The sequence below is a fragment of the Cervus canadensis genome, chromosome 13 (assembly GCF_019320065.1).
Source record: "Cervus canadensis isolate Bull #8, Minnesota chromosome 13, ASM1932006v1, whole genome shotgun sequence".
Lineage (NCBI taxonomy): Eukaryota > Metazoa > Chordata > Mammalia > Artiodactyla > Cervidae > Cervus > Cervus canadensis.
Window position 1 is genome coordinate 17828305 of NC_057398.1, and position 243793 is coordinate 18072097.

At 47.5% G+C, this 243793-nt stretch overlaps 4 protein-coding genes and 1 long non-coding RNA gene across 7 annotated transcripts; 1 reads left to right on the plus strand and 4 right to left on the minus strand.

Moving 5' to 3' along the window:
• Positions 1-89261: 89261 nt before the first annotated feature.
• IER5 (immediate early response 5) lies at positions 89262-91420 on the minus strand. Its single transcript, XM_043485842.1, has one exon. The coding sequence runs from the start codon at positions 91205-91207 to the stop codon at positions 90233-90235; it is 975 nt and encodes a 324-aa protein (XP_043341777.1). The 5' UTR covers positions 91208-91420; the 3' UTR covers positions 89262-90232.
• Positions 91421-117404: 25984 nt separating this feature from the next.
• Positions 117405-144609, minus strand: LOC122452288 (major histocompatibility complex class I-related gene protein). 3 transcript variants are annotated; one of them, XM_043485793.1, is made up of 6 exons: positions 144506-144609; positions 125373-125633; positions 124434-124709; positions 123127-123402; positions 122426-122527; positions 117405-119608 (listed from the first exon to the last, which is right to left on the minus strand). In XM_043485793.1, the coding sequence occupies exons 2-6, from the start codon at positions 125530-125532 to the stop codon at positions 119568-119570; spliced, it is 855 nt and encodes a 284-aa protein (XP_043341728.1). In that variant the 5' UTR covers positions 125533-125633; positions 144506-144609; the 3' UTR covers positions 117405-119567. The 3 variants fall into 3 exon arrangements, with proteins under 3 accessions (XP_043341728.1, XP_043341727.1, XP_043341729.1); XM_043485792.1 differs by lacking the exon at positions 144506-144609 and adding an exon at positions 136954-137114; XM_043485794.1 differs by lacking the exons at positions 124434-124709; positions 144506-144609 and adding an exon at positions 136954-137114.
• A 175-nt stretch (positions 144610-144784) lies between these two features.
• On the plus strand, positions 144785-191814 carry STX6 (syntaxin 6). The gene is made up of 8 exons (XM_043485055.1): positions 144785-145054; positions 161750-161919; positions 163745-163839; positions 173288-173350; positions 176382-176507; positions 177735-177841; positions 182004-182098; positions 186109-191814. The coding sequence occupies exons 1-8, from the start codon at positions 145020-145022 to the stop codon at positions 186183-186185; spliced, it is 768 nt and encodes a 255-aa protein (XP_043340990.1). The 5' UTR covers positions 144785-145019; the 3' UTR covers positions 186186-191814.
• LOC122451920 lies at positions 183799-184573 on the minus strand. The gene is made up of 3 exons (XR_006272539.1): positions 184432-184573; positions 184054-184095; positions 183799-183902 (listed from the first exon to the last, which is right to left on the minus strand). It is a non-coding gene; the product is annotated as an uncharacterized LOC122451920 (long non-coding RNA).
• An 8706-nt stretch (positions 191815-200520) lies between the features above and the next one.
• On the minus strand, positions 200521-243501 carry KIAA1614 (KIAA1614 ortholog). The gene is given in 11 exon segments (XM_043485671.1): positions 200521-201689; positions 207212-207396; positions 208067-208194; positions 211498-211560; positions 211563-211755; positions 213369-213525; positions 216106-217592; positions 228180-228323; positions 239318-239381; positions 240227-241173; positions 242836-243501. Coding segments are annotated over 11 exon segments (3609 nt in total). The 5' UTR covers positions 242883-243501; the 3' UTR covers positions 200521-201495.
• Between the last annotated feature and the right edge of the window lie 292 nt (positions 243502-243793).

Genomic DNA, 243793 nt, shown 5'->3' on the forward strand with positions numbered 1-243793 from the left:
AATAATACATAAAAAAACAAAAACAAAAATAAAGAAAACATTTTTAATCTCACAGTATAATATCTTGAAAAGTACAGTAGTACATTACAACAACTGGCATGCAGGGTCTGGCATCGAGTGAACAGGCGTTACTGATTGGAAGGGGGAGAAGATGGTAGAGCGGAAGGATTGTCAGCAACAGGAGACAGAGGACAAGCTATCTTTTCACCTCACTCTGCTCTCTCAATTATTTTCACTTGTTTCCATTGTTATCGCTTGGCACCTCTTAGCAGTGCCAGCTACATCACTGCTGCTTTTACACTTGCTTCAGGACATCCTGGGCTTGAAATAAAGATACTGTACTACTGTACTCTACAAAATATGATATAGTAAAGAACACAAAAGCACAACTTCTTGTGGAAGATACATGCCCGTGACAACGTTCGCCAGATATGTGAACTATCTTATGTGATTAGACGTGTGAATGTGTGTTCGCATCTTTGAAATTTCACAACGTGAAGGTTCTTATGTAGAGGACTTACTGTGCAAATCAAACCACAATGAGATATCACCTCCCATCTGTCAGAATGGCTGTTACCAGGGAGACGTGTAACAAGTGTTGGTCAGGATGTGGAGGAAAGGGAATCCTGGAGCACTGCTGAGTGGAATGTGAACTGGTGTAGCCGGGGTGGAAAACATTATGGAAATTCTTCCCAAAAAACTAGAAATAGAACTACTGTATGATCCAGCAATTCCACTTCTGTGTATTTCCCAAGAAAATGAAAAAACTATCTTTTTTTAAATAAAAAAGATATATGAACTCCAATGTTCACTGCAGCATTATTTATAATAACCAAGATATAGAAGCAAACTGAGTGTTCATCTGTAGGCGAAAGGATAAAGAAAATGTAGTGTATACACACACACACACACACACACATATATATACACAGTAGACTATTAATCAGCCATAAAAAAGAAGAAAAATTGCCACTTGCAATAACATAAATGAACCTAGAAGGAATTATGCTAAGTGAAATAAGTCAGACATAAAAGACAAATACCACATGATTTCAGTTATATGAGGAATCCAAACAATGAAATAAATGAATAAACATAAGTGAACAAACAGACTCATGGATACAGAGAACAAACTGGTGGTTGCCAGAGCAGAGGGATTAGGAGGTTGACAAAATACATGAAGGGGATTAAGCATGAACTTCCAGTTATAAGATAAAGGATATAGAGTATAGGAAATAGAGTCAATAATATTGTGGTAACTTTGTATGATAGCAGATGGTAACTAGACTTATCACGGTGATTATTTTTGTACTGTATAAAAACATTGAATCACTGTTATACACATGAAATTAATATAATAAGTCTATTATACTCTGATCTTTTTAAAAAGACAAAAAAAGGACAAAACAACAACAAAACTATAATAACAACAAAAAGATGTGTGACATGGTCCCTACTTTTTATTAAAGAGTTCATAGTTTATTGGAGAAATAAACATGAAACTAAGTAAACAGTATGAGTAAGTGTATCATAAGGATTCAATAAGACAGGTAAAAACCACAGTAAGTCACTTCACCTACATACCAACACTTTGAGAGAGGTATTGTTAGCCCATTTTACAGATGAGGAAACTGAAGCTATAAGGGTTAAATCCCTTGCCTCAGTTCACACAACGAGAGAGAGACACTGCCCATGCTCACACAGGCTGTCAAAGTCAGATTTGTGCATCTCTTTCCAGCTCCTTACTTAGTGATATCACATCGGTAACTTGAAATCCACCAACAGATGGACCACAGAAATTGGCAAACACTACAAATCAGGTGACAGACTGGATTCAAACCCAAGTCTGAAAGACTTTTCCTCAGTCTTGCCCAGAATTTTTTCTGGATTGAAGCATCCTCTTCTAAAAGGCCTGCCTCCCTAGGAGAACCACGCCAGCCCATTCTGGATAAGGCCAAACAAAATAACGCATGTGATCTCCCTTCTAAGTCATCAAGGGCTGTGCAACTAAGTCAAGTCACCATCTATCCTCTCAGCTCTGAGCTAGAGTCTTAGTAGACACATAGGGACTCAGACATGCCCAGTGAGTCAGGGGTTGGGAGGGTATGGAGTGGGGCCAGGAAGAAAAGGGCGCTTTCTCTGGAACAGTGATCTCTGTAAGTGTCACTGATGTGATGAATTAATCTCTGTCCCCTTAACTAGCTCCTGGGCTTCCCCGGAGCACTAGTGGTAAAGAGCACACCTGCCAATGCAGGAGATGCAAGAGAAATGGGTTCAAGTCCCTGGGTCCCCTGGAGAAGGGAACGGCAACCCACTCCAGGACTCCTGTGCCTGGGAAATCCCATGGACAGAGAAGCCTGGCAGGCTACAGTCCACGGAGTCACAAAGTTGGACATGGCTGAGCACTACTCCTAATACAACTAGCTCCACAAGCATAAAGTCTCCACAAGGACAAGGATTGTGGCTGGTTTTGCTGACCACTGTAGTCCAAGTGCCAAGAAGCCCCACATCAACAGTGGCTCTAAGAATGAATTAAAGAAGCAGGAGAGCATCAGAGCTAAACTGTACACAGAAGCCCAGGCACACCTCCCTCCCAGCACCTTCTATGAGGAAGGAGGTGGTCTGAAGTCCATCCCAGCCCTGAGAGCGGGCTGCAGGAGAGTCAGTCTGTCTGGGCGGGACCCCAGTTATGCCACTTACCGACCGGGGAAGCTGTTCCTCAGTGTCCTGACTAAAATAAGGTTGTGGAGTTGTTCTGAGAAGTAAAGGCGCTAACATTTGTAAAGCGCCTGGCATGTACAAGCGCTGTGTGTTTGCTAAATAGGTAAGGAAACCCTCCTCCCCAAATCATGTGCATTGATATTTTCTCCTCTGCTCTTGGAATGCAATTTTCTGGCGCATTCTCAGCATAAGAGGGCTTCCCTGGGGGAAAAGAGGCTCCAGCAACCCCTGCTCTCTCTACATTTTCCTGCCCTGTCCTGCCCATGGGAGGCAGGAACACATCCACTTCTCTTTAAAGGTCCCTGAAATTTGTTCAGCCCCACCTGGCCCCACAGCCGGGAAGCCGCCCCCCAGGCTCCCGGAAGACAGCCCCCTTCCGTTCCCCTCCTCTTTCTAGCATCCCTAGGAGCCCGGTTCTCCCCTGGGGCTGGTGGAGATGGCAGGCAGGATGCGCCTCCTGCACCCAGAGCCGCGCGACCCGAGCCCGCACACCGTGGGCGGCTGCGCCACCCAGTGGCGACCTGCAGAATCGGCGGCGGGGCACCCGGCGAGTTGAAGGTCTCGAGACGGGCTCTCGCTGCAGCGGGCCTCTGCAGGGAGCAAAGGAGAGAAAAGGCAAAAGAAACAGTAGGTTGGCAGGTAGAGAGAATACCTCCAAAGCGGCTGGTAGACTCTAGGCCACATGAAGTTAATTCAGTTAGGAGAGCAAGGCTGTCGGCAGGGTCCCTTTCCTCCCTTGTCTGTTACATCCCTGGATCCCCGGGCTTCTTCGACCATAAGAGAATATTTGACTGGGGGCTGAGGCTCCTGTCTCCTGAAATCCTGACTTCTTGGCATTGCTCTGGGCTGATGAGGAGGCAAAGATAGAGGGCATGTGCAGCTCTGAGGCAGGAGCAGCCTCCTTGCCCTGTGGGTGGCCCCTAAGGAACAGGATGCAGGGAGGGTCCAGATTGGACCCCCAGCTTTGTCCTGGCTCCTTGCTCCCATACTAGTGGGTGCTTGGATTTCCCCACCCAGAAAAGACCGTGATAAAAATCAACACCAACCCAGCTTCCCTCCCAGAGGGGTTGTGAGACCCAAGTTAAGGCTGGGGAAGGCATTTGGAAGAACAAAAGCCTTCACTATTCTCTGATCCTTAATGACTTTTGCAGCCAGGTGACACGAGGCAAATACAAATACACTTGCTTGAAGGTAAGACCCTTGAGTCCTGACTATCAAAAGCTCCTCAAAAGAGATTTTTTTTTTTTAATTTGGCAGTGCAGGAAAGGAACATGTAGTTGAAATCCAAAAATCATGAGGTGCCACATGGGAAATGTAAATGATCAAGTATGTCTCGGAGATTTTTCAGTATTGAATTTAGAAGCCAGCTTACTCTTTAGGAAACCTGTGGAATAGACAGTATGATTTTCCCCCTCCTCAAACCATTTGGAGGATGAAGAAATAGCCCCAAAAGTTATCTATTCAGAACCACTGCAAAGGCAGAATCCTAGAACCCCAGGCATTCATCTTGGCCTGGGACATCCCTGGCAGTCGCAGACGTCTGGTCAGGACTTGTGTGAACACCTCCACTGGATGATGCAGAGACATTGTCCTTGTATGAGAACAAATCCACCTGCTGGTCCCATTCTGATCTCCTTGGACATGGAGTCCAGGCCCCATGTCCATTGGCCCAGTATCATGAGAACAAAGCTGCCCCCACCTCAGCATCCAGGACTGGGAGGAAACCCTCGAGAGGATGGAAGTTGACATCAGAGTAAAGGAGAGACATAAGAGGCAGCCCTGGCCCCAAATCCCACCCCAAAACAAAGCAGAGAGCCAACCAGCATCCTTCACTGCCTCTACATGGGAAGCAGAGCCAAAAGACCCACTTTATGTGAGAGGGTTGGGGCAAACTGTCCAAAGCCCCAGCACCTGGCGGGGCAGACACGAGTTTGGGGTTTCAGTTCCCTGGTTGACGCAGCTCTTAACAGTTATATTGTATATTAACGCACATATATGTAATCTAGAAAAATGGACTGATGAACCTATTTGCAGAGCAGGAATAGAGATGCAGACATAGAGAATGGACTTGTGGACCTAGCAGGGGAAGAAGAGGGTGGGACAGGTTGAGAGAGCTGCACTGACACATATATCCTACCGTGGGTAAAAAGGACAGATCATAGGTGGCTGCCTTTCAGCCCAGGAGCTCAGCTCAGTGCTCTGTGATGATCTAGAAGGGTGGGGTGGGGGGGTGGAGTGGGAGGGAGGCTCAAGAGGGAGGGGCCATATATGTACATATGGCTGGTTCAGGTTGTACCGCAGAAACTATTACATTGTAAAGCGATGCTGCTGCTGCTGCTAAGTCGCTTCTGTCATGACCGACTCTGCGCGACCCCATGGACAGCAGCCCACCAGGCTCCTCTGCCCATGGGATTCTCCAGGCAAGAATCCTGGAGTGGGTTGCCATTTCCTTCTCTGAAAGCAATGATTCTCCAATTAAAAAAAAAATAAAATGAAATATGAAGCTCAAAAAACAAGCTCCCTCTGATACAAGGTCCCTAAGCAGGTCCCCATGGCCCCTTCCTCCCCTGCATCCCCTCCCCCTAACCAGAGGGGGTCTCACAGCCCATGTATTTCCACTGCCCAGTGGTTTTGTCCTGATATGTTCTGCTTCTCAGGCTTTCCTTCCTCTTGGCTCCTGTGTTGTCATGCAATATCTATTTCCCTTGTGATGGCCTCTCAAAGAGAGCCAGGATCTTTGGGTGAAAACCTTCTTATACATCTCTTCCTACCCCTCTTAGCTCAGCAGGCTGTTGACATTTACTGAGCACCAGTGAGTGTGTACTCAGTGGGAGGCCGGGAGAGGGTTCACCCTGACGTCAGTACATCCTGTCTAGAGATTGCTGGTCTGGACCTTGACAAGAGGACCAACCCAGACCACTACTCATGCTGGAAGCACTGGTTTCAAATTCATCCAACCAGTCCCTGTTCCCACTGTCTCCATTGCTGTGCTGGGTGTTGGAGGGACTCTGGAAGTAAGAAGAGACATCTCAGGGCTCCATCTCTGCCTACCTCCCCTGTTATTCTATCCCAAGGAGGGAGAAAGTTCATCCGATTGGTCAGACTGCAGGTCGCTGATTGGCCCGTATTTGCAGGTAGGTGTGGTTACTGTTCCTAAAACACAGGCTTGGGTAAGGGTGGAGTGGAGAGGATGGCCCATCCTTCTCGTCTGTTCTTGCAGCCGATCCGTTCGGTGGCCCAGGCTGATGCCCTCTCCCTTGTCCTTCCATGTGGCTGCCCAGAGCAGAGAGAGAGCAGAGATTCAAGGAGAACTCGGCCCCCCAAGCTCAGCCTGGTTGACTCCAGTTTGGTGGCCAAGTCCAGCTGCCATCAAATGTGACTCCTCTTTCTTCTCTGCTCTGCCTCTGACTCTCCTTCTGGGACTTTGTGGATAGTGGCTGCTAGGGTTTGGGTCCTCTGGCCATAAGGCATATATTAGCTCCTCACTGCTGCCAACCTTGGTGACAATCCCTCATGCCCAGGGAAGATTAGAACTGTGCTGTGACATGAGGTAAGAGTTATGAAATAAAGTTTATCAGGGAGTGGGGAAAGGCTCCACGGAGAGAGCAGAGCTGGAGATTGGCCTTGAAAGACGTATAGGACCCCATAGACATTTGGGGACGTGGGAACCGATAGTCCAGAGAGCATGAACTCAAGTAGAGTCCAGTTTGGTGCTGGCTACATGAATGTGGACAGCGGAAGATTCTAGAAAGTTAGGTAGACCTTCAGGTTGGAGTCCCAGCATGCTGAGTTTCAAGAATCTCTCACCTAATTTTGTAGACACCTGGGAGCCATTGAAAGCTACTAAGCAGGGAGGGCTGTAGTCAGGACTGAGCCCTAGAAAGAAGAATCTGCCAGAAGTGTATGGTGGTGGATTGGAGCCCAACAAAACAAGGGTGGGAGGGCCAGTTCGGTGGCCTGCACAGTGACCAGGCCAGCAGAACGTCAGGGCAGGGCGGTGGGACCAGGATGGAGGCCCCAGGGCGGGGAAGGGTGAGCACAAAACCCAGAGAACAGGTCCTGAGGAAGAGAGAAGATGGGATGTGTAGGAAAGTCTCCCGGATAACTGAGGCGGCGCTACAGACACTGGGAGGTCAGGGAAGGCAGAGAAGATGAGCTTGTCCACCTGCCTGGGCCTCCTACCCTCGCCTCCTTCTACTGCCCAGAATACACTGTCGCTCCATCAGTTGGTGCCCTGGGCTGCTTTGCTGGCATCTGGAATGGCCTTCTCCCCTATGCCCTGTCCTTTCTCCCACTTATTCTTAGTTCTCAGTTGCCTCCACCTGCAAGCCGTCCCTGAGCCCCACCCTGGGGACATGGTTAAATGCCCTCCTCCTGCTACCCTCTACCCCAACACGTGTGCGGGGTGAACTCCATCTGTTGGTTCCCTTCTCTGCTTCCCCCAACACCCCCAACACCTTTGGAAGACAGGTTTTGCGTTCATTTGACATGTTGGCAACCATGTTTTCTTGAGCACCTAATATGTGCTAACTCGCGGGTGCTGAGAACACACCCAGGAGCAAAAGCAGCCCTTGCCTGCAAGGAATGACAGGGCAAGTGTATGGGGCTCCCACTCAGAACACATCCATTTAAGGAAGTGGTCCAGAGGAGGAAGGAGGAGACGAGTTCAACAGAGACCCGCCATGTGCTCAGAGCAACTAAGCCCGAGTGCCACAACCACTGAACCAGCTCTCTAGGGCCCAGACCGCTGCTACTCAGCCCACGTGCCTAGAAGCCCATGCTCCGCAACAAGAGAAGCCCACGCACCGCAACTAGAGAGTAGCCCTTGCTCATCAAAGCTAGAGAAAGCCTGCTGCAGCAATGAAGACCCTCCACAGACAAAAAATAAAATAAATAAATTTTTAAAAAGAGAGAGAGAGACCATGGTGAGGTCACATGACCAAGAGGTCATGTGAAAGGGGGCCATCTTTTCTTTGACTCCCACCCCTAGCAGGCCTGGCATGGAGAAGACTTTAGAAATGATGGTTGAGGGAAGGGAGACACAGTGACTTTAAAATGTGGCAAGATATCCAGAAAGCAGCTGGGAACAGAGGCCTAAGTCTCAGGAGAGATGAGTGGAAGAGGGCTATTTTTGGAATCCTGCCCACTCACCTGTAAGTTACCTGAGTTTCACTAACCCTGACAGAGCAAGTGTATGGGGGTCCCAGAGCTTATCTGGATTGTGAAGAAAGGAAGTATCTGCACTCCCAACACAGCTTAGATTAACAAGGGACCTCTCCTTGAGCCCAGGGATATCCTTGAGCCCAGGGATGTATCCCTGCTCCCACTCAGAACACCTCCCATTTAAGGAAGTGGGGCACCCGAGGGTCAGACATTCATCAGCGAGAAGACTTACACTATGGGATGTCCCAGCTCCGGGCAGCACTAGTGTCAGTGGGGGAGGAAAACAGGCTGCCTCTGTGCAGTGCCCCGGACAGCAAGTCACATCTCCAGACTCCAGACCAGCCGGTGAATAGGTTTTTCCTCATTTAACACAAGACTTCAGCTCCACCTGAATGCCCGTGGAACTGAGCAAACCAAATGTTGATCCCAGAGTAACATCAAAAATGGAAAGGGTCTGTATTTAAAATGGATAACCAACAAAGACCTACTGCATAGCACATGGATCTCCGCTCAATGTTATGTGTCAGCCTGGATGGGAGAGGGGTTTGGGGGAGAACGGGTACCTGTATATGTATGGCTGAGTCCCTTCGTTGCTCACCTGAAACTACCACAAAATTGGTCATTGGGGAAACCCCCACACAAAATGCTTTTGGTGTTACAAAAGAAATAAATAAATAAAATGCTTTTTAAAAAAAATTAATGGAAAGAGCCTGTTCTGGGCATGGTCTTTGCTGGTCCCCAAAAGAATTGTGCACATTTCCACTCAGGAGCTCCCCTTCTGGCTGCCTGAGGGCAGCCAGTCTCCTGAGGGCTCATTCACTCTCCCTCCCTCATCTCTGAAATGCGCTGTGACTGCTGTGAGTGGGACACAACTTAGCGACTCAGAAACACCAACTGCTTCTCTTCTGAAAACACTAGCAGGTAAACAAGCCCATCCCAGTCATGCTATATGGCTAGACTTGGGAGGCTGCTGGGCTCCCCATTCTGAATTTTTCCCCACCCCACTCCCACACCTGCGGTGCCTGTGACCTCCGGCTGGCCCTCCAATGAAACACCCATCATCTAGAATCCGGCCATGTCTTTCTACTCACGAGTGCATTCCCAGCGTTCCTTGCCTGGCACACAGTAGGCCCTCTGTAAGTATTTGGCATATGGATTCAATAAACTTTGACCAAGTATGTCTCCTGTATTAAATACCTTCAGACCTTTCCTTTTTCTCGAGACGCAGAGCAAAAAGGGCAGTCAGTGCTCTTCCCACCCAAAGCCCCCTCTGCAGATGAGCCAACGTGCTCCAGGGAGGTTCAGAGTGAAACAGAGCAGGACCCTGAGGTCCTTGCCCCTCATGTCCTCTGCCTGCCTTTTGTCTGTGGAAAAACTTTAACCAAAGAAGAAGTTTAATCAGAAAAGTGAGAAAATGCAGAAACAAAGGCAAACAGTCCAGCGAGACTAAACAATAACTGTTGAGTCATTAAGCAAAGTCAAGGATCTTTAGTTCCTCCTCAAGGGCTGTAAATAATATTCTGAGCCATATCCTGTGAGCTGTCTTACAGATACTGAAACCCTCACCAGGTGGGAAAAGTTAGCTACGTGATGACCAGACTGTAGCCATGACATAAGATACCACAATTCCAAGAATTGGCCTCAGGGGAATGGGAACAAATAGACCCTGGAACTGAAGATTAACTGTACCTGAAACAATCAAGATGACGCTAGTCGGAGCACTGCATGCCCAATCGCAAGATGACTGTCAGAGCTGACTGTGATGTTTTCCACATGCAGCCCCCTCCGTCAGCCTATAAAAGCCCTTGCCCCCTGATTGTTGGAAGTGAGGGCAGCAAGTCAGCCTTTGAACAGGAGTCCACTCTCCTTCCCACCCCCGCGCTCTGCCCAGGTTGCCGGCATCCAAAATAAAGCAAACTCCTTTCCACCAACCTGGCCCCTTTATTGGCTTTTGAGCTGCAAGCAGCTGGACCCCACTTTCAGTTAGGAGAAGAACACAAGTCCAGCCCCTGTGGCTCTCTCTGCCTGAGTACAGGTCTACATGGGACCTTCTCTTTAAACCTACGATGACCACAGACTAGACTCTCCATTCCCGCTGTCTTCCTCCTCATCACCCCAGCATTCCTGTTCCCTCCAGATGTTTCCAGGAACATTTGGTGCCATTTCAGAGAATTCGAACAGCAACCTGAGACATTTAAGCCACCCAAATTACTTCTCCCTTTCTTTCAGACAACTACGTAAGAGAGCTGAATCCTGTTCTCATGAAAAAGGGCTGCCGCACACTCCAGAGAGACAGGCTTCACAGCCAGCGTGCCTGCACTCCCATCCCGGCTCGGCCATTAACTTTCTGGTGACAGGGAAATGTCCTCACCTACCAAGTGGGGATGACACTAATAGCTCCTACCTCACTGGGATATTATGAAGGTTAAATGAGATAATCCATGTAAAGTATTTAGAAAAGTGAATCTGCAATAAAATTAACTTTTATGATTATTATCTTTAACTATAATTCAGAAAGGGTCTCCCTAGAAGGTGTTTACTGCTATTTTTACACACACACTGGTTCCCTCTTCTCCTAGTTTTGAGTGGCTAATTAAATCTTACCCCTCGGACACCATGAGGTTCCTTCCCACCTCCCCATGGAAACGCCCCTGCCAAATATCACTCTCTTGGCACGCCCCCAAAAGTGATCTTATCACATACCCTCACGTATGCTCTGTATCAATCAGCATAGCCTAACGGCTCTAACAAACACCCCCAAATTGACACAACAAAGGCTTTTTTCACTCACAACCCAGTATCACCAAGGGTAGAAAGGTATTCCACTCTGCAAAGTCATTGGGGTGCCCAGGCTTCTTCCCAGGAGCTCCACTATCTTGCATGGCTACGGAGTCCCACCCTGGGTCCTCTGCATCCAACCAGCAGGTGGGAAGAAAGCACATGGCCATAGCATGCAAGGTTTTAGGACCAAGCTGGGCCGTGACACCACCCTACTGCAGTCGGAGCTCTGAAACAGCCTTTCTCTGTGTTCAGGAGGAAGGTAAAAGCAGTTCAATGATCACACAGTTGTTTTTCCTGCTACCTACTCCCGAGACTTCTCTAAGAGAGGACTTGGGAAATTTAATTCCTCTTAGAAAAGAGGCCCAAGGTATGCTCCACCTGTTTCTACTTAAATCCCATAGCATCTCACTTGGGCAACAGATACAGGAGAAAGAATTTGATCTTCGGAATGGGACAGAGCTGGGCTGAATTCACAGCTTTGTCACTGCCTGGGACAGCTCAGCCCTCCAAGTCGGCTTCCTCTCTTACAAAGTAGAAATGGTAACACAGGGTGGTTACCGATTGCAAACAGCACTTTATAAGGGCGGCCATGAGTGGAATTTTCTTTAGCCCTCTTCCTCTTGTTCTCTCATTCCGCAGCCAACACCACACCATGCTCTCCAGGCTAATCAATGTTTCTGAAGTCAACAAAGTGAGAGGCAGGGCCACCACCTGGGGGTGTCCTGGTTTGTTTTTCAGCCGGTCAACCTGGCTGACTTGGCCCTGGATAGAAGATGGAGGTCAGGATGGTCTGTGAATGTAATTATGTGTGTGTGCTAAGGTGCTTCAGTCATATCCGGCTCTTTGTGACCCCATGGACTGTAGTCTGCAAAGTGAATGCAAAATCTAGAAACCCAAACCCCTCTCGGCCCCAACCAATGCCAGTTTGATCCTTTTGTGTTTAGACCCCACCCCCAATCCACCCTCACACTTTATGCTGTGATCCAGATGGCCCATGGATGCTAAAAGCCAGACAGCACATGGAATTTTTGTTCCATAAGCTCCAACAGGCTCTGTCCCTAACTGCAAACCCATTTGGGACATTTTCTGAAGCAAGAGGCTTTGTACTAACCACTAGCTCCTAAACAAACAAACATTAGGGCTTCTGCTTTGCCCCTCTTTCTCCCACTCACTGAGCTCCTCTGCACACCTTGCCGTAAAACAGTTACTGGGGACACAACGGCACTGCCCACCCTGTGGCCCTCTTAATACCACAGCACTCAGGAGTCCCTGTTCTCCTAGCAACGCGAACTGCCCCAGCTGCACGTACTTGGGGCTTGAATTACACCAGCCAGCAGCTGTGGGTGGGCATGTTGCTAGGAGAACCCGAACTTGAGTTTAAATCTGCAACCTCCCTTAACCATCACAGTTTTTTCTCAGCTACAAATAGACACACACACTCAAGAGCAGGATCTCTAGCCCTGGGCCCTCCCCGGGAAATCCCAGCTCAGATAAGATTGTCATGGCTCTTCCCCGCTCCCCCCCCCCACCTTTTTTTATCTCCTGATTTTCAAGCTAAGCCAACAACCAATAAAACCAACAACAAATAAGCAAGAACTATCCACTGGACTATACAGATTGGGCCCCTCCGACTGCCAGGCACAGTTCTAGGCTCTGGGACAGAGCTGTGAAGGAAACAGGCAAGACCCTGCCTCTGGGGGACGAGATGGTATCTGTCTCTAGACAAACAGAACTCGTAGGAAATATATGAGTGAGTCTGTGTCTATGTATGTGTATGCATAGATGTAAATATGAAAGATTTATTTCAAGGATTTGGTTCATTTGATTGTGGAGGCTGGCACATCTCAAGTCTGCAAGGCAGGCCAGCAGGCTAGAAACGCAGTCAGGAGTCAAGGTTGCTGTCTGGAGGCAGAATATCTTCTCCCACAGGGAGACGTCAGTTTTGCAGAAAAGGCTTTTCCACTGATGAGGTGCTATAGAGGGTAAGCTCCTTTTCTAAAAGTCAACTAATTGTAGATGTTTACCACATCCTCAGAACACCTTCACAGCAGCACGAGGCTGGTGGTAATTGAATAACTGGGTACTGTAGCCTAGACCAGAGGACACAGAAATTAACCATGCAGCCGTATATACCCTTATGGGTCGTGAGAAACAAGCGCAGCGGGAAAGAAAAAAGCCGAGGGAGGGAATCAGGGAGCCCCAGGTGGGGGACAACAGGAGACCTACCTGTGTGAAATACAACGTGTCATTCAATACAGCCTGAATGAAAAATAAATAAATAAACTACCTAGGCAGTGCGCTCAAAAAGCACAACAAAAACCCTCACCTAGTTACAAATCTGTTTAATCGTGACCGTGTTGCATGGTAACCGAGACCACAGCGACGCCGTTTGTCTAACTCTCATTAGTATTGCTTGACGCAGCCAGAGCCAGCCTGGCCAGTCTCTCCACTTGCTCATTCTGCAGCCGCAAATCCCGGTGGCCACAGCCGCCTTCCCCTTCCGGCCCTCTTGGCTCAGCTCCATCCCGCTGGCCTCCTGTGGGTTTCCCCACCCTCCAGCCCACTCCTGCCTCAGGGTTTTGGTCCTTTCTGCTCCCTCTTCCTGAAAGGGTCCCCTCCCAGCCATCCTGCTCAAACAGGCCAACAGTGACCCCCCTGGACGATAGCACCTCCCTGTCAGTCTCTGTCCCCTGTCTTGTCTTCACAGCTCTTATGTTAAATACGTGTTTCTCTGTTAATTGTCTGTCTCCTCTCACTTGAATGCAGAAAGGTAAGGACTCTGGGTTTTGTGTGTCTGTGTGGTACGATAACATAAAATTTACCATTTTAAAATGCACAAATTAGTGTCATTTAGTCCATTCACACTGGTGTGCACCCATCACCACGACCTAGCTCCAGAACATTTTCATCACCCCAAAAGGAAACCCCCATACCCATCACGCAGTTCTTTCCTTTCCTCCCTCCTCCTTCCCCCGGCAGTCACTAAGGTGCTTCAGTCTGCACAGATCTGCCTAATTCCAGACATTGCATGTAAGTACAGTCATACACTATGTGGCCTTTCGTCTGACTTCCTTCACTTGGCGTGATGTCTGTGCAGTTCATCCTGTCACAACAGGATTTCTTTTCTTTTCTGGCTGAACAACATGCCATTGTGTGGATATACCAGGTTTTGTCTGTCTCTTGGTCAGTCAGTGGCAGTTTGGATTCTTTGTATTGCTACCTTTTGTTGTCATGAATAAAGCTGCAGTGAACATGTTCGTACCAATGATTGTTTGAGGAGGACTCCATTTTGATCATCCTGTCTCTGTGGCCCATGAACAGACCAGGAAAGGCGCAGCAATTCACAGCTATGGATAGTTTAATCCATATTTCAAGATGGCAGAGTAGAAGGACATACACTCCTCCTCTCCTGTGAGAACTCCAAAATTACAACTCGCTGCTGAACAAACATTGACAGGAAAATGTTGGATCCCACCAAAAAAAGACACCCCGTGTCCAAGGGCAGAGGAAAAGGGGCAAAATCACAGTTAGAATCAAACCCCACATCTGCCAGAGACGCTCAGAGGGCTCAAACAAACCTTGTGTGCACCACGACCCAGAGACCCCATAGAGACTGAGGCAGAACAGTGTTTGGGTGTTTCCTGAGGAGGTACAGGCCAGCAGTGGACTGCTGTGGGGGCAGGGGCGCTGGGCACAGTAGACCTGGGTATGGCATAGTCCCTCTTGGAGGAAGTCGCCACTAACCCCACCATCGAGCTGCCAGAACTTACACAGGACTCTTGGAGGTCACAAACCAAACCTTGTGTGCACCAGAACCCAGGAGAAAGGAGCAGTGACCTCACAAGAGACTGACCGAGACGTGCTTGTGAGTGTCCAGGAGTCTCCAGCAGAGGCGTGGGTCAGTGGTGGCCTGCTGCAGGGTTGGGGGTGCTGAGTGCCGCAGTGCCTGTGTGGGACTTTTGAAGCAACACAGCCCCGCCCATCAACAGAAAATTGGATTAAAGATTTACTGATGGGCCCCACCCATCAGAACAAGACTCAGTTTCCTCCTCAGTCAGTCTCTCCCATCAGGAAACGTCCATAAACCTCTTATCCTTCTCCATCAGAGGGCAGACAGAATGAAAACCGCAATCACAGAGAACTGACCAATCAGATCACATGGACAACAGCCTTGTCTAACTCAATGAAAATATGACCCATGCCGTGTAGGGCCACCCAAGACAGGTGGGTAATGGTGGAGAGTTCTGAGAAAACATGGTCCACTGGAGAAGGGAATGGCAAACCACTTCAGTATTCTTGCCTCGAGAACCCCATGAACAGTATGAAAAGGCAAAAAGATAGGACACTGAAAGATGAACTCGCCAGGTCAGTAGGTGCCCAATATGCTACTGGAGATCAGTGGAGAAATAACTACAGAAAGAATGAAGAAATAGAATCAAAGCAAAAAGCAATACCCAACTGTGGATGTGACTGGTGATAAAAGTAAAGTCCGATGCTGTAAAAAGCAATATTGCATAGGAAATTGGAATGTTAGGTCCATGAATCAAGGCAAATTGAAAGTGGTCAAATGAGATGGCAAGAGTGAACATCAAGGTTTTAGGAATCAGCAAACTAAAATGGGTTGGAATGGGTGAATTTAACTCAGATGACCATTATATCTACTACTATAGGCAAGAATCCCTTAGAATAAATGGAGTAGCCATCATAGTCAACAAAAGAGTTTGAAATGAAGTACTTGGATCCAATCTCAAAAACAACAGAATGATCTTTGTTTGTTTCCAAGGCAAACCATTCAATATCATGGTAATCCAAGTCTATGCCCCGACCAGTAATGCTGAAGAAGCTGAAGTGGAATGGTTCTATGAAGACCTACAAGACCTTAGGAACTATCACCCAAAAAAGATGTCCTTTTCATTATAGGGAACTGGAATGCAAAAGTAGGAAGTCAAGAAATACCTGGAGTAACAGGCAAATTTGGCCTTGGAGTACAGAATGAAGCAGGGCAAAGGGTAACAGAGTTTTGCCAAGAGAATGCACTGGTCATAGCAAACACCCTCTTCCAACAACACAAGAGAAGACTCTATACATGGACATCACCAGATGGTCAATACCGAAATCTATGCAGTCAAATATGGAGAATCTCTAAACAGTCAGCAAAAACAAGACTGGGAGTTGACTGTGGCTCAAATCATGAACTCCTTAATGCCAAATTCAGACTTAAATTGAAGAAAGTAGGAAAAACCACTAGACCATTCAGGTATGACCTAAATCAAATATATTATGATTATACAGTAGAAGTGAGAAATAGATTCAAGGGATTAGATCTGATAGACACAGTGCCTGAAGAATATGGACAGAAGTTCATGACATTGTACAGGAGGCAGTGATCAAGACCATTCCCAAGAAAAAGAAATACAAAAAGGCAAAATTTGTCCAAGGAGGCCTTATAAATAGCTGAGAAAAGAAGAGAAGCAAAAGGCAAAGGAGAAAAGTAAAGATACATTCATTTGAGTGCAGAGTTCCAAAGAATAGCAAGGAGAGATAAGAAAGTCTTCCTCCGTGATCAATGCAAAGAAATAGAGGAAAACAGTAGAATGGGAAAGACTAGAGATCTCTTCAAGAAAATTAGAGATACCAAGGGAATATTTCATGCAAAGATGGGCACAAAAAAGGGCAGAAGTGGTATGGACCTAACAGAAACAGAAGATATTAAGAAAAGGTGGCAAGAATACACAGAAGAACTATACAAAAAAGATCTTCATGACCCAGATAACCACAATGGTATGATCACTCACCTAGAGCCAGACATCCTGGAATGTGAAGTCAAGTGGGCCTTAGGAAGTAGCACTACAAACAAAGCTGGTGGAGGTGATGGAATTCCAGTTGACCTATTTCAAATCCTAAAAGATGATGCTGTGAAAGTGCTGCACTCAATATGCCAGCAAATTTGGAAAACTTAGCAGTGACCACAGGACTGGAAAAGGTCAGTTTTCATTCCAATCCCAAAGAAAGGCAATGCCAAAGAATGTTCAAACTACCGCACAATTGCACTCATCTCACACGCTAGCAAAGTAATGCTCAAAATTCTCCAAGCCAGGCTTCAGCAGTATGTGAACCATGAACTTCCAGAGGTTCAAACTGGATTTAGAAAAGGCAGAGGAACCTGAGATCAAATTGCCAAAATCCGTTGGATCATCAAAAAAGCAAGAGAGTTCCAGAAAAACATCTATTTCTGCTTTATTGACTATGCTAAAGCCTTTGACTGTGTGGATCACAACAAACTGTGGAAAATTCTTCAAGAGATGGGAATACCAGACAACTTAACCTGCTTCCTGAGGAATCTGTATGCAGGTCAAGAAGAAAGTTAAAACTGGACATGGAACAACAGACTGGTTCCAAGTCGGGAAAGGAATACATCAAGGCTGTATATTGTCACCCTGCTTATTTAAATTATATGCAGAGTACATCATGAGAAACGCTGGGCTGGATGAAGCACAAGTTGGAATCAAGATGGCCAGGAGAAATATCAATAACCTCAGATATGCAGGTACCACCCTTATGGCAAAAAGTGAAGAAGAACTAAAGAGCCTCTTGATGAAAGTGAAAGAGGAGAGTGAAAAAGCTGGCTTAAAATTCAACATGTAAAAACGAAAATCAAGACATCAACTCCCATCACTTCATGGCAATTAAATGGGGAAACAATGGAAACTGACAGACTTTATTTTCTTGGGTTCCAAAACCACTGCAGATGGTGACTACAACCATGAAATTCAAAGACGTTTGCTCCTTGGAAGAAAAGCTATGACCATCCTAGATGGCATATTAAAAAGCAGAGACATAACTTAGCCAATAAAGGTCCATCTAGTCAAAGCTATGGTTTTTCCAGTAGTCATGTATGGATGTGATAGTTGGACCTGTAAAGAAAGCTGAACACTGAATAATTGGTGTTTTTGAACTGTGGTGTTGGAGAAGACTCTTGAGAGTCCCTTGGACTGCAAGGAGATCAAGCCAGTCAATCCTAAAGGAAATCAGTCCTGAATATTCATTGGAAGGACTGGTGCTGAAGCTGAAGCCCCAATAGTTTGGCCACCTGATGGGAAGAACTGACTCATTGGAAAAGACCCTGATGCTGGGAAAGATTGAAGGTGGAAGGAGAAGGGGTTGACAGAGAATGAGATGGCTGGATGGCATCACTCACTCAATGCACAGGAATTTGAGTAAGCTCCAGGAGTTGGTGATGGACAGAGAACCCTGGCGTGCTGCAGTTCATGAGGTCGCAAAGAGTTGGACACAACTGAGCGACTGAACTGATAAGTTTAATCCTCAGACAAATAAACAGTAGCCAAGGTTTGAGCACCTAATGTCCTTGGGGTCCAGGCCCCCTTCATCTAGCCTCTGCCACAACCCACACCTGAGCCCCCCTTCATCTTCCTCTTCCCATCCCACACTGTCAGTTTCCAGGAGATACTCAGGTTCCACCCAGTTGGACCCCTGCCCTACTCCCCAATGATAAGGTGAAAAGAAATGGGCCCTTGTGCATTCTCATGCCACTCCAGGATCCCTCCCCCAAAACAAAGCATTATAGTCTTCAGGGAACATCAGATTACTAGGCTAATAGAATGTGGAAAATTTCTTTGGCTAGGATAAAATCTTAAATTCACAATTAGGAATAAGATCCTGAAAAAGATAACATCCCTGTATCAGTTTCCTAGGGCTGCCTCAACAAAGTACAATACCTGGGTGGCTTAAAGCAAAGGAAACTTATTCTCTTACAATTCTTGAGTCTCGAAGGCTGAAACCAAAGTGTTGGGGAGGTCACTCGCCCTCTGAAGATCCCAGGGGAGGATAATTCCTTGCCTCTTCCTGGCTTTGGGTGCTTTCCAGCAATCTTCAGCATTCCTCAACCCACAGCTGCATCCCTCCAGTCTCCACCTCTGTCTTCACCTGGCGTTCTTTCCTTGTAGTTTCACATCAATTTCTTAGCACACCAGTCATATTGGACTAAGGGGCCCTCCCTGCTTCAGGATAACCACATCTTCAGTAACCACACTTCTGTGTGTGTGTGTATGAGTCGCTCAGTCATGTCCGACTCTTTGTGACTGCTACAATCACATCTACAATGACCTTATTTCCAAATAAGGCCACATGCTGAGACACTGAAGATTAGAACTTGAGCATATCTTTCGGTGGGGACAGGAGGGGTACAATTCCATGGCTGGACGGCATCACTGATACAATGGATGTGAATTTGGGCAAAAACTTCGAAAGATGGTGAGGGACAGAGAGGCCTGGCATGCTGCAGTCCATGGGGTCGCAGAGTCAGACACGACTGGGCGACTGAACAACAATAAAACATACAATTCAATCCATGGACACTCAATGTCCTCATCTATAAAATGGGGATAGGGACATCTCTGGTGGTCCCTATCCACCAGATTGGGAGCAGCTAAGACTCCACGCTCCCAATGCAGGGGACCTAAGTTCCATCCCTGGTCAGGGAACTAGAGTCCATATGCCTCAACTAAGACCGAGTGCAGCCAAAGTAATAAATAAAATGAGGATCATAGTTCTTTTGAGATGACCCGTCCATTCACAGTCCCCCCAAATCCTGACATAAATTTACAAAATATCCCTGATGTGGAAGAAATGTTGTAACTATTGAAATGGACATTACATCTGCAAGAACCTCAGGAGATTCACTGGGTGCCTGGTGTCTGAGGCTGGGGGGATCCATGACATCCAGATGGAGCCTGGACCAGAACCAGCTCCGACCATCGTGATAGCACCTGGCCTAGGCCCAGGTTCCTCCCCATCCTCCCCTCCTTGGACCCCCACCACAGCCCAGAGTGGCAACTGAAGGGGTCTCTAGAGCAATCCTGTCTCGTTTCAACACACACTGGTAAATTCGTCATCCTTCAAGGAAATAGCTTCCCCAGACACTGTGGTCAGTACCAGCTGGTTCTAATCAGGGCTGGGAAAAGTGGTAGGTATCTGACCACCTCCAGGTGGTTCTATCTTGAGAAGCCAAGTAGAGAGACTGGGGAAATGAGGTGAGAAGAGAACACCCTTTCTATATTCAAAGCTATCTTAGTATAATGGTTCAGCAACTAATCCTCAGGTTGGTTCTGGGTTGGAGGATCTTGAGATAATGTTAGCACAGCACACATAAGGAACCCTTGTTAATACTAGTTCACTCCCCACTCACTGCCTTTTGGGGGTGGGACCTTGTGTATGTCCCCCTGAGGTCTCTGAACCTCAGTCTGGGGTTGAATGAGCTGCCTGCTGGCTTAACTACTTCAGGAGACCCAAACGCAACACTCTGTGTGAGGGTCACCTTGAAATGACTGTTTTGTTGTGCTCAGTCATATCCCACTCTCTGCAACCCCATGGGCTACAGCCCAGTTTACCACACATACAAATATGTTACTCAAAAGAACAATGAGGAATAAAGGAAACAAAACAATTGGTTAGGGCATGTATTCCTTTCCTAGGCTGCCATAACCCAGTCCCAAACTGAGGGACTTAAAACAACAGAAGCAGACGGTGGCCATGGAAGTCAGAATCGCAAAGGAGTAGGTAACAACTCACCTGCTGAATCAATCAGCCCTGAAAATGGATGGCGCAGGAGTGCTGAGCCCATACCCTGCCTGCGTGGTGGTCAGAGAGGTGTGAGAGGGCTGGGATCAGGCTTGGGGCGCGTGGTGCTCCCCCGCTTACCAGGGTGGTGACGCCAACTGAACCCCCCCTCCACCACGCTTTCCCACGAGGATGGGAGGGCCATCCAGGTGTGAACTTGAAGCCTAGGGCGTGGAGCAACCACAGGTGCAGATCTTTGTGTTAGCAGCTAGTACTCAAAGAAGAACTCTGGAGGCTAAAGTTGCATGTGAATAGCCACTGAATGTGGGTCAGTCCATCCTGAGAGATGGACAAAGGATGGTGATAGTTCTGAAGGATGCGGAATCTAGAATAATGATACAGGTGAACTTATTTGTAAAGCAGAGATAGAGACACAGACATAGAGAACAAACATATGGATACAGAAGGGGGAATGGGGAGGTGGGATGGATTGGGAGATTGGGATCGACATATGTACCCTACTGTGTATAAAATAAATAACTAATGAGAACCAACTGCATAGGGAACTCAATACTCTGTAATGACCTATATGGGAAAAGAATCTAAAAAAGAGGGGGTGTATGTGTACCATACAGCTGATGAACTTAACTATACAGCAGATACTAACACGACATTGTGAAGCAACTAGATTACAATAAAAGTAAAAAAATAAATCCAGGCAGAATTGGTCAAATATTGTTCTCAAGGCCTCAAGATTTGTCCAATTCATCTTATCCAAATCAAAATGGTCCAAATCATTTGTATTTGTACCAATACAAATCAAGAGCTTGACGTCATCATCATGATTCTTTTGCTGTTTTAAATAACTACCACCACCTCTTGCGTAATCCTCTTTGCGCTCACACGCAGGACCACCACTAACCCACACCGCATGATGTACAAATTTAGAAGGTGTCACTTTTTTTCATGCTTATATCAATAAACTTTCATTTATACTGAAAAAACCCAGAAATTTACTGTCTCGCCTTCTGAAAGCCAGAAGTCCAAAATCGAGGTGTCAGCAGGGCCCCGTTCCCCTGAAGGTGCTCCGGAGGGAACTGTTCTGGCCCTTCTACCTTCTGTAGCTTCAGGTGTCCTGTGGCTTGTAAGTACATCACTCCCGTCTCCCATCGTCACATGATGCTCCCTCTTCATCTTCACACTATTTTCCCTCTCTGTCTGTCCCTGTGTTCTAAAATGCACCTGAGATTTCAGTTTTCTTCAGGTCTGAGAGACCAACAGCTCAGAAGACAATTGCCATTGAAAAGAGAGTTCGTTACTTGTAGTTCTCCAGAGGAGGGTGGACAGGGAACCCTGTCACACACGGAAGCCCCAGGATTGGTCAGGAGGCAGAAGGAGAGGGTAAAGTGTCTTGTCAGGTAATCAAGTCGTTAAAATGAGCCTAGTAGGGTGAGTTCTAATCCAAGATAATTGTTGTCCTTATAGACCCTATTTCCAAATAAGGCCGCATTCTGAGGTACCGTGGGACAGGACTTTAACATATCTTTTTCACAAGACATAATTCGATCCACACAGACAAAAAACAGTAAATGTTTTCCATTAAAGGCCAGACAGTGAATGTTTTAGACTGTGATTGTCACAGGAGAGCAGCCACAGATGATATGTAAATAAATGAACATGGCTATATTCCAATAAAACTTTATTTATGGGCCAGACATAGCTCACAGGCCATAGTCTGCCAACCTGTCAGTTAGGAGACAGATTTAAAAAAAAAAAAAAAAAAGGGTTCATGCTGCCTTTCAGAAATGGGGAATTCAGCCAGAGAAATAAAGTGAAAGTCGCTCAGTGGTGTCTGACTTTGTGACCCCATGAACTGTATGGTCCATGAAATTCTCCAGGCCAGAATACCGGAGTGGGTAGTCTTTCCCTTCTCCAGGGAATCTTCCCAACCCAAGGACTGAACCCAGGTCTCCGTCATTGTAGGCGGATTCTTTACCAGCTGAGCCACAAGGGAAGCCTCTAGGAGAATAAAAGCCATGATCAAATTTTGAGTCCCCAGAAGTGCTAGGGGTGGACTCAAGGCAGATCTAGCCCAGAATCTGAGCTCAGGGACTTGGATTCAAAATGAGGCAAGACAAGGGGCCCTGGAGGATCCCTCATAGGCCCTAGAGGCATCGATCTTACACAAAAACCCAGTGATTTGCCAAAGGACTCGGAGCTACTAGAGGCAGGAGACAAACCCAGGCGAGGCTGAGTTTATAACCACTAACTCCACGCCTCCCAGACTTCCCAGGTGGTGCAGTGGTAAAGAATCACCAGCCAGAGCAGGAGACTAAGGCACTCAGTGCTCGACCCCTGGGTCAGAAAGATCCCCTCGTGCAGGAAATGACAACGCTCTCCAGTATTCTTGCCTGGAAAATTCACGGATGGAGGAGCCTGACGGGATAGAGTCCACGGGGACACAGAGTGGGACACCGCTGAGCAGGCAGGCACACGCCTCCCAGGGTGGGGGCTCTAGCTCCTCCGATGACAAGGCTGTGGAGGCCGGGTATCTAAAGGGCCAGAGAGCCTGGAAGGAGCCAGGGCGGGTGGAGAGCAAAAATGGGTGGGTCATCAGAGTCCATGGTCGTCAGGTTTCACCCTTGAAATGTCTTTTGGAAGGGGCCTTAGTAATGCCCCTCCAACAAAAGCATCTGAGATGGGACACTTGTACTCAGAATTAACAAAGGCTCTGTGAATTTTATTAAACATAAGTTAATAACTAAACATCCAGGGAATCAGTTCACTAGGGTTGTAAGGAAATAAAAGCAGAAACAAGGTCAGAATACTAACGTCAAGACACTAATTGTGCTTGTTTAGCTGCACCATAAAATTTCACCCTTATTGGCCTGTCATCTTCACACCTCATTGAAAATCCATTAAAACAATGGCTGGGCCATTAACCCTGACTTTCAGGCAGAAGCTTCCCTTGGGCACAGTTTTTGATTAGGGTCCCTTCATTAATACTAGCGTAATTACTTGGAGCTGGATAATTGTGATTACATACCACTATTTAAATATGGAGGAGGAGCACTGAAGCCTCAGTCTTTTCTTTGCATCTTTTAAATTTCTTAATTCGAGTGGACGTATCTCCCTCAGGCATGATATATTGAAACTTGAATTTTTAAAACAAGTAGAGGGCTGACGACTCAATTTACAGAAGAATTCACTCTAGGATTTCTCAAATAGTGAGCTCCCAGAGCAATCAAAATTACTGGATTTACAAATTTTCAATTTGCTAGCATCTTTCCCATATTTTAAGTCGAGGGTAGAGGCTGTATTTGAAAGAGAAATACAAGTGCTAATGAGTACCCTAGTGGCAGCTGAACAAAGAAGACACTTGCATTTGTAACCGGGTGGCCGGAAAGCATATTTTAAGGACACCTTGAAGATGTCTCAAAGGCTGGGGTAAGGCTGTGACCTGCTAGGACAGCAGGGCAGAGAGATGAACCAAAGGAGGCACATCAGTCAGAAAAGAGGGGACCCAGAGACCAGGCTGCAGTTTGGAGCTACTGCAATTAAACACTCTTTATGTGTGCACAGAGGGTCAAGCCCCTGGTTCCCAGGAAAGGAGTTCTTAGGCCTCCCCTCAGCCACACGAAGTGAGATAAATTTACCCAGCACCACTTCAGATACTGTCTGTTATAAAGCCCAGGAGAATATTAAAGTCCTTTCCCATAAAACAGTGGTTTCTCTTCTAGTATTTCATCACTTTCCACCACTCCGCATTTAAAACCAGCCATGTGAAATTGCTTCCCTGGTAGCTCAGTCGGTAAAGAATCTGCTAGCAGTGCAGGAGACCCAGGTTCAATCCCCAGGTTGGGAAGATCCCCTGGAGAAGGAAATGGCAACCCACCCCAGTTTTCTTGCCTGGAAACTCCTATGGACAGAGGAGCCTGGTGGGCTACAGTCCATGGGGTCGCAAGAGTCAGACATGACTTAGCAACTAAACCAACCAATGTGAAATTGCAGTGCCATATGCCAGGTATGTGGCATCCAAGTCTGTAGACTCTGTTGAGTAGTAATGATTACTAATTATTGCTAAGAACTGAATTTTGCTAACTATTTACTCTCTAAGTTGTGGTTCTTAGAGTATATTCAAGGCCACCCCTCTATTCGCATCATGCTCACTTGCTTGCATGTCTTTATGTTTTTGTGAGGCAGAGAAAAAGGTGTAAAGTTGACATACTGAGATTGGCCAGTAGCCTTGCCACACGGACACGTGCCCCATTTGTGACCATCAATAGTCCAAGCTTGGTTGTAGGGTAGGGGGAGATGCTTAGCATGTGGCTCCCAGAATTTAATACGCCACACACCAGTAACACGTGCACACGAAGTCTGGGCCCCTGGAGAGTATGGAGAATGTTTTATTTACAAAATAGGGACACTTGGTCAATCATCTGCCATCTGCTATGACCAACATTCCATAAAAGAATGATTACATTAACACCAACAGTCAGAAAGACATCCTCCAGGCATTCCCTCAAGCAAGATAGGTGATAATCTGACACTGACTTTATCTATTTAAAAGCACGATTCTTATTTTTCTCATTCTGCTACTCACTGGTGAAAACATTCCTCATGGACATATAAACATCAGTACAATAACAAGGACAGAGTTTGGAAATCACTGCCCCAGACCTTTGCCATCCAACTCAATGGCCACTAGTAACACATGGCTCATGAGGACTTAGTGTGGCTGGTCTGAACTGAGATGTGCTGTCATTGTAAAATTCACACCAAATTTCAGAAACTTAGTACAAGGAAAAAAAGGATATCTCATGGTAATTTTTATACTGGATATGTGTTAAAATTATAATATCCTGGCTATGTTAATATATCATTAAAATGAATTTAACAAATTTTTTACTTTAAAAAATGGTGCTACTAGGAAATTTTTAATTACTTTGTGGTTCATGTTATGTTTCTACTGGACAGTACTGCCTAGATGAGCATCATCAACTGGAAAATGTTAGATGCCATCAAGGTAGTTATTATAGCTTCTGATTATATTCATACATATCTTACATACTTGACATCAATTCAGTCACTCAGTCGTGTCCGACTCTTTGCGACCCCATCGACTGCAGCACACCAGGCTTCCTGTCCATCACCATCTCCCAGAGTCCACCCAAACTCATGTCCATCAAGTTGGTGATGCCCTTTAACCATCTCATCCTCTGTCATCCTCTTCTCCTCTTGCCTTCAATCTTTCCCAGCATCAGGGTCTTTTCCAGTGAGTCAGTTCTTCACAACAGGTGGCCAAAGTTTCAGCTTCAGCATCAGTCCTTCCAATAATATTCAGAACTAATTTCCTTTAGGATGGACTGGTTTGCTCTCCTTGCAGTCCAAGGGACTCTCAAGAGTCTTCTCCAACACCACAATTCAAAAGCATCAATTCTTCAGTGCTTAGCTTTCTTTATAGTCCAACTCTCACATCCATACATGACTACTGGAAAAACCATAGCTTTGACATTGGAATACCAAATAAATAGGACTTGAATTTATGTTTCGATTCAGGGGAAGGAAAGTTATGACTATAAGAACCTTAATGATTTCAAGACGAACTGAGTAGTTTTGAACCATTCAGCAAGTTAAACTCGCTGTTCCAGACTATACGGTTGATGCATATTGTGACCACTAGAGGGCAGTAGCGTATATGAAAATATGTGCTCCCACACAAAACCATTACAAGGGAGGCATTCAGTAATTATTAGAGCTGATCCTCTTTCCCTTGCTTTTAAGTGCCAGAGGCCTCAAGATGAGGGAGAGACCACAGGAGGACTGGGTAGATCCTGAGTTGGCCCTTAAACTGGGAATGAGGTTCAGATTAGGCTGCAAAGCCAAAAAACCACTCGGTATGGGAGAAATCTTGTTCAAGGGCGGGTATTCCAAACCCAGGCTGTAGAGTCAGGTTTACCTTCCTGGATGTGCTGTTAACAACACGCAGAGTCCAAAGTAAGGCACTGGGGCTCGATCTCCTCCTCTGTGAAATGAGAAGGCGGAGTGAGGTGATTTCAAGGCATCTTCCAACCTCGATGTTCATTCCACACTTTCAAGTGTAAATAAACCCTGTGAGCCTGGTGTTGTCATAGGCCTGCTGGAGAGCCAAAACAGAGTAGTAGTTATAAGACTTACAGGCACAGCCGTGCTGTAAATTCATGCTTGAAAGTCCCCTCTGCTCCAAATGCTTAGCGATAACAGATAAAATACAAAAAAATTAAAAGTTGAAGCCTTGCTCAAAAGATCAGCATCTCCGAGGATTACAGCAGAGACACAGTGCTGTAAGCTGGGGTGACGCTTGGTGGTGTGAGGTTCCAGGGTGAGGCGCAGCCTGAGGTGGTGAGATTTCTCCTGTGATAAGATAGGGAATACGCTATGGAAAACAGTGTGGAGATTTCTTAAAAAACTGGAAATAGAACTGCCATATGACCCAGCAATCCCACTTCTGGGCATACACACTGAGGAAACCAGATCTGAAAGAGACACGTGCACCCCAATTTTCATCGCAGCACTGTTTATAATAGCCAGGACATGGAAGCAACCTAGATGCCCATCAGCAGATGAATGGATAAGGAAGCTGTGGTACATATACACCATGGAATATTACTCAGCCATTAAAAAGAATTCATTTGAACCAGTCCTAATGAGATGGATGAAGCTGGAGCCCATTATACAGAGTGAAGTAAGCCAGAAAGATAAAGAACATTACAGCATACTAACACATATATATGGAATTTAGAAAGGTGATAACGATAACCCTATATGCAAAACAGAAAAAGAGACACAGAAATACAGAACAGACTTTTGAACTCTGTGGGAGAATGTGAGGGTGGGATATTTCAAAAGAACAGCATGTATACTATCTATGGTGAAACAGATCACCAGCCCAGGTGGGATGCATGAGACAAGTGCTCCGGCCTGGTGCACTGGGAAGACCCAGAGGAATCGGGGGGAGAGGGAGGTGGGAGGGGGGATCGGGATTGGGAATACATGTAAATCCATGGCTGATTCATATCAATGTATGACAAAACCCACTGGAAAAAAAAATAATAATAATAATAAAAAAAAAAGAAACAAGGCAATTGGCAGACTAGGTATTTAAAGAGAATGCTAACAGTCTTTTGGAATATGAAAAAAAGAAAAAAAAGACAGGGAATACCACATGGGGGGTTGTTTTTCAGTCACCCAGGTGTGTCCGACTCTGCAACCCAGCTGACTGCAGCATGCCAGGCCTCCCTGTCCCTCACCATCTCCCAGAGTTTGCCCAAGTTCATGTTCATTGCATCAGTGATGCCATCCAGCCATCTCATCCTCTGACACCCTCTTCTTCTGCCCTCAATCTTTCCCAGCATCAGGGGCTTTTCCAATGAGTCATCTGTTGGCATCAGATGACCAAAACACTGGAACTTCAGCTTCAACATCAGTCCTCCCAGTGAGTATTCAGTGTTGACCTCCCTTAAGATTGACTGGTTTGATCTCCTGGCTGTCCAAGGGGCTTTCAGGAGTCTTCTCCAGCACCACAGTTTGAAGGCATCAGTTCTTCGGTGTTTCGCCTTCTTTATGGTACAGCTCTCACAACTGTTCCTGACCACTGAGAAGACCATAGCCTTGACTCTACAGACCTTTGTCGGCAGAGTAATGTCTCTGCTTTTCAACACACTGTCTAGGTTTGTCATCACTTTCCTGCCAAGAAGCAATCATCTTCTGATTTCATGGCTGCAGTCACCGTCCGCCGTGATTTTGGAGCCCAAGAAAAGGAAATCTGTCACTATTTCCACCTTTTCCCCTTCTATTTGCCATGCAGTAATGGGGCTGGATGCCATGATCTTAGTTTTTTTAATATTTAATCTTAAGCCACCTTTTTTGCTCTCCTCCTTCACCCTCATCAAGAGGCTCTTTAGTTCCTCTTAGCTTTCTGCCATTAGAGTGGTATCATCCACATATCTGAGGTTGTTGATGTTTCTCCCCCCATCTTGATTCCAGCTCGTAACTCATCCAGCCAGGCATTTCATGTGTCCCCAAAACAGACTGTGCGGGGCTCCCACACAAACATCGGGGTTGGGGGGGTTATAAAGCCATGACAAAATGTTTCCAGGGCTGAAGTTGATATAAAGCTTCTTACCTCCACATGAGGGGGAAACCTGGTCCCTGGCCCAAGGACAGGATCTGCAATATCCCCAAATCATGACAATAGTAAATCAGGTTCTGAACTGGGGGCTATGGAGGCCAAGAGGAAGCCAAGAAAAGACCCACTGGCTGAGTCTGTACAAGACAGGGAGCCAATGAAGCAAGGAAAGAGGTGCGGGTGGAGTTTTACTGACCCTTGGGAACAAGAATAGGGGCCTATGCCAGGTACAAATAGTTATTGGACAGTGAGGAGGTAGATGACAATCTACTCAGCAGAATTTCATGCTGGTGATCACCCATTGCCCTACTCACCTTTCCCAGAGGCCCACTCTGAATCTGCCTCACTATTGAACACTGTGACATCAGGAACACCTACCCAGCTTTTAGCCAAACGGGGTTACAAGCTGTAAATGAAGAAGCATTTACGGGAACCACATACATGGATGGAGGTTCCCCTTGCACCCAGGAATCTCCCAGGGAGCTTTCAAGCATAGAGACGCCCTTCCCCCAGTCCTATTCAGCTGATCTCAGCTGCTACCTGGGCAACAGAACTTTTCAAAACTCCTAAGGAAATCCTGTTGTTCAATCACAGCTGAGAGTCACTGGTCCAGAACAGCGTAAGAAAAAGAAAAACGTCCTTTCTGCCCCAACAGGATGAATCTGGGGGCAGGGCCTGGGAGCCCCTCTCAACAGCCAGGACCAGCACTTGGGCAGACTTCAGAGGCAGCCCTTCTGACGGCTTTGGGAACTAGTTCCCTTTTCCCTGAAGGAAAAGTGTAACTCTTCTCTGAAATCAGAAAAGAGGAAGCATAGCATACTTGTCAGCAAAAGAGACAATCCTCCCAGAGGGTAGGAGAGAAGATTCCTCTTCCCTTGACGTGGACAAAATCACAGGCCAGCCAAGGATCAAGCCAGGCTGCAAGAACAGAGGCTAATCCTACAGAATGGTGATGACAGGACTTCGGGTTTTCTGTCAAGAAATGGCCTCCCCCACCCTCCTTTAGGAAAGTGGTTTTTAGAAGGTCAGAGCCTCCCTTCCGAGATGTGTTCGAGGAAGTGGGCCACTGGAATGAGAGGAAAGCCTGCCAGCTTGTCCCATCCCCAGAGACGGTCATCTCTGCTCCGAGCTCCACACCGAGCCTCACCGGGCATCCCCGGGAAGGGAAGCAAGAAAGATGCCCCCTCCTCTTAGAGCCAAAGTCCCCTGGAAGTCCTCAACAACCACGCCTTCCCCCAGAGAGGGCGGAGGCCATGTCCCAAGCCTAGCCCACCTGATCTGAATGTCTGCCCCCCCACCTCAGGGCCCAGGAAGTTACCCAGCCTCCTGGACCTTCGCGATCTGTGGTGGGAGCCTTTGGAGGTCTCCGGTTCAGGAGGTCAAAACATAGCAAGTATCTAATGCGCAGCAGCTGACGCTGTGGCTGCCGCAGCTCTGGCGTCTGTGCCTGTGTGTGGTGGTTGCTATCGTGTGGTTGCTGCGGTCACCCAGTCATGGCGGTTGTATGGTCATCTGGCTGTTGCAGTGCTGGCTGTCGTGGAGTTTGTGGTCATCATGGTTCATGGCTGTTATGCATCTGAGGTCACTGCCCTTGGGGTCATTGTGGTCATGTGGTTGTTGCAGGTATTCTGGCTCCTCCGGCCCTACAGTCTGAGGAGGGGGCCGGCCCCTGGGGAGAGGTGCCCTCCTGACCCATCTCATCACAGACAGTGCTGAGAGCCTGGGGATGGTGGGGCCGCCATGAGGAGACCCACAGACCATAGCAGAGCCCCAAGCAGAGGGCCCGGCCTCACACCCACTTCCTTGATCCTGGACCCAGAGTGGCCAGGAGGCCCGGCGGGTAGGGTCAGGCCACCAGTGGGCAAGACCTGGACGTCTCCCACCTCACCTCCACCCACCACTTACATGGACCCCCTGAGTGGATCAGAGCCAGGAGGAGGCCCTGGTTTCCCTGGCATGGTAGGCAGAGACTCTGGGTTCCTGGTATCCAGGATAGAATTTTATACCTGCCTCAGGGGACCTGAGTCCTGTGTCATTTATCTGCTTCCAATTAGAGATATATGTTTAAATATATTGGCTTAAATATATTAATTGATAATACTTCACATAGTCCAAAGGTACAAAGGGGAATATAGTGAAATACGCTCTCCCACACCTTTCTCTCAGCCTCCCAGACATAGCTCATAAATATGCAAGCAGATATGCACGTGAACCCAAACAGAAGAACACGGCGTGGTGGGAAGAGTACAAACTGAGCCAATCTATCTGAGCTCAAGACCCAGTACTGCTCCTTTCCAGCGGGTGACTTTGGGCACCTCTCTGTGCCCTGGATCCCCCCATCCACAGAACGTGATGTAATCATAGTACCTACCTTATACTAGGGATGAGGTTAGACAACACATATTCAATCTCACTGTAATAGACGTTGTTTTCTTTCCCGTTTTATAGAAATGATATTGCACTGCTTCACATGTACTGTTCTGTACCTAATTTCGTTCTCTTTCAAGTGTCTTTGGGAGCTCATTCAGTCTATTTTAGAGCTGCATGGTTTTCCATTGCCTCAATGCACCATAATTTACTTAAGCCAGTCTTTTTTTAGTGGGCATTGTGGTCATTTGCGGTCTTTTTCGATCAATGCCACAATGCATAACTTTGTACGTACTATTTAATTTTTTATACCTCTATCGTGCCACAGTATTATCTTTCTTTTTTGTGATAAGAATGACTAAGATCTAGTCTCTTAACACCTTGGAAGTTTATAATGCAATATCATTGTCTATAATCACTATGTTTTGTATTAGCTCTCCAGGACTTATTTATCTACTGGTTGTAAGTTTTTACCCTTAAATACCATCTCCCCAAATAGATACACTATATTTTATCCAGAATGATTATGGTAAATCCTTAGAAGTAGAATGCTGGTCAACAGGTAATGTTCATTTGTTATTTTTTGCCATCCAGAGAGGTTGTACAGATATTCAACATTCCTTTGGCAACATAAGACTTTCTGCTCCGCATACCTTTACCAACAGTTTATAAACAAGTTTTTTATCTTTGTCGATTTGGTAAGTGAAAAGTGGTAAATGCTATCTCTCTGTAGTTTTATTTTACAATTTCTCTTATTATGAGTAATACGAAGCATCTTCATGTTTATAAATCATTTGTGCTTCCTATTCTGTGAACTCTCTGTTCATATCTTTTGCCAATTTTCTTATCATATAGTCATTTTTCTTATTGATTCATAAGAGGTCTCTCTGTGTTAGGATTATTACCATACATTCCCTGGTTTGATGATACTTTAGAAATTGTTTTTACTAGTTTTGCCATACATAATTTTAATGCAACAGAAGTTATAATTTTTTCTTGATGTCTTCTGTATTTTGTGTCATTTTTGAAAGTTCTTCCCCTTACAAAATAGTCATTGGATTAGTTTTTAATCTCCCATAGTTTCTTCTAGCATTTTTAAAAATTTAAGTCACTGATTTTTCCTGGTATGTATCTGATATAAAAAATGAGGTATGGATCCAACTTAATTTTTTTCCAGATGGCTACCCAGTTGTCTCAACACCATTTATTGAATAATTCATCTTTTTTCCCCCAATGATTTGAAATGCCATCATTATCATAAGCTAAATTCTCAGTAAGTTTTTCTTTATTTCTGGACTTCCTATTTATTCCAACCACATGATGTCCTACACTATTTTAATTATTCAAGTTTTATAATATGCATTATATCTTACAGGGCTAGTTTACTATTCATTTTTCAGCTTCTTTTTCCATATGAGCTGTTAGTTTTGTTGGGATTTCTTTTAATTTATAGGTTAACTAAGGCAAGCTGACCTTGAATATGCTGTTGAATATGATGTTGGGTCGGTTTTTGGAGAATTACATTTCTCAGGCAAAAATGACAAATGTTTTGTTATTTTAGAGGTAACCATTCCATCTAGAAAGTGACTTGTGGCTTACTGAAGGAATGTTTTGCCACTAAATTTTGACCAGGTGTAAGTACAATGAATTGTCTTTTCAAATAAGGTTGATCTGATTCTTGAGGCTAATACAAAGGTGAACCAAGGCCTCCTCAGGGCCCAAAAGTTGCTTTGAATAGATTCTCTCAAACTTGAAAATTTTATATATCAATGGAACATACATCTCTTGCCTAGATGAATTTCTTAACAACAAACACGGAGAGTTCCTCTGTTAAATCTCAAATCTAAAGGAGAAAGAAAAAAGCTACTATCTCTCTCCCATCTAACTGATCATAAATGTTATTAATAAAAATTATAGTATAGTAACTACCATAACGTATGTTTCCATATATGCCGTCTTTGCTTCCCAGATGGCACAGTGTAAAGAGCCTGTCTGCCAGTGCAGAAGACCAAGGAATGCTGTGTTTGATCCCTGGGTTGGGAAGATCCCCTGGAGGAGGAAATAGCAGTATTCTTGCCTGGGAAATCCCATGGACACAGGAACCTGGTGGGCTACAGTCCAGTGTCACAAAGATTTGGACATGACTGAGTGACTGAGCGCGCACACACACACCGTCATCTTTATATTCACGTATGTCAAACGCCCTCTTCCAAGAACACAAGAGACGACTCTACATATGGACATCACCAGACAGTCAATACCAAAATCAGATTGATTATATTCTTTGCAGCCAAAAATGGAGAAGCTCTGTACAATCAGCAAAAACAAGACTGGGAGCTGACTGTGGCTCAGATCATGATTTCCTTAATGCCAAATTCAGACTTAAATTGAAGAAAGTAGGGAAAACCACTAGGCAATTCAGGTATGACCTAAAGCAAATCCCTTATGATTATACAGAGGAAGTGACAAATAGATTCAAGGGTTTACATCTGATAGAGTACCTGAAGAACTATGGACAGAGGTTCATGACATTGTATAGGAGGCAGTGATCAAGACCATCCTCAAGAAAAAGAAAAGCAAAATGGTTGTCCAAGGAGGCCTTACAAATAGCTGAGAAAAGAAAAGACACGAAAGGCAAAGGAGAAAAGAAAAGATATATATACCCATCTGAATGCAGAGTTCCAAAGAATAGCAGGAAGAGATAAGAAAGCCTTCCTCAGTGATCAGTACAAAGAAAGAGAGGAAAATAATAGAATGGGAAAGACTAGAGATCTCTTCAAGAAAATTAGAGATACCAAGGGAATATTTCATGCAAAGATGGGCACAATAAAAGACAGAAATGGTATGTATGGACCTAACAGAAGCAGAAGATATTAAGAAGAGGTGGCAGGAATACACAGAAGAGCTATACAAAAAAAGATCTTCATGACCCAGATAACCACAATGATCACTCACCTAGAGCCAGACATCCTGGAATGAGAAGTCAAGTGGGCCTTAGGAAGTATCACTACAAACAAAGCTGGTGGAGGTGATGGAATTCCAGTTGACCTATTTCAAATCCTAAAAGACGATGCTGTGAAAGTGCTGCACTCAATATGCCAGCAAATTTGGAAAACTCAGCAGTGGCCACAGGACTGGAAAAGGTCAGTTTTCATTCTAATTCCAAAGAAAGGCAATGCCAAAGAATGTTCAAACTACCGCACAATTGCTCTCATCTCACACGCTAGCAAAGTAATGCTCAAAATTCTCCAAGCCAGGCTTCAACAGTACATGAACTGTGAACTTCCAGATGTTCAAGCTGGATTTAGAAAAGGCAGAAGAATCAGACATCAAATTGCCAACATCAGTTGGATCATAGAAAAAGCAAGAGAGTTCCAGAAAAACATCTACTTCTGCCTTATTGACTGTGCCAAAGCCTTTGATTGTATGGATCACAACAAACTGGGAAACTCCTAAAGAAATGGGAATACCAGACCACCTTACCTGCCTCCTGAGAAATCTGTTTGCAGGTCAAGAAGGAACAGTTAGAACTGGACATGGAACAACAGACTGGTTCCAAATTGGGAAAGGACTATGTCAAGGCTGTATATTGTCACCCTGCATATTTAATTTATATGCAGAGTACATCCTGCAAAATGCCAGGCTAGATGAAACACAAGCTGGAATCAAGATTGCAAGGAGAAATATCAATAACCTCAGATATGCAGATGACACCACCGTTATGGTAGAAAGTGAAAAACTAAAGAGCCTCTTGATGAAAGTGAAAGAGGAGAATTAAAAAGTTGGCTTAAAACTCAACATGCAAAAAACGAAGATCATGGCATCTAGTCCCATCACTTCATGGCAAATAGATGGGGAAACAATGGAAACAGTGACAGACTTTATTTTCTTGGGCTCCAAAATCAAGGCAGATGGTGACTGCAGCCATGAAATTAAAAGACACTTGCTCCTTGGAAGAAAAGCTATGACCATCCTAGACAGCATATTAAAAAGCAGAGACATTACTTTGCCACCAAAGGTCCATCTAGTCAAAGCTATGGTTTTTCCAGTAGTCATGTATGGATGTGAGAGTTGGACTCTAAAGAAAGCTGAGCACTGAAGCATTGATGCTTTTGAACTGTGGTATTGGAGAAGACTCTTGAGAGTCCCTTGGACTGCAAAGAGATCCAACAGTCCATCCTAAAGGAAATCAACCCTGAATATTCATTGGAAGGACTGACGCTGAAGCTGAAACTCCAATACTTTGGCCACCTGATGGGAAGAACTGACTCATTGGAAAAGACTTTGATGCTGGAAAAAGATTGACAGAGGATGAGATGGTTGGATGGCACCACCAGCTCAATGGACATGAGCTTGAGCAAGCTCTGGGAGTTGGTGACAGACAGGGAACCTCCATGAGGTTGCAAAGGGCTGGACACCACTGAGCAACTGAACTGAACTGATGTCAGCTTTATATATGTCATCTTTTGCAATTTTTACATGAGTTCTAAAATAGAGATGGCATTCTGTACATCCTAAAGATGAGAACACTAAGCCTCATAGGGGTTACATAACTTGCTAAAATCACACCTCTTTTTGAGTGGAGGAGCTAGGATCTCACAGTGGCTCTGCCTGATTTAAGCCTTTGCATGTTTTTAGGAAGCCTCTCTTATCTCTCTGCCCCAACTTGCAGCAATAAGGTCAGTCTGCCTCCTTTGGCAAAACTCCTTTTCTAGGCAGAGAGACTACATCTGCTACAGTCCACTGTCAATTAGGGAGGAGTCCAGCCCAGAATTCTGGAACTGAGACACAGCAGGCCACCAGCCATGGAAGGCCTTTGCCTGCCGACGCCATATGGATGGAGACTCTGAGCCAAGCACTAAGGAAGAGAAAGGGGAGGGAAGTCGAGGTGGGGAGGGAATCGAGGTGGGGACTGCGGGAATAGGGGGCAGGCACGGCAGATTCAGGAGGAGGACTTGGATCATGGAGCCTGCACAAGCTAGACACACTCATCGCCTGTGCCAGGCCCATCAGGTTCACCTCAGCTGTCTGACAGCTACCCTCTAACGATGCAAACAAAAGACTTCCCACAGGGAAGGTTTCAGTGTCATTAGCCAAGTCTCAGTGGAAATCAGAGAAGACTACCCCGAGCAGGCTAGAGGCCCTGGTAGCAGCAGCCAGAGCCCACTGGCACATCTCTGAGCTCCTGCCAACTGGGCTCATTGTGAGAACCCTGCTGCCAAGAGATAAGGAATGCCTGATCCAGCCCCTAGAAAGGCAGGGTTTGATATAGCAGCCTGAGTAGGCTGCAAGGGAATGTCCTGGCTGAAGGCCCTTCTCTAGCCCAGAGGAGAGTGGGTGGGTGGAAAGCAGGGAGTTTATAAATAATCCCATGTGTACTGATCTGCTCAGCAGCCTTGTCTTAGCAAGGCCTGGGATCTCAGAAAGAGGGTCATTTATAGGTAATTTTAAGTTTTTTTAATCCTTCTGTTTTCCAAGTTTTCTACAGTGAACTTGAACTCCTTTCATAGTCAGTAAACATGAATACAATTTTAAGAAAGTGAAAAAGAGAGGCGCAAAAGGGGGACTTCCCTGGCAGTTCACTGGTTAAGATTCCATTCTCCCAAGGCAAGGGGCACGGGTTCGATCCTTAATCTGGGAACTAGGTCCCCGATGCCACACGGTGTGGCCAAAAAAGTAAAGTAAAATGAATAAAAAATTTTAAAGTAAAATGTGATCAATTTAAAAAAACAGAGAGGCAGAAAAGGAAACCTTTCAGTTAGGAATCATCCCCCCTGCTCAGGGATGCCCCAGTCGTGGGCCAGTCCCCTCCTCGTTCTCTGTCCCTCTCAGAGGAGCCTTCCTGTGTGCTGGCATTCACCTACATTGTAGAGAAGGACCAGCTTTCTCAGCTCCCATGTTCCTCAAGCTCTCCCTGCCCCCGTTAGTTCCAGTGTCACAGTTCTGAGGTTTGATGTCATCAGATAAGGTATCCGTCCCCTCATCTCTGCTGGGGGAGAAGGAGGGTCACCCCCGTATGTCTGTCCTGAGTGCCTCCAAACACTATCTTGGTAATGGGGAGAAAGCAATGGAGTCCCTTATAGAGAGTGTGTTTGGCACTCTTTGGCCCTCAGGCTCCTTGTCTGTAAGGTGGGGATAATAATAGCACCTGCCTCCTAGAGATGATATTAAGATGAAAATAAAACAGTGAATGTAAAGTGCCTGACACATTGGAAATGCCAAATCAAATATTTACTGATCATCCTGCCTCTTGCTCTATACCCAGCTGCCCCTTGAATGACCACACCTACCAAATTTGGCCAAAATGACTCTCACTGTTTCCAAAAATAACTCCTCCCAGGAGGTGTGAGGATTCACCACCCAAAAACTCAAAGCAGAAATTCCACAAATGCTTTGAGAGGTGACAGGCTCCTTGCGATCCTTCAGAGAGCCTTATGAGGCACTGTTCTCGTTTGGATGTGTTTCAATGAAGGGCAGCTGGATAAACAGATAAATGAATAAACATGTTCCTTTGTAGTAACGACCTTCTGTAGGCTGAGTTCAGCTTATGACTCTGGGGCAAGTTTTAGGAAACGAAAGTAGGTAGAATATCAATTGATTTCTATTTTTTGAGCAAGTGCTAGGTCCAAAAAGGCACTGTGCTAAGATTCCAAAATGGAACATTAAAAAAAGATGAAAGTCTCTGCTCTGTGAGAGATTACGATCTAGTTGAGGAAGTAAACTGCAGATAAAGAAATAGAAAGCTTTATCGGCCAAGTAGGATAGACCGATGAAGGTGATGGGGTAGAGAGTTTAGAAGAGAGTTTCCTCTGGGTTCTGGAGGTCAGAGCAGGCCTTGTGGAGGAAATAAATATCACTGATAAGTGGGCACCAGGCCTGGTACTATCCGATGCAATCAGGATAATCTGAGAAAGAGTCTCAGGTGTTCAGGTCAGCAAGGGAAGGCCTGGTGCTCTTACAGGTGGACGTACACCATCTTCTTTGATCCCGACAAAAGCGTTGTGTGGTGTTGTCATTCCCATTTTACAGATAAGCTCAGAGAGGTTAAGTTATATGCCTAAAGTCACACAGCAGGGGCAGAAGCCAAACCAAGTTCTACCGGCTCCAGAGTCCACGTTATTCTATCACTTGGCACTGAGAGACCGCCCTTAAATCTAGCTCCAAGAACAGCCCTAGGCTGTCTGTGACCAGTAATGGGGCTCTCATTCCATGGCTGTGGCCCTCTGGTAGAGAAGATGCTGCCCCGTGTGGCTGACAAATTCTTTGGGGATACATAGGCCTTATATTGCCTGCGAGTATCCTGGAATAAGATGCAATGATTTCTAAAGCCTAGATTGAAGTAAAAAATTTGACGTCTTATAGTTTTAAATATCTAAGCCCCTCCTTCTACTCTATCATCATATTTTTCCCAGTTCAGCAATATGTGCTATCGGCACGCGGCGGGCCTAAGCCAGCTATCTGTCCAGGCCAGTCGCCTGTCATCATCTTTTACTTCCCTCACCCCTCAACAGGCACGATTGAGGTGATCCAGTCAACCACTAAGTCCTGGCCTCCTATCCTGAATGCATCTGCAGTCCCTCTACTTTTCTTCATTCCCTCTGCTGTCCCTTGGTCTCGGCCACCATGTTCTCGTCTTGAAATTCTGCAGCAATCTCCTAATTGGTTTCCCTGCTTCCAGACTTGCTCTCATTCACTCTCACTGCCATACCACAGTGCATAGTAAGAAATTTGGCCTCAGTGAGAGAGATCTGACCTTTGGCTGGGCTCCTGGAGTAACCTCCAAACTCTTGGAATTTCTGCATTGAGAGGAGTACATTTGTTATTCAAGGTGGGCCCCGCACTTATGCTAATGAGATGATTCAGTGTTGGGGCCGGCCTTGCAGAAAGACCAACATGACAGGAATGATTGTGGCTGGGGCTTTGGGCCACATGGTACCAGCCCCGCCACCAGGCAGGGGAGGGTACCTGGAGATGAGTTTAACCATGTGGGTAATTATTAAATTAATCACGCCTGGGTAATGAAGCCTCGGTAAAACTCTGGACACTGAAGTATAGATGAACCTCCTTAGTTGCAAGACTCATGTTTATTGTCACATAGAGATGCTGGGGAGGAAATGCGTCCTAGGAATACAGACAATTACTGTTTGGAACCTTCTCAGGTTCCACCCTACTGTACTTTGATTTCAGTTTATATATTTTATGTATTTTTATCTGTTTGATTATAATAAAATGCCATTCCTAAGAACAACACTTTCTTAAATTCTATGAGTTGTTCTAGCAAATTATCAAATCTGAGGGTAGTCATGGGCACCCCTGAATTTATAGCTAGCTGCTCTGAAGAGAGGGTGATTCTGGGGACCCCCAAACTTGGGGCTGGTGTCTGAAGTGAGGGCAGGCTTGTGGGAAATGTGCCCTTAACCTTGAGTTGGGCTGACTCCTTGTACACAGCAAGAGGGGTTTTCTAAAATAGGACTGCGATCTTATCACACAACTGCCTAAAACACTCAAGCTATGTCTTACTCTCCCTAGGGTGAAGTCCAAATGCCTAAATTTGGCATCCAAGACCTGTGCTGATCCAGTGTTGCATAGGTCTCCAGTCTCACATCCTCCCAAACCCCTTCAAATTTGCCATTCCAGCCACACTGAGCCACAAGCCACTCCCAGAGTGTTCCAGATTCTCTCAATTCTCCAGGTCTTAGGGCATGTAGCCACTCATCCCACAATATTCTCTCATCTCTATCTTTCTCCCACGCCATTTCTCTTGCCTGATTCCCACTATCCTGAGGTGTTGGCTTAGATGCCACCTCTTCTGGGAATCCTTTCCACGCACACTGCCTCAGGTCAGGACTGAGCCCTCCTCTCAAGGCACTTAGAACGTGTATTGAAACAACCTGTTACGTGGTCTGCACCTCCAACCAGACCATGAACTTTCTGCATATGAGGACATTTTCTCCTCCATTATATCCCTTGAATGCTAACATATAATTTTAAAGAGAGAAGTGATAACTTTGCTTGGAAGAAACCCGGTGGACACCAACACAATTAGTGTTGAATGAATGAATGACAGCCTAGGTAGATTTTGGAAGGCTCACTGGTCTCCTTGCTGGAAATTTGGAAAGCACCCTGGTTGTAGCTGGTAGCCAATTACAAGTCATCTTTCAAGATGGTTCCACCCCACAAGTAGTTGTTCATTCATTTAGGCTGATTTTTATTGGTTTCAACCTCAGAGAATGAATTCTTTGTAACTTTGCAAAATTCTGAGATGTGTCCCTGTTGTGAGGCATGTGCCCAACCGTGAACTGTCACTTAGACATTCTTTTGATCCTATCATTGCTATTTTATATTTTCCACTCTACCCCACCTACAAGGTTCTACAGCATTTGTGAAGAGGACAACAGTGCATTATACTTTAAATATATATAATCAGATAACTTATTAAAACAATATTAATTATCAATTCATACCTGCATGGGCATCTATCTATACTTTCTTATTAATCAATACTTGATAAAGCACTTACTGGGTTAGATAAAATGGCATCTCCTTTTCCATCCTTTTTGCTTTTAATTAAAACAATGTGCACAGCCTTCTTCTCTCTTTCCTCTCCCCTTTCCTTTCCCTTCCCTTCCTGATATGGAAGATCCGGTCCCCACAGGATACTGACAGGAAGAGAGGGCTAACACGTGGAGGTGCTTTGACGGTGTATCTGGTGCCCAGATACACCATGATGTGTACTGGTGTCCAAGTACACGGGGTGCTGGAAGGTGGGGGCAGGGGTGGAAGTAAAAGGCACAGCTGGTGTGATTCGAAGAGTGGTTACATTAAGCAAATAAGAAAATTTATTGAACAATTAGGTACATTTATTGAGAATAATGAGAGCCACGTTGGAGAACAAAGTTGCACATATGGAGAGGGGATGATTTATAAAGAAACTTGAAGGTGGATTGGGATTTGGAGATATAAGTATCAGCTTACGTTGTTTTAAAACATACAAACACAGGTAGATATAGAAATGGCTTCCCAGGCGGCACAGTGGTAAAGAATCTGCCTGCCAAGGCAGGAGACACGGGTTCAATCCCTAGTTTGGGAAGATGCTCTGGAGAAGGAAATGGCAACCCACTCCAGAATTCTTGCCTGGGAAATCCCATGGACAGAGGGGCCTGGCAGTCTACAGTCCATGGGACTGCAAAAGAGTCAGACACAACTTAGCAACTAAACAGCAAAAATGATTTAAGTGTATGTATATGCAGGTGTGTTCAAATGAATATATATATTTCCAAACTCTCTCCACTGAAAGGGCCTAGAAGCAATGACACCCCAGGAACAATAAACACACTAAATGCCCAGATCTTGATTTCTAAAAACCATCCTCCACCAAAAGAAAGCAGGGCTCCTTGAAGAAAGAGCTAATTCCAGCCTGCAGCAGAAAAAGTACAAGATGAACCTGGGACAAATTGTGCCAAAAATTAAGAACCTGATGAGAATGAAGGAGACATGTCAGAAAGGCGCAAGGACCACCCTGAAGGGACCGCTTAAATATACACACAAACAGAGAAAATGGAAAAGCTCTTATTAAAGTAGCCTGCCAACTAATGAAAGTGGAAGAAATGATGAAAATAGAAATTTGGCAACTGTCAGAATGGAGTTTGCTTCCAGCAGGAGACATCAATGGAGCTAAGACTGATAGATGGAAGCTTATTAAAGAACAGGAATATCTCCCCTCAAAATGCCAATCAATATTAAAGGAAATGGTAACTTTACGTGGGAGAAAACTGACAGACACCAACATAACTAGTGATCAAGATAAACATCGCCAAATGGGTAAAAATAGTCAAGGGGCACTTTAAAAAATAAATATATTTCACAAGTTGGGGAATTCTCTGGCAGTCCAGTAGTTAGGACCCAGTGCTTCCACTGTAGGAGGCATGGGTTCAATCCCTGATCAGGGAGCTAAGATCCTGCAAGCAGCAAATAAATAATAAAATAAAAATCACCAGTTGTACGATTGGCTAACATCATGTTTCCCCCAGCCCATGCCTAGATAATTCACTAAGAAAACACATTTCTGTGGTATTCTTTTAAGAAAGCATGACTATGCTTTTCACATCTACTATATCCTTCTACTTTTCTGTATATTCAGTCTATTAATTCTTGAAAGCTTTATATTGAAACTCCAAATAAAGAGGATGAGATGGCTGGATGGCATCACCGACCCAATGGACCTGAGAAGCTCTGGGAGATGGTGAAGGACAGGGAAGCCTGGTGTGCTGCAGTCCATGGGATCGCAAAGAGTCGGACACCACCTAGCAACTGAACAACAACAACAACCGTAATGTAACTTTTTCTGTATCTTTCAAGTCCCCTGTAAATGTGTTGTCATACTATCATAACTTAAAAAATAAAAAAGAAAGAGAAAAAAGAAAGAAAGCATGACCAGCTCTGATCATGAGACTACCCCAGAGAGACCCAGGGACATCCCACAGAATGAAAGGTCTGTACTCATTAATTAAAAAGAATCGGTGACATGAAACACAAAGGAACTCTTCCAGGTTGGAGAAGACTAAAGAGGGGTGAGAACGATGCAACACATCTTCCTGGATATAATCTTGGGCCAGAGAGGAGAAAGAGTCATTGTTGGAACGGCCTGAAAATGTTGAGTGGGGGAAGGGGTCTACAAATTGGGCAGTCATGATGCGTCAGTGTTCATTCTCTGATTTGGAGGGTCGTATGGTGAGTCTGTAAACTCTGTTTGGAGGAAAAACACTGGAATATTTAGAAGTGATGGGACATCCCTTCAACAGCTTGCACTCAAATGGTTCAGACATATACATCCATGTACATATGTCCATGTACACAGAGAAACAGAGAGAGAGAAGGTAATAGGGTAAATTTAGTGAAGTGTTAAGAGTTGGGAAATTTGGGTGTGGGATATGGGAATTCATTATACTGTCCTTGCAACTTTTCTGAAAGCTTGAAATTATTTCAAAATAAATCATTACAAGTTACATGTATATATATATGTAAATTATAAATATAAATATGTATAGTGAACATGCGCAGCTCTCTCTTTCACATCTGGCCAGGGCATCCATTCAGACAGGTGGTTTTCCTCCAGCAGTGAGCCGTTCTGGTTCCTGGAGGTTCTCTTCCTAATATCTCCAACCAAAACCTGAGGCCTCCTCTTCTCACAATCAGCATTTCTATCTACATTTGACAGAATTACTGAGGAAGCATTCTGTATTGGCTTGCCAGGGCCTCCATAGCAAATTGCCACAGGCTGAGAGGCTTAAACAACAGAAATCTATTTTCCCCATAGTCCTGGAGGCTGGAAGCCCAAGATCAAGGTGTCAGCAGGGCTGGCCTCTCCTGAGGCCTCTCTCCTGGGCTGGCAGATGTCACCTTCTCACTGAGTCCTCACAGGATCTTTCCTCTGTACACGCAGATCCTTGATGTCTCTTGTGTGCCCAAATTTCCTCATCTCACAAGGACACCTGTTAGGTGGGGTGGGGGCCTACCCTAATGGCTAATTTTAACCCAAAGTCTTCTTTAAAGTCCTGTCTCTAATACAGTCCCATTCTGAGGTGCTGGAGGTTAGGGTTTTCACATGATTCTGGGAGACACAGCTCAGCTCCTAATATGCTCTGTGCTGGATACCACACTGGTGTCTGGGTGTAGAGATGGCTAGACAAGGGCTCTCTGCTCATGTGGGTCACCAGCTGAGGCTGACCTGAGAACAACCTGGATCCACAAACGATGCACTAAGCAGAAGGCAGAGGAGATTGTGAACCCTGTTTGAAGAGTGGAGAAAGGGTTCATTCACAGGGTGGTGCCATTTGAACTGGCCCTTGAAAGAAGAGGTTTTCACCAGACAGGGAAGGTCATTCTCTACAGATCAGAATTGTAAGATTTTAGTTCTAGTTCTGTATTAAACTATGAACCTGTTTGCCAAGGTTCAAGCGTTCACCAGCCATGAATATTCCCTGTGATATTCCATCACTTCGCACAACAGGATTCTCTCCTTACACTCTTCCATGTAATGATACACAGTATTTAAGATATCTTCATCCTCTGCTTATTTTCTGATAATATCTGGAGCTCCAACATCATGTTAGGGCTCCAGCATCCTCTTTCTCCTTTTGTCTTTCCATCTATCACTAAGAATTTTTCTTCTTCCTGACCTGCTTCTTCCTGTTTTCCTTTCTTCAGGGGCTTTTTGTTCATCACAAGTGTAAGGCTTTAGTCTGCCTTGAAGCACTCTTCCTATTAGCTAGGGGATTTTTTTTTTTGACAAGAAAGGTGTGTCTCAGCCCATTTTCTGTAAAATCTGTCATTGCCTAAGTGGTACCCTGCTGCTTGAGTCCTCATTTGTCTCCATGGCAATGTTCTGAAATGATTCTGCTTGTGTGATTAAGTTCAAGGCCCACAAAATTATTTATCATAACAGAGTCGGCATATCCCACCAAGGTGCACACATACACATTCGGTGTGTAAATGAAGCCACGGTTGGGTTTGCATTCATTAAAAAAAATAACAGCACTTCCTGTGAAATGAATGGATAGCCCACTCATCAGCTGACTTCATTTACTCATCCTTCCGTCATTCATTTATGCATACAGGCTTAGTCAGGGAGACAGAGACTTAAATTTTTACCTCCTCCTTAGGAGATGGAGATGGAAATCAGGAATGGCTTCACTGAGGAGTGGTCAGTTGACCGCCAAAGGGAAGGGCTTTTCTGACAAAACCAACACATGGGCAAAGGCATGGAGATGTGAAGGAACATTCGCGATAACAAAGGAAAACGATCTGTCAGTCAGGTTGGGAAATGGGCTGGAGACCGGTGATGGAGGGAGGTACAGAGAGACACAGAGCTGGGGCTAGAGAGAGGGGTAGCAACAAGGTCCCAAGGGACCTGTAATAAAAGATTAAGGAGTCCGTGCTCCTTGAGCAACGAGGAGGATCTTTTTTTATTTTCCATTTATTTTTATTCGTTGGAGGCTAATTACTTTACAATATTGTAGTGGTTTTTGCCATACATTGACATGAATCAGCCATGGATTTACATGTGTTCCCCACCCCTATCCTCCTTCCCGCCTCCCTCTCCATCCCATCCCTCTGGGTCTTCCCAGTGCACCAGCCCTGAGATCACCAGCCCACGTTGGATGCTTGAGACGAGGAGGATCTTGAGAGGAAACGCAGCATTGCCAGGTTTACATTCTATCAATAGGAAGTTTTCTTCCGCCGCTGCCCTGGGGTCTCATTGAACAGTGAAGGCACAGAGTTAGAAAGAAGTCAGGGACAGGCAGTCCAGTGCTTAAGACTCTGAGTTTCCACTGCAGGGGGTTTGAGCCCTGGTTGGGGAACTAGGATCCCATATACCATGTGGCCAAAAAAAAAAAAAAAAGCCAGGGACAAGTTGATGGGGGCCTGAGAGGACCGAGACTGGAGGTGTGCCTGGGAAAGATTTAAGCACCACTTTAGAGGCAAGCCAGGTGGGACTTCAGGACCAATTAGATGGAGGAGTGAAGGAGAATACGAAGATTGTTTGATGTCCAAGAAAGAATAGGGTCGGGGAGAAGATGAAGAATTTAATTTGGGATATCCTCAGTGTAGGGAATCTCTGGACATCCAGGAATACAATCAGACACCCCAGTCTGCCACTTTCCCCTCATCTTTAATTCTCCATCATGGGGATAAAACAATCTGACAGCTAGTCCCCACAGACGTAGACTTACAATGTAAGGGTTAACATGTGACTTCCCCTTAGGAACCATATTTCCAGTTAGCAAGAGGGTACCACCTAGCCAATGTTAACCAAGCAAATGGCTTTCCTATAGTGAGATTCCCAGCAATGGGAAGGGCAAGTGGGGGACGTATTTCCAGGTAAGAAGATCTTGCTAGCATCCCTAAAATTACATTGTGGAGGCTACAACTAAAGCTCTCTTAGTGAAGAGACTGCTGTGAAAAGTTCACCTTCATTCCACAGAACCCTGTTCATATGGTTCTCTGAGCCATAGAGAAAGGGATCTTCCTCTCGGACAGGATTCTGCTCTCTTGGGCTGGGTTGATGGACAGCCGATGCCACAAAGCTCTGGGGTCACTGAGTTCAGGTCCTGGCTCCAGCATTTACTGGATATATGACCTTGGGGACAGCGTTTTACCTTTCTAGGACTGATTCCGACATTCATTAAATAGGGCCTCAGAACACCTGCTGCTCCTCTGGGGTGGTTGTGAGCTTGGATTTCAAGGAGATGGCTGCAGTAAACACGACTGCATCCGTCATCCTTACCACCGCCACCATTTATCTCAGTATCTTTCAACACCCAATTCACTTGGAGAAGCCTAATTTTCTCCCTGTTCATGGACTATTAGCTGCTCTGACAACTTTAGGTGATGAAAAGCCACCACTCGGTAGAGCTCTGAGCTGAGGCTGAGAGCCTGCGAACCCGGAGGTGAAGGCTGTGCCCCTCAACAGCCTGCAGGGGGCAGCATCGGGCAGCGTAAGATCTCCCCGGCTCGCTCGTAAAACGTCGGAGCAGGTCTGGGAAGGACCACGGAGGTGGCCTTAGAATTCAGACTCCAGCTGACAAAGGACCCGTGTTACTCCACGTGGGTCTGACATGCAGCCTCCTGGGGAATCGGGTCTTCGGTGAACAATGGAGCAGGGAAAGTGTCTTCTGCAAGCATCCCCAGCCCTCACAAATCCAACCGGGTTTTTCCCCCGAGCTCACACCAGGACTGACTACCGTTACCTGTCAATTTAGTGCTGATCTGACCTCGAAGAAGCAAGACTTGGCCTTACCTCCCCACAGGGGCCCTGATGCAGATGTCTCAACCCCCATGAGGCAAAGGGAGGGAGTGCCTGACAAGGCCAAGGTGGGTTGCCTGCCACCCCTACCCCCGCCACCCCCTCCCCAGCCCCAAAGCATTTTTAGTTTCGCACACCCTCAGCCCTGCAGGGGGAGTCCGGAGAAGGCAAAAGAAATAAAGGGACACAGCTCCAACTCTCAGGAGCTAGTAATGTTGTTGAAAAGAGATGTAGACGGAAACGAGGAAGACACAAGGCTACCCAGGATCCCATGCTCGGGTTTTGATCCAGCCTGGTGGTGACTCCGCGTTCCTAAAGCCCAGGAGGCATGCTCAGGCTTAATGATTTCCTGTCATTTGTGAGTATGTTTACGTGGAAAAACAAAGAGGCAGAAGGCTTAGAATCAATCAAGACTGCCCCAAATATGGAGTGACTGTAGGGACGGACGATCCAAGCTGTGGGAATCTGGAGAAGGGAGCCACCAACAGAGGTGGCATGGAGTAGCCAGCCAGGGGCAAGGAACGTGGTCACTCCGAAGAGAGCCCCAGGCCTCGGTGCCAATGGGACACCCTCGTCACTCACTCTCCTACTAACTTTTCTGGGGAGGGGAACTGCTATGTCACTATGACATCACCTCCTTCCAGGAACCACTGAGTCAGCTTGGGGCCTGAGGCTGGACCACTCACTTCCTCCAACCCGGCAGGGGGGAGCACTCCCCCACCCCCGGCACAGCTGGGCCTGTTCCTTCACCACTGTGCTCCGGGACTCAAGAGTGGGTCAGCTTGGCAAAAAGACACACCGGGTGATGCCATCCGTGCCCACCTCCACTGGGATTCTCCTGCCGGGGAATAGGGGCCCCCGGTGCAGAGTCACAGCTGCTTGAGCTGAAGGGCAAGTGTCCCTGGGAGCGGGAGCATGTTTAGCTTTGTCAGTCACTTACAGCTCCTTGTGAGAGGGAAACGCTGTGACAGAGGAATCAGGAGGGATTAAGTAAAAGGGAGTTGAGGGCTGGCTGAAGTGGGATGGTGCAGAGGAACTCTGTGCCCAGTCACAGCTGAAGGCTGCCACAGATGGAGCCACACCAGTCATGGGCATCTTATCCAAGTAACTACTTCCTCAAAAGGCCGGGGCGGGCATGGGGCGCTTACCCACACAGGCAGTCTCATCCTTAGCCAGGAACAGGGCCAGGGGCTGGCTGTCTATAGCCCTGAGAAGATGACTTTCTCTTGCCCCTCCCCCAGCACAGTCACAGGTGCCTCCCCACCTCCCTGTGTCTAACCCTTCCCTTTCCCGTTAAGAGGATTCAAGCCAGAATCTGTCCGCACCACATCAGAGTCAATTTCATCTTGTCATTAAACCTGATGCTCTGTAAGCTGATCTTATGAAAAAGAAAATTAACCACAAGGCAGTAATGCAATTTTATAGCACTGCAAAGGTCCTAGCGTCTCCCTGTTCCCACTAACACACACACACACAATCTACTTTGATCTTTTCTTTTCCCACCTTTTATGATATTGTTTCACTTAATGCCAACAAAATCCTGCCAGGTAAGTATGGCCATCTTACAGACGAGAAAAGGTGAGGGAGATCCTCCAGGGTCACAGAGCTAGTGACTGACACACAGCCAGTCTTGGAAATGAGGTTTGTCTGACACTGAGGAGCTGGGATCTTTCCACTCAGACACTGTGACGCAACGTAAGAGCCTCTTCAGGGTCAGAAATTGTAAAATTAGAATTCTGTTTTGCAACCTGCAAAATCTTAAGGTTGGGAGATATTTTGAAGATTGTCCAGGCCTAAGTGGAAAGGGAAGCCAGGGTAGCCTGGTGTGCTGTAGTCCATGGGATCACAAAGTCAGATACGACTTAGTGACTGAACAACAACCAGGTCTGTGACCCAGACAGATGTCTGAATCTCCTGCATGATGTCCTAGCTACAGCTTAGATACAGCCGCTCCAGGAAAGACATTTTGTCCTGATTCAGACCATGGCAGCTGAAAATCACTAGACAGCTCTTTGGGGTTTCAGGCTGAAATCTCTCTCCCTATAGTGTCCATACATCAAAACTCCCCTTGAGACCATGGAGGAACCAAGCAGTGAGTCACTCCTGATCTCTCTTTGTCCTGACTGCCCATTCTCGATTCCTTTTAACCTATTCTCACCTGGCAGTTTCTCACCACTCTCCTGGTAATGGGATCTGCTTTCTCTGTTCAGTCTCAAGGTGGGACACCAGTGTGACCACAGTGCTCCAGAAGTGAGCCGACCAGCCCAGAGAAGAATGAGACCAGACCATCAGTTCAGTTCAGTTGCTCAGTCATGTCTGACTCTGCAACCCCATGAACCACAGCATGCCAGGCCTCCCTGTCCATCACCAACCCCTGGAGTCCACCCAAACTCATGTCCATTGAGTTGGTGATGCCATCCAACCATCTCATCCTCTGTCGTCCCCTTCTCCTCCTGCCCTTAATCTTTCCCAGCATCAGGGTCTTTGCCAATGAGTCAGCTCTTCGCATCAGGTGGCCAAAGTATTGGAGTTTCAGCTTCAACATCAGTCCTTCCAATGAACACCCAGGACTGATCTCCTTTAGGATGGACTGGTTGGATCTCCTTGCAGTCCAAGGGACTCTCAAGAGTCTTCTCCAGCACCACAGTTTAAAAGCATCAATTCTTCGGCGCTCAGCTTTCTTTATAGTCCAGTTCTCACTTCCATACATGACTGTTGGAAATACTATAGCCTTGACTAGACGGACCTTTGTTGGCAAAGTTATGTCTCTGCTTTTTAATATGCTGTCTAGATTGGTCATAACTTTCCTTCCAAGGAATAAGACCAGACTATATAAACCTTTTATTTTTTTTCATGAGACTTACTATTTCACACTGGGAACTCACTTTGATCTTATCATGAATGAAAACCCTAAGTGCCTTTCTCATGTACTGTCCCAAAGCCACATCCTCTCCTGGCGCTTATCCCACTGGGTTTGGGGGTGTTCATGTCCTGTTTCGTTCTTGTAGGCTAGGCCTAACATCTACCACGGGCAACCTGGCCATCTCCCTGCTTCATGGACCCCCGCTCCATGCTTCCTGGCACCACTGACTCACTTCGGCTCAGCCACGGGCTCCTCCGGTCCCAGCTCTGGCTGTCCACACCGAGAATCTGCCCAGAGGTCCCGCTGACCTAGTCATTGGGGTGTGACTCTTAATTCCCAGCTTCCTGATGCATCCCTGGGGGTCATCTGGGAGGTCCTGGACACACCCTCATGCACGGCTCCTGGAAGCAAGGGCCACTGTCTCAGGCGCTCCCAGTGCTGAAATGCAACAGTATTTCTACTGTGCTGTGACTGCCCTACACATTCTCCTCCCAGCAATCCACATGTGAAGTGGGCATAAGCCCCTCTCCTCCCCAGATTCTACCACCCCGCCCACTCCACCCTGAATCTGTGGGTAGGGGGCAGGTCACACAGCATCTTACCCTACATCCTCATTCCCTGAGTCTCTCTCCGAGCTTCTCCCAGCACCAGATGGGCTGTCTTCTGTCTTGGGAGGCTAGTACTGCCTTTGTGTTGAACCCTCTGTTCTCTGCACCCCAGCTGGACATGTCACCCTATGCTCTAATCTCCATACTGTACTCTAGACACAGAAAAGGGATCTTCATGGAAAGTAGAAAACCTCCCTCTCAGCAACCCGGCTTTTTTTTTTTAATGGCCATGCTCTGTGGTTGCAGGATCTTAGTTCCCCGACCAGAGATTGAACCTGGGCCCTCAGCAGTGAAAATGCAGAGTCCTAACCAGTGGACCTCTAGGGGATTCCCAAGGCTTTCAGAATTATTGATTATTCACTTCCTATGGACTTGGACTTGTAATATTCTAATTAGAAATGCAAAGCTGGGCAAGACTTTTTTGACCTATGATGGATGAGTCTCCCCAGAAGCCACAAGTCCACTAGTTCAGTGTGTAGGAGCGTCTGCATTACTGAGACTGAAAATCCATTATTCTAATATCTCAGAAATAATATCTCACTTTTTCTCATGACTCAAAACAAACATTTAAAAGAACTTACTTCTTTTCGATTCCCCTATGCAGACATTCAGTCTCCTTACCTCCAAATTCTTCACACGTCCCAAATTCTCTTCTCCCAGACCTGTACTTGACCCTTCATAAATACACCCTTAAGTTAGCTGCTTCACTCATCAGCCATCCCACCCAGTGGCATAAAGGTCACACCCCTGAAGGTGTGCTCTCATCGGCTCACATCAATGTATTTTCAACCCAGGTGTTAGCGTATTTAAAACCAATTGAACTGTTATTATTTTCACTCCAGCCTTATTAACACTCAATCCACTTAATGAGGATGGGAGATGGGGCTTGTTGTTTGTGTAACCCACATAGCCCAATTCGTTATAAGAATAGATGCAACAAGTTCCTAAGAAAAGAGAAAGGAGATAAAAGGCAGGGAGGCCACGCAGGCCTGACAGAGTCACGGTAGGAGCTGGGTTTTACCATGTGCTGAGAGGTGACATGAACTGATGACAACTGTCAAACATCGCTCTGGTTGCTGTGTGGAAAAAAGCAGTGGGGATTGGGGCAGGGGAGGCAGTGGGAAGTAAAGTCAGAAGGCAACTACTGGGGAGTTTGGGGTTTTTGAGCATGAGTCACCCATTCCTCTTGCTGCTTGACCCCAGGATAAACCTTTATTTGCTCCAAAAAAAAAAGAAGGCAGACTATCCCACTTGACTCCCTGAGAAGATGGAGGCGACGGAAGAATGGAGATTCAATCTGAAGGGAGCTCTATGTTGGAGGCAGGACTGACCTGCCTCATATGGTTGTCGTCAGACTTTAGGGAAGTGCATGAGGAAGCACCCCACACTGGAAGTCTCGGAGAGACAGACTGTGGTGAGGGGACATGGGGGGGGCACTGACAGGTATCCTACTTCATGTGGGGGGGGAGGGGTGGTGAGCACATGTGCACACATGCAAATAATTTGGGCGCGAGCTGAAAGCCCTCTAGAAAGATCCAGTAGGGATGGGGTAGGAAGAGGTGGAGGTGCACCAAATACTAACAACCTGAAAACTGAAAGAAGCTGTGCTTCTGGCCATGACATCATCGCTTCCCTCGTAAAGTGCTGATGGGGTATTTCCCAGTCATAACAAAGGAATGGTAAAATTAACTACCCATCCCAGCCAAATTCCTTTCTCCTATTGTTTCATCCTAAGTGGGGAGTTTTGAAGTGACAGCACAGTGCACAGCATGGGAAGTTTCAAGCCATAGGTGGGCCTTTCTAGATAGATCTGTGAAAGAAGTGGTTCTGAGTTCCTAAAAGTGACCTATAAATAGAACCGTGGAACACAACTCACTAGGAAGTTACCCCCCAGATAACACACACACACACACACACAGTGCCACAAATCAACTTTTTCTCACCAATCAGTATCTCTGCTACTTACTCATGCTCATGTTTGTGGCCAAGAGTGACACTCCAGGATTTATTTTCTTCTGTAATTTTGCCCAGAAGGGTTTAAGCTGTTAGTTTTTGTGCCAGTTCATAGTAGAATGGGCCAGAGGAATCACGGCAGGAAGCATTTTTAAGAGTCTTTTAAAGATAGCCATTCCTCCTTTATGAGCAAAGTCTAGAGAACGTGTTTTATTTTAGGGTCAAGGGTGAAAACAATTTTGCTTTTAAAGACCTATAAATGTAACTAATGCAAGATTTCCCAGACCCTGCCAGTCTGAGACACGAGAACAAGAGGAATGCATACTGGGCTGGTTCTGAGTCACACCTGTTCTAGTCTCCCTGGTGCCACGCCCCACCCCCAACCCAGGATTTCTGGACATCTTCAGAACTCAGGGTTTCAGAGAGGGCAGTGGTCAAGAGTGCTGACAGATGGCAGTTCCACTGGTAGCTGGACATATTAGCCTTGGTTTCCTCTTCTGAAAACTGGGAAATGTAAAACCAGAAAGTGGGCATCTCACGTCAAGGTACTTTCTGAGGAGAAAATGATCTCACATCTATAAAGGACTGAAGTGCGGTACCCAGCACCTAGGAAGTGCTCAGTAATAATACCCATCTGTATCTACTACTATCATCATCAGTACCCATCCCTCTTCCCCCAGAGTGGACACCCCCGCTTCCCCTGCACCCTGACTAAGACATTTTTTCCAGGCCGGGTTTAACCACGCCTTGAGTCCAGCTGAGGTTCTCAAGAATCTCTGCAGTCTTCACACAGCCATGCCCCAGCAGACATGCCCAGGCATGTCCCCTCCCCCCTCAGGCTCAGGCTGAGCTGTCCCCACATAAACCCAGAGATGGAGGAACGCACCAGCAGAAACACACCACTAGCAACCCTGCCCCTCCCTGTCCCTAGCTGCTCCCTCCTACAAGGAGTGCCACCCCAGGCCCCCAGGACAGGAGACCAAGGCTCTGAAGAAACTGGCTGCTGGCAGGGATGCCAATAAAGAGTGAGCTTTCTCGAAAGTCTCTGAAGTTGTCAGTGGGCCTCCAGAGCCATCGATGGTGAGAGCCAAAGATAAGTCATCTCTGATAAAATCAGGTAAATGGGAGGAAACAGCTGGGGGCACAAGGACATTATGAGTAGCTGAGGAAAGGCCAAGGATGACCCAGCAGCTTCCCCAGTTCCTCCCCCACGAAAGCCCAGCATTGTCAACACAAAGTCAGAAAAACACTGAGGCAGCATTCCCTAAACTGAGTTAAATGCCAGCTCTGTCATTTGTGGAGTGACCTTTGACAAGTTTCACATCTTCTGGGGGAACCACAATTTCCTCATTTAAAACCAGGAGAGCCGCCTGCATTGCATGTCCATCTTCAATGAGGCCATTGCCATTACTTTCACCTGGGCTATGTTCAGTGGGCTCACCCTTTGCCTCCTCTGAGCACCTGCTGTGTGCTTGGGGCTACTGGGCCTGGGGAATAAAGGGCAGCACAAAATACCCCCCAAAACATGCCACTTCAGCATAAGGACTGTGTTGAGCAGAAAGCAACTGAGGGAAAAAACAAGAAAAGCTCTCTGCCTTCTCATTTGCCCCAAGTGTTAGTCGCTCAGTTGTGTCCGACACTTTGCAACCCCATGGACTGCAGCCTGCCAGGCTCCTCTGTCCATGGACTTCCCCAGGCAAGAACACAGAAGGGGGTTGCATTTCCTTCTCCAGGGGATCTTCCCAATCCAGGAATTGAACCCAGGTCTCCTGCATTCCAGGCATATTCTTTAACGTCTGAGCCACGGGGAAGCCCAAAAGCAGAACATAAATTTATAAAGATGTTCCCCACCCACAACCAGGAAGGTCAGGAGTTAATCACCAAAGACAACTCTAGACCCTTATCAGCCCAGAGAAGCCACCAGAGGAATCTCCATCAAAAGCTCCACTAACCAGCTGTTATCTTCCTTTAGTTTCCCCATGTTCCCACAGTTTGCCACATTTGGAAACCTACAACCCTTTCCCTTTGTCTTCTCGTTTTTCTACAAAGGCATTGTTCTTTTGTTAAAATGCTCCGTAAGTCCAGGGTCCACCCACCCTTTGAGTTTCCCTTCCCTGAGTTCTCCCATTACAATGCATGAGGCCTCATAAACTTCCATTTATTTTTGTCTTGTTCATCTGTCTTCGTAGGTCTAAACTGTGGGGCCCCAGTGAACGTAGCTAAGGCAGGTGGAAAAAAAGAAGAGTTTTCCCTCTTCTACAAGAGCAGAGACCTGTGGGCAGGAGGGGTCTCATTCCCACGCCAGTCTGCAAACAAACCAGTTGGTGGGTCAGTGGCCTTCAGCCCTGACTGCCATTTAGAATCACCTGGGGGAGGATTTAAGATGCCAATGCCCAAGCCAATCTCCGGACCCACAAAATTAGAAACTCTGGGGGTGTTCCTGCTCTTCCCATTTCAGAGAAGTTTCCCTTCTCCCTTCACTGGACAGTTTCCTGCTTACCTCCCACCTTAGATGAAATGTGCTTTCTCTGTGAGGACATCCTAATTTCCCTAAATCTGGGTTACGGGCCCCTCCTATGCTGTCCTTGCCCATGTCTGCATCTATACCCCCAACTCTAGCTCCTCAGGGGTGGGGCCTTTCACCTATCCATCCTTTATTTGACACAGAGTAGACACTAGGGCTTCCTGGTGGCTCAGATGGTAAATAATCTGCCTGCAATGCGAGAGACCCAGGTTCAATCCCTGGACCGGCAAGATCCCCTGGAGAAGAAAATGGCAACCCACTCCAGTATCCTTGCCTGGAGAATTCCATGGACAGAAGAGCCTGGTGGACTACAGTTCATGGGATTGCAAAGAGTCAGACATGAGTAACACTTTCACTTTTAGACACTAGATACCTACTTACTGGCTGAAAAGAATGAATGGATCTTATTTCCATTATAATTTGCTTTTCCCAGAGCTCTGCCTTCTCACTAAGAATTGGAATGAACCCAAATCCAAAATTTGATTTCATCTCGCCCGTGCAAGGTGGAGAGTATGAGAGGAGACCAAGAATTGGTGAAATAAGGGAACAGGAGTAGTCAACAGCTAGGGGTCTGCTCCTTTCCCGTTCCTGCAGAGATAAAGCCAGCAGAAGGAAGCCGTGTCTCTTCCCTCCTCACCAACGCAGGGTCACTACCATGGCCCCTGAGCCAAAGTGCCACCCTGCCCCACTGCCAGCCTCTCCACTCCTGCGACAAGGTGGGTGAGGTCTCCCCTGGGAAAAGCAGAGTGACTGGGCCCTGCAGGAACACCCCTCTAGGGAGATTCTTCATCTGTAACTTCCCTGAAGGCTCAAGGGGCCACATCTGGGGCAGGTACTGCGTGGCTTTGACCCTGAGCGCCAGCTGGTGACTGGGCCCCATGGCTCCCAGGGCATCGAGGGTTTGGTGGCACTGGGAGAACACAAAATGTAAAGCCAGTCTGTGAGTGCAGCACCTCCGGGGAGAATTAAGAAGCTGAACGGTCAAGGTGAGGCTCTAGGGTTGATTATCTGGGCGCCCTTGCTGCTCACCATGGCCACCTGGACGTCCAGACAACTGACCTCACCAGGTTCAAAATCAACTCTCCTTTCTGTCCCCTCCCCCATCCCCCAAAGCGCCTTCTCTCTGTGACTTCCCCATTTCTATAAATAACCTCACCATCCTCCCAGCTGACATTTCAGTCATTTTTTTTTATTCCTCCCAGGCCCACAACTCTCTGGCCCACACATCTCCCCTCCGCTCTCCCAGCCTCCCCACCGCTCACACAAAAGTCTCCTACCTCAGCCCCTGCGGCTCTCTCATCGCCCCACTTAGACCACTGCCAGGACAACCCTGACCCTTTGATGCCCCTAATCAAAACTTTCACGGGACCCCCTCCCCCGGACCTTCTCCTGAAGAAAACACAACCTCCACAGTGGCATTCAGACTCCACAATGGCCCCCACATGCGTCCCTGCCCGGATCTGCTTCCACACTGTGCCCACACCCCCAGAAGAAGCATCAGCCTTCCAAACATCTAAGTCCTGCTCATTCTTTGGGGCGATTTCAAAATCGTTTTCCACAGAGCCCCTCCTGCCCCTGGTTAGGGGCTGGGGCTCGGCCTATGCTGGCCCCTGGCTGCAGCTTGCACGGAGGATTTGCCCTGTACCAGCCGAGCGGGTGGGCGGGAGGCCTTGAGCCTCTCGGGGCCAGGCTTCCTCCCGGTCAGAGATGCTATGGGGACAGCACATCATGAGCACTTACTTAATAGCTGTGGACACAAAGCCCCTTCTCTTCTTTCTTCAGGGGGCTCAGCTGTGCCAGCAGGAGCCCACCTGCAGACACACGTGAATGGGCACCTCCCGTGGAGCCCTGCTCATTTCAGCTGTCCGTCAGCCACGTCTGGTGATCTCCTGGATGGGGGCTTCCTCCAGGGGCACCAGCCTCTCTGGCATGAGTGCTCCTACCCTGCTCCTCACAGCCCCTCACTGAGCCTATGAGAGCCCAAGCCAAGGTCAACTCCACAACACCCACCTCCGATTGGGGTACCCCCGCCACCCCCAGAGCTTCAGAGTGCTTCCAGAGCCACCAGTTGGTGATCTTCAAGTGACTTGAATAGAGAGGAAAAAAAAACACTGCATGTTGCTTGATGCTAAATGGACCTCTTTGCACTAAATCAATCACTTAGCTGTGTGCCTTCCCAGCGCTTCAAGCATGCAGTAGCTCAGAGCAGATTTCCCACTTCAAGGAGGTAACGGTGACTGGTCCCACTTTCCAGATGGGACAGGAAGACAGATGCTGGTAAGGCCGTGGGCAGATGACAGGATGGCTTTCTGGTAATGCAAGAGTGGGGATGCACACGCCGGGTCCGGAGAGGGAGGCAGCACGGCCTGGAAGAAGCCCAGGAAGGGGGATGCGAGCTGAATTCTGAGAGGGCTCCAGGAGCAGAGTCTGACAGGAGCAGTGCCAGGGGAGGAAGGCTTCCAACCCAGGGCCGGTTTGTGTTGTCCGCAGGACAGAAAAAAGACCATTTTCTGTGTCCTTCATGACTTCACCGAGGGAAAAATGCGAGTCTATAGGAATACCAGAGAAACACAAATCCGCACACTCATTGGTATTTCTGTCTGCTGCATGTATGCCCTGCTGCCTGGGGGCCTGCATGGAGGAGGAGGGATATTCTGCCACCTGACAGAAGACAGTTCCCTCAAAGCCCACTGTAAATCCCCCAATGTGAGGTTCTTTAAATTCACTTTCCCTGAGGGGCCCAGGAACACATACTTTTACTCTCCAAGTGCACACATCAAAGCACATGTTTGTCAACACTTTTCTCCCCAGCCCTAGAGACCAACCATCACACCCCTTTCCAGAAGTCTGCGGTCAGTGGCGGTTCTGACTGGGACCCCAACTTTCACAGCTGCCGGGCAGGGCGGGGCAGGACCCCAGGCTGCTGTGACCGGAAACCCAGCCTGCTCTCTCAGCCACCCCCCTCCCGTCACCTACAGCCCACAGGCTCTCACTTCCTCTTTCCTAGAACAGAAATATTCTGGCAAAACAGCTCTGCACGTTGCATGTGGAGACACTTGGTATACCTTTGCCTGCTCCTGGCCTCCATTCTTTCCTGCATAGTTACATCCCCACTTCCAGCCCACTCAGGTCTTCCCTGAGTCTGTCTCCCGCTCTCTCTTTCCTTTTTAGCTTTCCTACCAAGACTCTGAGAGCACCCACTCCTTCTGTGTTTTCTTCCCTCTTCCCCTACCCCCTCTCAGGCTTCAGTCCCTCTGTCTTCATCCCCTTCTTCCACCTCCACTCCTTTCCTTTCTCCCTAATTCTGAAGCAAGCGGTCCAGAGAATCTGTCTTTGCCTCTCCTCTCCCCGCTCCTCCCCCAGGCACACAAAAGGGGACAGAGGCACCAGATGGCCCTGGTGCTAGCAGCCGGGCTCAGGGGGCCTGCTGCCCCACAGAGGTCCCCGCTGGGCCTGCAAGCTAGTCCAAGCTGCTGCCCGGCCCAGCCGCCCAGCTGGCAGAGGAGCAGGGCGCGAGGCCAGCCTCCGCCACATGAGGCCAGCTCCCCCTGCCAGCTCCCCCTGCCCAGCCTGCCCCTGGGCCAGCCCTCAAGGCGGGGGAGGGGGAGCGGGCAGACTCACCAGCTGAATAGCAGAAAGTGTCCCCAGGTGTCTGAGCCTCAGTACCAGAGTGCAGGGCCCAGTGGCCTATGGGGACACTGGGATTTCCCAGGAGGGATAGGAGTACCTGGCAATCTGCTCTTTCTATGGAACAGGCTGTGCCAAGGAAGGGCCTCAGCGATAGGTGAGAGGGCCACAGAGGAGTTCACTGTCCACACCCCCCCCCAAAAAAAAACTTAGATGATGCAGCAAATAGTGTTAATAGCTACCATTTATCTAATAGTTAGTTGAGTGAGTGAGTGAGAGCTGCTCAATCATGTCCGACTCTTTGCAACTCCATGGACTGTAGCCCGCCAGGCCCCTCTGCCCATGGGATTCTCCAGGCAAGAGTACTGGAGTGGGTTAAGCTAAGTCATTACTGCAGTATCCCAAGTCCTTCAGTAATCCCGCAGGGTAAGTATTTGGATGTCCACTTTACAAAGAAACTGAAGCTCAGAGAAGTTCAATGACACATCCCAAGCATAGCCAGAAAGCCAGTTAGCATTGTTTAAAGTTTCTTTGCTAAGCTAATGTTCCAAACATGGGTGCCTTCTCTCTCTTTTTGCTCCATTTGCCCCACTAAGGCCTTCGGGAAAGCCACGTGGTGCACAGCAGAAGTTTCCAATCCCAGCCATGATGAATGCCTGAGGGACTTTTTAAAAACCAAGATCCCAAGACCTCTCCTCTGGAGATTCTGATGTGCACCCAGCCTCTCCAGGAGACACTCAGTGCAAGAGCAGCCTGTGAAAGAGGCAGCCTGGGTTTCCTTTGAGAAAAGATGCTTTGATCCCTCCTGGCCTCAGTTTCCTAGTACAAAAACATGAAGATAATGTTTACTTCACCAACACGTCACGAGTATCGTACGGTGCCTGGCCTGGTGCCAGGAGTACTGTCGATGAGCAGTTGATGTCAGCTCTCTTTCACTTCCCTCTAGAAACTTGAGGTTCCAGAGTCCAGACTTTAGAAGTCTCAAGAGAAAAGGGCGAGGTTCACAAATATTGCACATGATACCCTGACCTTTGAATTGTGCCTGAATAAAGGTCTGTGCACCCTGCCCCCCAGGTCACCAGCTCCCCCAGGACTGCAGGCAGTCTTGACAACAAGCCAGCATGGGCTAGGTGATTTCCAGGGGTGGGGCCTCTGCTCTCAGAACTTCCATGGAAAGGGCTCAAAAGTGATCTATTTCATCTACGAAAGGTCAAAGCCCAGCTTTGCTAAGAGTTTCTGTCTGTCTGTGAGTGTTCCCCAGCCTGCCTTCCCTCATCCACCGAAGCACACACATCCAGAGACACCTTATCGGCTGCCCGCTCTGGAGAGCAACAGGCTCAGCCCCAGGTCCAAGCCCTCCTGCCCTGTCCAGCCACCATCAGCCCCTCAGGACACTCTCTCCTGCCAGCCTGGGGCACCTCCTAGCCCCTGACCCGAAAACCACTTGCCCACTTTGAAAGGCAATGATCCCTGAATTTTCTTAAGGTCATGCAAAGGGGGTTCTGCAGTGGCTCAACAGGAGCAAACATGAAAACTTCTAGAAAAGAGAGGAACTGGAAGAATGGGGAGAACTAAGTGCTGTGAACAAAGATGGAAGAGGTTCCCCGAAGCTTGTGCTCACGTGTGGGGGCTCCCTCACGTGACTTTCAGGAAGGCCTCCTCCAGGAGAGAAGACAAAAGAAGAAGAGGAAGGAGCAGGAGGAGGTGAGGGGGAGGGGGAGAAAGAGAGGAGGGGGGAGGGAGGGAGGGGGAGGGAGGGGGAGGAGACAGGAACTGCAGTTGTAAACAAGGTAGCCCAGTGACCACAAAGTGGGAGTAGCCCATTTCCAGATGACCTTGGCAGTGAGGATCACGTGAGGAAGTCTGAGTGCACACCCTGACTTCAGAGAGTCGCCAGCTAGACCATGAGAGGCAGAGGGTGGGCAGCAGCGCAGGGCCGCTCTGAAATGCTCAAGTTCCTCCTCGTCCAGCTCCTCCAACTGGGCCAAGCTCTTCCTGCCCTGAGACTTGAACGGGCTGTACCTCTCCACTACAGACTGTGTCCCTGCCCATGCTCTGTGCCTTGGGATAAATGTGGCACTTCTCTCCGAAGCATGGATTTTACTCAATTATTTGGTGAGAGGCAATGTTTTGATTAAACATTTAGGGGTTTTATTTTGCAATAGGTACAAGATGTATGTGAATTTTCAAGATAAGATAGGAATCTTTCAGAAATGTCCCACCTGTAGCCATCTTTATCAACAGCCCAACGGGTGTCTACTCTCTCCCGATGTTCAGAGGTATCACCAGGAAGAGTAGAAGGGTGAGCAGTTCGATGCACAGGCTTGAGCACCAGACTGCCTGAGTTCACATCCAGGTACTGCCGGCATGACCTTGCACAAGTTGCTCAACCTCTCTGTGCCTCCGTTTCCCCACCTATGGAGTTGGGCTGACAGTAATGGTACCTACTTCCTAGGACATGTGTGTGAAGTGTGCAGGGTATGTCAGCTGTTTCATTCCCCAGGACACTTGATTCCATGCCACCTGGAACGACCTTCTCTTCCCAGCAAGAGCACTGGTAGCACTGGGAGGAAGGACAGGGAAGCCTGGCATGCTGCAGTCCATGGGGTCACAAACTGGGACACAACTGAGCGACTGAACAACGTTGGGAGGGGGACAGTGATCGGTGCTCTTAGGCGTGACCAGTGGGCTCCAGGCACCAGCAATTTCCCTCCCGACACCCAGGCCCCCAGGTGGCTCCGGGGGCTCTCACATCAGGCCGCCGCCCCTGCTGCCCGCTTCCTTTATCTGCAAGGTGCTTTACTCACCGTCACTATCTTCCCTTTCCTACTAACTCTGCCCATCCTCAGGGTCAGGGCTGGGAATGAAATGAGTCAAGGCTTAGAGCATAAAATTTAAGGAGACTTACACTCAGCGTTGTGCGAGTGCTCCTAGCTCAGGTCAGGTGTCACCTCCTCCAAGAAGCCCTCTCTGAACCCCATCCATCCAAGTCTTCTTGGATGTCCCTCACCTCTGATCAAAATCCATGGCAACTGCCCATTGACTAGCTGGCTCCCCCGCCAACCTATGCTCCTGAACGTCGGGCGCATAGTACCTTCCTTTCTCCTCCAGCAGAGCCTCACACTTGCTGAGCCAGGGAAGGAAGGCAATGAATGTCCGGTGGATAAAGATAGAAGGAATCTTTCTAGAGGAGACCCTGAAGCCTGGCAAAAGTAAAGTAATATGCTAATTGCCCAGGTGGGGTAATGAGACTGGAGGGAAGAAAGAAGAAGGGGAGAGTAGAGGAAACGGGGATGGCTTACGGCAGAAATGGCCCCCATCTGAGGGGCAGACACCCAAGAAGGAGGGCGAATACTTCCTCGTTCCTGAAAGATATGGCACTCTGGAACTCACTCTGCTCCTTCATTCACACAACAATCCTTAACCAAGGACCTGCTGGCACGAGAACTAGAGCAAAGAGCCAGAGGGGGGCAGGACCCACCCCCAGGGCTCCCAGGAGCCCCCGCCACCGCCTCCACGGAGCCAGCTCTTTTTCTCCTTCTCTCCACGCTGATACACACCACTCAGGCCTGGGCCCTCTGTGCCTGATGCTGACCTGAGCCACAGGGACCTCAGTCTTCAGAGCCACCAGTGACAATCCTACTGTAGGAAGTGTGCTTCCAGGGAGACACCACGAGGTGTGCTGAACACACACAAGAAAAACCAGGAGGTTGAGTTGTGGGGTCTTGGGCGTCCTCTCATCCCTGGTCCGCTATCCCTTAGCCCCTCCCTTGCCACAGTCCTGGTAAGCTCCTAAATGGCCAAAAGTCAATCCCCACACTGGAAAACTGGCCTCCCAACAGGAGAGGCCCCAGGAGGCAGTGGGAGGAGCAGAGCGTTGCCTGGATTTGAACCCCAGGTTTGGCAGGCAACTGCTAAGTGACTGTGGCTGTACCATTCAGGCTGTCTGTGGCCCAGCCCAGACCTACTGCTTAGATGACATATGTGAAGGCCCATCACTTCCCACTGGAGGCTTCAACAATTGCTAAACCTGTTCCTTTGAACAATGAACTCCATGATTTATCTGGATAGCTTTATAAATTTTCTTTTTGTAATGTTGCAGTGTCCCCACCCCAACTTAAAAGCACTATATTCTTAGGTTGTTCCTCTGTCAGATAACCACTACAGTGGTCAAGCTCCAGATCATTCCACTTCTGGTGAGCAGAGAGCCAAGCTCCACTCTGGGGACAGATAGCACAAAGGCTGGGGCAACCATCTCCACCCCGGGCATCTGGAAACATTAACCAAAAGGGGGGAAGCTCAGGTTAGGTCAGAAGACACATATGGGAGTTGGGGTAGTGAGTGGTCATGACTGAGACAGAGGGCAGCCTGGGGAGAAAAGCCAGCTTGAGAAAACTCACAGGCATGTGTGGCTCACGTGGGAACCGCACACAGGTCCTGGGCCCAGGGCCCTGGAGAGGAGATATGGCATCATGGGTGATCAAGGTCCAGTCCAAAAGAGCCTTTTATTTTAAATAATGGGTTTGTATTTATCCTGAAAGCTACAGAGAGCCACTCTCCAGCAGAAGGTTGGATGAGCAAGGTGGGGGGGTGGGGGATGGCTCCAGGCAGAGGCCACTGTAATGAGCAGCCTCATTAATTGTTAGAGCCTGGATTAGGACAGTGACCCAGGAACGGGAAAGAGGAAGTGGAATCAGGAGATATTCAGACGGTAAGAAAAACAAATACAGAAAGCAGAGATGAGAGAAGGGGTGGTATCTAGGATAACTTCCAGATTTCAGGCAGCTAGACCAATGGCCATTTACTTAGGCCGGGAACCCAGGAGGAGATGGTAATAGTGAACTTGGTTTTGGATAAAAGAAGTTTGAAATATTTGAATGACATCTAAGTGGTGTCCTATAGAACTAGCAAGCGACAATGAGTTCACTGAGTCTGATGAGTACTCTTAGGGCCCCCAGGTTCTGTGTTCTCATCTGTAAAATGGGGGTGATACGTACTTCCTAGAATGATTGAGAGACTGCTGGCTAAATAAGAACCATGGGAAAGCGCGAAGCCCCCCAGCTGGCACATGGTGGGAATTCCATGAATATTTGTTGAAACTGGAGGTGATGGTAACCATGGATGTTTCTTTGTTTGAATACCTTTACAGAACATGTTCATCATGGTCTCCTAGGGGCAGTTCTGGTTATATGGAGAGGATCATAGTCAGGTGGCCAGGAGACCAGCCACTGAGCTGGGAGCTCTTTGCATCCACCTCCTCAGCTCCCACACCAGGGATATACCTCACCTCTTCTCACCTCCCTGCCCTGACAACATTCCAGAGACTAGGAGGTGATCTTCCACCTGACTCAGGCAAACTGACATGCAGAGGCCCCAAGGCACATCTTGCCCTGGGAAGATAAACAGGTTTTTATTACCTCCACCTTAGGACAAAGCCCCAGCCTCTGGCTGCTGTAGGAGGCGCATTCCCAGGAAGAAAAAGTGACCTCCAGTAGAAGTGTGCATGTGACACCTAGACTGTGAGCTCATTAAGGGGAGGGAACCGAGTCCCTCAGGCCCCCTTTCCCCCTGGCACCCAGCACCATTCCCATCTGAGTACACCACGGTCAAGGAAGGTTTATTGAATTTTCATTCCTTTGTGATTTGTTTCTGTTTCTGAGCCAGGGGTTCCGTCCAGGTGAACAAAGTTAGACACACTCCGCAGAATTCAAGAGGAAAATGCCATGCGTACCCGGTCAAGGTTGACAGAGCTGGAAGCTAACAGGCTCCACGGCTGTGCCCTCCTCCTTCCCTGCTCTGCTCCTGCCCCAGCCTGTCATGCTGAGGGTCCTGGGAGTAGACTCCTGAAGCAGGCCAAAGACAATGCTGTAGGTCCTTTAACAGAGAAAATTCAGTTCACTGGCCCCCAGATTATACCACCCGGAAAGCTCCAAGGGCTTTCTCCTTCCCGATGATCTGAAACTCTGGTCTATGGAAGGGCTTCCCCGGTGGTCCAGCGGTTAAGACTCTGAGCTTCCACTGCAGGGACCACAGGTTAGATTCCTGGTTGGCAAACTAAGATCCCACGTGCCTCGAGGCACGGCCAAAACAAGAAAAACCCCTAAAACCTCTCGTCTATGGAGCCCAGAACAGTGCAAAAGGCACTAGGGTCTGCCTAACATACCCAAAGGGACCTGCCACTAAAACAAGCCAACTGACACAAGCCCACCTGCCTCCTCTCTTTATCTTCTCTTCCGCTGGGTCACCTCTTAGACCTCTCTAGCCAGTACCAGGCAGCCACCCAGAGCTGCTTCTCAATTGGCAACAGCAGTAACACACCTGAACTCAGCCCCACGCCCTAAAGAGCAGCTGTGGCATTTCAGCAAGAGGGTGGCTCCCAGACCAGCTTCCCTTCCCCCATGCCCCCCTCCTCCGGGCTGACTGATTCTCTTCTTCAGTGACCAGCCTCTGACACCCCCCTCCTGACTTCCCCCCACCTCCACCAGGTGAGCAGTCAGTCATCCAAGGTCTACACGTGGAGAACAGCTGCTTCAGATTTCAGAGATTCTGGAGGCCTGGGGAGACTTTCCCAAATGAGATCCCCACTTCCTGCGCAGAGTCCCAGTTGCCTAGCAACTGCAGGACGCGCTCTGGGAAATCTGAAGCTTCGCCCCCAGCCCCCTGTGCAGTGATGAGCTGGTGTGGCCCACCTCCGAGGGCGTGCGCTGCAGCTGATAATTATCGGGTGGGGGGTGGGTAACAATCATAATCCCGGACCTGCTATTACTGTGTTTACCGAGGAGCGATTGCCACAGGAGCTCACACCACTGGCCTTTCCCAGGCCCTCACCCTTCCCGCCCAGTGCTGACTAAGGAAGTAGAATTAGCCTCGGGCTGTTCCCAGGAGTAGAAGCCACAGTCTCAGAGAGCCCCGGGGCGCTCCGACACCGGTTCTACCACTTATGCTGCTCCCCGAAGCTGAGAGCGGCCCCCAAAGAAGCAGGAGGAAGGCTGGGAGTGAGGCTCAGGCCACACACCCTTGGCCTGGGTGGGGGCAGGGAGGATCCCAGGCGAAGAGACCCAGAGGTGATGTATGGGGTGGGGGGGAGGGAGGGAGGGAAGGTGGGGGCGCTGGTCTTGCTGGACTCTCAGAGAAGCCAGTGGCCTGCTCTCTGCCCTCTTTTCTGAGTGGCCCACTCAAGACCAGGCTAAGGATGAGGAAGATTTGTGGAGTTGAGGATGTCCAGCATCCCACTCCCATCCCACCCCAGCCCCACCCCCTGCCCCTTGTGGTCATGTCTGGAACTTTGTCATCTGTGTCAGCTCAGTTCAGTCCCTCAGTCATGTCCGACTCTTTGCGATCTCATGGACTGCAGCACGCCAGGCCTCCCTGTCCATCGCCAACTCCCAGAGTTTGCTCAAACTCATGTCCATTGAGTCGGTGATGCCATCCAACCGTCTCATCCTCTGTCGTCCCCTTCTCCTCCTGTGTGTCAGCTGTGTGGGGAAGAGTAAAAGAAAATTCCATGCCTTGTCAGGAAGCCAATGATGAAGGAGGACAGAAGTCTATAAAGCCAGCCCACTGCTTCTCTCCTGGGAACTCCCTTGTTTATGAGATCCCCACGTAGGCTTCGTGGGTGAAAAAAAAAACAGGCTTTCAGAAAACTGTCTGAGAATGACATGGCACTTTCTGGAATGCCTGGAAGAGAGATGTCAGTGACAAGGGCCCTCTCAGGATCCCTGGGTGCCTCTGGGGTTGTCATCAGTGTCATCACAGTGCACCTCTGTGTTCATGAGGAAGCCTGGCCTGTGACAGCAGTTAACTGCTCCTGCCTGGACAAGGGTCGTCCCTCCTTTGGACAAGGCTTTCTCTGTTTAGGCTGTTGCCGACAATGTGATCAGGCAGTGGTTCTCAAACTTCAGAGGACATGAGAATCACTTGGTGAGATCCTGATAAGTTCAGACTCTGGAGCCCCATCCTGAGAGTTCTGTATTCAGTAGGTCTGGGGGGAGCCTGGAAATTTGCATGTTAGGTTCCCACGTGAAGCCAGGGATGTTGGTCCAGAAACTACACGTTGAGAATCCCCATGATGAAGGCCACGACGGATACAATCTGTGGTCAGCTACACGGGTCCGGAGTATGGACAGGATCAGAGAGTACAGAAAGGAGGGTTGGGGCTGGGAAGGAGTTTGACTGCGGACCAGCCACCTGCATTTGGAATCCAGCATGTACAAGTGGTGTACACAGGTATGACGACTTAGATGCTTGTGCCGGGGTTAGGGAAGCAGTTTGGGAATGCGGAGACTAGAGGTTAAAGGCCCTGGCAACTTCGTCGACAATTCTTGTTAGCGTCTCCCTCTCCCCGCTACAATCAGTCGCTTCCCTCCAGAGGAAGTTCCCTGAGCTACGGCTCCCTGGTGACTCAGGTAAGCGGTGGGAAGGGAGGGCAGAGCTAGCTGAGCTGCGGGTCTCCAGGCACACCTGACCAATAGGAGCTCACAGGGCAGGACTCTCTGGCTCGGTGGGAGTGGGGTCCAAACGTCAGGGACAGGGAGGAGGCGGGGACAGCACAGCCTGTCTTCTGCTGGCAACTAGCGCTCTCCCCTCCTGGGCTCTTCCAGAGGGCACCCCAGCCAGATGTGCGCTAGATGTCTGGACCAGTGGGAATCTAGTCCCTTGGGAGGTCGCAGGGGTGGCTCTGGGAGAAGGGGCCACCTCTGGGCGGGAAGGGGGGGTGACATCCAGAGATTCACCCTGGCCCCCAGGTCCTTCAGGGCAGGAAGCCTGGGAGGAGTTAAGACAATCCTTCTGGCCATCAAGCGTGGCTGCCCAGAGAAGACTCCCAGGGAGGATGGGAACCAGAGACCTGGGCCTCCAAGAGGTGATGACTAAAGAGCAAGAAAGCCGACCCAACCCTCCTGAGTCACTTCCCAGAGCTTCCTGGGAGCCGATGGGCTTAATGGGGCTAGCACCTGCCTCACCTGTAGGCTAAGAGGGCATGTAGCATACAGTTTAAGGGGCAGCCAGAGAGATTTCGCGCCCCCCACCAAAACCGTCTCCCATCACCTACGGGAGGGCCAGAAATGAGTTTTCTTTGCTTTGGGACTCAAGCTATTTTGGAGGGAAAACATGGGGTGAGGGGCAGAAACAAAGGAACAGGATCCTTTGGAGCAGAAGGATGCCATCCAGGAAAGGGCACGGGGTTGACAGGAAGGCATGTAGGGGATAGCAAGAGAACTTGCGGAGTCACTGCCCCTCACAGGGGGCCTCCGCTTGTGCCAGAGGAGCATCTCGGACATGCCGGCCACCTCTGGCCCCATGAGCAACAGGCTGGGCCCCTCCCGGCCTCCACACCCTGCTTTTTCCCGCCTCCCACCTGTCAGGCATGTTGCAAGACTCCATTGACCAATGTTGACAGCATGCTCCAGAGAAGAATGATCCTGTTGCCAAATGACTGAGTCATCCAGTCTCGTCACCCTTCGCTCCTGCCGGAGGAGCAGGGATCACGCGCAGTAACATTTCTTCATAAGGCCTCACCCCTTAGGCGGCCAAACAGGCTTCCCAGGCCTGCCTTTTCACAAACACAGGAAAGGAACCTTTAGCGAGTGCCTGATGCATGCAAGGACTGAAGCAGACGCTCTCCCATATATTATATTATCCAGTATGACAAACCTTGGGTGACGTGATGACACCCATTTTTTCAGCTGAGGCAACAGAAGCAGAGCAGTTAAGTGGTTTGACCCAAAGTTAGTAGGTAGCAGAGCAAGGAGTGGACACTGGTTGTCTTCACCCAGGTTCCCCCAAAGCAGAGCCTGATTATATGTGAGCAGTACATTTGAGAATGTGGCTCAAGGAGGCAGCAACAGGGCAGGGGAGAGCACCAATACAGACAGTAGTTCTTCATACAATGAAGCTGTCCATAAGGGTCAACTGGTTGACCAGTCCCATGGGACCACCTGAGGACACTTTGAAACGTATCTCAAAATCATACAAAGTGTAGAGACCAGACTTATGGGGGCCGGGGGGAAGTGAGGAGGGATGAGTTGGGAGATTGGGATTGACATATACACACTGCTATACACAAAATAGATAACTAATAAGGGCCTACTGGATAGCACAGGGAACTCTACTCAATATTCTGTAATGACCTAGGCAGGAAAAGAATCTAACAAAGCCTGGAAATATATATATAAATATATAACTGATTCACTTTGCTATACACCTGAAACTAACACAACACTGTAAATCAACTATACTCTAATAAAAATTATTTTTTAAAAAATCATCCACCAGAAGAAAGGGGGAAAACATTTATCCACTGGCTGTGGTTCCTCATTGGGCAAGAGTTGTCCCACAAGGTATTAACTCCTCTGCATTTCTGAGCTGTGAGTATACAAGTCTGGGAATTCTGCACAGAACTGGCCACAGCAGCAGAGGCTGGAATACGATCCCAGGCACTGAAGGCTTGAAGAGGTGCCTAAGGGCCGTGCTCTGGTCCACCACCTGTCCCACCACACCATCGCAGATACGCTGAGTAACTTGCACATGATCACCAGAGCACTCAGTGAACCAGTGAAGTTGCTCAGTCGTGTCCAACTCCTTGCGATCCCTTGGACTATAGCCTACCAGGCTCCTCCATCCATGGATCTTTCCAGGAAGGGTACTGGAGTAGGTTGCCATTTCCTTCTCCAGAGCACTCAGGGGAAGAGCCAAAATGTGGATCACAAGCCCTGACTCCCGTCCAATCATTCAACAAATATTTACTGCAGGCCTACTATGTGCTAGACCCTGGGGCATAGCAGTGAACCAGGAAAGCAAGATCCTTGCTCTTATGGAGGTTAAATTCTAGTGGGGGGGGGGGGGCATGGGGGACACAGGCATTAGCAACTGAACAAATACACAAGTGCTGATTGTTATCAGGCACTGTGCCAAGCACTGAGAAATCCCAGAAGAAACTGTTTTCTTCTCAGGGAGACCCAGGAGCAAAGCATCACAATCTAATATGGTAACTACTGTAATTCGGGTAATGGTTAGGGTTTGGGTTAGGCACAACATCCCCTGGAGCACTTAGAAGGGGCAGCTTACTCTAGAGTGGGGAGGGGTGGTGGGCATCGAAAAAGATGAGATGCAAGCTCTTTGGAAGGCCAGGCATCTCTGGAGTTGGGAAAGGGGAGGGTGTTCTTAGGGGGAGGGAACAGCATAGGCCAAGTTAGGATTGAGAAGATGCTATGCTCTGGAAAGCTGCAAATAATTCAGTGTGACTATTTGGTGTCTATATGCAGGATAGTATCAAAAGATGAGGCAGAAATGGTAGGCAGGGGATGAACCACAAATATTTGAGTCCCTAATACTGCAGCATTTGGATTTAATTCTGAAAGTGAAGACAAACCTCTTTTAGTCTTCTAAGCCCAATTAGCTCTTGAACATCTCAGCTAAGAAGGGAGATAAAACCAATCAGTCAGCACAGAAATAGACCCCAGTGACCTTGGAGCCCCGGAGGATGACTGACCTGTGTTGCTTAGCTTATAAGTCAACAACTCAGCCCTCGACACTTGAAAAAGAATGAGGGGCAGAGGGCTCTCTCTTGGCCACTCTGTCCAGTGTACCAACCTCAAGGTCAGTTCCTCTGGGGCTAAAGAGTCCACCCTCTGGTCCCCAACCTTTTTGGCACCAGGGGCCAGTTTCATGGAAGACAGTTTTTCCACAGACGGGGCAGTGGGGGTGGTTTCAGGATGATTCAAGGGCATTACATTTATTATGCACTTTATTTCTAATCTAATGTTGCCACTGATCTCACAGGGGATACCAGTCTGTGGTTCAGAGGCTGGGGACCCCTGCTCTACCCCATCTTTCAGCTGCCAACTCAGCCCCTCGCCTTCTCAGCCTTGCCCACTGCAGGCAGAAATCCAAGGGCTGCCACCCACAGGTCTGTGACATTGAGGACTTTGAGCGCAGGTGTGGTGCCTCTGGCCCTCTCTTGGTTTGCATGAAAAACTTTCCAGGGCTTTCCAGCTGAACCCCAGCACTAAAAGCTAAACCCAGAAAAGCAACCAGCATCTGGCTGCCTCCTTCGCAGAGGCCCATCACATCCATCATCTGGGCAGGAGAAGAGCTTCCTGCAGCCCACAACAGCATCCCGCAATTTCCCTGCAGAGTCCTTGTCAAACTGAGCTCCTGGCTTCCGTTCATCCTTCAAAGCAAAGAACATGGCGATGATCTGAATGCAGACAAGAGCAAAACTCCCAGCAGCAGCCTTCCTGTTCTCAGATTTAGAGCAGAATGAAATTCCATGACAGCATCCCCCTACCCCACAGAGATTCTGAGATGACTCAGGCCACAGTTGAGGGTGCACAAGCCCTAGAATTCAGAGATGGTTGAACACCTTGCGCCCACAGCCAGGACCTGGGTCAGTTTCAGAGTCCTTCCGCTCACAGGGATGAAGTGAAGGGAGCAAAAACAATTCCTAACCCTAGCTCTGGTATTTGGGACTTTTTCCTTCCTTGTCTTGTGCCCATCCCCAGCAAAATTCCCTGGTCCTAGACCCCATTCCTTCAGGTTTCTCGTTCATGCTGGGTGGCCTTCCTGTGCTTGCCAGTCTGCTCCTTCCAGCAGATGGTGATCCAGGGCAGCACCGTGCCCACAAAGGCAGCACTGGCATTTCAGTGAGAACTGAATATTGTGCTTCAAAGTAGGCCAATATCCCAAAAGAAGCTGTAGGCTAGTAGGGGTTGTGGTTAGGGACATAAAACTGCTCCCTTCCCCCTAGGAAGGCTCTTAAAATCATACTCCCAGGTCCTCCTGGAGCCACAAGACATGACCCCCTAAAGGACATTCTCGGCAATGGTATTCTGAGAGTGTTCCAGGCAATGGAAAAGGGGCGGTATTTGGGACATACACAAATATACACTGACAAAGCAGAGGTTTCCATCCCCTAGGATGCCAAGGTCTCTAATTAAACTGACTCCTGGTTGTTCCCTTGAATAGAGAAGCAAATCAGAATCTTTGTGAGGGACTCCTCCCTTTCCCCAGCCACTCACCATCCTACAGTGATCCCCTCCACGCCCCCTCCCATTCCACCTTACCCCACCACTCTCCCTGGCCTACAGGTGCCTGGACTCTTCCTGGGGAGGCTGCCAATGGGAAGGGGGGCAGGGTGCTGAGCACCAGCCAGGGAAAGAGTTCTCAGGTCTTAGCAGGACTCCTCTTGCCAAAGATGGGAAAAGAAAAATGGGACCAGAACTGATTCCAGGCTGCCCAAGAGCTGGGATATCATCGTCTTTCTCAGCAACCATAGGAAGCCCCCACCTGCTCACTCCCCAGGCTCCTGGTAGGAGCCAACAAAACAGATCTGTCTTCATAAATCCAGGCCCTCTCACTGACACGTCTCATCTTTTAAAAAGACTGAGAGAGACGAAACTCCCCGGTCTCTTCTTGGATCTCAGTGACAGATTTTTTTGATTCACCTCATTACCTCCTCCTACAGGGGCCCATTCATTTCCACCTCATTTTCCTCCCAGTTCTCATTCCTGTCCCCATCCTAGCATATCCTGATTTGGGAGGGGAGGGGGTGTTGTCTAATTTCACCCAGCTTTCAGCCTTCCAGACATGGCCTCACTCCCTCAGCACTACTCTCTGGATTAATATAGGTTCTTTTTCCTGCCCCTCTCCTCGAGATCAAAAGCCCTGGAAATCTTTCAATCTAGCATCTCAGGAAGAAACAAATCACGAGGCAACGGTGTAAGAGGAGGCTGACCTCTGGGCTTTGATTGAGAAGTAATGGGAGACAAGACTTCTCGCTCTGGCCTGGAACTCTTTCTGCTTCAGTTTGCCTGTGGGTGGCCTTTGCAAAGATCTTGGACCCCACCATTCACATCTCATGAGTCCTCCACAGCATCTAGCAGAGCAGCAGCACAGAACACACACTCAATAAATAATTGATGAATGCAATCCCTATAAAGTTTGAATTGTTCATTGAACACTACCTAGAATCATCAATATATTTCAAAATATCAGACTCTTGGAGTTAGAAAGAACTTATAGGGGTCATCAGGTCATCAAATTCACCTCCCACCCAGCACAGGAATATGTACTGCAGTGTTACTGACAGGTGGCTATCTAGTTTAGACGACCATCTCCATGACCACAAATACCTAAGGCAGCCCAGCCTCTGTCATAGTTGAGATCTCCAGTTATGAGAAAATCCTTTCTACTGTTTACCATGAATCTCCCCTCCCCACTGCTTCATCCCACACCCCTTCACACAGGAACTGTTTGCAGAGTTTGTGTTTTCTGCAAGAGTGTAAATTCCCTGAGGCAGTGCCCAGGGCAGACTGGCTTGCAGATTGGTTTGCTAATTGAAGGTGGTAGAAAATTCTCTCTAGAGCACTGTGTAAGTAAGACAGAAGGAAAGGAAGCCAAATCCCATGGTTCTGCCCGTACTTTTCCCAACTCTACACAGCCAGGCCCCCATCAAGAGACTTAAAACCAAAAGATACACAAAAGGAACTAGGGTTGCTGGGCTCTGTTCCTGACCCTCAGCCCCATCCCAGGCCATGGAAAAATGTTATTGATGACACTTTCCCCTCAGGAGGGTATGCCTACAGAGAAAGTAGGGGTGAGCTTTCCCAGACTGAGAAAAACAAAACCCTACTTCTTCTGCCCACTGCTCAGTGTTCAGGATACTGATAACAAATCAACAAGATGGAAAGACCAACATCAGGATGAGTTTAGATTAGATTTCAGGAAAGCTCTTCCCAAACACAAATCGATTGTTTTCACTCTGAGGCTTTCAAAGAACAAGATGCCGCCAGGCATTTGGATATTAAGTGAACAGAGATGCAAAGATACACTATGCAAATAATAGTCACATGACAAACCTCTTTAAATTTATAACTTAATACCTCTGGTACTGGGCCACAGGCCAAAAATGGACCAAAGCACTTTCTTGTCTGTATTCCTGGGGGCTGCAATTGGGGCCTTGGCCAGAAAAAGAGTGGAGGGAAAAAGAGTAGAGAGCAATATGGATGAATATTCCCTGAAAGGCTGAGTTTTAAAGTTAGTGGGTGAAAGGGACCAGGTAGGGATAATAATAAAGAGTGAGATTAGGTAGAATTAAGTGACAGACCTTTATAAACTATAAACTGCATTAAATGTGAAGTATTACAGACTATAAGAGTAGATTCACTAAGGTCCTCATAAAAATGTTAGATAAATTTTTCTTAAAGGAAGTATAGTTCTATCCTGGGGCTTTTTATAGGGGGGAAAAAAAGGGTTGTTTTTTTTTTTGTTTTTTTTTAAAGCTGACTTTGTTGAACAGAAAAGAAACAAAAGGAAATGGATACACAAAAAATATAAGTTTTTAGAATCTGCAGCACACATTGAACTCTGCCCACCTCCCTTTAATATGTCCCTGAAAGCTTCTGACAATCCCCTTCAGGTTCAGGCAGGCAATCCCCCCTGGGGTTCTGGGATGACCTTGGGCTTGACTCTGGAGAGCTAAAAATGAAAGGATTTAAAACAATGCAAAGCCCTCCCACCGGATTCCACCTTCTGTTGGCCACTTCCTTCCTTCCCTCCTTTTTCCTTCCCTTCCTGCACAAGCTACTCTGCCCCACCTTCCTTCCTGGGGAGGAGGACCTGCCCTTTCCTCTTCTATCCAGGGTGCCAAAGGATGAACAATGTGATGTTGGGGGTGTGGGGGGGGGTGGGCATGGACCTGGGTGAGGGAGTCTAGAGGTAGGAAGAGGCAGATGCTGCATGACCTGAAGCAAAGAGTGAGCAAGCAGAGACAGTTTACTCCTCCAGCTGCATTTCATAGGTCTTTGGCCAGTTCTCAGAAGTTTCCTTTAGCCAAGCTTACAATCAGAGAGACGGGTAATGGTGAAGGCAGCAGAATTCCCAAAAGCCCACAAGAGTGTCACCTACACTACCCAAACAATGAGATTTCAGGGTCAGGGTCACAGAAAAAGGGTGGTGTCAGCAAAAGTTGGACAATAAAAAAGGCTGAGTGCGGAAGAACTGATGCCTTCCAACTGTGGTGCTGAAGAAGACTCTTGAGAGACCCTTGGACAGCAAGGAGATCAAACCAGTCAATCTAAAGGAAATCAATCCTTGAATATTCATTGGAAAGAGTGACGCTGAAGCTCAAGCTCCAATACTTTGGCCACCTGATGCAAAGAGTCGACTCATTGGAAAAGACCCAGATACTGGGAAAGATTGAAGGCAGGAGGAAAAGGGGACCGAGGACAGAGGACGAGAGGGTTGGATGGCATCACCGACTCAATGGACATGAGTTTGAGCAAGCTCTGGGAGATGGTGAAGGACAGGGAAGCCTGGCGTGCTGGTCCATGGGGTCACAAAGAGTCAGACAGGACTGAGCGACTGAACAGCAGCGAGAAACAAAAGGGAGCTCAATCTAGGTAGCCATTTGCAGTCTCCCTTCTGCTGTCCACCGTCCTCTGAGAGAAAAAGGTGGAAAGGAAACTGGGAAAGAGGCAGAGATGTCAAGAGGGTTTCGGGGAGTCTTCAAAAGGCTGAGAACAGAAAATAGCCTGTGTTAGGTAGGGGAGCCAGCGGCTAACAGAAAAGGTAAGACAGAGAGCAGTCGCCCTTGAAACAAAAGCGTTAAACCAGCAAAGGATGACAGCGTGGGGGAGGGGCAAGGTCAAATGGAGTCGTTTTTTAAGGCAAAGCTCTGGGGTGAAGGCCAAACTTGAGCTGGCGAGCACAAAAGAGAAGGCACTCCAGGAGGCGGCTGTGAGAGGTGGAATGAGTCAGAGATGAAGATGAGAGTGGAAAGAAATCAAAGGGTCCGTCGAGTGAAGGGGGACACGAAGGAAACGCGCCCGGGAGGGCCTCGCTTTGTTAGGCGAGGGCGGCGGCGGGGGCTGCACGTGCAGCCGGGAGCGCCCGGGGCCGCGGGGCTCCATGCCGGAGAGCGCCCGGGAGGAGGCGCGACCCGCGGGAGGCGACCCTCCCGTTACACGGGCTTCTAGCCCGCGGGCCCCGCGCTACAAAAGGGGCGCATTGTCAAGTCCCAGGCCGCAGCAGATTGCGGCTGTCCTGCCATACCCTCGCACCCTGGCACCGCGCCACCGGCACCACCCGGGGGTTGGAAATAGCTGCGCCGTTCCCATGGCGACCAGGCAGCGACTCCCGCCCCCACCGCCCGCCCCAGGCCGGTCCCGCCCCGCCCGCTGCGCAGGTCCGCCGGCCCGCGGCACAGCAGCCTCCCGCCCACCTGGGCGCGCCCCGCCCCCGTAACCTTGGCAACTGTGGCCGCGGCCGGCGGTTGCGAAAAGCGGCTCCTCGAACACCGCCCGGCCGGGTCCCGCCCTCCCGCCAGCTGCGCAGCGGGCGAGGGCCAGACCAACTCTCGGGCGGGGCCGCGAAAGGCCCGGCCGCAGGCGCCACGGGAGCCGGCGCAGGAAGCCTTCCCTCCCCGCCGCCGGCCTGCCCGGAAAGGCGGGAGCAGGGGAGGAAGCTCCGCGGCGGCCGAGGCTGCGGGAGCACTACGCGGGCCGCGTTGTCTCCTCGGAGCCTCCCCCGGCCCAGCCTGACCTCCAGCCCCTCGAAGCCTCCCGAACCTCCCCGCCCTTCCTCCGGCGATGGGTGGAGGCTTTGGCCGAGGGTCCCCGGCCTGCGCGGCCAGGTGAAAGGGAGGGCCGGGGAAATAAAGCTCTCTCTCCTGCCCGACCGCCCGGAAAAACGGGGAAGTGTGGGCCGAGGGGTCTGGGCTGGAGCGGGAATCGCCGTCGGGCGCGGGGGTGGTCCGTTCGAGGGAGCCCTCCTCAAGTGCATTGCACCTCGTGAAAAGTCCCTCTAGCTGCTGGATGGGATCGACGCCCCCGCCCCGCCCCTCCCAGAGGAAGATGCGTCACCCTCCAGCTTTTGCTTGTTGATGTGGTGTGCTAAAGTATTGCGGATCCTCAAGTGTCTCAATTTCCAGGTGATTGGCTCAGAATTGAGACTGACCGACCAAACAGGGTAGGGTGAGGGGAGAAAGTGAAAGTCGCTCAGTAGTGTCCGACTCTGCGACCCCATGGACTGTATCCATGTAATTCTCCAGGCCAGAATACTGGAGTGGGTAACCTTTCCCTTCTCCAGGGGATCTTCCCATCCCAGGGGGTTGAAAGGGGCAGACCAAAGAGTGTTCCTTCCGCCATCCCTCTTCAGGGGGCAGCCTACCCCTGACTTCTTGGATGGCGAACTCCTGCAGGATAGAGACCATGGCACGTTAAAGATTCTGAACAAAATGAACGTTTAGTGAAGGGATATGATTAAAACCAGGTAGTGCTTACCTCGTTCAGTTGTCCTGGGTGGGCAGGGCATCCCACGGGCATATACTTAAAGTATTAAAGGTCCCTTGAAATTTGGTCCCATATCAAAGAAACCTAATACAATAATTAATACTCTGCATTTGTAAAGTCCTTTCCTCCTAAGAATGTTACCTCATTCCATATATATTTGCTGCTTCAAATTCCATAAAATTCCAGAGCAGAAGAAAGGATTCATATGGGGCAAATAAGTTTCCAGCTCTCCATGATCAGAGTGGAGGAGAATGTAGAGTTGAATCGACTAGTTCTAAGAGCCCTGTGTTTTCTTTGAAGTGGCCTACTGGGGTTACTTTAGTATGGTGGAAAGAGTTTGGGGATGTAAGTCAAAGGACCTAGGCCTGAGACTTGCTGGGCCATTTAGGTGTAAATTTCCTCATCTGAGAAATGATTGCTGTGAAGATGAGATAATGTATGAAGTATTCTTCATAAGCCATAGGATATGCCACACAAGTGCTTTGGTTACTGGGACACCTATAAACTGATATATAAGTTATAATTCATATACCGTAGCTGCAAAATGCTTTCCCAAGACTTTAATGGTTATTTCCCCAGATATACTAGTAAGACACAGACAACCTCTTTTCCAGGCACCTCTGAATGGGGGAAGAAATTCAGTCATTTTTCCAGGGCCACTCCTCCTGTACCCTTGGCTCAGATTGGCATCAAAACACCAGATGATTTCCTTTTTACTTCTTAGTCTACCAAGATGGCTTCAACTACCACACAACCCCAGTGTAGACACCAAAACCCAAGCCCAGAAGAGCAGCCCCAATAAGAGACGGGAGTTATAAAAAGAATAAATGTTGACACAGGACCAGAAAGACAATCTGTTGTCCAGAGAACAAGACAAAAGGGTCTGTGGACTCAGAGAGATGCCAGATCTGCAAGCTGGGGCACCTAGGGGCAGGACTGAAGGGAGCTCTGTGTGCTCTTGAATCTCTTTTAATATTAACTATGAACTGAATTGTGTTCCCAGCTCTTCCTTGTGTATGTTGACGCCCTAACTCCCATTGTGACTGCATCTGGAGATAGGGTCTTTAGGAGGTAATTAAGTGAGTGCACAAGGATTGTGGCTTTATAAGAAAAGGGAGAAGAGATCAGCCCCATTACTATCACAGGTGTGTATACAATGAGAAGGCAACCATCTGCAAGCCAGGAAGAGAGCCCTCACTAGAACCCAACTATGCTGGCACACTAATTTCAGACTTCCATCCTCCAAAACTATGAGAAAATAAATTTCTGTTGTGTGAGCCACCCAGTCTGCGACATTTTGTTACGGCAGCCTGAGCAGACTAAGACAAATATGTCTTGCTTGGAGCCGAGCACCCTTCCTACCACCTCTACCACCTGGCGTTTTGTTCAGCACTTCCACAGTTGTCTCATTTTTAATTCCTCACTGTGTGAGTTGGAATTGGCAGGATTTATTTTTAAATGAAAGAGCTAAAACTCAGAATGATTAAGTGACTGTGCTGAAAGTCACACAGACTGTGAATGGGCCAAACCAACACTTAAGTCTCCCCAGACGATAGCTAGTCAACTAATGCTAAGTACTTCCCATGTGCTTGATTCTGATTTGGATGTTGGGACTAGAAAGATGACTATGATTTAGAGATGGGAAGGGCACAGTCTGGTCAGAAAGAGAAACACGTGAACAAACCATTACAGCAAGGAGGACTGTCTACAAGAATAATTGGCCCAGCAGGTTTGTGGGGAAAGCATTCCAGGCAGAGGAATCCTGGGAAAACATGGCTTCTCAGGGAGCTACAGTCTGCTGAGAGCTGAGTACAGTGGAGGGAAGAAAGAGGCAGAGATGCTCCACATGCCATTGGAGATACTGTTCCTCTTCCTTCTGCCCAAGGACTCTGATTGCCTCCTCAGAGCCCTTGCCCAAGGGGAGAACCAAACATAACAGAAATCAAGGCAGTCCTTAAGGGACCTATATCCTTAAGGAGATGCAACAGTAAACTCTGCAGTTAGGGTCACATTGACATTCTATAGCAAATTAGGTTTGTTTGATTGTTTGAGCTGGGGGTCTCCTAAGGGTTAGTTTATTACAGCCCTAGCCATTTTGTAAATAATCAAAAATGTGCTTTAATTAGAAGACATGAATTTCATACCTATGACTTTTACCAGCAAGTGTCAGTGTTCACATAGAATGGCTAGCTTCCAGAGGAACAAAGTCTTAAACTAATAGAGGATCATTCCTCACAATAGAAATGCAGAAAAGGCCCTTAGTTAATGAAGGGACTAACATCTATCTGTTCTGTTTTGGGAGCATTAGCCCAAGTTCTTAGCAGTTAGATATGAGGATTCACTTTCTACTGTTTTCTCTATGAATACAAGTTGCATGCTTGTGTTTATCACATCTTGAATCCACTCTGCCTTTCAGTGATTTATTAAATTGCAGCACTCAAATGCCCTCTCTGGGGGGCAAGACTGTAGGTTGGGGAAGAAGTGATCCCAGAAGGGCTACTTGCAGTCTCCCAGAAGTTGAGTACCAGAGGTTTGCCCACCTCCCCAGGGTGCTCAGTCCGCACACAGGCCAACAGCCAATTTAGGGGCTGGTTCTGGGATTTCAACATCTCTCTGCCTGGGACCAAATGAAGACTATCACCTCTGCCTCACTGGAGACCTCATTAGAACTTGAACACTGGTCTTTGTTCTTTCCCAGAAGGTTCAGTATAGTGGAGAAGTTGAGGGTAGAAGGGGGATTGGTAAACCCACAGCTCCCAGAGCAGCAAGCGTCCAACAGCCTCTGCGAACTGGATGGGAGTAAACAAGCAATTACCTATAAGACAGACTGGTAACTGGAAAAGTGGCTGAAAGGGTTTGATTCTGTTCACCCTCTGAAAGGATGACTGCCTTCCCTCCAGCCCCCTCACCTCTTCCTAGCTTCTCAAGGCTAATTTCACCACCTTCTTCCTACTTTCCAAGTGATACTCCATGGCCCCAGGGCTGAGAGGCAGAAGGTTCTATTCTGGCTACTATCTTGGCCTGGCCATTGCCAGCATCACTGCTCTTTGTCTATTGTGGGAAACGGGGAAAGAATCAGAAGGTGCTGCTACCCCCTCCCTACTCCAGTAACCCTACAGCCTTCAGAGCCTTTGGAGGAAGAGAATTTAGCAAGAAAGAGGTGACTCAGAATTTTCTTTGCAGAAACAAGAGTGGGAACCCAGCTGGGCTGCAGAAAGAATGGGGTCTGAGCAAAAGAAACCTCACATTCCTTTTTCTGTTTGGCTGTGAGCTCCCCCACTGACTACTGTTGCTAGGTCTCCATTCTTTTTTTCACTTTTTCTAGTTTGTGTGTGCATGCTCAGTCACTTTGGAGCCTTTGAGACCCCATGGACTGTATCCCATTACGCTCCTCTGTCCATGGGAATCTCAGGCAAGAATACTGGAGTGAGTTGCCATGCCCTCCTTCAGGGGATCTTCCCGACCTAGGGACTGAACCTGTATCTCCTGTGTCTAATGCATTGAAGGCAGATATTTTCCCCCCTGAGCCACTGGGGAAGTCCCCATCGATTCAGATCCTGACACTGAAAGGCCTCTACACAGATAAGATTAAGGGCCCCGCACTTATCTTCAAAGAATTTACAATCTGGTGGGGAAGGGAGGAGGAAAGAATTTCAGGAAATTAAAATACAAAACAAAACATGTACCTAAATAACAATCAAAACAATGTACCATAGGTGTCTAGGAGAAGTGCCGCTGCAGCTACTAGTCCAGTCATTTCTCACCTGAGTTATTGAACCACTCTAACCAGCCCTGCCTCACCCTACCTCTTCTTTCACTCCCAGTCTTTGGGAACTCAGTACAGAAACAACCTCCTCTTCCCAAGAACCCTTCCCTGATGCTCCAGTTAAGTACCCCTCATCAATGTCCCCTTATCACCACAATATGAAGCCTGAATTCTAGGGAGTTTTTCATCCCCCTCCCCGCTAAATATCAAGTTCCTTGTTCATCTTTGTACCTAGAGCCCAGCACAGAGTAGACAATAAACATAAAAGGCTGCATGCCTGCAGAAGAGTTCACAGAGAGTATGGGAGTCATTAAAGGCTTTTGACTCAGAGGCTGATAATATCATGAAAACTCTATGGTAAGCTGAGTAATCCATTAGTTATTCAGTGCTGGGGGGAGGGAGGTTGAGGGAAAGGAGAGAACAGAATGAAGTAGTAAGGGCTGGAAGAATGACGAAGGCAACAGTGGGGACCATAAAGGGGATGGAAAATGAACTTCATGGGGAGGAAGTGCTAGAAGCTTGAGCTAGATGTTTGGATGTGTTGGCAAAAGGGGAAGGTGAGGCAAGGGAAGCCAAGGTTTGCACCCTTGGTGCCGGAGAAGGAACTAAAATAGAGGAAGCAGACTGCAGTCAAGGGAAGGCACTGGAAGTGGCGGGAACCTGTGGGAGGAGGTGCTGCTGTTTAGTCCCTAGGTCGTGTCTGACTCTTTGTGACCCCCACGGACTGTAGCCCGCCAGGCTCCTCTGTCCATGGGATTCTCCAAGCAAGAATACTGGAGTGGGTTGCCATTTCCTTCTCTAGGGGCTCTTCTTGACCCAGGGATGGAACTTGCATCTCCGGCATTACAGATAGATTCTTTACCACTCCGCCACCAGGGCTTCCCTGAGAGGAGATGATCTGTTTGTTTTTAGAAATAGCTTCATCTAATGAGGACAGAAAGCAGACCCACTGGAGGAATTCTGAGCTCTGTGTTGATTTTGTCTCTCAATGATGTGAGGAAAGCCTAGCAAGCTAGGGTCTCACCTTGATTTGTCAAAACTTGTGATGAAGATCCAGGAATAAGGTTGCTCTAGTAAATCTCTCCTCCAGCTTTGGCAGAAAATGCACCGCCCCCGCCCCCAGCCCCCCACAAGTAGAGCTATTCATTCTTTTCCATTTTCCCAGTGTTCCAGAGGACTTTGCAGGGGCATAATGCAGCTCTCCATCTGGACAGGGCTGTGTTTGATCAAATACACTGCAGCTCTCAGTTCATTACCTTTTCCTCCTTCTCACATTTTTCCTGTTTTCTGACTCTTATTTTCGTCTTGGGTCTCTTGAAATCATCACAGACATCTGTCACTCCTGCCTTCAATAGCTGCCCACCCCTCTCGCCTCTCCCATCTCCTTAAACCTCTCATCAGTTGCTTTAAGACACCTAAAACTGCTCAACTTGCCTCCCTCTTCTCAGCACCCGGAACCTCATTGTTGGACATGTCTCAACCTGTTCTTGGTCTCAGACTAATCCTCTATAACAGCAAGAATGACAGATGAGGCCAGACGTTCTTGGGAGGGAAGGAAAAGTAAAGTTCTTACCCAGGAACCCATGCTCATTCATAACTAGCTTTCCAAATGAGGGCAGACTAGTGTGTGTGTTTTCTGCTGACAAAACATCCAGTCCTGCTTTCCTCAGAGCACATGCATGTGTTCTGATGTTTTAAACTCCTCATATATAAAGAGGACAAAACACCAGACATATATATCTTTCGATTAACAGCTGGCAGTGCTAGGGTTTCAGGGAGTGATCCTTTATCCTCCGGGATCCTGTTGCCCTTCGTTGCCTTGCCAACTGGTATGTTGGGGCTAGAGCTGCAAGAGTCTTCATGGGCTGAGAGTGAGGAAGAGAATGCGGTGGCTGATATTAACAGGTCCCTTGAGTGATTTATGAGCTTCTCCAGTCTCCTTTTATTTGACAGGAAAAGGGAAAGAAAGCATTTATTCCTTCTGATAAGAGACCCTTACTTAGTAGCTTACCTATTCAAAACCCATTCACCTCAATATAGCTGTTTCAGTGCCCACTGGCTAAGACACATGCACACCCTTTCAACTGACCCAGCATCCTCTCTAGCAATTATGCTGGTTCTCTTTCGCCTTTTATGTCAAATTTCTTGAGAAGGAAGCAACAGCTGGAGCCTCCACAGCCTCTCCACTCTCTTTATAATCAAGTTTTCCATCCCATCTTCTGCCTGAATCTCTCTCAAAATTCACCAAGGACCATGTTTCGTTCAGTGGTTCCAGTTTCCTTAACTTTTATGTTGCCCATCTCTCTGAACACAAGCCTGACTCCCACCTCTCCACCAACTGTGGTCCTGCCAACAGCACCCTCTTCCTACTCCAGCCCTACCTTCATGCTTCCCCTTCACTAGGTCCTTAGCTTCTGCCCTTCTCTCCTGCCTGCAGTTTCTTCGTGCTCCCAACTTTAAGGACCTTCTCCAAACCTGGCCTTGCTCCCCCTGGGGAGCAGCATATGAAAAGGCCCAGAAGCCTGCAGCTAGTCCCATGTGGAGGAAGGAGTGTGTGAAGGATGGAATGACTAGAGGGAACTAGACTTGAGTGACCTCAAGTTGAGAAATTCACGCTAGACAGCCCCCCCAAGACCCTTCCCTCCAGATCACCGGAAATAACTTTTTTAACTGGAGTAGCGGTGATTAACAATGCTGTGATAGCTTCAGGTGGATTGCAGAGGGACTCAGTTATACATATACACGTATCCATGCTTCTCCAAACTCCCTTCCCACCCAGACTGCTGGAAAGAACTTTGTATTTAATGTGCATGCAGGTCACCGAGGAATCTTGTTAAAAGCAGATGCAGTAGGTCTAGGGTGGGACCTGAGATTCTGCATTTCTGATAGACCCCCAGATGACCCAAGTTGCTGGGTCAAAGACCATACTTTGAGGAGCAAGGGGCTAGATCACACTTATCTATTGTCAGATTTTCTGGGGAGGATAGGGTGGTTTCTGTGTTGTTTTTGCATCTCATCTGGAATGTAACCCACCCTACATGAGGGCCAGGATCCTGCTGTTTGCACTTTTGTATTTCCTATTGATGAGTTTCTCCTGGGTGTTCCCGTAAATACTTAATTGATGGGACCCAGGGCTGAGTTGTTTATATCTTCGGACTTTGCTTTACAAACTAATTTATCTTCAAATCACAGTTGTGAGGCCAGTAGATACTTTTTTTTTAAGCTATAAATAGAAACTGAGAAAGATGAATGACTCTCCAAGTAGTGAGTCACATTTTCATCAGATTCTGACCTACAAGTCCCTGGCTCAGAGGGATCCCAGTCCAGGGGTGAATTCCAGCACGGCCTCTGCCCGGGTTCTCACCTAATCATTCAAGATGCCCTACTCACTCTCTGGACCTTGTTTCCTTTTTCCTGACAAGTAGGAGACCCTTCCTCTCTGCCCTCCCCTCACAGAGGAGCTCAGGAGCTTTAAGGAGCGGCCAACTACATGTTAGGCTGAGGCCAGATGTCTCATGCTGAGGTGACTAAAAGGTTGGGAAGCAGACAGCTGGGCCAGCCCACACGCCGGAATCTCCCACACACCACATCTTTACAGCTGCCTTCCTTAGTGCAGACTAGGAGCGCCTGTTCAGAGACATGTGAAAACAGTGAGTGGAATGCAAGGAGAAAACCACAGAAATCACAGATAACGACCTCAGCATAGCATCCCATGTACCCTAAGTTTAGATTCTAAACAGAATCTTTGCTTTCAGGGATTTCTCCCACAGCCATAAACATAAAAGCAATTCTAGTCTCTAAAGTAGGTCATACACAAAGAGAAGGCTCATGTTGATAAATGCACATGTCAAGGTGCTTCCACCCTTTTCCAAACCAAAAATAAAACTTGGAAATTGTCTGAAGAAAATGGAAGGTTGTGGTATAGTTTGAGAACAGCCAGGGAAGAGAAAGCCAGTGGGGTGCTAAAGTCCCTCGGCCCACAGCAGACCTTGACTGTGGGAGAACTTGACTCAACGGTGATTCCCGCCCACCACCACAACTGTCCTGGGCCACACAGCGTCACCTCACAGTCTCCAGCTCACTTGCTGCCCATCACTTTTGTTGTGTGATCTCAGTGGATTATGACTACTCCCCACCCCAACTTCTAGTAACTCACTGTAAAAAGTTTCTATAATTGATCAAAGTCTAAGGAGAGACAAAGCAAAGAAGCACTTAAGAGATTTCTTGAGACTTCCCTGGCAATCCAGTGGGTAAGACTGTGCTCCCAATGCAAGGGGCACATGTTTGACCCCTGGTGGGGGAGTAAGATTCCCCCACATGCCATGCGATGTGGCTAAAAAATTAAGGGGAAAAAAAAGAGACTTCTCCATTAGAGGGGCCTGTGGATTCATTACCTGTTCAGAAAGTGGCAAAGGAAGAGGGAGCTATGTAGCCCAAGGGCTTCCCAGGATTTGCCTTTCCTTTCCCCCATCTGGTCACAAGCCAAGCTGCTTTTCAGTGACCGTTCCTGTTTCTAGGATAAATACTCCCATACCCAGTCCCTACTACTATGCTGGAATCTGGGACTGGATGACCAGTGATCACAGCTGTGACTTGATCTCTGGTAGGCAGAGTCTCTGGAGACTGCAAGCCTTGAAGTCAAGAAATCCAGCTCTGTTCCTTAGCTGGTGGTAGCATTCCCAATCATAGCTTTTCCCTGCTCCTCAGACCTTTCCGCAGACAAACAATAAATGTGAGCACACTCAGAAAAGGATGGAGGGCAGGAATCTTAGACTCAGCATCGACAGAAAGGCAAAACAGCTACGGCACTGAGGCAAGTATCTATGGCTCAAAGGGCAAGATGATGCTAGAAAAAGTCATACACTTGTGGATCAACTCGGAGAAAAACTCTTAACTGGTGGTGTCCTCGATTCAGGAAGTGCATCAAGTGTGGGGAGTAGCCTAAGGAAATCCTGCCCTCAGAGACAACTTCAGTTCTCTGAGAGGGAATAGAATGGTTTTCTTTGACCTTAAAGAAAGCAAGTTTCCAGCAGCCTCCCTGCCCCGAGACTTGAGAGGTCACGTGAGTTGAAGAACAAGCAGGTGGGAACACATAGCTTTGGCACACCCCTGAGTTCTAGAAAAACTGAAAGGAGTCTTGCCTTGGCATCTCAGGGAATGACTGGGCCGGGGCAGCCTGACAGAAGCCCAGTTCTGAAAGCCCAGGGAGAAAGCAGAGGGCTGGGATTAGGTGCCTAAAAGGGGCAAAAAAGGAAAGCTGTGTCTCACCATCATCTTCTAAGTTAGGAATGTGGTTTATCACACAGAGACTTGTTGTGACCGGGTCCTAGAAAACCCGATTATATAAAATATCAACAGGCCTACTTAATGCCAGTCCCCAGAGAGACCTGCTGGGGAGGCTTGGTAGTGATGACAGGGGCCAGCCCTTCTTCCTGCAGAGACCCAAAGCTGCCAGCCAATACTGTTTCTCACCGACCCAGAAGTAGGCAGCATCCAGAGGTGGAGGCTGCTGCTGGTCAGCACAGCATGCAGGGAGAGGCCCTTTCAGGAATCCAGTCCCAGAAGGCTTCTCCCTCCCTCCTTGTAGGATTCCAAAGGTCTGAGATAAACCCCAGGATACAACCCAGCAATATCCCAGCTGGGCTATATTCTCCCAAGAGAAAGCAACTGCTAGAGAGAGATCTTATTTTTAAAACCCTCTTTCCCACTTGGGGTAGAAGGGCGGTGGCAGGCATTGGGGAAAATTGTGTTTGAATCAGGAAGGGGGAATTCTACTAGATGTATCCTTTTGGACTTTTTGTTCTTATTCTCTTCTCTAGGGCACCCTCCAGAATTGCTACTGAAAAACTCCCAGGTCCACAAGTTAAGATCACAATGATTCCTAACATCAACTCTGCTTCTACTGTCTTTTTCCTCCCAAGGCTTTCCACTGGGTGGAATTTGAAATGCGAACAATGGTTCAAAGGCTAAGAGACAAACTGCTCATTACTGCAAAGAGTGCCAGGAATCCTGGGAAGCAGACCTCACTCCCCACCCGAGTTCTGTACCTAATCGGAATGGCTTCTTTTATAGTCACGGGAGAGTTGGATCAGTGTTTCTTTTCATTCCTGTCTTCTTCAAGGAACTTGCTGGGATAAAAGCAAGCCTAGGAGAATAAAAAAATTCACAAACAGGACAAGAATAAAATATTTAGGGCAAGAGATCAGAAGTTCTTTGGTTATTCAGTGAACTGAACTAACTCTACTTTAAAAAAAAAAAAAGTATAAGGAAATAAACGTCCATCAAACTGCATGTCACAGTGGGTATTACCCTTTTGACCTCATCTCACAGGCTCTAAGCCGAGTAGTTATGCCTAGCAAGTTGAAGGGACTCAGATTAATCCAGTGATAAAAACGGAGTTTTGTCATCATGAATTCTGTTCCTGATATTTTATCTTTATTCTGAGAAGCATTCTACCAAAATTGTTAGATGGGCCATCCACTTCCACTCCTCATCCCCAAATCCAATCAGTGGTAAACAATTGGAATACAAGGGTTATTATTACTACATTAGGTGCCTTAGAGCAAAGGCAGTCACGGTGGAGGGGCAGGTTCAAGTTTTCCAGCATTAGTTCCTTTTCCCAAATATAATCAGTGGTTTCTGAGAGGGAATACAAGTTTAAAGAGTCCCAGTTGAGATGTTACTGAAAATGACCACGTCTATTCACTACTCATGTGATCTTCCTGGAGTCCTTGTCAGAAAGCACTTTAAATATCTGGAAAAAATTTTTTCCAGGCCAGACCTGAGGTTAATTGATCAAAAAATTCCCTGAGTGGTCAAGAAGTGGTTAGGTACTAAAACTATGGTTCATTTCTGGTCACACTGAATCTGATAACCCCATCCTGGCATTGGGAAGGCTCTTTTCCAGGACCTATCAATTAACACGGCTTAAGAAACATTCTATGCCCAAGCAATTCAGGCTAAAAATAACTCTGTGGGCTATTTTTTTTTCCTCTCTGCTCATCCACAGAAAGCATTTCTATGTCAACAAGATCTCTGCTCCTTGAAAGTTTTCACTCCTGCTTACTCCTTGCTGAAAATAGAGCTGTTTGATACAATCAGCAAAGTCACAGGGTTGGTGAGAGACACACAGAACAGCAAAACTGTTCTAAGCTTTGTGGACTGCCCAGTGTCCAGAGAAAAACAAGAATAAAAGAACCCGGAATTCACAGATTGGATTAATTTCAAAACAGACTCTCCTTCCCCCTTTCTTACAAATATACACAATTCTTTTTACCACAGATCTGATTTATACACAGAACTTACTTCTACATTAACAACAATTGTATGCTTACTTATCCTATGTATGATGTGCTTTCCTAAAAACTTTAGAGGCATTAATTTCCACAACCCTACAAGGTAGGCACAATTATCTCAATTTCATAGCTGAGAAAAAATTAAGGCACAGAGAGATGAGGTAACTTGTCCAGGATCCCTCAGCTAGTAAGTGGCAGAGCCAAGATACAAACCCAGAAAGTCTGGCTCCAGAGCCCAGCTCTAATCATGACATATACTTCTATGATAAAAAATAATCTTTACTGATTTCTCCAAAGCTGTATTTCCCTATCAAATATATCCATTTACCTTTTCTAAACTAAGCAGACTCATGGTCCCATGGTTCATCCTAATGTGCAAACAAGGATCAATGGCAATTTTCATCTCAACCAAAACATATCAACTCGAACACACCAAATGTTCCCTTCTTTCAAATATAAAAATGTACTGAGATAGTTGTTCAAGCATAATAATTACTTTCTAGCAACAGGAAATGTTTGCAAAATTAAGGCCCTAGACACCTCCAGTTTAAGCAGTCGCACTCAATGGATCTCTTGTGGCTGTAACTGAACTCTTGTGGCTGCTAATCTCTGAAAGCAAAACAAGTCAATGTTAATGTTAACAAGACCCTGATTAGAGAATGTTTAATTCTATGAATATATTATTTATGGTGATGGAGCATAAAGTAGAAAATTCCTTTGACTTAACCAATCACAGACAGATTTGCAAAAATACCAAAACATGGGCCCTACTAGCCTGACGAAGTTCACACTGTCAGGACTTTAGGGAGAGCAAAGCACTCCCTTATGCTTCTGCTCAAAGGCAATAATCCCTTCTTAGAAGTTTGTCTCCTCTTTCCTCAATTTTCCCCACCTCATAAACACCCAGTTTATTCATAAGCTATTTTAGACCAGTTCCATCTTTTAAAGTACTAGCAACCATACTTTAAGACACCAATCTCTGATTTGCTTCTGAGAGATTACTATTACCCTTCAAATACTGAACATTCTGCCTTAGACCCCCCAGAAATGTATCAATAGATGGCTTGGCTGTCAAAGTATTTATTTACCATAACCCACAGCCAAAACACTGATGTCACCATTTGGGTGACAAAAACAAATCAGGCTTTGCTAATTCATCTAACCCTCCTTGGCCTCCAACCTTATCTAGTCTGAAAACAAGCTATTTTCTTTCACTGATGCATTTACTTTCTACAGACATAACTTTTTTTAACATTTCTTAAAGCACTGAAATTTCCATCCGACATCCACTGGAATCCAGAGGCAGACCTGACCAGCTGGCCATGTCAGTCTCAGCAGTTTCCCTCCGGTTTTATTATCAGGAAACTAAAAGTTTTAGTGAAAAACACTTTTGTGGATGGGAAGGGCCTCAGAAGTTTTCACTTAAGCTATTTAATATTAGACACTGTCAGATTGGGCTAAAAATCAAATTGCCTAAATTGACTTTAGAAAAGAGAGACTTTAGAAAAGAGAGTTTTAGTGGCAGGTTTCAAGAAACTGGCAGACCACTGATATTAGTACCTAACAGCGGTCTTCTGATGTGAGAGAGAAAGCTTAAATGTGCCCCTCTCCACTTAATGAAGTCAGCAAACAGTGTTCCCAGTCTGCACAACTGATATTAAGAACTACACCTTCAATTTTCCAGGTGGACCATAGTTGCCCTCCTCCCACTTCCCTCGCAACCCAGACAGGCGATTTACACACAAGGAGGCAGTGAAGTTGCTTCAAAATATTTAATACGTGTTAGACACGTAAAGTTACATTTTTATACAAAAATCAATACAACGAAGGAGAAAATACTGTACAAAAAACTTGTCAGTTCCCCCAACCTTTATACAACAAAGACTGGAGTCACTATCTACAAAACCATAGGGCCTTTTCCACTGAGGGTTTCTGTCTGTAAACTTTGTTTCCTTAAACACTTTTTAAAAGCACTGTGTAGTAGTTCTGATCTAGAGCTTTTAAAAAATAAATCTTTCTCTATAAACTCCATATTTCCAAGCTTGAACTCTTCTGTGAAGTTCATCAAGTTTTGTTTTCCCCCCCGTGAGGAAGACAAGAGCCGCTAACACTCCCTCTCCCCGAGTAATCACAGGGTATAGACGTTTCTTCAGTGACAGAGAAAGGTGGGGAAGGAGAGAAATAATACAAGTCTCTACTCCAGCCTAAATCCCTCTAGTCCGAGGAAATCCTGGTAGGAAACGCCGCTCCTGGCCCCGGTGCGGTTCTAGCTTTCATGTAAGAGGTGTGTGTAAAGTCCCTTCCTCCCCCGAGAGCGAACGGGGAACTCCCCGGCCCCGGCCTTTTTCGCCGCTTCCTCCTCGGCGCTGCCGGCAGAGGAAAGTCCCTGTCTGCCCCAATCTCCTAAACCGCGGGGAAAGGGTGACGCTCTCCAGAGGGACAAAATAGCCTTAATTCAATGAGACAAACTGACATACACAGACACAGACACAAAAGTCCACGATCGCCGTCCTCTTCCAATAAGTCTCCCCTTCCCAAGTCTCCAGAGGAGACCCGAGAGGCTCGGCCCAGGCGGCCGCCAAGCCCAAGGGCAGTCTGTGCCGCCCGGCGGCACCCCCTCACGCTCGGCGCCGACGGCCTTGGGGGCGTCCTCGCCACCGGGAGAGGCCCAGCCCTCACGTCGGGACGCCCGCTGCTCAACTTCCTCTCCGAACGGGGACCCCGGGGGCTCAGAAGGCCACGATGGCAGTGCTCCAAGGGTTAATGTCTCTCAGCACCGGCTTATCGCAGCAGATCTGCCCGGGCTCGGCGTCTTCCGGACCGCTCTCCTCTCCCTCCGCTTCCTCCCGGCCGCCCCCGGGGCTTTTCCGTAAGAGTCCCGAGAAACTGGAACCGAAGATGCTAATGAGGTTAGCCACGTTACCGGTCTCCATCTCCTCCTCCTCCTCCTCCGCGGCCGCCACCGCCCCGCCCGGCTGTTCCTCTGAGTTCCGGCGGGGTTTCTTGAGCGGGGTCGAGCCGGGCGCCGGGCAGTCCGCCGGGCCGCCGCCCACCCCTGCCGCGCCGCGCTTTCTGGCGCAGACAGGGGGCGACGCGGGGGGCTCAGCCGCGGCGGGGCGCGGCGCGAGGCAGCGGTCCACGCGAGGGGCCGCGCTCAGCTTGTCCTCGTCCCCCGCGGGGCAGCCGCAGGGGCCGCGCGCTGCCTCGGGCCCCTCGGGGAAGACCCCAGAGACTCCGGCGGGACCCCTGGCTCCGACCGCCGTCTCTCGCGGTCCCTCCACGCGGCGCCAGGCAGCTTCCGGCGCCCCCGCCTCTCCACCCTGAAGCGTGTCCCCGGCGGCCGTCACCGTGGCCGCGGGCTCCGCGTCACCCGCCCTTGGCACTTCTGGGACGGCAGGGCGCTCCGGCTGAGGCTCGGGCTCCGGCCAGGCGGCACGGCCGGCCGGCGGAGGAGGCTCCCCCCAGCCCGCGGGTGGCCCGGCCGCCGACTCCTCGGGCTGCTGCGGCGGCGCCGGGGCCCCCGGGTGACCGGCCAGGTAGAGGCCGGGGCACGGGTCGCTCAGGTAGACCTGGCGGGCGCTGCGGAGCACCAGCGAGACCAGGAGGTTCTTGTGCAGTTTGATGCCGCCGCGCTGGACCCGCGAGTTGTAGATCTTGCCCAGGGAGATGCTGACGATGCGGTGAGCCTCCAGTTTGAACTCCATCCTGCCTCCTCCTTCCCAGGGCTGGCGCGGAGGTGAGGGGGTGAGCCCTGGCCCACGTTCCGAAGCTGAGACGGGAATAAGAAGTGTCAACAAGTCCGCCACCGGGGGGTGGACCCTCGGTCTGTGAAGACTCCCGAAGAGAAACGGCTCTGACGACGCGCTCACTAGCCTCCACGCCCTCCCCACTAGAGTAGCACAAGCAGTTTCGCGTCCGGTCGCTAACTGAAGGCAAGCTGGCCGCCCGGCGCCTTATAAAGGCCTCTCGACAGCCAATCGCGAGAGGCCGCCAACCGTTCCGGGACCTTCGGCGCGCCCTCGTGCGCCTCGAGCGACCAATCAGAGACCGAGGAGGGGCGCCAGGTCTATTCGAACGTTAGTCCCGCGGAGAAGGTTCTTAAAGGGGGAGACGCGCGCGACCGCCCGCAGGCGGTTACCCCGAGACAGTGCTGCGAGCGCCGGTGATGCGTAGAACGGGACAGCCACGGTGTTGTTTGTCCTTAAAGGTGCTGGCCTGTGCGCTGCTTCCCGGAACCAGAGCGAACTAAACCATTCGAACTTTCATCCGAGTATGGTGGTGGACTTTGTTCGGCAATAAAGCCTCGATCCTTCCTGGATCAGCTCTCCTCCCATTCCCACCCCGCACCACCGTTTCCAAGGCGACAGACACCTGTAAGCTCCGCGCAACCTAACAGAAATGGAGACGAAGGCAAAACGCGGCACAGGATTCGCCTAGATAACATAATTTTGCTACAAGATATTTAGCAGATATTAATTTTGCATAAGTCCCTTGCCTCCTAAAGTCACATACACTCCACTACCTGTCAATTTTAACACCGAAGAAAGAAAACGGGGGTTCTAAAAGTTCCAAAGTTTTTGTCTCCTCAGGAAGGTTTTGTGTCTACCTACAAAGTTTTTGGTTCTCTATTCAAGCTAGTATTCATCACTTTGTTCTCTAGTTTCTAGAACGAATACAGTTGTAACATCAGTTACAGTGAAAGGTGGTTCACGTTCTTCACAACGATTTTTCTTCAACACAAGGACTGACCAATCCACCCTTGGGGGAAAAAACCTAACATGTTATAAAAGTACAAATAGAGAAGTCCTGTATTCCCATCATGATGTCATAATTTTATTTTGTGTCAAGGTAAAAATTTAGGGGAAGAGTGTTCCAGAATTTTCTGGTCAGTCGATGACTTAGTCTATTTACTGATCCTTACACCAGAGAGTTGTCCAGGGTCCTAGACTGGGTTCCTGGAGAGTCAGTTTGAGTTAGTCCCAGCTAAGCTCCACCACAGACCTGCCTGATGCTGGGTAAATAACCTCAGGATGCTTCAATTTCTCCAAGCCTAAAAAGGAGAAATCACATACACATCTGCTCTATTATGCATATTCTTCTGATGAATGACAACTCTCATCCACAATCTGAGTCACCAAACTAAGCACAGTTTTCTTGAAGTCCATGTGGAACACTAGCCTGATCTTGCATCAGGGTTTGGCCAAGTAATGTATTTAGTTGGGGAAAGTACTAGTGAAAGGCAGGTCTGATTAGGCTAATTCATAATCAGGATGTGATGGCTCAGTAATTATCTATCCTCACGACTTAATGATGATAACAGACACTAGTCCATAAGACCCAGAGTTTCTCTTCCCTAGGAATTTCCAGCTCACCTAAAGAAGGAGATAAAATGACAACACAAATAATTACAAAAGCAAGCCGTGTGTTTCGTGTAATAACGAGCAATTTTTTTCTTCTATTTGCTCTTTCTTTGAGAGCTAGTCATCACTATAAAACACTAAGAACACAGGCTCTGAAGATAAGCTTCCTGAGTTGCAATCCCAGCTCTACTTTTTGCCTGCTGTGTGACCTTTGGAAAATTAATTCACTTCTCTGTGCCTTGGTCTTTTTTGTCTTAAAATAGAGATGGTAGTAATAGTACCTACCTCTTACAGCTGTTGTGAAGAGAAAACAAGGTATCACATGCTAGCAATGAATGTTTAGAACATCACACCTTACATGACTTGGGGTAGAAAAAGACAGGGGAAGGAAGGAACCTAGATGGAACAAAGAATTTGTATTTGATGAGGGTGTTGAAAATCCCCAAGGTGGGGTCCACAAGTTCCAAGCAGCAGGGGCCACTGAGTCCACTGTAAGGAATACTTCATTTGGCAGGAGTGCCAGGCACCTACAGTAAGTGGAAAGACTGGAAATAGAGGCTGGGGTTACATAATAGAGTGTTGTGGATACCTATGAGCAGATGAAGAAGCTACCAAAGACTGTTTACTAAGGGAACCACAGAATGGATTCTAGAACAGTCAGCACCCTTAATTCCCACTTAATTATAAAGGGGACCACTTAATCATGAAGATCTAGGGGGACTTTAGGCAAAGAGTAGTAAATGTCTGAACCAGGTGGAGATAGTAAGAATGAAAAAGGCGAGAGACAAAAGGAACTTTAGTGATGAACTGGATGCTCTCCCCGACCCATGCTGGTCCCTGATAGACCAAGCGTTCCTGACCCACCTGAGCGGGGAGTCCCCCCACCCGCCATACACCTTCATCACTGTCCCTGTTACTTCTTCCCATCATGCCTAGGACTGCTCCCCAACTGCCCTCTGATCATAGGCAGGAGCCCATCTCATGTTTGTAGCCAGGAGATAGTGAAACTATTTTACAACTGTAGGACACAGGCACTGACCATCAGGTCCTGGAGGCCCTTCCAGTGCAGGGGTTTGGGGCAGGCTCCTGCAGGAGGGGCTACATGGCCTGAAAGAGGGGCACTCAAGAGTTTCTGCCAACTGGTATGGCAGCATTTCAAGGTTATGACACCTGAGGTGGCCATACCAAGTCCACGGTGGTTTAGTCACTAAGTTGTGTCTGACTCTTATGACCCCATGGACTGTATTCAGCCCACCAGGCTGCTTTATCCATGGGGTTCTCCAGGCAAGAATACTGGAGTGGGTTGCCATTTCCTTCAGGGGATCTTCCTGACCCAGGGATTGAACCCGGGTCTCCTGCACTGCAGGCAGTTTCTTTACCAACTGAGCTACCAGGGAAACCCACCAAGTGCATACACACTTGGATTAATGAATTCCACTACGAACAAAGCTAGTGGAGGTGATGGAATTCCAGTTGAGCTATTTCAAATCCTGAAAGATGATGCTGTGAAAGTGCTGCACTCAATATGCCAGCAGATTTGGAAAATTCATCAGTGGCCACAGGACTGGAAAAGGTCAGTTTCCATTCCAATCCCAAAGAAAGGCATTGCCAAAGAATGCTCAAACTACCACACGATTGCACTCATCACACACGCTAGTAAAGTAATGCTTAAAATACTCCAAGCCAGGCTTCAGCAATATGTGAACTTCCAGATGTTCAAGCTGGTTTTCAGATGTTCAAGCTGGTTTTAGAAAAGGCAGAGTAACCAGAGATCAAAAGGCCAACACCCACTGGATCATCAAAAAAGCAAGAGAGTTCCAGAAAAACATATATTTCTGCTTTATTGACTAAGCCAAAGCCTTTGACTGTCTGGATCACAATAAACTGTGGAAAATTCTGAAAGAGATGGGCATACCAGACCACCTGACCTGCCTCTTGAGAAACCTGTATGCAGGTCAGGAAGCAACAGTTAGAACTGGACATGGAACAATAGACTGGTTCCAAATAAGAAAAGAAGTACGTCAAGGCTATATATTGTCACCCTGCTTATTTAACTTATATGCAGAGTACATCATGAGAAACGCTGGGCTGGAAGAAGCACAGGCTGGAATCAAGATTGCTGGGAGAAATATCAATAACCTCAGATATGCAGATGACACCACCCTTATGGCAGAAAGTGAAGAAGAACTAAAGAGCCTCTTGATGAAGGTGAAAGAGGAGAGTGAAAAAGCTGGTTTAAAGCTCAACATTCAGAAAACTAAGATCATGGCATCCAGTCCCATCACTTCATGGCAATTAGATGGGGAAACAGCGGCTGACTTTATTTTTCTGGGCTCCAAAATCACTGCAGATGGTGATTGCAGCCATGAAATGAAAAGATGCTTACTCTTCTTGGAAGGAAAGTTATGACCAACCTAGATAGCATATTGAAAAGCAGAGACATTACTTTGTCAACAAACATCTGCCTAGTCAAGGCTATGGTTTTTCCAGTGGTCATGTATGGATGTGAGAGTTGGACTATAAAGAAAGCTGAGCACCGAAGAATTGACGCTTTTGAACTGTGGTGTTGGAGAAGACTCTTGAGAGTCCCTTGGACTGCAAGGAGATCAAGCCAGTCCATCCTAAAAGAAATCAGTCCTGAATATTCATTGGAAGGACTGATGCTGAAGTTGAAACTCAATACTTTGGCCATCTGATGTGAAGAGCTTACTCATTTGAAAAGACCCTCATGCTGGGAAAGATTGAGGGCAGGAGGAGAAGGGGACGACAGAGGATGAGATGGTTGGATGGCATCACTGCCTCAATGGACATGGGTCTGGGTGAACTCCGGGAGTTGGTGATGGACAGGGAGGCCTGGTATGCTGTGGTTCATGGGGTCACAAAGAGTTGGACGCGACTGAGCAACTAAACTGAACTAAACTGAATAATGATATTGTTGACCAGGCACTGAGCTCGCCACTGTAGAGGCATTATACATCATCCTTACAAAGTTCTGAAAGTAGATGTCTTTATCTCCATTTACAGGTGAGGTAACTAAGACTAAAAAGTTAAGTGATTTTCCCGAAGTCATACAGCTGTAGATGGAAGAGAGTGTGCTTCAGCTCTGAATCTGTTTGATTCTAAAGCCTGGTGAGTTTGCGGCTCAGGGGCTAGATTACCCTTGTTTCACTTCTAGCTGTTACCTTTAGGAAAGTTATTTCACATCTAGGTGAAATAAGTAAATCATGTTTTGTAACAGGGGCAAGTTATTTCATCTTTCTGTCCCTCAGCCACCTGTTGTGTACAATGGGAATTATAAGCATACCTACAGTGTTTAGTACAGTTCTGAGTACCACACAAGTATTTATTTATCATAACTCTTATTATTATACTAGTGCCTAGCTCAGTACTAAGCACGTAGTAGGTGTACTGTTAGCACTTGTTGAATTTTGAATGCTTTTTTTTTTTTTTTTTTACTATACCAACTAGTAGGTGCTCAATAAATGTCTGCTGATTTGAAATTGAGCATGATCATTGTTATTGTCAGGAGTTACTCAATCTTGAGACAGTAAAACAGAACCTTGAGAACTCATATCTGGAGGACCTGAGCTCTCAGGATCAGCAAGCTTCACCTTCATCTGCCAAAAAAGTGGGAAAGTATAGAACGTATTCTTCTAAGCTTTAGAAAGCAGTTAGAATTTACTGTCATCTTTGGGATTTTCTCAGTTAAAAAGAGTAATTGGTAGCATGATGAGACTGGGGGTATCAGAAGGACAGAGCAAGAAACTGCTTTAGAAGTGGGCAGAGGATGTCCATGAAGTCTGTCTTGCCCTTCCACCCCATCTTCCCCACTGGGCACAAGCAACTTAGTACACTGAGTGTGGTCACAGCTATCCCTACTCAAGCACTGTCTTAAGCTCTGATCTGAGGATTCTTTTTAACGCAAGGCCTGTCCACCTACTTCTGCTGACTTTATTTCTCGTTTGCATGACTAGGCATTATTATCAGATGATGACAGAGCTAATATTGCCTTAAATGGGGTCTAGTCAATATAAGAACAATGCAAACCTGCTACGGATCATGGACACAATGTTGTTATGTAGTCACTAAGTCATGTCTGACTCTTGCAATCCCACAGACTGTAGCCTGCCAGGCTCCTCTGTCTATGGGATTTCCCAGGCAGGAATATTGGAGTGGGTTGCCGTTTCCTTTTCCAGAGGATCTTCCTGACCCAGGGATAGAACTAACATCTCCTGAATTGGCAGGTGAATTCTTTAGCACTGAGCCACCAGGGAAGCCCCACACATACAGTAGCTCTGTGATAAGTAACCATGGTTAAGAAGTGGGCGAGTGAAATAGCAAATTATCTGCACTGTACCTACCTTTCAATGTTTGAAATTTGGAATTTGGGAGGAGTCAAAGTTGCTTATGTAAATGAGTAATTATTTGTGTGGCATCCCATTCTTTAGGAGGAAAACTCTACAAAAGCATACTATAAGCACTTTTATGTAAATAATACGGCCCTTGCTCTTCTGAAACAGGCAATCCTCATTTCAACTTTCTCTCACTATCCTGGCGTATTTTACATCTTTTTTTTTCCTTCTTGGCACCTTGACAGCTATAAACTTTCTTTATCTTCAAATAGCATTTGACTAGGGGTGGACATCAAAACCTGACAGTCTTCTTTTTCCTCCTCAAAATTTCCTTTCTGAAACTGTTACAGCCCCAGCCCCCATCATATCCTCAATTTTGTATGTTAGTTCAGAGAAACTTAGGTTGTTTTTATGATCACCTTTGTCATCCCTTGTCTCCTTTAATACTCCAAAAGAAAAACAAATTCCCTCAATAAGTACAGCATTCAAACTCATTCAAATGACCATGGTACCCTCTCAAGTCACAGAATGTGAAAACACCACTGTAGAAAAGCCTAGTCCTGCACGGTTCAATACTGTAGCCCCTAGGCCAACGTGGCTAGTGCCACTGAGGAACTGACTTTTGAATTTTATTTCCTTTGCATCTAAAAAATGAAATAGGATAAAGTCCTTTTCCTGAAACCCAACTTGATTTTGCCATTTTAAAAAATATTTATTTAGGCTGCACTAGGTCTTACTTGCTGCAACTCACAGGATGTTCACTGTGGCATGCATGTGGGATCTAGTTCCCCAACCAGGGGTGGAACCCAGGCCCCCAGCATTGGGAGCAGAGAGTCTTAGCCACTGGACCACCAAGGAAGTCCCGACTGTGTCATATTTTCTTTTATTTGTTAGATTTTTTTGATGTGAACCATTTTTAAAGTCTTAATTGAATTTGTTACAATATTTTTCTTTTAATTAGTTATTATATTTGGCTGCCCAGGGTCTTAGTTGTGGCATGTGGGATCTTTGTTGCAGTATTCAAGATTTTTAGTTGAGGCAGGCAAACTCTTAGTTGTGGCACATGGGCTCTAGTTCCCTGACCAGGGATTGAACCCAGGTCCCCTGCACTGGATGGCAAAGTCTTAACCACTGGATCACCAAGGAAGTCCCTGTGTCATATTTTTGAAATCTGAACATTTAGCATCCAAATCAATGCTGTAATTGTAAAACACATAGCCGGTTTCAAAGAGTTAGTATTGAAAAGAGAATGGTTACACGTTGAAATGATAAAATTTTGAATATATCGGGTTAGATAAAATTATTAAAATTAACTTAACCTGTTTCTTTTCACATCTGTGGCTTAAACTATATTTCTATTGGACAACACTGCCCTATGGATAATAAAGGGATTGGGAGGTGTGGACATATAAATATGCATGAGCATATTGTGAGCAATTAACAAATATCCTTGATTGGTGAAGGGGGAGAGCAGAGGAAAGATGAAATGAAAAGGAAATGAAACATGAAACACTTAGATGGTTGTAGAGGTGAGGAGAAAAATCAAAGAAAAATGTAAAAACCAGAGCTAACTGGTCAGAAGAAAGTTCCTTCTAGAACTGAGAAGTAGTCGCAAAGTTAGTGAAGCCCAATTCTCCTTATCTGAATATGATAATACAGAAATTATCACAATGTTATTTTAAAATTCAAAATGCAACCATGCACACTTAAATTTCAGAGAGAAAACGTACTCACTTGGACAGCCTCATTCTGGTGCGTTTATAGGCTGTATTGATTCTTTTCAATTCTGACGTCCACCTGGAATGGCAGGACCATTTGTTTTTAATGTGCCGCTTTCCTGCACAAAAACCTTCAGTGGTTCCCCATGACCTTTGTGGCAAAAATCCAACCCTCTGGCCTGGTCCCCAGAGTACTACACAATACACTGTTAAAGACAAACAGCCTGGAATGGACAGAGCCTGGCTTCTTACCAGCTGTGCATGGGCAGATTTGCAGGTGGCCCTTGTCTTGTAAAATTGGACAGTTGGACTAAAATCAGTGGTCCTCAAATGATGGCTGCATATTAGAATCACCTGGGGAGGCTTTAAATCTGGAGTCTTCCAGCCCTCACCCCAAATGACTCAAATCAGAATGTCTGGAGTGAGACCCAGGCAGTGGATTTTTTTAAAGCTCAATGAGCAGCCATATTTGAGAACCGATGGCCTAGCTGATTCTTTTAGGATCATTTCAGGTTTAGAATTCTACGATTCTATGAATCTAGGCAAATCTTTCCAACCCTTCTCTTACCCTGAGCGGTATAAATGTTCCACCTCTCCCTCATCTGGACAGGTCTAATCAAAGGTATATAGCTCATCTCCCACTTCCTCAACACAATGCACTCCCTCCTTCTGCCCAAATGCTGCACCATCACTTCCTCCAGGAAGTCTTCGATGCCCGCTGGTGTTTGCAGTGTGTTCACTTGGGCACACATACTCTCTCATAACCCAACATTCATTTGCTACTTAAAACCACAATAACCACTTGTTATCTTATGATATCTGTTTTTCTCCTTTTTTGTATTTTATTTTCTCACATGTCATTTATTTAACTTTGATGTGGATATATTTATTTCCTAATAACATTATAAAGTGCTGAGAAATGCTACATTATACTTTTTTGCATCCTGTCTCCACAACACCCAGAAAACTGAGTATTGCTATGTTCATATCAAGGGATCGGTAACTATCTGATAAACTAATTAATGGGTTCTCCAAATTTGAGACTAACATATTCAAACACAGCCAACTAGATTAGAGGAAAGAGTACCTGACAAATTATTCTAGTGGCAATGTTAACCAAATTATCACTGTGAATACATTTTATCTTACCCTGGCTTATTATTCATGATCCTAAGCTCTACCATTTCCCTGTAAAAGCTATTTTCACATAAAATAAAGTGGGGGGGTTTTTTGGTAGTTTGTTTTTTGTGCCATGCTATTTACAAGTGTGTTATATTATTACTGAGAAAGTAGTTACTTGCCTGTGTCCATGAAAAGCCACTTCAGTCCTGTCCAACTTTTTGTGACGCTATGGGCTGTGGCCCACTAGGCTTCTCTGTCCATAGGATTTCCCAGGTATGAATACTAGAGTGGATCGCCATGCCCTTCTCCAGAGGATCTTCCGCAACCCAGGGATCAAACCCACATCTCTTGCATCTCCTGCATTGGCAGACAGGTTCTTGACCACTAGCGTCACCAAGGAAGCCCTAGTAGCTTTCCTGTTAGTCACTCAGTCATATCCAACTTTTTGCGACTCCATGGACTATAGCCCACCAGACTCCTCTCTCCGTGGAATTCTCCAGGCAAGACTACTGGAGTGGGTAACTACTGCCTTTTCCAGAGGATCTTCCCAACGCAGGAATGGAACCTGGGTCTCCTGCATTGCAGGCATATTCTTTAGTGTCTGAACCTGTTCTAATTAAACGTTACTGGTTACCAAAAAGCCTACTGGGTATAAGCACCTCGTTTAGGGGCAACATATATCTCTTTCAGCCAATAAGAAAGCCTTGCCTCATCTCCCTACTCCCCTTCTAATTGCTGTAGCCAATGGAACAAATTCTAAATCACCAATCAAGTCCATTTTAGATCAACACAGCTGATATAAATTTCAACATGAATGTTCATTCAGTTCAAAAACCTCAAATCACTAGCCCATCTCATGCTCATTTTGACTAAGCAAATTCTGAGTAAATTTATACAGACACATCCTCCAGTGTAAAAGGAAGTTTCAGATCTGCTCTCTAACCAGGAGCTAGTGTGTGGATTAGCAGATTTATATTTATAAGGCAGCCTGAGCGCTTTTGAGGAAAAGTGAATGTAAAATAGGCAGCATTCTCATACCCATCCCTGCACCATTATCACTTCTAAAGTTCTTGGAGTTCAACTCCTTTCATACTAAAAGATAATTCCTTTTGACATTCCTTGAAAATACCAAAAAGATCACTCTGTGTGTGTGGGGGGGTGGTGCAGGGGGAAGTGTTCTTTAAAAGTCAGGTAGGTCTAGACATCCTTCCATGAGAACGGGTCAAGGAAGAAAAACCAGTTAGAAAATGTTTTGTGGCATTGCCCTTTTAAGAAGCATAAGATTTTGGTTCCCAGTCTTTTCTCCCTCCCCTTTCCTTGTAGGCTGACATAATGCTTATGAAGTTTCAGAGTCACGAGGGGGGCCCCTGAGGTCAGAGTCCTGAGGAGCCGGTTCTCAATGTGGGTCATTTTCTGTTTGATTTTGAATTTGTCCATGCTGTGATGGACTGAGTGTGTGTCACCATGGATGTTGCGATTAGTGTGCCTGGGTAGAATTGTTTTCCATTGTGTCAGTGGGTGTCGGCAGGGGCAGGGGGCAGGGGCGGGGGCAGTGGCGCGGGTGTGCCGGGGATCTGCTTAGTCAGTTTGGCCACAGCGGTTAGAATAAATGCTGTGGTCCCCCCATGGATAACAGACACCCTGATATTTCTTCCGTTGTGACGGGATTTTTGTTTGTTTGGGATTTGTTGTTGTTTGTTTTGAGGCTTATAAACAATTTTAAAATTACTTTGATTGGTTCTTGGGCCAATATTATGTTTCCAGTTGGGCAGAAGAATTTCTTTTTTTAGACATTAGATTGTGTGCTTATGCTTTTGAGGAGGAAAAGAAACCCCTTATTCCCAGCTTCTCCCTCCCCCACCTCCCCCCAACCCCACAGATGGGAGAGTAAAATAGAATGAAGGAAAGGGTATGGCTTTGCCCCCTCTTTTTTTTCTTCCATGAGATCTAACTAGACTGGAAGGGTTTGACAAACAATTAACAATCCTCCCCACTCAGCTGCTGTTTCCCAAAATAGCATCTCCTTGGCTGCCAGGGTAGATGGGGGCCTTCCGGGGAGAAAGGCACAAAGGTGCCCTCTTTATGAAGCCTGCATCTCTGTGAGATCTTGAAGGCAGAGGGAGAAGCCCAGGGGATTAAATTAGCAGGCAGCCCAGGCTCCACCTGGAAGGGAAACAGATAATAGGCTTTAAAGACAGGAAACAGCTTGTGCTCCAAAATAATAATTTTCGAAAGCAACACATGATGGATGCTGGGAAGGTTTTCTCCCCACCTCACACCCCCAGTTCATAATTTCGAAGCAAAATCTCTGTTTAAGAGGCCACTCGCGGTGAGTGAGTCAAGTCCTCTGGTATTCCTGTAATTCTGCTCCACGTCGCCCCCATGTTGGGAAAGACCGTTCCAGCCAGCTTTTTTCTAAACCTGACTCCCAGTGACAAAAATTGCTCAACACCAGGTCTGGAGAGATCTGATTAGAACTGGGGTTGCTATTTTTTTCTTTTTTCTTCCTCCTTCCTTCTCAGCCTTGTCCTCTTTCTTCTCTTTCTGCTCTCTCAGCCTGCCATTTTTACCTCTTCCTCATGCTTTTCTGTCAAAGACGACCTCTCCCACTCCCACATGTCAATTTGTCCTGCCAGCCTGAGCTCTCTGGGGTCCTGAAATGTCTGCTGTCATAAGTAGGGACGTGGATGGGAAGGGAAAGCACAAAATGCCCTAAACAAAGGAAACAGACTAACAACCTGCCTTCGACAAGGTCGGGAGCCTGAAGGTAAAGGAGAGATGCGGAGAAACAGAAGGACCAAATATGCCCCCAAAGGATTAAATGTTTATACATATCAAATTGGATTCTAGGTTTTGCTGTTTCTAAATTTCCTTGGAAATATACCCAAAGGGAATTAAAACAGTTATCAAGAACTGTTCCATGAACTAACTCACAATCAGCCTCAGCTGCTAGAAGCCATGGGCTTGGTTCCTTTTGTGTTGAGTACATGCTTCCACTCTAACAGTGATGTTCCGGCTCATGGTCTGATCATACAACCGTGTCCCTCTGGACTGGAACTTCCCTGAGGCTGTTAGCAGATGCGTGTGCATCCTCAGTGCCTAGTACAGCATTTGGTCCAAAGGAGGCAACAAAATTTTGGAAGTGTTGGGGTGAGTGGATGGACAGATGGACGGCTGGATGGATGGATAGGAGAATACATAGTAGAGGAAGACACTTGGAACATTCAGAAATTATCCCTTTTTCTCCTGATACTTTAGAAAAGGGATTATACAATTGGCAAACTTTCTTCTAACAGATAAACAAAGCAGAAAAGTGATGTGATTAACTTTGACCTTCCAAGAGTTGTTCCCCATGTATATTCTTCAGCACCTAGCACTGTACATGGCATGTACAAAGTTACACTCAACACACATTTGTTGAATTGATGATTTAGGAGAAAGACGGGTATCCTCCCATGAGGAAAGTTTCCAGGGAAGAGGATGGAGGAGCGGTATATAGCTCCATAAATGTAAAGTGTTTTGTGACTTTATCTTTTTGAGCCTTGATTTTGTCAAACATCTTAAAGAAGAAAAATACCTTATGAAGAGAAGGGATATTCTGGAGACCAGAGGTGGGCTTTTAGAGTAAAGAGAGGAATATATGCTGTTATATTTCCAAAGGACCCTCCCACAAAGGCATCTGTGGCTGACTCAAATGTTAGATGTTAGGATCCAGAGATGCTTATGTTCTTTTTACCTTGGCAAGGACTCTGCCTGATGCAGGGATGTTAATTAGAGAGCAAAGTTAGTGCCAGAATTAACAGTCAAAATAGAGTACGTGCAGCTCAGAGAGCACGTCTGTCCTGACCCAAACTGGGTGGAGGGGAAGGCTGCGTGAAACCATAAAGGACTGGGATGATGCTAAACAAATATGTGATGTTCTGATATGTAACCAGGGCTTCCTTGGTGCCTCAGACAGTAAAGAATCTGCCTGCAATGCAGGAGACCCGAGTTTGATCCCTGGGTTGGGAAGATCCCCTAGAGAAGGAAATGGCAACCCACTCCAGTATTCTTCACTGGAGAATCCCATGGACAGAGGAGCCTGGCGGGCTATAGTCCATGGGGTCGCAGAGAGTCAGACAGCACTGAAGCGACTTAGCACGCATGCAGTCAGTATTTGATACAACAAGATAGCTTAAATTGGGATTTGTCACTCAGCTAACTTTTCCTTTTCCAACTCCTCTCCCACTTCCCAAGCCCTGCCAAAAAAACAACAAAAACCATAGGAGAGCTGAGATATACAAAGGCCAGGAGATTTACTAAGCTCTGAACACAGAATATGCCTGGGAGGTTTTAGAAAGAGCAGTTAATTGGTTGGCTCCCGAATGTGTTAATCCTGAGCAAAGCTGTGTTACTACCTCATTAGCACATTAATTCTACTGACTGTTCTCTGCAGTCCTGTATCACTTAATATCCTGGGCATTTCTGGAGGTGGTTTTACAAAATCAAGTTGAACCAACTAGAACTGCAAATTAAGACTCTTGGCTCGAAAAACTTCCTTTAGGAACATTGTAGATTAAGAAAAGATAAGGACGTAAGTATGTGCCTGAAATATTGAGCCTGGTTCTTTCTTCTCTGTTCAGAAAACCTGTGGTTGGCCTAGACATTGTCATGGTTCCTGGCCTCTCCTGTAAGAAGACAGTGAGAGGTGAGCAGCGTTCCAACCCCACCAGCTATGCTGGAAATGGTCTCTGGGACTAGTGAAGGATTTGACGCCCCCACCTCCACACACCCTCAACCACTCTCCCTATGGTGCAGAGTGGGCACACTTAAGATGTCACATTTGCTCCAAAGTCTTCTCCCATTCAAGTTGAAGTTCGTTGTCACATGGATTTCCATGCAACCTATTTTTTGCATGTATTTTCTAGAATTTTCCTCAAATGTGTCTTTCTTTCCATTCATTTATAAAATTGTTCAAGGTAGGGGCCTTTTTTCAACCTGTCTCTCCAGTAGAAACCACCAGCTTACTTCTTATATCTAATTGTTGTTCAGCTGCTAAGTTGTATCCGACTCTTTTGAGACCCCATGGACTGTAGCCTGCTAGGCTCCTCTGTCCATGGGATTTTTCCAGGCAAGAATACTAGCGTGGGTTGCCATTTCCTTCTGCAGGGGATCTTCCCAACCCAGGGAGCAACCCCAAGTCTCCTGCATTGGCAGCTGGAGCGTTTACCACTCAACCACTGGGGAAGGCCTTGTATCTAATAGGTACCCCCCAGAAACATCTGTTGTTTTGAATTTTTGAGAGAGAAAAACAGCACAGGATTGTGGAGAGATCACTGAGTGAGGAGTTAGATTCTCACAGGGTTCTGTCACTAGCTGGTCAGGTGACCCTGAGCAAGCCATGGGACTTCACAGTCTAGGATCCTAATCTATGAAATGATGAAGTTCATCTAAGGTCCCTTCCAGCTCCAACACACTAGAAAAAGAGGAACAAAAAAGACTTTGCGTAGCCCAATTTTATTTGCTGAGTTAGTGGCAGTGGAGAAATATTTTAAGGAAAAAGGAGTTGAGATGTTTCCTGAGTGTTTCCAGCATTTATTAAAATCCCTGAAGTTCGGGTTCTAAACTAACAAAATATGAGAGAACAGCAAGAGCCAACACAATATTCTAGTTAACTTTTTTTTTTAGTTAACTCTTAAAAATAATTATTTGACGTCATTCACCCAGTGAAGAGGCACTGTAGACTCATGCTGGGCCACATACTGGGCCCTGGGAACACCTGGTGTGGTACCATTCAGCCCCATGCAATATATGACATGAATTAACATCACTGAATATACTTTCTTCCTTGAAATCGCCTTTCTTGGCTCCTGTGATGCCACTGTGTAACACTCTGAACTGATGGAAAAGTAGTTAGGGATAAGGTGATATAGAGGATGAGTTTTAATGTATTCTTTTTATTCGTTCATTCAACAACTACTTTTTTGAGCACTTCTACGTGCCAGCTACTGTCCTCGGTGCTAGAGATACCTCAGTGAACAACACAGACACCTGTAGTTCCCTGTTTCGGGGGCAGTTGTTGCTTTGTTAAGGGTTAGATAGTGGCTGGAACTCCCCTACTCACTCCTATCTTATTGTATTTTATCTTCTGCAACTACTAGAAGAAAAAGCAGCTCAAGCCTCTTTCTCTGACACCATGAGCCTTGGTCCCCAGCACTCCCCTTGCCCCCTTCTCAAAGAATTTGCCGTCTTCGATCCTTCCTTTGTCCTATTGGAGGACCAACCACGATGAATTTCTATTGTGCCCTTACCTGTCTGTCTCCCCTACAAGGAGACGAACTGCATCACACCTAACCACATATGCAGATTAATTCCACGAGGATCTGCCCCTTAAGGAACTATGCACTTAACTGAAGTTCATTCATTAGGTTGACCAGGACAGTCATAATGGAAAGCATTAGTCATAACTCTTAGGTCACTAAGAGCCACAGAAAATGGGTGATGTATTTGTAGACTCAAGGTACAGCTGTGAGCAACTAGAAAACAGTCACTGCAAGGGAACTAACTTAAGAACCCAACAGTCAGAATGGCTGAAGGATAATCAGTCTTAAGACTGTGCAAAAAGAGGCTTAACATTCAAATCATCTTGAGCTCCTCACCACCGAGGGTTGAGTATTGTTGGCCATATAAGTGATGCTTACCTTGCCTTGGGTGAGGGCGCCTTCAAATGGCAGCAAGATCCAGGCCCCAAATACCTCACACTTCTTCTTCTACGGGGTTTTTAAACAGTGGAAATGTTCCAAACACTCCCCAAACAAATTATTTTAATGTTGTAACATGAAATTACCAAATTCTAGTAAGACAGCTTTTTCAGATGATTCCATTGTTAATGGGTCTCCTTAAGTGTCTTAATTTTACAATCTTACTGATTGCAAATGCAATGGAATTTTTCGAAAAAGGAATCTAGGGGTAGCTATGATAACAGGCACAAATCACTTTAACAAGCTAGGAGTATCAGTCTATTATCTGGCCAATATCTATGTGGAACTTGTTTCAAAGAAGCCAAATAATTACGAGTATCATAATTACAAGTGGCTTTCATTTAAGAAATATTTTGAAATAATTATAGATTTACTGGAAAGCACAAAGATAGTACAGAGAAGTCCCATGTACCCTTCACCAAATTTCCTCCATGGTTACAGCTTACATAATTATGGTCAATGTGGAAGCCAAGAAACCAGTACTTATACCATATGTGAGTATAGTTCTGTTATTTTATCACATGTGTAGATTTCTGTGACCACCACTGACACAGGTCTACTATCTCTCACATGCTACCCCTTTATAGTCACATTCAACCTCTTCTCCCCAACTACCCCTAACCTTGGCAACTACTAATCTGTTTTCCATCTCTCAAAATTTTGTCATTTTGAGAGTGTTGTAGAATGGAATTATGTAGTATGTGACCTTTTGAGATTGGCTTTTTTCATTTAGCATAATGCTTTTGAGGTTCATCCAAATTGTCGCATGTATAAATAGTTTATTCTCTTTTACTGCTGAGTAGTATTCCATAGCATGGATGTACCATTGTTTTATGGAGGGACCTTTTGGTTGTTTCCAGTTTCTGGCTATTACAAATAAAGTTGCAATGAGTAATGTGTACAGATTTCTGTGTGGACATAGGTTTTCATTTCTCTGGAGTAAATTACTAGGAGTTTCACTTCTGGATAAGTATATTTTTAGTTTTTAAAGAAATGGCTGGGGAAGGAAATGGCAACCCACTCCAGTATTCTTGCCTGGAAAAGTCCATGGACAGAGGAGCCTGGCGGGCTGCAGTCCATGGGGTCACATGACTGAGCATGTGTGCATGAGGGTGGAGGGAGATGGGTTGGTAGCAATAAAGTGGTAGAACTAAAAAAAAAAAATAAAGAAATGGCCAAACTATTTTGCTTTTACCATTCTGTGTTCTGTAAACAATGGGTAATTGATCTAGTTTTTTTCTCTGCATCCTTTCCAGCATTTGGTGTTGTCACTACTTTTTATTTTAGTTCTTCTTATAGTTGGGTACTGATAATCTGTGGTCTTAATTTGCATTTCCCTAATGACTAAGTGATGTTATGTTCTAAAGATATAAAGTTTGTAATTAGTTTTAGCATTTCTTTTGTCAAATCATTTTATTCTAAGCCTCAACTTTCTCATCTGTAAAATGAGAGAATTTAACTGTATAACCCCTAACCTGATATCCCAGTTTGAAAATCCTTTGTATCCCTAGATCTACCTTGGATGAGTTTGTTTGCAAGTTTTCAGTTTTCCCTTTGTGCATCAGCTCTTCCCATCTGCCAACAATTGCCAAGGAATGAATCTTATCCATGGCCTTCACTGACATTTCCATGAAACGCATGACAATCCCTATGTATTTCATTTGGCCCTATTCAGCATTTAAGTCACATCACCAAAGCCTGAGCAAAAAGATCCAGACTTTCACAAATTTATAAGGAACTTTATTAATTTTCTGATTCATTGTAAAGTTGTTTTGATTCCTTTGTTCCCAAGGTTCATTATGGAACATAGATTTTTGCTTTTTTTTTAATTTTCATTTATCAATTTTTGGCTGCATTAGGTCTTGGTTGCGGCTCTCTCTAATTGTGGCGAGTGGGGGCTACTATCCAGTTGTGGTGCTCAGGCTTCTCACTGCAGTGGCATCTCTTGTTGTGGAGCACAGGATTTAGTAGTTGCAGCAGGCAGGCTCAGTACTTGCAGCCCATGAGCTCGGTAGTTGTGGCACATGGGCTTAGTTGCCCGATGGCATGTGGAATCTTCCCAGACCAGGGATCAAATCTATGTCCTGCATTGGTGGCCAGATTCTTTTTTAAAAAAGCTTTTTATTTTATATTTGCATATAGTTGATTAACATGTGTGTATATTTACATACATATACAGGTATCCATGCTGGTAAAGAATCCGTCTGCAATGCAGAAGACCTGGCTTCAATCCCTGAGATGGTAAGATCCCCTGGAGGAGGGAAAGACTACCTACTCCAGTATTCTGGCCTAAAGAATTCCATGGACTGTATTAGTCCATGGAGTCGAAGAGTTGGACATGACTTTCACTTTCACTTTCACAGGTATCCATTCTCCCCCATAAATAGGTATGTATCCATTCTACCCCAAACTCCCCTCCCATCCAGGTTGCCACATAACATTGAGCAGAGATCCTTGTGCTATTTCATAGGACCTGATGGTTTTTCATTTTAAATATAGCAGAGTGTACATGTCAGTCCCAAATTTTCTAACTATCTCTTCCTTATATTCTTCCCCTAACCCCAGCAACTTTAAGTTTGTTTTCTAAGTCTGTGAGTCTGTTTCATAAATAAATTCATTTGTATCATTTCTTTTTATATTTAACATATAAGAGATGTCATATATTTGTCCTTCTCTGTCTGACTTGCTTCACTCAGCATGACAATCTCTAGGTCCATCCATGTTGCTGAAAGTGGCATTATATAATTCTTTTTAATGGCTGAGTAATATTCCATTATGTATATATTTACCACATCTTCTTTATCTATCCCTCTGTTGATGAACATCTAGATTGCTTCCATATCTTGGCTACTGTAAACAGTTCTGCAGTGAACATTGGTGTGCATCTATCTTTTTGGACTGTGTTTTTCTCTGGATATCTGCCCAGGAGTGGGATTGCAGGATCACATGGGAGCTCTCTTTTTAGTTTTTTAAGAAAACTCCATACTGTTCTCCATAGTGGCTGTTCGAACTTACATTCCCACCAGCACTGTAGGAGGGTTCCCGTCTCTGCACATCCTCTCCAGCATTTATTGTTCGTGGATTTTTTGATGATAGCCATTTTGACTGGTGTGAGCTGTTACCTCATTGTAGTTTTGATTTTAATTTCTCTAATAATTAGTGATGTTGAGCATCTTTTCATGTGCCCTTTTTTTGGCAGGTAGATTCTTTACCACTGGACCACCAGGGAAGTCCTAGAACATAGTTTAGAGTAAAGTGAAAGTAAAGTGAAAGTGAAGTTGCTCAGTCATGTCTGATTCTTTGTGACCCCATGGACTGTAGTCAACCAGGCTCCTCTGTCCACAGGATTTTCCAGGCAAGAGTACTGGAGTGAGTTGCTATTGCCTTCTCCAGGGGATCTTCCTGACCCAGGGATCGAACCGCGTCTCCCGCATTGTAGGCAGATGCTTTACCATCTGAGCCACCAGGGAAGCCCTTAGAGTAAATGATACCTTATAATTTTCATCAAGCATCAGTTGAGTGCCTACTATGTGCAGATAGGGTGAGGTACTGAAAAGAGCGCAGCTCTATATGGAGAAGGACCTGGGTTTGAATCATGCATCTGTCATTTATGAACTCTGACCTCATTAAGAAATGTAACTTATCTGAATTTCAGTGACATGGAGATAAGACCTGCTGCTGAAATTATGAGGAAAAGAGATCATACATGTAAAGTGCCTAGTTCATAGTAAGTATTCCATAAGTGGTAGCTATGATTATGTGGGGCACGAGGAGTAGTCCCTGGAGAAAACCTAGAGGAAGACTGCCAAGTGCTTTCACACACACACACACACACACACACACACACACACACACCTCCTATGACTCCCACACTAACACCAGGAAAGAGGTACTTAACTGTTTTTTTTAAACTGAGGCTGAGACGTTAAATAACTTAAAGTCCCCCTGATGCCAAGCAAAGGAGGTTGAATTCAGACTGTGTCCTTAAGTGGCGTCCAGTCTAGCCAGAGAGATCAGCTGTGCAGAAACATAAATTTCAGCACAGAGTAGCCAGTGTCCTTTGAGGGGCAGAGCCAAAGGGCACTGAGGGGTTGAGAAAGGGAGTAGATTCTGAGGACTCGCCAGCTGGGGAAGGCAAAAGGAAATTAGAGGATTAGAGCTTCCTCTGTCTCACTGGACATCTCTGAGTTCCTCGATGTCACCACCACAATTGCCGCTTGACCTTGGAAGCCCAGCACAGCTGCTGCGGCAGGGGGAGAGGGGTTGAAGGGGGGGAGGGCAGCCCTGGGCTCTTCCAGCCCTCCCCTCTCTCTCGCTCCTCCCCTTCACTAAAGCAGTACTTATATACAAGCCTTCCTATCTTCATTAGGCTCTGGAGTTCTATCCAACCTGTGTTTTTCTGCATTATCCCCAAAGGTCATTGTCAGAATTGTATTTCTTCTATTAACATGAAGCCCAGGGTCTATTTTACAGAAATACATTCCAGATTATCTTCCCTAGAATCATTCTCTATCATGTGAGCTTGACTTGCTTATAAGCACATGTCTGGGCCATTTCTGCATTTGATTTTCAAAACATCATTGGGTTCCATTTTCTATATAGTCTGGCTCATAGTAGATATTACAGAAAATCATTTAGTCAATATACACAGCTATTGAATGTCTACTATGTGCCAGGTACTGGCGTCTTAGGCCTCATGGAACATACATTCTATGAATGGCTGATTAACTAATGAAGGACATATTAATTTAACTTGAGTATCAATATCCATGGCAGATTATTAGTGAGAAATTGGAATAAATAAACTCTATGGCTTTAATGAAAGTATGCAGTGCCACACAAAGAAACGACTAATTCATTGTGGCAGAGGCCAATCCTTGAAAATGGCATCACTGGGCCTAGAAACATGTCATCTTGTAGATGTAGACGAATTTCAGTTGCAAAGACCTAAATTGGGTTAGAGCAGTTTGCCTTTCATCCTCAACCTTCCTTGCTCCTCAGGGATCAATGACTAATTCCGTTTTTTAAAAGTCAGATGGCAGGCAGCCCAAGTTCTCAGCCTCTGGGGGTTACATCTGGTTTGGTGACTTCCTGTGGTGCGTCACGCAGGGGCCACATATCTGTAGCCATTATGTCAGTAACATGCAGAGTATAAGCATTGGAATCTTTTCAAGTACGTCAAGGGGCTGTATTTCAGCAGCTGAGGGGACTCCAAATGTTTTATTTTTTATTATTCCAGATTTTTCTGGAATTGTCTCACCTTTTGAGTTTGTGTCATCTCTGTGTGTTCCCAGAATTCTTTATTTAGGCTACTGTCATGTTGCTGTAAAAAAAAAACAACAACATAGAGAGAGCTTTTACTCAGTTCAGTTAACAATGTCACCTTAGAATCTACACTGATTCTTCAAAAAGGGAGAAAAGCAGGCTGCTTTAGCTTGGGGGTGAATGTCTCATTTCTCCCTTGGTTTCACTTCCTTTTCCATTCTGGTGGCTTCCCGTTTCATTCTGGAGTCTCCTGTTCCCTGAATTTAGTTTCCATTTAAGAAGCTATTTTCTCAGAACCTGTTTTTCTCCTTAGTTGTTGCCACTTTCTGGCCCTGGTTTTGCATCTTCAGAGGTCTGCCTGCTGCCACAGCACTTGCCTTAGCCCCAGCCTCAGCTTGCCAGGGCTCCAGGCCAACTCAGCTTTTCTGCCGCTCACTGCAACTGTCCAGCTCCAATGGACTCAGAACCTTCTGGTCCCAAACATTCTCTCATACCCAACCCCCACTGCGGAACAAAGGCAGACGCTCCTCCTGGGTTCCGCTAACCCTGAATGGAAGGAAGCAGGAGAGGAAAATATACACATGACCAATTCTCTTTAGCACTGTTTCCTATACTTCACAGGTGATGGGTGGGAATTGATGGAATTTGTATTTCAAGAATCTTCATTGAGCTTCCCTGGTGGCTCAGTGGTAAAGAATCTGCCTGCCAATACATGAGGCATGGGTTCAATCCCTAGTCTGGGAAGATCCCACTCGCCACAGATCCCACTTGTGTAAGGCTGTGTGCCACAACTACTGGGCTTGTGCTCTAGAATTTGGGAGCCACAACTACTGAGCTCAAGGTCCACAACTACTCAAGCCCTTGTGCCCTAAAGCCCGTGCTCCACAAGAGAAGCCACCTCAGTGAGAAGCCTGCACATTGAAACTGGAGAATAGCCCCTGCTCACCACAGCTAAAGAAAAACCTGCACAGCAAAAAAGATCCAGCACAGGCAAAAATAAAAATAAAATAAATTAATAAAAATTTTAAAAACTTGCATTATTAACTAAATACTTCTGAGTGATGGTAGGAAATTTCAGAATCCTTAAGAATAAAAAGAAACATATTAAGTATCAGATATTTGGGTCCCCAAGATGGCTGAGTGATAGCCACAGATTTTTTTTGTTTAGTCACTAAGTCGTGTCTGACTCTCTGTGACTCTGTGGACTGTAGCCCGCCAGTCTCCTAGGCAAAAATACTGCAGGAATACTAGGATTTCCTAGGCAAAAATACTGCAGTGGGTTGCCATTTCCTTCTTCAGGGGATCTTCCTGACCCAGGGATTGAACCCATGGCTCCTGCAGTGGCAGGCAGATTCTTTACCACTGAGTTACCAGGGAAGCCCCCAAGATGGCTGAGAACTCTTTTCTCAGCACCTCTGTTCGGAACCTTCCAGAAAAAGGTGGCTGAAGGTAAGAACCTCTGAAATCTGTCCTTGTCCCTAATGTGTGTGGGGGGGAAGAGGAGTGTGGTTAGAATGTTTGGGATACCTAATCTCACAGACAAGGCAATAACAGGATAACATATTCAACAAAGACTGTTAATGCTGATGAAACCTTTGAAGAATTCAGATGAATCCTTGGCGTGTTCATCCTGGGCCCCTTGAATGTCATACAATCCTGAGTGGGATATTTCCTCTCTATGACTTCATTCGTAAGATGACACTGTTCTTTTTCACCAGTACATGTGGACCAGCTAATTAAAATACTGTACTGGTTCATTCAAGAAGTATTTACTGAGTTCCTACTACATACAAGGCATCGTGCAAATGGACTGTCTAATATGACATAGAAATTTAAAAATAGATTGCCATAAATAAACTCCATGATAGGGTTATGTAAAACCTTTCAGATAATTTTAGCTGTTTGTATACACAAATAGGACTTCTAATTCTACCATTTGAATGACTTAACCTGTATTTTTCCACCATCACCCCTCCCTTCCAAACCAGTTCATTCATCTTAGTCTGCAGCCAATTTCCATCCATTTTCTAATGGTAGGATTAGAGCTGTCATGTAAGATTGTGCCCTCTACAAGGACATCTCACCAAAGGGGCAAACAGGGTAGAAATACTCTACGTTCCACTGGCTAAGCCATAAGACCTGGCCTTGGTCAGCGTTCACCCAGAGGAAGGAAATAGTTTTCTAATTTGCACAAATGTCCCTTATATTTTAAGTGTGGCCCTCCTCAGTTGGTTCATGGGCCAGAGATGGAGTAAATGGACAGAGTTTAGTATTGTAATCAAATAAGATTTACAATAAAGATACATATAATGGCATAAATGGTGTCTATCTAGCTATGTGGTAAGTCACTCATATAGGTGGCTATATTTGGTGTTCTTTTTACTCAGCCAAGCCAACTATGGGGAAGCAAGAGAGAAGGAGAAGGAGGCCACAGTGAAAGCTTGGTGAGTTCCTCTGGAGCCCCAGTTTGGGCTTCTTCCTCAGCAGAGGGTCCCCATCAGCTAAGTGTTTCCAGAGATCTTGTGTCCAGGGATCTGAAGGCATAGTTAACCTACTTGAAAGACACCAGCATCTTCCCTCTGAACCAAAGAGAGCAGGCATCAGAAGCCTCAGTCTCTAAAGGAGAAGCTGTTGGGCAAGTAGATCAATGAACAGCTGCTTTCACCATCAGGGATGAAAGCTGGAGGCCAAAAATACCTTTTCTTGTCATGCAAAGGTTGGGGGGAATGATCCTTATAAATGAAAGAAAACCAAGTGGTATGATTTAAAGAAAGGACAGCAGTCCCCCAAAACTCCCCCAAAACCATATGCAAAATTCTGCCAGATTCATTTGACTTAACTCCTCTCATGGCAAGTTAAGGTCAGGTGGATTGTTTACAAGTCAGTCTCACTCTGGGGAGAGTTCATTTAATTATTTTGATTTCCTAAGTGCTAGTTGATTCACTGGAGCAAAAGGAACTTTTGCTGGAATGAGAGGAGCCTGCAGAGGTTTGGCAGAGGTGTGCTATGGGCTAAACTGTGTATACCCCCAATTCAAGTCCTAGCCCCAGTACCTAAGAATGTGACCTTGTTTGGAAATGGAGTAGTTGCTAATGTAGTTAGTTAAGATGAGGTCCTATGGGAGTAGCATGGACCCCTAATCCAGTACAACTGCTATCCTCATAAAAAGGGAAAGTTGGACACAGAGACCCACACATAGGGAGAACACCAAGTTAGGACTGGAGTTACACAGCCACAAGTCAAGGCACTGCCAGCAGCTGGGAGAGAAGCCTGGCACAGACTTTTCCCTGGTGGCTTCAGAGGGAGCACAGCTCTGCCAACACCTTGATTTTGGACTTCTGGTCTCCAGAACAGTGAGATGGAAAATCTGTTGCTCCAGAAGCCACCCAGTTTGCAGTGGGTTGTTATGGCAGTCATAAGACACTAATGCATTGTGAATGGGGAGAGAGTGGTGAGACATAGTGCTTGTGATGGGCTCTGGCTTTCCAAAAACGACCACAACCATACCTCCCACCCATATGTTCTTCCCACAACGTGACTTTGCCAATCTTCCCATTGAGTGTTGAGGTCTCTATACCCTCCCCTTGAACCTGAACAGGATTTTGTGACTTCTTTGACTAATTAGAGTATAGTGAAGGTGACATGATGTGGCTTCCAAGGCTAGGCCACTTCTGCCCTTATCTCTTGGGACACTTGCTCTAAGGGAAGCTAGCTGCTGTGTTAGTGGTCTTGCTGCCCTGAGGCCACCATGCTGTGAGAAAGCCCAATCTAACCCACACAGAGAGACCACATGGAGAGCCCCGGAGTCTACACAGAGAGAAAGATGTCTGACCCTCCACCCTGAGTTGCTCCAGTCCTGCACTGCTTTAATTCCAGTCACTATCTGACTATAACTCCAAGCCAAAACTGCCTACCCAAATCCCCAACCCACAGAAACTCTGAAAGATATTAATGATAAAAACAATTGCTGTTGTTTTAAGCCACTAGGGCTTGGGATTTGTTACACAGCCTGCAGGGGTAACTGGAAGATGAAAGGACTTTGGAGAAAGGGAGCCCAAAGGGAAAGAGAGATGCAGAGATGTTACAGTGAGATCAAAGGCTAAAAGATGGCAAAAGTTCAAAGAAAGAGAGGTGGTGAAGGCATTTCAGGAAGGACAGTGGCAGCTTTTTCTCCAACAAGGGCAGTGCAGTCAAGTAGAAAACATCTGGGCTGGAAGACAAATGACCCCACACCCCTCCAGTGCTGCTGCCCACTGGCACTTTGAGCAAATGCCTTTCCCTCCCTGGAGAACGTTTTGTGAACTCATGGTGTGTGGAAGAACAGCTCACCCTGGAAATGTGGAGCTAAAGAGCAAGAATTGCACCCCCACACACACCCGTGCATTAATTCTGGGGCCTCCAGGCACCCTCTGACTGTGATGGGTTGTTCTCATGTAGACTCTGCTGCTGGAAGATGCACTGACCAGCCGAGACAAGCATCTGACCACTTGGCAATCACAGTAAATGAATCCAATGACACTCCAGTTTATGCACCCACAGGGATGCTTGACCTACACCTGTTAGGGCAAAGACCCCAGACACAGGTGATGAAAACAAGGTGTTACCACTCAGAGGGACGCTGCCCAAAAATGATCAACTGGCCTCCCTAGAGGACAATTATTCCTCAGGGCCACAACTGCAAAAAAATCTCTTCTTAGGTTAAAAATAGGAGAGGAAAAACCAAGTATGTAGTTCCTTGGAAATAAGGAATGAGCCAGAAGAACTTGAAAATAGTGGGAGAAGCAGAGGAGGCCAGCTCTCTGGTGGGACAGCTCATGCCTACGACAGAGGAGCCTGGGCCAGGAAAGCCTTGCCTGACTTTCATTCTGCTCTTCAAACCGCTTTCCTCCCTTCCCTCATACACTGTCATTTAAGTATGCTATATCTTGGTCTGTATGTGCTTAATGAGAAAATATATAATAAATAGAGTTTAAAAAACAAGATGAATAAGAAGGGAACTGAACATATGTCTCATCCAGTATTCTTAACCCAAATAGTAATCTGCCAGGCTCCTCTGTCCATGGGGATTCTCCAGGCAAGAATACTGAAGTGGGTTGCCATGCCCTTATCCAGGGGATCTTCTCAACCCAGGGTTCAAACCCAGGTTTCCCACATTGCAGGCAGATTCTTTACTGTCTGTGCTACCAGGGAAGCCCAAGAATTCTGGAGTGGACAGTCTATTCCTTCCCCAGGGGAATTTCCTGACCCAGGAATTGAACCGGGGTCTCCTGCATTGCAGGTGGATTCTTTACCAGCTGAGTTACAAAGGACGCCCAAGTAAAGACAATCCAAAGTCAAAAGATGATTGTGGTGATAGCACAGTTGTTTTTAATGTTTAATTAGGTTATCAAAAATTTCATAGATTCCAATAGCTGAGCATCTGTAATCAACAAACACGAGCTAACGAAGCAAGAAGTCCAAAATTATCAAGAAATAATGTAATCTTGAGCCACTTGTAAAACAAAGGTACAAAATCATCCCTTTATATTTATATGATAACTCTCTTTATGTTATAAAATCCCCAAGGGATAAACAGATGTTGCAAGTACGTTACTGGATGTCTCATCACCACATCCTTGCCCTTGCCTCTGCCTTCTCCTCTTCATCCATACAGACATTTTTATTACAAGTGAAGTGTAGGGCAAGGCCCTGGCAGCACAAAAAGGCTTTGACTATTAACATCTTTGATGAGAGTACTGTGCAGTTGGAAAGACAAGATATTTATATAGATATAGCACCTGAATCACTGTAAGTGTCCATTCAAAAATATAATAAGTCCCTAACTATTCTAATTGTAAGAAGAAACCATGCTAGAAATAAAGCTGCTCTCTTCAGAGTGCAACACTACTTAAAAGATGGTATGGAAATCGCCCATAGCAACCCTAAAAGCAAAATAAACAAACACAAATGTACTCTTATGCAACTCAGCTGGCGCCAGGAAAGAGATGTGGGGTGGGAGCTTCATCCATGGAAGGAGGTGGGGACAGTAGAGCAAGAAATAGCCCTTGCACACTGAGAATGTCTATACCTGTGACTGTGATGATTAAAGCCGGAGGGCAAATGTCACGGTCAAGAAAGAGCAAAGGTCAAGTCTGATGTACACGTTTAAAGTCAGCTGTCAAAGTTGGGTCCACCGAAGTATCAGGGCTGAGGTGTGTGGTCAGACAGGGTCAGTGAAGTGGGACAGATGAATATAGAATTGACGGTCAACCAGAGGACCAGTGGCTACACAGGGGCAGGATGAGAGGAAAGTGATGGTGAGGATTTTAAGAGGCTGAAAAGAGTAAGGAGGATCAAGGGAATCTTAATTCTCACAGTGGGACTTCTGTTTATTTCCAGAGCAGATGTATGGAGAAAAAGCATATATATAAAGGTGAGTTGAGTCCATCTACAATAAACCTGTAGAGGAAGGGTAGAAATTAGAACTGAACCCTCTTCTGAGACATACTATCATTTTTACATTAAAAGATGGCAGTTGGGTTCATGTTTTTGTATTTCCACTGATGGTGATAATGTCTGATTATTATTTTTCTTACTTTTCCATATAAGACAGAAGGACAGATCTGACAAGGTATATTTCCAAGATGCCCAGCTACCAGGTAGAGCTGCTATAAGAACAGGGCACTTTTGTTCCCTCTTAGGCCAGGAAAGGTGTAAAATGATCCCACCATTCACAGGCTGTTGTAGGAACTCGCTGACTGCCCTCATGGAAAGATCCCACCTGTCTGTAGGGTCACAGTCATGGCACCCACAGCTTTTGCATAGTAAACATTTTCCTGAAAGAAGAGAAAAGCCTTTTATGATATAGTGAGGTGCCCATCATTGGTGGAATTCAAGTGGAGGCTAGATGCTCAAGGCAAAGGCCCTGGAGAAAACATTTTTGACCTTGGATTGAAGGCTTCTCCCAGCCCTGAGGTTCTCTAATCTACCTGCAAACCACTGTTGACAAATGGGATGTAAGGAAATGTTGTGTCAGAAGAGCAGCCATATTTAGAGGAAATGTGATAAAGGATACTAATGGTAAAGAACCCACCTGCCAATGCAGAGATGTAAGAGAGATGGGTTCAATCCCTGGGTGGGGAAGATCCCCTAGAGGAGGGCAGGGCAACCCACTCCAGTATTCTTGCCTGGAGAATCCCATGCAAAGAGGAGCCTGACAGGCTACAGTCTGTAGGATGGCAAAGAGTCAGACATGACTGAAGCAACTTAGCATGCATATTCTAGAAGATTCCATCAAAAGAGCCTGATACCTGACAGTCTTTTTAGAGCCAAAGAACAAATAACATTTTGTAGCTCCTATTTTTCTGCCATGTGTAGAAATGCACATAGATTACAAGCGCGTAATCCTGTAACATCTGTGTCTGCTGTGGCTGTGGTCAAGAGCTTTGAGTGGTAGACTTGAGTCCATATGGGACAGAGGAGGCCATGGTTCCCAGAGAAGAGACAGTTGGAAAACAGCCATCTCCCATCAGTGATCTGGTGTAGAAAGGTAGATGACTTTGTTTTTCCCTGAAAGAAAAAGAGTTTGTAGTCAGATATGTGTGCATTTTTCCTTATAGCTCAAGAATACATTATACAGTGCTCAATAAACTCTGAGATTCAAAGGATTAGATCTGATAGAGTGCCTGAAGAACTATGGATGGAGTTTCGTGACATTGTACAGGAGGCAGTGATCAAGACCATCCCCAAGAAAAAGAAATGCAAAAAGGCAAAATGGTTGTCTGAGGAGGCCTTATAAATAGCTGTGAAAAGAAGAGAAGCAAAAGGCAAGGAGAAAAGGAAAGATATACCCATTTGAATGCAGAGTTCCAAAGAATAGCAAGGAGAGATAAGAAAACCTTCCTTAGTGATCAACGCAAAGAAATAGAGGAAAACAACAGAATGGGAAGGACTAGAGATTTCTTTAAGAAAACCAGAGATACCAAGGGAACATTTCATGCAAAGGTGGGCACAAGAAAGGACAGAAATGGTATGGAACTAACAGAAGCAGAAGATATTAAGAAGAGGTGGCAGGAATACACAGAAGAACTATGCAAAAAAGATCTTCACGACCCAGATAATCATGATCACTCACCTAGAGCCAGACATCCTGGAATGTGAAGTCAAGTGGGCCTTAGGAAGCATCACTATGAACAAAGCTAGTGGATGTCATGGAATTCCAATTGAGCTATTCCAAATCCTAAAAGATGATGCTGTGAAAGTGCTGCACTCAATATGCCAGCAAATTTGGAAAACTCAGCAGTGGCCACAGGACTGGAAAAGGTCAGTTTTCATTCCAGTCCCAAAGAAAGGCAATGCCAAGGAATGCTCAAACTACCGCACAATTGTACTCATTTCACACGCCAACAAAGTGATGCTCAAAATTCTCCAAGCCAAAAAAAAAAAAACAAAAAAACAAATTCTCCAAGCCAGGTTTCAGCAATATGTGAACCGTGAACTTCCAGATGTTCAAGCTGGATTTAGAAAAGGCAGAGGAACCAGAGATCAAATTGCCAACATCCACTGGATCATCGAAAAAGCAAGAGAGTTCCAGAAGAATATTTACTTCTGCTTTATTGACTACACCAAAGCCTTTGACTGCGTGGATCACAACAAACTGTGGAAAATTCTTAAAGAGATAGGAATACCAGACCACCTGACTTGCCTCCAGAGAGGCAAGTCTTGCATACAGAGAAATCTGTATGCAGATCAAGAAGCAACAGTTAGAACTGGACATGGAACAACACACTGGTTCCAAATCGGGAAAGGAGTGCGTCAAGGCTGTATATTGTCACCCTGCTTATTTAACTTCTATGCAGAGTACATCATGAGAAACGCTGGGCTGGAAGAAGCACAAGCTAGAATCAAGATTGCCGGGAGAAATACCAATAACCTCAGATGTGCAGATGACACCACCCTTATGGCAGAAAGTGAAGATGAACTAAAAAGCCTCTTGATGAAAGTGAAAGAGGAGAGTGAAAAAGTTGGCTTAAAGTTTAATATTCAGAAAACTAAGATCATGACATCTGGTCCCATCACTTCATGGGAGATAGATGGGGAGACAGTGGAAACAGTGTCAGACTATATTTTGGGGGGCTCCAAAATCACTGCAGATGGTGACTGCAGCCATGAAATTAAAAGACGCTTGCTCCTTGGAAGGAAAGTTATGACCAACCTAGATAGCATATTAAAAAGCAGAGACATTACTTTGCCAACAAAGGTCCATCTGGTCAAGGCTATGGTTTTTCCAGTGGTCATGTATGGATGTGAGAGTTGGACTATAAAGAAAGCTGAGCACCGAAAAATTGATGCTTTTGAACTATGGTGTTGGAGAAGACTCTTGAGAGTCCCTTGGACTGCAAGGAGATCCAACCAGTCCATCCTAAAGGAGATCAGTCCTGGGTGTTCATTGTAAGGACTGACGCTGAAGCTGAAACTCCAGTACTTTGGCCACCTCATGCGAAGAGTTAACTCATTGGAAAAGACTCTGATGCTGGGAGGGATTGGGGGCAGGAGGAGAAGGGGATGACAGAGGATGAGATGGTTGGATGGCATCACCAACTCGATGGACATGGGTTTGAGTAAACTCTGGAAGTTGGTGATGGACAGGGAGGCCTGGCATGCTGCGACTCATGGGGTCGCAAAGAGTCTGACACGACTGAGTGACTGAACTGAACTGAACTGAACTGAATGTTTGTCAAAATGGGAAAACCTACTGAAGTCTTGTAACAAAAGACAAAATACTCTCAAAAGTGAGTAGTGTGGGATGATTTGAGAGATGAGCATTGAAACATGTATATTATCATATGTAAAATAGATGCATGAAGCAGAGCACTCAAAGCCGGTGCTCTGGGACAACCCAGAGGGATGGGGTGGGGAGGGAGGTGGGAGTGGGGTTCAGGATGGGGGGGACACATGTGCACCCACAGCTGATTCATGTTGATGTATGGCAAAAACTACCACAATATTGTAGTTAGCCTCCAATTCAAATAAATTAATTTTTTAAAGGTCTGTAGTAATTAACAATAATGAGATCATTTGGAAAAAGACAAATCAATGTCACCATATCTTCTCTGAACCAACTGCAAAAAGGACAGTCCACCTGGACAGGAACTGTATTACTTTGTAGACATCAGGCACCACTTAGAAAACAGACCACTCTCCTTTCAAGCATCATCCATGGTGTGTGTTCCCTATATGCTGAGAGGGGTGTTTCAGGTCCTATGGAACAAAATGAGGCCAAACCCAGTTCTAAATGGAGCTTGGAGAGGCAGGTGCAGAAAATAAAACTCTGGAGCTGTGGAGAGACAGTCTGTCATCCCCAGGATCCTTCCACGTGCCTCTTACCTCGGGGCCTCCTTCGCCAGGCTAGGATGCCAACTCCAGCCAGGGCAATGGCGAGGGCAATGAACCCAACAGCTTTCATCACCAGAAGCATAGTTTCCGATTCTGAAAGTAAGCAAATAAGGGAGGAAAAAATCCACGTGTCCTCCTGCTCTTCTATGTTATTTTGGGGGACTTTTTTCCTGTGATCATCAAGAAGCCCAATACTACTTTTCTTACTGTGACTTCTTACTTCACCGCTCTGTGGAGAATAATCTGAAATAGGAACAGCTGTTCCCAAAGTATGGTCTGAATGCCTGAGGTGTCCTCAAGACCCAGTCAGAGTCAATGAGATCTAAGTCATGATTCCCCACCCCCCTTTTTTTAATCTCCATCTCTCACATGGGCACAGTGGAATTTTCTAGAGGCCACACGATATGAGATGACATCATCACTCTGACAGCAAATAGAATGTTACGTTTTCTAGTGTTTACTTTTCTTAAAAAAATTTTAATTTGCAATACAGTAAATAGAAATAGATATAACTTACATAAACAAAAGCTCTTTGGGGTCCTCAGGAATTTTTTGAGCATAAAGGAGCCCTGGGACCAAAAAGTTGAGAGAACCTCTGATTTAACAGACCCATTCTTAAGTATGCAGTGATCCATGGTTCCCGCTCACCCCCTTTCCTCAGTCTCACTCCCCAGTCACAACCCCAGCCTTACCCTGGGAACCCTGAAGAACCATGTGGACTCCGCCATGTTCCACGTGACAGGAGTAAATGTCATTGTTCTGAGAATCCAGCTCAACAGACACCCAAGTCTGATAGGTCCCATCCCCACTAGGAAGAATGCCTCCATACTCGGTGTCTTGGATTATTTCTTCCCCATTTTTCATCCATTTCATGGAAATTTCTGGGGGGTAAAAGCCATGAGCTCTGCAGTAAAGAGTTGTAATCCCTGGGAAAGTTTCTTTGCGACTGACTCTGACTTTTGGGGGCTCTAGAAAAAAGAAGTTCAAGTTAAAATAGAAGTATCTTATGTACTGAGTGCACAATATGAGAAAACAGCAACCGCATTTCCCAATTTTCTTCATTGCAGGAAACATCTAAAAATTAGAATGACCCAGAACCCAGGTTCACCAATAACACATTCTTTGATCTAAAGCCAGTTTGAGCAGATTTCTGTTACCTGAAACCATTAAAATGAAAATGAGTATTCAGCTAGTGAGTGGGAGAATTGAAACAAACTCCAGTCATCTGCCTCCAAAACTGATGCGCCTGAACAGAGAGTCCATATTCATACCTGTAGTCCAGGTGCCTCCCCAAGGGGCTGCCATAGCTCTGGAAAGCCCCACCACTAAACATCACTCCTGTGGGAAAAGGCACACTGTGTCTGGGAGTTTCCCACAACATGATACAGTCGTAATTCATTTTGAATAATGAGATCATACATGAAAAGTTCTGTGTAACTAAAAGTTGACCAATTGAAACATATCTTTGATGTATAAGAGGAGTTTTCACTGAAAGGAATCTTATCCTAACCTCTTTAGGAAAGCAAAGACCCTCTGTCTTTTTTCTAATTTCAGATTTTCACTCATCCTGGTGTTGTATGATCTCTCGGTTACTACATAGCTTGAAGAATTGCATTACCTCCCTAAGTATTGCAATGGGGGGTGGGGGGGTGGGTGGCCGAAAAGTTCATTCAGGGAAACCCAGATAAATTTTTTGGCCAACCCAATATTACCCAACTTATCATTAACAGGAGATGGGAGGATTTATCTTACTGAATCCCCCAAAAGGAAGTGTCCCTGGACATACTCCACTCAAAACAAAGTAGAATTGCTGAGTGTTGTTAAAATGCTGATAAAAAGGTAATTAGGGAAAGTTTTCATGGGGAGTTACAGGTCACTGTAACCCAACTAACAAAACAGATTTCAAAAAAGGATGGCTAAAAGCTAAATTAGAGGAATGTTATGTATGAAACCACTAGTTCTGAGGATGTGGGGACAAGGCGTTCTCCCTCCTGTTTACCTGTCCTTTGTAAGGGGTCTTTCCCATACTCTAGGAATCTCTTTAACCAAGCAATACATTCTTCTTCTAGCCAATTTTTCTGATATTGTAACTCATGCCGATTGGCCTCCCATGCCCGCCTGATGATGTCGCCCACATTATCCATGGCTATCCAGGAGAGGGTATCTTTATTGAAGATAATGAAATCCTGTCCATCATATGCATATTGGAGAAATCCCGTGGTGCTTCCATCCTCCAGTAACTCACAGCCGATCATTCTCTGGTAAGTGTGAACCCCTGGAAGATACATGAATGGCAGGAAGGGAGGGGTTGACATGGGGATGTAGAGGTGGGTACCCAGGTGATCTGACTGGGGGCATGGCTGGAAGCATCTTCGACCCCAGAATACATCACTGCACAGGCTTGGCATGGCATCACTGAGTCTCTAGAAAGTTCCTGTGATATAAGCCCACCTATACACAAGTATCTACAGAGTACCTACTGCATGTCAAAGGAGTATGATAATTCCTGCCTTGTGGAGTTATCCTATATTGGGAACAACTAACTGATAAACTTTTTACTACAGTGGAGGAGGGAGAGATATCCAGGAGCCAGAAATATCCCCGGGGAAAGTTAATGTAGTAAGTCATTGGCCATAAGCAAGCACCTCATTAAGCCTGGAAATAAGACCCGCAATGGCTAGATTTAGGAGAAAGGAGAAGATGCAGGTCAGCAGCCTGAATGGGGATGGGACAAGGACATGGGGGCACAGAGGTCCTGGGGAAGAAACAGACAATGTGGAAGAGGCACAGGACAGATCGCAGGCACTGAACCCCATCAACAAGATTGCCCGAGCTTTGCCAAAAGAATGCAGCTCAGCTCACAGTCACTGTCCGCCCAGGGGCCTCTACCGGGTTGGAAGCTAGAGAGCAGCGCGCCCATCCCTGCTGCCTTCACCACCTGAGTGATTGTAGTGACGCTGCAGCTGCTTCAGCTCCACCTTGAACGCCTGCTGCCAGCCTCGCAGCAGCTGTGTGTACCTCTCCCAGTGATCAGGCGCCAGGTTCTCCGCCATCCACGGGGCCCGCGGCTCCTTCAGCTGGGAGACACTGTTGTACATGGTGATGGGATGAGAATCCACGTACCCAGCTGAAATAAATTCAGGGATCCCATAGCCAGGCTCTGAAACGCCCAGGCGAAAATATCTCAGAGAGTGAGTCCCTGCGAGAGAGGCAGAGAAGGCAGATATTTAGAGTCACGGCTGATCCAGATCTATATAACCTGCTAGATTCCATCTAAACCCCATAATAGTCCTCCGTGTTCACTTGCACCCACTCTTTCGGGGACGCAGCTGCTACTTCCTCTTATGGAATCACAGAACACCAGGAGCTTCGACCTGGAAAGGACTTCAGAGCTTTAGCCAAGACTTGGAGCCTGTTTTGTTCAGGTTGGAAACCTCAGGTTGAACTTTTTTACAGGTAACTCAACTTGTAGGTGAAGTAAAGTGCTCTGGTCTTTTGGGGAGGGGCCCAGGACCACTCACTGGCCCCTCCAGGGAGATCTATCCCTGAGGGATTCTGAGGGTTTGAAAACCCTTATAACCAACCCCCAGGTTTCACCAGCAGAGGCTCTACGGTTATAAATGAGGGCCCCTATCTCACTGCTGTGCAGGCACATGTACACACACACACACACACACACACATACCCCAGGTTGGTTAGTCTGCTTGACAGACCCACAGTGAGAACCCACATAAAGACTCAGGCCTTCCAAGGAAAATTTTTAATTTTTCCTTAAAAAATTTAATTTTCAAATTTTAAAAAGCAGAATGCTTTGTCTATTATATCAAACCAACTCTGAAAACCATTTTCCTATTATTTCTCTACTTTTTTCTTCTAGCCAAACCTCACTGTAAGAATTGTCATAGTCCCTGATGGTCAAAAGCCAGATAAGATGAAGCAAAACTGCTTGACTTTCTCTGCTGCTTTTGCACTGAACTTCTCTTGTGTCAACCAGGAAGCTCCGCACCTGGTGGAGACAGACAGCGCAGTCTGGAAGGAAGGGGATGGTGTCATAATGGGGTCAGTGCAGGGCGTGGGCCCTCAGGGAAGACTTTCTAGAGAAGATATGTCTTAGGGGAGATCCTGGGACAGGGAGGAGGTGAGCAGGCAATGAGGCTGAGCAGGGACATAGGAGAGAGGACAGTAGGAGCAGAACAGAAAACAATTTGTACAGACAGAGGCTAGGAGAGCGGGGCTCACTCTGGGAACCAATGGCCTAGGATGCTGGAGCTTAGCAAGCGTCACAGAGGAGAGGAGAAATGATGCCTAAGAGGTAAGCAGAGCCGAGGCAGAAGAGACCAAGGGCCTCCATGTCCTGCCAAAGAGCTGGCGGGGAGAAGGCACGCAGCACGGTGTCTTTCTTCCCCTGCTCTGCTCACTGTTGTCTGGAAATGCCCATCTCTAGCCCTTTTATCTTGTTACCTCCTGCCATCCTGACCCATCAACATCCTCCCCAGTCAGCATCTCTAAAGACAGCCCCCAAGACTAGCCCTGACATTTGCAAGGCTGAGTCAAGTGATCAGAGGAGGCCCACGTGCCAGAGGCCCAAATATCTTACAGGGATAAATCAAGCTAACGAACTGTTCAGTAAGTTCTACCCTCCCTACCTTGCCAAATATCCCTTCATATGACCTCAAAGCCCAAGTTCAAATTCAAAAATCTGACTTGGTGGCGGTGCAGAGAAAGCTAGCTTCTATCTTCTAGCCCCTGGGCCTTAGCCTGGACCTACCTCCATCTCTACCTACCCCAATTCCACCCAGCCCTGCGTAGGGCCTGGTGCCCACATGTAGACACCTTGTTTTCTCAGACTCCATCTATAAACACTGCCTCCTTGCCACCTCTTGGACTTAGCATTTGGTCCAAAGCTAAGAGGCCTTAGGAGGCCTTAGGTCCATCCTGTGTAAATTCAAGCAGCCTTGAGTCATCTGGGCAGAGAGCTGCAGGTTCCAGATACCTGCGGTGGGGTGCAGACCCAGGGCAAGCACCTCTGCTTGGCCTCATGGATGCCTTGCTCTGTGGGGAAGGATGTGGATAAGGCAGTTGTTGGAGCAGGGCCTCTAAAAGGTGGGGCCACATCCACGGCTTCTCTTGTATGTGTCTGAGAGCTGTCCTAGACACTATTTCCCCCAGTTTTTTCCAGGTAGCTCATCCCGTTGTTGTCCCCTTTGTGAACGCTCAGATCGTCAGGCACAGCCTTGGTCACTGTGGAGAAGCTCAGATGGGGGTCAGGCTGACCCCCAGGTTGAATGCCACTTAATGAAGTTTACTCCTTCCTCTTCATTTTAAATATATGTTTAAGAAAAAAGTAAAAAAAAAAAAAAACAGTCCACAAAATAGCTGGGTTCATTTTTGTGCACGCACGTCTGGCTGTAACTTTTTCTAAAGCTGTTTATGAAAGAACCCATACTGTGCAGCCTGTCTTTTAAAACAGGCCTCCCCAAGGCCAGGGAACCTTCACCTCAATTATGATGGGGAATAGGATTCCCTGAGGCCAAACCAGGCCTACCCAGCTCTGGCCCCTTCCAACTGATTGCACCAGTTCTGTAACCTGCAGGCACCTCCAATTTTCTTTCTTTCTCAGTTTTCAGAAAGAAAACTGCTCCTCCAGCTGGGGTGCGGGCAGTTTTTGGCAGCACCCACTGTCCCATGGGCCCCCTCCCTGGAGGTCGTATCCTGCATGTCAGGTGTGGTGCTGAGCAAGATGGAGCCTGGTCTCCCCCAGGCCTGGGCAGAGCATAAAGGCCCCATGGTCCCTCTGAACTGCTTTGACCTTTTATTCCCAAACCCTTTCCCTTCCTGTGGCAGTGGGGGCTGGAATGGGGAGGCAACCCAGTGAAAACCTCTGAGACTGGACATAAGACCATCATGAAAGTGTGGTTCTTATGAAAACAAGACTGAGGGTAAAACAGAGGCACAAATTCTATCCCCAAAGCAATAATTCCATATTCTGCCTTCTATTCTCTTATCTTTGTTCACCTTCTACCCACTTCTCAGTCCTAAGATGCTTAAGAACTGGGATTTAGCTTCTTCCCTCTGTATTTCCTACAAGGCCTAGCACAGGGAGCCTAGCCCATAGTCAGAACTTAAATATTTGTAGATGTTTGTAAATTGTTTGTAAAACACTATTTTTCTGCTTTGAAATAATTAATTATGCCGGAATGAATGTGAATCAATTTAACTTCGATCTTATGCTTTATTTAAAAAACATTTTTGGCCTCACCACACAGGTATCTTAGTTCCCTGACCAGGGATCCAACCCAGGATCCCAGGAGTGAGAGCTCCAAGTCCTAACCACTGGACTTAAACTTTAAAATAGAAATTTTAATAAAATTAAATTAAATTTTCATTTTATAAAATTAGATTATAATTCCCAGGGAATTCCCAGGAACTTATACTTTAAGAAATACTTTTCATAGGGGGCAAGCTGGTGAATGGGAAGCAGAGCTGAAATCTAATTTACATCCAGCCTGGAGTCTGTAAAAGGTGAAATATGGTGGAATCTGCAACCCATTTTGCAAACGGTTCTATTTCTCTACATCTGGAAAGGTTTTGTGGTTCCTCCACAGATTATGCAACTGCTCAAAGATGGAGGCAAAAGGAAGAGCAAGTCATGAACATTTTCTCACACTTTCTTAGTCTCCATCTGAGAACTCAACAAACACGTGAGTACCTTCTCTGTGCCAGGCACTGTTCTGGACTTTGAACACATCACAGACAAAACAGATAAAAAACGTCTGCCCTTCTGGAGCCTACATCCTAATGGGAGGACACAAGGAAGGCAGACAATATAAAATAAATACATATAACTGGTCATTTAAAAAGTGCAATGAATAAAAATAAAGGTGCAAAGAGGACTAAGCAATGTAATTCTAAACAGCGGAAGTTAGGGAAAGCTGCTCTGAGAAGACTTTGAATAAGTGCCTGCAGGGAACAAGGGAGCTAGGCAGATGTCTAGGGACTGCGGTCCAGGCAGGGGGATTTTGTACAAAGGCCCCAAGGAAAGGTCAACCCTGGCACATTCCGGGAAAAGCAGTGAGGCCTGGGGCTGGAGCTGAGTGAATAAGGGGAAAAGAAATAGGTAGGAATTGCTTCCACACTTCTGATAGCAAAAAGCCTCATAGAAATCAAATCCCAGACAAAGAATGAGAGAGAGGGAGGAAGAAGGAATTTAAAAAGAGACTATGTCATTGACATATAGATCTTCCCTCGAAAACTGCGTTTCCTTCTATGACATCTGGGGTCTGTATGCCTAGTAGATGCCAACAAACAAAAAAATAGTATTACCAACTTGGGGTATTACTGCTCAATGGGGTTATTTATTCTAAATGAGTATCACTGACATCATCTCCATACATAATATCTACAATCCAAGTAATTTCACTTTCTTACAAAAATGTAACTTCATAAAGATGTGCATAATCCAGAGTTTAGAAGAGGTCAATAGAGAGATACATGGTCTGTTGCCAGCTGTCTAAGGATGGTGGAATGTCCTTTTCTCCAACCCCCACCTGAGTCTTGTTCCTGTTTTCAGAGCAGTTTTTCTCCACTAGCCAGCCCTGACTTCAAAGATTGCTCTGCCCCTAAAGGCTGGCCTCCATCTGCCAGTTGCCTGCCCATCCAGTCTCGTGCAGCCAAGGTGTGGCTCTGCTCCAGGACATCACAGCCCTGTCCCCTTCCTCTGCCATGCACTCAATTACCCATCTGGTGTATCCATAGGTATGAGCCACGCTTGCTCCTTACTTGGGCTTCCAAAATGTTACCTCAGCTGTGATGGGAAGTTGGTTGACAGATGTTAAGTCAGTAACTCAGAACAGAAAAAAACAGGAGAAAATTCACGGTACCCTTTCTCTCATGATATGTTAGACCTTGTGATAAGTTATATTCCCATGTATTTGCTGCCTGGATGCTTAGATTTCCATATAACTATGAAGGTTGAATCATTTGAAAAAACCTCTATTGGACTAGTTTTGATCTACCAAAATGGCAATTTCATATGATTCATTCTGACCTTCTGATTCTTTCTTCTTGCAATAATTACAAAATTGGATTTTTCTCTCCCTTTCCATGAACAGATTATCGGCATCAATCCACTTAGTGGACTGAAATCTACAATTTTGAATTTGGTCTTCTGTCTAGGCCAGTGAAGCTGCTTCTCAAAGAGGCTGCTCTATCCCAACAGCCTCTGATAGACATTGCTGAAAAGCCTGAACAACACAACTGAACAGCAATCAGGCCAAATACAGTGGTGACTTTACATCCTAAATTATGTTCCTTTTAGCCTATAGATGAACTAGCTGGACCATTTTGACAAAAGGCTGTGGAAATGACAATAACTGCTAAAGTATTTTCAGATAGTCATCCATGAGGGCAATTGATATCTGAGTTTCTACCATGTAAGAGGAATTATGAGGCAATGTCAGGAAGGGAAAGACAGATCAGACACCAGTTCTTTTCCTCCCGGAATTTACAGTATTATTGGAGAGCCAAAGTGAAAACGAAAGTGAAAGTCTCTCAGTCGTGTCCAACTCTTTGCAACCCCACGGATTATACAGTCCATGGAATTCTCCAGGCCAGAATACTGGAGTGGGTAGCCCTTCCCTTCTCCAGGGGATCTTCCCAACCCAGGGATTGAACCCAAGGCTCCCGCATTGCAGGTGAATTCTTTACCAGCTCAGCCACCAGGGAAGCCCATTGGAGAGCCAAAGAACAGTACAAAAATAAATATAACACAGGGACATATGACAGCAAGCAGTAGGAGCCACAAAAGAAGCACCAATGGAATGTTCCAGCAGCCAGGAGAGACATCCTGCTCTCCCATGAAGGGATCCAGAAATGCCACAAGGAGGAGGTGGAAAACCTGCTAGGAAGGTAGGCTTTCCATGAGCCATGGAGCACAGCGAAATCTGAAGCATAACCCTCAGAACCACACTTATTTCTTTTTATTTTTATTTATTTATTTTTTTATTAGTTGGAGGCTAATTACTTCACAACATTTCAGTGGGTTTTGTCATACATTGATATGAATCAGCCATAGATTTACACGTATTCCCCATCCCGATCCCCCCTCCCACCTCCCTTTCCACCCGATTCCTCTGGGTCTTCCCAGTGCACCAGGCCCGAGCACTTGTCTCATGCATCCCACCTGGGCTGGTGATCTGTTTCACCATAGATAGTATATATGCTGTCAGAACCACACTTATTTCTTGAGCACAAACCATGTAATAGCTACCATGCTAAGCCTTTGATAAACATGAATTATATTTACTTCTCAGTGCAACCTGGTGTGTGTGTGTGCATGCTCACTCAGTCGTGCCCGACTCTTCGCGACCCCATGGACTGAAGCCCACCAGGCTCCTCTGTCCGTGGAATTCTCCAGGCAAGAATACTGGAGTGGGTAGCCAGTCCATTCTCCAGGGGATCTTCTCAACCGATGGATCGAAACAGGGTCTCCTGCATTGCAGGCGGATTCTTTACCCTCTGAGCCACCTGAGACGTCCTGCAGCCTTTTGAGGTAGATCTTAAAATTCCCAGGGCTTCCCTGGTGGCTCAGAGGGTAAAGCATCTGCCTGCAACGCAGGAGACCTGGGTTTGATCCCTGGGTTGGAAGATCCCCTGGAGAAGGGAATGGCTGCCCACTCCAGTATTCTTGCCTGGAGAATCCCACGGACAGAGGAGCCTGGCGGGCTACAGTCCATGGGGTTGGACACAACTGACTGACTAACACTTTTCACTTTCTTAAAATTCCCATTTCACAGATAGGAAACGGGTTCAGAGAGATGAAGAAAATTGTCCAAGATCATCCTTAGAATCCAAAGTAGAGGGCCCAAGAATTTCCCTCTGACCTCTCAAGCAGGAAGCCTCTCTGCCTTAGACTGCTCAGCTGTTCAGAAGCAGAGTCACTTCCCCATCCCAGGCTCTGTTTCAGGCTCCTCGCCAGGATCACCAGGGCTCTCTCTCCTGCCCCCTTGTGTCAACGATGACTCACTAATCCCAGATTTTCCCGTCCCAGGGGAACCAGACTCCAGACCTTCCTACAACTGGCCGTGGGTCCTGATTTGATGACCAGTTCAACAAAGCCCCAATTATTTGTTGGGCCTCCCAAGTGGCCCTATGCCTTAACACAGTCAAAATGATTATGATTCCTGGGAACTACTCTCTGGAATTTCAGGCATCGTGGGAATGAGAGGGAGAAGTGGAGGGTGATATTTTTAGTTAAGAGGGCCTTTGGACACTTGTCCAACTATGCAGTGATGTGGGTGGCTCTATACACTTCAAGAACTGCCAGTCTCTCCTAACAACTCCTCTCACTACAGAAACTTGTCGAGGGCCAGGAAGTGCCAAATGTGACAGTTTGACTTTTTAGCTACTCTTTTGAAGCTACCCTTTGGAAGTTACCAGTGCCCCTTTTAAATTTTATTCTTTTCTGAACTTCCAGTAGGCACAGTCCTAACTGCCAGGAATACGGCAATGAACACATCAATGTCCCAGCTATCTGAATTCCTTTCTAGAAGGAAGACTGGCAGTAGGTAAGTATATAACACAAGATCAGTTGCTGATAAGGGTTTTGAAGAGAAATAAAGCAGGGAAAGGAAATATACATAAAAACAAACAAAATTTTTTAAATGGAGAGAAAGATAAGGAGAAAAGAAAATTTAAAAAGAGAAAAACTAATTTTAAAAAAGAAGAAAACAAGGAAAATAGAATGTGAAGAGGGATGATTTATAGGTAGAGGGACCAGGAAAGGCCATCTCAGCAGGTGGCACTTGAGCAGAGATGTGAATGGAGAAAGGAAGTCAGCCATAGGAGAACCTTCCAGACAGAACAACAAGCCCAAGTCCTCCAGAACGTTGCCCATTCCATGTGTTTGAAGAATAGCAAGGAGACCACTGTGGGCCATGTAGAGCTTCAGAGAATGAATGAATGATCGAGCCTTGATGATTTTTTTCCCCCAGTACTCTATATACAATGATGACCACAGGTCTCCTATTTCCCAGAAGAATTACAATTTTATGAATTCTATTCTTATAAAATGATTCACTGAAGTGGTAACAAAATGTGATTTGGTACTCAGATTCTTGAAAGGTTTTCCATAATGAATATAAACTTGGCTGTCAGAAAGAATGTCCTTTATCATCTGTCTCAACTTGGGTTTCATAAAGCAAGTATTTAAAAAGTCATGTGTTTTATCTTTAACCTAGGCCCCTTCCTTTGAGACCTTGGCAATCCTCTAGGGTGAGAGGATGACCGAGGTCAATGGGTTTTAGTAAGAATAGACAAATATTCCCACTAGTCAGAAGAAAATCTACAAATGAGTTGAATTTCACGGATTTAGATAGATTTAATGTCAACTAAGAAGAAGACAGCCTTAGGGGAGTAAAACAGTATCTTGGAGAAATTTCTACTGCATGTACCTTGGCAACAGCTCCATGGAAACAGACTGAAGTCTAATAAGGTCTATAGCAAGTGCCCATATTTTCTCATGTTAACTCTTGGAACTCAAGGTCATTTCTTAGCAGATAATTTGCAAGCCTGTCTCTTAACACTAGCCCAGTTGACAATTCAGGGGACTTATCTATCATCAGTCCTTGTCTGTGAAGGACTTCATGAAGCAGATTGATATAGAATATTGAAATATCCATAGAGTTATGAATAATATCAAGAGACTGACCTTGGTGTTTTTCAGGATCAACCATACAAACCACATATGGCTCTGCAAGAGAGATCCCATGCCTGCCCCCACCTGATTACACCCACCATGTCACCAGCTCACAGTTTCCCACAGGCTAGAACAGGAGGAGTTGTAAAGCATGAAACCTCTTTCTTTTTCATAAATATTCTGCAACCAGAATAAACCACAGTCATGAATTTAGTCATTATTGCTGCCCAAGTTCTCTATGGCAGCAGTCCCCAACCTTTTTAACACCACAGATTGGTTTCCTGGAAGACAACTTTTCCACAGACTGGGTAATGACGAGGGGTGGGGGGCGGTTTCGGGATGATTCTCATAAAAAGCATGCAACCTAGATCCCTTCCATGCATAGTTTGTGGCAGGTTCTTGAGCATTCCTATGAGAATCTAATGCTGCCACTGATCTGACAGGAGGTGAGCTCAGGTGGTAATTCGAGCTATGGGGAGCAGCTATAAATATGGATGAAGCTTTGCTTGCTTGCTTACCTGCCTGCCGCTTACCTCCTCCTTTGTGGCCCATTTCCTAACAGGCCACAGACCAGTACTGGTCCATGGCCCCAGGGGTTGGGGACCCCTGCTCTATGGTATATGGTCAGATCACTTCAATTTGTTAGAAACATCACCTTCGAACATAAATTCCACGAGATATTTATTAAGTGCCTATTGGTCACTAGAACGTACGAAGGAAACGAGAAAAATGAGATCTCTCTCCCCGCTTTAAGGAGAGCCTTGACTGAAAGATTTTGGTAGATAGAAAATTATAAAACTGGAAGCAAGAGCTATGGGAGTACAAATGCAAGAGCAGTTTACTGAAGGCTATGGAGCCAATGAGAACAACATACTGGAAGTGATGCTGGAGTGACCTTAACATTGCTCTGTGATCTCAAACACTCTGGTATCTCCTCCCTGCATTTCCATCTCTAGAAGCTCCCACTCAGGGCCAGCATTAGGTCCAAATATCAAGTAGACCAAGTCCTTTTTCATAACCCCATCTCCCTTCCCTGTTAGCACTCCTCAATGCTCAGCATGCTCAGTCAGGGTCCTGGCAGGCCTTCACTCTAGATGAGTCACATGAAGAAACTTCAGTGGAGGGACTCTACACAGAGCTGAGAGCAAGGTTACAGGAACAAATGAGGCATGTTAGGGAACCCAGAAGCTAGCAGTTATAGGAAGCTGTTACCAGCCGTAGGGTTGTAGCGATGAGAGGAGCAAATAGTGTTCCTGAACCCCAATGGTAGCTAGAACCATGAAGAAGGGGCCATTCATGGAAAACTATATTGCAGAGGGACACAGCTATTATACTACCAGAGGCACTAGAGAAAGAGGGAAAAGAAGGTAATACCTCAACCTCGCTTTGCTCTCTGATTGCTCTCCCCCGGCGTCTCCTATTGGGTGAACCCAAACAGAAATCAGCCTGCGAGAGAGCCCGGGTGATGTTGTCTGTAGCAGTCAACCTCCCAGGACACACACAGGGCAGAGAAGGATGCAGCGGAAGGAGCCAAGAGAAGGAGAGCCAGCACTAGGTGACCTTCCCTGCCCTTCAGAGATGACTGGTTCTATTTCTCATCCCGCCAGTTATCAAAGCACCGAGCATCCACATTCAGAGACGCTATGATTTTGTGGGAAACCCCGGGACTGTGGCTGGGAAGACCTGCTGGTACTTCAGACTCTGTTCATTATGTGAGCTGAGTCCACCTCTCTAGGCCTGGATCTCCTCATCTGGAAATGCGGATATCGTCTGAGCCACAGGGGTTAGTTAGACCAACACATGAAAGATTATATTTAGGGGATATTGTGGCCATATTATTGGTGAGTTCCTTGAGAATCAAATACAGGTAATATATAGGCCTTTTACCTTCTAGAAATATCACTCCTGCCCTCTTTTTATCCTCTGTCTCTTACCTTCACCCTCAATCTTTCCCATTTCTGACTTGAATGGTAGGACTTTTCTGGATTAAGTTTCTAAGGAATTAGGACCTATGCCTATCCTGTCCATGATCATGTCCCCAAAAGTGCCAGCACATAGTAGGTTGTCAAAAAACACACAGATGTTTTGAAAGAGCTCCTTCCCATCATGCTCACGCATCGTTGCCTATGGTGGTAGCCCAGACATTGTCAGGCAACCCCCTGGGAATGCTGGACTCTAGCTGAGAAAGCAGTTGCTTAGAGCAGAGAAGCCTGTTGCTTCCAGCCCACCGGTCTTCTTGTGTATTTGGGGCAACTGAAAGCAACTGCTTCCCTAGTAACACAGGTTCCCCATAAAGTGAAAAACTTTTTCTACTAAGTTCATAACTCTTACACTCAGTACAAGAGTTCAGAACCATGGTTTTATCTTTCTGGGATCTTATATTATAGGTAGGGCTTGTGGTGAGGAGGATAAACAAATAAATGTGATCTGCTCTACTATTCAGTGGCCCCGAAACCCTGACCACGCCCTCATGAGACTCACCAAGCTAGTAGGGAGGAAAAACAAAAGTAAAAGAAAAGACAGGAGCAGAAAAGAAACGGAACAACATTCAGAAGGGAAGTAGGAAGTGAGGAAGTTACCCAGAGGGTCTTTCCAGAATGGCTTCCAAGCCCTCAGAGAAGGTGGGTAACATCAAAATCCTACACACACGAACTGGAAAACTGTACAGCTTTCCAGTTCATCGCTCCGACAAGTCCTGGGTTGAATAAACACACTTTTCTGCCCCTGGTTTCTTCATTTCACCAGGAGTTTTAGGAAGACAAGCTGTTTCCCAGAGGCTCCCTCAGCTGGGGAGTTTGAAGCAAAGAGAACTTGGGGTACTCACGAGCATCGCTGAGCTTCACCATTAATACAATGATGAGAGGCAATAGGAGCATCATCAGCCCCTCTAAAATCCTTCTCTTCTGATTCTTTTAACTAAAACACTGATAGGTCCCTGTTGATCTTTCAAGAACCTGTACTGTATCGGCTCTCTCAGTTTTTGGTGATTCAGCAACTGAGACATTCAAGGGCTCTCTCCCAGTCAAAACAGTGGAAATGTTGGTGTCATCAGTTGCTAGGTAGAATAGAGAGCATGAAAGCCCTAAAGCACCGCCTTCCCCAGTGACCTTTAACCCTTTGTTGGTCTGAGACCCTGATTGCTCCTTTTGCTGTTCCTATCTTGGTCCTGTTACCAACTTCTAAATATTTATGGAGCACAGCTATAAGAAAGACACAGGGAGCACAAAGATGAATCAGTTCTGGTCCCCCAGGGAGCTCAAAAGAAAAAGAAGCCTTTGTTTATTCCCTGGAGCTTAGATTTCAAGCAAGGTCCATGAGAAAGAGTCACACAAAGTTCCCAGGACTTGCTGTGGCTTCCTATAATGCTGCAGTCCACATGTCTGATATAATATGTATCCCCTAGACTATCCTGTCATTTTTAGCTTACATCTATCTTCCATGCTGCTCTAGCACCCCCAGCCCAAGAGCTTAAAAATGCTCACTGAATAAAGGAGACCTGGGCCTTAAGATTTTGAGGAGCAGCCGGCTTGGATTCCTCAATTAGCAAACCTCAGCACAAAGCCACAGCTACATGGTCATCAGGAGAGCACAATGATGCAGGAAACACAGGCGTAAGCGTGTTCAGGGAGCTGGAGGACAGGCCCAGACAGGAGAGAGGCTGCAGAGATGAGCAGGAGAGATGAGTGGAAGCAAGGCCACCAGGCAGGCTGGCTTGGGCTCCTGCTCAGGGACCTGGGATGTTTGCATCCTAGCTACTTGACCTTGGGCAGAATCCCAAATTGTGTGGAGGCTCAGTTTCCTCAATTTATCTATTTTGCTTTTAAAACTTTTTCTTTTGTATTGGGGTATAGTTGATTAACAAGCTATGTTGTGATAGTTTCAGGTAAACAATGAAGGGACTCAGCCATGCGTATTCATGTATCCATTCTCCCCCAAACTCCCCTCCCACCCCAGACTGCCACATAACATTTAGCAGAGTGCCCTGTGCTATACAGTACATCCTTGTTGGTCATCCATTTTAAATATAGCAGCGTATACATGTCCATCCCAAACTCCCTAACTATCCCTTCCCCCCATCCTTCCCTATCGGCATCAGTCTCCTCAACTTTAAGAGCAAATCCTGGCATATATTTCACAAGACTTGTTGAAGATTTAGATGAGGTTATGTTTACAGCGTACAAGGTAGATAGTAGAACATACCAGTTTCCTTCTGCGGTAGGCAGAATAACACCCCCTTCCTCACCCCAAAGATACCCATATTCTAATTTCTAGAATCTGTGAATATATTACCTAGCATGGCAAAAGGGACTTAGCAGATAAGATTAACTTTAAAATCTTGAGATGGGGAGATTATCCAGGATTATCTGGTGGGTCCAATCTCAAGGGTTTTATAAAATTGAGACAGTCTCTAGAACTGGAAAGAGAAAGAAGAGATTCTCTCCTAGAGCCTACAAAAGGAACACAATCCTGCCATCACTTTCATTTTAGCCCCTGAGAGCCACTTTTGGACACTCGACCTCCAAAACTGTAAGAGAATAAATCTGTGTTGTTTTAGGGCACTTAGTTTGTAGTAATTTGTTCTAGGAGCAACAGAAAACTATATGTCCTCCATCTCCCAAAAGAAAAAAAGAAGCCAAATAATGAAATGATGATGATCTTTAACAACTCTCAGCATCTCCTAGCACCTTCTCTTCTCGGACCTTTGTGTTTCTTCCTTTCCTTCCTCCTTCCCTTCTTTACCTTCCCTTAATTTTTCACTTAACAAATGTAGGGCACCCCTGTGCCACTCACTCTCAGAGCCCCCAACAGTCCCAGGGATCTCTCACTAGCACTGATGTCCCACAGCAGTGAATTTATTTCTTCCTTTGAATTTCTGTTCATATCTTGTTACAAAACTACATACTGTACTGCAGTCTGCAGCATTTACATTAGAAAGTAGGTGTGGTGACCGTGCCTTTCATTTTTAAGTCATTTTATCCTAAGTGCTAACCTTTGTTATACTTTTGCATATGTGGTCTCTTGACTTTCTCACTTTTCTTTCTTCAGGTTTTGTTTCTATTTTTTACTTTTTATATTTCTGATTATCCAAGTATATACTCCATTGTAGAAAATGGTCGAACTTTAAGTACATTTTCTTTTTTTATATGTGTAAAAGTGTTTCTTTATATAAAAATGAGCAGAATTGAAATCATATTATAAATATAATATTGTCTTGCTGTTTTCAATATATGTCATTACACAATTTTAAACATTTTTGGTGACCACCAAATGGATCTTTCATAAGTCATTAATCACTTTCTTGTGTTAGATATATAAGGAAAGAAAACACAACTTGCATGTGGAAACTCCCTATGGTTGGTGCTGGGAAATGTAGACATAGCCAGGTCAATGGATGCCACCAAGAGCCAGTGTCTTCTGGAGTGCTCCAGAACAAGCACATGCATCTCAGGGCTTTTAAAAGATTGGGATAAAGATGAAGAATATAATACCTAACGTCTACATAGCACTTTTTTCCCATACTCAATCTTGTTTCAAAAAGATGAATGCAACAACAAAAAGACAAACACAATTTTTAAATGAGCAAAGGACTTGAATAGACACATCTCTAAAGAAGATATGTGCTGTGCCTAGTCGCTCAGCCATGTCTGACTCTTGCGACCCCACAGACTGTAGCCTGCCAGGCTCCTCTGTCCGTGGGATTCTCCAGGCAAGAATACTGGAGTGGGTTGCCATTTCTTTCTCGAATCCAACTGTTTAGGACCCCAAAGACTGTAGCCCTCCAGGATGCTCTGTCCATGGAATTTTCTAGGCAAGACTTGGCTGTACACCTGAAACTAACACAGCATTGTAAATCAACTCTACTCCAATATAAAATAAAATTTTAGAAAATTTTAAAAAATAAAAATCAAGTTTGGGAATTTTATACAATGAAATGTTTACATGAAATGATGTTCAATAGCACTAATTATTAGGGAAATGCAAATCAAAACCACAATGAGATATACTTCAAATCCATTAAGATGGCTACTATAGAAACAAAACCACACATAAACAAAATAACAAGTGTGGCAAGGATGTGAATAAATTGAAACTCTTGTGCACTCTTAGTGGGAATGTAAAATGGTGCAGCCACTATGGGAAACAGTCTGGAAGTTCTTCAAAAGATTGTGATCCAGCAATTCCAATTCTGGGTATACACCCAAAACAATTTAAAACAGAATCTCAACTACATACTGGTACATCCACGTTCATAGCAGCATTATTCACAATTGTCAAAAGGTGGAAGCAACCCAAGTGTCCATCAATACATGAATGAATAAAAAAAAATGATGTATACATACAATGGAATGTCTGCCTCAAAAAGGAAGGAAATTCTGCACATGCTGCAACATGAATGAACCTCGAATACCTTATGCTGAGTGAAAACAGTCAATCACGAAGAGACAAATACTGTATGAGATACATGTATTACAAATATTGTTTGAGTGCATGACAAACACTTATATGAGGTATTTAGAGAAGTTAAATTCATAGAGGTAGGAAGTAGAATGGTGGTTGTCAGCCATGGGGGAGGAGAGACTATGGACATGTTTAACGGGTACAGAGTTTCAGTTTTGCAAATAAATGTTCTGGAGCTTGGTTGAAAATGTGACTGTAAACACTACTGAACAGTGTACTTAAAAATGGTTAAGATGGAAAATTTTGTTATGTGTATTTTACCACAATTAAAATTTTCAAAACTAATTTTTAAAAGGACCTAGGGGGACATAGAGTATTTTAAACACTTTGCAAAATGTAGTCACATTTAACATCCCAATTGATCCTTCCAATGACCTAGTGAGGTAGTAGTTTAGACACCATTCCCAGCTGAGAATGGAAGAGATCCCCTTGTAGGAATGATATGGGACTCTCATAGCTTTTAAGGGGTTGGAAGTGGCCTGGATTTATCCCGGCATTCTTAGCAACAGGGTGTGATTTGATCCTTTCTGATGCTCATCCTCATGAGCTTGTGACCTGGTGGCCTGTGCCCTCTTTCTGCATTGGCATTTCTTATTTCAGCACAAGATGCCTTGCAGGATCCCAGTAGTATCCTCCACCACTCACTCTCCTAACTTTGGAGACTTGCTGAGAGACCCAAGGTTTTCACGGCTGACCACTCAAAATCTCAGAGTTGGAATATCAGCCTTTTCCTGCAAAACGAACAGAGTCTAAGTACTACAGCTTGACAAGTCCCGACAAATTCACATACCTGTGTAACCTACAGTCCTGTCAAAATACAGAAAATCACTAGCCCCCAGAAAGTTTTCTTTCCTAATCATACTCCCCACCCAAAGGCAATTACTGTTTTGATTTTTTTGCTCCATGAGAATTTTTAACTCTTCTTTTTCGGGAGGTAGTGGGGGGAGTGGATAGAGGAGATGACTTTTTGCTGAGTATTCTTCCTGAGTTATTATGTTTTTATTTATGCCAGGACCTGAGCCCTGTTAAATTTAAAAGAATAGAAGAGAAAAAGAAAAGAAGAAAAAAAGAAGAGAAGAGGGAAAAGAAAGAGCTTCCTTTACTTTTCCTTCCATTTTAGCTATACTTCCCTTTCCCTGGGGCAGCAGAGGCCAAGGTCTGGGTTGGTTTGAGAGAGGGTGACATATTAAAGAAAGAGACACCCCTTTCATGGAATAGATAATAAGAGGCTATGCCAGGCATTGAGGTGGTAGTAACATTAGAAGTCTCCCTGCCTCCACGAGTTTACAGTTTAGTGGGGAAAACTGACATACGTGCTCTATCCCGCAGCTGTGTCCGAGTCTTTGCTGCCCCATGGACTGTAGCCCATCAGGTTCCTCTGTCCATGGAATTTTCCAGGCAACAATACTGGAGTGGGTTGCCATTTTTTACTCCAGGGGGTCTTCCCGATCCAGGGATCAAACCCATGTCTCTTGTGTCTCCTGCATTGGCAGGTGGATTCTTTACCAGTGTACCACCCAGGAAGCCCTGGAAAATCAACCCGCTAGCAGTTAATTTATTTCTGCCTTAAATCTAGACCTCCTGTGTTCTTTTTCTCAGTGATTGGAACTAACAACAACCCACTTCCAACTCCAAAAACACTAAACGCTGAACCATTCACTCACCAAGCCCCCGGATGTTGCCTCTAAAGTATTTCTCAAAATACTTTAAAGTATAAATACTCTAAAGTATTCCCCCTCTCCATCCTAGTTGTAGTGAGCCTATCTCAGGACACCCTCACCCCTTCTCTGGACCATGACTTCCCAGCTGACCTTTCAGGCACTGCTGCATCTATGTTAAATGCCAGAATTATCCTGTCAATGCTCTCAGCTGAGTGTTCACAGTTCTTAACATCACAATCAAGGGCCCCGAGAAACTGGCCCTGCCCATTTCCAGCCTTAGCTCCTGCTGCCACAATCCTATTCTTTCTGTTCCAGCAATGCCCCCTGCCACAGCTCCTCCAAAGGCTGCCCTGCTGTCTCCTGGCTGCCTCTAGCCATTGTTTAGAAGTCCTCCCCACCCTCCCCCACACACAAATAGACTGGTGGCTTGTCTCCACGTTTCTCTGGCAACATATGCCTTTCTTTCATTATGTAACTGGCCTTGCTCTCCTACTAGTCTGAGAATTCCTTGAAGTCAAGGACCAAGACCATTCATTTCTATATCCTCAGTGCCTAGCACATAGTAAGACTACAACACATGCTAGTACTATTCTAAGCACTTCTCAGACATTGATTCATTTAATCCTTATGACACTCTATGAGCAAGGTGCTATTATGGTATTCATTTCTTAGTTGAGGACAGTGAGAGACTAAGCAGCTTGCCCAAGACACAATAGTCAGGAAATAGCAGAATTAGGATTTGAACTCAGGTAATCCGGCTGCCCGGTTGGCAACAGGGCTAGAGAATCTGCCTGCCAGTGCAGGAGACACAGGAAACATGGGTTCAATCCCTAGGTCAGGCAGATCCCCCGGAGTAGGAAATGGCATCCCACTCCAGATTTTACCTGGAAAAGTCCATGAGCAGAGAAGCCTGGTGGACTACAGTCCATGGGGCTGCAAAGTATCAGACAAGAATGAGTGACTGAGCATAGCCTGGCTGCAACTATGGCTCTTAATCATTATCCTCATCTTCTCTTCAATTTCCATGTGTTTGTTGAATGAATGAAAAATGACTGATCTCTTTTCAGTTCCCCATCTCAATATGTTCAGAACCAAAACAGTTCTCTTCCAACAGCTTCTTTTTCCCTACATCTGACCTCCCTCAGCTGCTCCTCCAGGGTCTCAGAGAAGCCTGGAGTCTGACTTTCACCTCTCTCCCCCTTAACCCCATTCAGCCTCTCATCAGATCTAGGTGTTCTGTTTTTCCTTGAAAACATGTATCAGATTGTCTCCTTCCTCTCCATTTTAAGATCGCTGCTGTCCTATTCTGGTCCTCAGCCCTTCAGGCTGGACAAACACAGCAGCTTCCAGACTAGTTTCCCTGACTTCACTGCCTTACTTCCTTGGGGCCTTGGGGTTTCCATACATTTTTATTTAACCCTCACAACAATCCACAAGCTAAATATTATTATACACACTTAACAGATGAGGGACTGATAACAGAACTCAGGTTCAAACAGGATTTGTCTGGTTCAAAGGACTCTTCCATCTCCAAAAAGACTATTACTTTAAGCAAGTCACTTAACCTGCAAGAGTCTCAGATTTCTCATTTGTAAAATGGGGATAACAGCAGTAATTACCTCCTGAGAGCAACTGAGATAACACTTCGCACAGTGCCTGACATGCAGGAAGTGTTCAAAGATAATCAGCAATTAATGTTCACAAACCCCATAGCATATCTAGCATATGAAGTTGATAACTGTTCTGACCAAAATGCTTTCTGGACGTGCTTTTGAACCATTTAGCTCAGAAGAAATTGCCATATTTGGCCCCTTCTTTGTCCCTCAAAAGTTCTTTCTCCTGGGAAGCATCACATGCTGTATGAAAAAATTATCTTACTGGTCACTTTGAGAAAGGCACACAGCAAAAGAAAATACACCCGTCTGGTGGAAAGCGCACAGATTCTCTGATTGCCCTGTCCAGACTGTATGAGCGCAGGAAATCTTGATGCCTCTCTGAACTTTTCTCATTTACTAAATGGTAATAATAATACCTTCCCCCAAAGAATACTGAGATAATGTACATACAGCCTTCAGCGCATTGTTAGATATAGTAAGATCTATATAAAGTTGTGCAATATAGTCAGATAATCTATATGAGCAGGCTTTATTGTAAGTGGAGGACGAGATGGATTTCTAAATCAACATGTTATCAAAATCAAGTATCAAAAGTAGAGGAAAGGTGAAAGGATTGTGCAAAGGAGATACTAATGCATACCTAGGACACCTGAATGCCTTTCCTGCGAAGGAATAAGCAGCTCCGGCCTTGAATCCTGAGGGGCAAGTGGAGAGAAGAGCCTCCCTCCTTCACCGCCCCCAGAGCCCCGCCTCCAGGGTCGTGTGACAAGGTGCCCAGGACCCGCCAACGAGGGGAGGGGCCAGCTGTGGTCACGTGTGCACGGGTGCGGAAGTGGTGCGGCGGATGGCGTTCGTGATTGGCCGAGGCCGAGGAACCCGGGGGCGGAGCCAGGCGGCCGGACGCGCCGGGAGGAGTCGGGGGAGGGGACAGCCGCGGGGCCGGCTCCAGAGTCTGGATTTGGTCTGCAGTGCCCATCGAGTGCTGGACCAGGGGCTGGCCGGTGCACCCCGCCCTGCGCGCGCAGAGGCTTCGGGACCCCCAGGCCGAGGCGCGGGCCGCTACGCGAGGCGGGTAGGGTGGGCAGAGGGAGATTTGGAGGGCGCGGGCGCCCTGTGCGCGGAGCAGACGTGAGGCGGCCGGGGGCCGGGACGCCATGTCCATGGAGGACCCCTTCTTTGTGGTGAAAGGGTGAGTGTTGCCGAGGGTTCCACTGGAGGAGGCGGTGGCCGTGCTGCCTACCCGCACCTCCCCGCCTCTTCTCGCTGTAGGGGGGATGGGAGGCAAGTAGAGGCTGGCGTGGACACAGTGGGGACGGCTTAGCCTGGAGGGCCGTGATCAAGTGTCCAGAGACATCCCTTTCCCGTCCCACCTGGACTTTGAAACCCATGCCCTCAACCAAGCCCCTGGGACGGGGTTCCTCTTTGGCCTGTGCGCTGCTCTACAACTTATTTGGACGGGAGGAGGGGTTCAGCAGTTCTGCAGGTGGGAAGGGAGGTTAGGCGTCCCAGACCAAACAGGGGCTCTAGTGGAGCACGGGGCCCTGCTTCGAAGGGGGAAAAACAGCATCTGGGCAGGAAAAGGGAAATGGCCCTCCTGAGCTTTGTAGTTGGCGTGGACGGGGGTGAGCTCCTATTGTCCATTGAGTTCGGAGCGCTGGCCCCGCAGACTGGTGAGACCACAACATGCCCAGAGGCGTCTGAGCACGTTAGCAGGCTTGGAGGCGGGGGCGCCTGGCTCCGGAAGACGACTCAATTCAGTGGGGGAGTTTTTACTGAGTAATGGGAGGGGAGGAAAGCAGCCCGTTCAAACTCAGTGATGATGTTGGAAGGAAAACAAAATGAAATCAGCCAAACCAAACTTTCCTTAGCTTTCTGTTAGCACCGGGTTTTTCCCACAGTGCTAAAGGAAATGAGCGCTTGCTTTTTAACTCCCTGATTTCATCCAGGCTGTTTGACAGGTTTCCCCCATTTCTTCCTCTGCCTTTCAGACTAGAACCGCCTTAAACTTATTTTTCCCTGTGAGCTGTCCTGACTCCATCTTTGATTGCTCAGTTGTTTGCAGATACCCAGAAACTTTAATGGCACTGTTACATAGGCTTTGTAGCCATTAAACAAATTCAGGGAAGATGGATCCTGTTGTTGTTACAGCTTGTCAGCTTTTGTTTTAAATGTCAAACAAACGTTAAAAATCTGAGAACTGCGAAGTTCCTGAGAGATTAGTGCTAATCACCCTAAAGTACCACTTTGCTTTCAACTAGTTCCTAGCTCCCTATTTCTGTTTCTGTAGGGGTAAAAGCTGACCAGTTGCTTGAGGGTGTATGTGATTTTTTTTTTTTTTAAAGATTCTTCTAAGAAAATTTAAGTGATACTCGAGGTGAAATACTTTATTATCCATGATACAGTAAGATACATTTATATATATTTTAACATTTCCCTAAAAAGTTTTGCCTTCACCTGACTTTAGATGGGAAAATCTGAGTTTAGATGATTAATAATACATGGATCTCTACCTGGAAAATGTTATTAGAAGAATTGATTTTTTTTTAGGGGTTAATTTTTAAATGTGAAAGCTGTTGTGTTTTTCTTTTAAACATTCTTAATTCTTAGGTTTCAAAGGTCATGTCTGGCAGTGGAGGCTGTAGATAGTCAGAATTTTTTGTTTCATTTTTAAATGGAATTTGTGAAAATGCTAAATTGCTTTGCCATCTTGACTTTTTTTCCTGATAGTACTTTGCCAGGGCTTGCTCACTGATTAGATTTCACTGCTTTATTGGAACATTGGCCAGGAGTCTTGTTTGACTTTTACATTGTTTTAGCTCATGTCCTTAAGATATCAAAACCTTTTGCTATGGAAAAGTAAAATTAGCTACATGAGTGTCTCCAGATAATGTGGTGAAATATATGGGGAGCCATGTACCTCTGTTTATTAAAAGTTTTGAAAATATATTCACTGCATGATGTGGAAAAATGAAAGAAGCCTAAATTGTAACCCTTAGCGTAGGAGCTGATGGTCTTATCTGAGAAACAAGTCACCCAGTAATTAAGTATAAATGACTGGTGAAAATGATTAAGTGCTGAAGTGAATCCTACAGATGATTAAGTCCCCTAGTAGTTCGGAGAAAGGCGTCCCATTAGGAAAGGTTACGATTGGAAAAGCTTTGAACATAGTAGCACGTCTTGAATTGCGTTTTGAAGATGGTTATCACTTAGATGATTCAGTCCTGTGTGTCTTTTCTGGACTCATCAAGTCTTCCTGCTTCCAGTCTCTTTCCTCTTGGTCTTCCTGCTTCCAGTCTCTTTCCTCTTGCATCTGCCTTGGTTTTGTTGGACGAGTGTTCTCCAGAATGCAGTATGAGCCACACATGCCATTTTACATTTCCTAGTAGACACAGTGAAAGTGAAAAATATGTAAAGTTAATTTTAATGTCATCGATAACCTGGTATAGTCAAAATATTTCAACATGTGATAATTATAAAGATTATTAACGAAGACTCTCACCCTTTTTGTACTGTCTTCCAATCTGGTGTGCGTTTTACACTTAAGCACATCTTAATTTGGATGCTGAATTTTCATCAGAGACACTTGATCTGTTTTTAGAATTCATTAAACTTACAGTTGAAAAAGTAGATTCACATACCCAAATTGTTCCAAGTATATTTTTAAAATTTTTGGTAAGTGAATTGAATATCAGTTTTTAAATTTAAATTAATTAAAATTTAAAACTTAGTCCCACGATCACACCAGCATAGTTCGGCAGTCACATGTGGCATCCATGTTGGGCAGGACAGGTGTAGCTCTTCTAGAACCCAAGCAGGAGTTCCCTACTTAACATCATTTAGTGGCTGCCTGTTGCCTGAAGGAAAGTCTCATGACTTCCTGGCCTTGTGATGCAGCCTTCCTGTACCCTTTGCTCACTGTACCTGCTGAGAGCTCCAGGATCTCCAGACTCAGTACAGTGACTGTGACTATGGGAGCGGGTGCTCTGACCCCACATGCATCCATTCTGCCGGAAGCACGCACTCAGCCTTCAGGATTCAGTCAGCGTTTCCACTGCCTCCAGAAAGTGCTTCCTTGACACCTGTAACACATTATCGCACCTCTTCCTCTGGCTGGCTGTCATTATTACTGTGAGCTCTGAGGGTTGGAACTGTTTGTTATTCCTGTATTTCCAGCCTGCCACCTTGAATATATAGCATAGTGTTGAATAAGTTCTCTTTGGTGGTTGTGATTGTGGTTGGTAAGGAATGGTGGTTTGTGGATGAGAACGCTACCAGCAAAGGCCCTCAGATGGGCATGGTGTGTTTAGAAGTCAAGGAGGACGTCCCAGGTGGAGTAGGAAGTTTATTTGGAGATGTAATAATATTAATAGCTGACATTTAAAGGATGCAACACCTATGCCAGGTGTTGCAAGCTCAGTAAGCACTTTATAAGAATTACCACTTTGAAAAAAAAAAAAGAATTACCACTTTGTAAGAAGAGTTCTGTGGTGTGGGTATTAGCCCCATTTAACAGATGAGAAACTGAGCTACCACAGAGGGGTTGAGTTACTTCCTCAGGGTCACAAAGCTAATAGGTGGTAGACCCAGGATTCAACATTCAGCTGTTAACTGATACTGTTCTCCTCATACTGTTAACACTTGACAGAACAGGTAGAATAAAATCAAGAAGAGCTCATCTTGAGGCCATTGGAAGTTTTCAAAGCAGGGAGTTCAGTTCAGTCACTCATTTGTGTCCGACCCTTTGAGACCCCATGGACTGCAGCACGCCAGACATCCCTGTCCATCCCGGAGCTTGCTCAAACTCATGTCCATCAAGTCGGTAATGCCATCCAACCTTCTTATCCTCTGTCATCCCCTTCTCCTGCCTTCAATCTTTCCCAGAATCAGGGTCTTTTCCAATGAGTCAACTCTTCGCATGAGGTGGCCAAAGTACTGGAGTTTCAGCTTCAGCATCAGTCCTTCCAATGAATATTCAGGTCTGATATCCTTTAGGATGGACTGATTTGATCTTGCTGTCCAAGGGACTCTCAAGAGTCTTCTCCAACACCACAGTTCAAAAGCATCAATTCTTTGGCACTCAGCTTTTGTGAAACTATGAGCCATGTGTGTAGGGCTACCCAAGACAGGTGGGTCATGGTGGCGAGTTCTGACAAAATGTAGTCCACTGGAGAAGGGAGTGGCAAACCACCTCAGTATTCTTGCCTTGAAAACCCCATAAACAGTGTGAAAAGCAGGGAAATGACATGAAATTAGGGTTCTGAGAATATTGATTTGGTAGTAGTGTTGGGTGCATCAGTGTGAAGAAAGATTAAAAAGGAGATCAGTTAGAAAGCTGTTTTAATTTAAATATTCAGTGATTGGTGTCTGAGTGTTTGAGGTTCACTTTGTGAGATTTTGATACTGTCGATGTCTTGTTCAGAGCGGAACACCAGAACATGGGAGAAAACCACCACAGTCGGGCAGCTGGGCTCTTTGGGCAGGTGTAGCTCTACCCGGCCCATACATTGACAGTGGTATTTTTGCTCCCAGAACTCTTAGCCCTAGTGAATAAACTCAGACCAGCCCTTCACTTGTAGTTTGACTAGTTGACCCTCTTCATGTGTGTTCTCACTGAGTGAGCTTGATTATTCCCATTGCATCAGGTGGTTCTGCGTACATCCTGCACCCTAGTCACTCTGACCCAACTCTCTCCCAAGAGTTCTTCTGTGTATTTTACTCATTGTTTGACATCCCCCATGCTATGGGATGGGTATCTTATCCCCAATTCTTTTTCATTTCCTTCCCCCTACCTAAAAATGCCTCCCTCCTCTTAGCCCTATTCACTCCTGACTCCACACTCTGCATCAGTCCTATGTCCACTTGGTCACCAGGTCCTATTAGTGCATCCCCCGGGTATCTCTGGAATTCTCTTCCTCTCTGGTTTTGGTTCCTCCATCCTCATTCATGTCCTTGTCCTCTCCCACCTGGACTCTTATAAGTGGCTTCTTCAGCAAGCTTCATTTGCACTGCTGCCAGATGTGACCTTGGAGACTCGATCAGCTCACAGCTCTATCCAGAATCCTTCATTCTAAAACACACCGAGTGTCTGTTCTCTGTTTGCTTGCCAGGGGCGAAAGGTCCAGCAGTGAACAAATGACGTTCCTGTCCTTATGAAGCTTATATTCCAGGGACAGGTGGTAAACAAGTGAACACATATACGGCATATCAGGTGGTGGTAGATTCTGTAAGAAAGACAAAGCTAGGTGCAAAGGGAAAGGAAATGCATGCTCTGGGTGTTATTTTTCTTTTTATGTGACTTCCAGAGGCACTGAGATTTGGTGAAGGAACTGAACTTTGTAAATCAGACTGATCTAAAGTTGGAATCTCACCTCTATCCATTATTTGATGTAACTTTTGGCATGTTAATTATCCTTTCTGAACTTGTTTCTTTAGGTACAAAATTGGCTTAACAATGCCTGCTTTATCGGTTATGAGGATTAAATGAGTTAAGGCATGTATGTTGTCTTGGCACAGTTTGGGGCATCCATCAAGTGCTCAGTAAACATTCTCTTTTAAATGTCTGTTTATGTGTCTCCTTCCAAACAGTCTGCCCTTTCTAAGAGGAAGGACCATGTCTTACTGGTTTTTTGTTTTGTTTTTATTTTGGAGTAACATTTAAAGTAACATATGCTCATTTTAGAAAACTTAGGAAATAAAAGTATTTTTAAAAGGATTAAAAATTCATTGAAGGGACTTCCCTGGTGGTCCAGTGTCTAAGACTCCGAAGCTCCCAATGCAGGGGGCCTGGGTTCAATCCCTGGTCAGGGAGCTAGATCCCACATGCTGCAACTAAGAGTTTGAATGCTGGAACTAAAGAGCCCGCGTGCCACAACTAAGACCCAGTGCAGCCACATACATAAATTTTTTTTTAATTAATTGAAATGCCATCATCCAGAAATAGTTAAAATTTTGGTGTCTTTTTTATCTGTTTCTATTAATAGTTTTATGTAATACTACCCATCAGGTTTTGGTCTCTTATCATATATCAGTCACTGTGCTGAGAAGCTGACAGGGGTTGTCTTTTTAATCCTTATGAACTCGGTACTAGTACTATTACTACTATCATTTTACAAATGAACAAAATTAGTTAAAAAAAACTTCCAAGTTCATAAGCTTGTAATTGGAAAGGCCAGGATTTATATAAATTGGTATTGTTGTTATTATTAATCATGAAGAAATTGGGATCATACTGTCTTACAATCTTTTCATCTGTATATCTTTATATCCTTAACATGCCTTTGGTGGGGAGGCTTTTTAATGACTGCCTTTGTATTTTGTTGTATAAATGTAATATAGTTTGTCACCTGGGATGACATTTATGATGTTTCTAAATTTTCTTTATTACAATTATTGTAATGATAAGCCCTGCTTGTCACAGGTCTTCATTGCTGTTCCTGATTATTTCCACAGCCTTTATTCCTCTGGCAGAATTGCTAATTCAGTGGGCAAGCACATTTTCAAGGCTTCTGATACATGTTACCAAATTGCCTTCCAAGATACACTCCTCTCCACTCAACTCCCCACTCCACCGCCCAAAGTTTGATGGACCCATTTTCCTTGATCGCTTGCCAGTACTGAGATTCTCATTTGAAGAAACCTTGACTAATTTGCTAGGTGAAACATACCATGTTTGAATCATGTTTTTTTCATCATTGTGTTCAGTAAGGTCTTACATGGTGTTTGTTGAATGAATGATCCCGTTTTCAGTTTTGGGATCTGTAGTTTTTAACCCCTTTTTTGTTTGCAGCTTCTAATCAAAATAAGCCATTAAGAAATTGAGTGGTGGACTATGAGAATATTTTGTACCAAGTGAGCCTCTCCTATAGGAAAAAGGCATAAATATTGTGTTCCTTTAATATTTTGCTGGTTTGGAGGCTTTGTGTGCCTAAAGAAGGATAGTTTTATTTCCATGTTCTTGGCTATGGATCTTGTTGAAATAATGGTGTAAGTAAGCAGATGAGCAAAACAATCTGTGTTACATTGTATTATTCTCTGATTATCTCTTGGCTCTGTGTAGAATCTTTTATGAGCTCCTTGAAGGCAAGCATTGTGCACTGTATTCACAATGTTGAGAAAAGTTATCCTTATTTACAGAGTACTGTTATCCAGTAAAATTGAATAAAAGTCAAGTCTCATTTTCTACTTTTTGAAAATCCATCAGATGTTTCAGATGTTTCTTCTTTTTTTTTTTTTTTGCCTTGCTGCATGGTTCGTGGGATTTTAGTTCCCCAACCAGGGCTGGAACCCACACCCTTGGCAGTGAGTGTGTGGAGTCCTAGGCAACTCCCCAATCAGATGTTTCATTGTAAAAATCACTTTACAGACATTTGTTATACATTTGTTGAATTCCTAATACTCTATTTGGCTCCTGAATTATAATCTGGTTTGGAGAACACCATGCAGCTGTGTGAAACAATTTAGGTGATAGACGATATGGATTGCATGTAAGATTTTGGAATAGAGCTGAGATACTGTGGAGACTGAAAAGACTCCCCGGGGAATGTTGGTCAGAGACACTTTCGTGAAGCAAGTAGGGCCATAATCTGAGCCATGGAGGAAGGAAGTGTCTGCTTTTCATTTGCAGAGGTGTAAGGACTCTTCCAGACGGGGAAGCGGTGAGTGAAAAGTCCAGAGCCAGAAATGAGGAAAGGGAGGATGAGAAGAAGAGCTGCCAACTGAAACAGATTTTGTTTCAGTGAGAAATCAGGTTGGAAATGAAAGTTGGCCCCTTTGTGGGGAGGAGGCGGCATGGAATACCCAGTTGAGGAGTTTAAATTTAATCTGTTTGCTTTTGTAAATTCTTAATGAGGAGGCAGTTTTAACAGTTGTTACCATGCCACTTGCCTGTGGTCAAACAACTTCTGAGGGCTCAAACCCAGGTCTTCTGATTCACTAAGAAAATAGATTTGTCAGGAGGCTTTGCAAAGATGGGGTTGAAAAGTCTTGTTACTAGAAGGTGCCTCGTGCTCTGGGTCAGAAGAACTTGAGGCCAGAAACCAAGAAGTCTGAGCCCCTGTGCTCTTATTTGTTTAATGAATGCAGACTGGTTATTGTGAAAGTTCCTTCTAGATCTAAAATCCAGTGACGCAGCTTAAGTAGAGGTTGTGCAAGGTGAGAAGTAAGAGGAAGAGTCAAAGATGATGCTTGTCTAGACAAGTTTCAAATCTTGGAAAATAGTGTCACTAATAATGAGAATGAGGAAGTTAGAGAAGGAAGCAGGGTTTTGTTTTTTTTTCCTGTTTTATTTTGTTGTTTGAATACTCGCTTTTTTGTAGGGAGAATATGATTAGTTTGGTTTTAGGCAAACAGAATGATCCAGGAGACAGCTAAAATATAGGAATTAGTCCTGGGTGGCTGGTTAGGGTTGGGACTGCAGTTGGGGAGTCATCAACTTCAAGGGATCGTGTGAACCTACTAGTGTTGATGAGTACCTAGAGGCTGTAAAAGTAGCGCTGAGAAATACTGGGACCAGGTGGAAGAGGAGGAAAGAGAAAATTAGTAGAAGCTAAAATAGCACAATATCACAAAAACAAGGAAGTGAGAGTTTCAAGAAAATAGAAAGGTTTCAGTACACTGAAAATGGGGACGAGTTCAAGTCACCCGTGACTTGGACCTGCAATGTCATTGGTGGCAGGAGTACTATCCTAGGGGAACTGTGGAAGCAGCAGCAGGTTGAGGTCAAAGTTGTCTAGAACTGTAGGTAACTAAAGGCTTTTTTTTTTGTTTTTTTTCCGCCTCTAGGAGAATTATTGCAAAAGATATTATCACAGTGAAGTTGGAAATGGCAGTAAGGTCAAGTGTGTGTGTTTCCTCTTACAAATGGTTTGAATGTGTAAGTCAGGCAGTAAAAAGAGCTCCTCCTCACCTAGCCTGAGGGGTTGGTGGTGGGACAGGCCGTTGGGGTACAGGGTAGGAGAACAATAATAGGGTTGCAGAGGCTTGCACATCAGAGGTTTTCCAGGTTTCTTCAGTAGAGTGGAAACCATCTGCCTTCACTAGCCTCTCAGTGCGTTGGTGAAACAGGGACTCCTGTTTCATACATACAGGATGACATACAGGATGGGTGCTGCTCCAGACATAGGTGTTGCAGCCTATGGTGTTTTTCCAAAGGTGGCCGCCCAATATCTCTCCTGTCCCATTTGCTTTTCTTAAATTGTGAAGCTGGTTTTCTTCTATCAAGCTGGAATTCTCATTGCTTTTCTTTGAACCCAGGCAGACCTTTGTAACTGCCTTGACTGATAGAATGAGGCAGAAATGACACTGCTTGACTCGTGAGGATTAAGTCACAAAAGACACCCAGTTCAGCTTCCAGTCACATCTTTGTGACTTGGGACACAGGTCCAGCTCTACTGCAGCCCCTCTGCTCGAGCACTCATGTGGAGAGACTACAAAGGCACAGAGATGCTACTGAGGAGCGCCTCCTCTCGCGGCCCCCCGCCCAGGGGGTCTTTCAGCTGAGGCTCCAGACAGTGTGGAATAGGGCAAGCCACCCCTTCTGTGTTCGGCACAAATTCCTGACCCACAGAATCCATGCACATAAGAAATGTTCGTTTGATGCCACTGATTTTGGGGGTCATTGTTATACAACCAGAGTGACTGGAACAGATGCCAATTCAGAGCCTATCAGCATGGTCAGAGAAGAAAGGAGAAATCAAAAGGCTGGTGGAGGCTGCACCTCTGATTATCGTGCCGTTTGTTGGCCCAACTGAATGACAGGTTCAGGGAAACTGAAGCTCCCTAATGGCTGAAACACTTCTTCCTCCCATCTTACCAACAAATTTGGTGAGATCCAGCTAAGAAATGATTTTATGGTTATCTGGATGTATTGCCTGAAACCCAAACAAAGGGTTGGCTGGGATGGTGAACCTTTCTTCATGGTGGAACAGACTGGGATGTTGTATCATCATTCAGTCGTTCAGTTATGTCTGACTCTTTGTGACCCCATGGATTGTAGCACACCAGGCTTCTCTGTCTTTCACCATCTCCCGGAGCTTGCTCAAACTCATGTCCACTGAGTCAGTGATGCCATCCAATCATCTCATCCTCTGTCGTCCCCTTCTCCTGCCTTCAGTCTTTTCCAGCATCAGGGTCTTTTCTAATGAATCAGGTTTTTGCAGGAAGTGGCCAAAGTATTGGAGCTTCAGCTTCATCATTAGTCCTTCAAATGAATATTCAGGATTGGTTTCTTTTATGATTGACTGGTTTGATCTCCTTGCAGTCCAAGGGACTCAAAGAGTTTCCTCCAACACCACAATTTAAAAGCATCAATTCTTTGGCAGAATGATGTATGGTAGGGGCTTAACCAGCAGTGACTAGGGGTTAGTGCTGGGTTAGCTTCAAACAAACAGGGGGACTTCCCTGGTGGTCCAGTGGTTAAGACTGCTCACTTCCAATACAGGGAACAAGGGTTCAATCCCTGGTCAGGGAGCTAAGATACCACATGCCTCATGCTGTGGCCAAAAAGAAAAAAAAAAAAACCCACAGAAAAACTGGGTTGGTTTAGTCCTGCCAATGTCAACTCTTTTTAAGGAATGGAAGAATCCAGTTTTGAAAGCTTGGATTACTTTATTTTTACTTGAAAGACACATTCTTCAAAGATGTGGGCTGTGTTTTCATTTTTGACATTTGCTTACTGGAAAGAAGCTCTGTGTTACAAGTGGTCCCATGGGCCCTGGCATGACTCTCAGTGAAGAGCCTTCATTCTCGTGGTCATAGAAGTTGTTATCCGTGAGGATATGACGGGGCTCATCATTTTGATGGGCCGTTTGGTAGACAGCAAGGGGAAAAGCCTCTTCCCTGGTATTTCCACACTGTGACTCTTGTTATCCATGAAATGTGTGAGATGAGACTGACTTTGAAGCATCTGCAGCAGATGTGGGAGTAACGTCTGCTTGACCGCTGTGGGAGTTAGCCGTCTCTCTCCTTCAAGGGACTGAAAGATTTCTCCCGGTCAGGAGCTAAACCTGTAATGCCTAGGGAAGCGATTAGCAAGACTTTTGTTGAAATGGTGTCAGACACGATACCCAAAGCTGTCCGTGAGCAGATTACTACTTACCAAGAAGATTGCTAAGCTGAAGTGAAGTGAGTGAAGTCGCTCAGTCGTGTGCAGCCCCATAGACTGTAGCTTACCAGACTCCTCCGTCTATGGGATTTTCCAAGCAAGAGTACTGGAGTGGGTTACCATTGTCTTTTCCAAGGGATCTTCCTGACCCACGGATCGAACCCGGGTCTCCTGCATTGTGGGCAGATGCTTTACCGTCTGAGCCGCCAGGGAAGCCTCTGTACCAAGAAGCTAAGCCGAAGAACTCCAGAAATTCAAGGTATACATGACCCCTCATAGAAAGTTCTCAGCATCAGACTTTAATCATTCCCATTATGCAATTGGAAGAAAAACCTGAAAATAGCTAAAGCAGACTCTACAGGAAAAAGAGGCAATATCTTGTGATTCCGACCTTTCCAGAGACCGCAGATGAAAGTGGATCACCGTTGACTAAGGAGTCGGCAGCCGCAGAGCTCCTCACGGGGGGCAGCATACTCACAGGGCTCAGTGTGTGGTGGGCGCTCACCACGAGCAGAGGATGGTGCACATACACGTGTGGGAATGCACACCAATTCATGTAGAAACAACCCCTGTACCTTTCCTGAAAAAGTAGGTGAAGAAAGCTCCACCAGCTCTTCTCTGTTGAAATCCTCCCAAATACCAAACAGCTGGCCTGATTATATACTCCTGTGTCCTGTTCATCAGTTTACTTGGAATGACAGGTGATTCTAAATATTTAGTCCCAGGTATTTACAAATAGTTCTGAGTTGAGTGGGTTGTGTCACTAGTTAGCATCTTGTACTTTTTGCATGTGTCTTGAAACTGTTCAGAAATCCCAAGTTCTTTTGGGTATTCTGGGTACCATTAATATTTGGCTTAAAAACAAGTTTTATCTGTGACACACATTTTCTCTCCATTCACTTTCTTTTTCAGGCTAATACTAAGCTGAAATTATGTTAAAAGAAGAAAAATTGGGAGGTGTTATAAACTTTGAGGGCCCCTGTGAGATGCTATTAAGATAGGATTCCTTGACATACTACAGGTTCTCTGGCTTTTCAGATCAGAACCACTGCTGACCGTTCCCACTTTTGTGATCCCTTAAAACACATCTTAGAAAAGTAAAATAAGACTACTTTGACTTTCTTATGTCTGTGCTACTACTTGAAAGCTAAAAATGAAACCTCTTTTAAAAGTAAGAGATTGAGAGTTATACGAGCGAGGTCACTGACCGGGCCTGTGGGGTTTTGAATGTTATCCTGGGATCGCTTTGTAGCGTTTTTCTAATTCCTGCCATTTCTTTCATTTCTTTTTTAGGACATGCTCAAGTTCTTACATGCTTTAGGACACTTTGATTTCACTCTGTATTGCTAGAATTGAATCCACCCACCTGCTCCTCCTTCCCCTCAAGTCTGAGTTGTCAGCGTCTTTAAGGTTGTGGTGATGAAAGTACGGCCCTTGGATCCCAGTGTGGGGGCCGCTTCAAGATCCTTTCATACAAGAGTCCCTCAGCTTCAAATGCTTTTCATGATGCTACTCAGATGTTACTTACTTTTTTTCATCATGTTACATTTAAACTGATGGTGCAAAAGCGGTGGCAGGTAAAACTGCTGGTGCCTTTGCCTAAATCAAGGCAGTGGCACCAAAACTATTCCTCCCTCATGTTGAAAAATAAAGAGAATCACATTCCCTTCCGATTGTTCTTCGTGAAACAGTAAAAGAAATAATAATTTTATCTTATCTTGATTCCCATTAACACTTTTCCTGTTTTAAAAAAAAAAGCATAGTTGGTCTCTCTCTCTCTCTTTTTTTTTTTTGGCTGTACTGTGCACCCTGTGGGATCTTAGTTCCCTAACCAGGAATCAAACCTGGGCCCCCGATGGAAGTGCAGAGTCCTAACCACTGGACTGCCTAGGAAGTCCCAACTTTTCCTCACTTTTTAAAAGTTGTAATTTGCCAACAATAAAACTGACCGTTTTTAGTGTGTACTTCTGTGAAGTTTGACAAGTGCATGTAGTCAGTAACCACCACCTCCATAAGTAACTTGCAGGACAGATCCATCAGCCCTAGAAGTTTCTCTCTGTCCCCCTCCCCCCATGTCCAGCACCTGGCAACTACTGATCTGTTTTCTCTCCCTATAGTTCTGCCTCCACCATAATGTTACAGAAATGGAATCATGTATTGTGTGGCCATCTAACTTCTTACACTTTGCATAGTACGTTTGGGATTTGTTCTTATTGTTGCACGTAGGCATGGTTTGTTCCTTTTTATTGCTGAGTAGTATTCCATTGTGAAGGTGTACCAGAGTTGTCCATTCCTTGGTTGAAAGACATTGGGCTTGTTTTCAGTTTTTGGCTATTATGACCAAAACCACTGTAAGAATTTGCAGGTTGTTGTGTGAGTGTGTGTGTTTTTGTGTCATCTTGAAGTGGCGTTGTTGGGTCATATGGTAAATGCATGTTTTGTATGTTTAATTTTAAGAAACAACTACACTGTTTCCCAAATGGTTGTACAATTTTGTGTTCCCACCAGCAATCCTTGAGCATTCCAGTTACTCCACTGCCTGGTCAACACTTGGCATTGTCGGTTGGTTGTGTGAGGCCGTTCCAAGTTTGTAGTGGTATCTCATTATGGATTTACTTTGCATTTTTCTAATGACTAATGGTATTGGGCATCATTTCATGTGCTTACTTGTCACTTGTATGTTATCTCTAGTGAAGTGACTCTGCAGATCTTTTGCCCTCCCCCATTTTTTTTAAGAAATCAGCTCAGTTTTCTTTTTTAAAGATTTATTTGTTTATTTTGGAATGTGCTGGGTCTTCATTGTGCCCATTTTTTTAATTGGGTTTAAGTTTTGAGAGTTTAATATATATATATGTATATTGTGGATACAAGTTATTTAATCAGAAGTGTAACTCACAGTTGTTTTCTCCCACCTCAGTACACATTTTAATATTCTTTGTGACAACATGAGAGAGTGCATGGGGCACTTTTGCCGTATTATAAGATGACTGACTCCAGGGAAGGCACTTCTGTGATGCAGTTGCAAGCTGAAATAGCTCGCTTTTTCCTCCACAGAATCTCATGTTTTTCTTCAAAGAATGAGTTGCAGACTGGTTATTGAGACTTGCATATGCTCACAAGGATCAAAATTATCCATTAGAAACCTTGAGATGTTCTCAAAAATGAATGAGGTGAACCTGTTACTTCTTGGAAAACAACTGACAATACTTTTACAGATGATGAAATTCGAGCCTTTTTTAAAAGAATTTTGGGAAGCTTGATTCAACTTGTATCATGTTACAGATTCCAAGTAGTTAAGTTTTTCTGGTGGGATTGGTGGTGATATTACTGTATGATTTTGGATGTTGTGTAATGAAATGAGTCAGCATTTGGACGATCTCTGATGCTTGGTAAAATAATACTTTGTAAATGACCAGTACATGATGGGTAACAGATTCAGTCACTGTAGAAGATGGAGCAGTGAGTTGTAATGTATGAGGGTTCACAAGGTCTTTGGTGCAGTTTCAGCTTCCATACTGCCGCTAAGCTTTAAGAAACTGCCACTTGTTGAGTTTTCTTAGAGCGTCAAGAAAGAATATTCACAATTATCTGAAAAGACTGTTAAAGTACTCTTCCCTTTTCCAACTATATATCTGTATGAGGCTGGATTTCTGTCATGTGCTTCAACCAAAACGTATATAAACAGTGTAAAAGAAGTTGTAAGAATATACCTGTCCTACTGTTAAACCAGATATTAAAGAGATTTGCAAAAATGTGAATCAGTGCCAGTCTTCTCACTAAATATTTTTGTTTTAGAAATTTTTTGCAAATCATTAACATACAGTAATTTCATTGTAATGTTTTATTAAGTGGTAACTATTTTAAAATATCTGTTTGAATTTCTAATACGGTAAGTGGCAACAGATAAAGAGCTCTCATCAAAATAAGTTCCTTGGGGTCTTCAGTAATTTTGAAAAGTGCAAAAGAGCCCTGAGACTGAAAAAGTTTATGGATCACTGCTTAAGAGTTTAATTCCAGCATCCTAGTTGTCTGTTGGTGGTGGAGAATGTGGTATGCTCCAGTCTGAGACTTCTGGTTTTCAAAAAGCAATTCAGAATTCAGATTTCCTTTACAGAACTGGTAAATTTTATGTCCTTTAGAATGAGATGTATCATCTTCGATAACTTTTTGACTCTGCCTTCTATTATCAGAGAAGATATTCAACACAATTCAACACAAACTTCCCTTCACCAAGTACTTCATATTATGGGAAATGTATGCCCTTTTCTTTACCAAATCAGCCAGAAACCTCAATAAAGTGTAAAAATAGTAGATTTGCATCTCGGTTACTTAGTCCTTCCTCTTTTTGTCTCAGATAGAGTTTCTCTTTAGCACTGAAAGCATAGGGCTGATGTGAGAGGGAGGAACAATGAGGGGACTTGCTTAACCCACGAGCTGGGTGTGAACATCGTAGAGTGTTCTCGGTAGATTGATTGTTGGCCACATAGCTCAGTGATTTATTCAGCCGGCTCCAGTGTCTATATTCTGTATTTAACATTCAGCTTTTTCGCTCTCATCAGTATTCACAGTCCAAGATATTATAAGGTACTTTTTTCATTTTGTTAGTGCTGTCTCCTCTGACACTTCAGATGTCAGAGGGAATGGGATGCGTGTAGTTCCCTGTGTTAAAGCCATAGGCAACAAGCGCACTGACCGAGCACCCAGAAGAGTTGGTTAAGAAATCATGGAAGGATCATAACAGATACCTTAGTTTAGGAGCATGAAGGTTATAATCTTTGTACACAAGAGACCATGATTATAAAACGACTCCTTTTTGGCTTTTATACATGGTAGTGTTAGAGTATAACATTTAATGGTAGATATTGGCCCAATGGTGGGGAGAACGGTTTTTAAGACCTTGTGGCTGTATCTATAATCTAAAAGAAAACAGACCACAGTACTTAATAGCCTAGTCTCACCCCCTGAACTTGAAGCACACTAATCTTCTGTGCAGAGTAGAAAGTACAATAGCGATATTTAAAGCTAATCCTGTTGGGGAATCTTCTAATGAGATTTTGAATTTTAAAATGTCTCAGGTTAAAATACTTACCTCCTAAAAGACAAGCTGTGTAACAGTAACTCTTCTATCTACCCTTTTTTACCCCTCTTTCACAGCAGTCTTCCCAAGGAAAAGAAAGTTGTTTTAGAATCTTCATCTGAATGCTAATTACTTTGCACCAACTAGCAGCATGATTGAATGTTATAGCTTCTTAGACTACTTTTAAGTATGGTCTGTTAGAAAAATTAAATTTTGTCCTTTACAAAATTTAAAGAACACCCTGGTGGCTCAGACGGTAAGGAATCCACCTGCCAACGCAGGAGACACAGGCGATGTGGGTTCGATCCCTGAGTTGGGAAGATCCCCTGGAGAAAGAAATGGCAACCTGCTCCAGTATTTTTGCCTGGAAAATCCCACCGACAGACCAGCCTGGGGTTGCAAAGAATGAAATGACTGAGCGGCTAGCACTTTCACTTTACGAACAAACTTGATATTATAGGTGCTTAGGTGGTGGCTATTTTATTTTGAAATCAGCTGAGAGCATAATACTCAGACTATTATTTTAAAATTTTGAATTTTGATATTTGTCCATGAAGAGCCTTCTGTAACAACTTAGAAACACTTTGGGGAATGGTGGTTCATTGCTGAGGGTGGGGTCTGATTGCAATGGTTAACATAAGTCTTGTATTAACTTGTTCATAGTAAGTGTTGTCTCATTTCTGTCCTTTCCCTTCACCTGGTTACAGAGAGGTTCAGAAAGCAGTCAACACTGCACAGGGATTGTTTCAGAGATGGACGGAGCTCCTCCAGGACCCATCCACAGCCACGAGGGAAGAAATCGACTGGACCACCAACGAGCTGAGGAACAACCTCCGGAGCATAGAGTGGGACCTAGAGGACCTCGACGAAACCATCAATATCCTTTTCTGAGGCATCTGTGCCACGTGAGGCAAACAGACAAATGGACAGGTTTTCATTCAGATGTCTCGAATACATAGATGAGATACTTTCTTCTATCATCGATTGATGCTCCTCTTAGTTGTACCTTGGCACACTTATAGTCGTTGCCCAGGAGACTAAGGCAGAGTGACCAATGCTGCTTCAGTGCAGGAAGCGCCTACAGCATAGAGGCCACACAGTGCAGCGGCTTTGAGCTTGGGCCCTGTGGTCAGACCGGCTGTTCACGTGCTGCCTCTGCCAGTTATACTTTGCTTCTCAGTAGGACGTTAGGTAACAGTTGTACCTAGCTCATACGGTTGTTGAAGGTTTATCAGATAAAGAGTTTAGGATGGTGCCTGACACAGTGAACTTTCTTTTTTGTTGTTGTTGAGTCATGCAGCCTGTGGGATCTTAGTTCCCCAACTAGGGATCAGACTGTGCCCCCTGAATGCCTGCATTGGAAGTTCAAAGTCCTAACCACTGGACTTGCATGAAATCCCCATAGAGAGCTTCTGTGAGTGTTAGCTGTCATTATTTTGAGGAGGTGTATACAGATCAGTATCGTACATTGGTAATTAGAGATCAAAAGAAAATCCTTCCCCGGACTCTTTCCCGTGCATTGCCAGTGAGCATTACAGAGGCATCTTGTCCCATGAAACTGCACTTACTAAAGCAGATCTATTATGCCAAGTCATGCTATTGATGTTAAGTAAGTTCACTGATATGATGGGTGAACCAGGGAACTGTAAATGTTGGATTACATGACCATTTTTTCAACAGGAAATATTAAATCAGAACTTTAGATTGAAGATATGCCATTTGCATGTTCTGAGGCCTGTTTTGTTTTTTGAGTGTAATGGCACATAAAGGAAACCAGATTTTGTTAGGACCAGTCTGTAGTCAGCACACAGGTTCACATAGAGTTGATGTGTGGAGTGGATAATTTCTTTTCATCAAAATGACCCTAGGGTGCCTTTTAAATTATTAAAAGACAAATGTGTCCTCTAAAACTAGTGGAAGAGAAATATGTGAGGGAGTGGGAGCAAAAGCACCCTTACAGGGAGATATGTCCTACCTTGAGATAGGAGGGAAGAGAAAAAGATTGGGGGAGATAGAGAAATTGTGAGATAAAGAGAACAAAAGTTTTAATAGATATTCGTCATTCAGCAAATATTCATTGAGTGTGCTATGTGCTGGACATCTTGCTAGTTAACTGAGATTGGATTGATAAGCAAAAGTGTACCAACCCTTGTAGAACTTATGGTGGGGGTAGAAGGGGGCTTGGAGGAGGGAGAACAGACATTAGTCAAATAATATCACAAGTACATCCTTGCAGACGATAAGAGATGAGTACAGAGAGGCATGGAGTGACCCAGGGTCGGGGTGAGGCGAGCAGGGAAGCCTCACAGAAGAAGCCTCGATTTCTAGATGAAGAAGCAGAGTTAGCATCTTGACAGAAGCGAGATGGTTGGGAATGGCAAATGAAAACGGCTTGCAAATGCTGTCCTGGGAAAGGTGATCTGGAGTCAAAACAATGGCAGGCATGTGGAAGAGCCTAGCTTAGCTGTGGCCAGACACCCATGGGTTTGTAGTGAACCCAGGCAGGTCACTTCTGCCTTGGGGCACAAGGACCCTCGTATAGCTATGGGCAGAGAAAGTTTGAGGATGATCAGTGTAAGTTGACTGTGTGTTGAGAAATTGGGCCAGATTTTATTGCTTGCCTGTGAGAGATCTGTGGTTTAATACTGATGTTGGTTAGGTTTTTGCTGATGAAATTGCTTTACCTTGACTTTTTGACCCACGCATAGTTGAAGCAAATCCTAGGAAATTCAACCTCGATGCAACCGAATTGAGTATAAGAAAAGCCTTCATCACAAGTACTCGGCAGGTTGTCAGGGTAAGGAATGAAATCTTATTATGTTACTTGTGCAAGAAAAAGCCAGACTGCTTCAAACTCTTTCCCTTATTGTAAACTACTAGGTCAACTCTGAAACTCCTTTTTAAATGAGTTAAATGACAGTTTCCACATATAATTTCTCTGATGGAAAGGAAATCTGTTGTTAGTATCATCAGGCTTATTTGTCAGAGCAAAAATGAGCAAGGAGACTGCTGGCTTTGGGAAGGTTATTGTGTCCTTCTTGTCCATCCATCTCACTCCTCCAGACCAGTTGTCTTTTTTCCCTCTTTATTTCTTAGTATGCTGTGTTCCTAGACAAAAGAATAACTGCTATGGTAGAAACCATTTGGTTTCCTGATTGATTGGTAATCACTTTGCATTGTGAAGAGTGCTCTTACTGGGTTTGGATGGCGGCCTCTTCTACCATCTGAATTGCTTCTGGAACTCTTGCAACCCAGTTACTGACATTTCCATATACAACTGCTTGACAGCCTTTCGGGAGTCATCCAGAGCAAGCAAGCAATCATCAGCCTATAAGAAATCAACCCAAGGGAAAATATCTTTAGTCTCAGATTATTTAGATATTAACCTATTGTTAAAAAGACCTGAGATGTAAGTGAAATATCATTAAGATATCTTTGTATTTTGAAACTATATGGCTAAGCCAGTTGATTAGCATAACTAGATGTAAGAGAACCAGCTGTCTTTAACATATGTACTAGAAAGCAGCTTCCTTGAATAAAAAGACTTGGGATCATACCAGTGCTAACATATGGCTTTTTAAGAGTCATCTTAGGCAGGAACCTTGCTATGTGTTTGCCAAAGACTCCGTGTCATGTGATTTCCTTTTGAAATTATTTCAAATGGTAGGTTATCACTGAGCTTTAAAAGATTCTTGTTCCTTGCTTTACTCATTAGTTGCCTTTCTGTATCCATATACCTAAAAATTGTTTAGAAATAAACCCATGTTTTAATGAAACAGTAACCTTTTTAGATCTAGGAGCCCCATCTATTGGTTTCCCTGGTAGCTCAGTTATAAAGAATCTGCCTACCAATGCAGGAGACTCAGGAAATGTGGGTTTGATCCCTGGGTTGGGAAGAGCCTCTGGAGGAGGAAATGGCAACCCACTCAGGTATTCTTGCCTAGAAAATCCCATGGACAGAGCAACCTGGGGGCTACAGTCCATGTGGGGTAGCAGAGATACTTCGGAGCGACTGAGCTTGGTTTAGACATTCCTAGTCTCTAGCCAGTTCAGAGGATAGTCTGATAAGGAAGCCCTGTTTTTAGGTGGTATATTTTTGTTAAGGTAAACAATTTCCCAGTTACTTACTTTATAAATATAGTGTGTGCTTTTTAAATTTTTTGTGATAGGTTTTTCTGAAGATGACTTCTGTAGATGTTGATATTTAAATGATGCCTTGCAGTGACGCATATATTCTTGACTTTAATCATTATATTTATTCTATCTGCAAGGTAGTACTTATAAATTCTGCACATTGAAATTCAGAGGTCAATACAGTAAAAGTTAAGTGAGTTGGTATAATTGAAAGTGTAATCCAAAGTTCATTTTCTAGTATTTGAAAAGCTTTTTAAAGTATGTTCTTTGAAATAAGTATTCTAAATCATCTATACTTCACAATGTTGCAGAGTCCTTTTAGAGTAGAGAGCTAAACTAGACTCAACGGTGTGATCCAACTGAATGTTTTAGAGTTTTTGATCCTTCTTCTAATTTGGAAGCTGTTACTATTTGCCACTTGTGGGTTAACAGTACCTGATCTTTTGCTTTTCTCATTTTAATAAATGCTAGTTGAGGTTTTGTGGAAGAAAAGGAAGTGGTAATTGACACTAACTTGATTTTTTTTAAAAGCATTGTGTTGATTTAGTATTATTACATTCAACTAGACAATATTTGTATCCAGAGCTTTCTGAGTTCCACTTCAAGGACACTGATAGCATGGGTTCAGAGACTTAGCATTTTGGGAAAAGGAAACACAAGGCCGGGCTCAGATGAGGACTTTGTACACCACGGTTTGTGCGAGCTCCTTTGTTACCGTCATCACTTGGATTTCATGCGGTTGCTTAGAGGAATGCATTTTGATGCATTTGCGCCAGTTGTGCTTTCTTCTTTGGGCAGGCAGTGACATGGTACACATTTTTTGTAGCTGTTCTGTCTGAAGAACTAAACCTTTCTCTGGGTTTCTTCTCAATGTCCACTAGTTTTGCTTTTTAATAAGTCATTTTTATTTAAAGAGTCTTGTGTATGTTTTTCCAAGTGTCTTTTTAGTTTGTGCAGTTTTTATTAAGTCTTACCAGCTTTCACTTAGAAAGCGAAGTGAAGTGAATTCGCTCAGTCATGTCCAACTCTTTGCGACCCTATGGACTGTTGCCCCTCAGGCTCCTCTGTCCATGGGGATTCTCCAGGCGAGAATACTGAAGTGGGTTGCGATTTCCTTCTCCAAGGGATCTTCCCGACCCAGGGGTCAAACCCGGGTCTCCCACATTGCAGGCAGACTCTTTATCCTCTGAGCCACCAGGGAAGCCCAAAGAAAGCAAACATTCATGTTTTTGTGTATGTAGCCTTGGTATATTTGAGGTAATCATTTTTACATTTGTGGAGTTGCCTATAATCAGAAATTTCACATGTGATATATTTGTGTTATGGAGATCTATTGCAGAAGTGACCTTGGGTTAATTTAATAGAGAAAGGTTTTTGCAGTCAGTGGCAAAATAGTGAGTAAGAAGTGAGAAGACATGAGTTCTAGGCGCCCCTGAGACCTCAGTAAATTTTCAGCATGGCAAGTCATTTAACCTCTCTAGATCTCAGTTTTCTTTAACAAGTAAATGATCCTCACTAACAGTCTGCAACTTTTTGAACTTTCAAAGGCAATCAAAACTATAACACCCTCTCCCAAAAATCCAATCTCTTCAAATCTAAGAATTGTTTATAGTTAGTTGTAAGTCATGATAGAAATGGCTTTGGTTAATCAAAAAGGGTGAGGCATACTGTGTCCCTACAAATGACGCTGGGATGTGAGTCCTCTGAGCGGGAAGCGCTGGGATTTACAGTGTGTTATTCACTCAGCTTGGAAGATGACGCAAAATGGAAACAGCATAAACAGGAAGTTGTTTCATTTATTTGTTGTTTTTTTGACAAGTGACCCATATTTTATCAGTACTAATTGCTTCTTGACTTCTTATTTTAAACTTCTTATATTAGAAAGAAGATGAGTTTTAATTATGTTTTTGGCATGATAGGTATTACAGAATACTCAAAACTCTTCAGTGATGTAACTTAAAATCCCAAATCCTAATAAGGAGGTGATCTGTGGCATGGTATCTGGCAGTTTTTACCTTGCGTAAAGAAAGGACCATCCTGAAAGTGAAAGCCACAGCTCTTTGCCTTCTGCCACGCCACACACAGGATGCGTACCACACAGCTGTTGAGGTCACTGACTATCGGAGCTAACATACACCCACACATACAAATACATTTTATTAAACAGAAAACTTAAAAATGGGAACTTTTAAATGTGTATTTCATTAAAGTAATGCATGCCCATTTTAAGGGCTTCCCAGGTGTTGCTAGTGGTAAAGAACCTGGCTGCTAATGCAGGAGACATGGGTTTGATCCGTGAATTGGGAAGATTCCCCTGGAGGAGGGCATGGCAACCCACTCCATTATTCCTGCCTGGAAAATCCCATGAACAGAGAAGCCTGGCAGGCTACAGTCCATGGGATCACCAAGAGCCGGACCCAACTGAAGCGACTGAGCACACACACACATATGCTTTGAAAGAGAATTAGAAAAATTTTGCAAAAAGAAAAAATAGAAAAAGAAACCTAAACTCAAAATACAACACAAAAACAGAACTTTGTTTTATTTGTACATAGTTGTGATTTATGCTATTATGTAATCATAAGCGTTTTTAAGTTTTAAAATTAAAAATCTGTACTTTTTAAAAAATGCAAATAATTTTGATGAATAAGAAAGGTGAAAATGTGCCTCCAATCTATAATTCCACTATATAAAAATAGTCAGTTTTATATATTTTTTCTAGCCATTTCTATAAAATGAAATTGAAATATATTTTTAAAAGAAATGACATATTAGTCTGTAATTTTTTATATGAAAAAATATTGTGGACATAGTTTTATATCAATACAGATACATGCTGTCTGATAGAAATACTAAAGTACAAGCTATCTTTAATTTTCTAGTAGTCATATTTAAAAAGTAGAAAGAAACAGGTAAGGAGAAGGGGGCGACAGAGGATGAGATGGTTGGATGGCATCACTAGGTGAATGGACATAAGCTTGAGCAACTCGAGGAGATAGTGAAGGACAGGGAAGCTTGGTGTGCTGCAGTCCATGGGATCTCAAAGAATCAGACACAACTTATTGAATGAACAGTAGCAAACAATGTATTTTATTTAACTTAGTATACCCAGAAGACTGTTACTTAAACATGTAATCAATATAAAAATAATTGAGATTTCTATAAAGTTTTTAAAAATTTTTTCTAAAACTTACAAATTTGGCATATATTTTATATTTAAGCAAATCTCAATTCAGAAATGAACTTTTCATTGGAGATACTTCATCTGTATTTAGAGTTTATAAAACTTACAGTTGAAAAGGTTGATTTACTGGAAAATACCCAGATTTTCCAGGCATATGTGAAAGTTTTCCAGTAACTAAATTTAAATCTAAATTAATTAAAATTAAGTAAAGTCAAAAAGTTTAATTCCTCCATTACACTAACTCCATTTGACGTGCTCAGTACATAACCGTAATTGGCTGACAGCTATTGGACAGAGTAGATTTAGAGTATTCTTTTTCATAGTTGCGTTCTTTATTAATCCCCCACAATGACCCTATAAAATACTATCTTATATAGAAGAAATAAACACTTTGAAAAATTGAACCTTGCATAATTTTTAAAAATCAAAACTAAGCTTGAACCCAGGTCTTTGATGTGAGAGACTATGCTCTCTTCATCTATTATGATTTGTTTGATCATTGACCCTGTTGGTATGTATTTATGTGGTTAATTTTTGGCAATTACAAACCATACTTCAGGAACTATCTTTGTGAGCATATCCTGGATATTTAAGTACTAAAAAGTTCAATGAAAATGCCCATTTTAAACACAGATAAATATTTTCAAAGTATCAAGACCTAATCAGTGATATTTCTTAGTAGCAGAGTGCATATTCTGTATTTCCTAATACCTTAGACAACTCTAGGCAGTGTTCATCTTTTTCATCTTCCCCACTCTAACCGGGAAAAATATTTCTCAGCTTGTACTTCTTTGCTTACGAATGCATTAGTGCATCTTTTCATCTTTGATCATTTGTATTTTTCTGTGAACTGTTCACTGAACTCTCTTCCTAAGGTGTAATATCTGATACAAGATACTACATTGTATGTATTTACTATCAGTTACTGTTCTCTTGCTTGGATATGGTGCTTATTTATTCTTTCATATTATAAATAAAACTGCAGTATACATCTTTGTATATCTGTTTTGGTATATATTTTATATTATTTCCTTAAAGTAAATCCTATTAGAATTACTAGGTCAAGACAGTGGATATTTGTTACAAATATCAAAACTGTTAATACAAAATGCCAAATTTATTTTCAGAGGGTTGGTTTACCTTCCAGCCATTGTTCAGGAGCAGCAGTTTTTTTGTTTTGTTTTGTTTTTAACATTTTTATTAAATTATATAACAGTATAGAAAAGCATATACACCTGTATAGAAAAGCATATACACCCCAAGTATACAGCTTGAAGAATTTATAAACTGATCACCACCATGGAAGCAATACCTGGAAGCATTCCAGAACATTCCCAGCAACCCCAAGAAACCCGCTTATGTACCTTTACAGTCATTACTCCCCCCTCACTCTCTTACCTTCTAACAGCAAAAATACATTCTACAGATAATGTTCAGAGTTCAACTAGAACTTCAAAGTCACTTTTCCCATACAGGTGTGCTGCTATTTTTATTATGCAAGTAGTATTCAATAGGTGGAGAAGGAAATGGCAACCCACTCCAGTACTTGCCTGGAAACTCCCATGGACAGAGGAGCCTGGTGGGCTACAGTCCATGAGGTCGCAAAGAGTTGGACACGACTGAGCGACTTCACTTTCACTTTCATGCAATGGAGAAGGAAATGGCAACCCATTCCAGTATTCTTGCCTGGAGAATCCCAGGGATGGGGGAGCCTGGTGGGCTGCCGTCTATGGGGTCGCGCAGAGTCGGACATGACTGAAGCGACTTAGCAGCAGCAGCAGTATTCAATAGGGGGCTTCCCTGGTGGCTCAGATGGTAAAGAATCTGCCTGCAATGCATCCCCTGGAGGAGGGCATGGCAACCCACAGTATTCTTGCCTAGACAGAGGAGCCTGGCAGGCCATAGTCAAAGAGTTGGACATGACTGAGTGACTAACACACACACAGTGTTCAGTATTTTTAAAAGGCTATTATAAAGTATATTGAGTGTGTTTTTAAAAATTATTTTTCTTCATATATCACGCTGTGTTTGAGTTTCGTCGCGCAGGATCTTCCGTTGGGGCACATGGACACTAGTTGCACTGCGCAGGCCCAGTAGCTCCAGGGTTTATGGGATCCCAGTTCCCGGACCAGAGATTGAACCCACATCCCCAGCGTTGCAGGATGGATTCTTAACCATTGGACCACCATGGAAGTCCCCGTAAATGCATTTTTCAAAAGCATATGTCATCCCAGCCAGTGAACAATTCAGATATTTGCTTTGTGTCACTGTTGACATACACTAAATAAGTGAGATTATTATACTATTCATACTGTTTGATCGAAAATCAGAATGTCATCTTAAACTCTTAATTGATAATTAGTAAAGGAATCCTGCAGTCCAGGAGGTAATAGCATAAGAGTCTCCTTTGAAGGCTTCTAGAATTTGTGTGGATCAGAGTCTGTCAAACAGCTTCTCATCTGGGAGACTTGTTAAATTGTTCCTTAAAGTCTCATTTAGTAAGTAGGTCTGAGTGGGAGCCAGGGACCTGCATTTTTAACAATACCTCAGATGACTGACTCAGGTAGATCTCAAATATTCAAAAAATATGGCTTATCTCCCTGTTTCCCTTGTTTTAAGTATACCAGTATCTGGATCTTTATGGTGAATACTTTTTTTACTAAGTAAATTTTTCTCAGTTTCTATGGGTGGCATTCTTTTTTTTTTTCTTTTGAGGTTTGTGAACAGATGAACTAGGTAAAGAATCCTAGAATTTATGGGTTAACTGGACTCCAGGTGGAGCACCCTCAGATGCCCTACCTACTTGCCCAGTATCACATCCAAGAGCTCCCATGCCCTCTTGTTGAAGGCTTCCACCGTCAGGGCACTTCTTTCCCATCCTGGGCAGCACTTTAATGTGTGAGAACAAGATGAACTCTTTACTTCTGTTCTACTTAATTACCAACATTTTTCCCACTGAATAACTAGAGTGATCTTTTAAAACATGACCCAGAATACTCCACAGCCTTTCTCAAAATACTTTAAGGCTTCCCGTTGCCTTAGAACAGGGGCCTGCCCTCTGTGGCCCATGAGATCTAAGAATGGTCTAACTTTTTTTTTTTTTTTAGAGGGTGGTTTAAAAAAAAACAAAACATGACAAAGGCTGAATATTTAATATGTACTTCTTTACAGGGCTAGTGTGCCAGTCACTGCCTCTGTATAAATTCTAAGCAGCCTGATGGCCCTTGCCTGTTTTGGTCAGCCTTGTCTTACAACCTCCCTCCAACTCCCAGCATGCAGTGGCTCCTTCAGCAACGGGTCTTCCTTCTCAAAAGCTAAACCATTGAGCCTTTTTGCCTGCAGGCTTTTAAGCTTGCTGTTTCCTTTGCCTGGAATTCTCTGGCCTTGGACTTGTTCTGTGGTGGGCTCGTTCTAGGCCCTCAGGTCTCGATCAGGTATCATCCCTATCTTTCCAGAGTGGCTCTCACCCACTGGATTTCAGCCCCATTGACTCCCTTGTTGAAGTGTGTGTGTGATTGCTGTTTGCTTCTTCTTGTCCACTGTGATGTGAGCTCTGTCAGGCAGGGGCCCTGTCCATATCATCACTGCTGTGTGTGGGCACACATCAGTCAGTATCTGCTGAGGGAGGGACCAGGCAGACTGAAGGTTGCAGTGAGGTGGTTATCATTCAGACTTCCCATAGTAGGAATTCGGAAAGCTGTGGCACCCTCATCTACCATTCCCTTATCATGCATCCTGCAAGAAGTCTGTAAAAGCCTAATACGTCAACATTTGCACCTCTAAAGTAGCCTATGAGCCAACAGAAAAGAATATTTTGGCATCCTTTTTTTTTTTTTTTTTTAAAGAAAACTTACAGTAATCATGTACTTAGCTGAAATCATTTTAAGGTGTATTGGGTTGTACTTAAATATGCAGCTAATGGTTCATATTTAATAAAGTGTTTTGCATTAGATTAAGTAATGGGTACATTCCTTTTTCTTTCCACACAAAATTTTTTTGATACCACTCTGGAAAATACTGGTGTTAGAAATAGTCTATATGTCCCATGAATCCAACTCAGAAATAAAGTGACCTGTTCATCACTATTTGAAAGTATTCTCTGGTGTTTAATGGTAAGTATACTTTAAAGTATGTATTTTTTTTTACATGTATTATACTTGAAGATGGGCTTCCCGTGTAGCTCAGCTGGTAAAGAATCCGCCTGCTGTCAGGAGACACCAGTTCAATTCCTGGGTTGGGAAGTTCCTCTGGCGAGGGGATAGGCTGCCCACTCCAGTATTCTTGGGCTTCCCTGGTGGCTCAAATGGTAAAGATTCCGCCTGCAGTGCAGGAAACCTGGGTTCGATCCCTGGGTTGGGAAGATCCCCTCGTGGAGGGCATGGCAACCTGTGGACAGAGGAGCCTGGTGGGCTACAGTGCATGGGGTCGCAAAGAGTCTGACACGACTGAGCAGCTAAGCACAGCACATACTTGAAGAGACAGGCGTTGAGCACAAGCTTTTATCTGTATGCCTAGGATTGCCACTTACTGGCTGTGTGACCTTGAGGAAGTACCGTAATCTTTTTAAATCTTAGTCTCATCAACTGTAAAACGAAGGTAATACCAGCTTCATAGGGTCATTGTGGACAGATTACATAGTGATAATATGTGTACATGTTTAACAGTGTTTTGGCCTATGGTAAGTACTCAGGGTATACTTTCTCTTTCCTCATATTTAAATTTAGTATCCTGGTTTCCTCTTTTTAAGGGGATATCCTTCTCTTTATTTCCTTTATTCTTGAGACTGAAAATAGAAGGCAAAAATTACTGCCTTTTTGTTTGAAAAGTTAATAATGAATTATGTATATTTTGCTAGTGTGCAGAATATTAACCACAATTTTGTTTAAGGATGTTCATTTGTTTTCTGGTCGTCTACTTATCTCATTAGGACATGAAGGATCAGATGTCAACTTCATCTGTGCAGGCATTAGCTGAAAGGAAAAATAGACAGGTGAGTAAACGTTGGAATATACAGTATCACAGAAAATACACAGATACTTGGGCTTGAAAACTTCTGACATCTGTGTATCATGTATGCAAGCAGAAGACCTTGTGTGCTGAGCCCGCAGTGATGCTGACAGCAGCCTTCCCCCCTCCCCTTCCACACCCTCTGGTCCTCTCTTCTGGGCTCCCACTGCACCCTCTGTGTACCTCATAGCCCTTGCCACAAGCCATTTATTCTGCACCTGTTGAGCACATTCTGTGTGCCAGGCGTTCTGTTAAGAGCTGTAATTGCTTGCTTGCTTGTCATTTTCTCTGCTGGACCTCAAGCTTCTTTGTGAGTGGGGAGGGATTGTGTCATGGTTTTTCTCTTCTTTTTTTTAGATTTCTAGCTGCCCACACATAGAACACTCAAGACATTTAATGATTGAAACTTTACATAAAGCATTTGCGGAAACTTAAATATGTGTTAAATCTTTCACTGTTTTATGTATTTTTTTTTTTTTTGATGTGAGGTCCAGTTTTTTTAACCTATAACAAATAAAGTACGAAGCCTAATAAATTTCAGAAACCAAAGCCCAGATACTGACGTATCAAAAATAAAAGCTACAAGAGACCCAGTCTTTGCATTTAGTAGGCTGATAATTGTAAGAACAGGTCACCATTTTTAATTAACTAGGAATCAGTAGTTTATGATATACTCTTCACTTTACACCTGTAGGTGTTTCTTGACCCACTTAATTTTGAAAACAAGTATTCTGAAAGCTTGAAAAGGGAAGAGGACTCTAAATATCTCCTAACTTAGTTTTCCTTTTTTCTTTCTCCACATGCCATTTTCCAAGTCACTGTTGTTGTTTTTTCTCCCCCATCCACCCTCCTTGCTTGTAACAGTGCAGACAGGAAGAGACATTAGCTAGCCATCCCATCTGCCACTGACTCTTGGAAAAGCTAGTGAACTAACATAAATAAAATGTGCATTTATGCATAGCTTCTCAGACTGTGGCTGGGAATTTTGTTTTAGGCAATGAGTAAAATGTTTTTGGGCTTCCCAGGTGGCTCAGTGGTAAAGAAGTCACCTGCCAATGCAGGAGACTCGGGTTCAATCCCTGGGACGGAAAGATCCCCTAGAATAGGAAATGGTATCCCACTCCAGGATTCTTGCCTGGGAAATTCCATGGACAGAGGAGCCTAGTGAGCTAGTTCATGGGGTCGCAAGAGTTGGACACAGCTTAGCGACTAAACTACAACAAAATGTCTTCGAGTCACAGGCATTCAAGGAATGGGAGGTGGGCAGAGTTCTGTAGACACCCACGTGGGCAGAGTCCACCTCACTGCTGCTTCCAGCACCAGGTGCTGGGTTGATCCTCGCAAAGCCAGGGCCTCCTGCTTTGGCACCTGCACTCAGGCTGGTCCCCGGTGCTCTGGGCCCTCTCTCTGTCTTCTTTCTCACTAACCAACTTCTGGAGGTCAGACCAAGGGAATCTAAACAGCTTCATGGGTGACTCTTAACAGCATGACATATGTCTACCCAAGTATAGACCATGGATAAGCTAGGAAAAAAATAGCTGTGATTGTGGCCCCAGGAACTCTAGTTCTCTATCCATAGCCTAATGATGCACTGTAGCCTTTTTCTGACTTTGAAAAAATTGTCACTAGGTCCCAGTGTCCACCATAGAGTCATTAGAGTCTTTGCATCAAAACGAGCAGGATCGTTTCAATCTTAACAGCCCCATGACCAGGTAGGGGCAGAAGCATCCCCCTAACACCTTATGTCTGCTCTACACCGGAGACAGTCACCATCCAGACTCTTGACTAAGGTTCTGGGCTGTGGAAGTTCTCAGGTATCCTGGTCCTCTTCTCATATCTGCCTCAGAACTCAACATGCATCCTGAACTTCCCTGAATGTAGCATCTGAAATGTGGCCATTCGCCTGAATTCATGTCTGAAAGTCAGGCAAGGCTAGTGTGGGTGTTGAGGGGCTTTGCAGACAGAGAACCAAGGAATCAGTTAGACTTTTAACAGTTCCAGAGCTAAAGAGTACCTGGTAAGAAGTTTTAGCAGCTCTACAAGATAGAAGAATCCTAGTCACTAGCTTGGTCCAGTTCTTTGGTTAAAAAGGCTTGTGGGGATCCCAGGTAGGGTCAGCTCACATTCCTGGTTGGCCTCTTCAGTGAAGGAAGACATTCCCAAACTTATCCTTTTCTGACTACAGAATTCCTCAAATTCATACTAGGAAACCCGACCCTGGCATCTGGGGGCCCAGGTGGAGAGCTGACATCAGGGCCAACCCTTGCTTGGGTTATCAGGGTCAGGCCCCCACTGTGGCCATGCTGCCTGCTGAAGCAACCCCTGTTCCATCTGGGAAACCTCTAGCCCTTTAGCTCTGCTGAAGGGCATTGGGATTTATCTGTGGGTCACATTGAGCAGACGCTGGTGGTTCTTGTGCCTACAGTGTATGAGGGACTGTGGCTTAGTTTTTTTTGTCACTTTAGGAAACTATCTCCTCCCACCTCCGAATACCAAAAATTTCCTTGGTCATACTTAAATAGAAAGGACTCTAGATGTGTGGAGGCTGCCTCTTCCCCAGCCTCCACTTCTGTGCTCAGCTTTTTGTTCATTTCAACAAAGGCACTTGGAGAAAAATTGAGTCCTTGTTTTTTCATTGCAGAGTTAGATTAACCTTCAACAGGTCTCCAGTAAAATTCCAAGGGTGCTAGGAAGAGCTGGTCCTATGAGAACAAGTGCTTTACGATCCACAAAGCAGTACACAGAGGGGCTTTAAGATTGCTTTAAAGTTGACTCCCACTTGCATTTTTAATGGGACAGAGTTCATTTGTGAGTCCATAGAAAGTGCCCTTCATGGCATTCTTTCATTTGTACTGCGCAGGCACCAACCTGCCCCAATCCGTAAAAAGCTGACCCCTGGAAAGACAGCTTATGAGCAGTGGGAGAACTCTTCATATCATGGTGATGGGGCCCTTGTTTAGTGAGAGTAACGGTTTGTTCCTCCTGCCTTGCTGCCCCCGGCCCCGCTCTCGCAGGCCCTGCTAGGAGACAGTGGCGGACAGAACTGGGGCACTGGAACGACGGATAAATACGGGCGCCTCGACCGGGAGCTTCAGTTGGCCAACTCCCATTTCATCGAGGAGCAGCAGGCACAGCAGCAGGTACCTAAGTGGAGGACAGGGAGGTGGGAGGCCAAGCACCACCCCCCACTCCTCTGCCAGCCAGGCCTCTGTTGCTAATGGCAGGCAGGATGGACCAGAGCTAGCCCCACAGCTGCCGGAGTCTACCTGTGTGATGGTTGCATACATAAAGGGTTTTTAAGACGCCCTTCAGAGCATGACAGTTTCAAGAGAACCAAGCTTGATTAGACCTCTTAGGACAAGCAGACCAGACACCCGCAACTGACAGAGGAGGCTATTGATTTAAAAACACAGCAGCGTCTTCCCCAGCCTCCACTTCTGTGCTCAGCTTTTTGTTCATTTCAACAAAGGCACTTTGAGAAAAATTGAGTCCTTATTTTTTATTGCAAATTGTTGTTGGTTCCATTAGATGTAAAAATCATTGATTCGGTAGAGGTTAAGGGGTAGAAGGAAAGTGAGGTTGATTACATTTGTGTGGTTGCTTTTGATTTGTATTAATTAAAAGAAGCTAATAGTAAAGTGTCTGGGCATTTGAGCATTATCACCCCATCAGAAGTATTGGTTCTTAAATACTGTGTTTTACATATACATGTTGGTCTTTTTCCATTAGCATGTCAGCTTAACCATTTGTCTACTTAATTGCTATTAATCCAAGCAAACCTTTTTTTTTTCCTTCAATAAAAAGTGAGGCTACTACAGCACAATTAAAAGTAACTTGTGCTCAGAAGTTGCCTGCAAGGTAGCTTACTGCCACAGAGCCTCCTCGCATGTGTCCTTGAGGAGGGAGCAAAGGACTCCGTGTGTGTCGTTTTCCCATGTCCAGAGACCTGCCAGACTTTCTCTTACAGTTAAGTTGTGGTTGGCTGTTGCCAGTTGAGACCCTGACCCTGGCAGCGGGCTTCCTCTTCCCAAGCATCCCGACGTGTCCGTGGTCACTGCACAGGTGCTTTTGGCCATTGTCTGTCCCTTGCTGGACTTCAGCCAACCAGGGTAAATCTCTCTGGGTGGTTTCAAGCCCCGCTGACTGTTTCACAAGTTGGATCAGCAGGGGATATCAGTAGCTTGACAGCCCAGCCCTTTGAGCAGCGTGTTCTCTGAGGCGGACGGTCTGGTCCTTTGATTTCTGGGCTTTGCTTCTGAATGTGAATTGTCCCGAGTTGGCAAAGAAGCTAGCAGCTGCTCGAGTGCTGGGCTTGGAACCAGGTAAGATGGATTTTAATTGCTTATTTCCCATTTCTCTGGCACCAGCTGATCGTGGAACAGCAGGATGAGCAGTTGGAGCTGGTCTCTGGCAGCATCGGAGTGCTGAAGAACATGTCCCAGCGCATCGGAGGGGAGCTGGAGGAGCAGGCCGTGTGAGTACCGGGATGCCCCTCTCGCCACAGAGAGGTGAAGGGAGGAGCTGTCTTAGGAGACCCCTAAAGAGCCTGCCGGTTACATGGCTATTACAGCCAAAAGCTGTTTTGTTTCTAGCTGCATCTTTACTCTATTTACAGACTAGCCTCTCCAAAAAAGGCAAATCTGTCAGATACAATATTCAGAAAGGTTTAGGCAAAGTTATTAATATTTTTAAACATCTGCAAAAGAGGTGCAGATTCCTCTAAACAGTTGACTTCAAGTGTTGTTACGAATAGGAGTGTGAAACTGTCAGGGCTGTGTAAAATCCATGGAGATTTTTGCCCCAAAGAGGATAGGACATGGGCTAACTTAACTTCATCATTACATGCCTTTCCTGCTGTATTAATTGGAACTTTTTGCTCTGTGTCTTAAATTTTGATTTTATGGGGGGAAAAGTGCAAGTTTAATTCCAACTAATAAAAAAATCTTCTCTACAATGAAAAAGTCTTCTCCTAGAAAAAAGCACAAGAAAACATATCTGGATTTGTTTTTCCTTAAGAACAGTCTCCGTTTGCACTCCTGAAGTATGACACCAAAAACAAAACTCTTAAAATGCTACCTTTACCATTTCACAAAATATTTTTTCTGGGGAAAAACAAATCTAGTAGGATATTTCAGAAACTCTCCTACCTTGATTTTGTGTTCGACCTTATGGATTCATTTATTACAAATTCAAAATGGGCATCTTGTTCTCCTGGGAGGCCCCAGGGTATCCACAGAGCAGCCAGGAGAATAGACAGGGTCTCTGCCATCAAGAGTTTACTTTTCACTGGGTGGAACAGATATTATAGAAATGATGCAAGTCCGTGAAGTGGTAACAGAAGTGGAGAGCTGCTGGTGGGGGGAGTGTGTGGTGCCTTGAGGGCCCTAACAGCCTGAACTGGAGACCTGACTCAGTGTAAAATCCCTGAGAAGAGAAGAGAGGTTTAACTGGGACTGAAGAACCAGTAGAAAGTTCTAGGTGGGGTGGGAGGAAGGGGTGAGGGGAGGATCTACTGGAAGGAAGAGTCCTTGTAACGATTTAGAGGTGATTTGTGCACACAACAGAGAGGTTTAGTGTGTCTCGAGCAATGGGGGTTGAGAGGGAGGTTACAGAAGTCAAGTCAGGGAGGCAGAGCACAGATCAGGGAAGGCCCCAGAAGCCACGGTAAGGAGTTAGGACCAGTCATTCAAAGGGCAGTGGGAAACACAACCCCAGGGAGGGTTGTGTTAGTAATGCTATGATCAGGTTTATGTTTGGGAGGCCCGTCTATCTGTGGTTTCGATGGTGAACCACAGTGGAAAAGACTGGAAGCAGGGAGACCACGTAGGAAGGTAGCAGAACAGGAACCTAGGCATGCAGTTTAATTTGTCTAAAATGCATTCTTACCCTAAAATTCACTATGCGGATGGGAAAGAACTAATTATTTGAGCAGTTACATTGGTTGGGTAGATGATAGAGCCTGGCAGACTTACAGATAAAGATGGTGAACTGAACACAACCTCTTTATCTCCGTTCCTACTCTGAAGTCCACTAGAACAGTAACAGGGTTGTTTGGTTTTTTTTTTTTGTATTTAATGGCATAAAATCTATGGGGACAGAGAGCTTGGAATAAGAAACAGTGACCTTAACATTTTAGCTCTTGGAAAGCAAAAGGATGAATGGTGCCTGACTCAACAGATCTGAGAAAACGGGGTTCTCAGTGAGCAGAGGGGAGAGCCCAGAGCGGTGTGATGCAGGCCCCGGACCGCCAGCTGGGAAGAGCTGTCACTCATGACAGTGGGAACCCTGGATGTCGACCTTATCCAACCAGGACACAGTTCTGTTGGAAGGAAAGAAGGGGAAGAGAAGTGGAAAGGATGCAGAGGTGGGGAATGGAGTGGGAGGGGGCTAAGCCCTAGGCTTTCACGGTGCAGAGTCAGTGGGATCTGGACACTGAGCTGCCAGTATGTAGCTTAGAAAACTGGAGAATGCACCCAGAGAATAGTGGAGGGGCTGAAAGCGGTGGCCCTCGGGAATGGGGGACAACTGTGGTTTTTTATAAAAGGACTATTTAGCTCTACAAACTATGTATGTGTATAACTAATACAAATAGGTAAATGAAAAGGAAAAAGTAGGTCTTGCACTAAGACCTGTGATGTTCAATACAATAGCCAGCAGCCCCCACATGGCCATTGAGTACATGAAATGTGGCCAGTCTAAACTAAGAAATGCACACCAAGTTCTGAAGGCCTTAGTGTGAAAAAAATGGAAAATTGCATGTTGAAATGATCGTTTTTTTTAGGTATATTGGGCTAAATAAAACAGGTTATTAAAATTAATTTCCACTCCCCTTTTTTAAATGTGGCTACTGAAAACTATTACGTGGCACATGTGACTCACACTGTATTTCTCTTGGACAGCACAGAGGTAGGCTCGAAACCTGGTTTTTTAATTTTGTTGTCCTTTAGTCACTAAGTCATCTCTTAACTCTCTTTTGACCCCAAGAGCTGCAGCCCACCAGGCTCCTCTGTCCATGGCATTTCCCAGGCAAGAATCCTGGAGGGGATCGCCATTCCTTCTCCAGGGGGATCTTCCTGGATCAGGGATTGAACCTGCGTCTCCTACATTGGTAGGCAGGTTCTTTACCACTGAGCCACCTAAGAAACTTGGTTAGTAGGTGGTTAACGAGTGTCCTTGGACTGGAGGTTGGCTGACTTACCAGTTTTTGTCTTGAGTAAGAAAGGTCTTACACAGCACACAGAGGCAGCTCTTGTTTGTCAGCATTTGCCCGGTGTGGATAGGTCTGCCAGCTGCAGTGCCAAGATGCTACCAGAATCTAAAATGAGCTAAAAAATGTTTTAATTTGAAAATTCAGGTAAGGGACAAAGGCTTGTTTGTTTAGTTGCCAGCATGGAGGTTATTTAATGATTGACTTAATGAGGAGTTGGTTGCCTGAATCCTGCAGGGCTCTCAGGTGCCTCGTGGGCCCAGACCAAAACCAGGAGTGCTCGCTGCCCTTGGTGCTGCCAGAGGAATGAATAAAGCCTTGTTAATAAGCCCTCTGGTTACTAATTAGTATGTCATATTCTAGCCTCAGGATAATCATATATTAATCCAAAGTTGAATAGTCTGGAATGCTTAGTAATTTATGAAGTAAACACTGTTGGTATGAGTATTGTGGTGTTTTCTTTCCTAGCCACACCTTGGGCAGCAAGCATTGTGAGCCTCAGGAAACTGGTTCTCTCTGTGTGTAGACGAGGCGCACGGAACTCAGTCCTGAGGCTGCCCAGCTTTATGGTAAAGCACGGGATGACTTAAAGCAGAAGATGATTTGATCAAAATGCATTTCTTAACTCACACAAAGTAAAGTGCTTTGTGCGGGGCTTCCCTGGTGGCTCAGGCAGTAAAGAGTCTGCCTGCAATGCAGGAGACCAGGGTTTGATCCCTGAGGTGGGAAGATCCCCTGGAGAAGGGAATGGCAACCCACTCCAGTATTCTTGCCTGGAGAACTCCATGGCCAGAGGAGCCTGGGGAGCTACAGTCCACAGGGTCCCAAATAGTCAGACCTGCCTGAGCAACAAACACTTTCACTTTTATGGGAACCCTGTTGATAGGATCGCCTGCTTTTACAGATAAGGAAACAGGGTCCCTTGTCCAAAGTAGCAAGTGGCAGAGCCTGCTTGTCTGATTCACACAGCCTTCTTTCTGCTACACTGCATCGCAGCCGAGTTTGTATTATTGTGTTGTGTTCAGGTCCCCATTGACCTTGGCTGCAGTTCTGCAATCTAGAAAGCTCTCAAAAATTTCACAGCAAGCTCATGTTACAGAGGAACCTGACCTGAACTGACTGCAGCCATGACTCCTCATAGTTTTCTTTGCAAAAATATTAAATTGGGTGTTTGATGACAGCCCCAGACTCTGCTGGGGATGTTGGCTAATACACAGTGTATGTAACTTAATTACTTTTTCAAATTTCCAAAATTCCAAAATCAAAAACAGATCTTGTCCCAAGAATTAAAGATTGGGGGGGTTTGAATCCCAGTGTTGTCTGTTTGGTGATTGCTACGACTGAGGCCCGGATCCCAGTAATTTAACTCCATGGCCACTGGATCTGGAGCTGTGCCGAGCAACCTCCTCTTGTGTGCTTGTCTTTCTAGTATGCTGGATGATTTCTCTCATGAGTTGGAGAGCACTCAGTCTCGACTGGACAATGTGATGAAGAAACTTGCAAAAGTATCGCATATGACCAGTGGTATGTATGTGCTTTTAAGCTCCAGAATTCTTATTTAATTCTAGAGACACAGTCTAGGGGATGTCTCACAGGTACGCTTGTTCATATCCCTTTCCTCTGGCACATTTTTGTCAGACTTCGGGGTCAGGAGATGGAAGGCTAGCACACGCAGGCCTGGTCTCTGGCTTGCGGCCTTCGCCTGGGAAGAGCCTTCGTGGTCCCTGCCATGCGAGGCTGGCGCTGACATTTCTTCTGGTGGAGTAACTTTCTTTGCACTTAACAAAATCCTTCATTTTCCTTTTTTCCTATTTCCTTGCCAAAAGAGGGAATTGATTTTAATTAAGTTACTAATTGTTTCTCCTGGACTGACTTTTCATTGAAAGAAAAACCTCTACATTTCAGAAGATGGCTTTGCAGATCTCATTTAAACTGTTTTTATTTGAATCTGTAGTAAACTATTCCGGCAAATTTGTACCAGGCAGGGGATGAAGAAGTTAACTTTTTTCAAATTAGTTACTGTGTAGGAAGATGTGTTTCAGTGACTGTTTTTTGTTACTACAACCTATCTTCTCTAAGATAAATAACATTTTTTAGATCAGAGAAAATAGAGTATCTTTTTTTTCTCTATTTGGTGGGAGTCTCTGGGTGAAGGGAGGAACTGAGACATCCTTCAAGGTCACCTAAGTGTTCTTGAACCAGAGCACCTCCTCCCCCATCAGAGCATCCCCTGTGTCTTGACACCTTTCTTCAGTTGATTTCCTCTTATTACATCTACATGACAGAGTCTTAACAGTCCACTCTTGCCTTTTGAGGCAAAATTTAAATACAAGTGTATATTTGCTTTTCAGCTGTTTAACTCATAGTCAGGTTACATAAGACTTCTCTTGGGCTCTCTTTCTTTTATATATTAAAAAAATAGGATGATGCCTACCTCTCAAGGTCATCGTGAGAATGAAATGAAATAATAATTAGTATACAGATGTTTAACAGTGTCTCTCATGTATCAGTACATAGTAAGTGTTTGAAAAAAAAGGTAAGACAGGCAGAAGATGGCCCTGGGGGACCAAGGACCTATTACATTTAAGACAAAGGGAAGCTCCTAGCCCAGCTGGTTTCCTTCTTCTCTCTAGGGGCAAATATCTTCATGCTTCTAGCAGGCTCTTCATTGCCTGCGGCAGGCCCCAGCTCACTTCCTCTTCCACACATCTAGGGGGAGTTTTGTGAAGTCCTCATCCCACTTACCTCTGTTCTCTCTTCTTCCACTCCTCTCCTCCTCTTTTTTTCTCCTTAAAAAAAAAAAAACTTGTTACTGAAGTATTATATAACCAGTTTCAACCAGATCTTTCACTAGTGTATATATATTAGTCTCAAAGTCAAGTAGCTACTTCAGCACCGGTTTTGTTTGGAGAAGAACAGTGTAACAAAGATGCACTGTGTCCTTGTCTCCAGCATTCTGGGAATGAATAATTTAGAAAAGTACTTGCATTGTGATAAGCCGCTTCATGTGTATAAATAGCACTGAAGTCTACTCATGCAGTCTTCTACTTTTTTTCCCCCAAAAAAAGTTTGGGGAGCAAGTAAGAACTTGAGGTATGTCCTGTCATACCTCAAGAAAGAGAGCCAAGAAACAGAGCGTTTACCCTGAAAGGCCCCTGGGTTTGGACAGCTTGCCTGTGGTGTTCATTGTAATCTCTGCTCCCCGAAGAGAGCCGCTGCTTGGGGCCTCCTACATGGCTGTGCTGGCTTCAATTTGATGATGGGGCAGCTTGGTGTTTGTCTCTGTTCTTCGTAACTTTTGGGAAAGTTCACTGCTTTTCAGTCAAGCCTACATATAAAGAAAGAGTAGCAGGACACACTGGAGTTTGATTAGGCAGTTAGTGAATGCCCACATTCACAGGCCTGCAGAGGCGAGACCCCTGCCCTCCCCATGACTGGCTGCTTTCCTGGGCAGAAATCTGCCAGGGTGCCATACTTACTTTTTTGAATGACGGGAGAGAGACACTGGTCTTGTCATTCTCCTACACAAAAGAAGTATGTTCTTTTGAGTGGATACCCAGGTTTTCTCCCCCTCACTTTCCAAAATTCTGTTGTTCATCTTTTCTCTTTAGGGGAGGAGACTGTTGAGACCAGGAAAATCCTGTAGAGTCCCCTCTGGGGTTCTGCACACCACCACCCCCCACCCCCCGCCACCTGACTTTCTGAGACAGGTCTGAGCTTGCAAAAAGGCTGGTTAGGACCATTCACTTGGGGTCACAAAAACCCTTGTGGTTAGTACCCACCCCTTCTGGGGAGAAGTCCGCTAGGGTGACAGCTCCCTGGGGTCACCCAGTTCACGCTTCATAGAAGCAACTTACCACTTCAAAGAAAAGTGGATTTAAAAGCACATTCCTGGATTGTGCTGGCTTGTGTTCTCTTTGATGAAAACCCCTGTTCAGTGCAGTTGCAGAAGAGAAAGTGATTGGAGGTGGGAGGAGGGCTGGGTAGAGGCTGATGGGAAGGAAGCTGCTTCACTGTTGGAAGTTCAGGTCTAAGATGGCAGGATGCCTTGGGCAAGGCAGCTAGGAGGTATTTACCTTGACTGTATCATCCTGGAAGAACATAGATTAATTATTTTAATGAGGATTTTTAAGTTATTGTAAACATTTTTAAGGAGATGAAAGAAGGCTAGATATTTGAGTTTTCTGGACCGTTGAAGTGATAGTTAAACAGGTGAGTACTGTTATCTAGAAAAGGCAGATTCTACCTCCCCACGCCCGTTGGACTAGCCCTGTCTCAGAAAGGAACAGGTGGACCTGAGGTCTTGACCCTAATCCCACTTGCTAAGTTTTCTAGCCTGTGTGATGGAGAGCACAGTGACACATTGGAAAGGTTCTTGCTTTACTTACTGTTGGTTGGTAGCAGTTCTGTTGACTGGTTCTAAGACTGTGCTGTCTGCAACATTTATTTTACTTATGTGTTTTATGGACTTAGCATTGCTTTGTGCAAAGTTCATGCTCTATTTTACTAGATTCAGACCTTTTTACAATGTGATTCTCAATATAGCAGTGTTGTGCTAAAATCTTTCAAATAAACTTTTGAATTGGTAGATGCACCTTTTTACTTAAACAGAACTCTCACTTGTAGCAGCTGAGCCCCAGTGTCACAGGCTTTACTCTCAGCTTGACCTTTTGTGCAGAGTGGCAGGGGTCCTCTGTGGGGAGCCGGCTCGCTCTTCCCACATCTGCCCAAGCAAAGGGCGCATCCCAAGGACGACAGCATCCTGTGCCAAGTGTGGGCCCGCAGAGTGTGCGTGGTCCTCACGGCAGCCCTGTGAGTTGGGGGCACTCAGCAAGGACTGTGGACCAGAGCCTGTGGGGGCCCTTCTCTAGTCCATCCCTCGGGGCCTCCTTGCTCTGGGGTCATTTAGATGGGCTCTGACCACTTTGTTTCCTGCGCATGTTCTAAATTGTGAGTAGGGCAGAAAGCTTCAGAAAAGACATTCCACTTTGATTTACAGAGATGTTCATGTCAGTTACTTTAATGTGGTTAAGTGATCTTTCTTGCCCAGGATGGTGTGAAGCCTATCACACACGCATGATCACTACAGCTTGCTTTTTCAGCTTTTTGTTTCCTAAAGTGACCACCAGCAGCTTTCATCTCCTTTCTGTTCTCCCGTTGTGCTTCTTGAGAAAAGACCATGATTATTGTTTAGTTAAATGATGTGACTTTGGTGGGAGATTAAAGCAGATGAGCTTTGACCCGTAACACCAATGCCAACACCTTTTCCAGGGATGTGATAACCACCCGCAGAAAGCTGCAGCCCGTCGATCTTAAGAGACTGAGACACAAAGCCAGTACTTCTTTGAGGCTGGCTTTTGGGGTACGGGCAGGCCAGGAACAGCAGCAGCCAAGTGCCAGGCCCGGGCAGATTGGGGCGTCTCTTTGCCACCATTTGCCCATTCTGTACGCAGGTGTTGCCTTACCTGTCCTGTAACTGTGTCCTGGGGAGTGTAGGGCCCTGGGAGAGCTGACCCCCGTGTCCTGCCTTCCAGATCGGCGCCAGTGGTGCGCCATCGCGGTCCTCTCCGTGGTCCTGCTCGTGGTGCTGATCCTCTTCTTAGTGCTGTGACGGCGGGGCCCTGGCTCGCTTCCTGCTGCACACACACCCGGGGGCAGAGGGAGAAGCAGCGCATGGCGGGCTCTTTGCGGCCCTCTCCTGGAAGCACAGCCTGAGCTGACTTTTCTCTCTGTGACCCCACCGCGGAGACAGCGCCTCCAGCCCAGCGTGGGGAGGGCCGGTGGGCAGAGGAAGTCGACGACTATGCGCTCCTGGCTCCCCGGCTCCCATTCCGAGGACAGCTGGCCCTGCTTTGCTCCCGCCCCGGACCTCGCTTCCCCCGGAGGGCCTTCGAGGAATCCAGGAAACTTCGCAGACTCGGCTCCCGTTGGCTGATGCTCATTCCATCCGTCTTTGGCAGCTCTTTTCTCCCATTCAGACCCTTCGCCCATCAGACTGCTCGCGCTGGCTACTGCAGAAACACCCACAGCAGGTGTGGGTGCCTGGATAGGTCTCGCATCCTGTCCAGGCAGCGCTGTCGCACTCCTGAGAGCTGGTGGTTAGTGGGGACAGAGAGCTCAGAAGTACTTTGTGATAGAAGATGCAGTGATTGGTTTTTCAGGGGTAAGTGCTAGGGTGAAAGTGCTTCTCTAGGCACTGTTTTTTGTGGTAGGAATAACCAGTGGAAAAGAATGAAAAGCACTGGGCTTTGGGGCTGCTGGCAACTTGTGGCTTGAATCAAAGGGAGCGCGAGGCAGCAGGGCACAGCCGTGGAGGGCGGGTGAGGTCGCCGGGGTCAGGCCCTTGCTGGATTCATTCCACTGTCCTACAGCCACCTCCCCAGAGGGGCAACTTGCATTCCCAGGGGGACCCTGAAATGAGCGGCTCAGTGGCTCACGTGAGTGGCCTGAGGTCCCAGGGTGGCATCCCCAGCAGTTATTTTATTCCGGCAGCACTCCGCCTTGAGGGCTGGCAGTGGTCAGTACGTTAATGACATTTATCAGAAACCATGTCAAAAAAGGCTAGTTCTGGACAAGATTTTTCTTACCCTATAATTGTAAGGATGGGTAGGTAATCTAAGACGATGCGGTTTATCATCCATTCAAATAACTGAACTCCTCCGGATTTAAATGACAGATGCTTTCATTGGGTTTTAGTTGCTGACCCTGCTGAGACACTATACACTCCAAGCTTCTGGTGACTTTTAAAATGCCTCCAGTGTACATGTGTATATAGGATATTTTTGTAACTTCCCTGATGAAAACCTAGGATTGAAGTAGCAGCTGAGCCTGGAGCCAGTGTGTGGCGGTGGCGGCTGCCGGTCCCTCCTCACCATCTCCCTCTGCACTTAGGAAGCAACATCTGGGAAGAATTCTGGCTTCAACTCCCGTCTCTTCATCTTTCGGGGTCCATTCCTCAGCACACTAACTTTTCTCCCCTTTCTTTCTTTGTATCTTGTTTGTGTCGAGCTTCTCGTTTCCCTTTTTCGTGTGTGTGATTTGCAGTGATGTACTTGCCCAGCTAACCCTTGAATTGCACTTTGGAATAAATTCTTATAACAATTTTTTTAAAGAAGGGTATTTTCTCATGTTTAGGATTGTGGTAGGTCAGGAAATCTGCCTGTGGATGAAAAGCTGAAAGCAGGTTTATAAAATTAAAAGGGTGGTTGACATCCACGTTTACACTCCACTCTACTTGATATGTAAGTTACTTCTTTTCAAATTAGGGAAAAAAGTGATTTTTACAAATGGCTTCAGATGTGGGGTACTAGATTACTTCTCCAAGTTTTGAGCTTGTTAAAGTAGTCTCCTGCAAGCTGAAGACAGAGCTGGTCCTTAAAATGTCTTTGTTAAACATCCATGTGGACCCAGCCTCCGTCCTATGATCCCCACCTTCCACGTTACACAAAGCAGCCGGCTTCTTGAGTGCCCTGTTTAAATGCCATGCTGTTCTCCGGGTGTTACCAGATTGATGGTGTCCTTCGAAACTGACATTATGTCTGCAGGGCCTGTCGGGAACACGCTGGTCATTAGTAAGCTTCTCCCCAGGCTTCAGGGACCAAATTTTGTGATGCCGAAACTTAACTACTAACTGGGGATACTGAGAGTTGGCAAACTTGCTCATTTAAGGTGTTTGCTAAACTGTGGCTATTGCAAACCAGACTGAAGAGGAATCTATTTAGAAAGTTTACTTAAAATCCAGGCAGTGCAGCATTTTCCCTGTCTCCGGCCTTGAAGGAGCTGTTCTCTGATAGGCCACCTTTTAATGTGTTTGTCGGAGCCACACAGCCCCAGGTGACCTGATCCTGGGTCTGACCCTGGCTGTTGTATGTCAGGACTGGGCAGTCACTGCAGACCAGTGTTCATTTGAAGGCTCCCCAGTGAAATTCCAGACTTGGAGACAGAGCTTGCCAGGGGCTTAGATTCATTTCTAAGGATAAATGTTTCCTCATCAGTGACCTAATGCTATGAGTTCCCTGCTGTGATCCACTGACCCTCAGTGGTGGAATGGGGGGTGGAGCAGATGCCCACGATACCCCCATGAGGCTTAAAGGCACTTCCTGTAGCCATGGGGCCTTTCCCCTCCTCAGCATGTACTTCATCTGTACTCGTCATTGCTAAAAAAGCTGGCAGGATACAATGGATAACAGAAAGAGCTCAACTTCTGTTTATTGGGAGAACATTTTACTGATCAATTGGTTGGGCAGGGTGGGTAGAATGGGGGAATGAACCACTGAAAGAATTTGCCAGAGCAGGAATCCAGCTGGGAAACCCAAAACACCTTTAGCTTTTAGTCCTGGTTTTTGATCTTGTCTTTGTGTGAACTGTGAAAAATCACAAACACACTCTGTGTGCCTCTACCGCGTGGCAATTGGATGTCACAGCATGTGTGTTACATGAGGCTGTTCACGCCAGAGCCGGGGGAGAAGCTTGGTAACTTGCCCATTATTCTCTGCTTTTAGCCAGAGTAAGACAGACTGATGGGTCTGGTAGCCAACAACTTGGCAACTTCAGTCCTTCTCACCTCGTGAGATTAAGGGCTGCGAAGAGAAATGCAGTCTTAACTCCAGCAGAAATCTGTCTCTGTGAAGTGTTTTACCTTCTGTAAGTGAAGGTGGCGGAGCCAAGATTTTTCTTTTGGTTATTTCCCTGGCTGTCAAGTGAGACCATTACCACCTTTCTCGAGAATTCATAGCATCCGAAGATCTAAAACCAACTGATAAATACAATTTGCTTTTCCACGCTGGAATTTGGACCATGTGGTGTTAACTGGTACACAGGACAAATTTGTAAACAAAATTCGGACCGTCTAGAAAGCTCAAGTTCTAAAATATGGGACACAGTACTGCCAGTGCGCCCTCTCTGTCTTCCTCTCACTGGCATTTCTCCCCCTTCCAGGTTTTTTAAGAAAAAAAATTTTTTTGAAGACTGTTCTTTGTCTATCAAGTGCAGAGAGAAGGTGAAGCCAATGGGCCCGCAGCCCCACAGTCCAGCAGCCCCGTGCCCGAGCCCAGGGCACAAGAACGGGGCCCAGGGTAGGACCCTGCGGCCTCCCGCTCCCAGCCTCTGTCTGTGGGGCAGGGGGGAGCTCCCTGGTGGGGGGGGAATTAGCCTTTCTGCCCCGTTTGGTTACCCGTACCCAGCTCCCAGTCTGTGCTGAAACCAAGGAGCTCCTTTGGTCTGCCTGGTAACGCTCACAGGGAGACTGCTGACCGCTGTCTGCTGTCGGGTCCAGAAACCCAGGAGAGTTCTGAGTCGAGAGAACAGCCCTCAGAGACCAGAACAGCCCTGCTGTGAACCTGGAGGCCAGAGCTCCATGCTCGCCGACCTCTGGGGTGTTAGCACCCTTAACAGCAGACTCGGAAGGACTTAGGGTCACTTAGCTCAGTCCTCTTGTTTTCAGAGCTGACACCCTTTCAGCTCCCTGAGCAGACGGGAGTCACTGGGTGGGCTGCAGTCCAGGCTTGGCCCCAGGGAGCCCACCCGCTCTCAGGGACAAGCCGAGCTCAGTGACAGGACGGAGGCTCGTAGTGACCTGTGCTCCCTGCTGAGCTCAGCCACGTGACATCTTTTGCTTTTGGATGAGCACGAGGCTCTGAATGTTACAGTGGCGCTCTGGCTGTGTCGCTGCGATGTCCGTGGGTTGGAAGTGCTTTGTTAGGTGATATGACCGTCTCTTTACTAGGACAGACACCTGGGGAGGTGACGAGAACTTGGCTTCCCCCTGACACACGCTAACGTGTTGGTGCTGTTTTCCTTCGCATGTGACCTGTGTCCAGAAATGCCCTTCCCCGAGGCCGTGCAGAGAGGAGCTGGGCTTAGCGTCCAGGCGCCTGCCCTGCTGCTTGGGCTTCACGTGAACATTTCATGGTCCTGACCCTTTGTGAGAAAATGTATTTTGCCTTTTTTCTTTTTTTCTTAAAAGTTACGAGTTATCCAACCTGGAAGCCACTTGATTTTCCAGGGGGGTATTAGAAACAAGACCACCCAGCTTCGTTGTCCACAGACCAGAGCTCTTGGGCTTGTTCCCTGGCAGCAGCCCAGCACCCTGCTCCAGCCCAGCTTTCTGGCAGCCCCGGGGGTGGGGCCAAGTTCAGGGAGGTTCTTTTCCTGCTCTGCAGAAAGTAGGTTTTCGCTGAGACTGGGTTACTGAATGGGAATTGTGACCCCCACAGCTAGTCGGTTCCGGGACAGGCAGCCATCCTAATCCTCAGGAAAACAGTGTGAATGTACCCTGTTGTCTGTGCGGGGTGAGGGGAGGCCAGGCAGGTGTCCCATTAATAAGGCATTGGAACTGCTTGTGAGCACCATGTGATGACGTCCTGACTGACCCGGGCTGGGAGAACGCCCAGGGTGGGGGGCGGCCTGGAAACCAGGAGAGGGCCAAAGCAAGCAAGCTGTAAATGATGATGAATTCGGGTTTTGTAAGTGGAAATATGCTTTCACTGGCTCACTTGTAATCAGAAATTAGTGTAATTAAAAGTGTAATACGTGGCAATGCTCAGCAGGACTAAACCATTGTTTTTTTTTTTCCAAGGATAAATAACCTTAGAGCATTTTATTTTTAATTAGCTAGAAGGTACAAATGAAAGAAGTGAGATCAGTGATTAGAAATGCAAAGGCCGTGGTGATTTCCAGATGGTGCTTCCGCCCCAGCTCCGGCACCCCAGGAGAACAGTGTCAGTGCCCTGGGGCCAGCAGTTCCAGCCTTGCTGTAGGTAGGTCTTGCTTCCTCTACGCAGTGGCTCGGCAAGTGTGGAGTGGGACCAGTGGCGGCCGCACCCGCTGGGGACTTGCTCGAAATGCAGGTTCTAGGGCCCCACCCCAGACCCGCCGACTCACAGACTGGGATGGGGCCAGTGGGCTGTTTAACAAGCCCTCCAGGGGATTCTGATGCCCGCCCAAGTTTGAGAACCACTGCTCCTGCATTGTGGAATTTAGGCTACAGTAAACCACCCCTGTTGTAAAATAAAACAGCTTCATGGCCTTGATTGTAAGCCTGACATTAAAATTTGATGACACTATAAACTTGAAAACTTTTGAAAAATACTTATGTTTAAAAAAGCCTCCACTAGCCATCCTTAAAAGTGATATTTTTACACCCAGAAGTTTATCAGTAATGTTTCTTACTTCTACTCTTGAAATCATGTTACAACTGTACAAAGAATACTGTTCAGTATTAAAGAGAAATGGAGAGACCATGAACTTTGTCCTGGTTTTTGATTTGGTTTTTATTTTTAGTTCTTTTCAGACCGAAACACCAGCTGCCTCCCCTCCTCCTGCTCGCACTAATAAACATGGACATGTGCATATGTCTGGGGTGGGAAAAGTGTGTGGCTGGTGTGAGATGTGAGTTCTAAATTGTTTTCTCTGGCTGAGTAAGTTATATATGAATTCTTTTTTTTTATATATATATGAATTCTTAAACCCCCAGACAGTCATACTATGCATTCACAATATCATACAGCACAGTTTCAGTTGGGATGAAGCACCTGGGGGTCAGAGAGACTAGAACACAAAGGAATCAAGTCCCTGACTTGCTCTTCACTGAAGTGTTGGCATACAAGAATGTTGCCCACGCCAGTTGGTAGAAGAGCTTGCCTTGAGCTCTGTGGGACAAGGTCGGGCTATGTGAGCTCCTTAAGGACAGGGGTCTTCACTTCTTTTGCCATCATCGTCCTTGCTCAGGTTGAGCACGTTCTATGTATGTGCCAGGCACTGTTCTAGTACATTCTGTTAACGCATCTAGTACTGGAAATGCCTATGTGAACTGGAGAAGTTTCCTCATTTAGTCTTACCGCAAATCTGCACGTAAGGAAACCGAGACACGAGTAGTCTCCCAAGGTCCATCCACAGCTGGTGAGGGGCAGAGCTGTGTACTTTGTCCCCCTCACCTCGCTCGGAAATTGGCCCAGCAGTGCTTCCCGAGTCCTCAGCCTGATGACCCCCTGACCTGATAACTAGAAGGGGCAGAGGTGAGTCGCCATACTCACAGCCTCACTAGAGGAGTGAGTGCTTATTGAGAGTTACAGTAACTATTTCAGGAGGAGGAAATGGTTCTACGTATCTCCTGATAAAAGCCGATCACCTCCCCACCCCTCAGGGGACAATATGGACCCCATGGCGTGGACCAAGGGGAGATGTACATCCCCATAGCTAAGAGGTCCTCTTCCCCCAGCACCTTGACGCTACTCCCAGCTCTGCTGTTGTTCCAAAGGTCCCACTGGCTGCAAGTCTTACACAAAACTCACACTGGGAATGTTAAAAGGGAACACTAGAGGCAAATGGAACCCACAGGAAGGCAAGACCCATCTGTGCCACCACGCTGTTTTCACTGTCAAAGAAGACACATTTCAAATGTGTGCCCCCATCCTTGGAATGTCCAGGGTGTCAATTGTCTGGGAATAGGGTTCCCCTCCACCCCCCACACAAGGTGCTGCCAGCCAGAATGCAGCAGTGGCTCCTGTTTGGTACAGGCAGAGCCTGAGCGCAAACATCCCCACCAGCACCCCTCAGGGGAGGGAGTGATGGGCTCCAGAAGTCACCCTGGACTTGGATGTGGACTCCCAAAGCCAGCCTCTCTGACCTCTGCAGGGCTGCTTCCTCCCTCCCAGTCTCTGTCCACCCTGATGTGCACCATTAAATGGCTTTGTCTCCATTCACAAAAGCTCACAGGATTGGGCAGCCTTCAGGAAGGATCAGCAACTCTTCCAGGACAGCAAATTTCCAAAGTTTTTTATCTCATTAGTAGCTAATACTTTGGGCCAATATTTGATGATAATCTGGTATGCCAGCAGGTCTTTGACCAAGGCCTTAGGGACTGGGTCTGTTTGTTCTCACAACCCCATGAGGGAAATACTGTTGAGGCCCATTTTAATGTCTGAAAACTGTGGCATGGAGCAATTAAGAATCTTCCCCAAGATGACAACCAGTGCGTGATAGAATGGGAACCAAGTTCTGACGGATGATGCAGCCTTTCTGAGCAGTCACTATTTAGGTTTCAGGGGTGGTGAGCAGATGTTTCTCTCACCAAGCCATTGTTCTAACCAGAGAAACAGCAGGTCAAACTGAGGAGAGGAAGAAGGCTCATAACCTGCAGTACAAGCAAGCAGCAGGTGAGAGCATTGAACTAGAAGTGCCGAAGATGGTAATGATGGACGCCAGCCACCTTGAACTTGACCATAACTCAAACCCTATAAGCCTACTATAGAGTTCAAGAAATCTGGTCAAGGACCTCGGGCAGGTCAGCCTTGCTGATAAAACATTCTGGAGCTTTTGTTCCTTTGGCTGGAAATGTGTAAAACAATAAGTGAGCCAAGCTCATTATATAAACTCAGAAAAGTCTGGAGACAGTCTGAGGAGCACAGGATGAGAAAGCTGTGGCATCCAAAGGTCACTGTGATCCCCCGTGGCTGCCAGCGTTCCTTGTTCCTGAGACAACATTGAGCTGGAAGGGAAGCTGGGACTGCCTCTCCTGGGAAACCTTTCTGCTCACCAGGTGCAGAGGGGCCACCTGCCAGGGGCTACCACTGTAGCCCTTGGCACACTGGTTTGTCTCTCCACACAGCTGTAACTGCTTTCACCCTGGGGATACGGGCATCCCAAGGACAGGGCAGGCCTCTCCCCAGTGCCCGGCATCGGGCCAGACCCCTAAGAGCAGCTTCACACTGTGAGTCGGGGCCCGAGTCCAGATTGCAGAAGGACAAGACAAAGGCAGGCCCAGCAGGCAGCTGGGCATCCACCGGAGAGCCCGGATACCCTCCAGGCCTGGCAGGACAGCTGTTAAGGCCTGGCTCTGTGGGCAGAGTGTCAGAGCCAATTGCCGCAGCCCTTTCCTTGGCGCCCAGCACTGCGACCTGGCCAAACCCCAGCCTGAGAGAGCTGGGCAGACCTGCCTGCCAAGGAAGGCTGTTGCCATTTTCAAGCAGGTGCTCTGGCTGTCTAGGAGAAAGGGAAACTTCAGAGAGGATGATGGAGAGGGAGGGAAGGAAGGGGATCAGGTGACAGCCTGGGGTGGGAAATGGGCAGATGAGCCAGGGAATTCTGGTTGTTGCCAGGTAACTTTGGTGGAGGATAAATAAGCAGTTCTATGGGGAAAGAACCGCAAGGAAGAGCCCTTGAGATGAGATTCTACAGGAGTTCAGCAGAGGGGGCCATAGTCAGCATGTAAGAGTTGAAACTGAGCAGGACCCAGTGGGGCTCCTGGACATGGAAGCCTTTCTGTCCCCCTTTTCTTGTTCGTAGGGAATAGACTCCAGCCTCCATGCCCTTCCCTGAGTTCCAAAGGGCAGATTCGAATAGCTGCTAATCAGGGAAGAAATGGAAGAGAGACACAAGGAGGAACAGTCAACAAACAGTTGTGCAGTCTTGCAGCAGGGTCCTGGTTCCTTCTCAAGGGATACACATAACAGTATCTTTGACTAAGTGTGTTAGTCGCTCAGTCATGTCCAAGTCTGTGATCCCATGGACTGTTGCTTGCCAGGCTCCTTTGTCCTTCCAATTTTCCAGGCAAGAATACTGGAGTGGGTAGCCATTTCCTTCTCTGGGGGATCTTCTTGACCCAGGGATCGACCCTGGGTCTCCTGCACTGCAGGTGGATGACTGAGTGACCAGGGAAGCCCATCTTTGACTAAAACTCCTAACAAATGAAAGATGTTAGCATTCTTCATTCCAGAGAAGACCACCTGAGGCCAGATTGAAGGGACCAGAGCAGCTCATCCTAAGACTACCTGGGACCAGATTAAAGGAGTGCAGGCCCTGGGCACACCCTAGTCTTATCAGCAATCCCACCCTTGAACCATTACATAAAACTCCACACCAGATCCTTCCAGGGTGGCACACACAGTTTTCAAAGGAAGAAGCCTGCTGTGTCTCCCATTGCTTGGCAAAGCAATAAAGCTATTCTTTTCTCAGTTCAGTTCAGTCGCTCAATTGTGTCTGACTCTTTGTGACCCCCTGGACTGCAGCATTCTTTTCTACGTCACCCAAAATTCTGTCTCCAGATTCCGCTCTGGTGCACAAGTTTTCGGCATCAGTGTCATGGAATGCTTCTGTGGGTGGACACGTCTAACATATTTGAAGGTTGTCTGGGGTCCACGGGTGGACATGGGGGAGACTGCCCCAACAAAGACACACAGATAAGATAAATGGGTGGATGAGTGAGTGTGTGGAGTTGGGATGCAGTGGAACCAAGAAACCAGCAACTGAAGTTTGAAGCTCAAGCCAAAAACTGCCCTTGTGGGAATCCCACTGCCAGTGGCCAGCTTGGAGGACCAGGAAGCCCTGTCCCGTCACAGTGCCCCACCCTGGGTGCAGGCCTCCTCAAGGTGACAGGGATGTAGGAGCAAGGACGCCTCTTGCCCCCAGGAGCCGGGTGCATTCACACCAGCCCTCAGGCCAGGATTCAGCAGCTCCTAAGTTGGGCAGCGCTGGGCCCTGAGGGCAGAATGGAGGGGCCAGCCTCCCAGCCTTAGCCCCAAAGATGGTTCTATGCCACCCTCAGAGCAGAACACGCTTCAGATTACAACTCTGGGACACACACGTCTTAAAGGAGCATTTTCCATACAAAACCTAACCTTGCCTTGTGTGAAGCACTGTTCTTTATTTTTTAATGCTGGTCATTCTTTAAAATATTTTGTGACCCACTAGTAGTTGTGCTTGCAGTTCAGAAACACTGTTCTGTAAAATGATTTGCCTGCCCTGCTCCATTCCCCCAGCCAGGAGGTGGGAGCACCAGCTCCATTTCCCTGAAGGAGAACCGAAGCCAAGCCGCCCAGGCCTGCTATAGTGAAGGTCATTGCAGAGCTGGGCCTGGAGAGCTGATCACAGGCTTCAGGGGTTGGGGGTGGGGGGCTGGCGGGGTGGGAGGGTGGCTCGGAGGCCTCCAGAGGTGAGCCCCATAGGATCGCTGGAAGGGCAGACGCAGGCTGGGGGTTGCAGAGGGCCGGGTTCAAATCCTACCTCTGTTAATTACTTGCTGTGTGACCTTGGATAAGTAATTTAACCTCTGAGTCTCGGACTCCTAATTTGTAACTCGGAGATGAGTAGTCCCTCCAGGATTGTGACCTTCCTGTCCCCAGCAGAGCTCTGGGGTATTTGAGGAGCAGGGTGGGGGACGGCACAGTGAATGCACATCCCTGGATTCCCAGGTCCACCCTGGTTTCCAAAATTCGACTGGGGCCGGCGGTTCCTCCATGTGAGAGTGCTCGGGGCACTGCACGCACCGGGTCCCCATGCCCGCGCCCCGACATGCATGCCGCCCGGCGTCACCTCGCTCCCCCTCACCCCCGCCTCGGCTCCAGCTCGTCCCCCTGCAGCGCCGCCAAGGCCGGGAGCGGTCTCCGGGCAGCTCCCCAGGCTGCCCTCTTCCCCCCTCTCCCGCCCCCAAAGGTGCACTCCTCGAGGATAAAGTGGGCGCCAAGCCGAGCGGGGTCCCGGCTGTGCGGGCTGCGGGGCGTGTAAAACCCCCAAGACCCCAGCCCCGTCAGACTCCAGGCTCCAGCCCTCCCGCGGTCTAAGCGCGCCCCGACCTGCTGGACCTCCCCGAGAAGACAGCGCCCGGGCCCATCCCCGGCCCCACGGAGGCGAGGACCGGGCGGCGCCGAGACGCGCTGGCCGACGCAGGCGGCCGGGAGAGCAGCCGACCCCGTCCTCCTGCTGGCGCGACCGGGGCCGCCGAGGGGGCGGGGAGGGCCGACCGGACTTGCCGGTGGAGCCTGTATAGCCCAGTCTGTAAAGAATCTGCCTGCAATGCAGGAGACGCCGGTTCGATTCCTGGGTCGGGACGGTCCTCTGGATGAAGGAACTGGCAGCCCACTCCAGTATTCTTGCCTGGAGAATCCCATGGACAGAGGAGCCTGGAGGGCTACAGTCCATGGGGTCGCAAGAGTCGGACATGACTTAGCGACTAAACCACCACCACCATCTGGAACAAAGTAGCCTTGGGGCAGTGGGGTGGGCCTTGGTGGGTGCCCTCGACAGACCTCGGGCCCCAAGCCGGGGACCCCAAGCCGGAGACACCCAGCGGCGCTCTGCCGAGGAGACGCACTCTCACTTCCCAGGCGCCCCTCCAGTATTGAGAAAAGGCGACCCTAAAATAAAAAGCCCAAATAGGCGTCCTTCCTCCACAAACCTGCCAGACCAGCTCAACGCCCGCGGCTTTGGCTGGGGGCTCCGAGATTGCCATCCCACCGGAACAGGCTCCTGGCTGTCCTAAGGATAGTGACACGCCTGAAGCCAAAGTCGGGGCCATTTTTTGTTCCGTGCGGTTGCAGAGTCAGGTGCCTACCTATACGAAGAGACGTCTGGACACACAGCTTACACAGCCACTGGAGGGATAGAGGGCAGATTCAGGAGAAATCCATACTTTTGAACAAGCTGCTTATTTTCTGTGTCTGAACATCCTTTCCCTTACCTTCCTGGGAGTTCCTCCGAGTTCCTCCTCTTTTTTACAAAACCCTGCCTAAGAGCCTTTCTTCCCCCTTCTTAAGCAGGCCTCCCTCAGCTAATCTCAGATCACTGTCAGCCTCTCTTCCCTAGGGCGAACCGGGTGCCTCCTCTCTGCACTTTCAGGCCAGGTGGTGATGCTTGAGTCTTCCCCTAGCCTCTGGCCAGGTAAGGTGGAGGCTATCTTTCTCATCTGAGCTCCTGCATCTCCCATGGCCTGGCTCCTAGTTAACACAAGGGCTTCCCTAGTGGTTCAGCTGGTAAAGAATCTGCCTGCAATTTAGGAGACCCGAGTTCAATCCCTGGTTTGGGAGGATCCCCTGCAGAAAGGAATGGCTACCCACTCCAGTATTCTTGCCTGGAGAATTCCATGCACAGAGGAATGTAGGCGGGCTACAGTCCATAGGGTCGCAAAGAGTCAGACATGTCTGAGCAACTAAGACTAACACTTTCTCAGTAAGAAGGTTCTGATGGCCCTGTGGGAGGTGTGGATGCCGCAGGGCTGGACCTAGCTTTCCAGGTCAGCAGTTCCCCAGGCAGAGCAGAAGGGGAAGGTCACAGAGGAAGCTGGAGAATCCAAAGCCCCCTCCTACCCACACAAGTCGGGGCCCAGCATCACTTTACTCCAGGAGGGAGCAGCCTCGGCCTCCGTGGAATTACAGTAAAGCAGGTCTCCTTCACACCACAACCCATAGCACCTCCCTCCCTCCTCCTTCCATCCAGCCTTTTTTGGCATGGGGGACAGGGGGAGGGGGCTGCAGTAGGAAGAGTGGGCCCCCAGTCAGAGTACTAGGTCTGAACGGCCTGTCATCACTGCTGAACTTGGTTCTCCATCTGTGTAAAAGAAGACAATAAATGGGACATCCCTGGCAGGACTAGTTTAAGGATGAAATAAGATGTGTTAGAAGCCTGATCCCGCACCTGGGATCTAACAGATGTAGCTGCTCAGGGCTCCTTAGAAACCTTCCCCTACCCAGTCCCAGCCCAAGCACCCACTTCCCAGCTGCGGCTGAAGAGGCATGTTATCTTGGTTATCCTCACTAGACAGAGAAAACAGCGGGCCTTTTTGCCTCTAGAAGTATCTTTCAACATGAAATTTCCTCAAAGTCTTATGAACACAAGGCCACATGTTGGGGTGCAGGAGATGCCAGAGTTTCCCCACTCCTGTAGTTCCTGTTTTGGGGCCATTTCTATGCTGTGGGGGCCCTGGGCTGGTGTCTGAGTTATCCCAGCGCCCTGTTCATACCTGGAAGACCCAAGTAGTTGTTCCACTGATCCCGCTGCTCAACCCCGTCACCCTGACCCCAGGCCGGCGCAGCCTCCCCAGCCTGCCGTGCTGGGGGCTCTGGGAGCTGTCCTTCCCCGCTGGCCTCCAGGGAAGTAAAGAGGGGTTTTAACTGGCTGCTGCTGCTAAGGCCCTGGGAGAGGAGAACACTCACCCCCCGACACACACACACTCACCACACACACACACACACACACACACACACACAGACTGCCTCACACACACACACACACACACAGACTGCCTGACCTCCCCCCCAGCTGCCCGTCATCTTTCTCTCAGGCCACATGTCTCCTGGGAGAGCTCACTCACCACACACACACACACACACACACACACACACACCGACTGCCTGAACCCCCCCAAACTGCCCGTCAATCTTTCTCTCGGCCCAACATGTCTCCTGGGAGAGCTCTCCACCACACACACCAACTCACCCTACACACACACACACGACTGCCTGACCTCCCCCCAACTGCCTGTCAATCTTTCTTTCAGCCACATTCTCCTGGGAGAGCTCACTCCCACATCACACACAACTCACCACACACACACAGCACCACACAACACACACACACACACACACACACACACTGGCCTGACCTCCCCCCCAACTGCCCGTCATCTTTCTCTCAGGCCACATGTCTCCTGGGAGAGCTCACTCACCACACACACACACTCACCACACACACACACACACACACACACACACACACACACACACACGACTGCCTGACCTCTCCGCCCCCTCCCCCCCACCCCCACTGCCTGTCATCTTTCTCTCAGGCCACAAGTCTCCTTCAGCAACTGTGCCTGCTAAGAGCTGCAGCCACACACACCGTAACCTGATTCTGCAGTGTTTTCACCACAGCCTGCCCCCAGCAGCCCTGGGCTGCCCACCCCCACTGATCCCATCTGAGGACCCTTAGCTCCGGTCTGTCTCCTGCTCCTAAAGGCACCTTGCCCAGCGCTCCTCTTCCAGCCAAAGAACAACCTCTGGAGGCTTCCGCCTCAACCCTGGCATCACCCCAACCCCAGAGGCCTCCCCCGCTCCCCCCCCCTGTCCTGTCCCCACTGCCATGCCTGTGTCCTCCCTCCCCCTTCCCCCCAGGCCCCTGCCAGGCTAGTGAAGGTCAAGTGAACATTCAGCCCAAAATTTAGCGACTCAAGAGTGGGAGACATTTCAGCTTTGCTTTTTAATAATTTAAGACTACTTCCAGAGAGTCCCAACACTTTGGGCAGTGGAAGTGCCAGGCGGGATGGCCCCTCCCCCTGCCCGAGTGCCCTGCTGTCTCCCTGCCAGCGACCCACCCACAGCTGCCCCCAGGGAGTCTGGGCTGAGAGCTTGTGGCTGAGGACAGCCTGGCACCAGCCTCACTCTGGGTGGGAGCAGAGGTCAGGGCGGTGTGGGGCAGGGCTGGTCTGGCCAGTCCCACTGGCCACAGCTGCACTTCCCTAAAGTTGGTCTCGATTTCATTTTGTTCCTTCAACCTCATATATCAAAAAGATTTCCCAGAAATCCTTAATATTCTGACTACCAGATAACATCTCTCAGATGTTCTCACACCAGACACATGTTGCCAATTTTTGGTTTGGGATATATGGTCCACGGCTATAAGGCTGTGACTCCTGGACACTTGGTCCATTTTTGGAAAAAGAGCAAAGGCGTCAGATGGGAGCTGGGAGAAATGAGACTGAAAAAAGCAGGCTCAAGGCCAATATGGCCAAGTACTTTCTTTGGCTCTGGAGTGAGAGGAGCTGGGGGAGCCCCCGACCGTGTGGGATGGGACCTGGGGGTAAGGCGATGATGCTTAGGGACCAACCAAAGGACCCACTGAATCTCTCTCCTCCTGCTGCCAACAAAGGTGCCAGAAGACGGTGACCCCACCTCAGGCCTGGTCAGGGCCGGAGACCCATTCCCTTCCCTGCTTCTGCATAAATTAACATCCTTAAGCAAAACACAAGCAGGCTCCTTCCCTCTGCAAGGATGGTCAGTCACAGAAGCCCGACCTGGCCCAGGGGGCTGCAAGCCACCACGTTCATTTTCAGTAGACAAAGCAGCTTTGTGAAGCACATTCCCAGCCACCCCCGGGGGCGGTTCGGGGTTTCCAACGGGGTGGGGGGTGACAGTGAGGGCCAAGGCCCCTCTGCGTCACCGTGGGACAGGCCTCTGCCTCAGCACCCGGATTGACAAGCTCTCCGCATGGGCCAGGAGCTCCCTCACGTGAGCCAAGCCCAGCCCTGCAACCTTGGCCCCGTTCACCTCAAGGATCTCATCCCCCACCCCCAGCAGCCCCGAGTAGAGCTTGGCTGTGCTCTCGTCAGCCATCTCCTGCACGTAGAACCCTGCAAAGGAAAACAGGAGAATTAACGCAGGAAATCCAAATCAAAGACACGCAGCTCTGTGGAATGCCGACCAGCTGGGTGGCAGGGGGGCTGGGGGTGGAGGGGAGGCAGGTGCTTATACAAGGTGCTTCACGCACGCATGCACGCACATTCCCTCATTATTCCACTTCTCAACCACAACTCGCTTTATGATAGAGCAGGCCCGCCTCCACTTCATTTTTCCTTTTTCCTCTTTTAAAATGCCCTTAATACAAATAATGCCTTAAGCTGTTGTTATTCATGTATACCTCAATGTGAATGAGCTAACCTTATCTTTTTCTGGGAGAAGCTTTGATTATAAAATAAGGAGGAAAATGTTAAGACCTACGACATGCCCGGCCCTGCTCTAGGTGGCATTCACAAATAAGACCCAGCTGCTGCTCTCAAGTAGCTGGGGGTGGATGGTATCATTGGAGCCACAAACAAGTGAAAGTGTTAGTCGCTCAGCCGTGTCCAGCTCTTTCGACTCCGTGAACTGTGGCCCGCCAGGCTCCTCTGTCCAGGGTTGCCATTCCCTTCTCTAGGGGATCTCCCTGACCCAGGAATCGAACCCATCATGCCTTGGCAAGCAGGTTCTTAACCACTAGCGCCACCTGGGAAGCCCAGGGAATAGCGAACAGGCTGAGGTCAAATCCAAACCTTATTTGCTTCACCAGATTGTCTAGGACAAGCCCTGGCTTCAGTCTTCCTTGGATATGGATCCTTAGAATTCAGAGGCATCTGGGCAAAAGCCCAGAAAACACAGAAATTCTGGTTGGTTGGTTGGTTTAGTCGCTAAGTCGTGTCCAAATCTTGCGACCCCATAGACTGTAACCCTCCAGGTTCCTCTGTCCATGGGATTCTCCAGGCAAGAACACTGGAGTGGGTTGCCATTTCCTTCTCCAGGGGATCTTCCCGACCCAGGGATCAAACCCAGGTCTCCTGCATTGCAGGCGGATTCTTTGCCAACTGAGCTACGAGGGAAGCCCGCATAGAAATTCTAGCCGCCTGTTTCCAGTTATGGTGGCTCACTTTTCCTGTCTGCATACACTCTCCCCTCCAGTGCCCCCGAGGGGCCCCACCCAGCTGGGACCATTTCCTGGGTGTCTGAGGTAGGGTGAACCTGGGAAGGAGCTGCTTCTCCTTCTTTCCCCAGTTCAATTTGAGGAACTCATGTCAGCGGAGCAGGCTCTGGGGGCCTCGGGTTGGCTGGGCTGGGCTCCCTGGCCACACAGTGTAGGACAGTCCAGCGGACCGAGTCCCTACTTCTGCGGAAGACCTTTCAAACCCTCCCCTTCAGCTGTCTCTGCCTGAGGGAGCAAGGAGCACAGGCTCTTCCAGGGAAGATGGGGTGTCCCTCACCCATGGGTGCCCCCCACCCACCGAGTCGCACCAAGTGAGCACAGCTGTGCAGAGCAGGAAGGCTGCAGGCGGGGGAGCTGTGCGGTGATGGCCCCTGCAGGGCGCCCTGGGACACACTGGCGTGGCTTTAAGCACCCTCGCTGCTCCCCAGCCTGGGCTTGGCTGGCTGATTAGAAAAACTTAGCAGCTGTCCACACCGGGCTCTCTACTTCCTCTTAAAATCAGTGTTCTTAGAAGGGACCTGAAAGAGCGTCTCCTCTGTGGCTGGAAGCCTTTTAAGACGTCTTGGATGAGTGGGAAATCATCTCTCCAGTCCGCCCAGCCTCGTTCTGGTCCCAAGAGAAGTCAAACTTTTCAAAGCCCACCCTTGAAAACTGGGGTTTGAATGTGCACGGAAATCTCCTCTAAGGCACCCGAAGGTCTACAGCTCTTGGGTTTAGCAAAGCCAATCTGTTGACATGTTCCGGCTCCCCGGTCTGAGCTGTGGAACTTGCTCTCGGTGCTTTTTGGCTGAACTGAGCCTTTCCTGCAAGGCCGGCTCCCTCCTGGCAACGCCTGTCTGTCATCTTGGCTGCACAAGGCTTTTCTCGCAGCCCTTGCCCTAGCCTTCCCCTCTTCTTTCTGTGTTCTTTAGCAGCTTGCCTGCCTTGTCTGTGTGCTGGCAGTAGTGGGGGAAAGGCAGGTAAGGAGGCAGGGGAGGAACCTGCAGAAATGGCTGCTGTCCAGCAGAGCATGCCAGTGGGGAAGGATGAGAAAATCCAAAAGAATGTAGTCAGAGGACCAGACACTGCGGTCACGCCTGCCATGTAGGGGAAAGACTCCGGGGTACGTTTCACAGTTGGAAGTCATGACACAAGTATGACAGAGAGGCCATTGTAGACATTTATTGTCTGCTGGAAATGGCCTTTGTTAAGGATGTATGATCTCTGTGTTGTTTTCAGTGAGAAGCAGAAGGTGAAGCCTGCCGTCCTCGCATGCTTGTACAGACTTAGAAGTGATAGCCAGCAAGGAACGCTCACATCATGATGTTTTAGTGAGGAATGCAAACCAGCCCCAATTCACAGCCCCTCTGAGGCCCAGGAGAAGTGACCCTGGGGGGCTGGAGCACGGCCTGAGGCAAGGATGCACCAGTACCAGCCGCATTCCAAGGGTGAGGGCATCTCTGCAAGACAGCCGACAGCCAACCGCAGTGGCCAGAGGAGGGTGCCACCTGGGCAGGACAGGGAAGACCTGGCACCCACCCAGGCAAGGGGTGCCCGCAGAGCAGGCCAAGGCAGAGCCCAAGAAGCTCCTGGTCACTGGAGACCCCTGCTCATCAGCAGTCCATGATGGGTGATGGGGGAGGGAGTCCTACTGCCAGCAAAAAGGCCTAAAGGGACTTGAGGGAAGGATGGGGGGCATAGGAGAATGCCTGGTTGGGCGTGAGCTCACACTGGCAGCTGGTGCAGATCATGTCTTGGCCCCCTCCCCCCCGCCCTCTGTCTGGATTTCTACTCCCCAAATACACATTCTTTTTCTGAAGAGGGAAGGAACAACATGTGCCAGGTACTTTCCTATATACCCCACTGAAATGACTTTTCCAGATAGGGTTTCATTAGCTCCACTTTACAAGTTAGGTGTTGTTTATTTATATATGGGCTTCCCAGGTGGCACTAGTGGTAAAGAACCTGCTTGCAGACACAGGAGACATAAGAGACGTGGGTTCGATCCCTGGGTTGGGAAGATCCTCTGGAGGAGGAAACAGCAACTCACTCCACTATTCTTGCCTGGAGAATCCCATGGACAGAGAAGCCCTGTGGGCTACAGTCCATGGGGTCACAAAGAGTCAGACAAGACTAAATCAACTTAGCAGCAGCATTTACTTATTTATTGGATCGCATTGCCTGGCATGTGGGATCTTAGTTTCCCAACCAGGGATTGAACCTGTACCCCCTATAGGGGAAGCAGAGAGTCTTAACAGTTGAACCACCAGGGAAGTCCCTCATTTTGCAAATTAGAGACTAGAGGCTCAGAGAGGGTAAGTAACCTGCTCAAGGTCACACAGACAGCAGAGGCGCTGGAGCACAAACCATGCTCTGTCGTCTAACTACGCCTGCATGCTGCCTCTCTGGCAGGGCCTGACCCCCTCACCAAAGGGTAGAGGAAGCTGGAGGAAAGGGCGGAGTGGCTAACAGCCTGTGGAACGCTTTATGATGGTCAACACATGCTCACATCCACCATCTCCCTGCAAGGACAGACGGGTACCCTCCTGAGGCCCAGAGTGGGGAGACCCTTGTCCTCCTTTCCTCTCACACTCATGTAAAATCCACCAGCAAACAGTCAAAACTACTTTCAAGTCAGACAGAACCCGGCCACTTCTTACCACCTCCACGGCCATGCCAGTCCAAGCCGCCACCACCATGTCTATCCCAGACTATTGAAATAACCTTAAAACTGGGCTCCTTGGCTTCACTTGCATCCTACTAGGGTCTATTCGCAACACGGCAGCCAGGGATCCTGGTAAAAGCGTTAAATCAGACCATGTCGCTCCCGGCTCCAAGCCCCTGGTAACTCCTGTCTCATCTCAAAGAAGATGGCCCCTTCTGAGCTCAACTGTCTCTCTCCCACATTTGGAGGCTCAGCTGTCCCCCGACCTTCCTACCCTCAGTTTAGTCTCTCCCCCTTCCCCCCCTCTGTCCAGCTTGACCTCCTTGCAGTTCCTTCCACAGAGCAAGCTCATTTCCAGCCCTCAGGGCCCTGCCTGGACTGTTCTCTCTGCTTGGAACTTTCACTGCCCAGACATCACATGGGGCCACCCATACTTCATGCCAGTGTCTGTCTGCTCAGGGGTCTGTTCTCAGAAAAGCTGCCCCATCAGGACTCCCAACTCACTGCCCTTGGGCCTTATCCTGCTATATAGATAGACAGATAGATAGATAGATAGATAGATAGATAGATAGATAGATAGTCTAACTCCCTCATGAGAATGTATACTCCTCAGGACAAGGATTTCATCTGTTCCATTTACTGCTCTGTCCCCAGTATCTACAAAACCTAGTGGATGCTCAGCATATACTGTTGAAAAATAAATGATGGAACATATGCAAGAACTTACTTCAGTCTGCAACTCCAGGAGCAGACGGTGTTCTGCCACCTAAATAGCTTTGACTCAGATCAAAGCACAGGACTGAACCCACCGCGGCACAACCCACCCAGGGCAGCTTTGCGTGTGTCTTTCTGTGTCTGCCTCTCCATTTTTCCTCCTCTTTCTCCTCTCCTTCCCACTCCTGCATGTCTGTCTTCCTTCCCTACTCATCTCAGCTGAGAAATACCTTTCAAGGTCCCCCACCCTGTGATGGATCCCTAGTGGCTCAGCTGGTAAAGAATCTGCCTGCAATGCCGGAGACCTGGGTTCGATCCCTGGGTTGGGAAGATCCCCTGGAAAAGGAAATGGCAACCCACTCCAGTATTCTGGCCTGGAGAATTCCAGAGACTGTATAGTCCATGAGGTTGCAAAGAGTCGGAAACAACTGAGCGATTTTCACTTTCACTTCACTTTCACCTTGTGATGGATCCTAGCCCACAGACCTTGGGTAAAGGCCTGGGCAAGTCGTTTTTTCCCTGAAACATTCATCAACAGGGCTGAGAACTGGCCAGGGTGCAGAAGGACGTCCAGAGGCCCGCCCTGATCCTGCCAGTGCTGAATCGGGACCTAGCAGGCACCCCCCGGCCAGGGGCCTGGAGCCAGGATCCATGTGAACATCCCCAGCAGGAGCCCGTCCTGAGGGAGGGGCGTGGGTGCACAGCCAGGCAGGCAAGGTCCACGTGCCCGGACACACTCCGCAGCTAGAGAAAGGGAACCACACCAACCACATCAAAGAGATCCGGAGAACCAGCCAACACAAACAACCTCCCTCTGACTCTCCCGTGAAAAGATGGGAGTCGGGAGTCTGATTTCAAGATGGACCGAGGGACAGTGGGACAAGCCTGCCGTCTCCACCGCCTGGAGGGGAGAATTCCAGTCCCTTCACTGAGAGGCTCTCTGAGTCCAGAGCTGTTGCTCGGTGAAAACCCGGAAACAGAAACGGCCACGGCCGGAAGGCACTGCGGCGGTCTACTGATGCCCGGGGGGCCGTGGAGCCAGAACAGGGGCCGGGGCCTACCTGAGTCCCGGCGTCCATTCCCGGAGGCCACGTTGAAGCCGAAAGTGCCCTCCGGGGGGCGCTGTAGCTGCAGCTGGCTCGTGCCGTCGGGGAACACCTCCAGCAGGCGGCCCACGGCGCGCGCCGGGCCGGGGGCACTCACGTCCTCCACGCTGAGGGCGCGCCGGGCTGGCGCCTTGCCCGGCCTGTAAGGGGCGAGAGCCGAGGCAGGGCAGAGGGGGCGGGCACTGGGGCCTCTAGGCCTAGAGGAGGCCTCCGGCCAGGGCCGGGCCTGGCGGTGCCCACAGCTGTGTGAGGTTCCACAGAGCCCCCTCCCCCAGTGGTTTTTAATCATTTTAATTAGAGAGATCTCTCTAAGAATGTGACGACGTTTTTAATTTTACACAAAAATTCCAGGAATTAATAGACCCCCCGAAGCCCCTCTGTGGAGCCCCCAGTAAGATCAGCTATAGCCTAGCGGGTCTCATCAGAGGGCGGTTTCTCTGGGCAGGCCTGGTCAGGGGTCAAGGACCTCTTTGGGGACCCTGTCTCTGGATCTTTAATCAAATCTTCAGCTGGACTAAGGAAGCTCTCTGAACATTCAGATTTCAAGATGCCATTAGATAGTAAAGGGATGGAGGAATCAAACCTTCCAACCCTACAGAAGCCCCAACCCCTGTCCAGTTGCTCAGGACAAAGGCACTGAAGTGTGGGCTCTAAGACCCCTGAGGTACTTGAGGCACAGGTAGCCGGCCTCGGTTTCTCTTTTAAAGGGACCCTCCCCTGGGCCATGCTGCTAAGGCAGGAAGGAGTTAAGTGTATAGCTCCACTGTCCATGCTCTGGGTCTCCCCTCCAAAACACTTGCCCACTCTCACCTGTCAGCAGCACTGTGATCCCCTGGCTCCCCTACCAGGTAGAGGTTGGAGCGGTTCACCTTGCCACTCAGCAGAGAATGGAGGTTCTGAAAGGAGGTGGCTTTCCGATGTTGGCAAGAGGGTGACACCTGGTGGGGAAGACCCAATATTGCAGGTAAGAAAAGCCATCTGGTAAGGGGGTTGACAGGGATTCCCTGGTAGTTCAGTCCGTAAAGAATCTGCCTGCAATACAGGAGACCGAGTTCAATCCCTGGGTCGGGAAGATCCCCTGGAGAAGGAAATGGCAACCCACTCCAATACTCTTGCCTGGAGAATCCCATGGACAGAGGACTATGGCAGGCTACAGTCCATGGGGTTATAAGAGTAGGACACAACTTAGTGACTAAGCCACCACCAAGGGGTTGACAGGGAGGGAACCCCAACCATGAACCTGAGGGCCTGCTAAGAAAGTGCTTAACAGAATAACCATAACTTACTTAAAGAGATGGGCCTCTGCAGGCACGCTGAAGCTTCAAATAATGAAAAAAATGTGTTGGCTGAAATAACAACTGAATAGGATAATGCTAATTATGTCACTGATTAAGAAAATCTAACTTTCTCCTTGATAAACAGAAAAAGGTAGGACTTCCTTGGTGGTCCAGTGGTTAAGAAACCACTTGCCAATGCAGGAGACGGGTTCGAGATCTGGTCCATGATCATTCCACACATCACAGGACAAATAAACCTGTGCACCACAACTACTGAGGCCTGCATACCTAGAGCCTGCACTCTGAAACAAGAGAAGCCACTGCAGTGAGAAGCCATCGCAACTAGAGTAACCCCACTCACCACAACTAGAGAAAGCAGTGAAGACTCAGCACAGTCATAAATAAATACATTTTAAAAAAAGGTAAGATCAAATAATTACAGAATCATGAACACAATTTTAGAGTTAAAATCTTCGTTTGTGATTCTTTAGTATCCCTTTTATGATCGCTGACATTAAAAATTTTATCAAGTATGCACCTAAAAACACTGTGCATGATGGATAAGACTGAAGTCCCTCAAGGAGTTCACAGCACGGTTGGGGGTGGGGTCAGCATGGACAGGTCAGAAGCCCTAAATGTATGTTGTAAGTGTGAGGCTAGAAGCATGGATGACACTCTGTAGGGAAGCAGAGAGACTCAGCTCAGGAGGCCTCGGGGCTCTGGAGGAGCCGCTGCCTGCGCAGCGCCTGAAGCAAGAACTCTCCAGGTGAAGACAGGGGTGGGGAGTTCCAGGCATAAGAAATAGTAGAGGCAGATGGACAGAGATGGAAGAAAGCATGGGTGTTCTGGAACATACTCGTGGTCTGGGTGGCTGGGCTGCAGAGGTGATGGGCGATGGGCTGGAGCCAAGGGCCAGATCTGGAGAGACCTCATATGACCTGCAGAGGAGCCACTGAATGATACTAATCAGAATAATTACAAGGTCCGATCTGTGTTCGAGAAACTGACCCAGTGAGGAGGCTCTTCTGAGGGTGCGGGTGGGAGGCAGGGAGAGGCAGACTTCTAAATACTGCACACCTTATTTATCACATTGGGAATCCATGCTCTCAGGAAGCTGTATTATCTAGAAGCTTAAGAAGGGACCCTGAGCTTGCCTTGAAGTTCTGGAGGGCTTCCTGGAAGAAGTCATGTTCAACTCAAGAGTGGAAAGGCAGGGAGGAGGGGGAAAGGGAGGAACGAACGAGCCACAGTCACTAGAGGACGTGGGAGCCACCCGCGTGGTGAGGGTGCTCACTGCCTACTTGGAAGGGCAGAGTGAAAACCAAGCCCATCTGCACTCTCACCACGCACACCCTGAGAGAGGTCATGAATGTGCCAGGGTGAGGTGGAGTCTTATTTTATGTTCTTGTTTTAGTTCTTGAACAATTCTTTCTGCTGCTTAGTCCTCCCAGCACTTGCTCTCACCCTTTCTTGGCCAGCTTACTTCCTAACTTGGCCCACTCGGATTACATGGCAGATAATGGGCTGTCATCTCCCTTGGGTACACAGACTGAAGCTCTGATGGCCATACATCTGAGCACCATGGCTCAGACACACCGGGGACAAATCTAACTTCAGGAGAAAAGCAGCAAATTCCTGGAGCACCATGTCACTCTAGGCTTTTGTCCCCAGCTTGAGATCATTTTGCTTTTGTTTCTTTGCCTTCCAATTCATCCAACCAGCAAATATTTATACTATACGAGATGCAAGACGACCAATGGAATGTTCATTCAGCCTGCATTCTCTTCCCTACTTCAGACTGAAAAATGAAAGGCTCCAATGCCCTAAACTGCAATCGCCTGCTTTGTTCTGCCCAGGGGAGAGGGCGGGGAAGAGAACAGAGATGATACCTGGAAAACCTGGACTAGAATAGCACTTTCAGAGAGCTAGCTGAGACTTAAGCGCCGCTGTTGGTTTGCTTTTGGTTTATCCTTTAGCACATGAGAAGGGAACTTCAGAAGGCTGCCCTGTGTTCATTCACTCTCTCGTTCATTCACTGTGTACTGTGTATGTCTACTATGCTAATTATCATACTAACTATTTGGAATCTAAAGATCAAGTAGTGTTTCCTCAGAGACTCACATTCCACTGAGGAGAGACAGACAAAAATCAAAATACTACATGACAAGTTCCATGAAGGAGGAAAGCACAGGATGAGAAGGAAAGATGGAGCAGAGGTGCCTAGCTCAGCCCAAGGAAGGACTAGAGGTTTCCTGGAGGAAGTCGTGCCTTAAATGAACAGGAATTAGCAGGCGGAGAAGATGGGAAGAATATTTCAGGTGAAGGTTCAAACTGTGTGGCCTGATTTCAGAACTGCAAGGTCAAGGATAACTGGGGTTGAGTATTAGGGGAATGATCAGTCAGATTACTGAAGCGGTCAGATTATAGAAACCCTTTGGCAATGTCGAGTGACCTCAAAGTGTTTTCCGGAGGGTGGTAAGGGACCAATGGTGGATGTTCCACAAGGGGGGCAGCAAGACCAAATTTGCATGTAGGAAGGACCGTTCTGGAAGCCACATGGGGAAAGACAGGGCAGGGACGCCAGTGAGGAGGCTGTGGAGGCAATCCAGGTATGCAGTGATCTGTGCTAGACTAACAGAGTGGCTGTGGCCATGGGGAAGCTTCCAGAATAATCAGGCAGCCCGATGCCAGGCCTTGGCAGAGGTGGCGGAGTGAGGGGGGGTAGTGTCTAGGCTGAGCCCAGGCTGAGGCAGTGGGGTGGAAGGACAGAACTCGCTCATCGCACCGTGTCCAGGGAGTTCACGTCTCTCAGATGGACTGTGGGGATGCCAGGAGCGTCCCTTTCCCCACCCCGGGCTCCTCAGGAGCACGCCTGGCACTTCCCTTCTCCTTCACCTTTCATCTCAGTAGTGGCTATCACCCCCCTGCCCTCACACACCCCTCGGCTGGGCCCTTGGCACTCACCAGATGCAGGGATTGTAAGGACGGGGCTCTCTTCACTTTGGGGTGCCAGTGTGTGAAGCCGGGTCGGGTGCCGGGGGCTGCAGCTGCTCCACGCTGTAGCTGCGGGACTTGGCCATCTTGGGCCGCGTGCCCTGACTCAGCGCTGAGAAGAACTTCTTCAGCCCCAGAGCAGAGGCGATGCCTCCGCTGCTTTTCTTGCTCTTGTCAGAAGCGGCGGTGGAGGGCGGGCTGGGGCCCGCACTGACCCCCGACGAAGCACTAAAATGCAAAGGTGGATGTGAGGTGCATGGGAGAGGGCTGTGGGAGGCAAGAACCTTAGGGTCCCGTGGGCCCAGCTGGGCCAGCACCCCGGCCTCGAGGAGGAGGTGACAGCCAGGCTGCAGACAGCAAGGCTGCGTGGACTTCTGCAGGAGCCTCTGCTTGGGCAGCAGAGAAGACCCTCAGGGTCACAGTCCACTATGGGTTCACCAGTCATCCGTTCACCCAGTGATTCCTCAGAACCTCTGCGAGGCTTCCTGCCAGCATGTGGCAGATAACGAGGGTATGGGATAAACCAAACAAGGCCCTTCCACTTGGGGGCTTACGAACAACAGGCTAGTAAACAGGGAGAAGCCCTCTGAGTGACTGATGAGCAGGGTGAAGCAGAGGGTGACAGGGTGGCTGGGGAAGGCCTCTCTCACAAGACGACATTTAAACCGAGGGCTGAATGGCAGGAAGGAGTCAACCCTGCCAAGCCTGGAGGTGAGAATTCCAGGGCGAGGGAGCAGCTGAAACCACAGATCTAGGCAGGAAGAGGCTCGCTGTGTGGTGGGTTCGAGAACATGACAGGGCCGAGCCCGTAGGACTTTGACGTAACGAGGAAAGAGGGATCAGCAGGGATCTGACAGGTGAGCGAAGCTGAATTTCATTGTCAGGGTAAGGGGTTTGTGTCAGGGTGAGGTAAGTAAAAGGACAGAAATGATATCACTTAATTAAGGTTTTCAAAAGACACCTCAGACTATTGCGTGGAGAAGGAACTGAAGGGGCAGGAGGAAGGCAGAGAGCAGATAGAGACTGTTAGGTTTGCACAGAAAGGAGGAACACTCTGAGACCAGGAGAAATGCCATACAGGTGGCTGCAGGGGCCAAAGAGGACGTGCCAGTGGATGAGGGTGGGAGGGAACGGGGAGCGGGCAGCCAAGACGGCGGAGTGCGAGCACCGTGGGGATGGCAGGGTGCTGTGTGTTGGCCGGGGGGAGGACTCCGGGAAGCAGCTTTCATCAGAAGTGATCAAGAGTTCCACTAGGCCTTTCGGGCACCCTAGTGGGGATGTCAGGGGAACCGGATGCACAAATCCAGAGTTCCGGGGAGCATATGGGGCAGGAGATGGAGATCTGGCTGCAGTAGCGTGTGAAGCCCTGGGCCACATGTCACCAAGGATGATGTGTAGTGGAGAAAGGAGGGCCCTGCCAGAGGACCAGCTCACCAAGGCTCGGCAGCCCCAGAGCAAGGACTCAGAGCCTTGGGACTGAAGAGAGCGTGGAACCGTGAGTGCCGGGCTATTTCCCACCCCAGGGTCAGGAGCAAGTCCTCTGACAGACAGTCCATCCTGGGAGCACCTGGAGGGCTGGGACTGTATGCACAGCTGTGCCCAGCATGGCAACAGCATCTTGAGGCCGTTCAGGGAAAGCTTGCGGAATGAATAAGCACGCACACTAGACTGGACAGGGCAGGGAACGGACTGCTGGGGTGCCATGCTTACACCTAATCTAGAAGCCCTCTGAGGATCTGGGAGTAGTTAACTTATCCTGCTGCCACTCCGGGGGGCTCCTTCCCCACCCAGCACCCCAACCCCCCACCTCCCGAGTCAGGGCTCTCGCTCCTGTTACTCACCGGGATGACACGTGCCCTACAGAACTTGGCTCTGTCCTCCGCAGGCCTCTCTCTGCTTCCTGGCTGGACTCGGGCTCCTCTGAGGCCGGGGAGAAGGTGATGCCCACAGAGCTGATGGTGCCAACAGTTGCTGAGGCAAGACAGCCCTGGAGTCCTCCTGCAACAAGCACAGCAATCCTCCCGTGGCACTGATCCACCCCCACGGGTCATGGGGGCGAGGGGGGCAGTCCCAGTGACAGGGGCAGGAGAGCTAGAGGAAGATGTAGCAAAGCGGGAGCCCCACGAGAGCCATGGAGGCGGTGGTGAGACCCACACGCAGCAGGGAGGGATCCTGTTTCCCTGGGCTGAAGTCCATCACCCCCAGCATAGCACCTGGCACGCAGCAGATGAGAATAAAGATCTGTGAAATGAAGGGTTGGACTTCCCTGGTGGTACAGTGGTTAGGAGTCCGCCCGCCAACGCAGGGGACACAGGTTCAATCCTGGGTCTGGGAAGATTCCACATGCCGCAGAGCAGCTAAAGCTCATATGCTGCAACTACTGAGCCCACATGCTGCAACTTCTGAAACCCATGTGCTAGAGCCAGTGCTCGGCGACAAGAAAAGCCACTGCCATGAGAAGCCCGTGCCCAGCAACCAAGAGTAGTCCCCACTTGCTGCAGCAAGAGAAAGCCTGCACGCAGCAACGAAGACCCAGCACAACCAAAAATAAAAATAAATAATTTTTAAAAAATGAAAGGCTGCTTATAATAAGTCATGTCCCTCCTGTATCGAGGTATATGAAAGGACTTGTGGACACAGTGGAGGAAGCAACGAGTGGGATGAATGGAGAAAGTAGCATCGACATATGTACACTACCACGTGTAAAACAGATAGCTGGTGAGAAACTGCTACATAACACAGGGAGCCCAGCCTGGTGCTCTGAGATGCCCTAGAGGGGTGGGATCGGGGGCTTGGAGGAAGCTCAAGAGGGAGGGGATATATGTATAATTTTGGCTGACTTGCATTGCTGTATGGCAGAAACCAAGGGCTTCCCTTGTAGCTCAGCGATAAAGAATCCACTGGCAATGCAGGAGACATGGGTTTGATCCTCGGGACAGGAAGATCCCCTGGAGGAGGGCAGGGCAACCCACTCCAGCATTCTTGTCTGGAGAATCCCATGGACAGAGGAGCCTTGCGGGCTACAGTCCATGAGGTTGCAAAAGAATCGGACACAACTTAGTGACTAAACCAACAACAACAGAAATGGAAGAAACCAACACAACATTGTAAGTCAATTTTCTTCCAATGAAACAAAGGAGAGAGACATATATGGCGGTGGGAGGGGGGGCAGGGAGAGATTTGTGTTCCTGGGACAAGAACCACAATCCGGTTGGCTGTGATGTCTAACAGCTAAACGATAGCCACCATTTCTGCAGCATCTGTGATACGCTAGGCAAGAGTTAAACCCTCTTCAGGGATTATTGCCTAAGCTCCTAGGAGATGGATTCTAATGATATATTCAGGTTAGAAAGGAGAACTGGAGACAGAGGAGTGATGTGAGGAGCCCAGGACCTCGTGGTGAATGAGCCTCACCTAGCCCTCTGCTCCAGCAGGTGAAGGCCAGGCTGCCCAGAAAGGTCAGCAACTCTCAAAATAGGAGCCCCACAGGAAGTGGGTAGGGGCAGCCAGCCTAGCGCCCACCGAATGGAGGAAAACCACGCTGAGCACAGGGCAGGCGGGAACTCAGGGTGGGGCCTGCTTCCTCAAGGTTCCTGTGAGTACGGGAGGGATAGGGCAGCGTTGCCTCCCCGTGTGCAGTGGAGGGATGGCGGTACCCCGGAGGTGGGGTGGGCGCTGGGCACCTGCATCCTCAGTAAGGTCAGCACGGCCCGTCACCTCTCTGGCCTCTCCCCCCTCACTGTTCCCAAGCCCTGGATTCCTCCCGAGCCATCACAGCGCCAGGGCTGCCAGAGCCACGGGAGTGAGTGGCCGAGTTCCTCAGCTCAGATCATAGCATCGGGGAAGCTCAGGATTTGCCCACGACACGAGGACCCCTTCCAAGGGTAGAGGGGATACCTCTGGCCTTCAGCAGCCTTGCCTGCTGAAACACCAGCGTGCCCAGTAGGCTTGGGGCTCTAGGAGAGCTTGGGCACCAGAGAACAACCCCAGCACTCCTCGTAGGAGCTCTGCTTACTGGCCACGGTGTCATCCGGACAGCACCTGCTTGGCCACTGAGCGTCTCAGGGGGTAGACTCCCGCTGAATTAATTCACTTGTGCTTCCCCTGAAGGGCCTGGGATGGTGCCTGGCCTGTAATGGGTGCTCACACTGTACTGAATGAATGAGTATATGAAGTGACCATGTTGAAGGGGAGGGACCTTAGCCGTGGGATTATCTGGCATTTGCTGCTCTAAGCAAGTAGTAAATCCTGGAGCTGCTGCCTCTTTCTGCTCTGTTGGTAGTAAAATTCCCTCAAAGCCCAGGCCTCCCACAGCCACAGAGCTTGAAGCTCCTTTAGCAGCCCTACCACCACCTCCCCGGAGGGGAGTTGGCTAATCTGCCTCCAGGCTGATGTCGAATCCTGCACCCGCTCACAGACCCTGCCAACTTCCCCAACATCTGCTGGGCTCTGGGGGCTGCTAGGAGCAATGCAAGGCTCTGTCATCTATTAAGATGAACAGTTAAGTGCCTGATGGGCCACAAACCCAGCCCATGATCTCCGGTCTAGCACCACCCTAGCCCCAGGGCCATCCCTTACCATCTCTGCAGTCCTCCAGCGGTGCTGCGGGCTCCTGGCTTCGGGCACCCGTCTCCCCCAGGAGGATGGCTCCTCCGCAGGGCTTCTGCAGCCCCTGGGGCACGCTGCTGTTGCAGTTGTTGGTGGACAGGGCCCGCAGGGGGTGCCTGCGGTGGGGGCTGTGGGGCTGGGGCTGTGGCGGGGTGAGCTCACGGGTCCTGGGAGCTGCGCTTCCGGAAGCAGGTAGGGGGCTGTCCACGGGCTCTCCCTGGTTGCCCAGCCTGCGAAGCCCAGCCAGGGCTGCCTTCCTGTGAGACACGGGTGAGGCGGTTTTCTTTGAAGAGGGAGGGGTCGGCACCCAGCCGTCGGGGCAGAGGGAAGCAGTCGGCTGTAGGGCCTGATGGGGGGCAGAGGGCTCTGCCTGGCTCTGTTGAGGGCAGTCGGTTCCCAGAGACTCGTGGCTTTCTATAACCGGGCCTTGTTTGCCTGGCCCCGAGGACCCCAGCTTCATGGGAGAGGCCATGGCGTAGGCTGTCTGAAAATCCCCAGGGTGAGCCCCGTGATTTTCCAGCCCTGGTCCAGGCTGCCACGGGGACCCAGGGAAACCTCTCTTCAAGTCCTGGACAGGAGGCTTAGAGAAAGCATCTTCTCTGGGGAGCAGAGTCCCTTCCATCGTCTGGCCCGCGCCTTCTGTCACCTCATCTGACACCTCCAGGAGCTCCAGCCCAGGCAGATCGTGCGAAGCCTGAGGGCTCCGGGGCGGCTCCATCTCAGCCTTGCGCAACCACCTGTGGCCTCCCCGAGGCCTGGGGGCGCGTAGGCGGGCCCTGCTGGGCTGAGAGGTCCCGGCCTCCTCACTGTCGGTCCGGCAGCCGTCGGAGGTGTCGGTGCTGTCCAGGGCTGAGTCCGCCTCCTCGGGAAGCGCCTGGTCCCCGATGTGCGTCTCCCGGATCCACTCGGTGTGGAGCCGGGGCTTGGCGGCGGTGAGGAGCCGGAACGGGGCGCTCAGGCCCGCAGAGCTGAGGGGCTGCGCCGACGCCCCCTCCCTCCCGCAGGCGGGTTCGCGCTCCCGGAGGATCCTCGGGTCGGGGGTGATGCAGTGGCCACAGGCTCGGCACCTCCTCTCGCTGCCCCGAGGGGGCGGCAGCGCCGAGAGGCCCCCGGGCTGCAGCCCACCCAGCAACGAGTGCAGAGCGCCCGCGCCCGCGTCCCGGCGCCGGCAGCCCCCCTGGATGTAGTCGGCGAGGTCGGGCTTGGAGCGCAGGGGGCCCTGGTCCGCCGTGCTGAGCACCTGGCGCTGACGTTGCTGCAGCCGCTCCAGGTAGCGCGACTCGGCGTCCCGGGCGGACTCATCCTCAAAGCGGACGTGGGACGGGGAGGCGCCCCGCTTCGGCCACTGCCCGCTGCTGGACTCCCCGCTGGAGGAGTCGCTCGTGTTCCCGTTCTGGAGGTTGTCTCGGCAGGCGAAGGTGATCCTCGGGTCCAGGGCTGGGCTTTTCCGCCCATCTCTGATGGGCAGGCAGGAGGAGACAAGTCATGAGCAGGAGGAGGTGAGGAAGGTACAAGCCTCCTCCCTGGATGCGCACCAGCCCTACCCGTCCACCCTGGGGCACGGTCTCCCACAGCAGCGCTCAGGGAAAACTACAACCCAAAGTTGCCCAAATCGGGTTCCTCGGGAGTCGGGCAGCAGAGAAGCCTACAGGCCCATCCCCATCCTGAACATAGTGCTGAACAAATGAATATGACCTTCTCTACTTTTGGCTTTGCCTCTGTTGCCTGTCTCCGCCTGAGTTAAGATGAAACACTATTAAACGCAGGACTGTAGAAAGGATGATACCGAAGTCCTGGTGTGTGTTTAGAAGTGAGTCTGGCCATCACGGGCATCTGGTGAACTGTGATGAATTGTGGCAGTACTGCATCTGTTATAAAGGTTTAATGGGAAGAGCATAAGTTTCCATGGAGACCGTGTGGGACCTGCAGTCAGAGTTTCTAAGCATTCCTGCTCTCAAAAGTGTTCACTCAGGGTTCCTAACCATCTTGCTGGGACAAAATTTAGACAGAGTGACACTGGTATTTCTCCTTGGTCTCTCCATCTAGTCTGTTCCAACGCTGCCTCCTGAATCTGCCCCTCCCCAGACCCTCTCACACACTCTGTCCCAGAATGCTGTGACAACAGTTAACTATGCTAGGAAGAGTCCTCACATTCTGTCTCCAGCCTTTGCTCTGGGAGACTCTGTGACTGGTGGTCAAGTCCTGATCAGCTCAAGAAAACACCTGCACAAATCTCACACCAGGCCCCCTGGAGCCAGGTAACCTGAGTTTCAGATCCCTGTGTAAATGGACCCTACCAGCCCTTGTCTATCAGAGGCCTCCTAAATAAGGACCATATTTCTCCCTGCCTTTCCCCGCAGCACCTCGCCACCAATCTACTGATGAACAGCTGGGACTTACATTGTTTCCTGCTTTTATCACTCACCCTGGACCCCTGCAGTGGCCTCCTATTCACTGGTCCTCCTGGATCTCAGCTTCATCACATCATCTCTCAAGGGGGCACAGGATCAAGTTCACAGTCTTTGGGGTAAAGATACAGGCCTTCCACATTCCTCTCTGCCTTCCTTTCTAGCTTGCAAGGCCTCCAGGCTTCTCACCCCATTTATCTTATGCAACCCTCCTGCCACTGTTTCCTAGAATCTTTCTTCTTAACCTGTCTGCCTCTGATTATCAGTCATTAAATCATACCTGTGTATAGATGCCATGTGTAATGTTTAATTTTATGTGTCAGCTTGGCTGGGCCAGGTTCTTGATGTTTTTGTGAAGGTTCTTTTTTTGGGGGGGGGGGGAGGAGGATAAGGTTAACATTTAAACTGTGCTGTGCTTAGTAATCAGTTGTGTCTAACTCTTTGTGACCCCATGGACTGCAGCTTCCAGGCTCCTCTGTCCATGGAATTCTCCAGGCATGAATACTGAAGTGGGTTAGCATTTCCTTCTCCAGGGGATCTTCCCAACCTAGGAATCAAACCCAGGTCTCCTGCATTGCAGGTGGATTCTTTACCGTCTGAGCCACAACAGAAACCCAAGAATACTGGAGTGGGTAGCCTATCCCTTCACCCAGGGATCTTCCTGACCCAGGAATCAAACCGAAGTCTCCTGCATTACTGGCGGATTCTTTACCAGCTGAGCTACCAGGGAAGCCGATTTAAACTGGTGGACTTCAAATAAAGTTGATCATGGTATGGTAGACCTCATCCAATCAGTTGAAGGTCTGAATAGAACAAAGACTGCTCTTCCCTGAGCAGGAAGGAATTCTGCCAGCTGGCTGCCTTTGGATTTGAGTAGCAGCTCTTCCTTGGGTCTCAAGCCAGCCAACCTACTCTGCAGACTTCAGACTTACCAAGTTTCCAAGGTACCATGAGCCAATTCCTTAGAATAAAATTTTCTCACTCTATAAGCACACACTGTGTTGGTTCATTCTCTGGAGAACCCTGACTGATACAGCCTGATGCTATCTCCTCCTCTGACTATCCATGCCACTCATTTGTCATCAAAGACTCAGGAGATGTCAGGGTTGGAAGGGACTAGCACGACCAAGTGACCCCTACTTGTTTCCACAAAGGAGAGGACACACAAGACCAGTTTCTGGACTGACCAGCACCTGAACAGCTGGGAAAGGCAAGCTGCAGGAAGTTTTTCTCTTTTAGAAGGAGCCATGAATATAGAACTAGTCTTTGACCATGCTCATGGTCAGGTTCTGACTGGAGACAGGGGCTTGGATTTTAGAGACCTGTTACTTCTTTCCTGCTATGTCATCTCACATGCTGGCAAAGTAATGCTCAAAATTCTCCAAGCTAGGCTTCAATAGTATGTGAATCGAGAAATTCCAGATGTTTAAGTTGGACTTAGAAAAGGCAGAGGGACCAGAGATCAAATTGCCAACATCCGTTGGATCATTGAAAAAGCAAAAGAATTCCAGAAAAACATCTAACTTCTGTTTCACTGACTATGCTAAAGCCTTTGACTGTGCGGATCACAACAAACTGGAAAATTCTTAAAGAGATGGGAATACCAGACCACCTTTCCTGCCTCCTGTGAAACCTGTATGCAGGTCAAGAAGCAACAGTTAGAACCAGACATGAAACAATGGACTGGTTCCAAATTGGGAAAGGAGTACGTTAAGGCTATATATTGTCACCTCGCTTATTTAACTTATATGCAGAGTACATCATGCAAAATGCTGGACTGGATGAAGCATAAGCTAGAATCAAGATTGCAAGGAGAAATATCAATAACCTTAGATATGCAGATGACACCACCCTTATGACAGAAAGCAAAAGGAACTAAAGAGCCTCTTGATCAAAGTGAAAGGAGAGTGAAAAAGCTGGCTTAAAACTCAACACTCAAAAAACTAAGATCATGGCATCTGGTCCCATCACTTCATGGCAAATAGATGGGGAAACAATGGAAACATTGAGAGATTTTATTTTCTTGGGCTACAAAATCACTGCAGATGGTGACTGAAGCCATGAAATTAAAAGACGCTTGCTTCTTGGAACAAAAGCTATAACAAACCTAGACAGCATATTAAAAAGCAGAGACATTACTTTGCCAACAAAGTTCTGTCTAGTCAAAGCTATGGTTTCTCCAGTAGTCATGTATGGATGTGAGAGTTGGACTATAAAGAAAGCTGAGCACTGAAGAATTGACGCTTTTGAACTGTGGTGTTGGAGAAGATTCTTGAGAGTCCCTTGGACTGCAAGGAGATCCAACCAGTCCATCCTAAAGGAGATCAGTCCTGAATATTCATTGCAAGGACTGATGCTGAAGCGGAAACTCCAATACTTTGGCCACCTGATGTGAAGAACTGTCTCATTTGAAAAGACCCTAATGCTGGAAAAGATTGAGGGCGGGAGAAGATGGGAATGATAGAGGATAAGATGGCTGGATGGCATCACCAACTCAAATGACATGAGCTTGAGTAAACTCCGGGAGTTGGTGATGGACAGGGAGGCCTGGTGTGCTGCAGTCCATGGGGTCCCAAAGAGTTGGACATGACTGAGTGACTGAACTGAACTGAACTGTTCCTTGGAAGAAAAGCTGTAACAAACCTAGACAGCATATTAAAAATCAGAAACATTACTTTACAGACAAAGGTATAGTCAAAGCTATGGCTTTTCCAGCAGTCGTGTATGGATGTGAGAGTTGGACCATAAAGAAAGCTGAGCACCAAAGACCTGAAGCTTTTGAACTGTGTGTTGGAGAAGACTCTTGAGAGTCCCTTGGACTGCAAGGAGATCAAACCAATCCATCCTAAAGGAAATCAGTCCTGAATATTCATTGGAAGAACTGATACTAAAATTCCAATACTTTGGCCACCTGATGTGAAGAGGTGACTCATTTGAAAAGACCCTGATGCTGGCAAAGATTGAAGGCAGGAGGAGAAGGGGACAACAGAGGATGAGATGGTTGGATGGTATCACTGACTCAATGGACATGAGTTTGAGCAAGCTCTGGGAGTTGGTGATAGACAGAGAAGCCTGGCGAGGTGCAGTCCATGGCGTCGTAAAGAGTCGGACACAACTGAGTGACTGAACTGAACTGAACTACTTCTTTCGAATTACCGAGAAGAGTACCCATGCAGACAATTATCTGTGCCAGCATACTTTATGTGTTGTTACTGCTTTTAGTCCTCAAATGCACCTACAAAGGCTTCCCTAACTATACTCTCCTCCTAGCACAACTCGTTCAAACTTGTCTTGACACTCACACAACTTATTATAAATGAAATGTATGTGAGTGATTGGTTGATTTACTTATCCTTCCTCTAATTGGATGCTTCAGCTATTCTGGAGGAAAGATTTCAGTGCTCTCAAAAAGGTTGCCCTCACATGAGTTCCTTCTTCACCAAATTTACAGCTACCCAACAGAAAGACAGGTGTGGTATGCAATTAAAAGGAAAGGAGTTCAATGTGGACACAGGGTGGGTAAGAGGAGGGTGGGATGAAATCGGAGAGTAGCACTGGTGTATATCCACTACCACGTTTGAGACAGGTAGCTAGTGGGAAGCTGCTATATAGCACAGGGGATTCAACTTGGTGCTCTGTGATGACCTAGAGGGGTGGGATGGGGGCATGGTGGGAGGAGATATAGTATACATATAGCTGATTCACTTTGTTAACACAACACTATAAAGCAATTATAATCCAATAAAAAGAAATTTTTTTTAAAAGGGGGTCAGACAATGGCAGGAAGAAACCATCCATGCTTAACAATTACTGTTAAAACATGCCAACCAGTGGGGAGAGTGGCCACTGAACTGGTTGACTTCCTTAACTATACATGGCATTGACTAGCCTGGACAGTGCATGCTTCCAGGCTGTGCTTTCTGTGTGGATAAGTGGCCTTGCCTGCCTGACTCAGGTGGACATGTGCTCACCGGGGCCTGAGGGCATCCCTGATCATCCCCATTCATCCCCTTCCTGGGTGCCTCGACAGCCAGGCCGCCGACTGATCTCAAGACCCTGATGGGTTAGAGTGATCCGGATCACAGATGGCATGGAGGATGGCAAATAGAGGCTACCCTTGGGGATCCTGGGGTTGCCTGAGATGTCAGAGTTAAATTGTCCACGACTGATTCCCCACAAAGCTCCATGGGAAGCAGCTACAGCTGAGAGCTTACTCCCTCACTTGTGCCATGTCAGCTCACAACAACCTCAAATCGTGGACCTGGGGCCTCTGGTCACAGCAAGAGAGGGGCTGGCGCTCACCCAGCCATGAATGCTGAGCTGGCAAAATAAAGCTAGAGCCAAGGTCCTGCCGTGTCATGCTGCATTGTACCCTAGCCCCCAGGTGACACCAAGGAGTGGGTGAGTACTTCCTAAATCAAGGAGGCTGCAAAGTGCCACGGTGCGAGCTCTGGGGGCCTCCCTGAAGCCTGACGCTGGGTGTTCCCTGGGTGTTTACACTGCCCTGGGTGCAGCACGCATACCTGCCACCAACCCCGACTCCAGCGCTTTCCCCAATTGGCGCTAATCCAGGAGTGTTGTTTGTTTTTAAAAAGAACTACTTCTAAGTAAGTGGATCTGCCTGCTTTGAGATCTGAGCAGATCCTGGGCTGCTCTGAGGAATACTGATGCACTGTCAGTCATCCTGTTTCCTGGAACCCATATGCAGAAAGGGCCATCTTATCCATCAGGCACAATAGCCATGGTACCTGGGAACCACAACTCTCCTGGGTCCAATGAAAATGTTTCAGTTTCTTTTAAAGTCAAAAGAGAATAAACAAATACACTTTTCAGTCAAAGAAAACATTCTCAGATATAATATTAATATAGTCACCTTTTACCCAGCATGGTCATAAAATTTAACTTCGCTTATGGGGAAAGGGCTTCCCAGGTGGCTCAGGGGTAAAGAATCTGCCTGCCAATGCAGGAGACGCAAGAGACATGGGTTTGATCCCTGGGTCAGGAAGATCTCCTCAAAAAAGAAATGGCAATCCACTCCAGTATTCTTGCCTGGGAAATCCCATGGACAGAGGAGCCTGGCAGGCTACAGTCCATGGGATTGCAAAGCATCAGACATGACTGAACATGCGCACACATAGTATGGAGGAAGGAGTCAAGAAGGCCAGAGTGCCTAGGGCCCCCAAAAGTCATACTGTGGGCCTGCCTTTGGAGAGGGCTGTCTGGCTGAGATGGAAAGCTCCTGGGTAGAATCAGCCCCGGGTGAGGAGGTGCAGTGTCTCTCTCTGTTCATCTGAGCATGGCCGGGAAGCCCCTCTGACCCCCTCCTGGTGACCGTTCTCTTGAAGTGACTGTGAGGTGCTGCAGTCCTTGGCACCCAGGATAAGGACCCCATCTGCAACTGCATCTCTTGAGCCTGTCAGGACCGGAGAAGGGGTGGCGAGACAATCCCTCTGGCGGGCTCACTGACGGTGTGGGGCTCCTGGGTCAGGTGTCCAGAGCATTCCTGCCCAGAAAGGAAGGCTCTAGCCAGAGAAACAGCACCATCTCACCCTCTGGAAACAAGAGGAGCCCCTCTGAGCAGAAGCCCTGCCCCTGCTGGACGGGCAGGGTGCCCTGGTCAGCCAGGCCCGCCCCGTGCAGGAGAGGCCCCTGGACTCTCAGCACACCAGCGCAGACACAACACCCCACACTGGGCCCCGGGGCAAGGCCCTGCTCTGCGGACAGCATACGGGCTATACTTTCTAAGAGGAAGAACACTCGGCTTTACAGGTGGTATATTCCTCATCTAAAAAGGAAGTCCATGTCCTCTCAGCTACATCAACGACCTTAAACTTTACAGTCAAGCTGGTGAACTCAGTCATCCTGGAATTCATGCCAAAGGTAGAAATAATAATTTTGTTCTAAAAGAAGTAAAGGAGGGTTTTCCCTGGTGGTCCAGTGATGAAGACTGTGCTTCCAATTCGGGCGGGGTGGGTGGGGGTGGGCGGTGTGTGTTCTGATCCTGGTCAGGGAACTAAAATCCCACATGCTATATAGCAGCATGCCTAAAATAAATCAAATAAAATTCTCAAGTACTGCCTTCATTAAGAAGAAGAAGAAATGAAGAGATGCGCAACAGCTTAATCCCATGAGGTATGCTGCTGTGTGCGTGCTCAGTCATGTCCGACTCTTTGCGACCCCATGGACTGTAGCCCACCAGGCTCCCATGTCCATGGAATTCTCCAGGCCAGAATACTGGAGTGGGGTGCCATTTCCTTCTCTGGGGAATCTTCCCGACCCAAGGAGCAAACCCACATCTCTTGCGTCTCCTGCACTGGCAGGCAGATTCTTTACCGCTAGCACCACCTGGGAAGCCCCAATCACATAAGGCACCTTCAGTTCAATTACTGAATCCCCGAGGTCCCCACCAGCAGTGCTGGGACCCGTGCATAAAGGTACGGTGAGGATCTTGGAGACAACTGCGGAGCAAATAAGGCACTCCAGCAGCAAGCAGACCCCACACCTTGTCAACATGAGGCACTGCCGACGCCTCCGCGACTATCCCTCTCTGAGAGGATCCTGTCTGCTTGGACGCTGGTACCAAACAGCCTCTGCAGAAAAGCCCCTTTCCACCACAGCGCTGTCCGAGCCACACAGGCAGCCCGACCCGGCCACCGACACAGGACGCCAGCACTTGCGGTGTCCCCCACCCAGGTCCTGCCTCTCATGGGCGTGTTCTGCCCTCCTGGCACCAGGAACACCAACCCAGCTGTGCCTGTCCCCCCAACAGCAAGAGCTTGCGCTTCCAAGAGCTCTCCATTTCTGCACTGATTCACTTCCAGAAAATGCGGCTGCGGCTGGCCCCCTCCTCACCTCCTGGAAAAGCCTGTCTGTTCAGGATGGCCCCAGCCACCTCCAGCTAGACCTGAGATAAAGAAGACCTTCTGGGGGCTGCTGTGCCTGTCTGTCCCACTCTTCCGTCAGCTTTCATCAGGCTGCTCTTTGGAACGAGTGATTTCTCTGGGCTCAGGGGGGTGGAGGAGGGGCTCCTGCGTCTAATGAGGCCCTGGGCCTATGTGGCATCGCCACGTTAGCTCAGCACGGCTCTCCAGGGTGATCTGACAAGCGTAACCTTTAGAAGCATCTGCAGCAAGCCATCTGGCGTTGATTTTTCAGCTATACCCTCTGAGGATTCACCAGTGCTGCCAAGTCAAAGTAATTCTTTTCTGGACACAGCAGCTGCTAAAGTGGGTCACCTTGCATTTCAATTGCATTTCTACTGCCAGAGAACAGCCTGGTGAGAGGGAACCTACTTTAAGGTTAGTGACCTGGGGTTGTCGTGAGCTGCTGATGCAATGTGGGGAAGAGGAAGTGTCCCAAGGTACATTTACATCATCTGGTCTGCTTTGCAGATTTTTGCTGTTATTGTTCAGTCGCTCAGTCATGTCTGACTCTTTATGACCCCGTGGACTGCAGCACTCCAGGCCTCCTTGTCCTTCACCGTCTCCCGGAGCTTGCTCAAACTTATGTTCATTGAGTCAGTGATGCCATCCAACCGTCTCATCCTCTGTTGCCCCCTTCTCCTCCTGCCTTCAATCTTTCCCAGCATCAGGGTCTTTTCTAATGAATCTGCTCTTCGCATCAGGCGGCCAAATTATTGGAGCTTTAGCTTCAGCATCAGTCCTTCCAATGAATATTCAGGTTTGATTTCCTTTAGGATTGACTGGTTTGATCTCCTTGCAGTCTAAGGAACTCTCAAGAATCTTGCCTGTTTTGCAGCTACCCAACTCAACCTCAGTACCTACAGAAAGTGGAACAGGAGGGCTCCATGCAAGTCTAAGGCTCTGGGCCACGCATACATGCAGAGAAGAACAGTCAGGATGCTTCAAAGGAGGCACTCCCATTCCTAACTAGTGTCCTCCAGCCAGAAAGAAACAAGACACAAAATGCAAAGATAACAGGGGAGCTGGCCGGGTACCTCTCGCCAGGATTTAGGGTCTCCTGAGCCCCTCTCCTAGAGTCACAGTGACACTGAACCCAGAGGCGAGCGGCAGCCCTCCGCTCTTGTTGAAGTGATCTCAAAGGTGCCAGGAAGGTCCTCAGCCTTTAATAAGCCAGCTCAGCATCCCCGTCAAAGAGCACGGAGTCCAGTTCCGCTGAGAATCCTCGCTCCCTCTAGTACCCACTGCGCCTAAGAAGCCACAGGCCTGGTCAGCCACAGATGGTCCCGCTGGGGCCTGGGGCAGTTGGACCTGGGCTGGCAGCCTCACTGCAGGTCAGGTGCACCCGCCAACTCCACCTGTAAGTGATTCCTTGGGGCGCATCATACATGGAACAAGCACAGAGATGGGGATGGGATGTCACGCAAGGGGTAGCTACCCGTGTGGAGTGCTGAACATCCTTCCACTTGTTCTTTTCTCATCTCTTCATCCCTGACGAGCTCACCCGCCCTCATGGCCCCAGCACTATGAGATCGGGATGATGCCTACATCTACAGTCTGACCTCTGTCCTCCTCCTCAGCTCCTGTATCCAACTGCCTGATAAGCATCTCCAGTGGGTGTTCTGAGGGCACCCCTCCCAAGCCTAATCCTGCACTGAGGGTTCCTGAACCTCCAGATACCAAGTCAGAACCCTGGGCTCCATCCTGGATGCACCCCCTTCTCATGCTCCCCTCATCCAGGTGATTGCATGATTCAGTCAGAGGTAACACTTGTAGGGTACTCACTACATGCCTGGGGCTGTTCTAAACACTTTATATGAACTCACAGAACCCTCACAATAACCCTGAAAGACAGGCTCTGGTATAATTCCCATTGTGCAGAGAGGCAAACCGAGGCACAGGGGCTTTCGCAAGAGCACACAGCTAGGAAGTGGCAAAGCCAGAACTCAGCGGTCTGTTTCCAGAGTCTTAACCACTTCTCTGCTGCCTCATTAAGCCTGTTGCTCTGGCTCTGGGCAACCTTGCATCTCCATTCTCTCCCTCCACCACTGCACACTGTCCCCCTAGTTCCCCAGATCCAACCATCCCTGCAGCTAGAGCAGCTTTACTGGAATACAAAGGTGATGGTGCTACCCAGCTGCTTGAAATCCTTTGGTGGCTCCTAGCTATTACATGAGGCTTCCAAACTGTCCATCAGTCCTAGAGGCCTCCGTGACTGGCCTCCACTGAGCCTTCTGGCCCAACGCCTGAGAATACTGCTTCTGCTCAGTTTCTACCTGGGGATGCTCACCCCTGCCTCCCTCATCTGTACAGTAAACATCTATGTTTCCTTTAAGCTCCAACTTAGAATCCACCTCCTCCAAGCTTCCCCTTCCTTTCCAGGTGGAGTTACAGTAGACTTCCAGCCCTACACACACGTCTTTCCTCTCCTACACCACAGTCCACAGAACTGTACTGACCCATCTGCTGGTCCTTCTCCCTGGAGACTGTGACACCTCCGTTGCCCCAGGGAGGCTCGGGTTATGTTCCCTAACATGCCATCCATAGGCTCTCAGTGAAGATGTACTAACTGACTAAAAGAATGAAAGTGATGCCTGACATGGGAAGAACTCCCACACAGACCACGGGGGAGGAGTGAGCGGCGGCATTTTGGCTGGATCCCATCTCTTCTCCTGCCGTAGCCCATACCGGCCGGCCTGGCCCGGGCCCCACTCACCGGCTGCACAGGGCAAGGGTGGGCACGATGTCATGGCTGGCACGGACGGGCCGGGTCCTGGCCTTCATGCGGGCTCTCTGCAGCAGATGCTTGGCTTCTTCATGCCTGGGGCTCAGCACGGGCTCCGGCTTGGGACCGAAGGTCCTGCAGCGTGGCACGCGGGCCAGAGCAGGTGGGGGGAGGGATTAGAAGAAAATAACAGGGATTAGGAGGGCTTTAACAGTGTCGAGTGGGGCTGTGCCAGAAACAGCCCCGCATGGAAGCCTTCCTTGGCCAACTCCCACACGGAGGGCACCAGCCTGGGGCCTGGCGACTCTGGAAGGAACTGGCCCACCCTGGACAGCTGCTTGGAGACCGGAGGCAGAGACCCCAGGAGGATCTAGAAAAGGGTAAGGGAGAATCCATATTACTCCATTGTTCCTTCCCTGGGCAGACAGCAGGAGTTATCTGGGAGGAGGGGAAGGAAAGGGCCCAGGGCTGCTGGGCTGGGCCTGTGCCCAGCCAGATGGTCTCCACACGCGTCACCTCCCTCTCTCCTTCTGTCTCTCGGCACCCACACACACCCACTCAAGCTCACAGCGGACCGTCCTGAGTGCTCGCCGCAGACACAAGGCGTCAGGACCCTGCCCATCACCGCTCTGCTCCTCTGAGAGAATGACATTTTTATAAGTCCCGGTGATTTCCTGCCTCAGTTCCAATCTTAACCCAATAGACATCAGGTCAGGTCCGAGAGGAACTAAGCTGGACCCACATCACGTCAGCAAACGGCTCCCTCCTCATCATAACGAGGGTCTTCTCCCAGCAGCCCTCACCACCTCCCAGCTGCGCTGCCTCCCCGGCCAGTCCAGAGCTGCTGAAAATGACAGCAGCCTTTTTTCAAAGCCATCTCCCGGTGACAGAGTGGCAGGTCGCAGGGATAATAGCCGCCCCACAGCCTCCCGCTGACCGGAGGGCCCTCTCCACAGGCAGGCTGACCCAGGGGCAGGTGCGCTCTCTGCCTGACAGATGAGGGTGTTCCTGAGCAGAGAGGAACATGTGGTGTGTCGCTCAAGGTTGAACATCAAGTGAAGCGGAGCAGACGACAGCCAGCCCCACTGCCTCCAGCATCCTTGCCGCACCCTCCAGCTCCTCCCCGCCCCGGGTCCCAGAGCCGGCCGAGCCTGCTGCGGCTGCAGCCAGACACACTCTCTGATGCGATGTCTGCACCCCCCGCGGCTGCCCTTGCCCTTCCTCGCTGTCACATACGCTGGGCTGTCCTCACCAGGGAGGGGCCGCAGAAGGAGGACTTGGGCGGCTAGAGGCTCAGGCCAGCCTGCGTCTCAGTCTGCAGCCCGCCAAATCCCGTGCCTTCCCCAGCCCATATGTCACCTGGAGAAAGGGGACTCGTCTTGACAGGGGGGATGGTACCAAGTCATTTCCTAGGTGACAGATGATAGAGATGTGAGTGGAAAATGGCCCAACCCTGAGGCCTACTTGGGACAACCTTGGACGAGCGCTGGGCAGTCTATGATTTCTTTCTTTCTTTTTATTTTCCCATTATTTGCACCTAATCCTGCTTTGGGGCCAAGATAAAAACTAAGAACTGCCAGAATAAAGGCACCATCTGTGCCTATGGACCCTGGCAGGGCCCAGGCATGGTTCTGGAACCAGGAGGGCTTCCAGGAGAGAAGGAGGAGTGAGCTCCCAAGGCCCGCTGCCCTGGGAGGCGAGGAGCCCTCTGTGCAGCTTCCCGAGCAGGCAGGGCCTCCAACGCACCGCTGAGAGCAGCTGTGCTCCCCGGGGCTCCGGCTCCGCCAGCAGAGATAATGAGGTTACCAGCCCGGAGAGACGCCTCTGCAGCCACGGGCCTCTGGCTGCCAGCCCGCACGCTCAGAGCCTTCCGGTGACAGCTGTGGCCGCCCGGCTGTCGGAGGGCATTTGTCACAAGACCTGGTGGGCAGGCAGGGGGGCTCCAGGCAGCTGGCCAGATGCTGTCAGGAATGGCCTCGCCCCAGGTTTTGAAGCCATTTTCCAGCTTTGCTGTTTTTTCTTTCTGCTCTCTCTACTTGGCGCTGTTTTTTTTTTCCTTTTCATCAGCTGCCCTGCTTTGGTTTCTGGCAGACAAAGCCGGTTTCTCCACTGATTAGAAAAGCAGGGTTTTTTGGAGGCGCCTGGAGGCATCCACGCAGGAACAAACTGAGCAGGGAGGAGAGAGGCAGCCACCTTCCCAGACAGTGGACAAGGTCAGAAGGGCAGCTGGCTCTCGGTCATGGTGTGCTCTGGAGTAGGTGGGCCCTGACAACCCTGTGGCTGGAAAGGGGTCTTTCTCCCCAGCGGCAGGGGGCAAGCAGGTGCAGCTCCAGGAACTGCCCTAGTCTCCCCCCACCCCCACTTCGCTGCATTGTCCTGGTCCACCCAAGGGCCGCCGACCCCGCCAGGCAGACAGGTTCACATTCCGCTGTCTGAGGGAGACCCTCCACTCGCACATGCCCACAGCCCTGGAGCCAACCCCTCCCCATCATGACTACAGCCCAAGGTCCCCGCTCCCACGGTCCCTCTGCAGATTGCCTGGCAGGGCTGGGGCGGTCCCTGCATGGCTCAGCAAAGACTTTCCACCTGAGCAGAGAGAGCGGATGTCACTGCCGTGAGAGCTCGAACATGCAGGGCTCGTGAGCTCAGCGGGTGGGGCACTGGGTTAAAGAGGCTGAATGCTTCCCCTGGGCCTCAGTTTCCCTGTCTGTAAACAGTTGGATTTGTACAGAGAGAGAATCCACGTTGCTACCCCATGAACCTATGTCTTTGGCCAGGTAGTCTGAAGTACCACAAGACCGGGTGGGGAATCTTGAGGTCCTTTCCTAGGGAGCTCACCCTGCAGATGCTTGGCCCTCAAGAAGCAGCAACGCCTCAAACAGCTAATTGTGGGGGACAACGGGAGATCCACGTGAGTCTCCTGGCCCTTCCAGCCGCCCTTCCAACCACAGCGTCCTAAGCTGCCCCCAGGACAAAGAGCAGCAGGAAAGCCCCGCCCACTCTGATCTCTCCATCTAAGCCCCGCGTCCTGGTAGAGAGACCAGCTGAGCCCTGCCTGCAGCTCCCCTCCCAGCCAGGCACAGCCAGATCAAGATCTCCAGTCAGGACCACCACCGTTTCCTCCCAGTCAGGGAGGTCAGGGAGACAGAGCAGCCTCCTTCTGCAGCCACCGTAATCCTGGATTAAAATAATAAGCTCCAGCCAGTCTGGCTTTAACCCTTTCATCCCAGGAACATGAATTAGGGAAACAATTTGGGATGGAAAGGGATCTGACATTTCCCAGAGTCCAGGATGCAGCAAGGAGAAGGAACATCTATAGTGACTAAACACATTCACCTTTCTGCCCAGCCATTGTGCCATTTTTGTACATTAGAGAGCTTTCATATGACCAAGACTAGAGCGTTCCTCTGTCACACTGTGTGCAGCTCCCCAGGTGAGGGGAACAGTGGGCTCGGAACCTATTCTGGACCACGTATTCCATGTGGGCAGGGGCCTGTGAGCTCACTGTTATAGACGCCTTCTTCCCAGGGCTGCAGGACATGCACAGAATAGACCTTAGAGCGAAGGTCAGAAGTGTGTTTCCGGGACAGCCTGTTGTTGTTCAGTCACCAAGTCCTGTCTAACTCTTTGCGACCCCATGGACTGCAACACGCCAGGCTTCCCTGTCCCACACTGTCTCCCAGAGGCTGCCCAAGTTCATGTCCACTGGGACAGCCTGCCCGGCTTCTCATCCTAGGCTGCCACTTAGCTGTGTCACCCTGGCAGGTGACTTGGACGTTAAGGTTCGGCTTCCTCCTCTCCTAAAAAAAGAGCTCAGTTGTTAAGTGAAACCGACCCCCTCAGAAGAACTGAGCACAGAGCCGGGCACTTGATGAGATACAATCAATGTCAGCATTTATTATCATCACTGCTTTTATTATTTGCACCATTATTTTGTTAAGTTCCTCTCACCCCCTTGCTGAGAGAAAGATGGAATCCCTGAACGTGAACCAAAATCACCTGCCAAAGAGATCCCCTGTCATCTTGGGGATGTCACACAAAGGCATGTTCAGAAGCGACAGACTATCTTGAAGCTGGAGAGGGCTTGGTGGGTTTTGTCCTGGACCTTTGGAGCCCTGCACAGGGCTCAACAGAAAAGGCAATTTCCATTGAACAGGGAGCTGGAGGAGGCTATTTGGTAGCAGAGGGAAGCTGCTACCCAGAAAATAAATGGGCACTTCTCTCAAAATAGAAGGAGGAGCGGCATCCTTAAGAATGGCACATATCCAGAGAAAAGTATAATCTGAAAAGATATGTGCACCCCTATGTTCATTGCAACACTATTTACAATAGCCAAGACATGGAAGCAACCTAAACATCCATCGACAGAGGAATAGAAAAAGAAGATGGAGTACATATACACAACGGAATAAAAAAAGAATCAAATCATGCCATTTGCAGCAACATGGATGGACCTAAAGATTATCATACTAAGTGAGGTAAGTCAGAAAGAAAAAAACAAATACCGTATGATATAATTTACATGTGAAGTCTAAAATACAAATGAACCTATCTACAAAACAGAAACAGAGTTACAGACACACAGAACAGACATGTGGTCGTAAAAGAGGAGGTGGGATGGGGGAGGGAAGGATTGGGAGTTTGGGGTTAGCAGATGCAAACAATTGTATACAGAAAGGAGAAACAACAAGGTCCTACTGTATAGCAAAGGGAACTACATCCAATATCCTATGATAAACTATAATGAAAGAAAAAATGAAAAAGAATATATGTATAACAATCACTCTGCTGTACACAACACCGTAAATCAACTATACTTCAATAAAATAAAACAAATAAATAAAAAAGGATGGCTGCTGTGGGATACACCTTATTGAACACCTTTGAAAAGACGTGTGCGGAGGCGTGCAGAGCTTCCCTAGGTCGTCGACTGCTTACTGGGAGAGCAAAGTGGTTCTGTCCTTGCCTTCTTGAAGAAGGAAAAGGAGAACAAATCCCTGTGGGTCTCCCCCTTGGTCAGCACTGCATGTGTGGAGGCAGGTGACCACGACACCCCCAGGTAGAGGGACAGTGGCCTATTCCACTCTGAAGGCCAGGGAGGAAGGCTTCCTCTTGAATTTCAGCCCAGCTCCTCACAGATGAATGATCTGAGCAAATTAACTTTCCTGGGCCCCTCTATTCATAAAGATTGGGACCAAAATGAGATTTTCACGTGTGGGGTGTATGACTGTGACAGTGATATGGAGGAAAGTTGCAGGCGACACTCACTGTGAGGGAGGGTTTGAAGGGATAGCATCCTTCCTTCTCCATGGGGACTCAGAACCCTAGATGCCTCAGGGGTGTGTTTGTAGTTGAAAACACTGGTGAGTGGCTAAATGTAATTTTCTTCTTTTTAGTTTTAGTCTTTGCAGGTTTGAGAGTGGCAAGGGGTTTCCTCTAGTTCTCCTTCGTGTCTGTATATCTGAGTTGGGGGAAGGATAGAGAATGGCAGGGGGCGGTATGCAGGACGGGCAGGGGCTCAGCTGGTCTTCGTTACGCCTTGAACCAGGGGGTGCCCTCAGGTACACCTGCAGCCCTGAGATTCCTGGGACGAGGAGAGCTGCTTCTCTCACGCTCACGCCCAGGACTCCCTCCTGCCACACCACACCCTCCCTGGTAGGAGGACCCCATTTCCTGGCAGTGCTGGGACACTGCCATGCACTGTGGCCTGGTACCCAGGTAGCCTGGTAAGGGGGGTTGCAGGTCATTCTGGCTCCCCAGCAAGGTTCTGGACTTTCTGGTTCCCTAGACTCAGGGGGTCATGAGGAGTCCTGGAGGTGAGCATGAGACCCCCCCCAAGAGTCACAGGGCTGCAGGGATACCTGAGGACAAACCTAGGAAAGGGTGTAATGAAGACTATCTGAGCCCCTGCCCATCCTGCGTATACCTGGCCATTCCCTATCCTGCCCACCGACTCAGGTGTGTGTGTGTGTGTGTGTGTGTGTGTGTGTTAGTCAGTCGGTCATGTCTGACTTCTTGTGACCCATGGACTCCTCTGTCCATGGGATTCTCCAGGCAAGAATGCTGGAGTGGGTAGCCATTCTCTTCTCCAGGGAAACTTCCTGCTCCAGGAGTTGAGCCCGGGTCTCCTGCATTGCAGGCGGATTCTTTACCATCTGAGCCACCAGGGAAGCCCGTCGGTTCTGATACACTGACACAAGGGAAAACTGAGGAAACCCCTTGCCACTCCCAACCTTGTCAAGAGGAGAGAGACAGAAAATGTCCCTCCATTTCCTCCTACCTTACTTAAAATCTAAATGCCCAGGCTCTCCAGAAATGGCCTCAGCCCACACTCCCACCCTGTGTCCTGATGGTATCTTCCATCCAATCCACCATGTACCTCTCCATGTCTGCAGGTCTTACCCATCTGGAATGTCGTCTCCTGGCTCCAATCAGATCTGATCAAGCCCACAAGGGCATCCACCCCCGGGTGAGCCCTCAGTTACACTCATACACGTGTGCTTCTGGCAAACATATTCTGAATGTCTGTACCGTGCTGACACTTGGCAGGTCCCAGGTCCCAGAGAGAATAGCACGGTCCTTGCCCCACAAGGAGCTCCAAAGGAAGATCCACCAGCAACAGCCAAAGTTGGTGGAGGCAGAGTGGGCAATGAGGGCAAAGTGGGAATTCCTTCTGAAATTACACACGGTGTAATGCTAGGTAATAAATTAAGTTTTAAAAGCCCAGGGTTTTCTCACAGTTGTGGGCCTGACCGCTTGAGCCACAGCCCAGGCCTCTGAAATTCTTGAGGGTTCCCTGTCTGCCCCTCCTGTAAACTGGAGCCTGCAGACAGCTTCGGGGCAGAGAGTTTTGACTGCTAGCCGTCTCCATGGAGGCCTGAAAATCGGAACCCAATGTCTGTTCCTTCTTTTCTCGTGATGAGGTATACACACTGAGACCGGGCTCCCTCTTCTGAGCCTCCGTTTCTGTATCTAGAAATGGGCACAACTCCGCCACAGGGATGGGGGCAATCAACAACCCAGGAAGTCCTCTGTGCTTCCTTCATCATCACAGCACAAATGAAACACCCCAGAGATCCTGTCCCCTCCACTGACCCTACAGCTGAGCAGGGGTTAAAGCCCCTGCAGACACACTTCCGGGTCTGCCCCTCCGCCCCCCAAAGACGACAGACATGGAAGGCCCTGATTTGAAGCGGAGCAAGCCTGGGTCCCACAGCACTGCCTCCCCAACCAGCTTGCCCAGGCAGGCCCCGGGCCTCAGGGGGCCTCCCTGGGGCCTGCAGCAGCCCAGGGCTGAGTGCTTTTTTGTAAAGAGTCAACTCCCTTCCCGTGCAGGGCCTGGGGTGAGGATGGCGCTGATGGCAGCGGCTTCTTTGGTTTCATGTACTTTCTGCACAGGCAGGGTTCATCTGGGGTCCTAAGGCAATGGATAATCCTGCTGTGCCCTCCCAGAGCCTCAAGACAGTGGACAGACCGAGCGGTCCTGGCCGTTTGACAAATAGCGGGGACGGGACACCACAGGCTTCTAAGAATGGATGAGGGCGGAGCCCCCGAGCAGAGTGCCCTCCCCCTCCCATCTTTGATGAGTCCAGTGCTCACACACGGCTGTGAGCGAGGTCATCGCTGACAGTACCGACCCCCACTGGGCCTCCCTGAAGTGCTTTTGTTGTGTTGTTCAGTCACTCAGTCATGTCCGACTCTTTGCGACCCCATGGGCTGAAGCATGCCAGATGTCTCTGCCCTGCATCAACTCCCGGAATTAGATCAAATTCATGTCCATTGAGTCAGTGATGCCATCCAACCATCTCTGTCATCCTGAAGTGCTTACCCCTCACCTTGTCTTCTCCCCACAAATCAAAGCCCCATTTCCCAAATCATGTCAATGGCGACTTAGGAGAGAAACAAGCTTGGTCTATACTTGAGAATACCAGGCTAGGGGAGGGGGCCAAGGACTCCCAGACCCCTAACCCAAGGCGTTACCTGTGGGGACAGCTTGTAGCAGTGCAGCATAATGGTTAGAGAACAGCCCTTGGTGCCAAGCAGTTTTGACTGTGAACCCTGACTCCAACGCTTAATAGCTTTATCACCAGGCAAGTTGCTCAGCCTCTGCCCAGAGGGGTCTCTGTCAGTGAAATGGGAACAGTTAACATGTGGTTATTAGGATAATGTCAGGATGTGGTACAGCACAAGGTCTGGAACTGAGCCTCAGCATGGTCTTCTGGAAGGAGAGACCACAAGGTGGCCTGTCCTCTGGGATGGAGTCTCCTTTCCTCCCTCAGTAGACGGGACAACCATTTGGTTCTGGGACATTTCTGGTGTTCCCTCGGCATCTCGGGGGTCTCGCCTCCACAGCTGACTCTCCTTGTGACCACCTGCAATGAGTTGGGCTAACCCCGCCAGTCAGACAAGGTCTGGTGTCTTGGGCTCTGCTGTTTCACCATCATTTTGGGTTTCTTGTCTTACCACCATACAGAGCAGTAACAACTGAGGACATAAATACATGCTGGGTTAACCTGGTTGTTACTGACCAGATTAATGATCAATCGTCAACCTGGTGATTATTTGGTTGTAACACTGAACTACACTGATGCTAAACTTGACTGAGTGTGAAACCAGACCTTTTATGCCTCAAACGTTGAGAAGATGCAAGGGGCTCACTGCCAGAACACGTCGTGACTGATGTCCTGACCCTTTCAGGATGGCCATCATGACGACCACCATGGTCCCAGAGTCTACGCTGTCCAGGGTCCTCAGCCCCTCCGTGCAGACCATGTGGCCAGGGGTACAGGGCTGAGGGAAGTGTGCCTTATTTCAAAGGTCGTTCAGGAAGCTCAGATATAGAGAAGGAGCAGCAATAAAACCGTCCTGCTTAGGGGAGAAGATGGAACCTGCAAGGTCTCAGGGACTGCTTTAGTATCTGCCCGGAAGTCTCGGGAACAGAGCCAAATGAGGAACCCTGTCCCCAGGGGCCTCTGGACATGGCTGAACTTCCTCCCATCCATGCAGCAGGCGTGCTTTCTGGCTCTTCAGCCTGGGTGTCTACTCAGCAGGGTGCAGGTCACCAATAAAGGTCCATGGGGCACTGTGAATGACCTTCTAAACAAGCCAAGGGGACAGCTTTCCCTTGAAAACTCAGAGACAGGCCAACTCTGTGCCTGGATATATGCTGGGCATCCACCTCATTCCACATATAAACACATATGAGATCATCATACAATATACATATGCACACCTCTACACAGTCTACACCTCTACACACATACATTGTGTGTGTGTTTAGTCGCTAAGTTGTGTCTGACACTTTGCTACCCCCTAGACTGTAGCTCACCAGGCTCCTCTGTCCATGGGATTCTCTAGGCAAGAATACAGGAATGGGTTGCCATTTCCTTCTCCTGGGGATCTTCCCAACCCAGGGGTCAAACCCACATCTTCTGCATTGCAGGCGGATTCTTTACCGCTGAGTCACTGTAAACGGCAGACCCTAACCCACTGCAAATGGTCTGGTGAAATAATAGTTCAGAAATTCCTACCCTGAGCATTCTACACAGATGCCATCTCCTTGCAGGACTAGGGGAAAGCCCCTCCTGACCCCCCATGGTTGAGGTTCTTGTCCTTTAAGATGGTGTTTTAATTACCTAGTATCCAACATGCAAGTCAGGAGCTTCAGCTTCTTTCAATAGTGATCTCTGGACAACCCCCATGGACATCCTGCAGTTGAGCCTTCCTCCCACCCAGGGAAGACAGAGTCAGGACGGGGGGACGTGCAGCTGCCGAAGAGGAGGCCCCAGCTCCTCTAGGCACAAGTTATGTTTGCCCAGGCAGGGTGTCTCCTTTATGGCTCCCCAGGAAGGATGAAGGGACAGGGCAGGGGACAGGGTATCACCGAGGACCACGGCCACAAGCCTCTACACTGTGGCTGGGCTAGATGCCAATGTGAGGAGAGGCTGAACACAGTGGCCAGGGAGGCAGGAAGAGACCCCTGGAAGAAGGGGGGGGCAGCTACGATTCCAAATCACAAATAATGAGGGAAGAAGGAGCCAGACAGCCCCCTCTCCACCAGGCTCTCAGCCACAGCCAAAGTCAGTGAGAAGGCCAATGGTCGAGCAGAGATGGAATCTCCTGAACCTGGGCAGCCCTCACTGTGTGAAAACAGAACTGGGGGTCCACATACTCTGGAGGGGAGGTCAAGCCAAGTGGAATTTAGTGGGCAGGGAATTTGCAGAAGAGACACTGCTGCCCTCTGCGCTCTGCAGAAACCATAAGACCCGCAGGCGGGTGACGTCACTGCACAGAAAGGGGAAATGCGGCTGCTCCCCAGTCCTGAGACCTCGCTCAGCCTCACGTGCCAGGTGTGCAGTGAAGACAGAGGATGAGGCTAAGCCCTGGGCCGCCACCGATGGAGCCACAGACGGCCCCCTTGCCCTCCCGGAAGATACTCCTCTCACCTGCCTGGTCATGACACAGCCCCATGGCCACCCACCCCCACCCCAGGTGCCCAGCTTTCCTCGGACATCAATGGAGGGGCTGGAGCAAAGTCGGGGAGGTTGGGGGAGATGAAGACCTTTACATCAGCCAGCACACCCCTTGACTGGGAAAGGAACTGTCAGAGTAAAAGCCTTGCATTCGCATGCTTTCCCCAAGGATTTTCACATCCATTGAGTAAACTCTGGGAGTTGGTGATGGACAGAGAGGCCTGGCGTGCTGCAGTCCATGGGGTTGCAAACAGTCAGACACGACTGAGCGACTGAACTGAACTAATCTTGCGTTCAGTCCCACAACAGTCCGAAAAGTACATGAGACAGGTATTACTTGGCCCACTTGAAGGATAAAGCAAAAGGCTGGGGCAGGGAAATGAGCCCCAAGTTGCAGAGCAGGTGGTTTGCAGTGCTCCAAGCATTGTGCTCTGCATCCCACAGTTTTGCACAGACAGCAGGGCCACCACCTGGGCATCAGGGGGTGATGGGTGCCTCCGAGGAGGTCTCCGGGAGGAGCCATGGCTGCCTGCCGGGTGCAGCTGCTTCATCCCCTCCCCCTCTCCGGGTCTCCTACTCTCCTGCCTTGGAGCAAATGAAGGGACAGGGACAACGGCCAGGAGAGACGCAGAGAAGATGTGTGCCCTGAGCGCTTACCTGTTCTGGTCCGAGTCCTGAAGGGAGATGCCGGAGTCCCAGTCCACGTCCCCGGCTAGTCGCTCTAGGACCCAGAGAAGAAGCAGAGATTAGGGCAGAGCCAGGAGCTGGGCTCTCAGCTGCCACTTAATGAGCACAAGCATGGAGGAGAAAGTTTTCTCCAGCAGCCATTTACTCCCCCGGATAATTCCAACCCCCCAGGTGGAGGCTCAGCCTGTCGCAGTGACTGCTGGTGGGCACTATCGTGGGCTGAGGGCCCACGGGGGTCTTCTCAAGCGCTGGGTGTGGGAGGCAAGAGCGTGGCTAAGGCCTGAACACTTGCAGCACCACGGCCGCCTGAGCTCAGCCCGCCGGCCTGGAGGCTGCGTCTCTCTGTGGGGAGGGGCTCCTACCCAGGGACAATGAAGTCCACCGCAGGCTGAGGACCTGTCATCGTCAAAAAGCCACTGTCGAAAGAACCACAGGGAACAAACTGTGGAGGTTTTCCCAGTGGTCTGGGACAGGGGTCTCCAACCTCTGGGATCTAATGCCTGATGATCAGAGGTGGAGCTGATATGGTAATAATAGAAATAAAGTGCTCAATAAACATCATGCGCTTGAATCATCCTGAAACCATCCCTACCAGTCTATGGAAAAATTGTCTTCCATGCAACCAGTCCCTGGTGCCAAAAGTCAGGGACTGGTGGTCTGGGGGGTCTGGGGGTGGCCTTTAGCAGATGGGGCTGGCTGTGAGGTGATAAAGAATCTGTGGCAAAGCCCAGACTAAGAGGACAACCGAGGAATCTGGTGATAAACAGCTGTGCTCTCCCACTTTCCCACCCCTCCCCTCCGAGGTAACCCCCATCTCCCTTTCCTTCTCCTGGATTCCCCCCACTGCCCCACCCCCCAGACCCAGAGAGTGGGCCTTACCTGGCACAGCTCTATCCCAGCATGAAGTCCAGCCTGGGACTCCCACCTTGGAGGGGCCCTGCCCCGCAACACTTAGCATCTCCTGCAGCAGAAGGCGGTTCCTCTCCACACGGTCAGACAGGGACAAGGTGCTGCCACCGGTGCCCAGGACCCCCAGGTCCCCGGTTTTCCAGAGATCCCCCAGCAGGGCTGGTCTGGGGACAAAGTCCTCCTCGGAGGTCGGAGACAAGCTGTCCGGGTCTCCCGGGGCGACAAGACCATCCTGCCGGGGGTGTGACCTTCCTTTCCGCAGGGTGAGCTCGTGGGTGGTTTTGTTACAAGGACCAGAGCCCCTTGGCCGGCCTGGAGTGATCCTGTGGATGGGGCCCTCTTGCAGAGAGCTGGGCCCGGGCGGCAGAGCTCTGTCATGCTCAGGCCGTGTTTGAACACCCTCTGGAGGCCACGGGCTCCTTCTGTTCCAGCACTCGAGTACGGGGGCAGGAGACCTAGGCGGCCCTGTGTCCCCGTTCCTGGCGGGCTCCTCCTCAGTGAAGCTGCGGTCCAGCCGCCTGTCGTTCGGGTTCTGCATGTGATGGACCACCACAGCCTCGGGTGGGGAAGGCCCCTCTGACGGAGGCTTGGTCCCAACCACCTTGACTCGTCTGCTCTTGGGTTTCTTGAGGGCCGGCCGCTCGTGGGAAGGGAGGCCGGGGCCTGCCCCCTGTTTGCCTGCTGTCATCTTCTCCTTCAAGGCCCTCACCTTGGACTCCAGCACGGAGGGGCCCTGGAGCTGTATCCCCCGTGCCCCGGGAGGCCGGGGGGCCATTGGGCTGGGTGTTCCATCTTCTCCAGGGCAGGGCCAGGGTCTTGGGAGGTGTCCATTCTCCGGCTGTGGCTCAGGGCCACTTCTCTCCACAGCTGAGGTCACCTCCATGGAGCTGGCCGTTCTGCTCCCTCTTTGGGGTTCTCTGGAGGAGAAAACAGACAGAGCGCCTTAGACCCACTACCTGACCAGCTCCCACGACCTCCTGGGTCTCCATAGTGTCTTGGTATAGAGCCCTGTCTGGAGGAAGACAACTTGGGGTCAGATCAGGGGGTACCCCTGGACAATGTGAAAGCACCTTGGGGAGCACGAGTCTTTGGATGGTACAAATAAGTCATTACTGAGTTTTTTCTTCCAAGTCGGAGTAGTATTCTTATTTTTCTATCCCCATTTTACAGGTGGGGACAGTGAAGGGTCAAGCAACAGTTAATCTTCTGCCCAGTCTGGACCAGAGGGAAAATGGGGGCTGGATTTCCAGTCTCTGGCTTCGTGTTTTGCTGACAGGTGTCAGGCTTCAGGGGAGGATGGCAATTTCTACTCATGCCCACAAGCTCTTCCCTTTCCAAATGGAACCAATGTGGAGGATGGACTTCAGGATCTGACCTGCTGGTGGAAGGTGTCCCCCTTCCCTGTCCTCAAACCTCAGGCGTGAGCAGAGCTGTGCCCACAGGGCGGCTAGGATCAGGCACCAAGGCCTTTCAGCATCTGCTCAGTGCTGGGTAGGCCTAAAGGTACTTTCAAACACTCTCTCTCAAATTCTTACGCCATTCTGCCGGAACAGGGTTATGACCCTCATTTTTACAGAGAGACGGAGGCCCAGAGCCATTAGGAGACACCAAAGCTGAGGGAGGCCTGGCTAGGATCGCAAAGCTTCTCCTCCCAAGGTCAGGGCCCTTCCAAAGCACCCAGTGACCAGGACTGGGTCCTGGTCCCACCTCCCCTTAGTCCTATAGGAATATTGGTCTAGACAGGTAACCTGCCCAGACGACCGCTCCTTGGTGGCACACTTGATGTGTCAATATCTTCACAGGGAATACAAGTGAGCATGAGATTTTACTCGCCAAGCACTTCTGTGCACACATACCAGCCACAATGTCTTAATATTTATCCTGCTCTCGGAGACCATGCCCCTTCTACACCATACATCTAGATATGTCCCACTGCATGCATAAAAATCCACATTTACATAAATTACAAACTAGGGGTTAATTATTCACCTAATACTGACTAAAGATTCACTACAGAATTCTCTTAAATGCCAAGCCCCTCTACAGTCATTTATTACAACTCAGTTTTTAATACATTTCATGAATGCACATATTCCATAAAGCAAAACACACACACGCCAGTATGTTATGTCCGTTTTAAGGCCTGTCTTCGGGAGGACGAGATCATTGTCTCTACCAGTTCATCTAGAAGTGATCAATTTTGTCGTCACAGCCCAGCCACTGAGTCCTCTCTTCTAAGGTTCAATCCAGGAAGCAGGGGATTTGAAGGGTATGGGAATAATTTCCGTCACATTACCAGAGCTTTCAGGTAAAGTCTGGAACAGCATTGCAGAGATCACCCTTCTCTAGAGAGCTGTTAGGATGGATGAGACTTTCCTCGGGGGAACAGTGGGTACAGACTTGTGCGGCTCGGAGCCGCTGAAGTCTTGGGCCGAGCTCTGTGCTCGTCTAACCCCAACCCCGAGACGCTGAAATGAAGATGGTCGTGACGGGCAGGCCTCCCCCCGCGACCCTTCCTTCTCGCTCCCCCGGTCCCGCCATCCCCGGCCCGCCCGGGGCCTCGCCTCCTCCGTACTCACTGAAGGCTGCCGCCGGCAGGTCTGGGCGCCGCCTCCATCCCCTCCATCCCCGGGGAGACCAGGCCCTCCTCTCGCCCCCTCTCCCTCCCGGGTCCGCGGCGGGGAGCAGGGCGCGCGGGCTCCGGCCCGGGGCTCGGGGAGTGCGGCCCGCAGGCCTCGGCTCTCGGGGCGCGCCCGGCTCGGCTCCGGGCTCCGCGGGCCGCCCCGGGGTCCGGGTGGGGTCGGAACCGGGCAGCCGCCCCGCGGGCCGCGGCCTCCCTCCAGGTCCGGGGAGGGGACGCGGGGTCGGACGGGGAGGGCGCGGGAGGGCAGGAAGCGGCATGGGCGGCTAGCTCATGGCTCTGACACGGAGGGGGTGAGAGGCCAAGCCCGGCGCCTCCCCCGGCCGGGACGGGAAGAGGGAGCGGGAGAGCAGAAAGGAGGCGCGGCGGAAGGGGCTGGAGGAGCGGCCCTCGCTCGCACCCCGCCCCGCCACCCCGCGCGCTCCCCGGGGCCCCGGGCCCCGGACCCAGCGCCCAGCGGGGCCGCCCCTCCCGGGGCCGCCCAGACGTCTAAGCCGCCGGCCCGGCAGCGAGATCGGAGCCTCGGACGGGGCGGGGGCTGCCTTCCGGGCCGCCGGAGCTCACCCCTCCCGGCCCGGGTCGCCCCGTCCGCCGGGAGGGCGCTCGCAGCCCAGGCTTCGGGGAGAGCGCGGCGGTGAGACGCGGCTCCACGTGAGCCGAAGCTGCGGAAACACCGCGCTCTCCCCGGAGCTTCGCGGCGAGGCGTGTAACCCTACACCCGGGGCGCGGTGGGGGGAGGCTCGGCCGGCGGCTGGCGGCTGTCGGGGTGGAAGCCGAGGAATGCCCTTTGTCTGGACAACTTTTCCGGAGGAGGCGCCCTCTCCGAGGGGCTGTCTCCTTGGAGGTCAAGGTCATTTGTTTCCGCTTTCTAGCAGCGCGAGGGACACACGTGGTGG

Excerpts from the sequence above, each read along its gene's own strand:
- IER5 (XM_043485842.1), bottom strand. The coding sequence starts at position 91,207 with ATGGAGTTCAAACTGGAGGCTCACCGCATCGTCAGCATCTCCCTGGGC.
- LOC122452288 (XM_043485792.1), bottom strand. The coding sequence starts at position 137,008 with ATGATGCTCCTATTGCCTCTCATCATTGTATTAATGGTGAAGCTCAGC. Across the intron at positions 124,710-125,372 it reads GCGTCACTACAATCACTCAG|GGGTTCACACTTACCAGAGA; the intron begins GTGGTGAAGGCA and ends TGTATCTTCCAG. Across the intron at positions 122,528-123,126 it reads GGTTCTTCAGGGTTCCCAGG|AATCGGAAACTATGCTTCTG; the intron begins GTAAGGCTGGGG and ends GCTTACTTTCAG.
- STX6 (XM_043485055.1), top strand. The coding sequence starts at position 145,020 with ATGTCCATGGAGGACCCCTTCTTTGTGGTGAAAGG. Across the intron at positions 145,055-161,749 it reads CCCTTCTTTGTGGTGAAAGG|AGAGGTTCAGAAAGCAGTCA; the intron begins GTGAGTGTTGCC and ends ACCTGGTTACAG. Across the intron at positions 161,920-163,744 it reads GGACCTCGACGAAACCATCA|GCATAGTTGAAGCAAATCCT; the intron begins ATATCCTTTTCT and ends TTTTTGACCCAC.